This window comes from Pseudorca crassidens, chromosome 11 (assembly GCF_039906515.1).
Source record: "Pseudorca crassidens isolate mPseCra1 chromosome 11, mPseCra1.hap1, whole genome shotgun sequence".
NCBI classification, from domain to species: Eukaryota; Metazoa; Chordata; class Mammalia; order Artiodactyla; family Delphinidae; genus Pseudorca; species Pseudorca crassidens.
This window is the reverse complement of record NC_090306.1, coordinates 105849777-106079758: the sequence shown is the minus strand read 5'-3', so window position 1 is coordinate 106079758 and position 229982 is coordinate 105849777. Positions and strand designations below refer to the sequence as shown.

The window sequence follows — 229982 nt, the reverse complement described above, 5'->3', positions numbered from 1 at the left end:
TTGATATGTTGTATTCTTATTTTCATTTGTCTTCAGGTATTGTTTTATGTCTGCTTTGATTTTTTTCGTTGACCCAATGTTGTTCAGTAGCATGTTGGTCAGTCTCCACATATTTGTGATCTTCCCAGCTTTCTGCTTGTAGTTGATTTCTAGTTTCATACCGTTGGATTGGAAAATTGCTTGATATGATTCCAGTCTTCTTAAATTTATTGACACTTGTTTTGTGTCTCAACATACGGTCTATTCTTGAGAAAGTTCCATGTGCACTTGAGAAGAATGTGTTTTCTGCTGCATTTGGATGGAATGTTCTGTACAAATCTATCAAATCCATCTGGTCCCATGTTTCATTTAAGGCCACTGTGTCCTTGTTGACTTTCTGTATGGGTGAACTATCTGTTGATGTAAGTGGGTGTTAAAATCTCCTATCATCATTGTGTTGCTGTCAATTTCTCCCTTTAGGTCTGCTAATGTTTGTTTTAAATATTTTGGTGCTCCCATGTTAGGTGCATATATATTACTAATGTCATGTCTTCTTGATGAGTAGCCTTCTTCATCATCGTATACTACCCATTTTTGTGTCTTGTTACCTTTTTTGGCTTGAAGTCTATTTTGTCTGATATGAACATGGCTGCACCCCTTTCTTCTGGCTGCCATTTGTTTGGAGCATCACCTTTCATTCCTTCACTGTGAGCCTACGTGTGTCTTCAGAGCTGAGGTGAGCCTCCTGGAGGAAGCTTTAGTTGGGTCTTATTTTTTAATCCACTCTGTGTATTTTGATTGGCGACATCAACCCATTTATATTTAGGGTGATTATTGATAGCTGAGAACTTAGTATTGCCATGTTATTTCTTGTTTTCTGGTTGCTCTACAACTCCATTGTTCTTTTTTCTTGTGTTTCTGTCTGCCATTTTGGTTTGGTGGTTTTCTCTTATGTTTTTCTCAGTTTCCTCTTTTTTGTTTCATGTCTCTGCTCTAGATTTATGTTTTGTCATTATCATGAGGTTTGCATAAAATGTTTCTGAGATAAAATGGTCTTTTTTCTGCTGATAGCATCTTATCTTCATTTACCTACAAGGGTTCTGTCGTTTTTCTCTTCCCCTTTTGTGTTTTTGTTGTCTCAAATTATCTCTTTTTATGTTGTGAGTTTGTTAACAAATTGAAGTAGCCATAGTTTTTTTCTTCTTTCCCCCTTTTTAACATTTATGCTATAATAAAGTCTTTAAAAACCTATTCTGATAAAGAGTTGCAATTTTCTGATTCTGTCTATTTATCACCTTACTTGAAGTTTTGTGTACTTTAGCCTTTTTGTTTCTGGTAAAAGAGCTCCTTTCAACATTTCTTGTAAGGCAGATCTAGTGGGTTGTTTGTTTGGGTTTTTTTTAATTGAAGTATAGTCAAATACAATGTTGTGTTAATTTCTGCTGTACAGCAAAGTGACTCAGTTATACATATATATCAGTACACTCTTTTTCATATTCTTTTCCACTATGGTTTATTACAGGATATTGAATATAGTTCCCTGAGCTATACAGTGGAAACTTGCTGCTTAACCATTAGGTCTAGTATTAATGAACTTCCTCAGCTCTTGTTTGTCTCGGAAAGTCTTTATTTCCCTTCATATCTGAATGATAACTTTGCTGGATAAAGTATTCTCGGGTGACAGTTTATATCTTTCAGTACTTTGAGAATATCATTCCACTCCCTCCTGGCCTGTAGAGTTTCTTCTGAGAAATCTGCTGATAAATTAATGGGGGTTCCTATGTAGGTTAACATCCTTTTTTCCCCAGCTACCTTCAAAATTCTTTGTTATTGACTTTTGACAATTTTAATATAATGTGTCTTGGAGAAGGTCTTTTTGCATTGAGGTAATTGGGTGTTCTCTTAACTTCATGGACTTGTATATCCATAACAGGGAAGAGCCAATTTTCACTCCATGTTGGATCTGTTTCTTTGACTTTAGCCTTTGCTCTTCATTGCTTTTGTTATTATAATCATACATAATGGCCTGCCTCAGGGAACCCTACCCACCTGTGAATGGCTGCAAGAGAGAAGAAATTAACACGTCCAAGGCTGGCCATTCCAGATGTTTGCCCTTGTTACTTTACTTCCCTCTCTGATTCTATAAAAGAAACTGGTGTCCAGACCCCAATAAGATGGTTATTTTGAGACACTAGTCTGCCATCTTCTCAGTCTGCTGGCTTTCCGAATAAAGTTGTATTCCTTGCCTCAAAAAAAAAGAATTTTATCATTTTAAAAATATTTTATTTCTCTTGCCTCTTATATTTGTATCATTTCTAGATTTCTGTTTTTGCTCTTTCTCTCTTCCATATGGTCTGCTCTATTTCCAATTCTTTCTAATGCATCCTTCATCTCATCTATTGAGTTCTTCAGCTCCAGAATTTCTGTTTGGTTTCTTTTTAGAGTTTCAATCTCTTTGGTAAAGTATTCCTTCAGTTCATTAATTTTCTTCCTGAGCCCATTTAACTACCTTTACGAGTTTTCTTGCAGCTCACTGATTTTCTTCATGACAGCTATTTTGAATTCTCTATCAGTTAGATCACAATAGTCCATGATTTTAAGTTTGGTTTCTGGAGAACTGTCATTTCCTTTTTGTGGTACAGTGTTATCGTGGTTCTTCGTGGTGCTTGACAAGTTGTTCCTCTGCCAGTGCCTGTGAAGTAGCAAACAGCGTTCTGCTTGAGTCTGCGCTGCCTCTTGTTATATTTGAGAGTCAGCACTTTCCACCCTCCACTGCCTCTGCCAGGGGTGTCGCCCTGTGCCCTCATGATCACTTCTTGTACCTCTGGAGTCACTGGTATCTTGCTGCTGCCAGCGTGGCTATTACTGCTTCCTGGGGCACCAGGAGAGTGGGCTCTTCCATTTTGCCTGGGATCCCGTGGGCCGCAGGCTCTGCCACTGCCGGGGGAGGGTTTGGGTAGGGGGAGCCAATGTTGCACAGGTATCCCTGTCATGTCCACTGTAAGGTGCACAGGCTCTGTCACTGCAGGGTCGGGGGAGTCATGGGCCCCTCTGCAGCTGAAGGGATGGGATCCCAGGCCTCATGGCTGCCATGGTGGCTGGGGCGATGGAGTCACGTGCGTCACCTCCCCTGCTACTGCCAAGTTCTCTGGGGCTGCAGGCTCAACTGCTGCAGGTGGGAATCCAGGACTGCAGGCACCACCCCACTGTTCCCCCAGTTCCACCTCCTCTATGGGCTCCAGTCCACCCACCTTCAGATGTACAGAAGTGTGGAATTCTCCAGCACCCTAGTGTATGGGGCAGAGGCACCCTTTTAGCATTGTGAATGTTTTACTGGTTGTAGATTGAAGGGGAGAGACAAAGGGAAGGTCTCAATTTGCCATGTTGCAGACATCCCTCCACGAAACACTATTTTTACTTGAAAGAAAATTGACAAACTATGGTTATTCTGACTTGGGTGTTTGGCAAACACTTTCTCAAAAATGAATAAAGTGAGTGTGTCACTTCATGGAAAACAACTGATAGTATTTGTAGCCAATGATAAAATTTGTGCTTTTAAGCAAAACTTAGATTTTTGGAAAACGTGTGTCTATCATCATGAGCTTAAAGTTTCTCAATATTTAAATATTTTTCTGATGAGATTGGTGGTGACATTAACAAGTGTGATTTTTAAAATATTATATAATAAAATCTGTCAAAATTTGGAAGATCTATATAACTCAAGGAACCAGTATTTTCCAAATGACAAATGAATGCATGATGTTTTAAAATTATGCATAACTAAAAGACCCATTCTGCATGCAAGACAGAGCAATAGATTTTGATGTAGCAGAAGACGAAAAATGGGACATCCCTGGTGGTGCAGTGGTTAAGAATCCACCTGCCAATGCAGGGGACACGGGTTCGAGCCCTGGTCCAGGAAGATCCCACATGCCACGGAGCAAGTAAGCCCGTGCGCCACAACTACTGAGCCTGCGCTCTAGAGCCCATGAGCCACAACTATTGAGCCCGTGCACCACAACTACGGAAGCCTGTGTGCCTAGAGCCCGTACTCCACAAGAGAAGCCACCGCAATGAGAAGCCCGTGCACTGCAACGAAGAGTAGCACCCACTTGCTGCAACTAGAGAAAGCCCGTGTGCAGCAATGAAGACCCAATGCAGCCAAAAATAAAAAGATAAATAAATAAATTTATTAAAAATTTTTTCTAAAAAAAAAAAGACAAAAAAGTTCATTGATATGGTTTCAAATTCCAAATTGCAACTAACCTCTAAGAAACTACCTCTTGTCAACTCTTGGTGTAGTATCAACGAAGATCCACAATTATCTGAAAAAGCTATTGTTTGCTTCCAACTACAAATCTAAGTCAGGCTGGGTTTTCTTCATGTTTCAACCAAAACAACACATGGAAGAGACTGACTGCAGAAGCAGGTACAAGAACCAGCCATCTCCAGTTAAGCAGACACTGAAGAAACTTGCAAAAATGTAAAAAACAATGCCACTATTCTCATCAAAGTTTTATTTTATAAAATAGTTACTTTTGTAAGATATTATTTATGTTGACATGTTGAGGGCTTATTATCATTTTAAATGAATAAATAAATCATTCCCTCATGCACATACCATACTTCTTCAAGTGTTCAGTCAGAAAAATCAAATCCTGTCCAAGGGAGAAAAATTAGTCTGGACTCAGAAATTTTCATCTCCAATATTCAAGGTCTAGGACACAATGGAATGATGAGACAACAGCTGTGAGGGAAAGAAGTAGTGACTGTGGCGGGACAGGAAAATGATCCCCCAAGAGAGAGTCACATCCTAATGCTTGGAACCTGTAAATGTTACCTTATTTGGAAAAAGGATCTTTGCAGATTTGATTTAATTAAGGATTTTGAGATGAGATTATCCTGGATTATCCAGGTTGGCCCTGAATATGATCACAGTGTGTTTATAAGAGAGCTAGAGGGAGGGTTTCCCTGGTGGCTCGGTGGTTAAGAATCCGCCTGCCGGTGCAGGGGACACGGGTTCGATCCCTGGTCTCGGAAGATCCCACATGCCGCAGAGTAACTAAATCCGTGTGCCACAACTACTGAGCCTGCGCTCTAGAGCCCATGAGCCACAACTACTGAAGCCCGCGTGCCACAACTACTAAAGCCCACGTGCCTAGAGCCCCTGCTCCACAACAAGAGAAGCCACCGCAATGAGAAACCCTCGCACCACAACAAAGAGTAGCCCCCACTCGTCGCAACTAGAGAAAGCCCGCACGCAGCAACAAAGACCTAACGCAGCCATAAATAAATAAATTTATTTTTTTTTTAAAAAAGAGAGAGAGCTAGAGGGAGATTACACAGACAGAAGAGGTGGGAGCAGTGTTGACCACGGAGCAGAGACTGGAGTGATGCAGCCACGTGCTCAGGAATGCTTGCAGCCTCCAGAAAAGACAAGGAATGGATTCTCCCTTAGAACCTCTGAGGAAGTGCAGCCCTGGCGACACCATCATTTCAGCACAGTGACAGTGATTTCACACCCAAAGACTTGGGTATAAGTGGTTTGTTCAGGAAGTGATTCCATGAAACACAGAGATGAAGGAGGAAAAGAGTGGGACAGGAAAGGAGGAATCGAAACGTAGGCGTGTGCTCCTTAGGTTACTGCTCTGGGTAACAACGCCTTCACTTCAGCAGGACCTCCTGAGAAGTGTACAGAATACCTCTTAGGATTGTCCAACCATTCCTCCACTGACTCCTGTCTCCAGGCCCTGAGTTGCCCCCCAGAGACCTAGGCTGTGCTGGTGAGCAGGCCAGGTAGGCTCCTGTGGTATCAGAGAAGGCCTGGGGCAGGAAGTTCAAAGACACACAGCAGGTGCCAGAGATGCATCTCTGTAAGTCCACTGCAATTAAAGGTGTGCTGAGGGCATCATTCAAGACACCAGCTCTTGTATCCCACAGTCTACGCAGGCACCACGTTAAGTCCACGCTGCCGTGATTCTTTGAGGTGAAGTCTCGAAGGTCATGACCTTTACAAAAGCCTTAATATAAGAGTGTCAGTAGAACAAATACAGTCCCCACTGCCACACCTGCTCCTGAGGCTGTAGCTAATATTGGTCATGTCCCTTCTCCTCTGCCCATTCTAGGTTTCCCTCACTGTCAGCCAGCATTTCAGCCGGTCCACATGGTTCTCCTGGTCAGGTTACGAGACCTCCATCCCCGAAGGCTCTGAGCCCTTGGCAGGTTGTGGCTGCTCTTATCACTTGGCATGGAAGCAACCAGACAGAACCAGGCGAGTCCTCCACGCTAGACCAACTCCTGATTGCCCCACTAAGTATCTACCTCTAATAATCGGGACCTACTATCCCCTCCTTCTTTGCCTGCTGGTTCACCGGCACAAGGAGCTCAAAGTGACCTGGTGGAATGTGCAGATTCTGGTTCAGTGGAGGAGTCCTTCCCTGGAATCAGTGGAAGCTCCCTTGTGGAAGTGTTCCCTACCTGGGAACCAGGGGGTCTAATCCAGCAGAGCTCTAGGCTGCTCGTAGGTAATACAGGGTGTCACAGAAGCGGTACAGCCCACAGCAATCTATACATTGCTGTACCTTTTTCACTGTAAAATGAGTTTCTTGGTCCAAGGTAATGTTATACATGATCCCGTGTTGGTAAATCGAGCATTCTCTAAGCTTCTAGATAGTAATGCTACTCTAAGACCTTGTGGATAGGGAAGGCAAACTCATATCCAGAGCAGGTATCAATTCCAGTAAAGATGAATCAATCTCTCTCCTGGGTGGAAAGGATCTGCCGTAACGAACCTGTCACCAAGTCATCTAGGGATGGTACCATATCAGGAGCTCAGCACTAAGACTGCTAACAGGTCAGAAATTCATAGGCAGTAATAATTAGATAAGCCTTGATAAGAAAGAGCCTGTGTTGGTGGGCATAGCTTGCCACCATGACAACTCCATTCATGGCCTCACCTTACAAGCACAAGTGTAGCCAAGGACAGAAGCTGACTGACATCTATCCATCCAATTTGTTACCCAGTGACCCCTGTGCAGTGGGTATGAACATGAGGCACAAAGATACACACACTTGTGGCCAGTGCTACAGGTCCATCTCCTTTCCCAGACCTCCTTGTCTCCAGTATCCCCTCTCGCTCTTGCCAGGTCCCTGACCAACGAGCAAGGCATCTGTCTCAACCCAGAAGTTTATGTGCTCACCTTCCTTAGGCCACTATTCTGTCCACTCCCTTCCCTCCCTACGAAGTGAGTATCCAAGTGTACTGCTCAAAGCTTTGGTCTCTGGAAGAATTCTCTTCATTACTGTCGTTCAGAGCCACCTGAAGTGGGATGGTAGCGCAGCAGTACTTCATTTTCAGCTCATACCAACACATCGAGCTGACCCGTCTGTGAGCCAGACCTAAATTTTTCTTCCTGTCTGCTAAGAAGCACTGGTACAACAAGGTGGGAGACGTGCGGGCCACAGCCACCTCTTCCTATAAATGACCAGTACTCTCTGGACAGACTGGGGTCCAAACCTTTTTCATTGGGCAATGAATTGCTACTGAGCCTGGTGGATTTGCCAGTATCTAGTTTAGGACAGGCAGATTTGGTCACATGATCATTTGATGCCCCATAATCAGGCGCCCAGTCTCTAATTGGGCCCCATAGCGTGTCGGAAGCTGCTTTCAGTTGGTGAGTAGTTCTTCTCTGTGGCTGGCGCGGTCTTGCTTCAGAACCCTAGGGGTGGGCGCCCCAAATCTCCCGCCGGAGCCCACCGAAGGTGCTGCGCAGGGTCCCTATCTGCCACACACAAGCCATAGCCCATTGGCTCTATTGAGAGACAGGGGAACCCATCCTCCAGCGTGGGTCTTCACCAGAGCCCTCCTTTGCTCTGGGCCCCATTCAAAACCAGCAGTCTTCCAAGCCGCCCGATAAATGGGTCAGAACAGTATTCCCAAGTGTGGCACATGCTGACTCCAAAATCCAGAGGTGCATGGAGTGGTAGGCCTCATTTTTCATGTTAGGGATGCAAGATGCAGCAACTTGCCCTTATCTCAGAGGTGACAGCCTGGTTTGCCCTACAACACTGCGCCCCTGGAAACTTCACTGATGACAGGCCCCAGAACTTCTGAGGGTTTATCTCTCATCCTCTGACATGCACTGTCTTACCAGGGACAGAGCACTTGTCACTTTCTTCCTCACCGTGTCCAATTAGCATAATTTCAACAGTTTTATGGAGAATGTCCAGATGATCAAGGTCTCAACGATTACACTGTGACAGAAAGCATGACTTAAAACAGACTTGAAGTAAGACAATGTATACGTTTGGCTGTCCTTCCCATATAAAAGTGAACTGCTTTTGGAAACTTACTCTTTACTACTGGAAATGGAAAGGAATGTTCACCACATCCATTGCATTATCAGGTGCCAGAGGTGCATTAATCAGTTCCAGTACAGATACCTCACCTGACACAGCTGCTGTGATTAGGGATACTAACTGGCTGAGTTTGTGGTAGTCCACCGTCATTTACTTGAATCCATCTGGATTCTGCAGGGGCCACTCAGGTGAATTGAGGGTGATGTAGTAGGGATTTATGTCTTTGAGAGTGAGCAATCTCTGCGATCCCACATGGAATGCAGCATTGGGGAGGGTGGGGAGTTTCAGAGGCTTCCACTTCGCTCTTCCTACCATGACTCTTCTTATGCCACAGATCAGGGATCAATGTACAGGCTCTCCCCACCGCTAGGTATAATTACCCCAAGTACGTACTGGGACCAGAGAAGTGACCTCAACACTTGGGTCAGGACTCTGTTTATCATCTGACTTCCACAGCCTCCACTCAAACCAGTGACTCATGACGCTTCATATACCCTGGCACACGTGTCACCTCAGATCTTGTATCCAACAGCCCTTGAAAGGTCTGGATAGTCCCTTTTCCAAAGTAAATGTGTTACTTTGTTAAGAGGCGCTGGGTCCCTTTGGGGAAAGATTAGAGGAATATTTTTTTATGTACTTATGGTGGCACTGTAGGATCCTTTCTATAAGAGACCAAGCCTCCCTTTCAACCAGTGGACTCCAGGTCTCAGAACTGGCTCAGATTTAAATACAGAGTGAGGGATCATGATTTCCCATTGCAGTGACTGACATTTGCTTTCTGATCACCAATTCTTGATTTTTTTCTCGTTATTCAAATCAAACACCACTCAGGTCAGCTGTTCATCTACTTCACCCCAAAGAACACCATGGTCCAACAGCGCCACAGATCCCCGTGGATCAAGTCTTCCTGGTCGCCACTCCAGCATGGGGCAGAAGAAATGCAAGGAGGCATTTCAAACTGCTGCGGTGGGACAAGGAGACGTGATGCAGCCCCAGGTGCCTGCTCCAAGCTGTGAGCCTCTCCTCCTGGGCTTGATTTTAGGTCTGGAGGCAAGAGGGGTAGTGGAGCAGGACATGAAGACAGTGGTTTCAAGCAGGGTAACAATAGCCTCCTCCAGCGGCGGGCTTCAACTGACAAGGGAGTCTCAGCGGTGAGGAGGGATTTAAGGTTACGCATCAACAAATGTTTATTCGGCACCTACCAGGTGCCCCACACTCCCCACCCCCTAGATGTGAGCCACACACACACACTCTCTCCCTTTCCCCCACACTCAGGACTCGCCACACTCATTCAACGGCCCTCTTCCTTGCCCAACTGCCCCGGGGGCCAAATCTGTACAGTGAGGGGCTGCCGCCGCCGCTGCCCGCGCTGCCCTGTCCGCTCCCAGATCCTGACGAAGGCCCACCTCGCCTCACAAGCACTTTCCCGGTGACACCGCCTTTAGGCGCCGGACCGGCTTCTCAGCCCGGTACGCGCCACCCGCCCACGTGGTTCGCTCACGTGACACGCCACTGCGCCGTGGGCCCTACCGCTCAGGACGCTTCTGATTGGCCCGAACCATTTCCTGCTTCCGGGTTAAGGTCCAAACAGCACTGTCTTTTCGAGCGGCCCCGCCAAGAGAGAGAGGCCATTGGCCTTTGCTCTGAGCAGGGGCGGGGCACAGCCTTCGGAACTAGCACCCGGACGAGGGTCTCCGAGACAGCCGAGCGGCGCCGCAAAGAGCCGAATAGAGCCAAGGAGACCCGAGTACGACCCGAGCAGCGCAGGCTGGCCGGAAGCGGAGCCGAGCGCAGCCGGAAGGAGCCGAGCGCGCCCGAAGGGTCTGTGCGCGGCGGGGCGTTGGCCGAGTCAAGCCCGAGCCATGGCGGCTGAGGGGACAGATGTGGCCAGAGGCGGGGCTGTTGGAGGCCGCCTGGCCAAGGGCAGCTTGCGGCAGGCTATGTGCCCCGACGCGGCCCCGAGCCGGAGGCGCGGCTCGGCGCGGTCGCGAGACGCCGAGCGCCGAGCCTACCAGTGGTGCCGGGAGTACTTGGGCGGGGCCTGGCGCCGAGTACGGCCGGAGGAGCTGAGGGTTGACCCCGTGAGGTGGGAGGTCAGGGGTCAGCCCCTCTTGTGCGCGGGCCGGGGTCAGGCTTAGGCTCGGGCCCTCGGGACACTCAGCGTTCCTGGGCCGGGGGCGGGGCAGGGCCGGGAGCTACGGGGGGGCGCGGGGGCTGGACGCCGGGCCGGTGGAGCGGATGGCGGGCTGAGCGCGCCCTGCTGTGGGTCTGCAGCGGAGGCCTCAGTAACCTGCTCTTCCGCTGCTCGCTGCCTGACCACCTGCCCCGCGTTGGCGAGGAGCCCCGGGAGGTGCTGCTGCGGCTGTACGGGGCCATCCTGCAGGTGAGGAGGGAGTGAAGGCCGCAGTGGCCTCAGGTCCTCTCACCCAAGTGTGGCAGGTGGTATGGTCCCCACTAAGCAGGTGAGGACACTGAGCCTTAGGAGCTAAGTATTTTGTCCATTGTGATACTAACGCCTGCGCTCTGGAGCCCCCGGGCAATAGAACAGGAAGTCCAGATAGAACCAACCAAATAGAACCAGATAGAACCAGATGTGGTGGGAGGAGCAAGAAGACCCTCGGGTGGGTCTCGCCACTTTGCCTCTGGCCCCTTGTGACCGTGGTCCCTTCGCTATCTGTTTTTCTTAAGGGAGTGGACTCCTTGGTCCTTGAAAGTGTGATGTTCGCCATCCTTGCAGAGCGGTCACTGGGGCCCCAGCTCTACGGAGTCTTTCCAGAGGGCCGGCTGGAACAGTACATCCCAGTACGAGCCCGGCCCCGACCTCCCCGAAGCATCTCCTTCCCCAGCCCCTATTCCCCTTCCCAATGTCTGCTTTCACAACCCTCACCCCAGGTAGGGAATTTTCCCCAAGCCCTGACTTCCCCCACCTCCGTTGCCCCACCCTTCCCCCCTCCTGCCCCAGCCCCTTCACCACCCTGATAGGTTCCTGGGTGCAGAGCAGGCCACTGAAGACGCATGAGCTTCGAGAGCCCGTGTTGTCTGCAGCCATCGCCACGAAGATGGCCCAGTTCCATGGCATGGAAATGCCTTTCACTAAGGAGCCCCACTGGCTATTTGGGACCATGGAGCGGTGAGTCGGGGGCCTCCTCAGGGCTCCTGCACATAGGGCAAACCCTCATGTTGGCAGTTACTACGCTGGGGTGTGACTGAATGCATCTAGTGCTCTGTCTACCTCTCCAGCTGAGTGGATCAAGTGTCCCACTGTCTAGCATGGTTTCTCACACAACAGGCTTCCAAATGATTGCCAGACAAGTCATTCGGTGACCGAACGGGTAGGACAGAGGGGAGGGATAGCAGAGTGAGTATATCCTGTTCTTGGGGCTTCAGGTATTTAAAGCAGATCCAGGACCTACCCAGCACTGGCCTCCCCCAGATGAGCCTGCTGGAGATGTACAGCTTGCAGGACGAGATGGGCAGCCTCAGGTGAGGGCAGGCAGGATGGGGCAGGGGTGGGTGCGTGGGGACAGAAGAGCACAGGAGATGTGCCAGGCACCTAGTGGGGTCCTACCCAGGATTTGCTGAAGGCTGGGGTCAGGGCCTCGCCCATGCGCGTGCCTCTGACCCTCCTTTCGTCACTCCTGCTCAGGACCCATGCCCGTGTTCCCCTGCAGGAAGTTGCTAGACTCTACCCCATCACCAGTGGTCTTTTGCCACAATGACATCCAGGAAGGTAGGAGAAGGCATCTGAGTCTCCCAACCTCAGGTGAGGGGGGCCAGAGGACCCTGGAGTGACCAGAACCTCACCACATTTCTCCAGGGAACATCTTACTGCTCTCAGAGCCAGAAAACGTTGACGGCCTCATGCTGGTCGACTTCGAGTACAGCAGTTATAACTACAGGTGAGGGTAAGAGGATGGCCTCCCATGGGTCTGTTCCCACAGTGCCCTGGAAAAGCAGACCAGGCCTTCATCTCTGCATCCCAGCTGCCCAGCGTATTTGGGGACTGAGTGTCCACCTTATTCCCTCAGGGGCTTTGACATTGGGAACCATTTTTGTGAGTGGGTTTACGATTACACTCATGAGGAGTGGCCTTTCTACAAAGCGCAGCCTGCAAACTACCCCACCCGGGGACAGCAGGTATGTGGGCCAGAAGCTGGGAGCAGGACCTGGCTTAGAAGGGAGAAGGAGGTTGAAGTCTGGAAGGAATGGCGAGCAAGGGTGTTAACTGGGAAATGCTCCCCAGTCTCCCCATTTCCTGACTCTTGTCTTTTGATTTCAGCTCCATTTTATTCGCCACTACCTGGCAGAGGTAAAGAAAGGTGAGACCATCTCCCAAGAGGAGCAGAGGAAACTGGAAGCAGATTTGCTGGCAGAGGCTAATAGGTGAGGAAAGACGTGTGGGGCAGGGGTGGAGCAGGGTGCAGAGGCAAGGGGGGGAATGTGGCAGGTAGACTCACTGGGCTGCAGGTTAGGGGTCAGTGCAGAGTGGGGGCAGGAAGTGGGGGTGAGGTCTGAGGCTGATGGGGAAGAACAGTTTGAGAGTGGGAAGAGTCAGGACAGGGTAGGGGTTAAGACGATAGGGGAGAAGTTAGAGCTTTGGGGCTTGACCAGCCTGGAGGAGGGGGTTCAGGCAGTGCTAAATGTGCTCTGAACCCCCCTTTTCCTGCTCCCCCTCAGGTATGCTCTGGCATCTCATTTCTTCTGGGGTCTCTGGTCCATCCTCCAGGCATCCATGTCCACTATAGAATTTGGTTACTTGGTAAGTAACCAGGTTGGGTGAGTTAGGTGTGGGGACAGGGCGCAGCAGAGGCCTTGGACCCTCTAGGCCAGCTGTGGGCAGACTGAGGGGGGTGTGGGGTGCTAGTCCCACCCCTTTTCACCAGTGCGCGGGTTTCCTTCCTTAGGAGTACGCCCAGTCTCGGTTCCAGTTCTACTTCCAGCAGAAGGGAGAGCTGACCAGCTTCCACCCCTCATCCTGACTCTCCACATCCCAACTCCTTGGATTTCTCCTGGAGCCTCCAGGGCAGGACCTTGGAGGGAGGGACAAAGGGGAGGCCCTGGGGACTGGGCTGAGCCCGAGTGAGACTGGGGTTAAGGAGGCTGACCTTCCCCCTCACCCCCCGAGTTTGAGCAGGTCCCCACCGCAGGCAAGTGGGCAGAAGCCCTGGGATGTGTACCTTAAGACAATAAACTAGCTTCTTCCTTCACACCGTCCTAACCCTGCTTGGGTGCGGCGGCAAGTACCGACCAAGGACTGCACACAGATTGACAAAGGGGCCACTGCTAGGAGCCTCAGTTTCCTCTCCTGAAAAGCGTGGCTGTTGGGTGATCTGGGCTTGCAAGTGGTTAGGGGTCCATTCTGCTGTCCCCCACCCCGGCTCCAGCTTAGAAGTGATAAATACTCAGAGGACTTGGGTCGGGCAGTGGGGAGTTACGGGGTACAAAGAGGGCCCCGGGGTGGGGCTGCCCAACCCTGAGCACTGGAGATCAGGGAACAGGAGGCACAGCTGACACACTGGTGACCTTTTCCCTACATTCGGCTATTTTTAGCTCTAATGCCACCATCCTCACGTGAGACCCGTTGGGCGCCCCAGGCTCTCAGACCTTTGAGCCATCTTCATCTTGCAGAAACCCGGCTCCCCCCCACTCCTGATTCTCGCCTCGGAGCCGGGGAGATTCTGGTTGCCAATCCCTAACTGTTCTCTCAACCCAAATTTGGGAGTGGGTGTCAGGTTCCCGGTGAGGGCGGGACTTAGGTGGCCAGGCCTGAAGGACGTGGGGACACAGGCCACAGTGACTGTCCCCACAAGCGGACAGGAGCACACCCGAGCCGTGAGTGGAGTTGGGGGTGGCTCTGGGCTGCCGGCCTGGCCCAGGGCTCTGAGCCGGCAAGTGGGGCGGGGGAGGGGGGTTGAGGCTGGTGCCAGGGTCCCACGTGGCAGCGCTGGGGGTACGCAGACCCCGCCTCACTCCAGACCAGACCGACTCCGCTTCCGGGGCCCCTCTAGCCCCCACCCCGAGGCCGCCCTACACTGTCCTCGGGATTCCTGACGTTTTCAAGGCCCTGACCCCCTTGCGACCCCCGCACCATCGCACGAAGGTTCTGCGGCGGTTGGCGAGGCTGGGGGTCCAGGGGTGGGGCCTCGGCGCTGCGGGTGGCCGACCCAGGGCGGAAGGGGAGGGAGGCGGGCTGGGGGCGCGGCCAGTGCCCGGGGGCGGGGCCTCGACGCGGGCGGCCGTGCTGCCCGCACACCCTCCTGCCACCTCCCAGGTGCCCAGCAACTCCCAGGTGCCCAGCAACCCACAGGATGGCGGAAGCGCACCAGGCTGTGGCCTTCCAGTTCACGGTGACGCCAGAGGGGGTCGACTTCCGGCTCAGTCGGGAGGCCCTAAAACACATCTACCTGTCCGGCATAAACTCCTGGAAGAAACGCCTGATTCGCATCAAGGTGGGCGCAGGTGGTTCTGGTCTCTTCCAGCAGGTGCAGAATCGAGCCTTCCAGGGAGGCAGAGGCTAGGTGTCAGCTGCTGCCCATTGTCAAGGTCCTCCACCCCCATCTCGGCTGACAGCTCTGTGGAGTGACAGGCTCCAGCAGTGCAGAAACCAGAGGGGTGCTCAAGGCGTGGAGAGGAGATGGGTGTGCATGAAGTGTCAGTGGGACACAGTAATCAGGTGCTGCAGGTGTGGGAGTGTAGAGGGGGGTCCACCAGACGTGAAGGAGAAGTGAAAACAGGCAAAGACTTCATAGGTGCCTGCTTACCCCAGTCCTTGCTCTGTGAGCATTCCTGTTTTTGCCCACAGAATGGCATCCTCAGGGGTGTGTACCCTGGCAGCCCCACCAGCTGGCTGTTCGTCGTCATGACGACACTGGGTTCCTCCTACTGCAACGTGGACATCTCCATGGGGCTGGTCTGTTTTATCCAGAGATGGCTTCCTGAGGGGTAAGAAGTGGGGCCATGAGAAAGGGCTGGGTGGGCTCCAAGGCCAAGGTTCCTGAGCTGGGCAGTTACAGGACAACAGCCATTGGAGGTAATAGGGGCAGCCCTCCCTGGGGGCGACCACCATCTCAGTCCCTACTTCTGTGACTTCGAGTGTGACGCACTCACAGGCTCAGATGTGAGTGTGTCCAGGGAGTTTTTCCTCCCTTGGTGCCTCCCCCGAGATGGCTCACATACATCAGGACTGCAAAGTCAGAATCTCCCTGAGGTTGGTCTCAAGTGGACCCCCCTGCAGTCCTCTCCCCTTCTCTGATAGATGTGGCCCCTACCGGAGCCCACAGACACGGACACTTCTCAGCATGGCCATCTTCTCCACGGGGGTCTGGATGACGGGCATCCTCTTCTTCCGCCAAACCCTGAAACTGCTGCTTTCCTACCACGGTTGGCTGTTCGAGATGCACGGCCAGATCAGCCACTTCACCAGAGTCTGGGCTGTGAGCAGAAGCTGGTGGAGGGGTCCAGGCATCGGGTTTGAGACCCCAGGGCCTCACTTTGGGTTCTGAGCTGGAGGGGACAGCCAGGCGGGGCACTGGTGCCTGGCGGGGTTTGTCCCGGTTTTGAGGGTCTGGGGTACCCCTCCAGTGTTTGCTAGTTTCCATTCTTTCCCCCAGCTTCCCCCTCAACATTCTCCACTCTGTACCCCCAGATGTGTGTCCGCCTTCTGTCCGGCCAGCGGCCCATGCTCTACAGCTTCCAGACATCTCTGCCCAAGTTGCCCGTGCCCAGCGTGTCAGCCACGATTCATCGGGTGAGGGCCTGGGTCAGACATCCCAGTGGGCAGGGCAGGCTGGACTCAGAGAACTTATCCAAACATAAGGGACTGTCCCCTACAAAGAGTCGGCTTGAGAGGGAGCAATGGGGCTGGGCTTGGAAGAAGGTCAGGACAGAGGCAGCTCTTGCTGACTGGCCCTCACATGGGCAATAACTTGGCTGGACAGTACCTAGAATCCGTGCAACACTTATTGGATGACGAGGAATATTACCGAATGGAGACACTGGCCAAGGAATTCCAGGAGAAGACTGCCCCCAGGCTGCAGAAGTACCTGGTACTCAAGTCATGGTGGGCAGCCAATTATGTGAGTTCTACCTCCCGGGCTTACCCTCTCCCACCCTGTGTCCTGGCTGCTCACAGCCCACCCTCCTCTGCCCCAGCTCCAACCTCCCACCCACCCGCAGGTGAGCGACTGGTGGGAAGAGTATGTCTACCTTCGAGGCAGGACTCCCCTCATGGTGAACAGCAACTATTATGTCATGGTAAGGGCTAGAGCCACATTGGCTCCTGTGTGCTCAGCTCTGTCCCCAGCTCTGGTCTCAGGGCAAGGAACCTGGACGACAGTTCAGAGCCCTAGTGGTGGTTTCTGTAGGCAAGTGGGGGTTCTGAAGTGAGGCCTGAAGGAGAGGGAAGATGCGGGGGTGGGGGTGGTGGTCATATCCTGGAAGAATAGTCAGGAAGCAGCTCGCAGGCGATGGGGATACTGAGGGTCTGGAGAGCCCAGTAGACCCCACAGGCTGATACTGTCACTCCCAGAGTTCCTCAGGCTCACTGTTCTGCCCAGCTCAGGCGCTCTCACTTCCTTCCTTGTTCCCTCGCTGGCTTTCCAGCCACAACTTCCCAGCCGTCCTGACGCCATTACCAGGGAACTTCCTTAAGTGTGTCTTAAGCAGATCCAGAGCTGTTTCTTGTAGAGCTCAGGGGGTCACTGTCGGTCCCTATCCCACATGACTGACCCTTTTCCTGCTCCTAGTACAAGACTGTGCACAGCCAGCTGGGAGAGGCTGCCCAGCCACTGCCCTGCGCACCTCTTTGCTCTCCCACCTCCAAAGCACGTTTCAAGTAGCATGCTGGCATTTCCCTCCTCCACAAAGCTGTCTTTCCAGAAACCTGTATGCAGTTTGTCTAGACCAGAGGTTTTAAGCTGTTCTGTAGTGGCAGGACCCCTTCCTCAAAGAAAAATAAACAAAACAGCAACAAATACAATGGGTTTGGAAAAGCAGCTCAGGTCGAAGCCAGGGCAGGGGGTTATCTGATCAGTAGTTATGCATTTCACTTCTTGTACTTGGTTCTCAGAGGGTGTGCAGGATGGACTGGGGAAAGGGGGCAAGACACCCCAGACAGAGAGATGCCACTGTGCACACCTGTCGCAGCCTCCTTGCAGGCTCCGTTCTCTCCCTGTAGGACTTAGTGCTCGTCAAGAACACAGACGTGCAGGCAGCCCGCCTGGGAAACATTGTCCACGCCATGATCATGTATCGCCGTAAACTTGACCGTGAAGAGATCAAGCCTGTGAGTTGGGTTGGGGGTGAGGGCGTGACCGGGAGAGGAGGCCTGCGTCTGAGCTGTGCTGGGCCGTCCTCCTAGGTGATGGCGCTGGGCATCGTGCCCATGTGCTCCTACCAGATGGAGAGGATGTTCAACACCACCCGGATCCCAGGGAAGGACACAGGTACTAGGCCGCGGCCGGGCGCCCGCGCTGGGACCGCAGGATGGAGGCCGCCCCCTCCCAGCTGTGGGCCCACCACGGCCAGATGCCCTACCGCCTGCTGGTCACCAAGCGTCCTCAGTGTCTCAGGGTCATGTAGCTGCGAAAAATAGTTTGTGGCCGATACTAGACACCTGCTGTTTACAGGCACGGTGCTAGTCCTGGGACCCTGGGAGACCCAGGTCAGAGCCCCTCCCCTGCAGGGGCTCACAGTTCGGGAGTCTCCCGCGCAAAGATCAACAGGAGGCCTAGTGGAGCTCCCCGCTCAAGGAGCCTGTAGAGGAGGAGGGGTGGGCTCGCCCAGGGCCCCCAGGGCCACCAAGCAGCACCCGCATTTCTAATGCCAGGACAGTCTGTGGGATTTCCTAGAGCTTTGGTTTTCTCTTCTGTGCAATGCCTCATGGGACTGTGGTTGGCATTAAATGACAGACAGCGAAGCTCAGGGCACGGGGCCTGGCTTGGTGCCAGCAGATTCCACCAGGCGAAGGGTCCATGCGGTCACCTGGTGTGAGGCTGGGGGGCCATCCTGAGTGGCATGGGGGGAGGGAGGAGCTCCCTACCTTCCCGCCTGAGCCCACCCATGGCCTCTGCCACAGACGTGCTGCAGCACCTCACAGACAGCAGGCACGTAGCCGTCTACCACAAGGGCCGTTTCTTCAAGTTGTGGCTCTATGAGGGCTCCCGCCTGCTCAAGCCTCGGGACCTGGAGATGCAGTTCCAGAGGATCCTGGATGACCCCTCCCCACCCCAGCCTGGGGAGGAGAGACTGGCGGCCCTCACCGCAGGGGGAAGGTATTGGGGCCCAGGTTCAGGCGCCGTGAGGAGAGGAGTTGGGTCCTGTGTGCCACCCTGGAACTCGGCCAGAGCCCTCAGCAAGGGAGGAGCGTGGGCCCCAGCGTCCTCTGCGTAAACCAGGACCTGTGGTCGTAAGGGGCGCGGCAGGAGGGTAGCTGCTGTGACCTCTAACTGCTGGTGGCTAGGTGGGGGTGTGTGGAGAAGGGGGACACAGATCCTGGGAGGTGCCCTCACGCCCACAGGGGCCCCCCCCCGCTCACTCTGCCCTCCTGCCCTCAGAGTGGAGTGGGCTCAGGTACGCCAGGCCTTCTTCAGCTCCGGCAAGAACAAGGCTGCCCTGGATGCCATCGAGCGCGCTGCTTTCTTTGTGGCTCTGGATGAGGAGTCTCACTGCTATGACCCCGAAGACGAGGCCAGCCTCAGCCTCTACGGCAAGGCCTTGCTGCACGGCAGCTGCTACAACAGGTACCGCACCCCCAGCTCCACTGCAGGCCCCACCCCGCCCACCCCTGGCTCCTCCCCTGCCCCGCCCACCTGGGGGTCCTCCCCTGCCCCGCCCACCCCGGGCTCCTCCCCCTGCCCCCACACCGCCACCCCATCTCCGCCCGCTGCAGGTGGTTCGACAAGTCCTTCACTCTCATCGCTTTCAAGAACGGCCAGCTGGGCCTCAACACAGAACACGCGTGGGCAGACGCCCCTATCATAGGGCACCTCTGGGAGGTAGCAGGTCCTGGGAGAGGTCCCGCAGGGCAGGGGCGGGGCGGGGACCGGGGCAGCAGGGCAAGGACGGCCTCTCAGCCTGACCTTGCCCCTGCAGTTTGTCCTGGGCACCGACAGCTTCGACCTGGGCTACTCGGAGACTGGGCATTGTCTGGGCACACCCAACCCTGTGCTGGCCCCCCCTCAGCGGCTGCAGTGGGACATTCCTGAGCAGGTGTGCGGGCCGAGAAGGGGCAGGGGTGGGTGTGCGAGAGTGACAAGTGTCTGAGATGCCCTGTGGCCCTCCCCTCTGTCCCAGCCCCACCCTCAGGGTAAGGGTCCAGAGTGTCTCATGGTCCAGACTGGCTACAGGGAGAATAGAGACCCCAGGACTATTTCGGGGCTGGAGAAAGACATGAGGTGTGAGCTCGTGTCCAGGGAGTACCTGTCAGTGCTTCCTCCCCGACAAAGCCCAGCCAGGCATCTGTGCTGATGCCCCTGGCTTGTCCTTTGCGTCTCCTTCTCCTGAGGATGTCAAGCACACTGAGGCCTGCCCAGCCTTGCCTACATCCTCAGGCCTCCTGGACGTGACCCGGGAGTCCTCCTGGAGAGCTCTGCCCCCAGCTGACCCCTCCGTGTCTTGGCAGTGCCAGGCAGTCATCGAGAGCTCCTACCAGGTGGCCAAGGCGCTGGCTGACGACGTGGAATTGTACTGCTTCCAGTTCTTGCCCTTTGGCAAAGGCCTCATCAAGAAGTGCCGGACCAGCCCTGACGCCTTCGTGCAGATCGCCCTGCAGCTGGCATACTTCCGGGTAGGAGCCCCAGGCCACTGAGCAGGCAGGGGTGGCACCAGGGCCCACTTGCAAGATTCATCCCTCTGTGTTCCGTAGGACAGAGGCAAGTTCTGCCTGACCTATGAAGCCTCGATGACTAGGATGTTCCGGGAGGGACGGACAGAGACCGTACGTTCCTGCACCTGCGAGTCCACAGCCTTTGTTCAGGCCATGGTGCAGGGGCGCCACCTGGTGAGCCCCCCGTGGCCTCGCGCTGACGTGACCGCTCGGCCTCCTGCCTGCTGTAGGGTCAGGGCTACTCTTCACTGCTCGGTTTCTGCCCCCAGAAAGCAAACCTCCAAGATCTGTTCCGGAAAGCGGCTGAGAAGCACCAGAATGCGTGCCGCCTGGCCATGACAGGGGCTGGCATTGACAGGCACCTCTTCTGCCTTTACGTGGTTTCCAAGTTCCTGGGGGTCAGCTCCCCTTTCCTGGCTGAGGTCAGTGTTGATGGGCGTGCCCTCTGTCCTCAGGCCCTCTCCTGGTGGGTCTTGGCCTGTTTTCTGTCCGGACAGCTGGGGCCAGTGTTCCCGGCCCACACGCCACCCAGGCCTGTGGACTGGCACCAAGCGGGAGCCTCCCCCTCGTGGAGTGGCTGTTGGCGTGAGGGGGGATGGACAGACAAACATGATATGTCAGGTGGTGGCAGCGCTTGTGAGAGAAGGGCAGAGGCTCAGGGGAACCGGGGCGTCCAGGTGGAGGGAACCTCCAGTGCCCGGACATTGACACTGAGGCAGGAGTGTGGGATGTGGGAGGGACAGTGGGAGGGGTGGGGGGCGGAGCCAGGGGACGGACAGACAGGTCACCTGATGGTGGGTTTTGTGCAGAGGCTGTGATGGTGAGAACAGACTAGGGGACCACGGACAGCAATCAGGAAGGTCCTGCGTCCTGTCCCTTCTGCATCCTTAGCCAGGACGGTGCCAGGCTCACGCACCTGTCCGCAGGTGTGCGTGGCACCTGACTGCCGGCCTCCCTGTTGCAGGTGCTCTCAGAACCCTGGCGCCTCTCCACCAGCCAAACTGCTCAATTCCAGATCCGCATGTTTGACCCAAACAAGTACCCCAATCACCTGGGGGCTGGCGGTGGCTTTGGCCCTGTAAGTGCCCTTGAAGGTGGACAGGTGGGAAGGACCAGGGGCTGGGGTGTCAGCGGAGAGTGCAGGGCCTTGAGGAGGTCAGGCCAGAGGCAGGAGCACAGCCCTGGACCTGCCCTGCCTGGAAACAGGATAGGTACCTGTCGACCCCAGCAAGAAAGGTGGCTGGGACCCCACCCATGTTGACACCCACTGCTGGAGTGACCCTTCCCGGGGCTTCTGTACCCTCTGAAGTGGGCTTATGGAGACAGTCCAGATATCCCACTGAGACACTCATGTGGGCTAGTTTGTCGGGGAGCTAGAGACCCCCTGCAAACGTGAGGGGGGCCTCCTGAGGGAACCTGAGGTCCTGGAACCCCCGGTGGGGTCTTCTCTTCTGTTTTCATACTGTTTCCTGGGGATGGGCCCTTCCTGTGAATCTTGTGGGCAGAGCAAGGATAACATCAGCTTGGCTTCCAGATACTCAAGGTTCAGTTCACCTCTTCTTCTTCACCCCTTGTGCTGCCCTCAGGTAGCTAATGATGGCTACGGGGTTTCCTACATGATCGCGGGTGAGAACACCATCTTCTTCCACGTCTCCAGCAAGTTCTCAAGCTCAGAGACAGTGAGTGTCTCCTGCTCCCACTCAGCCTGAGGAGGGGTCGCCCCCCAGGGCATGTCTGGCTGGGGAAGAATCCTTCCCTGTGGGGACAGAGGGGCGGGGGCTCACCTGGAGGTTGGTCTGAGCTCTTGACTCCCGCAGAATGCCCAGCGCTTTGGGAACCACATCCGCCAAGCTCTGCTGGACATCGCTGATCTTTTCCAAGTTCCCAAGGCTGACAGCTGAGGGCTGGAGAAATGCCAGCTGCCCTTCTGTCCCCACATTGTGGAGGAAGGGGCCTGTGGTCCGCTTGCAGGCACAGCGGTGGCCGTGCACAGGTGCCCAGGCTCCAAGGACACCTCTGGAAGCAGGTGCTCCCTGGGCAGACGCTGCTCCCTGAGGGCTCAAGTGGTGGAGGTAGCGCTGGAGCAAGAAGGGAATCTTCTTTTTGTTTTTTTCTTGCTAGATGTTAATAAAAATTAAGCTGTATAATTCTATTTTAGCCCTTAAGTACCTGTGTTTTTTGGTGGGGGAACTAGGAGGCCCTTCCCCTGCTCCGGCCTGAGGCCAGGGATGTGGCAAGGGAAGGTCTAGGGCTGGAGACTATTTGTGAGAGGTTCTGACCTGCTTTGAAAGGTGGGTCTCTGCTGTCTACACCCACATACGCACTTGGAATAAATTCTTGCTTCAGAACGTCCACCTGTTCCCTGGGCCCATTTCTGTTTGTCTTCTGGAGAGTGGGGCCCTCTGTGCACGGACATGTCCTCTGCACCCCCTTGGGCTGGAGCACAGCTCTGTAGAGGCCCTCGGCATAGGGAGAAGCTACAGTCCCAGGCCTGAGGTCTGGGTGCCAAGTGGTCATGTCTGTGAGAGGGCACACAAGATAATCTGGAGCAGCAGATGCTCCTTCCCTTGGGTCGGCTTTTTTATTAAAATAATATTACGAGTAAACAAAAATTATTATGGAAAGTCTAAGCAGGTACTCAATTACTACTGCTGCATGCCTAAACGAATGGACTCTGGTAGGCGATGAGGACCGGACATGAATTAGATACACTCCCAGGCCTTCTCTTATTAACCAGTGTTTACTGAGCAACCACTGTCTACTTGGCTCTGTGCTGGGGATTCACTGGTGAACAAGGCACCCCCTGCACACGGGGAATTCACTACTCAGTGAGGCAAGCATGGAGCAGGGAATTCAGGCTCTTGAATAACCCATTTAGCAAATACTTACTAAGCGCTACAGTGTGCTAAGCTCTGGAATACAGCAGTGAACAAAACTGGCAAAAACAATCCTTCCCTGTGCAGCTTAGAGTCTAGTGAGGGAGACAGGCAATAACCAAGAAGAATGAGCAAATGACATAGTAAGTCAGAGGGCAGATAAGTACTAAGGAGAGAAGTAAGGGGAGGGAGCAATGGAGGGGTGGATGGCAATTTCAGACAGGGTGGCAGAGGCAGGCCTTCCTGAGTGGGGCCATTTGACTCAGACCAGCAGGAGATGAGGGTGCAATCCATGTATGTACCTGAGGGCAGGGTATTCCTGGCCAAGGGGGCAGCAACAGCCAATGCTTCAGGGTGGGAGGAGCCTGCTGTGGTGGAGGAACAGTACCCGAGGGCCTGTGGCTGGCGTGGAGTCGGGAGCAGCAGGAGGGGACAGGTGGAGTGGCGCAGCAAGGGCCCTGTAGGCCAGGCTCTGGGTTCTCCAAATGATGGGGGAAGCCACCGGGGTTGGAGCAGAGGGTGACATAATCTGTTGTAAACTCTTAATGGGATCACTCTGGCTAACCAGAATATTAGAACAAAGCAGGGTGTAGTAAGGTTAGAAGCAAGAAGGCCTAGCAGAGGGTACTGCTCATGGTGGTGGCAGAGCTGGGAGGAATGATGGGACTAACTAAGGGATGGAGATTCAGGATGCTAGCGAGCCATCGAAGATAATTCACGATTTCTATTTGGGTGACTGGGTGATTAAACAAGATTTTTAAACGTTGAGTTTAACATACCTGTAAGAAACATTTGTGAAAATGTCTCATAGACTCTTGAAAATATAAATTGAAAGAAAGGAGATTTAGGTTCCTGATAATAGCTTTGAAGGTTGTCTGAACACTGAGAACATGAGAAGATTCACAGGACAGAAGCTTCTAACCTCTTCTGAGTCTCTGTGAGAAGCTTATAAAAATAAATCTATGCTCACAAAATAGGACATTCCGTAACAGAGCTTTCCTGGGCTTCCAAAAGTATCTTCACAGACCTTTGCCTCTCCGGTGCCTGCGTGACCTACCCTGGGAAACTGGGATCTGGTCGGCTTCTGGGAGACATCAGCTCGCCCAGGCCTGGGAGAACAGTGAGCAGAGATTCCAACAAGCTGCCTTTTAATTAACGTTAAAATTCAGTCAAAATTCTTTTATCTGATTTGTTCTTGGTTGAAGTAAGAGAAGAAAACACAGTGCTTAACCAGGGTATAAACTTCTGGTGACCATCCACCAAATGCAAATCTGCATTAGTACCCCAGAGGTGTGCAGATGTGCATTAGTTAAGGCTAGTACCCATAACAGACAAAGCTTGAAAGCGCAACGGCTTAACCCGATAGAAGTTTAATTCTTGTTCACTTTGCTGAGAGGAAGACTCTACTCCATACCATTATTCAAATAATGGCTGTTAGAAGTCCTGCCCTCCTCCGGTAGCTCCCAATTTGCCTTGGACTCCAACATCCCGCAAGTGCACGGAGGAGAGAGAGGGCTCACTCACGGGGGGCTTCCATGGACTCAGCCTGGCAGTGATAGAGCCTTTCTACCCACATGCCACCAGCCAGGACTCACACTGCAAGGGAGGCTGGGAAATGTAGTCTAGCTGTGTGCCCAGGACATAAAGGAAACGTTTGATGAACAGTTAGCCAGTTTCGGATGCACAAGGGCATGGGCAGACCAGACACATACCTCTGGACTCCCTGAGGGCCCATCCTTCTTGGCCTGGGCTCTGCAGGGTGTTTCAGACGCCCACCTCCACCTGCTGGGACCTCACATTCCAGACCAACTGATCTTCTCTGAGTATCTTTCGCTCCTCCACAAGAACCCTGAGCTCCAGCTTCACTCTCAATTCCTAAAGGAGGCAGGCACCTCCACACCCTTGCCTTTGCCGAACCTCCTCCCTGGAATCCTGTGCCGTTGTTTCTCAGCCTGGTAAACTCCTACTCTTCCCTGAAGCTGCCTTCATTACCCCTCAGAATTATTCCTGATTCATGTTTTTCTGGGATGCTATAAGAGAAATCAGCTCTAGAAAAGTCTAAGCAAATGGTGGAATGATTGGAAGTGTGCAGGTGGCTCAGAGGTAGGAAGCAACAGCTGGAGAACCAGATTCAGAAGGGGAAGGAGCCTGGCAGCTTGGAGAGGGGACGTGGCCCAGACAGCAGACTCCTCAAGAGAGAGACGAGTCCGCACTCTATGCCCAGAACTGTCTGGCTCAGCTCCAGCTGTGTTTCCTACTCTGCCATCAGTTTGCTAAGGATCGGAATCCCTGAGGGAAAATGCAGTGGGTCCCAGGTTTGTCAGGAATCTCAAAGAGTTCAAGGTGTTCAAAACCGAAGTTAACAACCTCCCAAACTGGCTTCTCTGCCACTCTTCCCCATCTCAGCCGGTGGTGTCACCCTCCAGCGACTCAGCCATTCCTTCTTTCTCCCTCCCTTTCCACATTACGAAGCTTTGTCAAGGCGACCTTCTAAATGGCTTCTGACTCCGTGTACTTCCCTCCGCCACGACCACTGCCTCCCTGTCCCCAGCTCCACCATCATTCACCCAAAAACCAGCAACAGCCCCATTTCTACTCTCCCTCCGGCAAGAGAGACTGCTTCGCCATGCCCCTCTTCTGCTTCCCAACCTTCTAAGGCACCCATCGCCCTCCAAATAAAGACCGAGCTCCCTGGACTGACCTATAGAGGCCAGAGTGATCTCTTTAGCCTCCTCTTGACCAGAGTTTTATGTGCAGCCTCTCTAAGGGCTGAGCAGCACGCTCACGTGGCCTTGCTTGGTGATCTGTGCTTTACTGCCTGGAGGCCAGAGCGCCTGGCAGACCTCGTTTGTAACCAAGGCCCGCACCTCGCAGGTGCATGGACCTGGGCCCCTGCCTCATCTCCTTGGGCCTCAGCGTCCTCTTCTGTGAGACAGCTGCAACAATGTCGGCCACCCACGGTAGCTGCGAGACAAAATACTTGGGCCTTCAGCTGCTCACTCAACAATGGTTACTAGCACTTGCTGTCCAGTATACTGGAGACACAGTGGTCAAGCAGACGCCCCGCCGCCCCCACCCCCGCTGTGCACGGATTTACGCTCCAGGTGCAAGGGGGAGAACACTCCCATAAGGACGAGGGTGTCTCCCCTCATCTCAGCTCTACCATCCCTCGACCTCAGCCACTCTTTAATCCAGGTACTCGGCCCACCTGAGACGGAGAGCCCCAAGTGCGGGACCACGTGGGACCAGCCGGGAGCAACCCCGCCCTTTCCGCTCCAGGCGACCAGCCAATGAGACCTCAAGGCCGGGACTTGGGACCAGCGTGAGGCGGGTGTAGTCAGGTGCTCGCAGCGCCGCCCCTTCCGCTCCAGGAGACCAGCCAATGAGGGCCAGAGGCACGCTCCGGGGGCGGGTCTGGTAACGGAAAGGGGAGGGGCGTCATTCTGAGGAGCCGCCTCGAGCCTCAGGCCGCGGAGGAGGGTAGCCGAGCGGAACCCGAGCGCCGGGGAGCTGGAGGTGAGAGAGGCCAGCCCGCCTGGGGGTCCCGGACCCTCCCTTGGCGCCCCGACCCCCGAGTCACGGCGTCCCCAGGCGGTGCTCACCGCCTCACGCCAGACCGGTGGGGCGCCTACCGCTTCCTCACCCACCCGGCCCTCAGCCCGGTCTCGTCACGCCGTGCTCCTCACGCCGCACCCCCGGCCCCTCACCCACACGTCCTCCAGACCCCTCACACCGCACGTCCGGAACTGTGTACACCTGGACCTCTCAGCCTCGCGCCCTCCTGGACGCACGTCACACGCGTCGAATTCCCTCCCATCCGCACACCAGGCGTGGTCCGAGACTCAGCGCGCAACTGCAGGCGCACCACCGCAGGCATCACTCATTCTGTTCGCGTGCTGTTCACACCAGCACGCGCGCACGCCCCGCAGGCTCGCCGGCGCGGGTGCCCCTCGCATCCCCTCACGTTTCTCACCCCAGGAAGGATCCCGGCCTCCGTGACAGCTCTCCGCACTGCGCGGGCGAGACCCTCAGCCCGCAGAGAGGGCCCCAGGCCCTGGCGTGTCTCGTGCCTCTGGCGTCCTCAGCCCCAGCACCTCAGACCTTCACCCCCCAAGGTGACCCGCCCGCCCACAGCCAGCCATCGCCCTCGCTGCCTTGGCTCCGCGCTGGCCCAGGCGTCCTCGGCAGCGCCACAGGCGGGAGTGCCGTGGGCCCAGATGGCGTGGCGGGAGTGCCGTGGGCCCAGATGGCGTGGCGGGAAGGCCGTGGGCCCAGATGGCGTGGAGGGAAGGCCGTGGGCCCAGATGGCGTGGAGGGAAGGCCGTGGGCCCAGATGGCGTGGCGGGAGTGCCGTGGGCCCAGATGGCGTGGAGGGAAGGCCGTGGGCCCAGATGGCGTGGCGGGAGTGCCGTGGGCCCAGATGGCGTGGAGAGAAGGCCGTGGGCCCAGATGGCGTGGGGAGAAGGCCGTGGGCCCAGATGGCGTGGCGGGAAGGCCATGGGCCCAGATGGCGTGGAGAGAAGGCCGTGGGCCCAGATGGCGTGGAGAGAAGGCCGTGGGCCCAGATGGCGTGGCGGGAGTGCCGTGGGCCCAGATGGCGTGGAGGGAAGGCCGTGGGCCCAGATGGCGTGGCGGGAGTGCCGTGGGCCCAGATGGCGTGGAGGGAAGGCCGTGGGCCCAGATGGCGTGGCGGGAGTGCCGTGGGCCCAGATGGCGTGGAGGGAAGGCCGTGGGCCCAGATGGCGTGGGGAGAAGGCCGTGGGCCCAGATGGCGTGGCGGGAAGGCCGTGGGCCCAGATGGCGTGGCGGGAAGGCCGTGGGCCCAGATGGCGTGGCGGGAGTGCCGTGGGCCCAGATGGCGTGGCGGGAAGGCCGTGGGCCCAGATGGCGTGGCGGGAAGGCCGTGGGCCCAGATGGCGTGGCGGGAAGGCCGTGGGCCCAGATGGCGTGGCGGGAGTGCCGTGGGCCCAGATGGCGTGGCGGGAGTGCCGTGGGCCCAGATGGCGTGGAGGGAAGGCCGTGGGCCCAGATGGCGTGGCGGGAGTGCCGTGGGCCCAGATGGCGTGGCCTCCCGCCTTCACTCAGCTCACCCTTCCCTGGGTCCGCCTGCCGGGCCCGCCCCCCCCCGAGATCCCAGGGGCCCTGCCGCGGCCTGCATCCCTCCAGGTGGCTCGCGCTCTGTCCCCAGCCCACCCGCCCCGCCCTCAGCTCCCTGCCCCTCGGGGCCTCCGCTCCGTACCCACCTCTCCTCTTCCTCGCGCCTTCGTCGCGCCTCCACCGCGCGCACGCTTCAGTTCCCAGGCCGGTTACACTCCGCCCGTGGGCTCTGCGCCCCCCAGGGTCCTGAGAATACGAGCAGCCGTGCGGCCTCAGCTGTTCCTGCCACTGCTCCTCTGCTGCACCTCTGCTGACCGTCCGTTCTCAGGAAAAAACCTTTTCATTGCCGTTCGCAGGCAAGCTGGAGACCTCGAGCTTGAACAGGGACTTACCTGGCCCTTTACCCACCTGACTCCACCCGTACCTCTTTACCTTCCCTTCCCTCCGTAGGGTAAGGTGACCAGTCCCTGCGCCATCCGCAACCCTTTCTCCTGATTCTTCAGCCTTCTGTACAGCTAATCCTTTCCACACAGACCAAAGACAGGCAAGTCTCTGCCTTTGTTAATTTAAAAAACAAAAAACTTTTACTCTGTACCACCTTTTCACTATCTCCTGTTTTTTTCTACCCTCCACGTCGAAGTTTGCATGCCCTATCTGTTTTGTCTAGTGATCCATCAGTTCTTTTTTTTTAATATTTATTTTTTTTATTCATTTGGTTGTGGCAGGTCTTAGCCGTGGCAGGTGGGCTTCTTAGTTGCAGCTCGCCGGCTCCTTAGTTGCGGTATGCATGTGGGATCTAGTTCCCTGACCAGGGATGGAACCTGGGCCCCCTGTACTGGGAGTGTGGAGTCTTAACCACTTCGCCACCAGGGAAGTCCCTAAATAGGATTATCTTATTCTAAACTTTTAATCTTATTCTAGGTCTAGCATATTTTTAATAGTAACAGTGTTTTTGTTCCATTTACAAACTTAAACTTTTAATAATAAACTTAATGTATTCTACTTCTTTAAGTACCTCAGTTGTCTTAATAACAAACCATCCTACCTTCTTATATAATTCTTTTTTTTTTTAATTAAAAAAAAAGTTTTTTTGGCTGCGTTGGGTCTTCATTGCTGCTCGTGGACTTTCTCTAGTTGCGGCAAGTGGGGCCTTCTCTTGCGGAGCACGGGCTCTAGGTGCGCGGGCTTCAGTAGTTGCAGCAAGTGGGCTTCAGTAGTTGTGGCTCGCGGGCTCTAGAGCGCAGGCTCAGTAGTTGTGGCGCACGGGCTTAGTTGCTCCACGGCATGTGGGATCTTCCCGGGCCAGCGATCAAATGCATGTCCCCTGCGTTGGCAGGCAAATTCTTAACCACTGCACCACCAGGGAAGTCCCCATGTAATTCTTATAAAAATTATAAGTAAAATTTACAAATATTGTAAACCTCAAGTTCTCTTAAATGTCCTAGAACTCCTATAAACTTACTAAGACTGTGACTTAAAATTACAACCCATAATCAATTTCACATTTTAAACTCCAATGACAAAGCTGAGCTGCTACTCTGGTAGACCCGATTCTCTTAAACATTCAAATGCATATAATAACAGATAGTCAGGACTTCCCTGGTATCCCCTGCTTTGTGAAAGTTCACTTTACACCACTCCACTTTTATGAAAATGCTACATTAGTACCTGTTTCACTAACCAAAAGAAATATGAAGAGGATTTTGGCTTTTATAAAAAAAAAAAAGGTAAAAAATGAAAATAGCGTCCTGCATTTGTTTTGCAGCGAGCCGTATAGAGGCAGTGTGCACCCCAGCCCTGAGAGTAGCACCGCCAAGCGCATTCCCGGGGAACTACACTCTGCATCTCAGCATCAGGCTGCCACAGCTTTGAACTTTGTCTGTGAGCATCTGTGCTTTATCTTGGTTTATTTTGTGCGTTCATTAGCAAGATGTGTCCTAAGGTAATTGCTTCTTTGCCTTATGCCATTTTGGCTTATGAAAGGTTTTATACAAATGCTCTACTTTTGGATAGTGGGGAAACCTGTAATTCTAGTTTTTATGCTCTTAATATTTCCTATCTTTATTCCCTACCTTCCCAGAATTATAAGTTATTCACCCATATGATTTTTAGAGTTTCCTTCTCTTGTACTTTTTATTTTTACTTTATTTATTTATTTTTAAATTGAGGTATAGTTGATTTACAATGTCGTGTTAGTTTCAGGTGTACAGCACAGTGATTCAGTTTTATGTATGTATATTTACATTCTTTTTCAGATTCTTTTCCTTATCGGTTATTACAAAATATTGAGTATAGTTCCCAGTGTCTTGTGCTTTTTAGAGTTGTCTTCTCAGCTTGCTGAGATTTCATAATGATCAGAGGACATTGGCTGGGGTTCAGTGACTCTGTAACAGTCTGCACTTGACTTCCGAAACATGACCCTCCTGGTTCTCCTTCTGCCTCTCTGGCCCCTCTTCCTCAGTCTCTTTGGCTGGTTCCTTTGCATCTCCCCAGTCTTGATGTTGGGCCTCTTCTCCATCTGTGTTTTCTCCCTTGATCTCTCCCATTCTCATGTCTTTAAATATCGCCTATATGCTGATGACTCCCAAATTTCTATCTCTAGCCTACCTTCTCCCCTGAATTCATTTATTCAGCTGCCTACTCACCATTCCCACTTGGATGCCTCATAAGTATCTTAATATGTTCAAAACTGAGTTATTTCTTTCCCATGCAAACTATCTTCTTCCAGTCTTCCTCCGTCTCAGTTAATTGTACCACCATTTCTGGTTGCCCAGTCAAATACCCTAGCATTGTCCCTGACTTCACATTGACTCATCAGCAAATCTTGTCAGCCCTGCCCTCAAAATATACCCTGAACGGTCCTCCTTCACACTACTTGCATCAGTCCTGTGCTGATCTGAGCTGTTATTTCTCACCTGCATTATTCCAGTGACCTCCTCCTAACTAGTCTCCCTGCCTCCACCCATGTCCATATAGCTATTCTCAATCTAGTGATTTATTAACATGTAAATCAGATTATCACCCTCCAGGCTCCCATCTCACTCAAAGAAAAAACCAAAGTCTTTTCAGTGGTCTCTAAGGCCCACCTCAATTTCACCCACCAAGTTTTGACCTTATTTTCTACTACTCTTCACTTCATTCTCTCTACACCAACTATACCACCCTTATTGCTCTTCCTCCAGCTCATCCAGCAGGCTCCTAGCTCAGGGCCTTTGTTCTTACTATTTCCTCTGCCTGGGATGCACTTTCCCCAACATATCTGTATGGCTCACCATTCTCTCACTTCCTCCAGCTCTCTAGTCAAAATCACTTCAGCAAGGCCTTCCCTGCACACTTATCTGAAGTACAGCCACTACCCTGTACATACTCTCTCCCACCCTCCACCTCCAGTTAACTTTTTTTCTTTAGTACTTATCCCCTCCTTATATTTATTTCACTCATTAATCTTGTTCAAGGATTTTAATGTTTTGTTCACTGCTGTATCTTCAGATCTAAAATAGTACTCAATAAATAAGTGTTGAATGTATGGATAAAATAATATAAGTGGAACTTTATAACTTAATGAATTGAGCAAGCAGTCCACACGACTTAGATATGAAGTATGTAATTACCTACTTCTTTGCCTTCACGTAGATTTTTGTAACCACCCACGTGATAGAATTATTTTACTCCATTTTGTACTTCCTTAGCTCTTTTGTAAGAAAACTGTAGAGATTTTTAACTTTCCAGAGTTTTGTGTTATTTTCATGGATATCTTTTCATTACATCTCTTGTAAATAATAATCTCTATTTACAAGAGATTATTATTATATTTAATAATATCTCATTACATTTTGGATCTCTTAAGACTTTCAGCTATTTTGTCACATCTTGGAACTAGATGAGAACAGGGGCAGTCGGGAGCTAGCTTATGAAGGATCTTATATCTATAGTAAAGAGGTTGTATTTTATCCTGAAAGAAATAGGAGCTATTGAAGGATTTCAAACAGTGTGACATGGTTAGTTTTGTACGTTAGGAAAGGTCACTCTGGGAGTGAACTGGAAAATAGATTGGACAGGAGGAAGCTACAAGCAGGGAGACCAGTTAGGAGTCTATGACAATAGTCCAAGTGAAAGATGAAGAGAGCTTGTACCACTAGTTCCAAACTTTATATTTTTAGCTTCAACCTATCTCCTGAACTCCAGGCCCATGTATTCAACTGCCTATTTGTATCTCCAGTTGGAGGCCTAATAGGCATCTCATAGTAGTAACATGTTCAAAATAGAGCACCTGGGAATTCCCTCGTGGTCCAGTGGTTAAGACTCCAAGCTTCCACTGCAGGGGGCACAGGTTTGAGCCCTAGTCCGGGAACTAAGATCCCACATGCCACACGGCACAGCCTAAAAAAAAAGAAAAGCACCTGGTTTACCTTCTAATCTGCTCCTCTCCTACTCTTCCCCATTTCAGTTAATAACACCACCATCCATTAAGTTGTTCTCACCAAAATTAGAAGTCATTTTACTTTCTCTCTTCCCATCACTTGCCCCTGCAAACCTTGACACAAGTCCTGTACCCAATTCTGTTGGTTTATCTTCCAAAATATAACCAGAACACTTCACTTCTCACTATTCATATTATCACCGAAGTCCAAGCCACTGTCATCTCTAGACCACTTTAGTGCTCTCCTGTCTAATTGGTCTTCCCACTCTTTCCTCCTCTCAGCCTTCTGCAGCAGTCCATTTTCCAAACAGCAGCTGAAGTCTGCTGTTACCTTAAAACATAATCACATAATCCCCTGCTCTCTCAACCTCCAGTGGCTTTTCCGCACTCTCAAAATAAAACCAAAGTTCTTGCCTACTTAGTTGATCTCATGTCCTACCACTCTTCTCCTCAGCCCCATTCTCTATTCCTTAAAACACACCAGGGACACTCCCACTTTTTCTTGAGCCATTCCCTCTGTCTAGAACTCTTCCCCTAGATCTTCACATGACAACTCCTTTTTGTCATTCAAATGGCAGTTCAAATGTCACTTCATTAGAAAGGACTTCTTGGACTTTACAAGCCAAAGCATTTCTCCCCATGAAAAATCTTTATTACACCATCCTTTTTATTTTCTTTGTAGCAGTGACCACAAACTGAAGGTATCTTTATGAAACTGTTAACTTGGCTATTATCAGTCTCTCTTCCTGGAATGGAAGCTCCATGACAGCATCCAGTCTATTTGGATCCTCAGATATGCTGCAGTGTCCCCAGAGCCATAGTAGATGTCTGGCACATAGTAGATGCCCAGTAAATCTGTAATCAATGGTGGATAATGGAATGGACCTCAATTAAAGCAGCAACCTTGGAGAGAGGGAGGAAGGCAGTGATAGGAGAGACTTTAAAGAACTGGGCCAGGCTATGATCTCCACAAGGGCAGGATTCAGTTTACTGGTGACTCTCAAGCACTGACCCTTCCTGACCCATAGATGATTTAATGTTTATTCCATAAACAAATAAAATTGGTGAGTTTCAGTGACCCCTTAGGTCAGGAAGATAAGAGGAGTTAAAGATGACCTAAGTTTTCCGGCTTGGGCTACCCAGCTGTGAGTAGTGGAGCTAGAATTGAAACACTGGTTTGTCTCACTGCATCTTCTTTCTGTGCACTGCCTAGATGGCTGATTCTGACCCTGGTGAAAGAAACTATGAAAACATGCTGAAAATGCTGTCAGACCTGAATAAAGACTTGGAAAAGCTATTGGAAGAGATGGAAAAAATCTCAGGTAAGATGTTTTCCCAGGCAGGGTACCTTCACCCTTCTTTCCAAGAGCTCAAATCCTCCCTACACTTCTAAGCTCAAATCAAGGGCCTTCTCAACCAGGTCTTGCCTGACTACTTTTCAACTTCTGCACCATATAACTACTGTACCACAAGATTTTACACGAACCTCTGAATATTGCCTTGACTCGTTTTCTGATTATTTTATGTGCGTTTGCATCTTATTTCTGCAAATGGGCTGTTATCTTTTTGAGGGCAGAAATAGTGACTTCTTCTTTTGTAACTGGGCACACAGTACCATACCCAAGCTCAAGTACTCAGCAAATGACAAATTATGTTAATATAACACCTGTGAACAAAGTTGGAACATACTTTCTGTGAATCATTTAAATAAGAAGAGTTCAGAGAAATAGTGCTAAGACTGGCGAGGTGCTGAAATGGGAGGTACAGCCAGTGTAATGAAGCAGCAGTAGAGTTCAACAAATTTCTCCATTTTTGGAAAAAAATGTTTGTCTGTTATTTTATTCAACATGTTTCCACTAAGCGGTAACTAGCAGTGGTAGTGATACCATTATAAGTTTTTAATTTGTTCTTTACTAGTTCAGAATATGTGTAATTCTTATAATTGTGTGAGCCTAAGTTTTGCTAGAGAAAACCATAATGTAAAACAAATTTTAGAAAGCCTGCATACTTTACTCAAATGAAAACAAATTATTTTTAAGGACATTATTAGTTTATAAATAATCTCCATTTATTACAACAGTCTTCAGAAAATTTCTGCTTAGAAATATTTGCAATTTTGTGCCCATGTACTTGAAAGTCTTATATATACCTTGCTACAATGTTCTATAATTCATTTTCCACTATAAGTTATTTAATTCCTTCAATCTAATTAAATAGTCTCTTATTTAACAGCATTTACTAAGCACCTACTATGTGCTTTTCTAAGAATACAAAGTTGAATAGAGATGCTCCTTCATTAGAAGAAGTGGGCAGGGGCCAGAAACAGACATCAAGATGACTAATTATAATTTAAATATATAAATTAAAATTAAAGCACATTTTAACTTTATGTTAAAATTATAACCTGGGAAATGCTAATAATGGTGTATACCAAGTACCAGGGAGGGAGCAGAGAAGAAGGAGAGGCTGACTGCCTGGGGAAGCAAGTGAGGCTTTGAACAGAGCAGAGCACTAGGGAAGCAGCAGGGATTGGACAGATGGGGTAGGGCCCATGGGTAGGAGGAGATAGCCAAGGCTGTGTGCCCGTGTGGGAAAGACTGGCATAGTCAAGAAGTCATATTAGTGCATGAGATTCACAAGGAGGCAGGCCAAAGAAAGAAGAGGCTGAAAAGGTGAGAAGAAGGGTCTTCAGCGCCAAGCTAAAGAGGTTTACCTTTCTTGTTCAGGTGATAGGGAGCCATTTGGGATTTCAAGGAAGACACTTGCCTTTTGAAAAGATACCTCTGGTAGCAGTGTGAGAGATGGTTCGGAGAGGGAAGACTAGAGGCAGGAAGGCCAATTAGGAATGTTTTGCAGAACTAAAGGCTAAAAAGGGGCTAGCGTTACCTCAGGCTTGGCACTGAGAACAATAAGAGAATAACAGATTTCTGTGATAGCATCTCTTATTGATTTGTAAGAGCTCTTTATGTATTAAGACTTGTTCAAAATTGTAGTAAATATTTTTCCCAGTTTGTTATTTTCCTTTAATTTTGTATACGAAGCTTTGGTAAACAGAAGTCATATGTAGTAAAAATGTATCAATATTTTCTTTTCTGATTTATTCCCATTGCTGTGATGCCTAGAAAACCTTTCCCTAATCCAAGATCAGTGAAATAGTCATTTATATTTTCTTCTACTTTGTGTTTGTTTTTTCTTTTTTTTTTTAATAAATTTATTTATTTATTTTTGGCTGCATTGGGTCTTCTTTGCTGCACACAGGCTTTCTCTAGTTGTGGCGAGCGGGGGCTACTCTTTGTTGCAGTGCACAGTCTTCTCATTGCGGTGGCTTCTCTTGCTGCGGAGCACAGGCTCTAGGCACGTGGGCTTCAGTAGTTGTGGCACACAGACTCAGTAGTTATGGCTTACGGGCTCCAGAGCAGAGGCTCAGTAGTTGTGGTGCACATGCTTCATTGCTCCGCGACATGTGGGATCTTCCCGGACCAGGGCTCGAACCCGTGTCCCCTGCATTGGCAGGCGGATTCTTAACCACTGCGCCACCAGGGAAATCCTGTTTGTTTTTTTAAACATTTAATTCTAAACTATCTGGTGTGCCAAAGGAACCAGGCTGTGTACTGCATTTTTATTTAGATTCACTAGAGTCTCTCTTTTTGGCAAATAATTCCAACAGTAATTAAGGTAATAGTTAAGTAAGTTATTAAGTAATAATAAAAGTTAATATTGCTAAGATGATATTACTAAGGTAGTAGTGTTGTAAAAACAATGCTCTCTCACCTTAGAGACAAGGTTGACAGGTGTTTATATGGAAACAAGTCACATAAAAGACTTAGCTTTGACAATTTTAAAAATTTGTCTTTTAAGTTTTCTAAGTAAACCTGAAATTGTTTGATAGATTCAACTATTGTATTTAAGCATCTGCACATCCTGGAAGGCTTGTGTACTTCCTTTCTCACAGAAATAAAACAAATGTAGCCTGCATCTACTTGGCATGAATGAGGCTTCTGCTGTGCATGATTCCACATCCCCTCCCCTTGGTGCTTTTCCACGTCACATTCCTTGAGTTGATGGAAGGTCCATTATTTCCCCTTTAGCTTATTCTTTCCTTCGTTTTAGTTGCACATATTTTCCTCTTTTTATTATTCTATTTTTATATAAATGTTCTGCACAGTTGTCTAATCTGGGGGGCAATATACATCTTTCAAATTTTTTCTTTAGCAGTTTATCAGCTGGTGAAGATATGTTTTTATCAACATATAAGCAACCACAGGTTAAATAGTATTAAAATGTTTTGTAAAGTTTACCTTTTGTAATTTCTTAAGTAAACAGTACGTTCTTGGGTCCACGGACTCAAATCCAACGGTTGAGAACAATAAAATATTTTCTACCTGAAGTGTAAGCAGCAGAACTATTTTGTCATAGTGTCTCTAGGTCAAGTTAGGATAAATATTGTTGACAGAAGTAGCATGATTTGGGGCCATGATGAATCTCACACCCTTACCCTTTAGGTTAAATTTAAAGTGAAGCCCAACACGTAAGTTCTTGGCCTCTGTTGCCCCTGGGAAGGCTCTTGCCCAATTTTTCCAGTGACCACACAGGGCAAGGAAAATCACCAAACAAGCAGTCATCAACTATCAAAAGCACCAACCAGCAAATAAATGTAAGTGTGCATATTTGTATGTATTTATACAAATATATGTGCTTAAACTATTAAGTATATATGCATAACTTCAGCAATATTGAAAAGCCAAATCATCTTGACTCCAAGGCTTAAAGTTTCTCTTTCTGTTCTCTTGAGCTTAAGCCAACTCATGACCTAGGATACAGTACAGATTTAGCTGTAGAATGCCTTATGGGGGTGAGCCTTGAGAATGTAAAATTTCTCGGGCAGAAGGAGAGATTCTAACTTGGTTTCCCTCATCTCCAAATCTATCCCATCCTGTCCTGTTAGTTTAGAAGTAATTTCTTTATTACTCATGAAGTTTTTATATATAGTAGAGCAGAGATAGCTAACCTGTTATATAATATGTTAGGTTTTATGGCTTATCACACTGGTTTCATTATTATTAATCAGTGAGTTCCCCTTCATTATTCTTTTTTCTTTCCTTTTTTCTTTTTATACCTATTCTCACATGTTTATTCTCCAGATGAGTAATAGATTCATTTAATATTTTATTTGGAATTGTGTTAAACCTATACATTAATATAGAAAGAATGATATATATTTTTTTTTAAATATTTATTTATTTATTTATTTTTGGCTGTGTTGGGTCTTTGTTTCTGTGCGAGGGCTTTCTCTAATTGTGGCAAGCGGGGGCCACTCTTCATCGCGGTGTGCGGGCCTCTCACTGTCGTGGCCTCTCTTGTTGTGGAGCACAGGCTCCAGACGCGCAGGCTCAGTAGTTGTGGCTCATGGGCCTAGTTGCTCCGCGGCATGTGGGATCTTCCCAGACCAGGGCTTGAACCCGTGTCCCCTGCATTGGCAGGCAGATTCTCAACCACTGCGCCACCAGGGAAGCCCAAGAATGATATATTTTTAACATTAAGCATTCTCAGGTAGGAATGTGCTATTCCTCTCCAATTATTCCAGTGTTCTTTAACATGTCTTTAACATGTCTCAAAGGGTTTTGCAATATTTTTCTCCAGATTTTTTTTGCCTTCAATTTTATTTTATTTTTTCCAGTTTTATTGAGATATAATTGACATATAATATTGTATAAGTTTAGATTGTATAACATAATGACTTGATATATGTATATATTGCAAAATGATTACCATAATGCATGTAGTTAATATCCACCACCTCACATGGTTACAAGTTATTTTTTCCCTTACGATGAAAACTTTAAAGATACTATTCCCTTAGTAACTTTCAAATATACAATGCAGTCTGGTTAACTATAGTCATCATGCTGTTCATTACATAAAAATGTGAAATACTTCACAAATTGGCATGTCATCCTAGCACAGCGGCCATGCCAATCTTTTCCGTATCATTCCAATTTTAGTATGTATGCCGTCAAAGGGGGCACTCTCCAGAGTTTTCAGTACATTTACTTCTGTGTTTCTGTTCCTATTATAAATGGGGTGTTTTTCTATTTTATTTACTACATAATTAATACTAGTGTACAGGAAGGCTATAGATTCTTGGATATTTTGTATTATTCTAATAATAATAATAGTAGTAATTTTATTATTAATAGCTTATGTTTATTGTTTACCATGTATTGGTCTCTTTACCATATGCTTTACACACATTATCTCATTTATTCTTCCTAACAAGTTTATGGGGGAGAGACACTATTATTGTTTCCACTTTACATATGAGGAGGAAATTAGAGCTTACAGAGTTTACATAACTTTTTCAGGGAATTCCCTGGTGATCCCATGGTTAGGATTCAGCGGTTTCACTGCCAGGGCCCAGGTTCAATCCCTGGTCAAGGAACTAAGATCCCACAGGCTGTGCAACACGGCCAGAATAAATAAATAAATAAATAAATAACTTGCTCAAAGGCACTTGGTCAAACTGTAGTAATATCCAGCTCTACTCAGCCTCTAGAGTCTTCTATCTTTTTCTGTATTCTGAAATTATACGTATAGTATTTGGAAACAACTCTTCATTGAACAGTTAATGGTGAAACTGCTAGAGATAACTTCTGATAACTTTTTCAATTTCTTCTTTGGTTAATGCTTTAAGATTGTGTCAGTTTGTGTATTTCATTTATCCTCCCACTTCATCCATTTCATCAGTATTTCCTAATTTATTAGATTACTGCTATATATAGCATTATTGGCATTTTAAAATAAATAACTATTATTAGATGATTGTAATGAATAATCATGTTTATTATTTAATAACTATTATTAATAATTCATAAGTTGATAATTATTAAATAAACAATGATTTTTAAAAGAAATGTTGCATGTACATTGTTTTTAAAATCCAAAGTAAATTAAATAGAAAATTACAAGAAAAGTTTAAAATCAGCAAAATCCAGCCACTCAGAATTAACTACTGTTAACACTGGCAAACATGATTCCAAGTCTCTCTCTATGCAAAAACAGAATAATGGAACAATACGGGATGCATAGAGGAATCTTTTTTTGACAGATACACTTTAATGAAAATGGAATCATACTATACAAGCTACTTTTAAAATAAAGAGTACTACCTTTAATTTTACTTAAGAATTTAAACTGAAGAAATTCTTTACTTAAAATAAATATTTCTTCACCATAAAAACTATACTAAAATTAAGAAAGTTTGTGGGGAAACATTAAGGAAATTAGTGTTATTTCTTCAGTTGTATCTTTTTTTTATTTTTAGTTGTATATTTTATCTTTATTCAGGATCTAATAACACTAATCAGTAGTATTTATGCCTTACTTATTAATTGCTATATCCTATACTAAGCACTATATGAATTTGTTTATTTAATCCTCACAACAATTTTTGAGATATAGGGATTGTTATTATCCCTATTTACAAGTAAAGAAACTGAGACACAACTGTCCTTCGTTATACTATTACCTGTATTTGTATATTATCAAGTACAAATAATGTTTACATTAACAATAACATTTAGAACATTTACACTCTATTCTGTAATCATAATTCCTAAGGTTGTTGAGACTCACACATTCTGTATTCAAATAATTCAAAGAGTTAAACCTAGTAACTATAGCGTTGGACATTGTATTCCTTGAATTCATAAATGCTTAAGAATATATCTATGTTTATATCTGGATGGTAACTTGGTTAGGTATATAATTATTTTCTTTATAACGTAAAATATGTTTTCAGCATTTAGTGGCACTGTGAAGATGTGTGAAACACTCTGCCTCTTAAAAATGACTTTTCTGCCTGTAAGATTCTTTCTTTATTCTTGGAGTTCTATACTTCACCAGCATAAGATTGGTGTTAATACCCTCTGACATATTTCCTAGGACATGTTAGATCTCTAGAGCTGTAGATTTGAGTATTTTTTATTTATTTATTTTATTTTATTTTATTTATTTATTTATTTATTTTTGGCTGCTTTGGGTCTTCATTGCTGTGCGCGGGCTTTCTCTAGTTGCGGTGAGCGGGGGCTACTCTTTGTTGTGGTGCGCAGGTTTCTTATTGCGGTGGCTTCTCTTGTTGTGGAGCACGGGCTCTAGGCTCGCGGGCTCAGTAGTTGTCACTTGCAGGCTCTAGAGCACAGGCTCAGTAGTTGTGGCGCACAGGCTTAGTTGCTCCGCTGCATGTGGGATCTTCCCGGACCTGGGCTCGAACCAGTGTCCCCTGCATTGGCAGGTGGATTCTTAACCGCTGAGCCACCAGGGAAGCCTGATTTGAGTATTTTTTATAAGATCTTATTCAGTTATCATATCTTTGGATACTTTTAATTCTATTTATTTGGTTTATTTCTTCAGAAATTCCAGTTATCCATATTGTCTGTCTCTTTTTGTCTTATCTTCATCATCATCTCTGTAATCCATTTTATTTCTTTGTTATTTTCCATTTTACTTTGTGTCAGTGCCTCAAGACTGTCGCCCTGTTCTCTGATTATGCTGTTGTATAACAATTTTCTTGTCTCTTTATTTTCAACCTCAGATGTAGAGAATTGATTTTATCATACTTCTCAGTTTGTGATACATTATGATCATTGGTCCATGCAGGGCACTACTAGTTTAATTTTTTGATTTATCCCCTTCGGTCCCCATGCTCCATTCCCTTTCCTCTCTCCACCCGTAGGCAACAATTCTAATGTGTACTTTTTGTGTGTGTATGTTCTTGTGAAATGTATATTGCTATTTTATACATTTATTTGAAATTTCTATAAATGGTAAATTTATGTTAAATTTCTATAAATGATTATATATTTTTCATACTTTTTTTTCATTCAGAATTATGTGTGTCAGCTCTTTCCAAGATGCTATGTATACATCCAGTCTGTTACTTTTAAAGGTTACAAAGTATGCAATAATGTACATCATTCATGAGTGGCTAGGCTAGGCCACATGGGTGATAATATGGAAGTTTAAGCTCAACGCATCTGTAGGACCTGTGGATGAAGACAGAGTCTCAGAGAAGGGCATATGGGCAGGGAAAGCATCTTAATATGCATTTATTTTTCTACATTCTAAATTAATTGGATTTCTGGGCTTTCTTCATCCTGCCTTCCCTAAAATTTTATTATTGTTTTAGTAAAACTTTGAGTTAAATGCTTTATCCATTTATTTTTATTCCTTTTTAAGTTATGAAAACATTTGGAGCTGTGCATTTATCTCTAGATATGTCATTGCAACCCATAAGTACTGATAAATAGTGTTCTTGTTTTTTATTGCTTTTAAGTCACCTTTATTTAGGTATAAATAAATAATAAAATAAATATTTTAAGTGTAATGTTCACTGAGTTTTGCAAAATGTATACACCAGTATAACTAACACTATTGTCAAAGTACAAATTATTTCTATCTCTCCAAAGCGTTTCCTTTTGCCCCTCCCCAGTTAATTCCCACTCTTCCTTCCCCAGCACCAGGCAACAACTGATATACTTGCCTAGAGTTTCATATAAATGGAATCACAGTGTATACACTTGTGTCTGGCTTCCTTTGCTCACCAGGTCCAGTCAGCATAATGTCAATATAATGGAAGAGCTTGATGGCCTGTGGAAGGGAGAGGCAACTAAGGAGCTGGAGAGTCGCTATACCTGAATTAGGATAATGAAAATGTATTGTTAGCCTTGTCAGTGGAAACCAAACTGCTTTAGGTGGTGTTTACTAAGAGGTATAGAGAAAACAGCATTTTTCAGATCAATAGCTGCACACTAGGTACCAGGGGATGTGTTAATTTGTTCAAGCAACGAAACCACATCTGGAACAGCAGCTGCAATTGGAGTCACCACCTGACTGAGTTTACAATAATCCACTGTCATTCTCTCAGACTTGTCTTCTGTACAGACCAAACAGGCAAGTTGAATGGGACTGTGGTGGAGTTACCCCCTGCATCTTTCAAGTCCTTAATGGTGGTAATAATCTTGGCAATCCCTCCAGGAATACAGTGTTGCTTTTAGTTTACTGCTTTCATAGGTAGAGGCAGTTCTAGTGGTTTTCACTTGGTCTTTCCTACCAAATAGCCCTCACTCTGTGGATTAGGGAACAAATGTGGGGATTCTCCTAGTTGCTGCGTATATATATTTCGATTATGCATCCTGGAACTGAGAAAATTACCATAAAGTGGCTTCAGAAGCCCACTAAGCCCACTGTGAGACAGACCTCAGCTAGAACTCCATTGATAACCTTACCTCCATAAGCCCCTCTTCTGACTGGTAGATCACTACACTGGTAGCGATGTTTTGGGTCACCAGGAATTAATGTCAGTTCAGAGCCAGTGTCTAATAGTCCCCAAAATATCTGATAATTTCCCTTCCCGCGATGGGCAGCCCTCCAGCTGCACTGTTGTAGGGTGCCTCTTCCTGAAGCTGACGATCATGTGAAGAGGAAAAATAACTAAACAAGTAGTTACAATAGATTTCTATGAGTGTTAGGACTGAATAATCTACGTGGTGCTATGGGTAGCCAAAAGTGGAACCTAATTTGATATAAGGAGCCAAGGAAGGCCTCCTCGAGTAAATTACTTCTCAGCTAAGACTAAAATATGAACATGAGTTAGCTGAATGAAAGAGGAAAGGAGAAAAGTGAAGAGATGAGAGTTTCTGAATACAGAAAGAATAGCAGGTTTAGAAGGATGTGGGGAAGAGTGAGTTCACTTATGAATATGCTGAGTGGGAAGGGCCAGGTTTTTTTTGTTTTTTTTTTAAGAGATTGTCCAATTTTTTTTTTTTAATATTGACATATGTCTTAACTTTATTTATTTATTTATTTTTGGCTGTGTTGCGTCTTCGTTTCTGTGCGAGGGCTTTCTCTAGTTGTGGCAAGCGGGGGCCACTCTTCATCGTGGTGCACAGGCCTCTCACTATCGCAGCCTCTCTTGTTGCGGAGCACAGGCTCCAGACGCGCAGGCTCAGTAGTTGGGGCTCACGGGCCTAGTTGCTCCGCAGCATGTGGGATCTTCCCAGACCAGGGCTCGAACCCGGGTCCCCTGCATTGGCAGGCAGATTCTCAACCACTGCGCCACCAGGGAAGCCCAGGGCCAGTTTTATATATTGTCAAAAATATAATCACAGAGCCAATGCAAACGGTATAATGTACCAATATAAACTGGTGTAGCCGTTATGGAAAAGAGTATGGAGATTTCTCAAAACATTAAAAATAGAACTACCGAGGGGCTTCCCTGGTGGCGCAGTGGTTGAAAGTCCGCCTGCTGATGCAGGGGACGCGGGTTCGTGCCCCGGTCCGGGAAGATCCCACATGCCGCGAAGCGGCTGGGCCCGTGAGCCATGGCCGCTGAGCCTGCGCGTCCGGAGCCTGTGCTCTGCAACGGGAGAGGCCACAACAGTGACAGGCCCACGTACCGCAAAAAAAAAAAAAAAAAAATAGAACTACCACATGATCAGCAATTCCCCTTCTGGGTATATATCCAGGAAATTATGCAAGAAGAATGCATTCTGGAGATGTACAGCATCATGACTACAGCTAATATGATATTGTATACTTGAAATTTTCTACAAATGTAGATCTTAAGTGTTCTCTCCATACCAAAAAAAAAAAAAAAACCCACATAACTGTGAGGTGATGGAAATGTTAATTAGCTTGATGCTGATAATCACTTCACAATGCATACAATATCAAAACATCACATCGGGGCTTCCCTGGTGGCGCAGTGGTTCAGAGTCCGCCTGCTGATGCAGGGAACATGGGTTCGTGCCCCGGTCTGGGAAGATCCCACATGCTGCGCAGCGGCTGGGCCCGTGAGCCATGGCCGCTGGGCCTGCGCGTCCGGAGCCTGTGCTCCGCAACAGGAGAGGCCACAACAGTGAGAGGCCCGCGTACCGCAAAAAAAAAAAAAAAAAAAAAAAATCACATCGTACACCTTAAATATATACAATTTTTATTTGTCAATTATACTTCAGTAAAGCCGGAAAAATATAATCCCAGAGCTCAAAGACTGAGGGGTTAAAGCACTGTTCATTCATTCATTCATTTGTTCAACAAACACTATTTTTAAAAAATATTTATTAATTTATTTATTTAGGCTGCGCTGGGTCTTAGTTGCAGCATGTGGATTCTTAGTTGCGGCATGCATGTGGGATCTAGTTTCCTGACCAAGGATCAAACCTGGGTCCCCTGCACTGGGAGCATGGAGTCTTACCCACTGGGCCACCAGGGAAGTCCCAACAAACACTTTCTAAATAACCACCTATGCCAAGCCCTGAGCGCAAATTGCTTATAATCTAATGGAGAAATAAATGTACAGACACATAAATGCAATATACTGTGTTAATTGCTATAATAAAAGGATATTAAAATTTCAATGAGATTTTGGATGAGTGGCTGAAATCTGTGTAGTAAATTGTGGAATTTTTTAAGAGGAGGTATGGAGCATTTCTCTGAAGTATTGTGAGGAGTTCCCCAGATAGACAGGTGGCAGGGAAGGCTTTCAGACAAAAAGAACAGTTTGTGCCAAGGAACAAAAGAATAAGAAAGCTGGTTGGACTTAGGGTTCAATTACTGTTGAATACACTATAAGTGGAAGTGATAGAGAGTAAATCTAAATGAATCATCTGGGGTCAGATCATGAAAGATTTCGTGTGCCACACCAAGAAATCATCCTACAGGCAACGGGAATAACTGAAGAAAGTTAGGCAGTGGAATGACATGAAGAGATAAGTGTTTTAGAAAGATTCTGTAGCAGTGTAGAGGACACTGGGAGCTAGCTCAGCAATGACCTAACCAATAAATACATGAGATGATAAGCCACTGTTAGTGAAAGTCCACAGAAACAAGAGTCAACATATTTACATCTCCAAGGACCATAGATGATGTCGGATGCAGCCTCCTCAAAATCCAAAATCCTATGAACAGTGAGTTTGAGGCACTTTAAACTTTCATTAATGCTCTCCTCAAAATCTTTACAGTTTTCTAGCTTCCAACAACTGTCCCATTCCAAAGCTACTCTTACATTTTAGGTTTTTGTTACAGCAGCACCATACTCTCAGTACCAAAATCTGTATTAGTTATCTATTTGCTGCATTACAAATTAACCCAAACTTAGCAGGTTAAAACAAGAAACATTTATTATCACAATTGCTGAGGGTCAGGAATCTGAGAATGGCTTAGCTGCGTGGTTCTGGATGTGGTTTTCATGAGTTTGCAGTCAAGTTGTAGGTCATGGCTTCAATCTCTGGATACTTGACTGGATGCTGGAGAGTCTCCTTCCAAGCTCACGTAGCTGTTGGCAGGAGGCTTTCTATGCAGCCTCTCCACAGGGCTGGTCATGTAATAACTTCCCTCAGAGCAAGTGATCCAAGAAATATTTATATATATAATAGAGAGAGAACCCAAGACAGAAGATACAGTCTTTTATCATCTAATCTTGGAAGTGACATACCATCACTTCTGCCATAACCTGTTGGTCACGTGGATCAACGCTGGCACCATGTGAGAGAACTACAGAAGGGTGTGACTACCAGAAGGTAGGGACTACTGGGGCCAACGTGGAGCTAATTACCGAATTTATTATGTAGAACATAAAACACATCTTATTGGAAATAATAAAGCTTAGCAAGGTGGCTGAATATAAAATCAATGTACAGAAGTTAATTGCATTTTTCTATACCTGCAGCAAAGAATTAGAACATATTTTTTTAAGGCACCATTTATAATAGCAACAATAACAGTAACACAAACACGTACATCTATGAATTACCTTGGAAGAAGTTTAACAAGAAATATGCAAGGCCTATATGCAGAAAGTTACAAAGCTTGACTAACAGATATTAAAGACCAAAATAAATGGAGCTATAGCTACCTTCATGAGTAGAAAGAAAATATAATAAATGTGTTCATTCTCCCCAAATTCCATCCAAGGCTTCAAAGTAGTTCTAATAAAAATCCTAATAGGGTTTTTCATGGAACTTGACAGGTTGATTCTAAAACATTTATTGGAGACTTGGGCTTCCCTGGTATTGCAGTGGTTGGGAGTCCGCCTGCAGTGGTTTGAGCCCCGGTCCAGGGGGACCCCACGTGCAACGGAGCAACTAAGTCCGTGTGCCACAACTACTGAGCCTGTGCTCTGGAGCCCACATGCCACAACTGCTGAGGCCCGCGTGCCTGGAACCGGTGCTCCGCGACAAGAGAAGCCACCACAATGAGAAGCCCGCGCACCGCAACGAAGAGTAGCCCCCACTTGCGGCAGCTGGAGAGAGCCCACGCACAGCAACGAAGACACAACGCAGCCAAAAATTAAAAAATTAATTAATTAAAAAAAAATAAAACATTTATTGGAGACTTAAGAGCCAAAAGTAGCTAAGATACTTCTGAGAAAGACAAGGACAGGGGATTCACCCTACAGTTAGCAAAGTTTATTATAAAACTATATAATTGACAGTGTCATATTGGCTCAGGAATAGACAAGTTGAGCAATGGAGTACAACAGAGAGCCCAGAAACAGATACACACACACACAAAGTTTTATACGTAACACAGGTGACATGGAAGATCAGTGGAGGAAAGAAGGGACTATTTAACAAGTAAGCTGGAAAAATTGGTTATGAATAAGAATAAAAATTTAAAACGGATCCCTGCACACACACAAACACACAGTAGCTTCAGAGTGATGAGAGCTTAATTATCGAAAATAAATTTTAAAGTTTGGGAAGAAAATAGGGGAGAATATCTTTGCAACTTTGAAGGTTGGGTAGAATTTTCTAAACAAAAGGCAAAAAGTGCTAAATACAGAATAAAAGATTGAGAAATTGAACTACACTAATGTTAAGAACTTCTATTCATCAAAAGTTAATTTAGGGCTTCCCTGGTGGCGCAGTGGTTGAGAGTCCGCCTGCCGACGCAGGGGACGTGGGTTCGTGCCCCAGTCTGGGAAGATCCCACATGCCGCAGAGCGGCTGGGCCCGTGAGCCATGGCTGCTGAGCCTGCGCGTCCGGAGCCTGTGCTCCACAGTGGGAGAGGCCACAACAGTGAGAGGCCCGCGTAACGGAGAAAAAAAAAAAAAAAAAAGTTAATTTAAAGGTCACTTCCTCAGTGAAGTCTTTCCCGAGCACCCTTCTTGAAATTGCAGATCCTTTTTTCCTAGCATCCTCAACCCTCCTTCACTGCTTTATTTTTCTCCTTAGCACCTGTTAACCTTCGAACACACTGTGTAAGTTTACTATAGGCACTATGTAAGTTTCTTGTTATTTAGTAGATAATGGTCATGAGAACAAAGACTTTTTGACATTTTTTCTCACTGCTCTGTCCCCAGAACTTAAACAGGTGCTGACCCATACTAGGTGCTTGATAGATATTTTTTCAATTGAATGATGTGTCTTAACTCCCTGACTGTTTATGCATTTTGAGAAAGCTTGTGTCTTAAGCCTCCTGGCATCTCCCTTGCCTAGTTCAGTGCTAACAGTGAAATCGTATTTGGAATGTGCTTGTTTCCCTTGGTACCCACTTGCCTGGCACAGTGAAGAGAATATAGTATGTTTTCTATATTTGTGATTGACTTTGTTCTCTTCCATGCCTGTCTGCCTCAGTGTATCCCCACTTGTTATTTCCTAATGAGTCTGGTTTATTTGTTAGTTTGTTTCTCTTTATGGTTCTCTGGCAGAAAGGTTGACAACCATACTTCTCAGTTCATAGCGTGTTAGCGTCACTGGCCCATGTAACAATCCTCACTTATTTGTTTATTTATGCTCTTTTTTTCATTCCTTTTTTTGGTATATCCCTTTTTATGTGTTTCTGTAAAATTCATACTTTTTGTTTTATATCTCCAGCTTGTATCTTACTTTTTAAACTCACGACTATGTTATGAAGACCTATTTGAGTAGCCATGTGTACATGTTATCTATTACTTTTAACTGCAATATAGTATTTATTCCATGGTGAGCCACTACTTCTTGCTTCTCCATTCTTCCCGGTGATGGACACCTAGATTGCCTACAACTCTTCGTCACCAAAAACAATGCTACAATGAACATCTTCACACATCTATGCTCAAGGACCTGTGTAATCATTTTAGGGGTTACCAGATGACCTCACAGAACGGCTGAGTCAGACTCTGTTCCAACCAGCAGTGCCTGGGGTTCTTAGATCCCACGAGCTCACAGACACTTGATATTATCCAGCTTTCTAATTGTGCCAGACTAGTAGGTGTAAAGTGATATCTGATTGTTTTCATTTTTACTTGTCTAATGAATTCCAGATTCTCTTCAAATGCTTGTTAGTCTTTTGGGTTTCTTCTTAGGGAATGTCAGAAGCAGTGTACCATAAGCAGCTAAAAACATGGACACGGGTGCTTGATTACTTGGGTTAAATCCTGCCTGTGCTACTTACTAGCTGTATGACTTGGGCAAGCTGCTTAACCTCTCTGTCCGTTTCCACTTTTGAAAAATGAAGATAATTATAATATCTACATCTAATATTTAAATAAATTTTTACCAAAGTGAATTCACATAAAATTAACTATTTTAAAGTATACATTCAGTGGCATTTAATACATTCATAATTTTGTGCAGCCACCAACTCTGTCAAGTTCCACAACATTTTCATCACGCAAAAAAGACACTTCGTACCCATTAAGCAGTCACTCCCATACCTCTGTTCCCAGCCCCTGGCAACCACCAACCTGTTTCCATTCTCTATGTATTTACCTATTCTGGGTATTTCATGTAAGAGAATCATATAATATGTGACATTTTGTTTCTGGCTTCTTTCGCCTAACATAGTATTTTCAAGTTTCACCCATATTGTAGCATATTCTGAGTACTTTATTCCTTTATATAGCTAAAATATATTCCGTGTATTCATCCACTGATGGATATTTGGGTTGTGTCCCAATATTTAACTATTGTGAATAGTGCCACTATGAACATGTGTATACGAGTATTTGTTTGAGTGCCCATTCTTTATTGTTTGGGACACTATGTAGGAGTAGAATTGCTAGGTCATATGGTAATTCTATATTTAGCTTCCTGAAGAATGTCAAACTGTTTTACACAATGGTGCATCATTTTACAACCCCACCAGCAATGCACAAGCATTCCAGTTTCTCCACGTCCTCACCAACACTTGTTATTTTCCAGGGTTTTGTTGTTGTTACTGAATTTCTTTTATTGATTTGAAGTAATTTCTTTTTTTTTTTTTTTTTCTTGCGGTACGCGGGCCTCTCACTGTCGCGGCCTCTCCTGTTGCGGAGCACAGGCTCCGGACGCCCAGGCTCAGTGGCCATGGCTCACGGGCCCAGCCGCCCGGCGGCATGTGGGACCTTCCCGGACCGGGGCACGAACCCGCGTCCCCTGCATCGGCAGGCAGACTCTCAACCACTGTGCCACCAGGGAAGCCCTGAAGTAATTTCTTGTATATTCTAGATATTAACCCATTATCAGTTTTAAGATTGTAAATTTCTTCTATCATTTGTATGAAAATTTTGTCCATGTTGTCCTTAGTAGAAAAAAAGTTTTTGATAAAAAGAAATTCACCAATATTTTGCCTTATGGTTTGTGGTTTTGTTTTTGTTTTGTTTTGTTTTTTGTCACAGCTTACCCTTCCCCCTCCCCATATCCTCAAATCCATTCTCTAGTAGGTCTGTGTCTTTATTCCTGTCTTACCCCTAGGTTCTTCATGACATTTGGTTTGTGGTTTTTAAGAAGTCCCTAGATCACAGGTATTCTGCTAAATTTTGATCTATAAATGTTATTTTATCTTTCATATTTATGTCTTTAATCCATCTGGAGTATACTGTCCTTTTTTCAGGAGACGTATATTTCTGAAGGATTTTTTACTGTTACTTTCATCATATACTAAATTCCATATAAACTTAGGTCTATCTCCGAGCATACTATTTTCTTTCATTGGTCTGTTTGTCTGTACCACACTATTTTTTTAAAAAAGGGCTTTAGGGAATTCCCTGGCGGTCTAGTGGTTAGGACTCCGCACTTTCACTGCTGAGGGCACAGGTTCAATCCCTGGTCAGGGAACTAAGATCCCACAAGCCACTCAGTGTGGCTAAATAAATAAAACAGGGCTTTATAGGATGTCTTGATATCTAATAGGGTATATTCCCCCCTTTTAGCTGTTATTTTTTTAAGATTGACTTGACTATTGGACCTCTATTCTTTCATATACACTTTTATAATTTACAAATACTGTTAGTTTTATCTCTTACCTTATATCTCTTATTTCTTTTAAATGTTTAAATTCCATTTACCAACATCTTCAATACCCATTACATTATTAGAGGCATCCTTGTTTGATTCCCAAAGGAATTTATCCACAGTTTCTCCATTAAGTATAATGTTTGCTGTAAGTTTTTGGTGTATCACCTTTACTAGGTTAAAATGTCTCCTTCTATTCCTAATTTGTTAGTTTTGATTTTCTGAAATCACAAATAAGTATTAAACTTTATTAACTGCTTTTTTTGCATTAACTGAGATATTACTATGATTTCCCCTTTTATTAATGTGGTTAATTATGCTGATTGATTCTCTGATACTCAACTATCCTTGAATTTCTTTTACAAACTCTACTTGATCATAACATATTATTTTAACACATTGTTAGGTTTGGTTAGATCATATATTAGGATTTTACATCTATTTTCATGTGAGACAGACCTATAATTTTTTTATATAATATTTGTCTTGTTTTAAAATAAACCAGCTTAGGGAAAATTATGTTTTTATTTTTGCTTATCTCTATTCTCAAATTTTCTACAGTGTAAATGGAATACTTCTACCAAATGCTTTTCTTAAAAAGTTGCACCAGGGGACTTTCTTAGCAGTTCAGTGGTTAAGACTCGGAGCTTCCAGTGCAGAGGGCACGGGTTCAACCCCTGGTCAGGAAACTAGGATCCCACATGCCACGTGGTGCAGCCAAAAAATTTAAAATAATAATAATAATAATAATAATAAAATTTAAAAAAAGTTAACACTAGTCCATACAGTCAGCTTATCAGTCTTCCCTCTTTTTCTAATTTCTGGAATCACTTACGTTAGATAAGAATTAACTGTTCTTCCACAGTTCGGTGGAACTCATCTGTAAAACCATTTGGGACCTGAGATTTGAGGAGGTAGACCTTCACCATTTACATTTTAAAATGTTGATTCTTCTATTTTGCCAGTGATGTGAATTAGCCTGTGGGCTGTAAACTCCAGGCTTATCTTCATCCCTTGATCGCCTGGCTCAACTAGCCTTGTCATTCCTGTTCTCTGCTTCTGCCTCTTCTACTGTCAGAATAAATCTACTCACTGTATCCCTCGTTAGTCCTCCCTCTCCTACACAGATTTTTGGAACACTTTATCCTCATCCTTTACTGAACCCTGCATCTAGTGCACATCTTGACCAGTTTTTAAATTTCTGTGTGAGGACCTGGCCCTACCCAGCAGTTTATCAGAGTTTGTGGGGTGAGTCCTAATTAGCCTCTCAGAGTATCTGCTGTTCAGGCCCCTGGAGAGATTAGGACCTTGGCTTTGCTACTGCATAGGCCTTACCAAAAACCCTCTGAGAAGGCCTGCCCTCACTACCTGGTCTAAAATAAGACTCTTCCTATCCCATTTCTCTGTCACAATACACGTTGCTTCGCAGCTCCTTTCACAATGTGTAATTGTCTTATATGTTTATTATCTGTCTCCTCCCACTGCAACTAGTATAGAAGCTCACGAGGGCAGGGATGTGTCTGTCCTGTAGTAGACAGCTGTATCATCAGGGCTGCCTTAGCAAAACGCCGACACAGAGCAGGTGTGCAATAAACATTGAATGAATGAAAAACTCAGGCGACATATATTTCCAAAGGATTTTCAGATGATTGTGAGTCCTTCCTATTCTATATTTTCTTTTTTTTTTTTCCCTTGGATCAAATCATAAGAGGGCTATGCACTTGATATAGTGTTTTAGTGTCTCACTGAATTGCCTTTTCTGAAGTGTGCTTTGGTACTGTGCCACCAGCTTTCTTTTACCAGTGCCTACAACTGTAGACATAGAAGAATGTCTTTGTATTTAAAGTAGGGATGTTGTCAAGGACATTTTCCATTATGTTACACACCTCTCATGAAATATACCTATAAGGAAATTCTTTCTTGGGGTAAAAGTGTCTTAAACAATGGGTTTGTTTTTATTTTATGGTCACTGAATCTTATAACCGAGCATGTTTCCTTCTCTGCTTTGAGCTCAGGAAACTCAGGACTAGAATTTCAGCTGCTATGTAGGACTATATGAGATTTATTTCTGTGGGCTGTTTTGTTTTGTTTACCCACCCTAGTTCTTTGTCCTGAATACCTGAATTATTTATTTTATAGTAAGAGTTTCTCCTTTCTTGAGCATCTAATATGTTGGAGACAGGCTACATACATCATCGGTTTAATCTTCACACCAAAGCCATGAGATCCGGACGTTTTCCGTCCTTTACATAAGAGGAGATGAGGTTAGTAAGTTTAAATCACTTACTCCAGGTCACACAGCCAGTGAGTGGAGAGCTGGGAAGCAGACTCTGCCCTGGCTTCAAGTCCATGCTCCACCTGCTGCCCAGGTGGCCTCACATGGTGGTCTACAGGCTTCCTGCACCAGAATTACCCAGGATGCTTGTCAAGATGCAGCTTCCTGGGCACCATTCCCAACTTGCTACACAAGAACCTTCTTTGAGTTCTGAGAGGGGCCAGTGGTCTACATTTTAACAGGTGTCCCAAGTGACTCTCATACTTCCAGAAGATCGAGAATCCCTGTGCTAGCTATATATCATATGCCCTCTATCTGTTGAGGTGTACTGCACGTATCTCTTCTAACAATTTTTCCCTAAACAAACAGATGCCACTTTCTATAAAACTTCAAGTCTGCCACACTGCTGACCTCGGTTGTGTGTAGACATACATGTGCATTTGTTATTAATCATTCTGCCTATCTCTCTTTTTTTTTCATTCTGCTTGCGGGATCTTAGTTCCCTGACCAGGGATTGAACCCACGGCCTCAGCAGTGAAAGTGCGGAGTCCTAACCACTGGACTGCCAGGGAATTCCCTGCCTATCTCTTCTTTGGTTAATTTCCTGAAGGACATAGTTTCCCAAAGTATCCAGCATTTTTTAACCCAGACAGGAGAAGTTCTAAGGAGATGTATTTACTGCACAGAGAGACAACCCTGTTCTTCATAGTTCTAAAGGGGAGAACCACACCAGTGGGGGGCGGGTGCTGCAGAGGGAAGAGGTGGAGGTGGGGCTTCTGCACACACCACTGGATTTGTACAGGAAGCACATGTTCACCTATAGGCCCAGGGGATGCGGCCCTCAAGTTGCTCTCAAAGGGAAAGAGCAAGAAAGGTGGTCAGTGCAGTGGTGAGCACCAAAGGACACCTAACATGGAACTCGGCAAACCTTCCCAGAAGGAGGAGCCCCTGGACTGGCCTTATTGAAAGCAGAGAGGTGCCAAGGTGGAGGTGGGCAGGCATCCCAGGCCAATGAGCATGAGATAACCTGAGGCTCTAGCCTTGGGGGAGTGGGAGTGGTCAGCCCTACCTGAGTATGTGAGCTTGGGCAGGGTTATGACTTCTTGGGGGTCACCCGGCAACCACTAGCTGTGAACTGCAGATAGGTAAGGACCTGTGTTTACTCTCATTTTTCCTAACATTTCATGTCAGATTGGCCTCCAACCTTTTAGTATTGTGGGCTGGTGTATCCAGAAGTTAAGGCTTATGTGAGATTAGGGAAGGTTCATTACTGGTTTTCCTAGAGAGGAGTTTTAATAGGGTTGTCATGAGCCCTCTAACGCATGGCCAACCCGCTTTCTCTCCTTCGAGTAACTGGGTGACTCAGCACGTCCTGTCCCCAGGATGCTGGGCATGAGCGGAGGCGCCCAGCCCTCGCTGGGGGGCTCCAGCGCTGCGGCAGCCCCCTGTGGCCTGACCAGGGCCTGTCTGGTTGTTGCAGTGCAGGCCACGTGGATGGCCTACGACATGGTGGTGATGCGCACCAACCCCACACTGGCGGAGTCCATGCGGCGGCTGGAGGACGCCTTCCTCAACTGCAAGGAGGAGGTGGAGAAGAACTGGCAGGAGCTGCTCGACGAGACCAAGCGAGCGCAGGAGGCCCGCCCGCCCCACACGGCCCGAGCAGCCTTGGCAGAGTAGCAGCGGCCCCGGAGCAGGGCTGTGCGCAGAGCTTGTTACTCAGTAAACTTCTTTCCGAGCACAACCTGAGGACCCTTTCCGTCCCACCCAGCTGCACATCAAACCTTGTGGACAGCACATGAGAAGGGCGAGATGCAGAGGCTCTCGATGAAGTAGACGTACTCAGTGCCAGTGGTGCCGAACTTAGAATAAAGAAACTAAAAGGGAGCCAGACGGGGACAAACCAGGTCAGAGGGTGGGACAGGCAGCAGTATTCAGTCAGATTTATTTACCTTCCTACAGTGAGTTCCAAAGCGAATAAGGGGGAACATTAGTTATTCAGTTGTGTATTTGGGGCACCAGGCTGGGCACTCTCGAGTGTGTCCTGATGTTCTCACAGCCCCGTTTCAGACAAGAAAAGCAATGTTAGATGTCTCTTCCAATCCACACAGCTAATAAGGGGCAGAACGAGGGCGAAACCCAGGCCTCACCTAGGAAGGGGGCTGGCGGGAAGTGGCGCGGGCTTCTGGAGGGGCTGAGCCGGCAGGAGAGACCCCACCAGGCTGCAGAGGGGTATGAGCTGAGTGGTCCTGCACGGCCTGGGCTGGGGTCTGGGCAGGGGCTAGAGCCAGCAGGGCGCTTTCACAGACAAGGGTTCTAGGCCTTTGAGGTCAGTCAGACAAAAGAGGGCTTCAGAGCTGTTCCAGGGGAGAGCCAGCCAGGCTCCCAGAGGCCTCAGGACAGGTAGAAAGTCCCAGAGGCAAGGATGTTTTCCTGGGGACTTGTTTGCTCCCTGGTCCCCCTTCCCACCCCCTTGAGGGCTCCTTGCCTGGCCTGGAGCCCCAGGGACAGACCCTAGGAAGCAGAATGTGTTCCCAGCCATCTCCTTCCTCGGCTCAGGGGTTGCCAGGCTCCTCAGTGGGCCAAGTCCTGGTGCCCAGGGACACGTCAGGCTCTCGGAGCCCAGGGAGTCCCACAGGCAGGTAATTCCCAGGCAGTGGGGTGGTGCTGTGAGAGAGGATCTCTGTCTGGAGGAGGGTGGGTGAGCCAGCAGAGGCGCTGGGTAACCAGAGAGGGAATTAAGTCCTAGAGGAAGGAAGCAGCTTGGGTGTGGTGGGAGGTAGGATACCAGGCTAGGGACACCCAGCGACCAGCTCCCAGGTGCGGGGAGCCTGGGCTCTGAGGGGACAGGCTTAGGGGAGGGGAGCGGGTGGAAGGCGGAGTCAGGAGCCTTATTAGAACAGAAAAGGGAAGTTGTCCCGGGAACAAGGGGCCCCTGTGCCCCTCCTGCCCTCAGACTCCGCCCCAGGGTCTCCCCGGAGAGCAGTGCTGAAGTCCCTGGCGTTCCAGCAGCCACTCAGAGGGCAGTCTGCAGCGGGTCCACGGGGGGCAGCGTCAGGATGAATGGGCAGAGGACCCCTTTGGCCCCCGGGGGAAAAGGCTTTAGCTCCTTGGCCTGGAACTGGGCGGTTCCCTCGGAGACCTTGAAGGTGGCTGTGACCTGGTGGTTGAGGCAGTAAATGGTGTTGCCCAGCACGGCGCAGCGGAGCGGGGCGGGGTCGGGCAGGGGCAGGGAGGCGGCCCGGCTCCAGGAGCTTGTCACGGTGTTGTAGCGCATCACCGCGGCGCCCACGCCCCGCAGCAGGTCGAAGCGGTACAGGAAGCCCCCCAGAGCCACAATGTCGCTGGACCGCCGGTGGCTGGCACTGTAGGGGCACTCGTCCCACGCGTCCTTCGCGGGGCTGTACCTGAGCAGGCGGTAGAAGAGGTGGCCGCCGGTAACATAAATGTCCCCCCGGCAGGCCACAGCTTCGTGAGCCACGGGGAAGCTGCCTGCAGGGAGGGGGGCACAGGAGGTCCAGGTGTCCGTGCGCGGGTCGTAGCGCTCCATGCTGTACAGACACTCGCCCCCAATGGCGTAGAGCAGCCCGTCCAGCGCCACCAGTTTGAGCTGGGCACGCGCCTGCCGCATGGGCCGCACCTGGCTCCAGATGTCGGTCAGAGGGTTGTAGCAGAAGACCTCATTGGAGCAGACGGCCTCGGCACCGGATCCACGGATGCCCCCCGCCAGGAACAGATAGTTGTGCAGGGTGCAGAGACCGCAGCCCCGGAGCGGGGCCTCCTGGGGCACCTGGGTCAGGGGCCGCCACGCGTTCTCCCGGGGGTGGAACACGTACAGGAACGTGCGGGGAGGCGGGGGCACGGGCCGCACCGCGTGAGTTTCTTCCACCCCACGAGGGTCCCTTGTGAGCCCCGAGCGGCTCACCCGGTAGAGGCTGGGCAGCACGAGGACCCCCAGCACCGCCTGGCCCCGGCTGGTCCGAAGGCTCAGGATACGCTCCCGGTCAGCGCCACTCAGCTGCCGGTAGAGGCTCGGGTCTCCCAGCACGTGTAGCAGATTGTCACTCATCCAGGCATAGGTCTTCTGGGCCAGGCGGGGGTCCCCGTGCTGCTGGGCAAAGGCCAGTGCCTCCAGGCAGCTGCCCAGGTCCAGCCATCGCTGCAGAGCCCCTGCCGCCGAGGATCTGGGCTTCTGGGGCCCCTCCACCACCCCCCAGCCCCCCCGCCTCTGCAGAAACACCATGAGTTTTCGGGCCTCCTTCTGCTTCTCAGTGAGGACCTGCCCGCTGCCTGCAGGGCTGGGCCCCTCCCCGGGCTCCTGTCCTCGGCGCTGCCCTGGGGCTGCTGGGCTGGCCTCACGCTCAGAGCTCTGGGATATTTCGCACAAGCTGCGTTTCCGTGGCCGGGGGACAGGCTGTGAGTCCTGCCTTGTAACTGGGGAGGGTGCAGAGCCAGGCTGGGTCTGCTCCGGTGGCCGTGAGGGGGCCCTGGGTTCTGCAGCTCCAGATGGCAGCGAGTCTGGATGTTTCTCCTCAATTCTCTCCCCTCTTGGGCCTGAGGGAGGGCCTGCGGTGGGAGCCTCCTTGGTCTCGGTGCTGCTCTGCTGTGGCCGAGCTCCAGCCTCAGCCAGGCCCCCTGTGCCTGCCCCTGTGACCAGTCCAGCCGAGCCATGCCTGTCCTCATGGCTGGGGATGGCCTTTTCAGGGGAAGAGCCAGACTCTCTGTTCTCAGAGGGTGTGGAAGTGCTGGGATCTCTGGGGCTCTCCAGAGCTGCCCTTGGGACTGTCCCTTGGGGCCTCTCTGGCCTGGGGAAGGGGTGACTCCTAAGAACCATCGAAATAAGGTTTCCCCAGCTAGTTGAGAACTGCCCCTCCTGACTGCCCTTGCAGAGAACCACACTGGGCTTCTGAGGTGCAAGCCTTGACCCACTAGCAGGCCCAGGGGCTGCAGCTGTGACAGGGGATGGGCCTGGGGCAGGGGATGGGCCTGGGGCAGGGGCTGCAGCTGTGACAGGGGATGGGCCTGGGGCAGGGGATGGGCCTGGGGCAGGGGCTGCAGCTGTGACAGGGGATGGGCCTGGGGCAGGGGATGGGCCTGGGGCAGGGGCTGCAGCTGTGACAGGGGATGGGCCTGGGGCAGGGGATGGGCCTGGAGCAGGGGATGGGCCTGGGGCAGGGGCTGCAGCTGTGACAGGGGATGGGCCTGGGGCAGGGGATGGGCCTGGGGCAGGGGCTGCAGCTGTGACAGGGGATGGGCCTGGGGCAGGGGATGGGCCTGGGGCAGGGGCTGCAGCTGTGACAGGGGATGGGCCTGGGGCAGGGGATGGGCCTGGGGCAGGGGCTGCAGCTGTGACAGGGGATGGGCCTGGGGCAGGGGCTGCAGCTGTGACAGGGGATGGGCCTGGGGCAGGGGATGGGCCTGGAGCAGGGGCTGCAGCTGTGACAGGGGATGGGCCTGGGGCAGGGGATGGGCCTGCTTTGAGATTTTCATCCTCAGCAGGACCCTGGCCAACTCTGGGGGGCAAAGAGACTGACAGAGAGGAGTTCAGAGGAGTTGGGGCTACAGGTAAGAGACCTGGATGGGGATGTGCTGTGGGTGGGAGGGGTTTAGGGGTGTGTGAAGAGGACGTGAGGGAGGGGCTTGGGGAGGGCACGCAGCTGCGAACCTCTGCAGCTCGCTTCCCTCTGTCAGAGCCGCCAGCCACCTGGCCTTGCAGGGATCCTCTCCCTTCTGTAACACTGTGGCCCCCTTGCTCCTTTGTCCCTTCAGGCCCTGAACTGAAGAAAGGGTGGTCTCCAGAGCCGTTAGCCCCAGCCTCACCCGCAGTGCTGGCCTCTGTGGTCCCCTCCCCTTGGGACAAGAGTCGGTGTCCCCCCTGTGGCCCCTCTTGTGATAGGCCCCTGGAGCCTGGGGCCTCGCTGAAGCTCCCGGTGACAAGGACCTCCCTCCTCACCCGGGGCCAACCTTCCACGGAGGCTGGGGACCTCTGAGACTCCCTGGGGGCCAGGGTCCCAGCCTCCCTGCTCTCAGTAGCTTTGGCTCCTGAGTCCAGAGCTAGGACTGGGGCTTGTTGGGGGCTGCTCTTCCCAGGCCCCCTCTCTGAGACATCCATCGGGGGACTAGTCTTCAGGGTGTACGATGGGGGCAGCTCCTGGGGCAAAGGGAGCCCCTGGGAGCCCGCGGGGAGGCTGCTGGCTGCACCCACAGAATCCCACACACTCACCACAGTGCCCAGGGACAGGGGGTCCAGCCTTGGGGAGCGGCAGGTTCTCTCTCCTGAGCTGCGGTCCACCTGCCACCGGCGGCTGCCTGGGCCCCTCCCCAGTGAGCCAGGTGACGCCACACCTTGCTGCCAGGGGCTGGTGTCCCGTTCCACCATGTGGACGAGGGCCTGGTGAGCTGGTGCCTTGGCTTGGACGCCTCCTGCTTCTACCTGCACCTCCACTTCTCCGCCAGGACTCCGGGGGGTGAAGTGTATCAGGAGGGGGGCAGACGTCCCCTCTGCTTTGCTCTGACCCAGGAGGGCAGCACCTGGCCTGCGAGGCTCCCTTCCTTTTCCTCGGGGGGCTTCTGGAGTGGCATCACCACGCTGCTGTCCCAAGGCCCCTCCGCTGGCCACCTCACCAGGTGTCTTGAGTGGAGGTGTAGCTGTAGCAGCCAGACCTTCACCTCGCGGGGGCTCCTGATCCTGGGCCCCTGCTGCAGCTGGACTCCCCTGGCCACGTCCTGGAGGGTGTGGCTTCTCCTGCCCTGGGCTGTGTCCCTCGGCACCACCACTGACCTTGGATTTCGGGGGCAGGGCTGGCCCAGGTCCTCCCACCTGTGAAGGTCGAGGGGCTGTGGATGCTGGACCTGCCGCCTCCTGGTCCTGCCCGGAGCCAAACCAGTGCAAAGCTAGTGCCGTGGCGGCCACCACAGCCAGCGCCAGCAGGGTCAGCACGACGCCATCCCAGTCTTCGTCCCCATCCCCGTCCCAGCCCCAGCCGGGGCTGTCAGCCTCCAAGATGCCCTGGGTCATGGTCTGGGCGGAGACCCAGCGTGAGGAGCTGGGCAGCAGGCTGGGAGCTATGTGCTGCGCACACCAGGTCCTGCTTCAGGCCTGGGTGCCACCTGGTGTCGCGCAGATGGCATCCGTGACGTGCCCCGCCCAGAGGGCTGCCCAGTTAAGGTGGCCCTGTGCTGGGGCCAGTGCGCCGCCCAACCTGGGAGGTGTGGGTCTCTGTGTCTGCACCTGGGCTTGGGTGTTGTTAGGAGGGCCTAGCTGGAGGTATCAGGAGACAGCATAACCCACGGCAGCTCCAGGAGCTCAGGGGCCTCCCCGGGCCCCTGCCCAGCTCCTGCCCCTTCCCTTTTTCCATAGCTTCCAATGGCAAATGGCAGCGTTCCTCAGCGCTATTCTGGCATCCCAGCCGACCCACTTCTGCCTAAGAGACCCTCACACCCCCAAACTCATCCCACACCCCCGCGTCCCTCCTCTGAGCTCGGGGCCAGCCTCAGGGGGCTCTGGCGGGGAAGAGTTACCCACAGGAAGATGTTATCTGTAGCTGCAGCAACACGATGAGGCCCTGATGAAATTACCAGAAACCGGAGAAGACTATTCCACTCTTGGCCAGGGTGGGGGGGGGGGTCTCCCTGAGGAGGGGGACCATGGGGGCGGGGGTCCTGACCCTAAACACTGCCCAGCACACAGATGGGCTGCCGGGAAGGTGCACAGGTGTGAAGCAGAGGCTGGCGCTTCTCCCTCCCAGATACGCAGGTGCTTGGGGGGGGCCAAGGCCGACTCTCCCTTCCCCTCCTCCAGCAGCCTCTGGACTCTCCGTACCCTGAGTTCAGCAGAGATGGGATGGTTGTCAAAAGGAATTTTTAAGCGATCACTAATAAAAAGTGAACAAAGTAAAGAAAATCCAAAAGTTGTGTTTTCCTCTTTATTGGCCTGGTTTATCACAACCTTCTAGAGCCCTTGGGCCTCCCTCTGGGCCATCTTGACTGCCAAACGCCACTCTCACGCAGTGGAGAACCCTGAGCCCCCGCCAGCTCCATCTCCCATCACCACTCAGCCCTGGGAGACTTCACAAACCCTCCTCTGGCCCAGGGGCTCTATCAGTCTGACTTCTGGTGCCTCATCTCAGGCCTCAGCCTTCCCTCGTCCACCCCCTCCCTCCTCGCCAGGACTCAGGCCCCTCACAGGCCGGCGTGTAGGTGCCCTGCAGCACTTGGCTTCTCAGGGGACAAGCCTTGTCTCCTCCATCTTAAGCCGAGGAGTAAGTGTCAGGACAGGTGCCATGTGGGACCCAGACATGAAAAAGAGCCTGGAGCTCCTGGGACAAAGGCAGGCCCCCACGACATGTACTTGTTCCTTCTTCAGGGACAGAGGACTCTCCCTGACTCAGGCAGCGAGATGGCCAAGGCATGTCCCTGGCACCCAGCCTGGGTTCTGCTGAGCCTCAGGTATCTCACCCACCTGTCCCCTCCCAGCCTCCCCCCTCCCCGAGCGTATTAAGTGACAGTAAGAGGAAGGATGGAAGGGGGCCCTGCCTTAAGGTGGACCTCAAGCTGGTGGCAGGCTTTCTGGATGCCGCCCTTATTCTCTGTCCTGGTCCCAGGCTCTGCCTCTTGGTTAAGTTTGGGGTCCAACAACCTTGAGAGGATGGAGATGACACCATCGTCTGCACCTCTGTATCGGCCATGTGGTGTCCACCATGCATCTCCACCCAGTACCTGAAGACCCCTGTCGTCGGTCTGAGCACCAGGCTGCGGCCAGAGAACACGTGTCCACTAGGGGTACCTTAGGACACCAACTTCACAAGGTGCTGAGGACCGTGACAGGTCCTAGAGACACACAGGTGACCAAGGAAGGGTCTAGTCCCCTCCTCTGTGGAAGGGAAACACCTGACTTTGTCAAAACCCTTGACTTTGTCAAGGGCAAACCCTGCCCTTCGTGGAGCAGCTCCCTACTGGGAAGGTGACTGGAGACATGTTACCGCCCAAAATAGTGGGAGGTTTGCCCTCTTTCCATAGAGAGTAAAAATGTGGCACTGCTGAAAAGGTGACAGAACTTCAGAAGCACACAGGATCACCCACAGAAATTGTGAAACATGAGTAATGGTTCTGGTTGTGCTCTGATGGCATAAATATCACAGATTCCCATTGAGGTAAAAATAAAGATCAAAATATGGGTCCCAGGAAAGTCTGACCTGTAGCAGCCTCCTCAGAGCTCCATTTCCAGTTGCCTGCTGAGGCAGGACCCCTGTCCCAGTCCCTCCAAGGAATAGAGGGATTTGGGCCTATGGACCCAGAGATCCTGTTTCCTCAGAGACAACACAAGCAAAACAGGAATGGAGGCAGTCACCTGCTTGCCAGCAACCATGACCAATGCAGCTGGGAGCCCGGGAGGTGGGGAAATCCATCCACATGAGCTGATCCACTGCAGCACCCACAGGAAGACCCTCACTAACTGGTCACCAAGCCCCAGCTACACTAGCTCCCATGGTGCCTTTCTGAAGCATTTGGTGGAGGAAAAGCCTAGTGTGATGAAGACATGATTCCACATGGAGAGCTAAATACAAATGGACAGCTAATATAAATAAGATGGCGCAGTGGTTGGGAGTCCGCCTGCCGATGCAGGGGACGCGGGTTCGTGCCCCGGTCCTGGAGGATCCCACATGCCGCGGAGCGGCTGGGCCCGTGAGCCGTGGCCGCTGGGCCTGCACTTCTGGAGCCTGTGCTCTGCAACGGGAGAGGCCACAGCAGTGAGAGGCCCGCGTACCGCAAAAAAAAAAAAAAAAAAAAAGGTGGTAGAGAGCTGCAAACTCCACTAAATGTAGGGTTTTTCTATTATTGGAATTTTTTAAAGGCAAGAAAGATTGCATAATCAGAAATGATATAAAACAAAGAATATAATATTATATAATCATGTTTATGTTAAAAGTATATATGTACTTTTATATATGTATAAATAAATCTAGAATACTGTTTAAGCCTTAGAAAATATAAATCTCAGGTTTAATAGTTATATAGGTATACCCAACAGGGGATACCTTTTAAGGAATCCATCAGAGGTGGGGAAAGGTTTATGCAGAAAAAAGTTATTTAAAAAAGACAAACAGGGCTTCCCTGGTGGCACAGTGGTTGAGAATCCGCCTGCCAATGCAGGGGACACGGGTTCGATCCCTGGTCCGGGAAGATCCCACATGCCGCAGAGCGACTAAGCCCGTGAGCCACAACTACTGAGCCTGTGCTCTAGAGCCCGCGAGCCACAGCTACTGAGCATGCGTGCCGCAACTACTGAAGCCCATGCGCCTACAGCCTGTGCTCTGCAACAAGAGAAGCCACTGCAATGAGAAGCCCACGCACTGCAACGAAGAGTAGCCCCCGCTCACCGCAGCTAGAGAAAGCCCGGGCTTAGCAACGGAGACCCAACGCAGCCAAAAATAAATAAATAAATAATTAAAAAAAAAAAAGACAAACAATACAATGTGATTTAAAGTGGAAAAAATTAAAACACATAAGCATTCAACAATATGGGAATGATGAAGAGAACATGTGTTTCCACACAAATTTAAAATTTTTTTGTTCTAGTTCTGAAAAAAAAAAAATTCCATTGGTAATTTGATAGGGATTGCATTGAATCTGTAGACTGCTTTGGGTAGTGTAGTCATTTTCACAATATTGATTCTTCCAATCCAAGAACACAGTATATCTTTCTGTCTGTTTCTGTCAACTTCAGTTTCTTTCATCAGTGTCTTATAGTTTTCAGAGTACAGTCTTTTGCCTCCTTAGGGAGGTTTATTCCTAGGTATTTTATTCTCTTTGATGCAATGGTAAATGGGACTGTTTCCTTAATTTCTCTTTCTGATAGTTCATTGTTAGTGTAGAGAAGTGCAACAGACATTGGTCAGGATGGCCATCATCAAAAAGTCTACAAGTAATAAAAGCTGGAGAGGGTGTGGAGAAAAGGGAACCCTCTTGCACTGTTGGTGGGAATGTAAATTGGTGCAGCCACTGTGGAAAACAGTACGGAAGTTCCTTAAAAAACTAAAAATAGAACTACCATATGATCCTGCAATCCCACTACTGGGCATATATCTGGAGAAAACTCTATTTCAAAAAGACACATGCACCCTAGTGTTCATAGCAGCAGTATTTACAATAGCCAAGACATGGAAGCTACCTAAATGTCCATCGACAGAGGAATGGGTAAAGAAGATGTCGTATATTTATACAATGGAATATTACCCAGCCATAAAAATGAATGAAATAACGCCACTTGAAGCAACATGGATGGACCTAGGGAATACCCTGGTGGTCCAGTGGTTAAGAATCTGCCTTACAATGCATCGGGGAACTAAGATCCCACATGCCACAAGGCAACTAAGCCTGAGTGCCACAACTAGAGAGAAGCCCACGACAACAACGAAGAGCCCATGCACCGCAACAAAAGATCCTGCGCGCCGCAACTAATACCTGACGCAGCCAATAAATAACTATTTTTTAAATAAAAAAATAAAAATTAAAAAAGAAAAGAAAAATGAAAAAATGTGCAAAAGTACTGCATAAATATTTTCCCCCGAAAAAGTCATACGATGGCCAACAGGCACCTGAAAAGACACTCAACATGATTAATCATCAGGGAAATGCAAATCAAAACCACACTATCACCTCACACCTATCAGAATGACTGTATCAAAAAGACAACAGTTATACAGCAGAAACTAGCACACCACTGTAAAGCAATTAGACTCCAATGAAGATGTTTTTAAAAAAGACAAGAAATAACGAGTGTTGGTGAGGATGTGGAGAAAATGGAACCCTCATGCACTATTGGTGGGAATGTAAACTGGCACAGCCAGTATGGAAAACAGTATGGAGGTTCCTCGAGAAATTAAAAGTAGAACATATGATGCAGGAGTTACACTTGGGGGTATCTTTCAGAGGGAAACAAAAGAATTTTATTTATTTAAAAAAATTAAATTGAAGTATAGTTGTATACTTTAGCATGTCTGTGTGCAGGCTGCACTTGTGTCTTCTCATCATTTTTAACTTGGGACTTTAGCTGTTTTCCTCATGAGCAGTCCCATTTCATTAGCCTCAAGAAACTGGCCTTCCTCAGCTTCTCAAGAATATTAAACAGAGACCCAACAGCTTCCTGAAATGCGCTCTCAGCCTTCACAGTGCCCCTACCCTTTGTTTTCCTTCTACCTCAGTGGTTGCTGGTTTTAAAAGAGAATTTGTTAGTTTCTAAGTATTTAACCCTTTTAAAAAAACATTTTAGAGATAGCCTCATCCACCAGAGGGCAGACAGCAGAAGCAAGAAGAACTACAATCCTGCAGCCTGTGGAAGGAAAACCACATTCACAGAAAGACAGACAAGATGAAAAGGCAGAGGGCTATGTACCAGATGAAGGAACAAGATAAAACCCCAGAAAAACAACTAAATGAAGTGGAGATAGGCAACCTGCCAGAAAAAGAATTCAGAATAATGATAGTGAAGATGATCCAGGACCTCGGAAAAAGAATGGAGGCAAAGATCGAGAAGATGCAAGAAATGTTTAACAAAGACCCAGAAGAACTAAAGAACAAACAAAGAGAGATGAACAATACAATAACTGAAATGAAAACTACACTAGAAACAATCAATAGCAGAATAACTGAGGCAGAAGAATGGATAAGTGACCGGGAAGACAGACCAGTGAATTCACTGCTGCGGAACAGAATAAAGAAAAAAGAAAGAAAAGAAATGAAGACAGCCTAAGAGACCTCTGGGACAACATTAAACGCAACAACATTCGCATTATAGGGTCCCAGAAAGAGAAGAGAGAGAGAAAGGACCCGAGAAAATATTTGAAGAGATTTTAGTTGAAAAATTCCCTAACATGGGAAAGGAAATAGCCACCCAAGTCCAGGAAGCACAGAGAGTCCCATACAGGATAAACCCAAGGAGAAACACGCCGAGACACATAGTGATCAAATTGGCAAAAATCATGGCAAAAATTAAAGACAAAGAAAAATTATTGAAAGCAGCAAGGGAAATACGACAAATAACATACAAGGGAACTCCCATAAGGTTAACAGCTGATTTCTCAGCAGAAACTCTACAAGCCAGAAGGGGGTGGCATGATATACTTAAAGTGATGAAAGGGAAGAACCTACAACCAAGATCTCTCCACCCGGCAAGGATCTCATTCAGATTCGATGGAGAAATCAAAAGCTTTACAGACAAGCAAAAACTAAGAGAATTCAGCACCACCAAACCAGCTCTACAACAAATGCTAAAGGAACTTCTCTAAGTGGGAAACACTAGAGAACAAAAGGACCTACAAAAACAAACACAAAACAACTAAGAAAATGGTAATAGGAACATACATATCGATAATTACCTTAAAGGTGAATGGATTAAATGCTCCAACCAAAAGACACAGGCTCACTGAATGGATACAAAAACAAGACCCATATATATGCTGTCTTGAGACCCACTTCAGACCTAGGGACACATACAGACTGAAAGTGAGGGGACAGAAAAAGTTATTCCATGCAAATGGAAATCAAAAGAAAGCGGGAGTAGCAATACTCATATCAGATAAAATAGACTTTAAAATAAAAAATGTTACAAGAGACAAGGAAGGGCACTACATAATGATCAAGGGATCAAACCAAGAAGATATAACAATTATAAATATATATGCACCCAACATAGGAGCACCTCAATACATAAGGCAACTGCTAACAGCTATAAAAGAGGAAATCGACAGTAACACAATAATAGTGGGGGACTTTAACACCTCACTTACACCAATGGACAGATCATCCAAACAGAAAATCAATAAGGAAACACAAGCTTTAAATGACACAATAGACCAGATAGATTTCATTGATATTTATAGGACATTCCATCCAAAAACAGCAGATTACACTTTCTTCTCAAGTGCACACGGAACATTCTCCAGGACAGATCACATCTTGGGTCACAAATCAAGCCTCGGTAAATTTAAGAAAACTGAAATCATATCAAGCATCTTTTCTGACCACAACGCTATGAGATTAGAAATGAATTACAGGGAAAAAAACGTAAAAAACATAAACACATTGAGGCTAAACAACACGTTACTAAATAACCAAGAGATCACTGAAGAAACCAAACAGGAAATAAAAAAATACCTGGAGACAAATGACAATGAAAACACGACGATCCAAAACCTATGGGATGCTGCAAAAGCAGTTCTAAGAGGGAAGTTTATAGCTATACAAGCCTACCTCAAGAAACAAGAAACATCTCAAATAAACAATCTAACCTCACACCTAAAGCAACTAGAGAAAGAAGAACAAACAAAACCCAAAGTTAGCAGAAGGAAAGAAATCATAAAGATCAGAGCAGAAATAAATGAAATAGAAACAAAGAAAACAATAGCAAAGATCAATAAAACTAAAAGCTGGTTTTGTGAGAAGATAAACAAAACTGATAAACCATTAGTCAGACTCATCAAGAAAAAGAGGGAGAGGACTCCAATCAATAAAATTAGAAATGAAAACGGAGAAGTTACAACAGACACTGCAGAAATACAAAGAACCCTAAGAGACTGCTACAAGCAAATCTATGCCAACAAAATGGACAACCTGGAAGAAATGGACAAATTCTTAGAAAGGTACAACCTCCCAAGACTGAACCAGGAAGAAATAGAAAATATGAACAGACCAATCACAAGTAATGAAATTGAAACTGTGATTAAAAATCTTCCAACAGGGGGCTTCCCTGGTGGCACAGTGGCTGAGAGTCGCCTGCCGATGCAGGGGACACGGGTTCGTGCCCCGGTCCGGGAGGATCCCACGTGCTGCGGAGCGGCTGGGCCCATGAGCCTCCGCATCCGGAGCCTGTGCTCCGCAACGGGAGAGGCCACAACAGTGAGAGGGCCGCGTACTGCAAAAAAAAAAAAAAAAAAAAAAAAATCTTCCAACAAACAAAAGTCCAGCACCAGATGGCTTCACAGGTGAATTCTATCAAACATTTAGAGAAGAGCTAACACCCATCCTTCTCAAACTCTTCCAAAAATTTTCAGAGGAAGGAACACTCCAAAACTCATTCTATGAGGCCAACATCACCCTGACACCAAAACCAGACAAAGACACTACAAAAAAAGAAAATTACAGACCAATTTCACTGATGAATATAGATGCAAAACTCCTCAACAAAATACTAGCAAACAGAATCCAACAGCACATTAAGAGGATCATACACCATGATCAAGTGGGGTTTATCCCAGGGATGCAAGGATTCTTCGATATATGCACTCAATCAACGTGATACACCATATTAACAAATTGAAGAATAAAAACCATATGATCATCTCAATAGATGCAGAAAAAGCTTTTGACAAAATTCAACACCGATTTATGATAAAAACTCTCCAGAAAGTAGGCATAGAGGGAACCTACCTCAACATAATAAAGGCCATATACAACAAACCCACAGCAAACATCATTCTCAATGGTGAAAAACTGAAAGCATTTCCTCTAAGATCAGGAACAAGACAAGGATGTCCATTCTCACCACTATTATTCAACATAGTCTTAGAAGTCCTAGCCACGGCAGTCAGAGAAGAAAAGGAAATAAAAGGAATACAAATTGGAAAAAAAAAAAAAACCTGTCAGTTTGCAGATGACATGATACTATACATAGAGAATCCTAAAGATGCCACCAGAAAACTACTAGAGCTAATCAATGAATTTGGTAAAGTTGCAGGATACAAAATTAATGCACAGAAATCTCTTGCATTCCTATATACTAATGACGAAAAATCTGAAAGAGAAATTAAGGAAACACTCCCATTTACCACTGCAACAAAAAGAATAAAATACCTAGGAATAAACCTACCTAGGGAGACAAAAGACCTGTATGCAGAAAACTATAAGACACTGATGAAAGAAATCAAAGATGATACCAACAGATGGAGAGATATATCATGTTCTTGGATTGGAAGAATCAATATTGTGAAAATGACTATACTACACAAAGCAATCTACAGATTCAATGCAATCCCTATTAAATTACCAATGGTATTTTTTACAGAACTAGAACCAAAAATCTTAAAATTTGTATGGAGACACAAAAGACCCCAAACAGCCAAAGCAGTCTTGAGGGAAAAAAGCGGAGCTGGAAGAATGAGATTCCCTGACTTCAGACAATACTACAAAGCTACAGTAATCAAAACAGTATGGCACTGGCACAAAAACAGAAATATAGATCAATGAAACAAGATAGAAAGCCCAGCGATAAACCCACGCACTTATGGTCACCTAATCTATGACAAAGGAGGCAAAGATGTACAATGGAGAAAAGACAGTCTCTTCAATAAGTGGTGCTGGGAAAACTGGAAAGCTATATGTAAAAGAATGAAATTGGAACACTCCCTAACACCATACACAAAATAAATTCAAAATGGATTAGAGACCTAAATGTAAGACTGGACACTATAAAAATCTAAGAGGAAAATATAGGAAGAGCACCCTTTGAAATAAATCACAGCAAGATCTTTTTTGATACACCTCCTAGAGTAATGGAAATAAAAACAAAAATAAACAAATCGTACCTAATGAAACTTAAAAGCGTTTGCACAGCAAAGGCAACCATAAACAAGACGAAAAGACAGCCCTCAGAATGGGAGAAAATATTTGCAAACGAATCAACGGACAAAGGATTAATCTCCAAAATATATGAACAGCTTGTGCAGCTCAATATTAAAAAAACAAACAACCCAATCCAAAAATGGGCAGAAGACCTAAATAGACATTTCTCCAAAGAAGACATACAGATGGCCAAGAAGCACATGAAAAGCTGCTCAACATCACTAATTATTAGAGAAATGCAAATCAAAACTACAATGAGGTATCAACTCACATCAGTTAGAACGGGCATCATCAGAAAATCTACAAACTACAAATGCTGGAGAGGGTGTGGAGAAAAGGGAGCCCTCTTGCACTGTTGGTGGGAATGTAAATTGATACAGCCACTATGGAGAACAGTATGGAGGTTCCTTAAAAAACTAAAAATAGAATTACCATATGATCCAGCAATCCCACTACTGGGCATATACCCTGAGAAAACCATAATTCAAAAAGACACATGCACCCCAATATTCATTGCAGCACTATTTACAACAGCCAGGTCATGGAAGCAACCTAAATGCTCATCGACAGACGAATGGATAAAGATGTGGTACATATTTACAATGGAATATTACTCAGCCATAAAAAGGAACGAAATTGGGTCATTTGTAGAGACGTGGATGAATCTAGAGACTGTCATACAGAGTGAAGTAAATCAGAAAGAGAAAATCAAATATCGTATATTAACGCATATATGTGGAACCTAGAAAAATGGTACAGATGAACCGGTTTGCAGGGCAGAAATAGAGACACGGATGTAGAGAACAAACGTATGGACACCAAGGGGGGAAAGCAGCGGTGGGGTGGGGTGGCGGTGGGATGAATCGGGAGATTGGGATTAACATGTATACACTGATGTGTATAAAATGGATGACTAATAAGAACCTGCTGCATTAAAAAAATAAATAAAATTCAAAAAAACCCACATTTTACTGTTTGCTAAGAATTATTTTGAATTGTGATCAATCATGTGTCCTATTATATCTCTTTATTCAACTCGTATGGGCGTCTTTCTAAAGTTGAAGTAGAGTTGAGTTGCAATGTTGTGTCAGTCTCTGCTGTGCAGCAGTGACTCAGTTATACACACACACACACTTTTTTTTCATATTCTTTTCCATTATGGTTTATCACAGGATATTGAATGTAGTTCCCTGTGCTATACGGTAGAACCTTGTTGTTTATCCATCCTATATATAATAGTTTACATCTGCTAATTGTATGGACGTTCTTGTGGCCCAGTACATGATTATTTTCTGCAAATATTCCATGGGTTTAAATAGATGCAAAGTTCTCTCCCCTACACATAACAATTAAATTAAGCTTGATTTCTTTATTCTCGCACTTGTTTTTTGTCTGCATATCTGTCCATTTCTGGAATGGGTGTACTGAAGCCTGGGGAAGGGTGAGGACAGAGTTCTGGTCTGTGGCACAGCCTGCAGGACGCCTGCCATTGCCATGGACTCCAAGGAGGAGAGGCAGGGAGAGGGGAGGGGCGGAGCCAGGTGGGACGGTCAGTCTGGTTGCCTGGAGGCGCGACCTAGACACAATGGGGTCTGGGAGCTGGGCCGGGCAGGGGCAGAAATCCAGACACCCAACCCTACCTTCCCAGCCAGGAGACACAGGAGCAGGTCAGTGCATCAACTTCGGGGGCCCCCCTCCGGCACCAGGTCCCCCACGCCGCTCCCTCGCCCCGGTATCCTCCCCCAAATATCCCTAAAATATCCCAGTTCTCCAGAACCCCGGGGAATTCCTCTCCCGCAGTGTTGAGTCCAAACTTGGAGCGCGCACACACACCTCCACTGAACTCATTTTGGGGGTGGGGGACAAGAGACGGCCTCGAAGCTCTGTCCCTGACCCGCGCCTCTCTGGAGCTGGGAAAGCTACCGTTTGTTTCCCTGGTACGTGGGATAGGCGCGGGCCCCGCCCTGGAGTCCGGCCTGTCTGGAGGGGATAGGGAGTGCGGCCTCGCGAGTCAGGGTGGGGGGGGCCGGGGCCGCCACCTGGTGTCCGCAGGTGTTGCCGGCAGCAAGCGCTCCCACCGTACCATGGGCTCGGAAGTCTGGGTCGGCCCGTGGCGGCCGCACCGGCCCCGCGGCCCCATCGCAGCGCTCTACAGCGGCCCGGGGCCCAAGTACAAGCTGCCAGCCAGCACTGGTACCAGCGGTGGGCCGGGGGAGGGGGGCACACAGGGGCTAACCCTAACCCTGGTGATGCTGGGGCGCCCCGCAGGTTACATCCTGCACGACCCGTCGCGGCCCCGCGCCCCCGCCTTCACCTTCGGCGCACGCCTCCCCACGCAGCAGACTTCGTGCGGCCCAGGGCCAGGTCACCTGGTGCCCGCTCGCATGACAGTGCGCGGCCGCGACGGCGCTCCCGCCTACTCCATCTTCGGCCGCCCGCGCCACGCAGCGCCCTTCCTCACTCCCGGACCGGGTCAGGACCCTGGGACCCCGGCCTCCCCAACGCCGAGCCGCCTCCAGGGACGCCCACTCGGGAACACCCCCACTGAGCCCGAGTCCCCCTCGGGCACCCTAACACTCCAAATTCGGTCCCCCCATCTCCGGATCTCAAAAGAGCTCCAAGCCTCACCAGGCTTTGACAAATCGTGGTTCGAATTCCCCCTAATCCCTGGACTCCAGCCCGGGCACCCACCAGGCCCCCAGTGCAGTTCCGGCCCACACCCCGGTCCGCCCCGCAGGCAGGTACTTCCCGGAGCGAGCGGAGAAGGCGGCGTACCCCAGCGCGCCTCGGCACACCATCGCTCCCCGAAACTGGGGCCTCCGCGCAGAGTCGCAGACCCCAGGTGAGCCCAGGAAGGCCCACCCTGCACTGGCTGCGGCGGGCAGACCGGCCGGTCCTCAAAGACCCACCCTCGCTGGCTCCCCCAGGCCCCGGGACCTACACTGTGCCCTCGCTCCTGGGCCCGCGCGTCGTCGGTAAAGTCTCGGCGCCGATTTACTCCATCTACGGCCGCAGCGCGGAGGGCAGCGTCTGCGAGGACCTCAGTAAGGTGGGGAAGGGGCTGCCCGCACCGCGCGGCGAGGGGTCAGCGGTCGACGGTCCTGGAAGCCGGACACAGCGCCCCTCCCGCCCTCCCGCAGACCCCCGGGCCCTGCGCCTACCATGTGGTGAGCCCTGGGATCTACAAGCCCCGGGCCCCCCAGTTCTCGATGCTGGCGCGGACTTCGCTCCCCCAAGGCAACAGCCTGAATCCCGGGCCTGCAGCCTACAACGTGGACCAGGTGCTCTGCAGTTCAGAGTCAAGGGTCAGAGGCGGGGTAAAGGGGTCCGGGTCTGGATCGAGGGTCTGAGGTGCGAGGTTGGGACCCGGGAGCCCTGGGCCGGCTGGCAGCGCCAGGCCAGCGACGTCTCCTGGGTCCGCAGCACCGGAAGCCTCGCGGCTGGAGCTTCGGGATCCGGCACTCGGACTACCTGGCCCCGATGGTGATCGACGTGGATGACTGACCAGCCGGCCGGGCGCGGCCCCACGAATGTTTCTTAAAATCTCTGGATCCAGCAGCCTGTCGGCCTCTCTGTGCTTGCGGCGAGGCAGGCGGGCAAAACGGACAGGTGGGCGGGCCCGCGAAGTCCCGGACTTCTCAAGCTCCCGCAGGCCCTCGTGATTGGCCAGGACAGAAGTGAGCCGGGTCGTCCTGCCCCTCCGAGGCGGCGATTGGCCTAAAACCCTGCCTGTCGGGAGGCCCCGCCCCTCCGCGGCTCCGGCCAGGCGCGCAGTCCCACTGTTCCCACCCTGTGGCCTCCCGCAAGACGGAACGGAAACCGGCTGGGATCCGAAGAGGACCGGCGAGCGCCGCTGTGCAGGGCAGGTACGGCCCCGGATCAAGTTGTGAGACCGAGACGTGAGAGCCAGACACGGAGACATGCACACGGGCGACACAGACACGGGACTGAGGGGCGGACACGGGAGAGAAACGAGAATGGGGTCGGGACAAGGGCACTTCGCCTCAGTGACACGGACACAGGACGGCGACAGGTTCCAGATGTGTGTCGCAGCCCGGAGTGGTGGCGGCCCCACCTACCCCTGTCGCACCTGCTGATCTCTCCCGGGGCGGGAACCAGAGCCCAAGCAGCTGCCGGGGCTGATCAGCCTGAAGCAAGGGTACCTCAGAGGCTTCGTGCGCGCTGTGCTGGACCGGACGCGCAGGGCGCACACATCCGTGCGTGGGGACGGCTGGCTGCCCCTGACCCCGACCCAGAGGTCAGGCCCAGAGACCGCCTGCCCCCAGGGACGCCACAGCGCCCCACCACTGTCACTGACACTGAGGATAACCCATTGCTGTGGGAACGCCCCCGTTGTGCTGTCTACACCACCTTACCCATGCCGAGGGGCCATGCTCTTGGCCATCTGGCGAAGCATGAATCTGGAGGAGACCGCGGCCCTGGCCAAGTCTGGGCAGCAGCTGGAGTGGCCGGAAGCCTGGTGCCAATACCTTGCCAAAACATGCCCTGAGGCAGAGTCGTGGCACCTGCCCTGGCTGCCTGTGGCTGCAAGGTTAGAAGACACCTCCTCTCCAGACCAGAACCTCTGACCTCAAAAAGGCCAGCAGCCACAGGCAGCTCCTAACCTCACGCCTGACCCAGACAGAGCCCCCAAAGGCCCAGGCTTCTCAGCCCCAGGACAGAACTTGGATCTCCCTTCCCATCAGCCCCCAATAACAGGACCAAATCATCCAGCTGCCCCTTCCCCTTCGGTTCCCAAGGGAAGAGCTGCTCTCCCTCCATCCCCCAGACTTGTACCCCCAGCAATAGGTACCAGCCTCATCCCCCCACTGACACCCCCCATCCCAAACGAGGACAATTTATTTTCCATTCCCTCTCCAGCTGGACACCCACTACACTGCTCAGTAAATACTTAACTCCAGATGAGTCCTAACCAAAGAGGGTGAGGAAAAATGTGCGGGTGGGGAGGTGACTGTGCAGGTGAACAGCATCCTTGCCTAGCATGTACCAATAGTCAGAAGACGTGGTCTGGGGCACGTGGGAGGGCACTTGGGGTAAACTGGAGTCTATTCATGGATTCACTGTCACCCAGAGCCCAGAGCATGTATAGGTGGGCCACTGATTGGTCACTGATCTGGGTTTGGTAGAAACATTGGCCAGAATCTCTGAAGGGTCACTAGGGAGGATACTGATCAGTTATTCATGGGTCATTGGACTTTGGTCAAGATCATCAACGGAAATTTGATTGGAGTCATTAATAGGGACTTGGTCAAAATAACTGATGGGCCTCTGATCAATCATTAATGGGCCATAGGACATTGATCCATATCTTTGATGGGTCATTAGTGAGGACTTAGCAGAATTGTTCACGTCACTGGTCATTATTTTGGACATTTGTCAAGGTTGCTGATGAGTCCTTGGTCAGGGTCAGTGATGCGATCACTGATCAGAGGCCACTGAGGGTCACTGGGAGTCCTGATGCAGGGGAGGTTGGCCAGATGCAAGGGCTGCCAGGGCAAGTGGGCCACTGTATTGTGGGTCAGAGCAGGAAGCTTGTTCTTGCAGACGGAATCCTGCATGAAGCAAGAGATGTGACAGCCACTGTCGACAGCCTGCCACTCATCACGTGTGACCTGACCCCAGACTCTGGGGTCCACCTCCTGCATGTGAAAGACCCCTGACCTATGAACACACACAACCACAGGTGATCTGACCCAAACCCAGGGTCAGTGTCCCACATCACAGGATGCCTGACCACCCACTCAAGAAGGTGACCTGACTGATGCACCTGTCATCCCATCACATAGAGAACTTGACCTTCCATGCTCAGGGTCCCTGACCTCTCATGACTGACCCGAGAGTCAGCATCCCCCGCATCTCACAGGAAGCTGCAGGATCTCCATCACCTTAGCCTCCCCCACACAGCCTTCATCCTCAGTAAGAAGGCAGAGGACAGCCTGTCTGCTCTGATCGTAGGCAGGAGGTTGAGAGAGGCCGCAGTCCTCCCCAGCCAGGGCAGGCCCCGGAGCGCCTGGAGCCTGTGTGGCCTCTCCATAGGGGTCCCCATGTGGCTGTGGCATGTCTGTTGGCGTGGATCTCCTTATGTGGCCCCAACCTCCCGTTCATAACTCCCGCAGCCTTGGTCCTCAAGTACCTCAGCAGCCCTGTCTCACCCTGCCTCTGCTGGGACCGGCCTCACCGCTGGCAGTCCCCGCCCCACTTCTTCAACTCCCACCCAGTGACCTTATCCAAGCAAGGCTGACCTGGCCTCGGGTCTGGGGAAACCCTCACGGCCCTCCCGCCCAGGCCGAATACAAGGACTTCCTGACCTCCACCGCTGAAGTCAGGCACACTGCCGCTTCACGTCTCCCCCGTCCCCTCACTCCAGGGGAATTGGCAACCAAGGGTGCATCAGGGGCTGGAGTTTGACTGCACGCGAGACGCGGGGTGGGTCCACGCTGAACCGTGTCTCCGCAGTTTGGCATGGGGCAGCCGCTCTGACCGCCAGGAACAACCCCGCCGTAGGCCACGCTTTGGAGTGGAGGAAGCGCTGCTGTGCTTGGACGGCCTGGGGCCACCGGGCCGGCGGACCCGGTCACCCATCACCAGGCTCGGTGAGGGGACAGGAAAAGGGGCACCCGCTCTGGCTCAGCCCTACGCCCAGAGACGCCCTCCCCTCCTGAGCCCGGCTCCTCACTCCCCGCCCCACCGCGCGGGCAGGCCGACACGCAGCAACGAAGCCCGAGAGGCGCGCAGCCGTGCAGATACCTGGTGCGCCGGGGCCGTAAGCGAGAGGGCGGGGTAGAGCCAGCGACTAGCTACAGCGCCGAACAAGGAGCCGCCGCCGCGGGGGGCGGGGCGCAGGGAAGCCCCGCCTCTGACACGTGACCTCTGGCTGACCCGCCACCTTCGGCGCACGCGCACGGCCCAGCGCCGGCCAGCTCCATGTCAGTGTGCGCGAGCGGGGCGCCGTTGACGCATGCGCGCTGGCGGGGTGCGAAGCGGATGGTCTCCGCAGCTTGCCAGGTCGCGTCCCCGGGCTCCTGGCACCGACCCCGGCGCGCCGGGGTCTTGGAAAACTGGCCCGCGAGGCGCGTTCCGAGAGGGCGCCCTGAACGGGGCTCCTGGAGGAAAAGGGCCTCCCGGAGAGGGGCCCTGGAAACGTTCGCAGGCTGCCTCCGTTTGCAGGTCCATCTTGTGCACCGCTTAGAACACATTTTGTAAAGGAGGAAGCTGATGTCAGCAGGCTGAGGGGCGTATCCAAGGTCTTTCAGCCCAGGAATCGTCGGACGGGGCGGAGGCCGGACGTTTAGGAGTCTTCTAGAGGGTCCTCCCAGCAGCAGCTGAACAGGTGAGGCGTGGGGGGGGGGCGGGGTCCTAAGACCTCCGCCTAGCAAACCTCCATAGGGCCCTGAGAAAGGCGCAGAGGTCACCGAAGCAACAGCAGGGCGTGGGCCACGAGCTCAGAGCTGCTGTCGGGTACCCGGCTGTGAAGAGAGTGGGCTCGAGGCAAGTGGAAACCTTGTTTCTCTTACAGGGTGACTGCCGGCCGGAAGGTTCTACGTGCGAGGGGCTCGTGGGGAGGGGGGCGGGAAGGCGCTGCAGGATGCGGTGCGGGTGGCACAGGATTTCCGCGGGGCTGGAGGCCAAAGCACCACGATTGAAGCGGCCTCAGAGGGGAGAGGCTGCAAAAGGGCCGGAGGAGTCAGTCTTGGGGGGCGGGGGTTGAAGCCAGAGACTCACCTACCTCCTTTCAAGAAATGGGAGTTTATTGCAAACAGATAAATATGCTCAGGAATCCGGGCGAGGCACGCGCTTGGAATTCTCTTGGTCAGCTCAGACGCTCAGGTGCAGGCGAGGGCTGGGCTGGTGAGAGCTGCAGGCACACGACGGGGGGCAGGGTCCGGGTGGGATGCGATAGACTGAGGCTCTCAGGCTAAAGGACAGGACGGACAGGGGTGGACGCTTGATGACACCTAAGCTGGAGTTTGAGGTTTCAGAGGTGAAGCAGTTCTGACGCCAGGTGAGCAGCTGCTGCTAGCAGAGCCTGTGTAGGGCTGGTCCCTCAGATGGCAGCATCTCCAGGATGGGGTATGACCCGGGAGGCCGAGGCACCTTCTGGCTCCTGACACCCTTGCTCTTTTCCAGGAGCGTTAGGCCATGCTGTTGCTGGCTCAGGCACCCAAGGCTTGGCACAGGCTCTTTCAGCTCAAGCCTCCAGCTCTCCCTAGGACCCCAGGAGGAGAGGCCCAGCATGTGAGGTACCGGCTCCTATCAAGGCGGGGCCCTGCAGAGACGGGAAGGCAGGACCAGCCCCAGGGCCCTGGGCTACGAACTAGGTTGCTGATCACAGCCTTGACTGGGGCTGGGCTGGGTGGGGTCTGGCTGGCCATGAGAGCCGAGAAGGAGCGGTGGCAGCAGCAACGACGGACAGAGGCCCTGCGCCAAGCTGCCGTGGGCCAGGGTGACTTCAGCCTGCTGGATCACCGGGGCCAGGCTCGCTGCAAAGCTGACTTCCGGGGCCAGTGGGTGCTGATGTACTTCGGCTTCACTCACTGCCCTGACATCTGCCCCGAGGAACTGGAGAAGCTGGTGCAGGTGGTGCGGCAGCTGGAGGCGGAGCCTGGCCTGCCCCCCGTGCAGCCCATCTTCATTACGGTGGACCCCGAGCGGGATGACGTGGCGGCCATGGCCCACTACGTGCAGGACTTCCACCCCAGGCTGCTGGGCCTGACCGGCTCTGCTGAGCAGGTTGCCCAGGTGAGCCGCAGCTACCGCGTGTACTACAGCGCTGGCCCCAAGGACGAGGACCAGGATTACATCGTGGACCATTCCATCGCCATCTACCTGCTCAGCCCTGACGGCCTCTTCACAGACTACTACGGCAGGGCCAGGTCGGCCGAGCAGGTCGCAGACAGTGTGCGGCGCCACATGGCTGCCTTCCGCAGCGTCCTGCACTGAGCTGGGTCATTAAAAGGATGTGGTGGAGCTGTGTGTGCCTGAGATCTATACCAGCAGCCCCTGGAGGCCACGGCAGGAAAGGGGCTGGAGACGTGGTAGCTTCCTGGGGTGCAGAGGATGGACAGCCCTTTCCTCCACACGGAACAGTTTTGTAAAGGTTTTTTAAAGGGATTGGCGGGGTGGCAACACTTTATTGGGCTGGGCGAGCCAGGAAGCAAAGTGGAGTGAGCAGATGCATGCCCAGCACCTGCTGGGGACAGGGCTCTAGGGCCCAACCCCAGTCTCAGTGCTCCCCACTCAGGGCTGGACCATGGAGGGGGCAGCGTAGGTCTGGAAGCGCTTGTGGGCCCGCTGGTACGTGAGCAGTCTCAGGGACATGGTATCCACCGCCGCCTCCAGCCCCGGCTGCTGGGTGATCTCCACTGTGTAGTCATTAGCCTGTAGAGACAGATCGTCAGCAGAGACCAGAGACCGCTTCCCTCCCAGGCTCCCAGGCCACTCACCAGCTGCAGGGAGGCCAGCATGGAACGACACACCTCAAAGGCAGGCTGGCCAGCCACCAACTCCGCAAAGGGACACCACTGGTTGAGCTGGCTGAACCTTGAGACTACCTGATCCCCGTAAGTGTGGATGTCAAAGGGCACATGCTGCTCCTGCAAAGGGGAGGGGCAGGTCCTGGGGCTGGCCCAAGGCAGGCAGCGGGACGCTCCAGCTCTCCACCAGAGGCCCTGGCCCAGCCCACCTCACCTGCTCCTGGAGCAGGGGCTGGATGACGTCCTCCCAGTCCCTGATGCGCTGGCTCAGCTCTGTCTCCTGGACGAACTTCTGCGAGGTGGCGATGAAGAGCTCCTGGGGGAGGAGCAGGGGCTATCACCTCTGTGCAGGGCCCACCGCCCGGCTCCCCCACCCACTCTGACCTGGGCCTACCACGTTCCTTCGGACCAGCTCCTCGTAGCTTAGGGAGGCCGGCACGGCTTCCGCTTCTGGAAAAGGGCAGCCATGAGGTGCTGCGGCCGTGAGCCTCACCTTCTCTTTCCTCCCCTCAGGGTCCCCTGGCCAGCAGCCCACTCCCAGACCTACCCAGGTCTGCGTCTTCCCCAGGCTCGGCCCCCTCAGGCTCTGCGTACTCCTCGGGCTCTAGAAAGTCACCTGCTGGGAGGGGAGGACCCGAGCAGAAGGCAGGTTAGCCCACAGCCGGCGCTGAGCCCCGACCCAGCCTGGCCCCCGTAGGCACCCACCTGCCGCTCCCAGGTCCTCCAGGGAGTCCTCCAGCCGGTCCTCCTCCGCGGGCCACGGTTCCTCCTGAGCCCTCGGCAGCCACCGCTCAGCCGCCTGCGCAAAGAGAGCATCTGAGGGCCACTGCCGTCTCCCACCAAGGGCCAAGCGGGGTCCAGGCGGTGGCCGGTACTTGCCTCCCTCCTCTGCAGCTTCCGGAGGGTCTCCAGCTGCTCCTTCACGTGTCTCCAGTACAGGACCTCCATGTCTGCACACGAAAGCCTTGTGAGAAGGGCTCCCTCATCCTGCCCAGGCCCACCCGAATCCACCCCGGGCCCTAGGTGTCCCCAGGCTGAGGGGAGGTGGCAGAGCGTGCTGCCATCAACCCTCAGAAGAGCCCACCAGGCCCCGGCCGCACCTGCAAAGGAAGGGCCCTTTCGCCGGGGCCTCCTGCTGTCAGCGTGGTCAGCATCTGCAAGAGGACTGGGTCAGCAGGCGCCAAGCCCAGTCCCGCAGCCACACCCGGGCCCTCTGGCCCTGGCCCACCCCCCGGCCCACGCACAGGCAGCCAGGTACCACTGGTGGAAGTCCTGCAGCTTGACGGTACCCTTCCTCTTACGCTTCTGTCCTGGAGCCTCCTCCACACTGGGGGGCACAGAGTAGGGCCTACCTGGGGGCAAACAGACGATCTCGGAGCACAACCGTGGCCCAGGGCAGATCACCGTGCCCATGGGCCCTGGAGCCCCAGCCTCCACTCAAGCCAGGTGAGCCCAGCCCCGGATGCCCAGGGGCAGTGCCCCTCCCCCAGTTACCTTTCCTGAAGGGCTTAGCGTCCAGGGAGTCGAAGGGGTCCAGGCCCTGCCAGGGGTCTGGGGTCTCCTGAGCACAGAGCACAAGCAGACACAGGAGAGTGGAGGACGTGCACCCTCCCCCCAGTTGAGAGACATAGGGAGGGAGGTGCCCTGGGGCTGCAGGAGAGAGGTCCAATTCTGGGGAAGAAGATTGCTCGAAAGACAGCCACTGCAGAGGGGCCTCAAGCATACCCTCCCTGCCGGGGGTCCAGGCCCCACCAGCCCTCACCTTCAGCCGGGACGCAGGCTCCAGGGCCTCCCTTCGCTCCCGTAGTGCACACCTCCTGGGCTGGGCCGCACTCTGCAAAAAAACGTTGAGGGTTCCCCTCTCCTCCTCCACCCAAGGCTCCAGGCACCCCAGCAGCCCTGCTCCGGGGCTAGACACCAAGAACCCTGCAGGGACCTTCTCTGGGGGCAGGAAGTTCAAATAGTTTAATGACTAAAAAGTAAAACAGAAGTTCTAGGAAAAACTTTAGGAGAACATACAAATCAGTCAACTAGTGGTCACGGGGCACTGTTTCTTCTTTAGAAAACAGAAAAAAGAATAGAACGACACGATATCCAAGTATCTACCAGCCAAAATTGACAAATGTTAATGTTTTTTCCTATATGTCAGGATTTTTTCTTACAAAAAAAGATTTCTTAGCTCTAGGCTGGAGCACAGAGCTGACCCTCGGGGGTGAGGGAGGCCGGCCTGTCCACTCCTGCCAGCCTGGCCTTGGGAGAGTCAGCTCTGGAGACCAGCTGCCATTCTGGGTAGTAACCCTGAGCACCGTGGGCCTTGGACTCTTGGACACCAGCCGCCCCGCCCTGAGAGCAGCAGCTGCTCTGCTCGGAGAGGGGAGAGACGTGAAAGCTGCTGCCCAAACGGGCAGGGTGCAGGGCCAGGTCTAGGGCTGGCTGGGGGACGCACCCACTGCCCTGGTGTGCAAGGACCAGAGAGGGAGCAAGACCAGGGGACTGCCTTCCCTGTGTAAGCGAGACTGTCCCCGCCAGGGCTGAGGGCTAGAGCTTTGCAGGCCGGACTGTGGGTCCCACCTGCTCTGGGCTCCTGGGCTCCTGCGGCTCCATCGGGACCTCAGGGGCCGAGGCCTCGGGGGGCTCTGCTGCCCACTCTGTATCCTCTTCTTCACCCCCACCTCCGGGCACTGGGCCTTCTGGAATGGTGCCTGGGCAGGGAAGGAAGAAACCAGCCAGCCCCAAGGAGCCTGAAGACCAGTCAGCAGAAGGGGGGCTGCCCCTCGGGGATAAGGGCCGACCCCAAGGAGAGCCTGAGAGGCCACTCCTCTCTCAGCTTGTTAGAACCAGAGGATGCAGCAGGGCGTTTTACACGCTCATCGTACTGCTGCTTTGGTTGGTTCATTTTATTTCTTAGTAATTTTTCTCTTTAAATGCTGCCACCTCTGTCTGCCCAGAGAGGAGGGGGTGGGCCCAAACCTCAGAGCCCCAGAATGGTCAGGGGGTGGTCACTGGACCAAGACAGCACGGCTGGCCAAGGTGGGCCCTGAGCACAGAGGCCTGCTCCCCATGCCTCACCCCCCCACAGGCTGCACAGCGGCAGAGGAGTGCAGGGCCCCGTCCCCCCACCCCACCCTGCAGCTCCACGCGGCAGCTCTCTCCTCACCTGGCTCCTGGGAGGCGCTGAGCAGCGGGACTGGACTCCTGCGCACAGAGACTTCCACTGGCTGCTCCTCAGCCCTCCCAGAGGCCTCTGGGAGAGACGGGGGATTGAACGGGGTCAGCCCCGCTTCCCCCGCAAAAGGCCCCTTCCTTCCCACCAGCATCCGAGCCCTCACCCTCACCCTTCTGGTTCCTCGGCAGCAGTGCCCCCGTGGGGGACATGCCCACCGGCTCCAACATGAAGGCTCCTCTGGGGTGGGGGGTGCACGTATTCATCCTAAAATCCTTCCGGCTGGCCAGGACCTCCCCCCGACAGCTGTGCTGGCACAAACACAGGTGCTACAGTGACCCTTCCCCAGCACACCCCACCCTCCACCCACCAGGCTAAGGCCCGCACCTGTACAGGGGGTTATTATACTTCTCCATCTCATCAGGGGCTACCAGGGCCATGGGCAGGAGGGGGACGATGAGGGTCTCCTGAACAGAGGCCAAGAGTGGGTGAACCGTGAGAACCCACATGGCATGACACCGCCTTCCAACACCCCCATCAGCTAAACGCAGGAGAGGGGCACTCACACTAGAGGCCTGGTCACTCCTCAGATCCACGTTAGCACGGGAATCAGAGAGGTCATCCAACGACAGGAACTGCGGGGGAATGGAGAGCTCAGGAGGGTGCCTGGTGAGCACAGGGGGCAATGCCAGGCACCCAGGAAACCTCACCTCATACTCCACTTCCTGGGGGGCCCTGGAGCCGGCATCCCCAATGGGCCCGTCTTCCCGCTCACAGGAGAGCTGCTTGGCCCGCCTGAGACAGAATCAGTGCAAGGGCGTCACGGGAGGCCACGGGGCCTCCGGAGCCGCATGCAGGCCCCACCTCCAGTACTCACTTCTTGCCAGAGATGAAATCAAGAGCCTGGTAGACCAGCGAGTAGAGATATTCCACCTGGCAATCAGAAGCGGGCAGTGAGGATGCAGAAGGGAGGGGCCCTCCCCAGAGCCTTTCCAGCTAGTCGTCCAAGTACACAGAGAAGCCCAGATGTCCTGTCCAGAACCCCCAGCACAATTCCTGCCAACGTGGCTGCCAGAAATACTTGTCCAATCAAACTAGTATGTTTCCCCAGAATTACCTAACAGCCGCAGCTCCCACCCCGCTCTGCGTCCTCACACCACACCGCGGCAGGTGTGGCCACCTCCGCACTGTGGCACCCCAGCCTGTGCCCCATGCAGCCCTGTCTGCCTTCACTGCTGGCACACCAACCAGCCTGCCTGCAGCCCACGTCCCTGCTGCTCCAATTAGTGCCCAACCTGCAGGAGCACCTGGGGGTCTCTGCCGGCCCGTCACAGCTCCAGCCACAACCCGTGGGGCCCCACTGTTAGGGTGAGGGTTGGGATCTTCCAGATACCACAAAGCACCCACCAGGAGGGTACATACACGCGCTGCCCCTGGGCCATTTCCTCTGGGGTGACAGCACCCGATAGAAGGCAGTGGTGAGCAAAACAGGTGGTGGCCCCGATCGCATGGATCCCACTCACCGGGAATAATAAACATTAACTTTCTTAAGTGTTTGTCACACACACAGGACTGTGCTTCATGCTTCATCTCATCTACTCTGTCGGAATTAGGTACCATCACTATTCTCACTGTATACGAGATAAACTGAGACTCAGAGAATCAAAGTAACCTCAGTCAGTGGCGGGTCCAGGACTTGCGCCAGGGATATAGAAATCCAGTGCTGCGCCGTCTAACACGGCAGCCATGAGCCACAGCTGGCGCGATCAATTTAAATGTAAGTAAAAGTTAATACAACGCAAGATGCCTCAGTCACGCCTGCCACATTTCAAGGGCTCAGGAGCCGCACGTCTCGGACAGCACAGATCATAGAACGTTCCCGTCACCTCGGAAGGTCCGGCTGGACAGCGCTGACTACAGCCAATGCTCCCCTCACACCTTCCAGACTTCGTGCTAACACTCTGCTACACCTGCTTTATCACGCATCTACCCGTCCACGTATTTGTGTATCGGTTCACCTTAGGTTTTGTGCTTTCAAAGTCAGTTGCAGATATTCCTTCTTAGGACAAATGCAGAACAAAAGAATCCAATTTAATTGGATCATCTAGGACAAAAACCAATGAAATCTCAGACCATCTTAATAACTTACAGTGCCCAGAGGTAGGTCCACTGTACCCTGCGCCCGTTAACCTGCATGTAGGTTACTCCCCCTCCTCTGTCTGGTTGGGACCCCATTACTGAGCTCCTCAACACACTTCTTCTGAATTCTTACCTCCTGTGCACTTTTTATTTTCCCCCCTCCCGCTAAACCACCAATTTGGGATCAGTGCTGTGGTCCACTTTTCCACGCTCCTCCACTAGGGGACAACTATTACTGCTGGAGAAGAATTTCCAGCATTTAATCTTCATTAGACTACCAATGCTTTCAATTAATCTTTTATTTTGCATTCCCCTCAGCAAATATTTTGAACTTTCGCCAAACCTCACTCTCCAAATTTCCAATCCAGTAGCTGATTCTCAGTAGCTGACTTACATGCTCCATTGTGAAAACTGGGGCCTTAGGTGCGAACTCTGCAAACCGTTGGGCCCACCTTCTCTGCATCAGCATTTCTCCCTGCAGTCTCCTGAGATGAGCTGTCTTTTCTTTTTTTCAAGGCAAGCCCGTCAGCCCATGTTTCTGACCCATTCCTTACCTATTTCTTCTGGTTCTCTGTTTCATCCATTTTCCTCCCCCAGCTCCCCTTTCCCCTCCCCCCACCCCGGCTGGCCACCCCAGCTCCGTGGTTTTCAATTCTGGTTGTCAGAGGGTAGTTCAGAAAATCCTGTGACCTGCCTGCCCCTCCACCCCACCACCTGGGGATCCTGATTTAATCAGTCTGGGTTAGGCCGAGGCACTGGTGATTAACTGGAGTGTAGCCTGGGTTGAGAGCCACCGATTTAGTATTTGACCAATCTCTTTCCTTCTCTTTACAATAAAACGTTTTTCTTTCTTTTTCTTCTTCTTCTTCTTTTTTTTTGGCCACATTGCACAGCATGTGGGATCTTAGTTCCCCAACCAGGAATCAAACCCATGCCCCCTGGAAGCGTGGAGTCCTAACCGCAGGACGGCCAGGGAAGTCCCAACCCTGCAATTATTAAATCCAAGTTTGTTCTTTGGTGTTAAAAGGTGGCGAGGAATTGGCGGAGGAGGTGGGAGGCGCTGGTGAGCCTGCCACCTGCCCCGGCAGGACAGCAGACCTCGGTCTCACGAGACACTACAACTCCAAGACCAGTAGTCAGGAGGGGCCCACCTTCTTACTGTAGACACAAGCGGAGCCCTGGATCAGCAGTGCTGCCTCAATGAAGTTCATTGTGGTTTTGCCTTCGTCAAAAGAAATGCAGATCTGGTCCAGCTGCAAGACACAACGCAGGGCAGTGGGAAGTCTATGCACCCTTCTCGCCGGCAGCCCACCCGCCACCCCACCTTTTCCCGGTGCCACTGGCCCAAAGCACCCATCACCACAAGCAGCCCCTCAGAATGACAGCTCTGACTCTGCTTAGGGCTCACCGGTTGTGCATTTTTTCAGAGGCAAAAGACAGGTCTTTGTGATTTTCCCTACTTCCTGTAACCTCTGAGACCTAGTGTTTTGGAAGAGGGAGGCCCCTAGAGTGTATCATCCACGAACGGCCAGAACTACACACCACCTCCTCTCCGCAGGTGCTCACACCTCACCCATCCTAGTCGGGGCCAACTCAGCCAGACTCCAGCAGGAAGACGCCCACCCCGAGAGAAGGACTGAGGACCCTCAGGGGTGGGGGAGACAAAGACAAAATGCTGGGGTCTCAATCCTTTGAGCAGGAAAGTCAGGAAACACTTCCAAGTACATCCTCCTCCTTCCTCTGCAACCACCAACCCCACAGCCCCTCATGAGCCCCAATTCCTACCACCCCTTAAATCTGTGTCCACCAACCATATGCCAACAGTCCCCAAACCCATCTAGACCAGCTCTCTCTCCTAAGCTGCAGAACTGTGTTTATAGCTGCCCACTAGGTATGTCCACCAAGACATCCAAAGTCCCCAAACTCTATCTCCATACTTAACTCAGGATCTTCCCCACAGCCCGGCGCCTCCCCTGCTCCTCTCAGGGAACAGTACTCTGAAGCCTCCACATGGTTTTCAAGCTCCTTGCCTTCGCTTTCCATCTGCCTGGAACGTCCAGCCCCAACGCGCTCAGACTGGCCTCTGCAGCAGTCTCCCTAGGACGTGCCTTGGGCCTCACCACCGCTAGGGTGGTCTTGTCACACCGAGGCTCTCCTCCCCCAGTAGACTGTGATCAACGTTAGGGTGATTCCAGCCGTCAGCTCAGTGCCCGACACCGGTGCTCAGCAAATGCATGATGAGCAAGCTGGTGACAACGGAGCTACGCCTGAAGACAGATCGATGCTCCCAGACAGATGAAGGGAACGGCATTTTAGGAAAGCACAGGCACCCACACAGAGGCAGCTAGCAGACACAGGTTCCAACGACTCAGGGAGATGAGCACTGTGCAAACATGTCCAAAGCAGAGGGTGTGCTGGGGAATAAGGCGAGACATTAGGTACTATGGTGGCACAACAAAGGGGGAGAGTCTGAGAGGAGCCACCATGCCACCACTTCTGCTAACTCCTGAAAAGACAGAGGAAGTTTGTGAAGAGGACAGCAACATAAAACGTGTTTAAAAGAAAGAATGTTCTGGTAGCTATGTGGAAATGAAAGGAGAAAGACAAAAGTAGAGGCAGAGAAATCAGAACCTCAGGGGGCAGAGAAGGTCTGGAAAAGCAGACACATGGAGCAGGAGGGGAGCTGGCCGAGCAAGCAGGTCCCCAGGCATCCACAAGCACCCTGCTCAGTGTGGAAGCCTGAGTCCACAGCAGCCCCACCTAGCACAGCTCTCTGCATGTTCTCAGGAGACTCCACGCCCAAGCAGAGGCCAATTGTCAGATCAAGCGTCCATTTCACAAACAGTTACTCTGCGCCTACTGCGCGCCAGGCATTGCATTAAGCAAAGGGGAGAGAGCAGGAACATAGTCCCTGCCCTCACAGAACTTACATTCTAGGGTGCCAACAGACCATAAACAAGTCAGAGAGCAGCTTACGATGAGCGTTCTAAAATACAGAAGGTACTGCGACAGAGACCTGTTTTAGACCTGGTGGTCAGCTGATATTTCAACTGAGAGATACAGAATGAGAAAGAATTAGTCATGAAAAGAACTAGGCAAAGAATTTTTGCCACTGAGTGCAGAAAACATAAACTCTCAGTGAAGAATGAACTTGGGTGTTGTCGACAGACAGGTTCAAAAGAACAGGTGGACCCAAAAGAAAAAAAAGAAGAACAGGTGGAGAGCCTGCCACAAGGCTAAGACAGTGGGCAGGACCCGGTTCAGAGAAGGAAATGTGGATTTTCTTCTGGGAGCAATGGAAAGCCACTGAGGGGTTTCAGGCAGGGCAGTGCTGCAGCCTGATTTTAATCTTTAAGCATCACACTTGCTGCTGGGTGGAGCATGAATTGGATGGGGCCAAAAACAACAGTAGGGAGGCCAGGAAGGAAGGTTTTAGCGTGAATGGGAGCCAGATTGTGGCCCGGATCAGAGAAAATGGAAAATAGATGAATTGAAATGCAATTCTGGTGGCATGATAGAATCCACGGGTGAACTGGTGTGCAGTGTGGGGTTTCACTAGCTCTTAGCTTTCACCTTGGTTGAACAGTAGTGCCATATGCCAAGATCAGGAAGGCCGGGATTCGAGCAGGAAAACAAGGAGCTCCCCTTTATAATACAGTAACCTGAGCTGCTTGTGTGAAATCTAAGCGGGATGTCAAGATGAGCAGCTGGACACACAAAACTGATTGAGAAAAAAGACCTGGAGCGGAAATATAAATCGAGGGAGGGGGGAATAAATAAATAAACCTAGGGGTTGTCCTCATACAAGTGATACTTAAAATCAGGGAAATAAATGAAATGGTTAGGGGAAATGTGTAAGAAGATGGCTCAGGCCACACCCTGAGGAGCTCAACACTGAGCCTGGACAGGAGAGAAAAAGTAGGTAACGAAATTGGAAGAAAATCAGAACACCAAAACCTGTTTCAAAAAAGAGGATGTGCTCAACCCACCAAATGCTGCTGAGTTGAATAAGATGACACTTCTGGGGACCCTTGGATTTGCTAAGAGGGATATCATTATTGATCAAGACAAGAGCAGTCCAAGCGGGCTGAGGAGTGAAAGTGAAGTGCAGAAATGGAGCGGACAGCTCCTTAAAGACGTCTAGACACAGCTGTCAAACACTGAAAAAAGGTTAAATGCTGACGAGATGGAACATGGCAGTCACTTGAAACTGGTTTGAAAATCTAACATAAGAGATCCCTCTTACGTCGTGATCCAGACCTCTCACACACCCACACATGCACACAAATCGTATTCTACTCTATCAGAGGAAAATGCTGGTCGCCACTCACTAAGTCGATTTCAAGGCTCGCTAACGGGTAGTTTACAGGAGCTGTAAGGACAGCTCCAGGCTAATCTAATAAAGGAGGATTTCGAGGGGCAGAGACGGGGCTGGGAAAAAAGAAACGAGCCTGAGGATGAGTGCGATCAGAGCGCCAGATGGATACACACCGGGAGGCGGCGGGGCCCCCGGCAGCCCCCGCCCCGCGCCACTCCCCGGGGGCCGCCCTCACCTCCTCAAGATATTCGCCCAGCTGGGCCGCCACATCCACCTCCCAGTTCTTGGTGAGGTCGCGGATGGGCTGCAGGAGGTGAGCGAAGCGCGCCTCCACGTCCTCCATGTCCGGGAGGGGCCGGGTCGGCCCGGGGACCGCAGGGCCAGCTTCGAATGACCCAGTGTGCTCAGCCCGCCACTAGTTCTGGCGCCATTTTACTGTCCCCGCCCAGGAAAATACGTAGCGCGCAGCGACGCGCGCACATCTCTGACGTGAGGCTGCCGAATCGCGCCGGAAGGGTCTCAGGACGCCCCGGAGGCGGGGCATGCGTGGGGACGGGGCCTGCGTCTGCGTGGGGCGGGGTGGGGCTTGCAGCTGCCGCCGGCTGGGCGGGGCGGGGCGGGGCGGGGCGGGGCGGACTGGACCGGACCCTGGGATCCAGTCCATCCCGCAGCAACGTAGCGGATATGGCTGGCTCCCGGCTCCCGCGGCAGCTCTTTCTCCAGGGCGTGGCCGCCGTCTTCATGTTCGCCTTCGCTTCTCTCTACATGCAGATCCCGGGTGAGGGCGCCGAAGGCGGACCCCCCCACCAACCCGCGCCCTGTGACCCCTCATCTCCCCACCCGACACTCCAATGCCTGGGGGCGGGAGTGAGGTCCAGGCCTTGATGCACGGGGTAGGGGGCTGCGGTTTGTGTCCTGCGGGCCGCGGGGGTGTGGGCAGTGGGAAGGCGTGCAAGGGTCCATTTTCAGTAGGGTTCTGGGTTCTGACCTGGGTCGGGGGGGCAGAGCCCTGAGGGGGGTGGGCCCAGACCTGGTGGGCAGGTAAGAGAACAGGCTCTGGCGTGGAGGAAGGGGGAACAGGGCCCTGCCGGGTGGAAGATCCTGACCTGGGGGAGTCGGGTAGGCCTGGGGCCTGACCTGGGTGGGGGGGTCTGGAGGGTCAGCAGGCCTTGACCTGTGAGTGGGTAGAGTCAGCAGGTCCTGACCTAGATTTGGGGGGCGGGGGTCTGCAGGGCTTGACCTGGGGAGGCGGGCCTGAAGGCCCTGACTGGTGGGAGGAGTCAAGCCTTGGAGGGCAGTGTCCAGTGCCTGGCCCTGACGTGCCCTCTCACAGGCCTGTACGGCCCTGATGGCATCCTGCCTGCACGGAGGACACTGCGGCCGCAGGGAAAGGGACGCTGGCCGCAGCTGTGGGAGAGCCCAACGCTGCTGTGGGAGACTCCGCTACTGGGGCTGGACACAGCACAGGGCCTGGAGCTGCTGAGCCTGCTGGGCACCCTGCTGGCCCTGGGAGCCCTGCTGCTGCACCAGCTGCGCCACCTCCTTGTCTACCTGCTGCTCTGGGCTGCCTACCTGTCTGCCTACCAGGCAAGTGAGGGCTGCCTGCTGCCCCTGCACCACTGGGACCCTTATCTCCAGCTCGCTCCAGGCCCGTGCGCTCTCCACCCCACCCGTGCCTCTGCCTTGCCTGCCTTTGCAGACACACCCCCTGTTCCCTGACAGCCCTTCTCCCTGCAGGTGGGCCAGGTGTTTCTTTATTTCCAGTGGTGAGTGACTATTGGGTGTGGGGCTGCAGGAGGCTGGGTGGGTGGGATGGGGTGGGGTGTGTTTGTCTCTCCTGGGAGGACCCCCTTAGGGGGGCAGCCTTGATGGGGAGGAGGTCCTTTGTGCTATTTTTTCTCCCCACAGGGATTCCCTTCTGCTGGAGACTGGCTTCCTGGCCTTGCTGGTGGCGGCTCTGAGGCTGCCCCCGCGCCACAAGCAGGCCCAGGGCAGGCTGGCAGGGGTCCCGCCCCACGAGGACCTCCCCTTCTGGCTCGTGCGCTGGCTGCTCTTTCGCCTCATGTTTGCCTCGGGTGTGGTCAAGCTGACCAGCCGTTGCCCCGCGTGGTGGGGGCTCACCGGTGAGGTCCCTGTCTGGACGTGGGGCAGTCTTGGGGGCTCTGCCCAGCCCTGACCACCCGCCTGTCACCTGCAGCCCTCACCTACCACTTCGAGACTCAGTGCTTGCCCACGCCCGCCTCCTGGTTTGCCCACCATCTGCCCGTCTGGCTGCACAAGCTCGGCGTGGTGGCCACTTTCCTCATCGAGATTGCAGTGCCCCCTCTGTTCTTCGCTCCAGTTCGCCGCCTGCGCTTGGCTGCCTTCTACTCCCAGGTGAGTGGGGTCCTTAGCCGTCAGGAAGCCAGGCAGGACGTGGCCTTCCTCTGCACTGCCCAGAGGGTCCCACTGGGGATGGGGTGTCTGCTGCCAGCAGTCAGAAAGGCCTCATGGGCAGAGGAGCGAGTCAGCCTGAGGTTGAGGGTATGCCTGTGGGGCGGGGCTGCAGCCTCGCTGGAGGATGTCCATCTTGGGTCAGCAGGGGAAGGTGGGGAAGGGCCACCGCACGAGGCGTGCCGAGCTCGGGTTTTCTCCAGGTGGTGGTGGGGAGCCGTGGAAGTTGTGAGCCCAGGGGGAGGACAGGCGGAGTGGGAAAACAGAGGTCTGCGTGCGGTGACGAGGAGGGCACAGGGGCCTGCAGGAGAGATCTAGGTGGGGCGGGGCGGGGGGGATGGTGCAGAGGGGCCTGGAAGTAGGCTCTGAAGGGCCCGGGAAGGGGGCGGCGCCTGCAAGCTCTGAGTCCAGCCCCTCCCCAGGTCTTGCTGCAAGTCTTGATTATCGTCACTGGCAATTACAACTTCTTCAACTTGCTCACGCTGGTGCTCACCACTGCCCTCCTGGATGATGCACACCTGGCCGCCGCGTCTGGCAACAGCCGCCGCAAGAAGACGCCCACCTGTGAGTGTCAGCTTGTCCCAGACAGACAGCCATCCTCACCCCTGCTGCCTGCCAGCCCCCCGCAAGTGACCCTGCTCTAGCTCCGCCCCAGCCCCCTGGCCGTAGACCCTCCAGCCCTGTTCCCGACCGACCCATGACCTCCTTGCCCTGCAGCCTGGCCCAAGGCCCTGCTGGCCCTGCTGCTGGAGCTGGCCGTCTATGGGCTGCTGGCCTGCGGCGTGGTGCACTGCTTTGGCCTGGAGGTGGACTGGAAGCAGCGCACTGTTCACTCCAAGACCAGTGAGTGCCAGCTAGGGGCTCAGAGGGCAGAGGCTGGGCCATCCCTCCTCATGCCCCCTTCCTTCCTTCCACAGCCTTCGCCTTCCACCAGTTCTCCCATCCCTCCTCACGCCCCCTTCCTTCCACAGCCTTCACCTTCCACCAGTTCTCCCAGTGGCTGAAGATGGTGACCCTACCCACCATGTGGCTGGGTGCAGCTTCCCTTGCCTGGGAACTGCTGACCGCCCTCTGGAGGTACATGGTCTAAGGGGGTGGGGTAGGGCTGTGCAGAGCAGGCCTGACTGCGCTTCTGTCCCCTGCCCCCCAGGTGGACCCAAGTGCGAGGGTGGCTGCAGAAATTCTGTGCTGCAGTCCAGCTGTCCATCTTCGGCACTGCCACGGTGGCCCTGTTCACGATCAGCCTGGTGAGTAGTCCCTTGCGGCCGGGGTAGGGGGTCGGGAGAGGGCTGGAAGGTCATTGCTGAGCCTCTGCCTACCTGTGTCTAGGTGCCGTACTCCTACATGGAGCCCTCGACCCATGGGCGCCTCTGGACTGGGGCCCACCGCCTGTTTGGCACCGTGGAGCACCTGCAGCTGGCCCACTCCTATGGCCTCTTCCGCCGGATGACTGGTCTGGGTGGACGGCCCGAGGTGGTGCTCGAGGGCAGCTATGACGGGCACCACTGGACGGTGAGAGCTCCCTGCGGCCCCTGTCTGGGGCACCTGGCGGGCTCCACAGGGCTGGGTAGCCCACTGGCGTGGCGTTGGGGGGAAGAGCCGGGAACCAGGTCCTGCTGACAATGCTAAACCTCACTCTGCCCAGCAGGAAATCGAGTTCATGTACAAGCCGGGTAACGTGAGCCGGGCGCCCCCCATTGTGGTGCCCCACCAGCCGCGCCTCGATTGGCAGATGTGGTTCGCGGCCCTGGGCCCGCACACGCACAGTCCCTGGTTCACAAGCCTGGTCCTCCGCCTGCTGCAGGGCAAAGAGCCAGGTGAGGCTGGGCCGTGGGGCGGAACCTATAGGGAGGTCTGGGGGGACCTGCGGGGGCAGGGCTGCTGGAGGTGTCGCCGGGAGGGGCGGGGCCTGGTGGGGGCTGGGGGGGCGGGGCCGCGGGGAGGGCCCGGGCTGAGCGAGCTCCCCGCCCCTCGCAGTGATCCGCCTCATCCAGAACCACGCGCCCAGGTACCCCTTCCACAAGCAGCCGCCCACTTACGTGCGAGCCCAGCGCTACAAGTACTGGTTCTCGAAGCCCGGGGAGCAGGGGTAAGGCCGGGCGCCAGGCGGGGGTGCGGGGCCTGCGCGCTGCCGCCGCCTGAGTGCCCCGTGCTGTTGCAGCCGGTGGTGGCGACGCCAGTGGGTGGAGGAATTTTTCCCGTCCGTGTCCCTGGGGGACCCGACGCTGGACACCCTGCTCCGCCAGTTTGGCCTTCAGGTGGGAAGGCGTCACCCAGTCTGGGGTGGGCGGCAGGGATGGGCCCAGGCCTTACTCCACCCCCCCCGCCCCCCAGGACAAGAGCCCGCCCCGGGCCCGCAGCTCCAGCAGCACCCTGGCTCAGGCGCTGCGCTGGATGCGGAAACAGCTGTCTGCCCTGGAGGCCCCTGCCCTGCTCTGGGGGCTCCTCGGAACCGTGGGGGCCATTAGGGTCATGCAGGCCCTACTGGGCCCCCAGTCCTCCCCTCGGGCCAAGGAGGAGAAGCACAGGCCAGCCCCCCCAGAGGACTCGGTGGCCGCCAGCAAACAAGCTTCCCCAGCCCCCGACGTAAGCAGCGGTTCCCAGACCCCTCGGCGGAAAAAGTAGGCCCATTCTGTCAGCCACACGTCCGGAGAGGGTCAGGGTCCCGGCTCGTCTCTGGCCTTCTGCATCAGGGTGTGGCCCAGCCACCGTGCCTTAGCCAGCTGCCACGCAGACGCAGGTTGGGGTGCTGCCCTGTGGGGCAGGCGCTGGCTGCCCTTTTGCTTCGAGGGCCCATTCGTCCACCCACGCTAACCACGTCCCATCCCAGGGCATTCTCTGGCCTGATGGATGGCCCAGGAGGCCCGTGTGTGACTTGACCCAGGGTCCTTCCCAGGACATTGTAATCAGGGCTGTGGGAGGTCCTTCCCTTTTGCTCCCACCGTAGGGGTCCGAGCCTGATGCCGCTGACGCGAGCTCCTGCATAGGAAGGGATGAGGCTGCCCTGCTGTGGGAGAGGAGGAAAGACGACCCTGAGGTCACCTCCACAGCAGCCTGTCCTGTCATTTGGATCCGTGAATGAATAAAGGCAGTTCGTGTTTGATCCTGCGCCTGCCATTTCCTTCCCACTGGGGAGCCTGAGGGCAGTGGGCCGTCCCTGCCCTTGACAGTGGACACGGGCCAGATACTGTCTGGCTGATCGCTGACCAGTCTTCCTGGGTGCCTTTGCTGTGCAGTCCTCAACATTCTCGTTTATAAAATGGACGCAAGTGTGTGAGCTGGTGCTGCCTGAGGCCCTGAGCCTCAGTGCCGCACAGCCTGGCCGGCCTGTCAGCTCTACATGTCAAGGCCGCGAGGTTGGTGCTGGAATGTGGGGGCCTGAAACCATCTTGAGGACTGGAGAATTCACCAGAACGCAGCCCCTTCCCACTCTCCTGCTCCTGCTTCCTCATCTCAGGGCAGAACTGAAGGGTCAGCACACTGGCCCTTGCCTAGGCAGGGGTGGAGGAGACATGAGGGAGGGAACTCGTCAGGCCCGTGACAGCGGAATGGGGCGTGGGTTGGGAGAGCAAGGAGGAACAGGCCCTGGACCGGGGGCGGAAGAGGGAGGATGCGTATGACCACCTGTGTTCTGACCACTTCCTGGGAGCAGCAGATGAAGGCACTGTCCAGGTTTTGGTTTGGAGATCGGTTGTCAATCAGGAAGTCACTGCCTCCCCTGTGTCTGGCTCTGCCCTCAGCCCCTACCCCTCATGCTCTCACCTCACAGACCCCTGGAGAGCCCCCCAGTGTGCCCAACCCCTCCCCCCAAGTCACTGAGCCCCCCCGACTGACCCAGGTAGACAGTGCTCCACGCTCAGCCCGTGCCCACTGTCACACATGGCTCAAGGGGACCTGTGACCTGAGCCTTCGGATGCTCCTAGACACAATTAAATGACCTGTAAGTTGACCTTTGGCTTAAGACGGTACATAACAGCCCACGGACTTCCCTGGTGGTCAGATAGTTGAGAATCCGCCTTCCAACGCAGGGGGTTCGGGTTCAACCCCTGGTCCGGACACTAAGATCCCACATGCCACAGGGCAACTAAGCCCGCACACTGCAACTAGAGAGCCTGCACGCCACGGCAAAAGATCCCGCATGCCGCAACTAAGACCCGACAGAGCCATAAATATTTTTTAAAACAAGCAAAAATCAACGGAATAGAAAGCAATAAAGAAAACAAAACAAAACAAAGACAGTACAGTTGGCCCTCTGTATCCTCAACTTCCGCATCCACGGACTCAACCACCCTCGGGTTGAAAATAATCGAAAAAAATTCCGGAAAGTTCTAGAACACAAAACTTGAATTGGCTGCACAATCAACAACTATTTACATAGCATTTCCCTTGTATTAGGTATTATAAGTAATCTAGAGACTATTTAGAGTGTATGGAGGATGTGTGTAAGTTTACGCAAACACTACACCATTTTATGTAAGGGAATTGAGCATCCGTGGATTTTGGTATCTGGGGGGATTCCTGGAACCAATCCCCCTTGGATACGGAGGGACAGCTGTAATATAACAGTTTCAACTATATATATATTTAAACTGTAATATATTTAAAATTTAAAAATCTGTTCTTTAGGCTTTTAAGCTCAGTGTATGAATGTCTGTTGGAGTGGGGTGGGGGAGGTGTTTTGTTTTCCATAACAGCTTTGAGATGTAATTCACGTGCCATACAACTCACCCACTTCAAGGACACAGTTCAGTGGCTTTCAGTAGATTCCGACTTGTGCATCAATCACCACAGTCAATTTTAAAACCTTTTAATCATCTCAAGAAGGAACCCTGTTCTGCCTAGCTGGCGTCTTCCAACCCCTCCTTCCCATGACCTCAGCAACCACTGATCTACTTTTTGTCTTCGTGGAGTTAGCTATTCTGGACACCATGTAAATAGAGTCATACAATTTGTGCCCTTATATGTCTGGCTTCTTTCACGTAGCATAATATTTTCAAGGTATATCTGTGCAGTAGCCTGTGTCAGAACTTCATTCCTTTTTATGGCTGAATAATATTCCATTGTATGTTTATGCCACATTTTGTCCATTGATCCATCACTAGACATTTGGGTTATTCTCACATTTCGGCTGTTGTGAATAATGTTGCTGTGAACGTGGGTGCACAAGTATCTGTTTGAGTCCCTGCTTTCAGCTGTTTTGGGTGTATACCTAGAAGTAGAATTGCAGGATCACGTGGCAGTTTTATGGTTAACTTTTTGGGGAGCCACCAGCCTTCATCACAGCGGCTGCATCTTTTAAATTTTACGTTCCCTCTGGCAGTGTACCAAGGTTCCCGTTTCTCCACATCCTCACTAACACTTGTTATTTTCCCGTTTTTGATAAAAGCCGTCCTCATGGGTAAGAAATAGTATCTCAAAGTGATTTGTTTTTGTTTTGTTTTGTCTTCTTTATTTTTGGCTGCGTTGGGTCTTCGTTGCTGCGTGCGGGCTTTCTCTAGTTGCGGCGAGCGGGGGCTACTCTTCGTTGTGGTGCACGGGCTTCTCGTTGCGGTGGCCTCTCTTGTTGCCGAGTGCGGGCTGTAGGCGCGTGGGCTTCAGTAGCTGTGGCACATGGGCTCAGTAGTTGTGGCTCACGGGCTGTATAACGCAGGCTCAGTAGTTGTGGTGCACGGGCTTAGTTGCTCCACGGCACGTGGGATCTTCCTGGACCAGGGCTCGAACCCGTGTCTCCTGCATTGGCAGGTGGATTCTTAACCACTGCACCACCAGGGAAGCCCTCAAAGTGGTTTTGATTTGCATTTGCCCAATGGCTAATGACGTTGAGCATATTTTCATGTGCTTATTGGCCATTTGTATATCTCCTCTGGAGAACTGTCTATCCAAGTCCTTTGGCCCCCACCCCTTTTCTTTTTTGGCCTCGCCATGTGGTGTGCTGGATCATTATTCCCAGATCAGGGATCAAAGCCACTCCCCCTGCCGTGGAATTGTGGAGTTTTAACCACTGGACTGCCAGGGGAGTCCCTCACACTGTTTTGATTACTGTAGGTTTATAGTGAGTTTTGAAATTGGGAAGTGTGAGTCCTTCAGCTTTATTGTTTTTCAAGATTTTTTTGCTATTTGGGATCCCTTGAAATTTTAGAATGGATGTTTTTATTCTGCAAAAAAAAAAAGTGCCATTGGAATTTTGATAGCGATTGCACGGAATCTGTAGATCACTTTGATAGTAGTTTGACTCTTAAACAGCGCTGAGGTTAGGAACACCAACACTAACCAATTGAAAATCCGAGGATAACCTCACAGTTTGCCGTCCATATCCGAGGTTCCAAATCCACAGGTTCAACCTACCGAGGGTCATGTGGTGCTGTAATATGTATTTAGTGAAAAAAAATCCACATACCAGTGGACCGTGCAGCTCAAGCCGGAGTTGTTCGAGGGTTAACTGTATTGTCTTCTTAACAGTAGTGAGTCTCCCAATCCATGTACTTTCATTTTCTCTCTTCTATCTAACTCTAGCAGGTTTTAGCAACAACTCTGAAGGGTTCCATTTATAAATTTTAAATGCCTAAAATATTCTAAGTGCTTTATAAATTTAATTTATTTTCTAACTGTTCAGTCATCTGACGCAACACAATCTTCCCAAGCTTCAAGAAAACCCCATAAATGAATAAACATACAAATGCAATGAGCCAGTAATTCACGTGAACTTCCCTTTACCAAGAGTAAACTTACTGAGATTGACCAGAGGCAAAACCTTACCATAGCCTGGCCTGGTGAGGACACACAGTGCCGGGTCCCAGGGCTGACTCCGGAGTCCAGTGGGGCTGGGATGTGGGCCCCATGGCTCCTGGGCGAGCACCAAGTTTCTCCCCTTCTTGGCTTCCAAAAGGAAAGGTGGGAGAGGAAGTGCAGCCCAGCCTCCCACCCAGACTCGTGGAAAGGCAGAGCCTCTGTCCACAGGAAGAGTTCCGACACCCACCCGCTTGGGTACCCAGGCCCCTGATGAGTCCATCTTTCTGATTCACACTCCCTCCCCACACCCACACAACGTTCCACTAACGCAAGGCAGCCACTCTACATCTCACTCGAAACCCCTCGCTCATGCCAGGTGGGGAGGCACCCACATCACTTCCAGGCTCCAGTTGGACACCCACCCATGAGCTCAGTACAGTCGCATCTCGAAATTCTACATCTCACATCTCATTGAACGGTGAAGGTAGCCTCCAGAAGATGTTTGAAGGACAGCAAGGAAAAAATACGGCTTGTGCTTGGTCCTGCAACAATCACGAGGCAGGGCTGGTCGGGCCTCCACGCCCACCGTCTTGAGGCAGCTGAGCCCTCGGGCCCGTCTGCAGAGGGCGCTGCCGTCTTCCACTAAGCTGGCTGCTGGACTCAGCACTGCACCTCTATGGGTCTCCAGGAGCTTGTTCCCAGTCCTCCTGGCCTCTCAGCCCTGCACCAGCAGCCCTTTCCCAGTGGAGGTCAGCCCTGGTCACGCCCCTCAGCCTTCTGCTCATTCTGCTGCCGAGGTGCTCAGAAGGGCCACGTGGCTGGCCTTGCCCAGCTCAGAGGGCTGTCTGTGGGAGGAAGCACTGCTTCCTTGAGAAGTGCATTCCACATGCAGCATCACCCGGTCACTGGGGCAGGCATCAGCGCTTCTCCAGGTGCCGCGGGTGCAGGAGTGAGAGCCACGTGCACCAGATGGCTCCCAGACACAGGGCATTTTCCACAGCCCGACTCCCAGCGGCGCCGTCTCCAAGCTGGCACCACGGCTAGAGCTTCGACTGGGGGCTCACCATTCCATCAGACCGCTGATTTGGGGTCGTGGGGTGCGAGTGGTAGTTTCTTGGGGGTTATTGCAATTTGGAATCTGAAACCTTACCAGTGAGCTTTCTGTCCTCTCCCACGTGAAAATCCATGTGTGCCTCTTGCACTCTGAATGGATATTTTTACTCAGGTGTGATTTTGGTGGGTCACATATTGGTCATTTGGAAAATCTTGGCTCAGTGAGTTATGCAAATCTTCCAGATGTTGACACATTCCATCGTACAGTCTAAAAAAATCACACTCATTAATTTCACCATCCACCTTATCAGACAAATCTTTAAGTATGAGGAAGCTGTCAAGTTCACGGTGGTGGACACAAGTTTTTCCAAATCCCAATTGTTTCTTGAAAGCTAAATGTTATCATTGGCAATAAATGCTGTCATCGTTTTCCTTTGTCCATTTTTTTAAACAATAAATTTATTTACTTATTTATTTTTGGCTGTGTTGGGTCTTCATTGTTGCGCGGGGGCTTTCTCTAGTTGCAGCAAGCGGGGGCTACTCTTCAGTGCGGCACGCGGGCTTCAGTAGTTGTGGCTCACGGGCTTAGTTGCTCCACAGCATGTGGGATCTTCCCGGACCAGGGCTCGAACCCATGTCCCCCGCGTTGGCAGGTGGATTCTTAACCACTGCGCCACCAGGGAAGCCCTCAGTTTGTCCATTTTTGAGGAAATGATCACCAAATCCCCAAGGCTGAGTGACTCGGGTGTGTTTGTCAGTTGTTCTCCCGAGTAAGACTGACCCGCTGAGCTGGCAGCTGGGGCCACACCCGCTCTCCCTAGGCAGCCGTCCTGCTGTTGCCCGCACAGAACTTCCTGTCCCCCCCCCAGCTTAAAAAAGAGCTGCACTCAAGGGGGAGACTTAACAGTATCAATAGCTTTTACTACTTCATCAAAGACATTCTTGGGAATTCCCTGGCCGTCCAGTGGTTAGGACTCAGCACTTTCACTGCCGAGGGCCTGGGTTCAATCCCTGCTTGGGGAACTAAGATCCCGCAAGCCACACGGCGCCGCCCAAAAGATAAAAAAAGATATTCTTAAGTAAAACTTACCTTTTTTTAAACTGCAAGAGTGAGGACTAGACGGACAGGGCCACGACCGTTGCCCCCATTGTGACATTCTGTCACCATGGGAATGTGGGCTCAGTGAAAAGGCAATGACGTCTCTGGGTGAAAATAGCAGTGACCTCACAGGCCCCTGACAGCCTAGAGTTTCGGGGGCCGCCAGGCAGCTGCCTGCCAAGCCCTAAGGGCTGCGGTCTGGGTATAGCCACAGACTGTTTCTCTTTCAGTCCAGGCTTGAGCCTGAAATGTAGGGGTTTGAACTTACTGTTGTATTTCCTTAGGCCATCAGTGCCCTTGGAAGCAGCCACCTTCCTCTATGGTCACAGTCCCCTCGGCCTGGCCAGAGTAACAAGGCCATAATCAACCGCTACGTGGCTAGTTAGAAGGGTGATGGAAGGCCTGACCCAGGCCGTGGGAGTCGGCGGGCTGCAGGAGGGGCGGGTGCAGTGAGGCAGCGGTCCGGTGACAGAAAGCAGAGTAGGCTGGAGGGAAGGCCAAGCCCCTCCTCCTCTCTGCGGGCTCCTCAGCTGCCCCAGTGCCCTGAGGCTCCCAGTGGGGCCCTGGTAGACAGAAATACGGGAGCCCTGGCCCCCGCTGCCCTTCCCCCACGCTGGGGCCTTTTTGGAGATGGCCAGGTTAGGGTCTGCAGGGCCACAGAGAGGCCTGGGGACCCAGGAGCAGGGGCAAAGGTGGCCACTCCTGCTCTGCACTGAGGAGGCTCCCCCGGGGGGTTTCAGGTCCCAGAGGGGCATCTGTCCAACATCCCCCTGCCCAGCTCTGGGGCTCATGCTTCTCTTCCCCACCCCAGCCTCTTCCCTGCTCCCAGGAAGGCTGAGAGGCCCCGTTGCCCACACCCAGTCTAGGCTCAGAGCCCCCTGCACCCCACAAGCAACTCTAGGGAGGGACCCCCTTGGCACCCTGCACCTGCCCTGCCTGAGCTCAAAGGCTGAGAGGGGGCCGCGGCTGGGAAGGCTGCCCAGGGACGGTGCGAGGGAGCCCAGGGCAGGCAGGAATTCTCCAGAAGGAAGCACAGCGAGTGGAGGAGAGCTTGGGCAAAGCCTCTTGACGCACTCGAGCCCGTCCTCTCCTGACACCAGCGCACAGAGGGGCTGGGGTACACAGGGAGGGCCTGCGTGGGGTTTGAGCGAAACGGGAGGGTCTGACCGTGCAGCAGCCTGGACAAGGCAGGGGGGGCAGCGGGCAGTGCCACCTTTCGTGGCTACAACCAGTGGACATTCAAGAAGTGACTGGGTCTTCAGCCCCAGCACGTGGATTTGTAATACCACCTCCCACTCAGCAAAATCAAGGCTCCTTGGAGAAAGGGCCAATTCTACGTCTAGGGCAGCCTCTGTGGTAAACTGGAAAATGGCCCCCAAAGATGTCCACATCCGATCCCTGGAACTTGTGAGTGTAACCTTACTTGGAAAAAGCATCTTGCAGATATAATTATGGACGTTGAGATGAGGAGGTCATCCTGGATAGTCTGGGTGGGCACTAAATACCATCACAGGTGTCTTTATAAGAGGGGCAGAGGGAGACAGACACACGGAAACGGAGCTGCGTGAAGACAGAGAAGAGACAGCCATCCACCAGCCAGGGTGCGCTGGTGTCACCTGAGGCTGGATCTTCCCGGAGCCTCCGGCGGGGGCACTGCTGACACATTGATCTCAGGCTTCTGGCTTCCTTCCAGCACTTGAGAGAATAAACTTCTGTTGTTTTAAGTCACCAAGCTTGTGATAATTTGTTACAGCAGACACAGGAAACAGTCGGGCGTCTTGTTACACCAGACGCGGCAAGACATCCCAGAGACCCTTGCAATGGTCAGAAGCAGCCAGGGGCCCACAGGAAAGACCCTCCCCAACCCTGTCTGAGCACCAGTAAGAATAACTCACTGAGGCGCAAATATGCTGAAATCTACGCGTTCTTGATTCAAAAACAGACAACTTGATCATGTTTGAAGGATGCTAGGGAACCAGCTCTTGCAGAACGGTAAATTAAGAGAGAGACAGGAGCATTTACTTCCCTTTCCTCCATAAACAGGAACCAGACAGCACCAGGGGAGCTGCTCTTCACTGGGGGCTCTACCAGGTGAGTGAGGATGGAACTGGAGCCTTGCTGTTCTCACTCTATCCGGTGGAGGGTGTTCTTAGACCTGAACTGCCGCACAGCAGCTTCTGACAACACGGGAAACAGCGGGGCTTCCTGATAAAGCACAGCCCCCGCCTCTAGGGCACCCCTGCCCTCAACAAGTCAAACCTGAATCTGACTAAGCCTCTAAATTTATTTACCAGTTAGCAAGAAAGACCGAGGAAAGTATACTGATAGATACCATGGGGACGCAACCAGCAAATCCCAACAGGAAGTCCCTAGACACATGAGCCACTTTCTTCAAAGGAATAAACCGCTAGTAGAGGGAAGGCTGACGCTGAACTGCAGCATGAGGGGTGCACACTTGGGGGACGAAACCACAAGGAAAAGAAGGTGATTGTCGGCCAAGGTGAGGGCTGCACCCTGGGGCCCACGGAGGGTTTCTTGGCGTGTTTTCGTGGGTCGTGCTCATGGCAGTTAACCTGAGCATTTATCACGATGCTTCCTGCAGTGCGTTCTTCTAGAGGGCTGCACCCTGGGGCCCACGGAGGGTCTCTTGGCGTGTTTTCGTGGGTCGTGCTCATGGCAGTTAACCTGAGCATTTATCACGATGTTTCCTGCAGTGCGTTCTTCTAGAGGGCTGCACCTTGGGGCCCACGGAGGGTCTCTTGGCGTGTTTTCGTGGGTCGTGCTCATGGCAGTTAACCTGAGCATTTATCACGATGCTTCCTGCAGTGCGTTCTTCTAGAGGGCTGCACCCTGGGGCCCACGGAGGGTCTCTTGGCGTGTTTTCGTGGGTCGTGCTCATGGCAGTTAACCTGAGCATTTATCACGATGCTTCCTGCAGTGCGTTCTTCTAGAGGGCTGCACCCTGGGGCCCACGGAGGGTCTCTTGGCGTGTTTTCGTGGGTCGTGCTCATGGCAGTTAACCTGAGCATTTATCACGATGCTTCCTGCAGTGCGTTCTTCTAGCTCTCAGGGATTTTGTATTGTCATCTTTAAGGGGACTGAGCCAGAGGACTCAGTGGCTGTTTTCAGAATGTGGAGGTGGGCAGGGTGACCCCAGGTTCTGACGCCAGAGCTGGAGGACGAGCAAGATGCTTATGGCGGCAGAAATGGCCGGGCACGCGTGTCCACGAGATCGCGGATTGCCTGTCCCGCCCCCGCCCCCCCAAGTGACTGCCCTGCCACGACACGCCTCGGTCTCAGTGAGGGTTTGAGGGTCAGACTCACGAGCTGCTTCAAAGTCTTTATTGCAACCGGGGAGAGGGGCCAACGGGGCAGGGAATGCAGGTGGGTATGTGGGGTCCCCTAGAAAGGCCAGGGTGGGTCGTCACTGTGCCTGACAGTGGCTGTCACCCCAGGGCACCCAGCTGGGTGTGGGCAGGGTGGGCAGGCCGGTCACCAGTGGAGGACACCGGGGCAGTACTTGTCAATGAGCCCCTGGTAGTAGGGCCGCAGCTTGTCCACATCTGGCAGGTCAGAGCTCTTGGTGTAGAGATCGAACTTGCTGCAGCGCAGAGGGACAGAGCCTCATGAAGCCCCGGGTCCCCTCCCCCGCCTCCCCCCCACGGGCGCGAGCATACTTGAACTCCTGCACCCAGGGCAGCATGGCCAAGTCCTGCTCGTCGCACAGCTGCTGGTAGTCGCCGCCCGTATGCCACGGGTAGAAGGAGTGGAACCGGACGATGTAGAAGGCCTGGGGCGGGAGGAGCCGCACCCCACGCTCCAGGCGGGGCCGGGCTGGGCTGCGCTGGGGTGACCTGGACTAGGCGGGGCCGGGCTGGGCTGGGCTGGGCTAGGCTGGGCGGGGCCGGGCTGGGCTGGGCGGGGCCGGGCTGGGCTGGGCTGGGCTGGGCTGGGCGGGGCCGGGCTGCGCTGCGCTGGGGTGACCTGGACTAGGCGGGGCCGGGCGGGGCTGGGCTGGGCTAGGCTGGGCGGGGCCGGGCTGGGCTGGGCTGGGCTGGGCTGGGCGGGGCCGGGCTGGGCTGGGCGGGGCCGGGCTGGGCTGGGCTGGGCTGGGCTGGGCGGGGCCGGGCTGGGCTGGGCTGGGCTGGGCGGGGCCGGGCTGGGCTGGGCGGGGCCGGGCTGGGCTGGGCTGGGCTGGGCTGGGCGGGGCCGGGCTGGGCTGCGCTGGGGTGACCTGGACTAGGCGGGGCCGGGCGGGGCTGGGCTGGGCTAGGCTGGGCGGGGCCGGGCTGGGCTGGGCTGGGCTGGGCTGGGCGGGGTTCTTGGTTTGGCTCCTCCCCCACACCTACCTCCAGTGGGAGGGAGAATTTGTTGAACTTCATCATCTGGTACATGTACTCTGGGGGAGAGAGGGTGTCACCACCAGGCACCCAGAGGCGTGGCCCCCACCGCAGTCCCCACTGTTGCTGTCTCTAACTGGCCTCACCGTCATGGCCCCAGGACATGAGGACGTTCTCGAGCCCACAGTGGGGCTGGTACATGCCAAGCTCTGTGCTGCAGGGAGAGACAGAGGGTGAGGGGGGCTCAGAAACACCCTGCAGAGGGGAGGGCCAATGGCGAGGGAAGCATACCTGTACAGAGGGTCCTGGAGGTCAGGGTTGTCCTGGAAGGTAGAGTCCCAGAAAAGCACAGAGCTTTGAGGACGGCAGCCAACTGGGAAGGTGTCTCCAACGACTGCCCACTGGGGAGGGACAGGCAACGGTGGGTGGGCCTGACTGGCCTGCCCACCAAGTAGGTGTCCAGAGCAGAGCCCAGAGCCGAGGCTGCCCTGGGCCCCGCCCTGCCCACCCCCTCCACCCCTCTCCTCACCTGGGGCTCCCCTGCCAGAGCCAGGACCTTCCCCAGGTCATGCAGGAGCCCGGCGAGGTGGAACCAGTCTGGGGGAGAGAGAGGGGCAGGGCAGGCTAGAGGGGGTGCAGGGGCCAGGGCAGAGGGACAGCCTTGGGGCTGGGGTGGGGGGCAGGGCCTGCTGGGAGAGGGCCGGACCTCCACCCTCCCCCACCACCAGCCGGGGCGGGTGGGGAGCACACCCTTGTCGGGATGGGCCTTCCGGATGCCCTCGGCCGTCTGGAAGGCGTGGAAGGAGTTGGGGAAGTCCACGTCGGGGTCCGACTCGTCCACCAGCGCATCCAGCATGTCCACAGCCTCCATGACAGTCATTCTCTTATAGGAGAAGCTCCCAAACTGGGCATGCTGGGCCAGTAAGGGAGAGGTCAGCGTAGCCCCAGCGTCGGCCCTCGGGGGGTTCGGGTTGGGAGTCTTCCAGCTACCTTCCTCCTGACGAAGTCCACGGTCTGCCACGTGTGCATAAGCTTGTAGGTGGTGAAGACACGGTCCAGGAGAGGGCCGGACTGCAAGGCAGAAGGTCAGCCAGGCGGCTCGCCAACCCCTGCCCGTCACACCCAGGGGGCCACTGCCTCCCAATCCCAGGCCTGGCCCCGCGAGACGTGAACGGGGTATCCCCAGGGTGGCCCCTGGAGCTGTGCAAGGGGACAGGTGCTGCCCTTCCCAGGGGCGCAGTTAGGGGCGGCCGCAGGTGCTCACCATGTAGTTTCGGAAGCTGCCCCTGTCTTTGGCCGCCTCTGGCCCCATATCAGGCCGGTAGACCAGGGAAGGGTCTGGGTCCTGGTTGGGTGGGGGAGTGAACCCATTTCACCACAATGCCAGCCCCGTGAGGGAGGGAGGACATCCCCAAGGGGGTACGAGGCTGTCAGACGCAGTGGGCGCCCCAGGGCACAGCCCCTCCCAGCACAGGCGCGTGGGTGCTCCAGGCTCCTGGTGTCCTTATCTGCAGGGTGGATGCCGAGGATGCCTGCTTCCCCAGTGATGCACGGCTCTGGCAGCACCCCTACCCGGCATCTCCTTCTCAAGACCTGGGTCCGCAGGGAGCCCAGGGGTTGGGCCGACGACCCTTGCCCCAGCTAGACCACGACAGGAAGGAGGGAGACCTTTGACCCAGATGAGCGAGCGGCAGAAACCCGCTGGGAGAGGGCATGGTGCTGCTGCCTCTTCCCCGGGGGAGCAGCCCGTGCGGGGTCCGGGGTACTCACCACAGCCACCTTCATCCTGAGAGGGGGCAGAGCTCCACAGGCCCGGGTGCCCGTATATATGCCCACAGGTTACATAAGTGACCGGACACCACCCAGCCCCTTGGCCTTGGCCCTCGGTAATGAGTGACCATCCACCCTCCTCCTGGCCTCTGAGAGTTAATGTGTCAGCACAGAAGCAGCCCCAGCGGCCCGGTCCCCCCCACCCCCCCCCCCCACCGCCAGCCAACCTCAGCGTCCCTGGAGCAACTGACCTGCCTGGGGGGTCGAGGCTGCTCTGTAGCCAGACTCCCACTCCTGCTTCCCAAGCTTTAAACACCTCCATGCCCCAGGCGGTAGGCCCCTCCCAACACCCTATCATCCCCAGGCACCTGGGATTTGGGGCGGGGCGGGGCGGGGCTTATTTCAGAAAGTCATTTTGACACTTGTTAAAATGGGATAGAAGACTTTATTCACGTTTTCCTAGAAGGGAGAGGTCGGGCTCCACTCTGAACACAGAGTAAATCCCCAGCACAGTCAGCTGGGGATTTACAGCCACCAGGCAGGGAGGGGGCCTGGGGTGGGCTGGGTGGGCAGGGGTCAGGAGGGAAGATAGCCAGAGGAGAGACATCAAGGGTGGGGGCGCTCTTGCTAAACCCCAGGATTCTGTCAAGGGTGTGATTCTTGCTAATACTGGGCGAGGCTGGAGCCTTGGGCTCACGTTTGGTCCAGGGGGTCTTTGTCAGGCTCTTGGGGCGAGGGGCTCCATCTCGAGTCAGGGCAGAGATGAATTCACAGCGCTGGTCATGTGCGGGCTGAGTTAGGCAGTGAGGACAGAGCAGGGACCGCACCACCTGGAGCTGACGGTCCCGTCACTGGAAAGAGGCCGGCGCTCTGGCGAAGGACGGGCACCGAGCGCCGTCAGGGTGAGTGGGACGGGAGAGGGCAGTGGGCGAGGTGCTGGGCACTCCGCGAGGCGCCTCCTGCCCACGCTGAGAATCAACCAGGCCCCACTTAAAACGGCAAAGTGATTTCGGCCCGTGTGAGCCCATAGCGCCTCCAGCTTCCCAGGTGCACGTGCATCCCTCAAGCACTTTTGAGGTTGGTTTCCTCTGCCTCCTCCCGCTGGAATCTCGGTCCCTGGGGGCGGGGGACAGGGTTTATTCGCTGTTTCCACAAGTGCTCAGAAAATACTGGCTGCAAGGATGGAGAGGGGCCTGGGGAGGTGGGATGCGGGCTGGAACCATGACCCCAAAGCAGGTGGTGGCTTGCAAGGATGGAGAGGGGCCTGGGGAGGTGGGGTGGGGGCTGGAACCATGACCCCAAAGCAGGTGGTGGCTTGGACCAAGAGAAGGGACAAAGGGCCGGCCGGTGGATCCAGATGAGGCAGGAGAGGGAGGGGCAGCGGGTGGGGGAGCTGATGGGCTGCCACCAGGCCTCCAAGTGGGGTGTCAGATAGGCAGCCAGGACACGGTCTGGAGCTCAGGGGCCATGTGGACCACAGTGCGATGCTGTGACCATGGCGGGCGACCCTAAGGAAAAACAGCCCAAGGCTCAGGCAGCACCTGGGCAAGGGCACCAGGTGGTGCAATCCTGGGGGCCTCCTGGCAGTCTGCGTTGCCACAAGGAGGGTGCAGTGTGGGGTGGTGTTCTGGCAGGGGGAGCATCCCGCGTGGAGAACCAGACCGCAAGGGACTTTACCCCAGGGCCGAGGCCAGGGAGGATCTGGGCCGAGCTGAGCTCCTGACTCTCCCTGACTCGGCCCTCCCGGAGCCCTCCTCTTCCTTACCCCCCAGTCCCCCTGGCCCTGTGCCATAGCCCACCCTCCCTGCCTGCTCTACACCCCTCGGTGGCCACAGGCTCCCAGCTCTGAGGCCCAGCCTGCCGCCCATCCAGCCCCCACGCACACACCTGTTCCAGCCTCCCCCCAACATCCACGCCTCCCCTGGGCTCAGGGCCTGGGCGCCCTCGGCTCCTCCCCCGGGGCCCCTGCTGTCCTCAGTTCATCTCCCCAGCCTGAACTATTCCCACGGGGCCTGGTGGAAGGAAGGGGAGCCCTGAGCTGGAAGAGCAAGCGCAAGGGTGGGAGGCCAGATGGCGCGCCCAGGAGCCTCCCGCCCTTAGGGGGCCCCCGGGGGTCTGAGGGGCAGGCCTGCCAGCGACCCAGGGTATGGGCTCTGTGGGTGGGCACTGCAGGGACCGCAGGCGCCTCCCTGATCTCTGGCTGCAGAGCTGGGATAAAGGCATGCTCTCTTCACAGGGTGGCTGAGAGGGTGACATGGCAAACATCGACAAATTAAGTGCTGTATGAACATTTGTTAAATAACGGAAACCACATTTCTGAACCCGTGAGGCATTGGGCGCCAGTACTACAGGACTAGCAAAAGGCTCTGGTGTCACAGCACTTAAAGCCCCTCCCCCTCCCCCGTGGCGGGTGGGGGGTGGGGGCAGACACACACCAAGAACTCCGCCCCCTGGCTGTGGACTTGTTCTTCAGATAATTTGAGGCCAGTCCCCTCCCCCAGGCTCCTGGCAAGCCTGCTCCAGCCTCCTGTTGTCCCCACGCCGGGCAGGATGGGGCTCAGGGAGCCCCTGTGGCCCGCGGGGCCCCAACCCCTGTTCGGCCATCCCTACCCACCTTGAGGTGGTGGTGCTTCCACCTTAACTGAGAGATTTGGGCTGGGAGATTTGCCCCGCCCCACTCCCACCCTGCCCTAGGGAGTGGGAAGGGTGTTCTGCCCTGCTCTGCCCCAGAACCCCTGCACCCTTTCCCCAGCTACCCTCAGGGCACCCAGGCAGGGAGTCTGCATCGTGACCTTGGGTCCAGCTGGAACAGGGCAGTCCAGCCTTAACCCTACCATGTCAGGACCAGCAGGGAAGAGGCCATGCTGGGCCACCTCTGGGCCCCTCCTCTCTCCTGCTTGCCCAGAGGTGGCCCAGGGTGTTCAGGTCCCTGGCATCTGCCCTACGTCCTTGGGCAGACCCTGTCCTCTAATGCTGCCAACCGCCTCCAAGTGTTACACTCCCCAGGGGCAGAGCCCCTGGGTGTTCAGGATCTGCTGGGTCCACACACGTGCACTGGCTTCTGTGTCCACAGTCATTCGAGGTTGGCTGCTGCAGAACCTGGTGGGGGGAGGGTGGGGCGGGGGTGTCCTCAGGGGCCTGCACCGCTGTTCCAGTGACTGCTCTTTGCAGGAGCTTCGGGGCTAGTTCTGGGCTGGGGGCTCAGCTGCAGCTCTGGGATTAGGGCGCGGCATCCCAGCTGGGACAGGCAGGGGTATGGCCTGCCGCGCCTCAGCCGTAGCTGTGCGGGCTGCTGGGGTCCACAGGGGCCGAGTCGTGTGGGCCGGCTGAGCCGATAAGCTGCCACAGGCGGTGGCTGAGGTTCTGCACCTGGCAGGTGCCCAGCACACAGCCCACACGCAGGAGCTGGGCTCGGGGCCTGCGGGGACCCAAGTGTCGGCGGGGGCCATTCCGGAGAGGCTGACCCATAGCAGGGGCCAGGCTGGCACTCCTCTGGGGCTGGAGGGCCTGGTGCAGCTTCCAGACCACAGGCCGGGCTGCAGGGTGCCGGGACTGCAAGCCACTGTAAGGAGTCCGGGCTGGGGGCTCCCTGCAGAGGGAGATGGAGGAAGTAAGCCCGGCGGGCCAGCCTTTCAGGGACCCATAAACCCACCCACTTTCCCTTCCACACAGGCCTGGGGTCACGGGCAGGGGAAGCCCACTGAGCTCAGGGCTCAGGGCCTGGCCCTCAGCCACTCAGTAGCCCATTTACCTGCTCCTCCCTGGGCAAGGGGCAGCCCTGGCCTCTGTGGGCCACTAAGCTCAGGACTCAGGTGACTCCCTCTCAGCCCTTCCCTTGGGGTGGGGGGAGGTGGGCGGGCCTGAGGCCCCTCCAGCCTCCCCTCCCACAGCTGACCTTTCCTTTTGAGGGGTCTGCTCTGCCAGTGTCGAGGAGTGGGCATGCCTTCGGAGGACACGCAGAGAAAGAGGAACCTCTTGCCCTGCTGGTGGGTTGCTTAGGGCCTGGGGCTGGCCCTTGATCTAGGGGGTGGGCCCCAGCAGCACGTGGGGGGTTTCCCCAACCAGGGGCTAGAGGAACTGGGGAGAGGTCGGGGTCGGAGGGAGGCCTCCCCCGAGCACCCTGGTTTCCTGCCCCGGCAGCCAGGGTGGTCTGAGACCTGCTCACCTGGGTCGCGCGGGCGGCCGGCTCCGGGCCAGGCCGAGGGACAGCGCGCCTGGGAGCTGCAGGTAGAGGAAGCTGATGCAACCGAGGGTGACCGTCAAGAGCCGGACCATGAGGGCGGGGCCGGAGGGGGCAGTGAGCCGGGCAGGTGTTGCGGGCGGCCCTCGGCTGAGCCACCGCTTCCGCCCGCACCTCGGGGCGCGCGGGCTGGCGCCGGTAGGTCGGCGAGGGTCTCCAACACAAAGCGACACGAAGTGGTGCGCGAACCTCCTCGGTCAGCTGGCGGTCGGGGCCCTGCTGGGGCCTGAGCCTCAGCGCCTCGGGGCTAAATAGTCTTCCAGAGGGGCGGAGCTGGACGCGCCGGCGGGGCGGGGCGGGTGCTCCCGAGAGAGGGCGGCGGCCGTAGGGAGCGCGGGCGGCTGGCCAGAGACCCCGGCAGGCCAGCCTCACCTCCGCCACCTTCTGGTGGGGGACACTGTCCCTGAGGCTGGAGGGGTAAAGAACTGGGTGCTGCGGCGTGCAATCGGCGGGGCTGTGTCCCGCCCACCACCTCTAGGTCCCTGGGCCTCGCCTCCTAAATGTCCGCGCCAATGAGTGGCAGGGGCCTGGACAGAGGCGATTTTGAGACCCCTCCTTAAGAGGTCCTAGCAGCTCTATTCCTAAAAACTCTACCCTCCCCCCACCCCGCACCATTACTGAAGTATTAACTGGTTTTTGTAAGAAATGTAAATAAGTAGGAAGTGAGAACCTCTCACCGCCATCCAGTGGGTTCCTCTCCCAGGTCCGGATGGGCGCCCCGTTCTTGACTTTCTCTTGTGTGCGTTTTGTTGAGGGGGGGTTGCATCCTGTGTGTGTGCACTATATACAGACACCTATGCATACATAGGTAAAAATATATGTAAATATAGAGACTGCCATTCTTTCTTATGGTTGATCTTACACCAAAATGTAGGTGTTCTGTGACTTAATTGATCCTTTATTGGGAAGCAGTTAGGTGATTTCCAAGCTTTCCAAGAGCAGGAACCCTTCTTCATGAGCCCATGGATGTGTCTCCATAGGATCCTTCTGCAGACACGGGAATTCTGGCTGAAGGTGAGCCCGTGTTTGTGTTGACAGATGGAGCCAAACTGCTCTCCACAAAGCTGATGCCCTGTCCACCGATAACGGACTTGGTGCCGGGGTTCTTCATCCCTGTGTCCCTCTGGGAGGGGACAATTACCCCATCGCACGCTCACACATTCTGGTCATCTGAGCATCTCTGCATCCACTTGTGTTTCCTCTTCTGTCTTCCCTGCTCCGGTCCTGCCCCCTCTTAGCGGGTCATCATGAGTGACCTGGTCACTCTCCGTCCCTCCTTCTGCACACACCGTGGGAGCTCAGCAAACATTAGCTGGATGAATAAATCAACAAGTGGTGAGCACCTGCCATGTGAAAGAGCGGAAGGGAAGCATCAGCAGGTATTCCCGTTTCTATTTATTTATTTTTGCTGGAAGGAGGGTGGGTGATGCGATCACATTTATACTAGAAAAGTGGAATTCAGCAGGGAGGTGGGTGCTGAAGGGCTGGCAGGAAGGGTGCAGTGGGGACAGAGAGAATGGGTCAGAGAAACAGAGCAGAGCAGGGGGGCAGATGAGGAGGGTCAGCCCACCCATCTGTTTGCTGATGCAGGGAGAGTGGGGGGAGGGGTTAGCTACCTGGGGGACATCCCGGTAGGGATGTCTTGCTGGCCTCCAGCGTCCTGGGCCTGGGGCTGAAGAGAAGGCAGCCCTGGAACACAGTCTGGGTAGTTTTGGAGCTGGCAAGGCTCTGAGAGGTGAGGAGTGTGGTGACCATCACCCACAGAGAGTGAAGAGAGAGGACAGAACCCGGCGTGGGAAGAGGGGCAGGCAAGGGACCCCAAGGCAAGGGACCAAGGGGCAGGCAAGTGGACCCGGTTCTGCAGCTGTTGCTTCTCCCACCAGCACCCCCGTCCTCCCTCAATCTGCCTTCCACAGTGCTGCCAGTACCGTCTTTCCAAAACACATGTGACCGTATCACTCACCCCACCAATAAAGAAGAAATAGATAAAAATTCACAGTCTCTTAGGCCCTCGGCCACTGCACTCTTTCTCTCAGAACACTGGCTGCCACCACAGGCCTAGGGGCTCATTCCCCCGACAGCCCACGGGCAGGGTGTCCTCTGGCCTCAGGCTTCAGCCTGGGAGCTTATTTCACCCCTATCCCTCTTGACTGAATCAGAGACCCCCTGTGATCCCACAGCCCCTGCACAGCGGCTCGTGGCACTTGTGTTCTGTAACTGTCCACGTGCCCCCCAAGGGGAAATCCGTGGGCTTCCCCCACTGATCCTCAGTGGAGGAGCCGCTTCTGCGGAGCCACTCAGAGCACCGCTCACCCATGGAAACACACAAGAAGCAGACCAGAGGTTCCCCTGGAGGAATGCTTTAGAGAGAAACCATCGTGGAGCAGGAAAAGCGAGGGTGGCAATTGGCTGGGCAGACAGCATCTAGGGAGGTTTTGCTTGAGTGTTTTAAGGTGGGAGAGACCGAGTTTAATCCCGATGGCGAGAATCCACAGAGAGGGAAAGATTGAGGATGCGGGTACCTAGCAAACAGCCAGAGGCGGGGAGGGGGCAGGAGGGGCAGAGCCTCTGTGGTCGCTGTGGAGGGGGAGGCGGGGGTGAGGGGGGCAGACTTGGGGTGATGCAAGTCTGTTTTCTCTGTGAAGGAGGGCAGTGGGGTCATTTCTGAGACACGGGAAGGGGGTCAGAGGAGACTGCAGAGAGAACAGAGCTGACCAGATGTCAGCAGGCTGGGCAGTGGCGAGAGTGCATCCACAGCTGGGGCCGCGGTGTCACTGTGGCCACTCTGCACCAGCTGGCGCTGCAGGCCTCGAGGAGACGGATGGGCAGGACTGTGCGTGGCTGGGGTTTGCCCGGTGAGGACAGTGAAAACTGTCCGGGGGGGGGGCAACGATGTTGGCAGGATGACAGGTGACTGGAGCCACACTGAGAGGAAGCGGGCAGCAGCGAGTGCCTCTGAGGGTAACATGGACAGTGTGGTAGCAAGGAACTTGAGTGGGGCTATCATGGTCTAGAAGTGACCCCAAACCTACCCTTGACCCTAAGGTGCTCAAGGAATGGGCTCCTTGCAAGGAGGGCATGAGAGTGGAAGAAAATGGAGTGCAGGGTCCCCACCATCTCTGTGGAAGAGCCAGTCCTGGGCTCATGTGCTAGGCCAGAGGGCTTCCCTGGGACACTGCCTGCCCGTGCACAAGCTCAGTGGTGTGGTAATGTGGTGGTGAGGACCTTTTTGGGTGTAAGTGACAAAAGCTAACTCAAGACAGCTGGGGCAAAAAGGAGGGGTTCTCAGCCTATCTACCCAGTACCGTCCAGAAGCAGAGGAGGCTGTGGCTGGGCATGTGCCCAGAGGCAGGGAGGGGAGCCTGGTGGTCTTCCCCCTCAGCGCTTGTCTCTGGGTTGTGTTCCACTCATTCTCCAGACGGGCCCCTGCGAGGGGATGGAGGAGGAACGCCAGCAGTTTGTTCCTTCGTAGGTTCTTGAAGCAGCCAAAGTCACCCCAAAACAAGTTCAACCCTGCCTTCCCCTCCCAGCCTGTCAGCGAGCAGCCCTGAGGCTGCCCCGCCCCCCACCCCATCTCCTCTCCTAGCGTGTTCTGCTCTAGACTCTGTGTCCCCCTTGCCCATCCCTGTGTCACTGCGGGGGAGGCCCTGGCCGGCCCCCGCGCTGAGGGTGGTGGGCACTGTCAGGGACCCTGAGTGGTGCAGCCTTCTCCCGAGCAGCGCACCCGGGCCCCGGCGCCTCACGGCCTAGTACGCAGCTCTTTACAGCAGGACGTGCAGCGCGCCTTTTAAAAAGTACATGTGTTAAAAATAAATAAATGAATGAATGAATGAACGAATAAATAAATAGAAATTAAAAAAATAAAAGTACATGTGTTAAGCGTTTCACCTCACTTAGACTGGGCTTCCAAGTGGGGCCAGAGCCCTCTTCAGGCTGGGAACCCCAAGGGTAGGGCCTGGGTGGGTACTCCCCCCTATCACCAGGCTGGCAGCCCCAGGGGATGGCTTAGGGCCCCAGTTTGGGAGACCTGTGGGTAGGGCCGGGCCTTCCAGCCTTCCTGCAGACTGACAGCGCCGGGGTAGAGAGCCCCGGGAGCCGCGCGGACCCCAGACAGAGCTCCCAGAGGCGGGGCCCGACCCCTCTCCGCCCTGCGTGGGAGCCGCAACGGCGAGGCACGCTCTGACCCGGCCCGCGCCTGCCGCTGACCCGCCCGAGCCGCCGTCGCTGTCACCGCTTGAGGGTGGTGAGCGGCTGAATCCCGCCCCCGGGAACCGAGCCCGCGCCGGTGGTCCAATGAGGGAGCTTCGCTCCGGACCCCGCCCGCGGGGGGGGCGGAGCGAGGCCGCGCAGGCGCACGGCGCGGCCGGGCGGGCCGGCTGGCTGGGAAGATGGCGGCTGGAGCCCTGGGCGCCGCCGTGGAGCGGGCCCGAGGCGTCCGGGGTGCGCGGGCCAGGGCCGGGGCCGGGCCATGAGAGCGCCGTCCTCGCGTCCCCGAGCCGCGGAGCCCGCCCGCGCCCCTCGCCATGGCGCGGCTCGCGGACTACTTCGTGCTGGTGGCGTTCGGGCCGCACCCGCGCGGTGAGTGCCGGCGCGCGGCCGAGGGCTGAGGGCCGGGGACCGGGAGCCGGGGAGGGTCAGCCGGGGCGGCGGGGCAGCCCCAGGGTCAGCCGGCCACCTGCCGCCCTGGTTTGGGGTCCGGGGTCGGGGGTCACGGAGGGCCGACCTCCCCGAGGTGGGCAGCGCGGCGAGACGGGGCGGGCCGAGATTGCCCACCCCAGTCAGGGCAGAACCGGGCCGACAGCGTCTCGGCGTCGCCCCGGAGGTGGGAGGGCCCTGGGGCGGCTCGGCCTCCCGACTCCCAGTTGGGTGGGATGGGCTCTCTCTGCTTTGGCGGACTGCCGGGCGGCTCTGCTTCCAGGGGCACGGAACGTTCACTTGCAAGCCCCTCCTCTGACCCCCAGTGCCTCTGTGCCGTGTCTCAGGTGCAGGAGGCTGGGGAGCATGCAGAAAAGGGGTGGGGTTCAGGGACTACTGCTTGAGGAGGTGGTGTTTGAGTTGGAACTCGGAGGACTTCAGACGGAACTGTGGAGAGGAGAGAGAAGAGTGTTCCTGGCAGAGGGCCTGCCGACTTCATGCCTGCAGCCAAGCCCTGGGTGGGAGAGTGGTGTGGTGACTGGTGCCGATGGCCAGGAGGTCCGTGTCTAGGGTCAGCGCCCGTGTCCGAGAGCCCTTCAGCCCAGGGGGTAGGAGAAAACAGCCTGACAGTGACATCAGCAACAGCCGTGGAGACAACGGCGTTGGGGTGTGCACTCAGCGTGCCAGGCCCTGCACAGCCCTTTGTGTGTGTGATCTCTTCTTCCTCCCAGCAGCCCACCGAGGTTTCCCTGTCGTTGCCCCCATGTGTAGAGTGCAGTCAGGGCAGAGAGGTTGAGTGCCTGGTCTGAGCCCCCAGAGGGGCTGGGACTCGCACCCAGCCTACCCCAGAGCTAAGCTGGGGTCTCAGATCCCAAACTGCAGGAGGGCACGCGTGTCACTGGGGGGTGGGGTGGCTGTGTGGTCAGGCTGGGGCTGAACCTTGAGCCTGAGAGTGGGGTCGAGACCCCCAGTCTACCCTGCTTCTTGTCACCCCAGCTGCCTCTGTCACCATCCAGGACCCGGACTTGCACTCCTCTTTGCTTTTCTTCTGGCTGAGCCTATACCTTCTGGACTCCACACTCTCCAGACTCTCCTCGCGCCCTTTCGCTCAACACTCGCTCCTCCTCTCCACTCCTCCTGTCGTATCCATCCCGACACCCTCAGTCATGAGCATGTCTCTCCCTTCAGGGAGGGCGTTCTTGTAGGCAAGGACCAGTTGTCCTCGTCCTGCAGTCTGCACGTGGCAGGCTCACTGTCAGTGTTGAACAGGCCCAGAGGGAGAGCTGTCTGCTCCAAGGCATGTGGGGAGGGGGCAGTGAGGAGGACATGCCAGCTGCAGCAGCGGGGTGCACTGGATCCAGGGAGACAAGGCTGGCCGAGGTGCTGCCCCAGCGTGAGGGCCCCCAGGCTGCGTGCCAGGGCAGGGGCTGCCTGCAGAGTGAGCTTGGAGGCTGAGGACGCCGAGGGCAGTGTGGGAGGCATGCTGATGGTGGTGGCAGCTGGAGCGAATGTGAGGAAGGTGAGAGGAGGCATGGGTAGGCTCCGTGACAGGCGGGCTGGAGCCACACGGGCGGCGGGCACCCCAGGTGTGTGCGGCCTCTGAGCAGAGCAGGGGAGAAGGCTGACGCCCACCAGTGAGGAGTGCCTGCTCACCCCAAGTGACCGGAAGGAGTGATTCTCAAGATGTCCCTTCAGTAGGGCTGGGGGGCCACGGAGCCCCCTAACCACTGTCTTCCGGGGTTGGAGCTGGTCAGCAGCTGGCTGGCTACCCAGCCTCAGGGCCTCCCTTGGCATGACTGGTCCATCCCTGTGAGGAACAAGCCCACGAGCTGGAGTCCCGGCTGTGGGACTGAGGGCAGAGCGAGGTGGTGGGGGAGTCTGAAGCAGAGGAGCACCGCATGAGGCTCAGTGGTCCCTGCTTTGCCACTTGATACCTCTGTGACCTTGGACCAGTCTTTCGGCCCTCCGCACCTCACCTTCCTCATCTGGGGGTCGGGTGAGTGACACAGACCTCCCAGGCTGCTCTGAGCACAAGGTGGACATACACACATGGAGCTGTTCACACAGAAGGCTCCAGGAAGTGATGGGTGTCTTGTTAATGCTGAGCAGCCAGTGTGTGGACAGCACTTGGCACAGACAGTGGGCACCTCTGCGGGAGGTGGCACGCAGGCACCCGTGCGTGCTGGCAGGCCTAGGACGCTAGGGCAAGACATAGTCTTTTGGGTTGAGTGGAGAGTGCCGAGTGGTGGAAGGCTTGTCCGTGGCCTAGATCTGCACACCCTGTGCGGACCTTCTGGGCGCTGAGTCCCGGAGTCCTACCTGAGGAAGCACCCTGCTTTCATGGTTACTACCTGGCAGACCGCTCCAGGCAGGAGGGCAGGGAGGGGACTGGGTGGTTCCCTGCCATTCATCTCAGAAGGTGTAGCCTCCTCCCTTGGTGAGTTGGGGGAGCTCCTTCACTAAGGACATGGGTTTAGCCTGTATTGCACCCTGGCCCAGCCCTGGGGACTTCGTGGGGGCCAGTTCCTGGCCAGGGAGTGCCCTGATGGTGGTCAGCTGACTTTACACAGTGTGACCAGTGCCGGGGTGTGACTTTGATCTGACCAGATGGCCGAGTGCATATCTGCCAGGGAGGAGGGGCTGGACCCCTCCTGCTGCTGGGGGTTCCACCCCCAAACATCTGAGAAGAAGACTTTCCACCCCTGGCCTGGCCTCTTTTGGTCCTGACCACGTTGAGCTGGCCACATTCCTCGGCCCCATCTACTCTCCCCACCCATGTTCCTGCCCTCTCTCTGGAGCAGGTTGGGGCTGTTTGGGATGGCCTTGGCTGGCTCCCAGCCCCACCCTGGGAGCCCGAGGGTCCAAGTCCTTGGGTCAGAGCCAGTCGGGTCTGACCGGGGAGGTTGGAGAGGTTGCAGCCCCTCTGCACTTGTCCTGTGCTGTGGCCAGCTGGGAGCGGCCTGTGTGTGGAGGTTTGTGTTGAGGTGGGAGGTTGGGTTTGCAGCAGGACGCTGCCGTCCTTCGTACGGCCCGGCTAGTCTCAGGGTGTGTGTGCTGGGTGTGGGGAGGGGCAGGCAGAGGAGGGTGCCATCCTCCCTCGCCTCTGCCCACAGCACATGCTGGCCTGGGCCGGCCCAGGCATCGGAGCCTGGCACTGGTGATGGCGTTGCCAGCAGATGACGGACGTGAGCTCTGTGTTCCCTGCCCCGGGGCTGGCTGTGGGGACACAGCTTTTGTCCCCATCTGTGTCTCAGGGGATCTCTGTGGCCTTCCTCCTAGGGCCCCCCCAAGTCCCGCCCTGTGACGCACAGCTGTGCTGGTTGGATTAGTCCTGTCACCATGGGGTGGAGGTGTCCTCTCTCTTGTCTACCCCAAGGTGGGGCAGGGGACTCAGCTGCTGTAGGTCCCCTTCACGGCCTCAAGAGCTCGACTGGGTGGGGGACACTGGGAGATGTGGCAGAGCCCTACCCCCACCCCCAGGATTCAGGCCAGCAGCCAGATTGCAGCCCGGCCCCTGTTGGCACAGAGCTGAGGCATGGGCTGGGGTCTCAGGGAAGGGTGAGGGAGTCAGGACACATCCACGGTGCGCCCTTCCAGGGAGGGCCGGCGAGCGCTGGTGTGCCTTGGGGCTCCGGAAGCTGCCCTGGACTTCCTACTGAGGAACCTGTTTGCCTGTGGTGTGTGAGCGGGGCTGATCGTGGCGGGAGGGTGGTGCAGCGGCTGTCTGTGATCAGCAAGCCCTAATTAGGCCGAGGGCTGTGCAGCGCTGGACGCGGAGATGTAGCTTCTTGCTCGTGGAGCTCCTGTCTGGCTCAGCTGGCCAACAGGTGCACCAGGAATCCCAGAAGGCTGTGTTAGAGGGTGGGAGGTTCTTGGGGTCCCACTGCAGGCCCCAGACTCGGGCAGGGTGCAGAGAGCTGGCTAGAGGAGGTGACGCTCTTTGGGCTGAGACCTGAGGGCCAAGTTTGGGACCATCATGGCCCAGAGGAGGAGCTGGCGGGGGAATGCTCACCTGCCCAGCCTAGTGCCATCCTCCCCGCCCCCCCTCCACCCTCTGTAGGCGGCCTGGACACCTCCAGGAAAGCCTGCGCTCAGTTCTTTGGAGGGTGGAGCCCTGCACGTGGGAGTAGACGTTCCCCACGATGAATGGGGTAGGGAGGGTGGGCAGTGGCCGGTGGCCAGCCACTCTGCCCACTTCCCTGGGGGAGAGGCTGTGGAAAGCAGCCCCCTGAAGGCCACCTGCCCACTGGCTTCGGGAGGGAGATGGGGCAGAGGCTACTGTCCCCGTCCGCACACACCTCCCTTCCTTCCTCCTCCTGCTGCCTCGTGGCAAGAACTGGGTGAGCCCTGGGTGCCAGCCAGGGCTGAGCTGAGATGGTGGTTTGGGGCTGCGCACACGTTGGCCCTGGGGGAGGAGCCACAGTTTAGGGTGAGCCAGCCTGGGCCTGTTGAGGGTGGCCCTTGGGAGTGGGCCTGGATGGACCCTGGGGGCTTCGGGGTGTGTGTGTGTGCGTGTGTGTGTGTGTGCGCGCGCGTAGGTAGGTGAGGCGCCAGCAGACACCTGTCCTCCCCCACCCTGTCTTGTCTGCCACCTCCTCTCAGTGTCAGTGGTGGGAGGGGGAGGGGAGCAGGAAGCTGAGGTTTGGTGAGTCAGAGTCACAGCCCCTCACTACCCCTGCTCCCCCAGCCAGCAGCGACCTGCCTGCTGCTGACCTTTTTGGTATTGCCTCCGTGATCCTGGAGAGTGGCGGGTTCCTAAGATTGCAGCCCAGCTCCTCTGCCTCTGGGGGCCTGGGCAGTGTGTGCTCTGGGGCTGCTGGGGTCCGTTTGCCAGTGCCCTTGGGTCCAGGCCTGTGCCCAGGCCCCCAGCTCGGTCTGAGGCTCCTGTGCCCACTCAGGTCACAGGTGGACCAGGCAGGCTGGACGTGGGACTGCATCTCACAGGTCCTCAGAGGCTGCACACGGGGGCTTTCTGGGCCTTCCCTATCCGCCCCTGCTCTTCTGCTGGTGTGGGCAGTAGTGTTGAGGCTGGTCTGAGCGGAGGGCTGGACCTGCTTGTCGAGTGTGGGAGGTGAAGGTGGAGAGCTTTTGTCTTGCCTGCTTCAAGCTGCTGCCATGCTGGGTGGGAGCTGGGGGCAGAACAGGGACCCCCGTCCTTCCTCCACGACGCCCGGGTGAGTGCTTCCCCGACTTGACTCTCATCATGCCTCCAGGTTTGTTTCCACAAAGGGTGGGCAAGAGGCAGGGGCCTCCAGCTGGCCCTGCCAGTGTGGACTGGACCTGGCAGCACTGCCCTGGGCATGGAGTGGGGGAAGCAGACCGGAGGGGGTGCTTTGGGAGTGGAGGGGGTTCTCTGGGGAACACATGGGGAGCTAGCAGGCTGGGGGTGCAGGGCCATGCCCTTCTCCCTGGTCTGGAGGACCCTCAGGGCTGCACAGGGCAACCTGGTCTGTGGCTGTGTGCAAGGCGGCCTTTGCAGGCAGGGAGCAGGCCTGTGTGCCACCACCTTCAGGGCTCCGGAGAGCGCTCCTGTCCTTCCTGCCAGCCCCACCCCTCCTTGGCTGTCTTCTGGGACCTTTGCTTGTCGCGTCTGCCTCTTGAGGTAGCAGGGACAAGCCGCAGTTTGGGGCTGTAGGCACGGGTGGTCCTTCCGCTGGCACAGGTGGCAGGTGTGAGACCCTTGCACCTCTCAAGTGGGCCCAGGGCTGGCAGGTGAGGCGGAGGCAGGGAGCAGGGCTGTGGGCCGAGTGCCTAAGCTGGGCACTGGCTGTGGAACAGTGGGGAACAGCGCTCCCCTTGCTGGAGGGGCAGGTGCTGTGCAGTTGGGCGGCACGCTGGCCTGTGGCAGGCTGGGTGTGGGTTCTGGCTGGGGGTGTTGACACAGTGGGCGGGACCCAGGAGGGGGGTAGTGGGGGTGGGAGTAGGGAGTATCTCCCCCTACTCCCCTGGGCTGGGGCTCCTGGGCCCTTTTTTTTTTTTGAGGCTCTCACAGTTTATTTTATTTTACTTTATTTTTTTAAATTTCCAGGTCATTTAAAAAAATTTTTCTTATTAGAGTAGAGTTGATTTACAATGTTGTGTTAGTTTCTGCCGTACAGCAAAGTAAACCAGTTATACATACACGTATACCCACTCTTTTTTAGATTCTTTTCCCGTTAAGTTCATTGTAGAGTACTGATTGGAGGTCCCTGTGTTATACGGTAGGTCTTTGTTAGTTACCTGTTTTATATACAGTGGTGTGTATATGTCAGTCCCAATCTCCCAATTTATCCCCCCCGCCCCCCGCCGTAACCATAAGTTTGTTTTCTGCATCTGTGACGGGCCTCCTGTGCTCTTGGTGCCTGGCCCAGCCAGAGGCTTGCAGGGACCCCGACCCCACAGCAGGGGCTTCTCTCCATGCCCTCTGGTGGTCCTGGGGTCTGTGGCTGCCTAGGGGCCCCTCCTCACAGGACTGTCTTTAGGGAAACCATAGGTTTGGGAGCTGGGGCTGGTCTGGTGCCACCTGAGGGCCAGGATGGGTGAGATGTTTCCACTCGGACCCTCGAGGCTCCTGACCGGGTGCAGGTGTGGGAGGTGGGAGGTGCTCTGACCCCTGGCTCCTGTCCTCAGGGAGTGCGGAAGGCCAGGGCCAGATCCTGCAGCGCTTCCCAGAGAAGGACTGGGAGGACAACCCGTTCCCCCAGGGCATCGAGCTGGTGAGTGTGGGCGCTCCCCCAGGGCCTGGAGCCGAGGGCTGGGGCGCTGAGACGGTGGGGGGCAGGCACCGTGAGGACCCCGCTGGGTACAAGGAGACATCAGCTGCATTGGAGAACGTAGGGCGGGGGTGCAGGCTTGGCTGGTCGGACGCTTGGTGCCCACATCACGTCTTGTTGTCCCTCCCTCTTAATGGTGGGGACCATGCCCTGCATCACAGGGTTCTCGCCCCGCACAGTGAGGCCGGAGGCTCTTACTCCCTTTTGTGTGGGAGAAGGCCGAGGTCCAGGAGGCAAGGCATGTGGGTCGCAGAGCAGGGTGCTGCTGGCTGCACTGGAACCCGGCCTCCAGGCCCTGGCTGTGCAGTCCCTCGCAGGCAGGGGACTAGAGGGAACTGACTGCTGACCCCCGTCCCCTTCCTCCCGATAGTTTTGCCAGCCCAGTGGGTGGCAGCTGTGTCCCGAGAGGAACCCACCGACCTTCTTTGTTGCTGTCCTCACCGATATCAATTCCGAGCGGCACTACTGCGCATGCTTGACTTTCTGGGAGCCCGTGGAGCCCACACAGGTAACCCTGCGTGGGCCGAGCCTCTGACTGTGGCCGACTCCCTCTGTCCTGTGTGTGTCTGGTCCTGGTGACCCAACCCCACAAAGGCTCAAGTTTCCAGAGGGCCAGTCCTGTCTGAGTCACCTGTGTCCCGTGTCCCCCCCACCCCCCCCAGGCCTCAGGAGACCTGCCTGAGAGCCTGGCATATGGGGCTTCTGTCCACAGGAAGGGCTGTGCACCGAGGACACTGCCGAGAGGGAAGAGGAGGCAGGTGAGGGAGGCCCAGTGGGACTGTCAACCGCAGCTCCTGGCCCGCCCGGCCAGCTGTTTGCTCCAAAGACGCTGGTACTGGTGTCTCGATTGGACCATGCGGAGGTGTTCAGGGTGAGGCGGGCAGCCGGGCACAGGGCAGGATGCGGGGTGCTCCCGCTGGCTGGGTCGTCATTCCCCGATCTGTGGTCCCTGCAGAACAGCCTGGGTCTCATCTACACCATCCATGTGGAGGGCCTGAACGTGGGCCTGGAGAACGTGGTTGGGAACCTGCTGACGTGCATCATCCCTCTGGCCGGGGGCTCACAGGTGGGTCAGGAGGCAGCTGCTGTCCACCTGCAGCCACAGGACCCGCTGGTGCCTGAGGCCACGGGGTGGGGCCTGGTAGGCGTTCGGAGTCCAGCCTGGGCGGAGTGCGGCCCTAGCCTCGGACACTGTCCTGCGTCTTGGTGCCGCCGCCTGTCCTCTTTTCTTGGCCCTGCCTGTCTCGTGTCCCATGTCGCATCTGGCTCTCCACCTGGCACCCTTTGGTTCCTCTGTCCTCTCCCTCCTTGGGTGTGCCTGTCTCTGGGTGTCAGTGTTGGCTTATCTGTCCAGCCCCCCGGTCTGTGTCCCCGCGTGTGGGTGTGTCTAACTGTGTCTCTCTGCCTGTCTGTCCCGTGCAGCTGGACTCTGTTGAGGACGGAGTGGTACGGATTCTTTGTTTCTTCTGCCCACTCAGGCCCCGTCCCCACCCCAGGTCAGAGGCCCAGAGTTTTCTCTGCAGCACTGCTTGGGCCGACAGAGGCCAGACGTGGCCTTTCCCTTGTGCCGTGCTGCCCGTTCTGGCCAGTCCCACCTCGGGGTCTGTCATTCCCCCAGGCCCGCCTGAGGCTGTGAAGCTGGGGGTGACCCAGGTCTGGGTGGAGCAGCTGAGCACTGGTCCCTCTCTCTCCACAGAGAACCATCTCTTTGGGGGCTGGGGACCGGCAGGTCATCCAGACCCCACTCACCGACTCGCTGCCCATCAGCCGCTGCAGCGTGGCCCTGCTTTTCCGCCAGCTGGGTGAGCCTGGTGCCCGCAGCCCCACAGCCCCCACACAGTCCTTCGTCTCCCCTCCCGGGGCTGGCGGACAGACATCGAGGTTTCACCGCAGGGCGGGCGCCTGCGCCCTCTAAGCCTGTCCTCCTCCTCAGGCATCACCAACGTGCTGTCTCTGTTCTGTGCGGCGCTCACGGAGCACAAGGTGCTCTTCCTGTCCCGGAGCTACCAGCGCCTCTCGGATGCCTGCCGGGGACTCCTGGCGCTGCTCTTCCCTCTCAGATACAGGTGCTGACCTTACCGTTGCCCACTGCCCTGCAGTCCCTCCGCCCCACCCCGGCCCTCGGGCTGTCGCGCTGAGCCTTGGCCCATTGCAGTTTCACGTACGTGCCCATCCTGCCGGCGCAGCTCCTGGAGGTGCTCAGCACGCCCACACCCTTCATCATCGGAGTCAACGCTGCCTTCCAGGCAGAGGCCCAGGAGCTGGTGAGGGCCCTGCTCAGCGTCTGCCTCGCTGCTCCAGGCTGGGCTGACCCCAGGCCCTGCTGACCGGCCCGTGGCTCTCTGACCTCTCGCTCCCTTTGGTCCACAGCTGGATGTGATTGTAGCTGATCTTGATGGAGGGACGGTGACTGTGCCCGAGTGTGTGCACATTCCACCCCTGCCAGAGCCACTGCAGAGCCAGACGCACAGTATTCTGAGCATGGTGAGGCAGGACCAGGGGCCTCGGGGAGGCTGGTGCCTCGGGCAGGCTGGGGTGGGGTCACTTGGTGGCCAGAGGAAGCCAGAGCGTGGGGCTGGTGTGCAGCTGACCCTGCTCCCCGCTGCTTCCACAGGTCCTGGATCCAGAGCTGGAGCTGGCAGATCTCGCCTTCCCTCCACCTACGACGTCCACTTCCTCCCTGAAGATGCAGGTGGGGGTCGCTGCCCCTCTGGGGGCCCAGGCCCACCCGGTGCTGAGCGCTCCTCCAGGGGGTCGCCAGGGCCGCGTGGGGTGGGTGTGAGCCTCGGAGGGTCCTGCACAGGAGTGGCCGTCGGCACCGAGTCTTAGAGGAGGCACTGTGGCTTGTGTGGAGGAAGCTTGGAGGGTCAGGAGGGTGAGGTGCCTGGAAGGCTCAGGGCCTGGCACTCACCTGCCCTCACGTATGCCCCAGGATAAGGAGCTGCGCGCCGTCTTCCTGCGGCTCTTTGCTCAGCTCCTGCAAGGCTACCGCTGGTGTCTGCACATGGTCCGCATCCACCCGGAGCCTGTCATCCGCTTCCATAAGGTGGGCGCCAGGCGGGGGCGGGGCTGGGCAGAAGGTGAGTGCCCGAGGGGCTGACCTCTTTGTGCACCGCAGGCAGCCTTCCTGGGCCAGCGTGGGCTGGTGGAGGATGACTTCCTGATGAAGGTGTTGGAGGGCATGGCCTTTGCAGGCTTTGTGTCGGAGCGCGGGGTCCCCTACCGTCCTACGGACCTATTTGATGAGGTGCACCCCGACCCCACCTGGGAGGAGCCGCCATCACCCCCCTCCCTGCCCCAGCCAGCCCGCCTGACCCTGCTTCCTCCCCCAGCTGGTGGCCCACGAGGTGGCACGGATGCGGGCGGATGACAGCCACCCCCAGCGTGTCCTGCGTCATGTCAAGGAACTGGCAGAGCAGCTCTACAAGAACGTAAGGCAGGTGGCACGAGGGGGCGGGTCACTGTGCTGCCCTGGCCCGGGCTGCTCGCCCATCCTGCCTGTGTCCCCCCCAGGAGAACCCGTACCCTGCTGTGGCTATGCACAAGGTGCAGAGGCCAGGGGAGGCCAGCCACCTGCGGCGGGCGCCCCGGCCCTTCCCCCGGCTAGACGAGGGCATGGTGCAGTGGATCGTGGATCAGGCCACAGCCAAGATGCAGGGCGCACCCCCGGCCGTGAAGGCCGAGAAGAAGACCACCGTGCCCTCAGGGCCCCCCATGAGTGCGTAACCGGGAGGGGGAGCCTGAGTGTGGCCGAGGGTGGACGTGAGGTCAGAGGTGAGCACGTTCTCTGCTCCCCAGCCGCCATACTGGAGCGGAGCAGTGGGCTCCACGGCAACAGTGCGCGCCGGCTGGAGGTGGTCCGGAACTGCATCTCCTACGTGTTCGAGGGGAAGATGCTTGAGGCCAAGAAGGTGAGGGTAACCCGGGCACAGGGAGCGCTGGGGGCTCTGGGTGGGGGCGGCCTGGGCCAGGGCAGCGGCTCTCAGAGGAGCCCTGGCCCTCGTTCTCCTGCAGGCGGCTGGAGGGGGCTGGGCTGGCAAGAAGGGCAGGTGGACACCGGGTCCACCTCAGAACAGCTGGGTGCAGCCTGCTGGGGAGGCTCCACGGGAGGAATTTCCTTCAACTTCTAGTCGTCAGAATGCTCTAAAAGTCCCTACTGTTAAGTGTCTTCTTTATCGCTCACGGAAACTAGTGTCGACTCACACGTGTCTTTTTTTTCTTACTTGCAGAAAGTGGAGTTCATTTAGCGTTCTGCCCTCTGTGATGTCCATTGACACTTTGGGTCTCTCAGGACAGCCAGTTTGAGTCTGTCTTGTGTTTCACAGCTGCGTGGTTCTTTGTGAAGCACCTAGTTCTTAAACCAGCCCTTTATCGGGTTCCTGGTTGTTTCACAGTGTGCGGGAGTATCAACAGGACAAGTGCAGCCCTTTCTGTGGCCCGCCCAGTGCTGAGCCGGCTGCTGGCTCTGCGTTAGGCTTGTGCGTTCTAGGCGCTGGGGCCCTGGCCGGCCGTGGGGTCTCGCTCAGAGCACTGGCAGTGTTGTGAGGTTCGTGTGCGGGGGGCTGGCTCCACTAGCGCGTTGGTCTCTCTTGGGCAGTGAAGCCCCAATCTGGGCACACCTGACCGGATGGCTTCCGGTCTCCTCTGTGCTGAGAGCCTGGGCTCTGGCCCCCAAGTCTGGGCCAGGCCTTCCCTGTGCCTCAGGGCACGGTTGGGTCCACATAGGCGCGTGCCCTCATCCCCTTGTTTCCCCGTCCGCAGCTGCTTCCAGCTGTGCTGAGGGCCCTAAAGGGGCGTGCGGCCCGCCGCTGCCTTGCCCAGGAGCTGCACCTGCACGTGCAACAGAACCGGGCGGTCCTTGACCACCAGCAGTTCGACTTCGTGGTCCGCATGATGAACTGCTGTCTGCAGGTGAGGCCGGGCCTCACACCCTGCTGGCGCTGTGGCCACGGGGTGGGGCCGGGCAGGGCTTCCCCGGCCTACCCATAAGGGTGCATCTTCTGGCGGTGCCGACAACTGGGGAGACCCCGGTCTGCCGGTGAGGGTGGCGTGGGGAGAATCCTTGTGGGAGGCTGGTGCAGGGGCCTCCTGCCCTCAACCTCCGAGCAGCCCTGGGGAGCTGGTGCAGACGGTTCAGGGACTGACGGGAGGTGCTGCTCTGTCGGTGGTGCTGGTGGGGGTGTGAATGGCACGGGGCCGGGATCCGACGCCCCCGGCCCTACTGCAGGACTGCACCTCCCTGGATGAGCACGGCATCGCAGCTGCTCTGCTGCCCCTGGTCACTGCCTTCTGCCGGGTGAGTGCTGGGGCGGACAGAGTCTCCCCAACCTCCTGCCAGCTGCACCCGCTGACACCCTCTTGGCTTCTGCAGAAGCTGAGCCCAGGGGTGACGCAGTTTGCGTACAGCTGCGTGCAGGAGCACGTAGTGTGGAGCACGCCGCAGTTCTGGGAGGCCATGTTCTATGGGGATGTGCAGACCCACATCCGGGCCCTCTACCTGGAGCCTGCCGAGGACCGAGACCCCTCCCAGGTGTGTGGGGACTCCCTGGGCCCGCGGGATGGGGCTGGCCTGGCTCTGGCTCACGTGCGGCCCCTGGGGCAGGTTGGGGAGGCACTCACACAGGAGGACGAGCGCTCTGCCCTGGACGTGGCATCTGAGCAGAGGCGCCTGTGGCCCACCCTGAGCCGCGAGAAGCAGCAGGAGCTGGTGCAGAAGGAGGAGAGCACGGTGTTCAGCCAGGCCATCCACTACGCCAGTCGCATGAGCTACCTGCTCCTGCCCCTGGACAGCAGCAAGAGCCGGCTGCTCCGGGAGCGCGCAGGGCTGGGCGACCTGGAGAGCGCCAGCAACAGCCTGGTCACCAACAGGTGGGGTGTGGCCTGGGGGCAGGACCTGAGCAGTACAGGCCTTGGGTTGTGTGGCCTGTGCCCACTGTGCCCCTCCCCGGCCCAGCATGGCAGGCAGCGTGGCGGAGAGCTATGACACAGAGAGCGGCTTCGAGGATGCAGAGACCTGTGACGTGCCCGGGGCCGTGGTCCGCTTCATCAACCGCTTCGTGGACAAGGTCTGCACAGAGAGTGGGGTCACCAGCGACCACCTCAAGGGGCTGCATGTCATGGTGCCAGGTATGGGGTCTGGGCTTGGAAACACTCCCCTTGGATGGGTGGGCGCAGGCCAGAGCATGAGAACTGCTCTCCCCCAGACATCGTCCAGATGCACATCGAGACCCTGGAGGCCGTGCAGAGAGAGAGCAAGAGGCTGCCCCCCATCCAGAAGGTGAGTAGGGGCCGGGGAGTGGCGGGCACCAGGACTGGGCTATGTTCTGAGGCACTGCTCCTGTCCCCAAACAGCCCAAACTGCTTCGGCCACGCCTGCTGCCCGGTGAGGAGTGTGTGCTGGACGGCCTGCGTGTCTACCTGCTGCCGGATGGGCGTGAGGAGGGTGCCGGGGGCAGCAGGGGTGGCCCCGCACTGCTCCCGGCTGAGGGCGCTGTCTTCCTTACCACGTACCGGGTCATCTTCACGGGGATGCCCACCGACCCCCTGGGTGAGCCTTTGGACCCCTCTGCCCCCGCTCCCCTTGCCCCTCCCCCTGCCCCCCCGCCAAGGTCTTTGGGCTAGTGGGACTTCTTCTGCCTCTCCCTCTCCCCTTCTCAGGGGTTTAGGGTCTCTGTGGGAGATAGGCTGTTGTCTTTCCTCCCCACCCTCCCGGTCTACCCCATAGCTCTGGGACCCTGAGACTCTGTGACCCTCGACCCCTCCCGTCCCCCTGACTCTGCACCCGGCTTGTTATAAGTGGGGGAACAGGTGGTGGTCCGCTCCTTCCCGGTGGCTGCGCTGACCAAGGAGGAGCGCATTAATATCCAGACCCCCAGTGACCAGTACCTGCCGGACGGGCTGCAGCTGCGCTCCTGCACCTTCCAGGTCGGCTGGGGTGTGGGCTGTGTTGGGTGGGGTCTGTGGGCCCCTGAGTCGCGGCCCTCTCCAGGATGCAGCGTCTGAGCCCTAGTCTTGTTCTCATGAGCGGCTGTTGAGCCAGCATTGAGCCCTTTGTGATTCCTGAGTTGACGGGGAAGTCGCTGTTTCTTAGCTTGGTGTCCTCTGCCTGCGCCATGTGCCAGTTTTGGGGGCTCTCCCGTTTACCTTGCAAGGCCCAAACCCTAGAGGCCGTGTCTGCAGCGTGCTGCGTGAGCCCGGCCTAGCTGAAACCTACACAGATTAGATGAAACACAAAGACTGGGTTCCTGAGTCTCCGCCTACATGCAGTCTGGGGAGCAGGCCCTCCGCTCACCCTCTGTCCTTGGGGCGCTCCTTCAGGACGTGTCCGTCACCGGATGGAGAGGCGAGACTGGCCCTTCACAGTCCCACGGTAGACCTAGCCGCCTTTCTCAGGGCCGTCTGGTCACAGGGCCCTCACCCGTCCATCCTGTTAGAAACACCCGAGTTCCAGTGATGCAGCACGGGGCGTCCCGTAGGCCTGTCCGCCTTCGTGGCCAGGGCTCAGGCCCACGGGCCTCCCAGCCTCTGAGGGCCTCATGTCTGACACAGCTGCTGAAGATGGTCTTTGACGAGGAGGTGGGGTCTGACAGCGCTGAGCTCTTCCGCAAGCAGCTGCACAAGCTGCGGTATCCACCAGATATCAGGGGCACCTTCGCGCTCACCCTGGGTTCTGCCCACACACCCGGCCGGCCGCCCCGTGCCACCAAGGACAAGGGTCCTTCCTTCAGGTAGGGAGCTGGGCCCCGAGGCCAGAACACCTTCCCTTCGCAGAACCACTGTGTGTGTCCCCTTGTCCATCTCCTCACCTTTGCTGACCCTGCAACTGTACTCCTCGGGCCCCCCCAGGACCTTGTCCCGGAACTTGATGAAGAACGCTAAGAGGACCATCGGGCGGCAGTATGTCACCCGGAAGAAGTACAGCCCCCCAAGCTGGGAGCACCGGGGCCAGCCACCCCCTGGGGACCAGGAGGACGAGATCTCAGGTCGGGGTGTGGGGAGCCGTGGGCGGTCTGGGTGAAGACCCTCACGTGGAGGGGTAAGGGACCCGGGCAGCCCCTGGGTAATGACCCCCGTGTGCCTGGCCTGCCCCAGTGTCAGAGGAGCTGGAGCCCAGCACGCTGACCCCTTCCTTGGCCCTGAAGCCCTCGGACCGCATGACCATGAGTAGCCTGGTGGAGCGGGCGTGCTGCCGGGACTACCAGCGCCTGGGGCTGGGCACGCTGAGCAGCAGCCTGAGCCGCGCGAAATCCGAGCCCTTCCGGATCTCCCCGGTCAACCGCATGTACGCCATCTGCCGCAGGTGAGCAGTGAGCGCGGCAGGTTTGGTGGCCTCCAGGAGGCCGAAGGCCCAGGGGCGCCTGGCTGTGGGTCCAGAGTGCCTTTGGCCTCACGTCCGCCTCCTCGCAGCTATCCGGGGCTGCTAATCGTCCCCCAGAGCGTCCAGGACAACGCCCTGCAGCGCGTCTCCCGCTGCTACCGCCAGAACCGCTTCCCGGTGGTCTGTTGGCGCAGCGGACGCTCCAAGGCCGTGCTGCTGCGCTCAGGGGGCCTGCACGGCAAGGGGGTCGTCGGCCTCTTCAAGGCCCAGAACGCGCCTTCTCCGGGTAGGCTCCCTGTTCACGCTGAAGCCCGCCCCGACCCCGGCGCCCCGCCCCCCGCCCCCGGCGCCCCGCCCCCGGCGCCCCGCCCCCAGCTCCACTTCCTCCCGCAGGCCAGTCCCAGGCCGACTCCAGCAGCCTGGAGCAGGAGAAGTACCTGCAGGCCGTGGTCAGCTCCATGCCGCGCTATGCTGATGCGTCCGGTCGCAACACCCTCAGCGGCTTCTCCTCGGCCCACATGGGCAGTCACGGTGAGGGTGCTCGGGGCCGGAGGACCTGGGGGGTAGTGATGGCATTTATGGAGAGCAGACCAACAAGGGGGCAGAGTGTTTGGGGTGTGGGAGCAGGTGAGTGTCCTGAGGCCCAGCTCTGACCACTCCTCTGGGGGTTTACAGAGGAGGCAGCAGGCCCAGGAATTTGGGGCATGCGCCCAGGGGCCATCCTGGGCCCTGCCCCTTGCCGTCGGGGTGCTGGTTCAGGGCGACCCTTAGAAGAGCATGCTGTCCACAAGCGGTGGTCTGGTCTCCTGGGGTGACAGGCGGGGACCCTGTTGTGGCAGGGTGAGCCATGTGGATGCCTGGCGCTGGGAGAGGGTTTTAGACAGGAGACACCCAGGAGGGCCCCAGGGCGTGCAGGCGGGGGCGGGGGGGCGGGTTTGTGTCAGGATGGGCAGCCTCACCCCAGGGCCTTGCTCCAAGGCAATGGCTTCTGCACCCCGCTTACCCTCCAGCTGCCCCCATCCTGCCCCCGCATCTCCCTCATCTCCCCCCGTGACAGCCTCTCCCCTACCTGCGCGTCTCCCTCCATCTCCCCTCCTGGACCCTCCCTCACTGATCTCTGGTCCCTTCCGGTTCATCCTCTTGGCCCTCCTGAAAGCTGCTGGGCCTCGTCGGAGCTGCCACCTAGCCCATGTTGGTCCTCACGTTGGTGATCAGCGAGCTGCCTCTCAGTCCGTGCTTGGAGGTCTCGTCACCCCGCTGGAGGCACGAGGGCTGGGAGGCTGCCCGCACTGGGCCTGACCATTGCCCAGATGCTGGCCTGAGCCAACCCCTGCCTGTACCTCAGCAGGTGTGGTGACAGCGTCTACCAGGGATCTGTACACACCTGGAGCCGTCCTGGCGGTTGTGTGTGCAGAGTTGGCCGATGTCACAAGAGGGTCACTTCTCTCTGTGAGACCCTTCCCCCACCCTGGCTTGTGCAGACATCACACCAGGGGTCACTTGTCGCTCAGGCCTTCCTGATTCCCTCCCTCCCCTCACACTTGTCTGCGTTTTTCTCTGCTGCTGCTCTAGGTTCCAGATGCACTGGCTCCCAGATGCATTGCTCTAGCTCTCAGGTGGGCTTGGGGGCTGGCAGGCCACCTGTGGGGCTGAGCCTTCCAGAAGCCCGGGCATCGTCCTTGATTCTTCCCTCTCTGCCCACCCTGAGTCTGAGTTCACCACCCGAGCCTGCAGCCATCCCCATGGCCGACTGCCCCCACGCTGGCCCAGGCTGCTCCTGCCCGTGGCACAGGGCCTCCTGGTGCAGCTGCCACTCGTTCCCGTAGGGGAGGGCCTTCACCCCTCCCGAGTGAGGCCTAAGGAGCACCCCAACTGCAGGCACCTCCTCTGCTGCTGGCGCACACCAGCCCCCCAGTCCCCGTGCAGCCTGTAGTCCAGTGCTCCGTCTGTAGCTGTTGTTACCACTTGCTGGGCACTGGGGCCAGGGGGGCTGGGAACAGGGTGGCCAGGCTGTCCTCACGGTGGTTAATGGGGATGCTGCCCTAGGAAGCGCTGGGCTCGGTGCCACCTTCTGAAGCGGCACAGGCCTTACTCCTCTGGGTCCTCTACTGGGAATACCGCTCTCTAGTTTGAGTGGCTTTTAGTTTTCCAAACATCAGAGACCATCATTAAGTGTGTTTCATGGTTGCGCTGTCTTCCTGCCTTCCGCCCGCTCCAGTGGTTCTGAGTGGCCCCTGCAGGCAGCACCCTCCCCGCAGGATCTTTGGTCTCCTAGTGCCTGTGTCTTCCCTAGTGTTGCTTGGGCATCTCTGAATGTCCCCACAGCCCACTGGTGCTGCTTCTGGGTGTCCCCCGAGTTCTGGGCACGGGCCTTCCCCCTCGTTGCCTGGGGGCATACAAGGTCTCGGCTCTCCTCAGCTGTACACCGGTTCCGGTCCAGACTGTGTCACGAGGACACGCTGTCCTCACTGTGGATGACCATGCTTCTGCCTGCAGCGTAGTGGGCTGGCGCCGTGCTGGCCTCTGGTGCCCTGCGCCCTCTCTGTAGAGGCGAGTGAGCCTGGGTCATAGCCAGGTGCAGGCTTTGGAATCCAGAGGCCTCCTCCTGTGGGCTCCCTGTGCCTCCAGGCTGGGCGGTCCCAGCCCGTAAGCCTCGTGCCTGGTCCTCACAGGTGGCTCTGTGCTGGGGCTTGGGCCTGCCTGTGTCCTGGACTGAACCACCCTCTGAGGTTCCAGGCTGGGAGCTCCCACGCTGGGCCTCCTCTTCTCTGGGCTGCGCCTCATGGGCACCTCCTGCTGCTGCTGTGTGCTGGGCAGGGGCCGCTTGGTGGCTGCGTGTCATGAGCAGCTTAGGCAGGGTCCACGGGGCTGAGGGTGCAGAGGAGGCGGCCCAGGGTCCTGCCTGTCCCCTGACCCTTCCTACCCACCACCGGGTCCTCTGCTCCCTCGTTTGCCCTGGGGGCCCAGAGGACCTTGACAGATCCTCACTGTCTCTGGGACCCCCGGGGGGTTCGGTGGTGACCCAGCCTTGGACCCAGTTCCTTTGGGCCACAGCTCCGCCCTTGCTGGGCGCACCCCCGGGCCTGGGGCCAGGCCTGAGCCTTCTCTCTGCTGTGCCCCCAGTGCCCAGCCCCAGAGCCAGGGTCACCACGCTGTCCAACCCCATGGCGGCCTTGGCCTCCAGACGGACTGCGCCCCGAGGTACCGTACTGACCGCGCAGGCTGGCTCCCCACTCCTGGCACTGATGGCCCCATGTGACTGCTCAGGGCACTAACGTCCCCCACACTGGCACTAACGGCCCCGTGTGACAGACCAGCGTAACCCAGCCCTCGCCACAGCCCCGGCCACTAACAGCCTGACGCCCCGAGTCCCACCCTTGCCCTCCCTGGGAGCTCTGCCCCAGGTAAGTGGTGCCCTGGCCCTGCTCCGGTGCTCACCTGGTTTCTCTGTGCAGGTAAATGGGGCAGTGTCCGGGCCGGTGGGCGCAGCGGTGGGCTCAGCACTGATGTAGGCACCCGGCTAGCAGGCATGGGTCCCCCCCAGGCCAATGGGGCCCCCCCCGACCCAGGCTTTCTCCGGCCCCAGCGTGCAGCCCTCTACATCATTGGAGACAAAGCCCAGCTCAAGGTGACTGGGACAGAGTCCTGGGGCCAGGTGGGGGCACGGGGCCTGGGCGCGTCTCACCACGGCCGGCTTCCTCCAGGGTGTACGGCCAGATCCCCTGCAGCAGTGGGAGCTGGTGCCCATCGAGGTATTTGAGACACGGCAGGTGAAAGGCAGCTTCAAGAAGCTGCTGAAGGCATGTGTCCCCGGCTATCCTGCCACCGAGCCCGGTTCAGCCTCCTTCCTGTGCTCGCTGGAAGACTCAGAGTGGCTGATCCAGGTCTCTCCACTGCCCCTGCCCCACCGTGGTGGAGGGCTACCCGGGGGGAGGAGATGCGATGGGCAGGGGCCATCCGGTGCCCACCTGGGTGCCGGGCCCTGCCACTTACCTAGAGCCGTGGGTGGGCGGGGTCTGGGCTTGCTCTTTTGATAGTATTGGGCTTCGGGAGGGGATGATGGCCACTTCCCAGTGGTGGTGCATGGACAGGGGAGGGAGGCCAGGGTCCAGCTGTGTCGGAGCCCTCTGCTCTCTGTCAGGGTGGGGCTGGGCACGACAAGGAGAGGGGATGCCTCTTCAGGCCCAGAAGATGCTGATAGGCGGGTGGGTGGGCGGCCGGGTGGGAGGAAGCACGCCACAGCATTTCGGGTCCATCCAGGCTGTGCTGCCTCGCGGGGTGTCCCCTGGCGTGGGCCTGCGCAGCCACCGCTCCTGTGGATGTGTGGGTCCTGGGGGCCCGGCTGGGTGCTGGAGTCTTAGGCCACGGGCTCTGGGAGGTGCTGAGAGGCTGCGGGTCCCTGCAGATCCACAAGCTGCTGCAGGTGTCGGTGCTGGTGGTGGAGCTCCTGGACTCGGGCTCCTCTGTCCTGGTGAGCCTGGAGGACGGCTGGGACATCACCACTCAGGTGCGCGGTGGCCGGGGGTGGGGGTGGGGGCGGGTGTTGGGCCCAGTCCCCACGCCCTGCTGACTCACGGCGCTGCTGGCAGGTGGTGTCCCTGGTGCAGCTGCTCTCAGACCCCTTCTACCGCACCCTGGAGGGCTTCCGTCTGCTGGTGGAGAAGGAGTGGCTGTCCTTTGGCCATCGCTTCAGCCACCGCGGGGCCCACACCCTGGCCGGGCAAAGCAGCGGCTTCACGCCAGTCTTTTTGCAGTTCTTGGACTGCGTGCACCAGGTGAGCGGGCGGCCGTGGTGGGGGCTGTGCGTGCTGACCGCTGGCCGCTGACTCCTGATGCCCCACAGGTCCACCTGCAGTTCCCCATGGAGTTCGAGTTCAGCCCATTCTACCTCAAGTTCCTCGGCTACCACCACGCGTCCCATCGCTTCCGGACCTTCCTGCTGGACTCGGACTACGAACGCATCGAGCTGGGTACGGTGGGGGCGGGGGCGGTGAAGGTGGGCACAGGGGCGGGGTCAGCAGCCGGGGTGGGGCCGGGCTCAGCGCTGCCCCCTGCAGGGCTGCTGTATGAGGAGAAGGGGGAGCGCCGGGGCCAGGCGGCCTGCCGCTCGGTGTGGGAGTACGTGGAGCGGCTGAGCAAGAGGACGCCGGTGTTCTACAACTACCTGTACGCGCCCGAGGACGCGGAGGTGAGCAGAGCCTGGCCGGGGCGGGCAGGCCCCTCCGCGCCCCGGTGCTCACGCCAGGCCCGCCCCCAGGTCCTCCGGCCGTACAGCAACGTGTCCAACCTGAAGGTGTGGGACTTCTACACCGAGGAGACGCTGGCCGAGGGCCCCCCCTATGACTGGGAGCTGGCGCAGGGGCCCCCCGAGCCCCCGGAGGAGGAGCGGCCCGATGGGGGTGCCCCCCAGAGCAGGCGCCGGGTGGTGTGGCCCTGCTACGACAACTGCCCCCGAGCCCAGCCCGACGCCATCTCCCAGCTGCTGGAGGTGCGTGTGGCCCCTGGGAAGGGGAGAGGGGGTCCTAGCGCACGTCAGTCCGGTGGCCCTGCCCCGGCCCCCCGCCCCCCGATGTGGACGGTGATCTGCTGGCTTCCATCCTGCCTGGTGGTGCCCCCTTCAGAGAGAGATGGGCCTGGAAGCTTGGGGCTGACGTTCAGGCTTCTCTCACTCCCTCTGCCAGACTTAGTGGGCGTGTCTGCTTAGCCTCAGCAATCAGGGTTCAATAGGACACGGGAGCCCGGAAGAGAGAAGAGAGCCCCTTGGGCTTGGGGTTTGGGGGGAGGCTGGGATGGCATAGAGGGTGGCTGTCCAGTGGCCGGAGTTCTCCCCCGGGGCCTCAGGTCCGGACCACAGCAAGGTTTGCATTGCCCCCCCCCCCCCCCCCGCTGGGTGTCTTTGGAGGGATATCTAAGCATCCTGAGCTTCTGCTTCCTTGTGGGGAAAGTGGGGAGGCTGATTCCTGCCTCTCAGGGAGGTGGTGAGGTGTAAACAAGCAGGTGAAAAGGTTTTGACAGCCCAGCAGTGGCCCAGGCTGAAGGCACTGGCCACGCAGGGTTTGGGGGAGCCTGGGTCATGGTTTTGTGGGTGAAGGGGATCCACAAGCACAGAGGGCAGAGGACCGTCCTCTCCTCTCTGGTACTGCTCGTGGTCTTGGAGCTGGTGTCCCTAGGCCAGCGTCTGTGTGGCGTGATGTTGTCTGTGGTGCTTTCACTTCTGACTGGTCTGTGTCTTTAGTTAACGGTGAGTTTCTGCTTGGTGCTCAGCGTGTGGTTAGCGCGTCTTCTCACCCATTTCTGTCTTTCACGGGACTTTTCTTTTTGCTGCTTTCTTCCGTTCGTTATTTTCCTGACAGTTGAGTATGACTTTTCCATGTTATCTACTTTGTGTGGCTTTTGAGCTGTATGTTTGTGTTATTTGTAGTGGTTGTCAGTGACTGCAGTCGCAGCGCATCTGGGGTTGAATTGCACACCCCCCACGGGAACTGCCCGCTCCTGTCCTTCTGCCTTTGTCATCAGCCCTTTTACTATTACCTGTGACGTCAGCACAGAGCATGGGTTATGGTTGTTTTAAATGGTCCACTTTGTTTTAAAAAAATTAGGAAACAAGGAAAACGTCTTCTATATGCTGTGCCCAGTATTTTTCATTCTCAGTGTAGATCTGGTATTGTATCACTTCCCTGTAGCCTGAAGAACTTTTAATGTTTCTTGTAATCCAAATCTGCTAGTGACAAATTCCCTCAGCTTGTTTTTTTTTTTACCTGAAAATGTCTTCATTTTTTTTTATTTTCCCCATTTCTGTTCTTATTGTATAGTTTACAGTGTTGTGTTAGTTGCAGGTGTACAGCAAAGTGACTCAGATATATATATATATATACATCTCCTTTTATAGTCTTTTCCATTATAGATTATTACAAGATGTAACTATGGTACCCTGTGCTATTCAGTAGATCCTTGCTGATTATCTGTTTTATATATAGTAGTGTGTATATGTTAATCCCAAACTCCTAATTTATCCCTCCCGCCATCCCCTTTGGTAACCATAAGTTTTTATTTATTATTTATTTGCTGCATCGGGTCTTAGTTGTGGCCCGTCGGCTTCTCTCTAGTTGTGGTGCGCGGGCTCCAGAGCACATGGGATCCAGAGCATGTGGGCTCTTTAGTTGTGGCCCATGGGCTTAGTTGCCTGACCAGGGATCGAACCTGCGCTCCCTGCATTGGAAGACGGATTCTTAACCACTGGACCACCAGGGAAGCCCCCATAAGTTTGTTTTCTATGTCTGTGAGTTTATTTCCATTTTGTAAATAAGTTCATTTATATCATATTTTTAGATTCCACATACGTGATATCATATATTTGTCTTTTTCTGTCTTAGTATGATAATCTCTAGGTCCATCCATGTTGCTGCACATGGCATTATTTCACTCTTTTTATGGCTGAGTAGTATTCCATTGTATAAATACGCCACATCTTCTTTATCCATTCATCTCTTGCTTCTGTGTCTTGGCTTTTGTGACTATTGCTGCTGTGAACATTGTAGGGGGGTGCATGTATCTTTTTGAATTAGAGATTTTGTTTTTTCTGGATATATGCCCAGGAGTGGAATTGCTGGGTCATATGGTAGTTCTATTTTTAGTTTTCTGAGGAACCTCCATACTGTTTTCCATAGTGGCTGCACCAATTCACCTTCCCACCAGCAGTGTAGGAGGGTTCCCTTTTCTCCACTCCCTCTCAGCATTTGTTATTTGTAGACATTTTTTTTATATACGTTTATTTATTTATTATTTTTGTCAGCATTGGGTCTTTGTTGCTGTGCACGGGCTTTCTCTAGTGGTGAGCGGGGGCTGCTCTCTGTTAGTGTGTGCGGGCTTCTCATTTGCGGTGGCTTCTCTTGTTGCGGAGCACGGGCTCTACGCGCATGGGCTTCAGTAGTTGTGGCTCGCGGGCTCTAGAGCTCAGGCTCAGTAGTTGTGGTGCACGGGCTTAGTTGCTCCGTGGCACGTGGGATCTTCCCGGGCCAGGGATCGAACCCTTGTCCTCTGTTTTGGCAGGTGGATTCTTAACCACTGCCACCAGGGAAGTCCCTCCCCTGTAGACTTTTTAATGATGGACTTTCTCACTGGTGTGAGGTATATTGAGCATCTTTTCATGTGCCTGTTGGACATCTGTATGTCTTCTTTGGAGAAATGTTTATTTAGGTCTTCTCATTTTTTGATTGGGTTGTTTGTTTCTTTGATATTAAGCTGTGTGAGCTGTTTGTATATTTTGGAAGTTAATCTCTTGTCCATAGCATTGTTTGCAAATATTTTCTCCCAGTCCATAGGCTGTCTTTTCATTTTGTTTATGGTTTCCTCTGCTGTGCAAAAGCTTTTAAGTTTAATTAGGTCCCATTTGTTTATTTTTGTTATTTTTTCTGTTACTCTAGGAGATGGATCCAAAAAAATATTGCTGTGCTTTATGTCAAAGAGTGTTCTGCCTATGTTTCCCTCTGGGAGTTTTATAGTATCTGGTCTTACGTTTAGATCTTTAATCCTTTTGGGTTTTTTTGGTGGTGCCATGCAGCTTGTGGGATCTTAGTTCCCTGACCAGGGATCAGACCTATGCCCCCTGCAGTGGAAGTGCGGAGTCCTAAGCACTGAACTGCCAGGGGATTCCCTTTAATCCATTTTGAGTTTATTTTTGTATATGGTGTTAGAGAATGTTCTGATTTCATTCTTTAGCACGCAGCACCACTTATTGAAGAAGCTGTTTTTTCTCCATTGTATATTCTTGCCTCCTTTGTTGTAGTTTAATTGACCATAGGCTCATGGGTTTATTTCTGGGCTCTCTATCCTGTTCTATTGATCTGTGTCTGTTTTTGTGCCAGTACCACACTGTTTTGATTACTGTAGCTTTGTAGTATATTCTGAAATCAGGGCACATGGTTCCTCCAGCTCTGTTCTTTCTCAAGATTGTTTTGGCTATTCAGGGTCTTTTGTGTTTCCATACAAATTTAAAATTTTTTGTTTTAGTTCTGTGAAAAAGGCCATTTGTAATTTAATAGGAATTGCATTGAATCTGTTGATTGTCTTGGGTAGTGTGGTCATTTAAACAGTATTGATTCTTCCAATCCAAGAACACAGTATATCTTTCCATCTGTTTGTGTCATCTTCAGTTTTGTTCATCAGCATCTTATAGTTTTTGGAGTACAGGTCTTTTGCCGCCTTAGGTTTATTCCTAGGCATTTTGTTCTTTCTGATGCAATGGTAAATGGGATTGTTTCTTTAATTTCTCTTTCTATGCCTTTATTTATTTTTTAAAGGAATATTTATTTATTTATTGCCACGTTGGGTCTTCATTGCTGCGCTCGGGCTTTCTTTAGTTGCGGCGAGCGGGGGCTACTCTTTGATGCCGTGCACGGGCTTCTCATTGCGGTGGCTTCTCTTGCTGTGGAGCACGGGCTCTAGGTGCACGGGTTTCAGTAGTTGTGTCTCGCGGGCTCTAGGAGCACAGGCTCAGTAGTTGTGGCACACAAGCTTAGTTGCTCCGCATCTATGCCTTTATTTTTTAAAGGGTGTTTTCTCTGGATTTAGAATGCTAGGTTGACAGCTTTTTATACTTGGCAGTTTAAAGATGTCGTTCCAGTGTTTTCTGCTTGTTGCATTGTTTCTGACTGAGTGTTGGTGCTCGTTCTTACCCTTGTAAACCGTGTGTAACAGCACCCTTTTTTTCCCTGCCTTTAAGGTTTTGTCTTCATCTTTAGTGTCGGCAGTTTGGCCATCACATGGTGTTTTTTGTGTGTGTTTGTTCTGCTTGGAGTTCTTTAAGCTTCTTAGATGTATGGCATGAGAGTTTTAATCAAACTTAGTACATTTTAGGCCATTCTTTTTTTTTGTCTGTGCCCCGCAGCATGCGGGATCGTAGTTCCCCGACCAGGGATCGAACCCACGCCCCCTGTGTTGAAGCGCAGAGTCCCAACCACTGGACCACCAAGGAAGTCCCTAGGCCGTTATGTCTTTAAAAAGTTTTTCTGCATAATCTTGTCCCTCATTTCCTCTGGGACTTCTTTGCCCGATAGGTCACTGAGGCTGTATTTGGTTTTTTCCTCCAATCTTTCCTCTCTGCAGTTCATTTTTATGATTCCTGTTACATTGTTTTCAACTCTACTGCTCTTCTTTCTAACGTTTAATGTGCTCTTAAGCCTATTTAATGAATTTTCCACTTCAGATATTGTATTTTTCAGCTCTAGCGTTTCCATTTTTCTTTATAGTTTTTCTTTCCTGTAGAGATTCCCCATCTGCTCAACCATTATGTCTGTCTTTAAATCTTAAATGTATTTATAACAACTGTTTTGAACTTCTTGTATGCTAATTGAGTGTCTAGTTCATTTCTGGGTCTTTTAACTTTTCCCCTGAGGATGCTTCTTATTTTCCTGCCATTCTGCTTGCCTAATAATTTTTTTTAATTAAATTTATTTATTTTTGGCTGCGTTGGGTCTTTGTTGCTGCGCACGGGCTTTCCCTGGTTGCGGTGAGCGGGGGCTACTCTTCGTCGCAGTGCGCGGGCTTCTCATTGCGGTGGCTTCTCTTGTTGCGGAGCACGGGCTCTAGGCTTGCAGGCTCTGGAGCGCAGGCTCAGTAGTTGCGGCGCACGGGCTTAGTTGCTCCGCAGCATGTGGGATCTTCCTGGACCAGGGCTCGAACCCGTGTCCCCTGCACTGGCAGGTGGGTTCTTAACCACTGTGACAGCAGGGAAGTCCCTTGAGTATATTTTTGATGGCTCTTCAACTGTTGTCTCCAAATACTGATTCTGCCCAATCCCTCCCCCTTGCCTCCTCCTCTGGACGACAGTTACACGGTCATTAGATCTTTTCCCTGTCTCCTGTCCTACGTCTTCCATCCTTTTGTCCTTTCGTGTTCTAGTCTGGGTACTTTTTTCTGCGTAATCTCTCACTGATTCTCCTCCAGGAGCTGCAGCGGCTGGAGACAGAGCTGGGCCGACCCCCTGAGCGTTGGAAGGATGCCTGGGATCGGGTGAAAGCTGCCCAGCGCCTTGAAGGCCGGCAAGACGAACGTGTGAGCGGGGGTGGGTGTGGGGGGCTGGGGTGGCCTTGCTGCCAGGAGGAGGTGGAGGCCACCCCCCTGACACGGGCCCACCCTCCTGCCCCCAGGGCACCCCCAGCTCCCTGTTGGTGTCCAGTGTGCCCCACCACCGCCGCTCGCTGGGTGTGTACCTGCAGGAGGGACCCGTGGGCTCCACCCTGAGCCTCAGCCTGGACAGCGACCAGAGCAGCGGCTCAAGTGCGTCCGGTTCCCGCCAGGCAGCCCGCCGCAGCACCAGCACCCTGTACAGCCAGTTCCAGACAGCTGAGAGCGAGAACAGGTGTGAGAAGCAGCTCTCTCTGCACCACGGACACCTCTGAGCTAGGGGGATTCGACTGGGGTCCCAGGCAATTCTCAGATGGGTGGGGGCAGGTGCCTTTGGGGAGCGTCTAGTTATTTCTTAGGTGGACTGATTTGCCGGGGAGGCCGTGATGGTGGCCTAAGCTGTGACGGTTGCTGGGGAGAAGCAGGTGGGCTTGGAAGGGGTTTGGGATATAGAACTGGCGACCACAGCCAGGCCATGGTGGCTGCGGAGGAGGAGAGGGACAGGGACCATGGGACACCTGTGAGGGTGGGCCAAGTGCCCTGTGAGGTTGGGGCAGCTTCCAGTAGAGGCTGGGGCCCGGCAGGCTGCATCCCACCCTCTGGGCCTGGAGGGGTCACGTTGCCGCAGTCGCCTCCCCAGACCTGCCTGCTCCGTGTCAGGGGCCCCTGCTCTGCATGTAGGGCTGTTTCCCTGAGACCCTGAGGCTCTGGTGTGGGACCCTCCCAAGTGTCTGTGCTCTGACGGGCGTGAGGGGGTCCTTTCTGGGGACAACCCCAGGCTTCTTCGTGTTCCCTTGCCCTGTGCTCCGGACTTGGGTCAGTTTGGGGACAGGGGCCTCGGTCTTGCTGCTGGGGCTGGCGGGGCCGGGGAGGCGGGGCCGTTGCCGGGCCCTGATGGCTGTTCTGGCCGGTTCTTCTGCAAACGCAGGTCCTATGAGGGCACCCTGTACAAGAAGGGGGCCTTCATGAAGCCCTGGAAGGCCCGCTGGTTTGTGCTGGACAAGACTAAGCACCAGGTGAGTGGTCAGCGGGCTGGCTGGGGTGGGGAGTCGAGGGAGCCCTGCCCTGCCCTGACCTCCTGCCCCTGCTCAGCTGCGCTACTACGACCACCGAGTGGACACGGAGTGCAAGGGCTTCATCGACCTGGCGGAGGTGGAGGCTGTGGCGCCTGGCACTCCCACTCTGGGTGCCCCCAAGACCGTGGACGAGAAGGCCTTCTTCGACGTGAGCTGTGGCTGGGGTGCCGGGGGATGGGGGGGCGCGGCGCGGGGGGTGGCGGCCCGCGTGGGGCCGTGGAGTCAGTGTCCCGCGTCCCCAGGTGAAGACGACGCGTCGTGTTTACAACTTCTGTGCCCAGGACGTGCCGTCAGCCCAGCAGTGGGTGGACCAGATCCAGAGCTGCCTGTCGGACGCCTGAGCCCGGCCCTGCTCGGCGGCTCTGTGTCCAGTCGTTACAGACCACTAGGGGTGGGCAGGGCCCCCCGGCCATGTTTACAGCCCCCGCCCTTGACAGTATTGAGGCCCCGCCCCCAAATGTGTGTACAGCACCCCCCCCCCCCCCGCCCCCGCCCCCGCTCCACCCGGCCAGCTCTAACTCATTTTGGAGCCCTGGCTGAGCACCCGCCGGGAGCAGCCACGGTACAGCCCTCGCGGTGGGCCTGTAAATATCCCCCCTCCCGCCCTGTCAGCATGCTGGCCCCGGCCGGCCAGCCGCAGACAGCCTGTTCCTAGAACCAGAGTCTATAAAGAGCGCTAATGACACGCCGCACGCCTGCGTCTCCTCCGTGTCCTGGGGCCGGGGTGGGCGGCGGGGGCCAGCATCACCAGGCTTTTGCTTGGTGCCCGGCCACCCATCCCTCCAGGCCTCAGAGGCGATCCTGGGGCTGGTGTGGAAGACGCCACCTAGAGGTGTGTGTGTTGTGAAGAAGGGGGTACAGGGGAGCTGTCCGGAGTCCAGACTTGCTGGCCCCTCCCTGGTCAGATGAGAGTCAGTCAATGGGATGGGATGGGATGGACGGAGGAGTGGGACGGGGCCTGAGGAGGGGGAGACACCAAAGAGGGTGGGCTCTCTGAAGAGCAAGGGTGCTTCAGGACTTGACTTGGGGGGCTTATGTATGAGGAGGTGGGGCACAGGGACCCAACGGCCTCCATTATGGGCACTTGGCTCCAAACACCTGTCTCTGTCTCTCCCCTGGGGTCCTGACCGTCCTCACCGCCGCCCCCTCCCCCCCCCCCAGTCTTGGCTGTAACGCACTCTCCCATTCAGACGTGAGTCCCACCCAGGTTAGGGCCTTCTTAATAGCAACGGGTGCCAACCAGGGGCAGGGCAGGGCCGGGTGGGCAGCAGGTGGGGTGTGTGGGGCGGAATGTGGCACCGCGGAGGCTGGGAGAACATCCCAGAGTGGTCAGGGTGGCGGCCACAGCTCCTGGTCGGGGGTGCTGGTGGTGCGGGGGGCCCGGCCGGAAACGGCACCCATCAGTGGGAGCTAAGGCGGGGCTCACCCAGGTCCTCCCTGGGTCCACGGACAGCCGTCAGGCTGACATTCCTGTTGCCCAGGAACCTGTGGGTCTGGGGTCCCTGCCCGAGACGCAACCTCCAGGCAGAGCTTGTTTCACAAAGAAAAAAGAAAGAGCTCAGTCTTTACTCAGGAGTTGACTCAAAGACGGGCCCGGGAGCAGCAGACGACCCCCGCTGCCAGCCAGGTTGGGGCTCCAGGGCCCGCAGCGTAACAATACGCGGGTCTGTCGGTGAGAATAACAACTTTTATTGGGAGTCGTGGGGTCTGGGTGCCCTGTCAGATCATCAGAACAGTAACATGAGATACCCCGCCCTCCCCGGCAGGCGCAGGGTAGCCCCCCATGCCCAGGCACTGCTGGGCCCTCTGCACCCCGTCCTGCACGCCCGTGGCCAGCTCCTGCCAGGCACCCCCCCCCCCCCCCCCCACTGCCCACTGCGGACAGCCTGCCAGGCCGCGGGGGGCTTGTTTTTTTTAAGGCAGTCACGTTTGCAGGCTGGCTCAAGGCCAGCTCCCAGGGCCACCGGGCAGCTAAAACCCCGTCTGGCCAGTCCAGTTCCAGACCCACATTTGTCCCCAGAGCCTCGGAGACCCTCTCCTGCGCTAGATTAAAAAGTGCAAACACGTGGCTCTCTCCGCGTTTGTTAAAAAACGTATAAAAACAGGCTCAGAGCCTGTGGCGCAGGCAGAGCCCCCGTCTGAGGCCTTATTGCTGTGTGTGGGGCTGGACCCTCAAGGCCCACCCAGAGTCAGGCAGGAGAAATGCAGGCTGGGCCGTCTGACTGGTTCCAACTGCCAGCTTTACCAATGCAGCATTTATTTTAAAATTAAATTAAGTTAAATTAAAAAAGACAAACTGCGTCACCAGGTAGTTTTCTTGGTTGGGGCGCCAAGGCTGGGCGGGCGGCAGCATCACACGAGGCCATTTAAGGCAGCTCCCGCGGGCGGAGGCCCGTCAGTCTGCCTGCAGGGGTGGGTAGGAGTCGCTCAGGGCAAGGGTCCCCACCCAGCCCCTCCCCTGGTCCGACCTGCTCACCTGTCCTTTGTCACCGTCCCCAGGGTGGCCGCGGTGGAGACAGCTGGGGCTGCAGGGGTGACGGCCACGGCCAGCACAGGAGAGACTGCCGGGGTGGCCGAGGCGGGGCCGGTGTTGCCCGGTACTGTGGTGGCCGCCACGGCAGCCTCGGGGAGGACGGCCCCGACTGGGGCAGAGGTCACTTCCACAGGCGCAAGGGAGGCCAGGTCTGGAGGCGTGCTGGTGGCGCACTCAGACCTGCGTGGCAGACAGGCTCCAGTTACTGGACCACCCCCGCTGGGGCTCCACCCTGCAAGATGGCCCAGGCCCCTCTGCCACCCCAAGTTCCAAACACGCCAGAGACCGCCTGTCAGTCCACCAGAGCGTTGAGCCTCCTTCCCAGCAGCACTCATCCCGGGCATCCCGTCCCCCTCGGCCCCCTCCAGACGGCCCTCGCCACATCCCCACCCCAGTCTGGAACATGCCCCTTAGATGCTCCCAGCAACCCTCACCGCTCTGTGGACCACACAGGCCCAAGGCCCTTCCCTGGAACACCTCTCAGGCCACGTCTGTCCACAACACTCCCGCCGCCCACACCTAGAAAGGCTGAGTGCGGGAGGCAGGCGGCCTCGGGACACCCAGCCCTGGCACTCAGCTCTGGTCTGGGGGCCCAGAGAGCAAGCCCACGGTGCCCCCACCAGCCCACACCTGCCCAGCGCCTGCTTCTGCTGTGTGACGTCTCCTCCAGCCCGGCACTGACCCTCGCGAGCCAGTGAGGGCAGAGCCTGGAGACAAGCCCCGCGTGTCCCCCCACAATGGCCAAGGCTCGCGAAGACCGCCCTGAGGACCAAAAGGCTTTGCTTTCGGAACAACAACTGCTTCTCGGAGCCGGGTGGGTTTTGGGGGAACGGGGAGTTAGGAAGAGGAAAAGGTTTTAAAAATTTCGATGACCCTAAGCTTCAAGAAGGAATCAAACCGTTTGGGAGCCGCGTGTACACCTTTACCCCAGCGCTGAGGTTCTCCCCGGGCCCAGGCGTCAAGCTCGCCCCACCCTGCAGCGGCGGCGTGAACCGCCCCTCCCCCGACACGCACTGTGCAGCTTGACCCTGCTCCCTCCAGGCTGTGCCCACTGCCCCGAGCCCCAGTGCAGGGCGCCAGCGGGGACGGGCGCACCCTGGGGTCCTGGGAGCTAGACTGGACCCCCAGCGTCAGCAGGGACGCTCCAGGGTCAACTGGGTGGGGACCTCACGGGAGCAGCACGGTCAGTCTCTGTTCCTCGTCCCCTCGTGGGGGTCTGGGCTGGCCCCCCGGCCCCCCCCCAGCCCCTTCAGGCCTTGACCCCAGCACCACCTTCTCCCTCACGTCCCACCAGCCCTCCTGCCCCGTTCCGTCTTCACCGCACGCGGTTCCTCACGCTGCCCACCCGCCCAACCAGGAGGCATGTGTCCACCAGCCGACCCCAGAGGCCCGGACCTGCCCCCTGGGCACAGGGGTGGGGTGCACGGGCCAAGCCTGCAGGGAGGACGACCCAGGTCAGGGCCCCAAGCAAAGTCCCAAAACACCCCCGTCCTCCCGGTCCAGCGTGATGGACACGTGTGTCCGAGGCGCCCGACTGAGGTGGGCGCAAGTCTGGGACTAGGCACCCGCCCCAGGAGAGCGGCAGCTCCAGAGCCCACCCGGAACCCCAAAAGCCTGGCCATTCTCTCCGACGCGGCCTGAGGTGGGCTGGCCCCGTGCTGTCTCAACGGTCACCCCAGCTTCCACCTGGACAAAGCAGTGTCCCTCCTGTCCAAAGCTGACCTCCAAGGAGTCACGGGGCCATCAGGACAGGAGGGTCGGCCTGCCCCTGGGCCAGCGGAGTGCTGCGGACAGCCAGACCTCCGTGTGCACCCGGGGGCCCGCCACCCAGCCTGTCCTGCTCACCTGGGGACTAACACTGGCGGCGGGGGAGCCTCCCGACCGGGACCCATCCTCACAGCCTCCGAGGCCAAAGCCACCTTCTGCTTGTCCTCTCGGCTGCTGGAGGCCACCAGGGGCGCCTTCCTGGCAACACATGCGTTCCAGGCACCCAGAGTGGCCGGGCCAGCTGCAACACAGGGAGCCGGTGACACCAGGTGAGGACAGAGCGACCAGTATGGCGCACGCGGGAACTTCAGCCTGCAACTGGTGACAGACCTGTCCCCCACACCCACTGCCGCGTGCGTGTGACGTGCACACGTGCGTCTGTGAATTCACAGGAACTTCAGGAAGAACGGTCCTCCCTGCAGGGAGGGCCACCACTCAGCCTTGTGGCTGGCTTCCAAGTCCCTCCCCGTGTGGCCCTGATATCCTGGGGGGCTTCCAAGCCCATCTGACAGGGAGCTCAGGGCCAGGGCCCTGAACAGCTCCCAGGACAAGCACTGGGGTGGCGCGGCGCACACGTGTGATCCACACCTAGCAGGCGGCCAGGCCTGGGGAGACAGGCTCTGGCTGGGGTCCTGGCGACACAGACGGGTGTGGGCTGGTCGGACCTGTGCGTTGAGGCCAGCCCGAGGGCCTCGCTGGCCGTCCTGTGCCTGGAGCCGGGGTCCTGACCCCTCCACACACCCACTCCACTCCCCGCACGTGGCGCAAACTCCAACATCACCAGGGCAATACAGCGGCCCCGAGGTCTTGGCCTCCCCCTCCCACACCCCTGCCCCTGGGGCCGCCCCTACTCACGGGTTCTCTCTGGGCCCCGGTTCAGGCCACCCTGGGCATCGCCGTGACCTCTGTCCACAGGGGAGCTGCACCTGGGCCCCGACTCAGAGCTGCAGACGAGGCCAACTCTGAGCCCACGCCCAGGAGACCCGGCCCCCAGGCAGCCGGGGCCGCCCCCCGCCCCGGCCCCGCCTCACCAGCAGAAAGGCTGGAAGTCGGCAAACTTGGCCCAGCCTCTCTCCTCCGCAGCCGAGGCGCTGGGCGCGCTGGCCGCCCACACACTGGAACCCACGTCCATCGCCACTGCCGGGGCCAGGCCTGAGGCCGTGGAATTCACTGGCTCATCAGACACCGTCCAGGGGGCGCCTGCTGGGGGAGACGCGGTGTCCAGGCCCCTTGACCAGCACGTGACCGGTGGTGGAGGCCCCACAGCAATGGTGTGGGTGTGCCTTCCCCCACGGTACTGGGGGACACCCGCCTCTAGCTGTGACGGCGTGCCCAAGAGTGACCGTGACGGAGCGGGAGACCAAGGGCATATGAGCGTGTTTGAAAGTGTGTGCCGGGGGGTCAGTGGGCATCAGGCCCACAGCAGCCCAGCCACACACACACACAGGCCCACAGGCCAGGGCACCAAATCCTGTCCCCCACGTTCCCGCCCAAGCCCTTTGCCCGGCCCGCACCCTGTGGCCCCATCATCTACCTTCTGAGCCACCCTCAACACGAGGACCTTCCTCCTGGACGGCAGCCCGAGGGGCGCCCGCCCGAGCCCCGTCTGCTTCCGAGCTCTCCTCCCCACCTTGGCCTCGGTGCTCCAGGCCGTCCTTCCGGCAGCTCTCTGAAGCGTGAGGGCCCCCGAACCTGGGGGGAGACCCACGGTCAGAGCAGCCCTTCCCACCTGCCCAGGGTGCCACGGCACGGCTGAGACAGGGCTGGTGCCCGTGTGGCGCCCAGGCCCACCTGGCTCTGGTCACTCGGGCCACACAGTGTGTCTCCTCGTCCTCCCAGAGGTCGTCGTCCTCGTCAAAAGGCTGGATGTGGTCACTGCAGCAGGCCTCAAACAGAGCGGCACCGGGCTGCAGGAGAGCACACGTGGGCCACATGGCCCCCACACGCCCGGCCACCCCCAAGGGGCATCCACGGGACTCACGCTGTCCTCGTCAGCGTCGACGCTGAAGTTGATCTCCGCTATCCTGTCAAATGGGGCGCTGCGAGGACAACAGGGACGCCGTCAAGTCCCCCCAAGAGGGAGAGAAGGGGGAAGCAGCCCACCGAGGGAGGCAAAGGCAGGGGCGGGGGGCCAGGGCTGCAGGCCGAGCCCGGGTGGGTGCACGGGCTCCCCTCCCACCTCTGGATGGGCGGCGAGGGGTGACTCCCACCCGGCTGCTCTGCCGCCCCAGAGGGCGTCTCCAGGCCGTTGGGTCACATGTGGCTTCCAGCTGAGCAAGTGGTGTGATGGCCCTGAAGGCCAGGCAGGGCTGAGCCACAGGTCAGGGACCTGGTCACACTGAGCAGAGCCCGGCTCCCTCCCAAAGGCACGAGGGTGGGGCAGGTGGGCACGTCCCACTGGGCTCACTTGACGCTGTCGTCCTGCTCAGCAAACTCCTCGTCGCTGAAGCCGAACTGGTCCACGAAGGTGGCCGTCATCTGCTGGACCTGGTACTCGGAGAAAGCCTGGGCAACAGGACCGCGGCCGCTCTCAGGAACCCCCCTGGTGCTTCAGTGGCTTCTCCCAGGTCCTGCCCTCTCGGCTGGGCACCCACAGGCAGCCATGTCCAAAGAGCCTGTGACTCTGACTTTCCATTCGCCCACCACGTCCCCAAGGGTCTCATCAGTGTCAAGTGGCCCTGCGGGCGCCCCCTAAGTAGAGGAGGGTGGGGCTGCACCCCCTGCAGAAGCGGGGGGATGAGCACCTCCCCGGCCCCGCCCGAGGCTCTGGTGACGCGTGCAGGACACTCGCGAGGCCTAAGCGCTGCCGAGAGCAGCTCAGGACGAGGGGCCTGGCCTCACGCACCTGCTGAAGGGACAGCTCGTTAGGGAAAACGCCCTCCATGTCCTCGTCCTCACTCGAGGGGTGAAGATGGTGCGTGCTAACCTGCAACGGCCAGGGTGGGTGGGCATGAGACAGCGTCTGGGGCCGTGCCGACCCACCCTCCCTTGCAGGGCGCGCCGGGCCTCGGGCACCAGGAGTCCCGCAAGCCCAGGTCGGGCAGGGACCAGGGTGGGGACAGCGCTCTGCCCAGAGGGCCCCCCACTCTCGGCCGGCCTGGGGCCTGCTCACCAGGTCCACCGCGTTCCTGCGGTTGGCCTCCGTCAGCGTCTCCTCCACAAAGCTCTCCCAGCGCCCGCGGCAATCCGAGGGGAGCCCTGCGGGGAAGGCTGCCCGGTGAGCCTTTGGGATGGAGCCAGCAGCTGCATCCTGGTCCCGCGAGGGCTCTCAGGCCGACCGAGGAGCCCCGGGGACACAGGAACCACGGGGCACGGGCACGTCCCTCTTGGCCTTACAGGCCCAACCCAGCAGGCCTGGGTGTGTCTGTTTTTCTGGGGAGGTCGGAGCCCAGAGACGTTCACAGTCCAGAAAGAGAGAGCTTCATGCTCGCCCCCAACCCCACACCGGGCCGTCCTGGGTGCACACGCTCGTCACAGGTGCTGACGGGCTGGGGGCCGGACTGAGAGCAGCCCGCTCGTGTCAGAGGGCCCTGCCCCCCCCCCCCCCCCCAGCCTCCTGGCTCACAGCTGCCCTGGGACCACAGGGGGCCATGGCCAAGGTCACCATGGGGGCAACTAGGCGAGGGCACGGGGGCGGGGGGCCATGGAGGCCACGCCCACTGCACGACCAACTGGACGTCTGCGGGGCAGCTTCCCCAGCCCAGGACAGGGACAAACCCAGCACCTCCCCTGCCTGCCCCGGACTCAGGGCACCATGGCCCCCAGAAGGGATGGGGATCACCCCGCCCCGACAGCACACATGGCGCTCCAGGGGCCCCCCAGACGGTGCTCACTCCCGCTCGCTGTTCACTGAGCACACGCGTCCCCCTGCCCCCTGGCCAGCCCTGTCCTCAGGCCCCCACACAGCACGGGGGACAAACTGTCTTGGCTGTGAAACCAGCACGAGCCCCCAAGTGCCCTCAGGGTCCCAGCCCCTGTGGCCGTCACTGTCCATCACCCTCAGGCCGCCCCGAGCGCACGCCCCTGCGTCACCCTGTCAGCCCTGTCACCATGTGCTGCTCAGGCTGGCCCGGCGTCCTCCTCCCCAAGAGGCCACACAGGCCCTTCTAAGCTGCCCGCCTTCTCCCATCTGAACCAAGATCCCTCGGGCTCTCCCCAGCTCAGGCCAGAAAGCCCAGTGCCTGGGAGCTACAGACTGGGCGCCCAGAACGTGCGAGGGCTGGCAAGGGGCATGGGCGGCGGCCCCCCGCTCGGGGCCCCGGATCGCGACGAGGAGGCCCGTGGGGTATGAGGGAGAGCAAGCCTGGCCAGGATGGCCTCTGCTCAGGCCCTGCGGCCGCTCCCCAGATGAGCCACGAGCTCAGAGAAGAGCCGGACGGCGGAGCAGGAGAGCAGGCGTTTGGGCCGGCGCGGGCGGCCCAGGGCACAGAGGAGGCTGCCGCCCAGGCTCAGGCGCAGCTGACAGGACAGCCCCCGTGGCAAAGGGGGGGCCAAGTGTGTGGCACCAGTGCTGGTCCGGTCCGCCGATGGGCCAAGGGCAGGGGCGGGGCACCTCGGGCAGCGACACCTGGGCCTGGAGGCGCTCACCTCGGAGGACCTCGCTGACCTGGGTCTGCACGGGGCCCCCCTCCAGGCTCTGCACCACTGCGTTGGCGATCCGGGTGAGATGGCCCATGTTCCCGCGCCTCATGCCACCCGCTGCCCTGAAAGAGAGGGTGGCGTCAGGCCTGCCGCCGGCCCTCCTCCACGGTGCCTCCAGCCGGCCCGGCCTCGGCTCTGCGGCCTCCTCCCCGCGGGCCCACTGCCCTGCGAAGCCGTCTCGTGGCCTCGCCTGCAGGCTGCTTACTTTTGGAGCACCTGCTCCGCACCCGCGTCGCTCCACTCCCTGCCTACAAGTGAGGTGGGCATTTGCCGCTCCCACTCTGCGCAGACCACCAGACCCGCGCCCGGCTGGGGCTGCGAGTGTTGACCAAGCGCGTCCCGAGCCCCCAGAGAAGACCGAGGGTGGACCCAGGACCCGGGAGTAGGCAGAGCAGCAGGGGCAGCGGGCTGGCTCCCGTCCACCTGCGCGTCCCGCACGGCCGCAAACACGTGGCTCTCCCCCCACTTCTCATCTCTCCCACACAGGACCCAACAGAGCAGCAAGTCTTCAGATCCCTGATGCAGCAGGAAGGGTGTCAGTTGTGAGACTCTGGTGTGTCCGTTACAGAAACACAGCCCTTGGGTCCCAGAGTGGACAGCGCTTGCTTTCAACAGTATTCTCTCTCTTCAGAGCCTGACGACAACCAGAGAGGAAGCGAAGGTGGTCCCCAATCGGTGGGCCCACCCGGCAGAGGAAGGGGGTCAGGAGAGACTGGGCAGGCAGAACTGGCCCAGACGCGAAGCCGGGCTGAGGGTGGAGGCCTGTGAGCGGCTGTCCAGGTCGCGGGAGAACCGCGCTGAGGCCGCGGCCTGCAGGCATCCAGGCTCACACGCCCGTCCACGGCTTACTATGGCCCAAGGACCCCTCGGTGACAGCAGTGAGCCCTCCCCTCACACAGGCACACACCTGTGCACCAACACACAAAACACATACAGGAGCAGACTCAGCACAGGCCTCCCTGGGCACTACGCACGCCGGGCCCAGCGGAAGGCGGGGCGGCCCCACCTCGCTTCTTGCTACTTGGGAGCGGACGCAGATTTGTGGGCTCAGTAACAGCAGGACAGAAGGGATGAACTAGGTGCGGTCGCAGAGCTCTCCCCACCTGCCCAGAGCAGCCCCTGGCGGGGCAGAGTAGGAGCACAGGGGGCACAGGGCTGCCCACTGGACCCGACCCTGCAGTCACACCAGGGACCTGGGCAGTCAAGACTTTCAAGCAGGAAGTGACACCACCTGCTGGTTTCAGCAAGATCCCAGCTTATCAGCAACGAGAGAGCAGATGGGGCAAGAGGGAAGCAGAAAGGGGCCCGGATGCTCTTTCAAGGGTCTGAGGCTTCAGTAAGAGAAGTGGCTGGAGGCTGGGATGGGGACGTGGGAGGATTCAGGACACAGTGCAGGCACAGGACTGGGGTCTCTGCTGATGGACGGGCAAGGGAGGAAGAGGGTGAGGGGCCCATGGAGCCAGGGGCCGGGCTGTGCAGGCCGCGTTACCCTGCCCCGCGCCCTGGCCCCACCAGCAGCACTGCAGCTGCTCCCACAGCGGTGGGACCCTTCCTTGAAAACAAACCCTCCATGGCAGCCCTGGAGCCCCACGCAGAGCCCTAGTGGTCCTTACTGTGTGTGGTCATTGGCTTCCCAGGCCTCCAGGATCCTCTGGACCAGGCAACACTTCTGGAACAGCTGGCAGACAGGTGGCACGGGTCAGGGCCAGCAGGGCTGCACGCTCCCCTCCACCCAGCCCTGGACTGAGTGGGCTTAGCAGGCAGCAGGCGCACACGTCAGCCCCAAGTTCACTGTGGGCGGCGAAAGCGTCACAGCCCAGCCCTGCAGTCCCCGTCCGACGCCCAGGTAGGCTCTGCTCAGGCTCGTCCACGTGGCGACGGGGTTCGAATCAGGACACTCTCGTCCCCTCAGCCTCCCGGCGGTCGTGTCCTCCCCCTCGGGCCACTCTCCTGCCTTCTCCATCCAGGAGGAAGAGGCCGGTGGCCCCAGGGCTCACTTGCTTCCAGGCCCTCACACAGGCAGCTTCCCGTATCTGGAATGTTTGCTCCGGGCCCCAAATTGCACGCCCACCCCGCGTGTGGCCTCACTATCTGGGTGAGGTCCCTTGCTGGCCTGCATGGCCGCTGCACACACCCACCCCCTGTGGCTCTCATCACTGAAAGCGCCCACTCCTGGCTATTCACCCCCTTGGCTGTGTTCCGGCTCAGGCCTGCAGGTGCAGCCCTTCTCGACCCTCTCCCAGGTCTCTGGTCAGGGGCCCCGCTGCCAAGCCCCTCCTGTCTGAGCCTTGCAGCCACCCGGGGGTGGGGGGCAGAGCCGACCCCCAGGGCCCCGCACGCAGAGGTGGGCTCCTTGGCTTGGGGATCGCCTGTGCCACATGCTCCACCCACGTGCTGCTTCCTCCTTCCTTCCTTAGCCAACACCCACTAAGGCCGACTCCCTGCAGCCCCGCGCGCGGCCGCTCAGGATGCTCTTGCTTGCGGCCCCGGGAAGGGCGGCCCCAGCGGGTCTCCACACAGTGTGCTCGGGTGAGCGGGAAAGCGTCAGGGAAGAGGCGGGCCGTGCAGAGCAGCCACGCTTTCCAGAGGCTCCAAATCCCAGAAAGTCCTCTTGTGAGAACTGGATGTGCTCCCCCTCCCCGGCGCCTCCCCGGCACGGCACTCACACCATGACGGGGCTGCTTGCCCTCAGGGCCTGGGGAGCCGACCCGGGGGCGGCGACGGGGCTCCTCCTACACCCCTCCGGGGCCCTCCACTCCACCGGCTCTGGGGCCCTGGCAAACATGGACACCTTCTTCGGGATTTCCCGTCCCACGGGTGAAAGGAGAGCAGCTCACCCCGTGTCACGGGAGGATTGGAGGAGAAAGCACACGAGGGCCCAAAGCAACGTTAATGTCCACATGGTCTGGGTGGGGTTCAGCACACGCAGCAATACACAGGATGCACAGGACACGCAGTGACACACAGGACATGCAGGACACAGCTACACGCGTGACGCTGCCTGGACCTACGTGGGTCACCATTGTGCTCTCAGGGCGGCTGGCGGCAGGCTGGGGGGTCTCTGGGTCCCCGCTGGAAGGCAGAGGCTCCACCGCGCCCTCAGGTCCGCTGGCCACGGCCCTGTCCTCCCGGGCAGAGTGGGACAGGATGGCGGCTATGCACAGCTCCACTTGGAAGTGCAGGAAGTTATTCCAGGCGTACTTAACAAACAGGTCCTGGGGAGACAGAGGGTGAGGGAAGCCCCGTGTCCTGCAGGCTGAACGTGAGGGGCCCTGCTGCCCTGCCCACCTCCCCGTGCTGTGTCCTGACGTCCGGGCGGCCACGGGCCTTCCATCTCCATCCAGCTCCGTAACCTCTGCTCGTGTGACCGCTTCCTGTGGTTTCCTCATCCTCTGTGCTAGGTTAGAAGCTGCACCCGCAGACCCTCAACCTCCCTCCTCCTCCAGTGCATCCTGACAAGGCTGTAGGCCTCCCTGCAAAACCCGCCGCAGCTACACTCTACACATTCTGCTATGCAGTATTTTTATCGTCTTTCCTTTATGATTTTATCTTTGACCCACAAGTTACTGGGAGTGTGTTCAATTCTCCAACCCCTGGGGATCCTATCCAGGAGGGCCATGAAATCAGGAGGTGCACACATGGACACTCCCCAAGGGAGCCCCAAGGGGCCCAAACAGAAGCTCCCAGGCAGACGCCCCCGAGGAGGCTGAATGGGCAGCTGCAGCCCCTCTGCCATGGCCTTTTCCAGACCTGCCCCTGAGGCAAGCAGAGCGGCACCAGCAGGGAGGCGGGACAGGCACACCTGCCACGTCCACATGGCCACCTCACACCCAGCAGGGTCCACAGCTGCCTGCATCCCACACCCTCTGCTGCCTACACGGAAGGAAGCGGGCTGCGCAGGATGGGGAGATGGGGCTGGGGAAAGGGGTGTAGGCTCCAGCCCAGGACATAAGTCTGGACCCTTCTTTCCCACCAGGGAGTGGGGAGCTGGATAAGGAAGGAGGCCCGTCTGCCTGACACAGCTCTCCTCCCCCACAGAAACACAGTCTCCAGTCTCGGCTTCACCTTCCCTGCCTGTGTGACTTTGGGTGACACTGGAGGTGGCTTCATCCATGCCGCCTCGTCTTCAACAGTCAGACCCACCTCCCAATAAAGAAAAGCCCATACCAGATGGCTTCACTGGAATTCTACCAAACATTTAAAGAAGAATTAACAACACCAATCCTTCTCAAAGTCTCCCCAAAAAAACTAAAGGGAGCACTTTCTACCAAATTCAGTCTGTGAGGCCAGCACTGCCCTGACACCAAAGACATCACAAGAAAAGAAAATTACAGACCAACATCCCTTAAGAACACTGATGCAAAAATTCTCCACAAAATACTAACAAACTGAATTCAGCAGCAGATTAGAAGAAAATTATACACTATGACCAAGTGGGATTTATTCCCAGAATGCAAGAATGGTTCAACATATGAAAATCCTTCAGTGTAATATACACCACATTAAAAGAATGAAGGACAAAAACCAGTCATCTCAACTGACACTGAAAAATCATTTGACAAAATTCAACACATTTTCTTGATAAAAACACTTAATAAACTAGGAATAAAGGAAACTTCCTCAACATAGTGAAGGGCATCTATGACAAGAGCACAGAAAACATATTCAGTGGTGAGAGACTGAACGCTTTCCTTCTAAGACCCAAAACAAAGAAAGGATGCCCCTTTCGCCACCTGTATTCAGCACTGCACTCGAAGTTCTAGCCAGGGCAATAAGGCAATAAAAAGGAATAAAAAGCATCAAAACAACAGGAGAAGCCACCGCAGAGACTGGTTCAAGATGGCGGAGTAGAAGGACGTGCGCTCACTCCCTCTTGCGAGAGCACCGGCATCACAACTGCTGAACAATCCTCGACAGGAAGACATTGGAACTCACCAAAAAAGATACCCTACATCCAAAGACGAAGGAGAAGCCACAACGAGACGGTAGCAGGGGCGCAATCACAATAAAATCAAATCCCATAACTGCTGGTGGGTGACTCACAAACTGGAGAACATTTATACCACAGAAGTCCACCCACTGGAGTGAAGGTTCTGAGCCCCACGTCAGGCTTCCCAACCTGGCGGTCCGGCAACGGGAGGAGGAATTCTTAGAGAATCAGACTTTGAAGCCTAGCGGGATTTGACTGCAGGACTTTGACAGGACTGGGGGAAACAGAGACTCCACTAGTGGAGGGCACACACAAACTAGTGTGCACCTCGGGACCCAGGGGAAGGAGCAGTGACCCCATAGGAGACTGAACCAGACCTACCTGCTAGTGTTAGAGGTTCTCCTGCAGAGGCAGGGGGTGGCTGTGTGTCACCGTGAGGACAAGGACACTGGCAGCAGAAGTTCTGGGAAGTACTCCTTGGCGTGAGACCTCCCAGGGTCTGCCATTAGCCCCACAAAAGAGCCCAGGTAGGCTCCAGTGCTGGGTCGCCTCAGGCCAAACAACCAACAGGGAGGGAACCCAGCCCCACCCATCAGCAGACAAGTGGATTAAACTTTTACTGAGCTCTGCCCACCAGAGCAACAGTCAGCTCTAACCACCACCAGTCCCTCCCATCAGGAAGCTTGCACAAGCCTCTTAGATAGCCTCATCTAAGAGGGCAGACAGCAGAAGCAAGAAGAACTACAATCCTGCAGCCTGTGGAAGGAAAACCACATTCACAGAAAGAAAGACAAGATGAAAGGCAGAGGGCTAGGTACCAGATGAAGGAACAAGATAAAACCCCAGAAAAACAACTAAATGAAGTGGAGATAGGCAACCTTCCAGAAAAAGAATTCAGAATAATGACAGTGAAGATGATCCAAGACCTCAGAAAAGAATGGAGGCAAAGATCGAGAAGATGCAAGAAATGTTTAACAAAGACCCAGAAGAATTAAAGAACAAACGAACAGATGAACAACACAATAACTGAAATGAAAAATACACTAGACGGAATCAATAGCAGAATAACTGAGGCAGAAAAACGGATAAGTGAGCTGGAAGACAGAATGGTGGAATTCACTGCCATAGAACAGAATGAAGAAAAACGAATGAAAAGAGACGAAGACAGCCTAGGAGACCTCTGGGACAACGTTAAACGCAACAACATTCACATTATAGGGTCCCAGAAGGAGAAGAGAGAGAGAAAGGACCCGAGAAAATATTTGAAGAGATTTTAGTCGAAAACTTCCCTAACATGGGAAAGGAAATAGCCACCCAGGTCCAGGAAGCACAGAGAGTCCCATACAGGATAAACCCAAGGAGAAACACGCCGAGACACATAGTAATCAAACTGGCAAAAATTAAAGACAAAGAAAAATTATTGAAAGCAACAAAGGAAAAACAACAAATAACATACAAGGGAACTCCTATAAGGTTAACAGCTGATTTCTCAGCTGTTAACAGCTGATTTTTTTTTAGAAACTCTAAAAGCCAGAAGGGAGTGGCACGATATATTTAAAGTGATGAAAGGGAATAACCTACAACCAAGATTACCCTACCCGGCAAGGATTTCATTCAGGTTCAAGGGAGAAATCAAAAGCTTTACAGACAAGGAAAAGCTAAGAGAATTCAGCACCACCAAACCAGCTCTACAACAAATGCTAAAGGAACTTCTCTAAGTGGGAGACACAAGACAAGAAAAGAACCTACAAAAACAAACCCAAAACAATTAAGAAAATGGTAACAGGTACATATCGATAAGTACCTTAAACGTGAATGGATTAAATGCTCCAACCAAAAGACACAGGCTCGCTGAATGGATACAAAAACAAGACCCATATATATGCTGTCTACAAGAGACCCACTTCAGACCTAGAGACACATACAGACTGAAAGTGAGGGGATGGAAAAAGATATTCCATGCAAATGGAAATCAAAAGAAAGCTGGAGTAGTAATACTCATATCAGATAAAACAGACTTTAAAATAAAGACTGTTACAAGAGACAAGGAAGGACACCACATAATGATCAAGGGATCAAGAAGACATAAGAGTTATAAATATATATGCACCCAACATAGGAGCACCTCAATACGTAAGGCAACTGCTAACAGCTATAAAAGAGGAAATCGACAGTACACAATCATAGTGGGGGACTTTAACACCTCACTTACACCAATGGACAGATCATCCAGACAGAAAATTATCAGGGAAACACAAGCTTTAAATGACACAATAGATCAGACAGATTTAATTGATATTTATAGGACATTCTACCCCAAAACAGCAGATCACACTTTCTTCTCAAGTGCACACGGAACATTCTCCAGGATAGATCACATCTTGGGTCACAAATCAAGCCTCGGTAAATTTAAGAAAACTGAAATCATATCAAGCATCTTTTCCGACCACAACACTGAAGATCAGAAATGAATTACAGGGAAAAAAACGTAAAAAACACAAACACATTGAGGCTAAACAACACGTTACTAAATAACCAAGAGATCACTGAAGAAATCAAAAAGGAAATAAAAAAATACCTGGAGACAAATGACAATGAAAACACAACGATCCAAAACCTATGGGATGCTGCAAAAGCAGTTCTAAGAGGGAAGTTTATAGCTATACAAGCCTACCTCAAGAAACAAGAAACATCTCAAATAAACAATCTAACCTTACACCTAAAGCAACTAGAGAAAGAAGAACAAACAAAACCCAAAGTTAGTAGAAGGAAAGAAATCGTAAAGATCAGAGCAGAAATAAATGAAATAGAAACAAAGAAAACAACAGCAAAGATCAATAAAACTAAAAGCTGGTTCTTTGAGAAGATAAATAAAATTGATAAACCATTAGCCAGACTCATCAAGAAAAAGAGATAGAGGACTCAAATCAATAAAATTAGAAATGAAAAACGAGAAGTTACAACGGACACTGCAGAAATACAAAGCATCCTCAGAGACTACTACAAGCAACTCTATGCCAATAAAATGGACAACCTGGAAGAAACTGACAAATTCTTAGGAAGGTATAACCTTCCAAGACTAAACCAGGAAGAAACAGAAAATATGAACAGAATTACTTTCCATTTCAAGTAGTGAAATTGAAACTGTGATTTAAAATCTTCCAGCGAACAAAAGTCCAGGACCAGATGGCTTCACAGGTAATTTCTATCAAACATTTAGAGAAGAGCTAACACCTATCCATCTCAAACTCTTCCAAAAAACTGCAAAGGAAGGAACACTCCCAAACTCATTCTATGAGGCCACCATCACCCTGATACCAAAACCAAACAAAGACACTACAAAAAAAGAAAATTACAGACCAACATTACTGATGAATATAGATGCAAAACTCCTCAACAAAATACTAGCAAACAGAATCCAACAGCACATTAAGAGGATCATACACCATGATCAAGTGGGGTTTATCCCAGGGATGCAAGGATTCTTCGATATATGCACTCAATCAACGTGATACACCATATTAACAACCTGAAGAATAAAAACCGTATGATCGTCTCAACAGATGCAGAAAAAGCTTTGACAAAATTCAGCACCCATTTATGATAAAAACTCCCCAGAAAGTAGGCAGAGAGGGAACCTACCTCAACATAATAAAGGCCACATACGACAAACCCACAGCAAACATCATTCTCAATGGTGAAAAACTGAAAGCATTTCCTCTAAGATCAGGAACAAGACACAGATGTCCACTCTCACCACTATTACTCAACATGGTTTTGGAAGTCCTAGCCATGGCAATCAGAGAAGAAAAAGAAATAAAAGGAATACAAATTTGAAAAGAAGAAGTAAAACTGTCACTGTTTGCAGATGACATGATACTATACATACAGAATCCTAAAGATGCCACCAGAAAACTACTAGAGCTAATCAATGAATTGGGTAAAGTTGCAAGATACAAAATTAATGCACAGAAATCTCTTGCATCCCTATACACTAACAACAAAAGATCAGAAAGAGAAATTAAGGGTAAATCCCATTCACCACTGCAACAAAAAGAATAAAATACCTAGGAATAAACCTACGTGAGAAGGTAAAAGACCTGTACTCAGAAAACTATAAGACACTGGTGAAAGAAATCAAAGATGACACAAACTGATGGAGAGATATACCATATTCTTGGGTTGGAAGAATCAGTACTGTGAAAATGACCATAAGCAATCTACAGATTCAATGCAATCCCTATCAAATTACCAATGGCATTTTTTACAGAACTAGAACAAAAAATCTTAAAATTTGTATGGAGACACAAAAGACCCCAAACAGCCAAGGGAGTCTTGAGGGAAAAAAAAAGGAGCGGAGGAATCAGACTCCCTGATTTCAGACTATACTACAAAGCTACAGTAATCAAGTCAGTATGATACTGGCACAAAAACAGAAATATAGATCAATGGAACAGGATAGAAAGCCCAAAGATAAACCCACACACCTATGGTCAACTAATCTATGACAAAGGAGGCAAGGATATACAATGGAGAAAAGACAGTCTCTTCAATAAGTGGTGCTGGCAAAACTGGAAACTACATGTCAAAGACTGAAATTAGTACACTCCTTAACACCATACACAAAAATAAACTCAAAATGGATTAGAGACCTAAATATAAGACTGGACACAAAGAACACTTTGACATGAATCACAGCAAGATCTTTTTTGATCCACATCCCAGAGTAATGGAAATAAAAACAAAAATAAACAAATAGGACCTAACGAAACTTAAAAGCTTTCGCAAAGCAAAGGAAACTACAAACAAGACAAAAAAACAACCCTCAGAATGGGGGAAAATATTTGCAAATGAATCAACGGACAAAGGACTAATCTCCAAAATATATAAACAGCTCATGCAACTCAATATTAAAATAACAAAGAACCCAATCCAAAAATGGGCAGAAGACCTAAATAGACATTTCTCCAAAGAGGACATACAGATGGCCAAGAAGCACATGAAAAGCTGCTCAACATCACTAATCATTAGAGAAATGCAAATCAAATCTACAATGAGGTATCACCTCACATCAGTTAGAACGGGCATCATCAGAAAATCTACAAACAACCAATGCTGGAGAGGGTGTGGAGAAAAGGGAACCCTCTTGCACTGTTGGTGGGAATATAAATTGATACAGCCGCTATGGAGAACAGTATGGAGGTTCCTTAAAAAACTAAAAGTAGAATTACCATATGACCCAGCAATCCCACTATTGGGCATATACCCTGAGAAAACCATAATTCAAAAAGACACATGCACCCCAATGTTCACTGCAGCACTATTTACAATTGCCAGGTCACGGAAGCAACCTAAATGCCCATCGACAGACGAATGGATATAGAAGATGTGGTACATATATTCAATGGAATATTACTCAGCCATAAAAAGGAACGAAGCTGGGTCCTTTGTAGAGACGTGGATGAATCTAGAGACTGTCATACAGAGTAAAGTAAGTCAGAAAGAGAAAAACAAATATTGTATATTAATGCATATAAGTGGAACCTAGAAAAATGGTACAGAGGAACCAGTTTGCAGGGCAGAAATAGAGACACAGATGTAGAGAACAAGCATATGGACACCAAGGGGGGAAAGCGGCAGGGGGTGGGGTGGGGGATGAATTGGGAGATTGGGATTGACATGTACACTGATGTGTATAAAATGGATGACTAATAAGAACCTGCTTATAAAAAATAAAATTTAAAAATTTAAAAAAATAAAAATAAAGGGCATCTAAATTGGAAAGAAATAAAATTATCTCTGTTCACAGATGATACAATCTTATATGCAGAAAATTGTACAAATTCCACATAAACTGTTAGAGCAAATAAACAAATTCAGCCAAGTTCCAGGATAAAAGATCAACACACAAAACTCTGTTGCATTTTTTCCCACTAACAATAATCCAAAGAACTGAATCTTCACACATACGGTCAATTTATTTTCAACAAGGGCGCCAAGATCACCCAGTGGGAAAAGGACAGTGTCTTCAACAAAAGGTGCTGAAAGAGATAACAAGTGTTGGCGAGGATGGAGAGAAGAGAGGACCTTGTGCACTGGTGGTGGGAATGTAAACTGGTGCAACCACTGTGGAACACAGTGTGGACGCTCCTCAAAAAATTAAAAATAGAACAATCATATGATCCAACAATTCCATTCCTATTTACCCAAAGAATACAAAAACACTAATTTTAAAAGATATATGCCCCTCCATGTTCACTGCAGAATTATTTGCAATAACCAAGATATGGAAATGACCTAAATGCCCATAAACAGATGAATGGATAAAGAAGATGTGGTACATATATACAATGGAGTATCACTCAGCCATAAAAAAGAATGATATAATGCCATTTGCAGCAACATGGATGGACCTAGAGGGTAGTATGCTAAATGAAGTAGGTCAGATGGAGAAAGACAAATACCGTATAATTTCATCAATGAAAAACAAACAAAATAAACAAACCAAACAAAAACAAACATGTAGATACAGAGTAGTGGTTACCAGTGGTAAGGGGTGGGGTAGGGAGGAGGACGAAATGGGTAAAGGGGATCAGCTGTATGGTGACAGATGGAAACTAAATCTTTGGTGGTGAGCATGCAATAGGGTATGAAGAAGTAGAAATATAACCTACACATGAAACTTACATTCAAAAAACAAAACAAAACAAATGGTGCTGTGATATCCACATGCAAAAGAATGAAGCTGGACCCTTACCTTACACTGCATAGATATACAAACTCAGAACGGACCAAAGACCCGAAAGAGCTAAAACTATAAAGTACTTAGAAGAAAACACAGGGGGAAAGTTGCATGACAGTGGATTTGGCAATGATTTCTTAGGTACAGGTATGACACCAAATGCACAAGAAACAAAAGAAAAAACCAGATAAACTTGCGACTTCCCTGGTGGCGCAGTGGTTAAGAATCCGCCTGCCAATGCAGGGGACAAGGGTTCGAGCCCTGGTCCGGAAGATCCCACATGCCGCAGAGCAACTAAGCCCGTGTGCCACAACTACTGAACCTGCACTCTAGAGCCCACGAGCCACAACTACTGAAGCCTGCACGCCTAGAGCCCGTGCTCCACAACAAGAGAAGCCACCGCAATGAGAAGCTCACGTACCACAACTAAGAGCAGCCCCCCACTCACTGCTACTAGAGAAAGCCCACGCACAGCAACAAAGACCCAACGCAGCCAAAAATAAATAAAATAATTAATTAAAAAAAAGAAAAAAAACAGATAAACTGGACTTCATCAAAATGAAAACCTTTGTGCGTCAGAGGACACCATCAAGAGGGCAAAAAGACAACTCACAGAATGGGAGAAAATATTTGCAAATCATGTATCTAAGCGCTTAATATCCAGAATATATAAAGAACTCCTTCAATTCAACAACAACAACAAAACGAACAACCCAATTCAAAAATGGGCAGAGGACTTGAACAGACAGTTCTCCAAAGATACACAAATGGCCAGCAAAAGCACATGAAAAAATGCTCAGCATCACTAATCACTAAGGAAACGCAAATCAAAACACAGTGAGGTACCACCTCAAACCCATCTGGATGGCTATTATCAAAAACATGGAAAACACGTGTTAGTGACGAAATTGGAACCCTCATACATTGCTGGTGTGAATGTAAAACAGTGTACCCACTGGGGAAAACAGTGTGTGGGTGCCTCAAAAAGCTGAACATAGAATTACTGTATGACCCATCAATTCCACTTCTAGGTATGTAGTCAGAAGTGAAAGCAGGGGCTGAAACAGATATTTGTACATCCATGTTTATAGCAGCATTATTAAAAATAGCCAAAATGTGGAAGCAACCCAATTGTCCACCAACATATGAACGGATAAGCAAAACGCAGTACACCCACACAATGAAATATCATTCAGCCTTAAAAAGGATATGAACGGATAAGCAAAACGCAGTACATCCATACAATGAAATATCATTCAGCCTTAAAAAGGAAAGAAATTGTGACACATGCTACCACATGGATGAACATTATACTAAGTGAAATAAGCCAGACAGAAAAGGCGATATACTGTTTGATTCCACTTACATAGGAATCCCTGGAATAGTCGGATCCATAGAGACAGAAAGTAGAAGGGTGGGTGCCAGGGCTGGGGACTGGCGGGGGGATGAGGACCGAGTGTTTAATGCTCAGAGCTGGAGAAGATGAGAAAATCCTGGAGATCGTGGTAATGGTTATACAACAACGTGAACGTTGAACCATATGCTTGCAAGTTATTAAAATGGTGTATTTCATGTTACATATATTTTGCCACAATAAATGAAAAGTAGAAAGGGGGAGTGGGAGAGAGAGAACTTTCTCGGAGGAGAGGAAAAGAAATGACTGAGGTCTTTCCTAGTCGCCCTCTGACCCACATCCAGGCTCTACAGTCACAGCAGAGCCCAGTGACTTCCAAACGCTGGAAGGACTCCTGAGGCAGGCAGTCCTTCAGGCCCAGGTCCAAGGCAGCTCCTTCTGGGATTGAGATTTAAATGTAAGGATATTTCAGCTTCCTGGGAGCAGAGGCCCAGGGGCAAGGCTGAGGAGAAGGCTGGGTATGCATGAGCTCCGTGTACAGCTTGAGCGAGGTCCCCTCCCCGTCAGCAGCGCCCTGTGGTCACTGCCTGCAGACCCTCCCTCAGACCCCCACGGCGTGCCCACCAGAGGAGCTCCCCACAGGCTCTGCCTTTACTGTGGGGACGAGGAGCAGCTCTTTAGGGCGTTTTAGGCTGAAGAGCTTCAAAGTTCTCTATTAAGGCAGAAATCAGAAAGGGGAGGGACCATATTACCGGCTCCCTCTGCTTCCAGGGCAGCCCTGCATGAGCCTACACGGAGGCGGGTCCCAGCGTCACTCGGTGCGCCTCACCAGTGACCTGGCCTCAAGCCTGGGGGGCAGGACGCGGTCTCTGCACAGACTGTGCCTGCCCCAGAACCGAACCAGAGCCTCCCTTCGGGCAGGCCTTCACCTGGGCGCTGAGGTCCCAGGCGGGGCAGGTGTCCGCTCACCAGCAGCAAGCCCATGGTGTTGAGCCGGCAGAGCTCCTGGTTGATGCTGGGCGTGTTCGTGTGCAGCAGGGCGGCCACGAGGCGAGCTCCGTGCAGGCGGGCGTTACCCAGGGGCTCCTCCAGCACGCCAATGGTGGTCAGGATCGCTGCTTTCTGCAAACACAAAAGGACGGCCCAGTTAGAGCCTTGTGACCGGTGTGATCACCACCCATGTGTGGGCTTCTCTTTGACCTGACCCTGGTCGAAGGGCCAGGGCCGCTGCTGCATGACGTGGCCCAGCCGGGGAGGGGTCCTCAAGGCAATGTGGTCTGCAGGAGGAGCCAAGGGGTCAGTCGGGTTAAGAGCCCCACCGCTCCCCTCAGGGCTCACAAGACTGAGTGAGGGTGGGCCGCTGCTCCTGGGTGCCTAGGGCACTCTGGTCTCAGCCTGCCAGCCGAAGGGATGTGACCTCAGCGTATAAGACGGAGGAGACTGACGACAAGGGTGGCCTCGTGAGATGGGGTGATCCCACACACGGAGCACAGTGCATCTACCTTTTCATTAGCAGAATGTTCCAGAATCCCTGACTTCATGAGTCCTCCTTTCTAGTGGGGAAGGCAGACCACAAGCTGATATATGTAAGAAACAGTATGGTAGACCACGGCGGGTGCCCAAGAGAGGCACCAGGAGAGGCGAAGGGGCTGTGCCCGGGGCACTGAGGTGCAGAGGGACTGGGTCTTCCTCACCATGACCACCGCTGCTCAGCTGAGCAAAGGGTCTCCTCTGGGACCCCCACACTCCTTGGCTGGGTGCCCCCAACTCAAGAGGCCGGGTCTCCAGTGCACTCGGGCTCTCAGACACCCCCGTCAGAAGGCAGGAGTTGCCTGGGGGGGGGGTGGCGAACTGTCCAACTCTTCAAAGAGAAGATGGACACTCGGCAGATGGGGTCTGAGTGCGCTTGTCATCCTGGGTGGCGAGTGGGGTCTTTGCCTTGCAAGCGACCCAGCCCACGAGGTCTCCAGAGCCCCCGACCTTTGCTCGGGGCACCTACCTTTGGCGGGCTGAGCAGAAGCTGGTGGAAGTCCTTCAGCCGTGGCTCGATGCCGCGCAGGACGCCGGAGCTGACGGCACACAGCCTGTCCAGTCCCTGAGAGCAGGAGTCCAGCAAGCCCTCCATCCTGTGGACCAGAGGCAGCTGGACACGGGGACACTAGTCCCATTACACCATACCCCCTCCCGAAGTGCCCACTTGTCGTCTCCAGGGAGGCTGCTGACCGTATGGGGGTGGGAGCCGTGCCCAGGTGATGGCCCTGACGGGCTGTGGGCGTCACACCCTCGAAGCAGCTCTGCTCCCTCCTCCCACCTTGAAAACCTTCACTGTCGACCCCACTCCTCGGCTGAGAGACAGGACTGGCCATAAAAGGATAAAAGAGGCCACATAAAAGGATAAAAAAGCAGAGAGAATGAACCGGCTCATCTGTTTTCTGCATTGTCACACTGTCCCTGCATCGCAGGCGAGGCACTCACCAGAGTCCCCACTTCCTGCGGGAAGGGCCCAGCCTTCCTGGGCTCATAAAGATGAATAAGCAATATTCTGGTTTCTAACTAAACGATGATAACATCATAATTCTCTTTTTAGGTAATAAACTAATAAATATGTATTGGGTACCAGAGGGAAAGAAAGAAACTGCTAATAATCTCACCATTGAGATTAAGTCAATTTCTTGTTATTTTCTGATTGTCCTTTTCTTTAAAAAAACAGCACAGGCTATCAGTGCTGGGGGCTACAGTGAAGCTCCTTCCAGAGCAAGGACATGAGGGAACTGCAGTCTCCTTGGGAATCAGACCACCAGCACGGCACGTGACAGGACAGAGCAGACAGAAGTGCACACGCAAACACACATACACACGTGCGTTCGCGCGCACACGCGCGTACATATATACACATATGCACACATATACACACAGAGACACACACACACACACACACACGTGCTGGGGGTACTCATCGGGACACTCCTTGGGGAAGCCCACTGGCCGTGCCTGTTCTGCACACACGTCTATAAACACTTTGCAAACTGGCGACAGGGGGTGTCTTTGGGCTGAGGTGGGGATGTGATTGATGGCGAAGGTCAAAGGGGACTTTACAGCCGTCAAGTTTATCTTTTCAACAAGGACAGTCTGTCCCCATGATCACCTGCATCATTAGAAACATTAAAAGCACAAACAGCACACCCGGCCACTCCCCTGGGCCTCCGTCACTGAAGTGGCAGCACTCTCCTTCTCCGGAGACACTCACCCCGCCCGCCGGGGCTCAAGCAAGGTCAGTAGCACCTGGGTCCCGCTGACGAGGCAGAGCTCGGTCTGGGCTCCATCAAACATGTTCCTCAGCAGCCGTTCCACGCAGTCCTGCCTGTCGGACACGCGCAAGGTCACTGCCTGGCGGGGGGATGCACAGACCCCACCCCCACCCGCACCGAAGGAGCAGCACCCTGAATCCCAGAGAGGCCCCGCTCGGGGCTCAGGCCACACACCCAGGGTTTTTAGGACACGGCTGCCCCGGGGGCCCGCATTCTCTGAACCTGCCAGGAGACACCTCCCGTGAGAAAGAGGCCCATCAAGTTAACTGTGGATCGGGGCGAGTTCCTCAGAAACGATCAGAGGAGGTGGCGGTGTCCCTGGCCCTCAGCCCAGGCCCCCCAGCGCTGCAGCCCACACTCACGACTCCAGCGCCATGAGGAGGGGGTCTGGCTCTGGAGCTTCCTGCAGCGGGCTGCCCTGCTCCCTGCCCAGCCTGACGATGTCGCAGAGCGTCTGCGAAGCGTTGGACTGCCTCTGAAAGGACAGGGATGAAGAGCCGCCTTCAGGGCCGGCCTGCCGCACGGTCAGAGCGGCTGCTGCGGCAGGTCTGCTGAGGCGCTGGACTCGAAGGCGGCTCGTCTCAGCCTGGCCTGCCTCTCACCGTGGGGCGCAGATCTGGCCGCCCCCCAAGAGCTCCCATGGGGCCTCGACGGTCGAGCACGCCACGCAGACATCGTTCTATACCCTCAGACAGACACCGCGAGTGTGCCTGTGGTACTAACACAACAAGTGGCTATTAACACACAGGGTGGGTCCTGTGAGCTCAAGAAAACAGGACAGTTGCTACAGAGAAAATAAAGGACTCAACTTTTCTAGAGAAACATTAAGCCCATAAAAATTCAGAACCTCTGATTTGGTGCCTTTGCCAGCCACGTGGGCTGAGTCTGTGGAGCAGATGAACAGGGTCAGAGAGAAACTCAGCCACCGGCTCGGCGCAGGGAGCACCTAACAAGCAGCCTTCACGTGCGCGCCACGGGAAACCAAGCTGAAGGAAGTGCTTCGTGACTGTTTTAGGCAAGACTGAAAGCAGCCAGGTTGCCTCCGCGGCCTCCCAGCTGCCTCGGGGACTGGGAAAGGGCCAGTCAGCTCACAGCGTTCACACTGGTGGAGGGGCATCTCCCTTCCCAGATCTGGAGCACAGACACCCTTGCCCGGCTGCCTGGCCAGGCCCGTGGGCCAAAAGAGCCCCAAACAGCACAGCCAGGCAGCAGCAAAGGCTCAGACATGAGTCAGGACCACCGCTCTCCAAAGTGCTAAGGAGACCGTGCGTGTGCAGCCGTGTGCAGTTGTCACGTGTAGGAAAAGGCCTATCGGGATATTCCCCACACTCTCAACTGTGATACCGCAAGGAGCGGGCAGGGGCTGAGAGGAGCCCCACTGCCACCCCACACGCTCCCTCCGGAGCTCACGCCCCTGTAGACCCCATCTCCTCGAGCGCAGGCTAGAACCAGCACTCACAGCGGCGGCACGCCGGCGAGGACTGTCACCTGTAGGTCAGGTGCCTGCCCCAGAGGACGCAGCAGCAGGCTGCGAGCTGCCCTGCGGAGAGGCCCGGGGGGCATGGGGCCAAGGGTAGCCTCAGCCAGCAGCCCTCAGGAAGCTGAGTCCTGGCACTTCCCTGGTGGTCCAGTGGTTAAGACTCTGTGTTTCCAACGCAAGGGGTATGGGTAGGGGGCGTGGGTTCGATCCCTGGTCAAGGAACTAAAATCCCACATGCCACACAGCCAAGAAATAAAAATAAACAAACAAATAAATAAATAAATAAAATAAGGAACTGAGTCCTGCAGAGCCACCAGTGACCCTGGGGGCAGACCCTCCCCTCGTTGAGCCCTGAGGTGACCACAGTCTTGTGAGAGACCCTGGGCAGAGGACCTGTGACCCCTGGCCCATAAAAACTGAGATAAAAAATACTTACTGTTATAAGCAACTAAGTTTTGGGGTCATCTGTTACTCAGCCATAGATAACATACAATTCTATTCAGACTGTTTTTTTATAATATGTATGTATTATATTTTAGAAAAAAAAAGTCTGCAAGTCAGTGCTTGATTAATGGAAGAGCATCTGAGGAAAGGAGTGACTTGCCCCCTCAGACAGCAGTGGAGAGTGCTCTCCGCCAGCCCTGAGCGAGGGGCGCCTGCTCAAAGGTGGGGTCCACGAGCCCATACTCACATCTTCATCCTGACTCGGATGGATCAATTCCACGAGCCTCTGGATGAGCTTCTCTTCATTAAGCCACTGAAAGGGAAAAGGAGGCCTGTAAGTGACTCCGCTCACATCTGACGAAATGGAAGGAAAGTCCTTCAGTGCAACAGAAATCCACGCGCCAGGTTCTGGCACAGAGATACTTCACCCAACACGTGCGTCCACCCAGACCCTGAAAGCACAAGCAGTGGCCGAATTCTGGAGTGACCCAAAGACTGTAAAGGAGGGGATCCCCTTCCACATGCCCTAATGGTCCAGACTCTTAAACACACGTGAGCTCTGTTTTTAGGACGTCTCCGAAGCGGAGCCTGGAGCCACCCGCGCCGATGGGGCTCTCCCAGCACACAGCCCAGCTGCTCCCTGCAGCGCCCGGGCTCCAGGTCAGTCCGGCTCCTCTACGCACTTCCTTACCCCAAAATGGGCTCAGTGTAGTCAGGGCAGGCGTCCCACTAACGTTCAGCAACGGCTGACGTTCCCGCGGCTCTCACTGTGCCACATCAGCTACTATGATTAACTCTCAGTGGGAGGCCGCTCCATAACGAAGCGGGTTATGAATCTGAGAGCGACAACTGTCACCTAATTCCAGGAGCTGGAAAACCGTCAAGAAGGACCAATGGTTTACTTATTCTATCTTAAGCTGCATTACAAACAACACCTGCCCAACAGCAGCAGATTCTTTGTCCGGCACTGGTTTCCTGGGCTTCTTGGGGTTGAGCACCCTCCCCTCTTCTGGGAAAGCCCTCAGGGAGCTATGGGTAGCCCCTCTCGCTGTGAATACTGTCAGGACAGACACAGGCCAACTCTGGTCTTCGAAACGTCTCTGCATGGAATCCTCTTCGGCACGTACTCGGGCACAGGACCAGCACCCAATGGAGACCTAGCAGCCCTAGGGGTGGGGCACAAGTGAGGAAACCCACTTCTGCTCTCTGCTGATGAATGGACTGAGGCAGGACAAGAGAAAAGGGGCAGATGCCAGACCCAGCCTCAAATACAAGCCTTGACGAGAACCCCTGAGTGGTTCTCATCAGGAGGGGAAGGTCCTGCTGGGTGGAAAGCTGGGGTGCTGGGCACCCCGGTGCTGCTTCACCAGCTCCAGCCTCCTTATACCAGGAGGCACTTACTCCACACTCGGAGAATGTGCAGAGCCCACGCAGACGGGGAGGGGCTCCAGGGAGGAGGGGGCCCACACACTCACATGCAGGACCTCCTGCCGGAGCCCGGCGGGCTCTACGCAGCTGACCAGGCGCAGCAGCAGGTCCATGAGGGCCGAGGTGCCGATGTGCTTCAACAGCAGGCTGATGAACTTGTCCTTCTTCCTCAAGAACACAATCACCTGCAACCAGACAGCCCCTGAGAGGTGAGCAGGGCAGACCCTGACCACCAGGAGATGCTGCCCCCAAGAACTGCCATGGGAAAGATTCATTTTCAACAACAGTGAGCAGAAATAATGGAAAGACGTGGAAAGAGCTGTAAGAAAGCCCCCTCCGCCGCCCCCCCAGCAATGACAGGCAGAGCCCTGAACACAGGCGAGTCCACGAGGCGGTGGGGGCCTGAGAGGACCCTGGGCTGGCAGAGTTTGCCACACACCGAGACTGGGCACAAGTGCAGCCCCAGCACCCGAGTGGACAGCTCCCGGACAGGGGACACAAACCCGGAAAGCTGACAGGCCCCACAGGTGGCTGAAGGGAAAGGACTGAGGTTTCAGAAAAGCAGAGGCGGAGGGGTGCAGCTGGCTGGTGACCAGAGCCGACAAGACACGACACAGCTGGCTGGCTGAGTGTGCAGTCACAGGGTGTGGTGCCTGAGTGCAGAGGGACGGGAGAAGCCCAGGCAGAGGCCTTCTTGGACACGTGTTGGCAAGCTCGGCTCAGTTGGCCACAGAGACGAGGTGCCTGCAAGTCCAGGCCACTGCACAGACCCAGGACTCTACTGGGGGCAATGGGGACACGGAACAGGCAAGGGATCCCAACCACCCTCATGCCAGAACCCTCATGCCAGAAGTGAAGGGAAGGAGGGGAAGGAGGAGGAAGAGAGAGAAGAGAGGCAACAGGGGCGGGGGGGTTGGGGAGTGGGGGGCAGGGGCGGGGGTTCTTTGAAAAGCGTGATTAGAGAGAAAGACTGAAAACAGCAGAGAAGGCTCCAGGGAACATCCCTACACACCCTACAGATATAAACACCATTACAAGGGGTTATCCGGAACAAGTTTAGGCCAATTTCTGTAAATTTGGAAAAATGAAAAATTCCTTTGAAAAACTCACTTACGTAAACTGACAAGAAGAAAGAGAAAATCTGGAGTTCTAGAGTGTCAAAAGAAACAAAATCTCTAATTAAAAGCCTCCCCATACAGAAGACTCCAGGCTCTAAAGGCTTTACTAGTGAATTCTCTCCAAAATTTAAAGAAAAATAACCCCAATCTTATGCAGGACTCCTCCAGGGTCCTTCTCTCATAAAATGAGAGAAGATGCCCCATATCATTGTATGAGGACATAAAAACTCGATTCCAAAACCTTGATATGCGCACTTTAAGAAAAGGAAATTATATAAAGACCTACTGTAGAGCACAGGGAACTCTACTCAATACTCTGTAATGGCCTATAAGGGAAAAGAAGCTAAAAAAGAGTGGATATGTGTGTATGTATAATAGATTCACTTTGCTGTACACCTGAAACTAACACAACATTGTAAATCAATTATACCCCATTAAAAATTAAAAAACAAAAAAGAAAAGGGAAGGAAATTATAAGCCAATCTCACTGATGGCCACAGATACAAAAATTCTTAAAAAGAAAGCAATATGGGGCTTCCCTGGTGGAGCAGTGGTTGAGAGTCCGCCTGCCGATGCAGGGGACACGGGTTCGTGCCCTGGTCCAGGAAATTCCCACACGCCGCGGAGCGGCTGGGCCTGTGAGCCATGGCTGCTGAGCCTGCGCGTCCGGAGCCTGTGCTCCACAACGGGAGAGGCCACAACAGTGAGAGGCCCGCGTACCGCAAAAAAAAAACCCAAAAAACAAAACAAACAAACAAAATAAACTCCACAACAAACAACATACTTAATTGTAAAACAGTGAAAGCTTTTCCTCAGAGGCAATAAATAAAACAGAGGCCCACTATCACCACTTCAATTCAACAATGTATTAAAGGTTCCAGACAATGCAACAAGGCAAGAAAAAGAGACAAAAAGTGTAACATTTATAAAGGACAAAATAAAACTGTCATTAGTCACAGATGGTATGATCTTATACATAGATTTAAAAGAAGAATATAAGGAATTCGCTGGCAGTCCAGTGGTTATGACTCCATGCTTCCACTGCAGGGGGCATGGGTTTGATCCCTGGTGGGGAACTAGGATCCCACATGCCGTGTGGCGTGGTTAAAAATAAAAATTAAAAAAAAAAAAGTAAAAAGAATATAAATTATTAGAACAGTAGCTTTATTGATATTTCCAAAAACTGGAATCAGCCCAGATGTCCTTCAACATGTGAATGGTTTAACAAACTGTGTTCCATCCACACCATGGAACACTACTCACACTGCAATAAAAGCGAATGTCCTACTGATACATACAACAACTTGGATGACTCTTCAGGGATGTATGCTGGAAAAAGAAGCCATAAGGCCTATATGTTATATGATTTAATTTAAATAACAGTTTGAGAAAACAAAATTTCTGAAATGAAGCAGACTAGTGGGTGCCAGAGGTTAGGGATGGGTGAAGGGACAGAGGCCAGAGGAAGGTGGGAGTAGTTATAAAAGGGCAACACAAAGGATCCTTATGGTTTAAGAACCGTTCGGTATGCTGACTGGCGATGGAGACACGAGCCTACACAAGTGAGAAATCGTACTGAACTTAACACGCGCACACACGCGCCTGCAAGTGAAATGTCAGCGTCCTGGTTGCGACCCTCTGCCAGCATTTTACAACATGGCGCCACTGAGGGAAACCAGGCAAAGTGTACAAAAGGTAGCTTTACGTTCTTCCATAAAACCGCACGCGAGTCTACAATTATCTCAATAAAATCTTTCAATAAAAAGACACTGTTTAGAATAACATGAAAATATCAAGTACCTAAGGATAAACATAACGAGAACTATGTAAGACCTCTACCCAAAGAACTCGGTTACTGAGAGAAATTAAAGAAGCCCTAACTACTCAGCTTTCTGCTATAGCACAAAAGCAGCCATAGATAATATGTAAACAGGAGCAGCTGCGTTTCAGTAAAGTTTCTTGTACAAAATAGGGGCGGGCTGGCTTTGGCCTGTGGGCCATAATTAGCCAACCCCAATCTATAGGAAATGCAAGCCTAATCAAAACTTCAGCAGGTTTTTCTGGGGAACAGGGGAGAATGTGGAAACTGACAAACTCACTCTAAAATTTGCTCATCCTAAAATAATGCAAAAGGCAAAGAATAGTAAAAACAACCTTGAAGAAAAACAAAGTGAGAGGACTAATTCTATCGAACATCAAAACTTACAAAGCTACAGTAATTAAATCGTGCTGTGTTCATAATTACAAACAGGACAGTAGAAAAGAAATGCATGCACACGTGATTGCTTGATTTATGACAAGAGGGACACTGTGAAGCAACTGAGAAAGCACGGCCTTATCAATACAGTGCTGGGTCAACTGGACAATAACCATATGAAAAAACACTTCAGTCTGACACCATTTACAAGAGTCAATTCCAGGTGGACTGTAGGTAGGAATATGAAGGTAAAACAATAAAGCTTCTAAAAGATAACACAGAAGAGTAGTAAGAGAATTATCTTTATGATTTCGAAGTCAGCAGAAGTTTCTTAACAAAACAACAACAACAAAAAAAAACAAAAGAAAGAGTTATGACTTGGACTATATGAAAATCAGGCTCTCTGCTCATTAAAATATACCATTAAGAGAGTAAAAAACAAAACCAAACCCAGCAAGCAGAGTGGGAAAAGATGTTTGCAACGCAAAATCAACAAAGGGGGAATTCCCTGGCAGTCCAGTGGGTGGGACTCTTGGCTTTCACTACCGAGGGCGTGGGTTCAATACCGGGTCAGGGAACTAAGATCCAGCAAGCTACGTGGCACACCGCCCCCCACCCCCCAAAAAAAATCAACAAAGGACTTGTATCCACGAAATAGAATTCCTACAAATGAAAAAAGAAGAGACAGCCCGATAGAAAATGGGCAAGAGACTTCACACAAAAAGTACCTAAATGGCCAATTAATACGTGAAAAGGTTCTCATCCTCACTAGTCACCAGGGAGATGCAAACTAAAAGCACAGTGCTGTTATATACACCATCAGAAGAGATACGATAAACCGACTGATAATATTAGTCAGGGCTGCAGAGGAAGTGGAAGAGCAGGAACTGTCATGCTCTGCTGCCGGGACTGCAAACTGGCTCAACCACTCTCACTCCAGCCATTCAAGCTGAGCACGCGCACGTCCTAGTTGCGACCACGTGGCGCAATGCCCGGAGGAAAGGAGTCCTTATGGTTTAGAGACACACACCGAAATACTGACAGAAGAAACGACAAGCGCCTGGGGGTGGCGAGCAGGGATAAAGGTGAAAGACTGACAAGGCCGCCTCCTGAAGCGCGTAACAGGCACAGGCGCCAGCAAGCCTCACGGCCCTCCCGTGCCATCTACGGTGTGCAGTGCTGAAGCACACCAGGGCAGATGCAAGGCCGGAACAACCGTGGAGCAAATGTGGCCTCCAGGAGGCCCACGCTCCAGCTGAATGAAACGAGTTCACTCCCTGCTTTACAGAAAAATATTACTAGGCAATTCCTTTTTTCTTTTTTCTTTTTTTGGCTGCACCACGCGGCTTGTGGGATCTTAGTTCCCCGACCAGGGATCGAACCCCTACCTCCTGCAGTGGAAGCACGAAATACTAACCGCTGGATGGCCAGGGAAGTCCTAGGCATTTCCTTTAATTTGCTTTGAAACAATAAGTGCCCTAGACATACAGGCACCTGCCACCCACACAGATGCAGCAGCAGACACCCTAATGTCCTGCCATGATGCAGGTATGTCCTGGATCTCTCACCCATGACTGGTCAGTGACAGGACGAGCTGGCCTAGTTTGGGGCCCTGTGCAGCTCCCAGGGGTGGCAGAGGTGCTGCTTATTTCAGAGCCGGCCAGAGGAAGTCTCTCTTGGGAAGCCACTTTCTTAATCAAATCCCAGCTCCCACAGCAGCAGCCCACACAGCTCCACGTGTGTCCCACAGGACAGTCAGAAGCCTGCCCCCCACAGCCTGATGCACAGGTCACACAGCAGTGGCTGAGGGCAAGATGCGACGGCGTCAGCCACGCCTCCCTCCCACGTCTCGCGGGCTTGGCAGAGGAGTACCTGTGCAGTTCTTCTTGCGATGAGACTGCCAATGGTCTTGCTGAAAAAACTGGCGAGGAGAGGATTGAGAGGCGGCTCACGGTTCAAGAAGTCGTAAAGAAGGTTGAGCAAAGTCTCGTCCCCTCCCAGCCTGTCACTGATCTGCGGCACGTCACACGTCAGCAGCTCACAGGCTGTGTTTGGGTACCTGAAGGGGCACAGTGCAAGCAACTGGAGGTGAATGAGACTTCCCCACTACTCAGGAAGCTACCTGAATGATCTGCCTCTTAGGAAGCAGATCCACAGGCAGAAACCAAACATGGCTAGACCTTGGAACAGAATAAAAATGTGATTATTCTGTGACCAACCGGCATTTTTGACTACTAGAACCTCAATGTTTTTATCATACCTTTTTCTGGCTCCTCATACCCTAAACTCTGACATCCCACATTTTCTGACTCTATTTCCATTCTCTACGGAACCTTTCCTAATCTTTTGGCTTCTCCTCTGCCCTCCTACTCACCTGCCATGTCTCTCACCTCCATCAGGTTCGTCCTCCCCTCTCCAAGCCTTTCCTGACCCCACATGTCAACAAGCACAGATCTAGCTTGTTCCCACACTGAAGAGATGCTTCATCAGCAGTTTACAATGCAGTACCAGTTCTGAAGTGTTATGCAGGCAAATTATTATTAAGATATACCAATATATGTAAACGATGTACTATTCATTTGATAAAAATGATCAGACAGGGGCTTCCCTGGTGGCGCAGTGATTAAGAATCCACCTGCCAATGCAGGGGACACTGGTTCGAGCCCTGGTCTGGGAAGATCCCACATGCCGCAGAGCAACTAAGCCCATGCGCCACAACTACTGGGCCTGCGCTCTAGAGCCCACGTGCCACAACTACTGAAGCCTACGCACCTAGAGCCCGTGCTCGGCAACGAGAGAAGCCACCGCAATGAGAAGCCCACGCACCGCAACGAAGAGTAGTCCCCGCTCGCCGCAACTAAAGAAAGCCCACGCGCAGCAACTAAGACCCAATGCAGCCAAAAATAATAAATAAATAAATGAATACATTTATTTACTTTAAAAAAAAAAAGATCAGACACAAAATAATCCTGATCCCATTACGTGTAATCCCATACCACTATGCTCCCTGCCTGACCCTCTGACAGACATGGGGTCACTGCTGTGGTCCTGGGACAGGCCTACCCAATGTCCTGCTGCATCCAGGACAGAGCCCACCATAGCAGTGCAGTGACAATGCCTGGTGCCACACTCAGCACATCTGGGAACACAGGTGAGGGTGCCCAGGGCCAGAGCAGGCAGGAACCTGGCGGGAGCATCCTGTGGGCCTGACTGCCCTGGAGCACACCTGGCACCAAGCTACACGGGACATGCTGTGCAGCCTCAGGCACCTTACCTAATGTTTCTGTGTCTAGGCTGCTTTCTCTGAACATGTAGGTCTGAGTGTCCGCCTTCCCCACGAGGCTGCGTATAAAGCAGAGTAGCAGCGTCTGGCGCACAGTAAGCCCGGGGTCAAGGTCAGCCACTGTGACCCTACGGCTCCTGGTAGCCACCCACACGGCCCCAGCAAGGGCCTAACCCCAGGTGGTCACTGCGGTCAGCTAGGGCCTGGCGGCCGGCCCAGCATGGAGGGCAGGGGACAGGAGCTCAGCCTGGCTGTGGGGTGGGTGCTCCCCGTCACCCAGAGAAGAGGGCCTTCTGAAGCCAAGCGGGCAGCCGGGTATGAGCGAACGCCCGATCCACACAGAGGGGCCCAGACGAGGTGTGGCCAGCGCCCAGCTCACGGGGTCGAGGCGAGGATGAGATGGGGCAGCTCCGTACCGTGGACGTGGCCCACAGCGACCAGCACAGCAGACAGTGCAGGGCCGCAAGGGGCAGAGGCCAGAGAGCCTGCTCGGAGTGCAGCACCCAAGGCCGGCACGAGGCCCCACAGGACACGGGCGGAGAGGTACCCACCAGACTCCAAACAACAAGACAAGACTCACCAAGCAACAAGGGAGAAGCATGCCCCAGAGAAAGGCACAGAGGCTTTTCCAGAGCACACGGAAAGGCTCCCATCCCGTCTCTGCGTGCGCGCACGCGCACACACACGAATTGTGCACGTGTACGGCAAGCTGAGCCACAAGGCGCTGTTGTGCTTAGACAAGGTTGCATCTAGGTGGAGGGACTGAGATCTCTACTAGTGTTTTATAATTACTCTTCAGAAAAGCAGGCACTGCTCTAATAATTTATATAATTTATGCAGGAAATAGCCATCCCAGTTAAACACGGCAGACGGAACATAGAGGTTTGTGGCCATAATGCAAGGAAGAAAAGACAAGAGAGGTAGAAACTCCGCGGAATGAACCTAGAGGGTGGCGGCCAGGGAAGCAGGCCAGGCGCATGAGGCAGGTCTGTGTCTCAGGGTCCTGGGGGAGGAGGGTGGGCAACCAGACACACAGCTCAAGAAACCCAGAAGGACCCTGTGGAGCCCTCCAGGGCATGAAAGCCTTTCTGTGTCCACTATTTCTTGTTGGTAGGAAATAGGCTTCATTCAGCCTCCCTGACATTCCGCACGTTCCAAAGGGCAGGTTCAAACAGTTACTAATCAGGGAAGGGAGGGCTGAAGAAACAAGGGAGGGGCAGCCAAGAACCAATGGTGCAGGTCCTGGTTCCTCCTCGAGGGATACACATAACAGTATCTGTGAGCCCTTCAGCAGAACCAAGGCCTCCATCCAGGAGGACAGTAACTTCAGGCTGAACCCAAGATCCCTGGAGCATCTGCTCTGTTACCTGACTGCCAGCCAACGAGAAGACAGCCACATACTCCGCAGCCCTCACCCCAAATTTTCCCTATAAAACTTCTCCCCTGAAATTGGGGAGTTTGGGGTGTTTTTTGTTTGTTTGTTTGCGGTACGCGGGCCTCTCACTGTTGTGGCCTCTCCCATTGTGGCGCACAGGCTCCGGACGCGCAGGCTCAGCGGCCATGGCTCACGGGCCCAGCCGCTCCGCGGCATGTGGGATCTTCCCGGACCGGGGCACGAACCCGTGTCCCCTGCATCGGCAGGCGGACTCTCAACCACTGCGCCCCCAGGGAAGCCCAAGTTTGGGGGTTTTGAGCATGAATCACCCATTCTCCCTGCAGGTGCCTGCAATAAAAAACCTTCCTGTGCTCCAAACTCTGGCGTTTCGGTTTGTCTGGCCTCACTGTGCTTTGGGCACACACACTTGCGCTCTGTAGCACTCAGGGAGGCCTGGATGGAGACAGCGCCCACCAGGCAGGTGGAGGGTCAGTGCAGTGAGACTCCCAGCCCCTCCTCCTTGTTTTGTTTGCTTAGTTTTATACTTATTTACTACGAATTTCTCCCAAACTCTTTGACTATAAAACTCTCCTGGATGATTGGTCCTGCTTCTGAGATTCCCCTACCTTAACCCAAGGGATAAAGTTACATTACTGGGAAATTCCAGAGCAACAGGATTAGAAAAGGCCCTAAAATGCCCCTAAGGAAAGCTGCACACCTGTGGCATCAGACGCGTCAGCAGCAGGGCTGGAACTAGGAACTGGAAGATGTGAACGAAAAATGCTGCTGCCCTGTCAGTAAACAAAGGGTGCTGCAGCCATCAAGCCACTAGAGCCTCCCCGGCCGCCCTGCCCCGTGAGCCCTGAGAGAACCCGGGAGAGAGAAAAGCAGCTCAGCCACAGCAGCCACCCTCAAGGATGGGAAAAGCACAGGATCCTGGCCCTAGACAGCTGAGGTGCAGACCAAAGGAATGATTTCAGTGAGCCCAGACTCCTTTTTTTTTTTTGGCTACGTTGGGTCTTCGTTGCTGCGCACAGGCTTTCTCTAGTTGCAGCGAGCGGGGGCTACTCTTCGTTGCGGTGCGCGGGCTTCTCATTGTGGTGGCTTCTCTTGTTGCGGAGCATGGGCTCTAGGCATGCAGGCTCAGTAGTTGTGGCTTGCGGGCTCTAGAGTGCAGGCTCAGTAGTTGTGGCGCACGGGCTTAGTTGCTTCGCGGCATGTGGGATCTTCCCGGACCAGGGCTCAAACCAGTGTCCCCTGCATTGGCAGGCAGATTCCAAACCACTGCACCACCAACCAGGGAAGTCCCGAGCCCAGACCCTTGCATCTTTCCATACACAGAAAAGTGCTAAATTAACTTAAGATGTCTGGTTTTCTTTAATGAACAGTAAACTTTTGAAGTCCCGACTACCTGGTCTTTGTTGCAAAAACTCCTATATATCCTGGCCCCTCCCTCACTCTTTAGAGCTGTCCCTCAGAGCGAGCTGAGAGTCCTGTCTCCAGGGCTTGAAGCCTTAGAAATTCCGCCAAATAAAACATTGTTCTCAGCTTTTAGGCTGTGCGTTTTTTTTTCTTTCAGTTGACGAAGACACCTATGGAGTCTTCAAAATTTCAGGAGACGCATGTCCAGTCTGACTGGAAACCAGAGGGAGCTTACAGCCAGCAGGAAAGAGAACGATGCACTCAGGCTGCACCCCAACCTTGCCCCCCATGCAGACCTCCTCAGGAAGCTGCCAGAGAATAGGATTTGCCAGGGGAAGGAGACAAAAAAGAGGAAGACAAAATCCTGGAGCACGGAAGGTGGACTCAGGAATTATCAGAGCGAGGATGGGAGAGTCCAGGAACCGTAACGGCAGGGATTCATTCCCTCTCCCCCGCTTCATGCCTCCCTCTGGGCCCTGCCCTGCTGCTCCCCAGGGGCTCAGCTGGGCAACTGGGCTCAGCCGTCCTCTCTGCTCTGCCCCTTAGTGTGGCAGGCAGGGTTATTTGGTGGGGGTGGGGGTGGGGTCCTTCCTGGGGTCCTGCCCTGACCTAGCCCTGCTTCCCGCTGGGTGAGCAGTTCTAACTCTGATTTGGAAAGAGGAAGCCCTCCACTCAGAGCTAAAACATCCCCCCACACCACCAGCATGAGGAACAGAAGTGGTAACTTGGAGTCCATCTGCTGGCTTTTCTTATTTCTCAAATGGTCCAGAACTCTACAAAGTGCACAGGAATCTCAAGAAAGAGGCCAGAAGCATCCTCAGGGTTCTCAGGCTGGACCAGGTGGCCAGCTCCCGGCCCAGGGCTGCTCCACAGAGGTCTCACCTGCATGGAGCAGCTTCTGGCTTTAGCAGAACAGCTAACCACTCAGGGCAGCTCCTCTGGACCCGTGTGGCTCGGGCACACTCCCTGCTCTCGGGAAGGGTCTCTCCGTAACCAGCCTGCAGCCACGAGGGTGAAGCCACAGCAGCTGGGCTGCAGAGGCACAAAGGCGGCTGGAGGAGGTGCTGTCGCCCTGCCCAGGTGGCCTGGGGCGGCCATCCAGAGGCAGAGCAGCGCAGGCACTGGCTCCGCACTCTCCACTGTGTCACCTGCTGCTGCCACACGCTCCGAGGGCTGAGCTGAGCAGCTCGACGGAGACCTACGGCTCAAAGCCTGAAACAGGGCCTATCTGTATCTTTCGCATCTTTAAAAAAATGATCTTGACTCCACTTCTTCCTTCAGCTACTACCTCATCCATCTACCCAGCCTATTCCTCTTCTCAAAAAGGACGTTTTGATTTAATTTTAATTAAAAGCAAATAAATTTTTAATAAAAGCAAGTTAATTTTAAAATTACCTTTTATTTAATTTATTTATTTATTTATTTATTTGCGGTACGCGGGCCTCTCACTGCTGTGGCCCCTCCCGTTGCGGAGCACAGGCTCCAGACGTGCAGGCTCAGCGGCCACGGCTCACGGGCCCAGCCGCTCCGCGGCATGTGGGATCCTCCCGGACTGGGGCACGAACCCGTGTCCCCTGCATCGGCAGGCGGACTCTCAACCACTGCGCCACCAGGGAAGCCCTAAAATTACTTTTTAAATTAAAGGCTTTTTACTTTTTTTAACAGGTGATATGGGGACTTCCCTGGTGGCCCAGTGGTTAAGACTCCACGCTCCCAATGCAGGGGGCCTGGGTTCAATCCCTGGTCAGGGAACTAGATCCTGTGTGCCACAACTAAGACTCAGAGCAGCCACGTAAATAAATAAACATTAAAAAAAACAAAACAAAAACCAAAAACAGGTGATACACACAAATGCTTTTAAGACTCTGTATGACAGGGCTCGTGAGGAAGGGCAGCCCCCCTCCTTTCCCACTCCCACATCCCACTCCTGAGACAGTCACCACAGTCTCCTGGCATTTTCTGTATTACTGACGTCCATGTTTCCAAATAAAATACAAGTACACTTCTTCATCTAGCAATTTTAGGTATTACAAATTGACCTCCTATGGTGGAAGGTGAAGATGTAGCTCGCACACCTCACGCCACCCTGCCCTGCCGCCCCACTGCCCTTTCCCCCTCTCTCTATAAAATTATACCACAATTAGTTAAATCCATGTCCAGTGTGGCCCTCTGTATGAACATGCAAACACTGTTCTATTTGCTTACTTACATGCACCCTTCCCTCAGAGTTAAAGGTATTCTCACTGCCTTGTTTGCTTTGTTTGTACTCACCCACTGCTAACCTCTCCCAAACTCTGACTATAAAGCTCTCCTGGCTCACTGATGCCACGCTGGGACCCCTCTACCCAGAACCACAACATGCTGCCCCAGCCCTTCTCCCTGTCACACTGTCGCCAACACCCTCCAGACAGGGAGACCCTCGACGGGTCAGCAACAGGACACATTTGGGAGTGACAGAGTGAAAGGAATGGGGCCCACTAATGGCGATGCTGAGATAAGAGGCGCTGACCAGGCACATCTCAGGGACGATGGCCTCTGATCTATCACAGGTGATCACCATGGCCCCAATCCCCTGGCTCCCCAACAAGCAAGCCCCCGCCTCTTTGCAGAGCTCTCCTCTTCCAGCGCCGGCTGCCTCCCTGTCAGAGGGGCGCGGTGGACCACCACGACTGCAGCACTACTCCCCATCACCCCGTCCTTCTTTACTTGCCTCCTAAGTCATCAAAGACTTTCTGTAAAAAGTAAAGGGCCAGAGAGTCAATATTTTAGAACGCCTATGTTGTCACGGCCAACGGGTCATGGATGTGTCCAACAAGACTTTCCAGTGAAAATGACGGACAAGGAAATGTGAATTTTGTCATTTTCATGTGATATTATTATTTTTCTATTTTTTCCATTTAAAAATGTAAAGCCATTCTCAGCTTGCAGGCCTCACAAAAACAGAATCTGACCTCAGGCCGTAGTTTCCCAACTAAGACTTTACCACCACACGCCGACTCCCTGTGGGACACGTGCGCAGCTGAGGGCACCCTGTCTGCCCTGAATCCCTCTGCATCACTAGCCCCAGCTCCCCCGCTTCCCAGAGCCTGCTCGGGCCCAAAGAGGCACCCTCAGAGCCAGAGGCCAGCTCTGCTGTCCTTCCTGTCACCTGAGGCCCCACCCATTCACACTCTGTCCTCACTCCAACCCTTGTCCTAAGTCCTTGCCCTGTCCCTTTTGTTGTCCCCTAACATCCCAGCCGACTGTTGAATGGAACATTTTAGGAAAAACTCTGAGAACGGTCAGGATCACTAATGACACAAAATATGTCCTCCAGGCCCAAGACCCCACGGTCAAGCAGTCAGATGCCGCCTGTCTCTGGGGACTGGCTGTTTCACCAGTCAGGCCAAGGCTGCACCCATCGGTCTGTCAGAGCTCAGCCTTTCTTCAGCACATATTCACCCAGAACACTCCAACACGGTGCAGCTCGCTATAATCCAGAGTGAGGAATCACACACAGGAGATCCCCAAATCTTCAACATCACAGAAGCCAAGCCCACCGGAGGGGCCTTCTCGCATGTCAGGCGGGGCAAACGTTTACGGTCAGCCACCCTGTCAGAAAGCCCGGCTCTGACCGTCCTCAAGCCCTGCCCGCTGCCACCCTGCACGCTGCCCAGCGCCAGGCCACCCAGCGCCGCGGTACGTACTTGAAGCGGACCTTCTCTTCCACGCCCAGGGCCGGGTCCTGTGTGACGAGGCTCACCAGCTCCTCCATGCTCTGCTGCCTGCACAGGAAGTCCAGCAGCTTCCGGTTCTGGGCCTTGCACTCCTGCAAGATGTCATCTTCATCCATTAACTCTCGCAGCGTCACGTCCTCCTTATCCAGCAGCTTGTCGACGTGGGACGTGGTGCTCAAGTCAAACTTCCAGAACATGGTGACGGCCACAGAGCTGCGAGCAGACAAGAGGGTCACTGCCACCAGGTGCGAACCCGCCTCAGCAACCCCCGCACCCAGGTCCCAAAGTCCACCCATAACGGGGCCCGGGCTGCAGGGGGCACTCCCCCATGTACGGCAGGACAGCTCAGCTTCCTGTCCTCCCGTGGGGGCCCCCGGGGCTCCCGCCACTAGCCCCTGGGCTCTGAGGCCAACACATGCCGGTCGCCCACATGTCCGACGGGGGATGCCCCTCCACCCAAACAGCGAGGCTCACAACCCTCCTCCCCAGCGTCCAGCCCCTCCTCAGTGAACACTGGGCATCTCTCCCCAGACGTCTCCGTACCATATATATTTTTAATTTTCTGTATATTATGTTTTGACATCTTTAAAAAACTTTCTGATTGAGGAGACACTGCCCCTCCTGGGCGGCCAACTCCTAGAGATGGCAAAGGGCTCTCAGGAGCACTCCTGTGACCTGCAGGCTGACCCGCTGGAGCCCTCCTCCTCTGTGGGCCCACACACACCCAGGGGACTACGTTCCACTGCCTTCATTATCCCAGGGCCAGGGGCCAGGCAACCAGGAGCCACCCATGTGGCTTAGAGCCCGCCGAGATCATCCAAGCAAGCTGACCCGAGGCTGTTCACCCTGTCCAGTCTTGCCTTCGGAGCGGAAAGCCCAATAAAAGCTGCAGCCTCGGCTCTGCCCTGGCTCCTCCCCCTTCTGCCTCTGGCCCCCCTCGGGCTTCCTGCACGTGGCCCTCGTGCGGTCGGTGCCTCCGGCCTCCAGGACCCGGGAGTGTAACGAGCTCTGCCTCCCTGTCCCTCCTGCACCTCCTCTCGTGGCCGCACCCGCCTGGCCATCCCTTACAGGACACAGAGCAGCTCCCAGCACAAACCTCAACAAGCCACGCTCAGGACAGCTCCCTCTGCTCGCCCCTCCGCCCCTCTGCCATCCCCACCTACTCGGCCCCTCGTCTCCTTGCATCACCTTGCTGAGTAAGCCAGGGCTGTCCCTGAGGCCCCCACCTCCCTCACATGCACACACTGAGTCCTAGGTCCTGTCACGCCACTTAAGGACTCTCGATCCACCCACCCCTTCCCCTGTACCCCACATCACCCTCTGCGGGCTCCTGCTGCCTTTGCCTGGACTCTACAAGGCCTGAAGCACTCAGTGAGTCTCATATGTCAGTCTGTGGGCCTAGGTTGGTTTGCAACAAAGTTTTCGCTGTTGGATACAAAATGAAAAACATAAAGCCTGCATCTTCAACAAAGTTACACCTGTATCTTGAGATTACCTTTCCAATGTTACACAGATCACTACGTGCAAAATCATGGTGATAGCAGATGGGACTTACCTAATAGTTTTATTTAGAAGAGAAAAGGACTTTTCACGTGACGTGAGCCCCAGTGTGTCTGTGCATGAAGCCCAGCTGCCCAGGAGTCCCGGACACAGGCCCCTCAGCTGTCCAGCCACAGCCTCCACAGCCTCTTGTCTTTGCCGCGTCCAACTCACTTTCCCAAAACACGAACACACGTCTTCACGTCCCTCTCACGGTGGTTTAAAGCCTGTGCTAGCCCCAAATGCCCACTGCTCACCAGGCCGCCTCTCCCAACGTGCCTCCAGGTCCTCTGGGCACTTCCCGCTGCCTCCCCGACCCCAGGGATGCCGTGTCTCTCTTCTCACACACACCGCACTCTCTGCCTTTGCCCTTCTGCACACACTCCTGTGCTCAGTCCCTTCACTGACAAAATCCCACCTGCTCCACCAGACTCAGAGGTGGGGCCGCTTGGACTTGCAGCGCAAGGGACTCCACAAGCTGACCTGCACTCAGTTTCCATCTAGGTCCTAATATCTTCCTTATTTCTCTCTTGAGGAGTGCATATGGGTATTTGCCAGTGTTAGTTACAGACTCTGGGGGACCAGAAATAATGATTACTAGGTGTACCTTCAGGAAAAGATGGATGTCCCCACACACACATCAGGTGCCCTCTCTCCTAAGGCCCTACAGAATGACTCATGTGCTTGGATAACATACAATCCAGGGAAAGAGGGGAACCAGAGGGAGGACCCCCACCTAGCCAAGGCTTTGTTTCCAAACAAGAACTTGCCAGACATGGCAGCTAGAGGTGGCTCCTATGCGCCCTGTTTTCAGTGAGAGTGGGTGAGTGTCTTGAAGTGAATATAGGGTATCTTGAAGTCTGCCTTGTCTGACACTATTACAGCATACCATTCTTGTGGTTTATATTTGCTATATCCTTTAACATCCTTTTACTGTCAAACTATTTGTATTTATATATACATATATATATATATATTTACATTTATATATATTTTTTTTTTACGGTACACGGGCCTCCCACTGTTGTGGCCTCTCCTGTTGTGGAGCGCAGGCTCTGGACGCTCAGGCTCAGCGGCCATGGCTCACGGGCCCAGCCGCTCCGCGGCATGTGGGATCTTCCTGGACTGGGGCATGAACCCGCGTCCCCTGCATCAGCAGGCAGACTCTTAACCACTGCGCCACCTGGGAAGCCCCCTGTATTTTTATATTTAAAGTGGTGTGATGAATTGGGAGATTCGGATTGACATGTATACACTGATGCGTATAATGTGGATGACTAATAAGAACCTGCTGCATAAAAAAATAAATAAAATTCCATTTAAAAAAAAGTATGATCCTCAAAAGAGTCACATAATTCTAAAAAAGACTTGAGACAATATTTTATAAAATATTTAATTTTACTCATATGCTTTGTTACTTCATTGAAAAGCACGTATTTAGCACCTATTATAAGCCAGAACTGCATTATATACAGGGGTTATAACAGTGAGCAAAACAAATACAGTCTATGACTTCATGGAAAATTCAGCCTACTACGGCAGTTTCATAATGATTATATAATCACGCAAATATATAATCAGTTATAGAGTATTTAAAATTTTAGGTACAACAGGTATAGAGAGCTATGTAAATATATGATACAGGGGCAGAACTCAATGACTAACTGGATGTGGGAGAAAAAAGGTCAAGGATTAATTTTGGTTCTTGACTGCATACATAGCTGGAGACGTTCACAGATATAGGAATCTTAAAAGATCATTGCATTGCACAATTTCACAAGGCATCATTCACATGTTTGCAGTGAAAATCATTAACTTCTTTGACTTTGTACACAAGCTTGATATTAATTTGAAAGATCTAAGAAAATATGGCATGTAGGCAATTGGATGTATGCATGGTAAACTCAGGGAAACAGTTTGAGGTGGAGAAATAAATGAAGCCACAGAGAATAAATGAAGCCATGAGATTGTAGAGAAAAGATATAGGATGAGAAGAAAATAGTATCTGTGAAGCTAAAATATTTTAAGGCCTAATAGTGGTCCTGAGCAAAGAATACAGACTAAGAATAGCCAGACAAATAGAATGAAAATCAAGACAGTATGCTAAGTAGCTTAATGGTGGTAATTATTTCATGATGTATATATATATCAAAGCATCATGTTGTACACCTTAAATATGTACAATTTTTATTTGTCAATGATACTTCAATAAAGTTCTTAATTAAAAAAAATAAAAAAATAAAGTGTTTCTTTTTAAACAGCAAAGACTGATTGATAAGATCTTGCTTTGTTATTCTGTCTGTTATTCTCTGCCTTTTAATTAAAATATTTAGATCATTTACATGTAATATGGTTGGGTTTGAGTAATTTGAAAAAAATACAACATGACACTCTCAATAAATGAGGACACTCATGACACTCTCAATAAATGAGGAATAGAAGGGAACTTCCTGAACCTGATGAAGGGTATCTACTAAAAAACCTACAGCTATCAGCACACTTAATGCTGAAAAGACTGAATGCTTTCCTCCTAAGATTGGAACAACAAACTCTAAGCACTTGTATTCAAGATTGTAGCGAAGGTCCCAGGTAGTACTATAAGACAAGAAAAAGAAATAAAACACATACAGATTGAAAAAGAATAAGTAAAATTTTCTTTACTAACAAATAATATGATTGTGTAAGCAGAAATGCCTAAGAAATCTATACGGAAAAGAGCTACAAGAATTAATGACAGTGAACAGCTAGCTTACCAGTTACAAGGTCAATATCCAAAAAGTAATTGTATCTCCATATACCAGCAATAAAAATTGGTAAATAAAAAATATTTAACTTCTGCTAACAACATTCAAAAACATGAAATACTTCAGGATAATTTAATAAAATATGCGCAAGATCTGCACACTGAGGGACTTCCCTGGTGGCGCACTGGTTAAGAATCTGCCTGCCAATGCAGGGGACGTGAGTTCAATACCTGGTCTGGGAAGATCCCACATGCCACGGAGCAACTAAGCCCGTGTGCCACAACTACTGAGCCTGTGCTCTAGAGCCCGCAAGCCACAACTACTTAGCCTGCATGCCACAACTACTAAAGCCCACACACCTCTAGAGCCCATGCTCCGCAACAAGAGAAGCCACCACAGTGAGAAGCCCCCATGCAACAACAAAGAGTGGCCCTCACTCACCACAACTAGAGAAATCCCAAGCACAGAAACAAAGACCCAACACAGCCAAAAATAAATAAATAAATTTATTTTTTAATTTTTTTTTTTTGCGTTATGTGGGCCTCTCACTGTCGTGGCCTCTCTCGTTGCGGAGCACAGGCTCCGGACGTGCTGGCTCAGCGGCCATGGCTTATGGGCCTAGCCGCTCCGTGGCATGTGGGATCTTCCCGGACCGGGGCACGAACCCGTGTCCCCTGCATCGGCAGGTGGATTCTCAACCACTGCGCCACCAGGGAAGCCCCAATAAATTTATTTTTAAAAAAAGATCTGCACATTGAAAACTATGAAACGCTGCTGAGAGAAATTAAAGAAGACTTAAATAAATGGAGAGATATACTATGTTCATGGATGAGAAAATGTAATATTGTTAAGATGTCAGTTTTCATTAAACTGGTCTACTGATTCAATGCAACCCCAAATAAATCCTAGCAGATTTTTAAAAACAGAAATTGACAACTTGATACTAAAATATATATGGAAAAAGACCTAGAATAGCCAAAGCAATTTTGAAAAGGAAGAACAAACTTGGAGTGCTAACACCACCTATTTCAAGACTTACTGTAAGGTGAGATTAATCAAGACAGTGTGGTTCTAGTGGTTCAACAGAACAAAGTAGATAAGTCCAGAAACAGATGAATACATATATGGTCAACTGACTTTCAATAAATGTACTAAAGCAGTTTGATGGGGAAAGTATAATCCTTTTCAACAAATGATTCTGAAAAACTGAATATCTATATGTAAAACGACCTCAACCCTTACCTCACATCACACACGGATCACAGGCTTAACCATAAAAGCTGACACTAAAATTTTTAGAAGAAAACTTAAGAAAAAAATATGTGGGGGGACTTCCCTGGCAGTCCAGGGGTAAAGAACCCACCTTCCAATGCAGGGGACACAGGGTCGATCCCTGGTCAGGGAACTAAGATCCCACATGCCACGGGGCAACTACGCCCACGCGTCATAACTATTGGGTTCGCGCACCTCAATGAAAGATCCCGGGCTTCTCTGGCGGCACAGTGGTTGAGAATCTGCCTGCCAATGCAGGGGACATGAGTTCGAGCCCTGGTCTGGGAAGATCCCACTTGCCGCAGAGCAGCTAGGCCCGTGAGCCACAATTACTGAGCCTGCGCGTCTGCAGCCTGTGCTCCACAACAAGAGAGGCGGTGATAGTGAGAGGCCGCGCACCGCGATGAAGAGTGGCCCCCGCTTGCCACAACCAGAGAAAGCCCTAGCACAGAAACGAAGACCCAACACAGCCATAAATAAATAAATAAAAATTGAAAGATCCCGCATGCCTCAACGAAGATCCCACGTGCCACAACTAAGACCCGACGTAGCCACAAAAAAAAAGATAAATTAATTAATTTAATTAAAAATAAGATTTGTGAATTTGCGGTACATAAGATACAAGAAAAGACAAACTAAAAAAAAAATCTTATAAACAGCCAGTCCTGGTGTCTGAGGGATTCTCTGGGCCCAGCAAAGGGATCAAGTTTCCAGAGCCCTGAAGACAAGGGGTAACACCCCAAAATATGGACTCATTTTCCACTCTATCTTCATTGGCCACATCTCCTAATACCTGGCAAGCAAATGCAGTATTGCCTCACAATCTGATTGCTTCTCTGAGGTACCCACCAGTGTATTTGGGGAGAAGCTTCGAGAACAAGTTGAGGAGTGGCTGTCCTTCTGTGAGACTAGAGAGATTCCACGAAACAATCTGCATATCATGAAGGAGGAGTTCAGGCAGAGGAAGCAGCTGCCGGATTACTAGGAAGCTGGAGAAACAGGAGAAGAAATGCTTGAAGAAGGAAAACAAACGGCTGGCTGCGATTGCCCTGGCATCTCCAGAGAACAGCAGTAAGACCCCAGAGGAATGTGAGGAGACAAGTGAAAGACCCAAAAGGAGGCAAAAGCAAAAGCCCCAGGAGGCTCCTCAGGAGAATGGAATGGAAGACCCATCTGTCTCCTTCTCCAAACCCAAGAAAAAGAAATCTTCCACAGAGGAGCTGGGTAGTAGTGATCCTGAAGAGACAGCTGGCAGTGGAAGTCCTCCCAAAAGGAAGAAATCTTTCCCCAAAGAGGCACCAGTAAGTGACCCTGAAGAGCCAGTAAACAAGAGTGTCCCCAAGAAAAAGAAGACCTGAAGAGGCTGCTGCCAGCAAGAGCAGCAGCTCCAAGAAAATGAAAAAGCTCCGAAAGCTCCTCCCAGGAAAATCAGAAGGGACATTTCTCTAGCGGGGCACAACTTGCAGAGGTATTTCCCAATCCATCCCCTATAGCCCAATAAAAATTAAAAACAAACAAACAAACTGATAAACAGGATTTCATCAAAACTGAAAACTTCAATTTTGAATGATACCATTAAGAAAATAAACAGATAAGTCACAGACCAGGAAAAAAGTATTTGCTGTCTATATCTGACAAAGCATTCTTACCAAGAACGTGTAATGAGCTTTTAAAAAGCAATAATTAAAAAAAATACTTAACTAAACAAAATGGACAAAAAATTTGGACAGACACTTCGTAAAAGAAGATATACAAATAGCCAATAAGCACATGAAAAGATGATCAACACTGTTATCGAGGAAATGCAAATCAGAACCACAATAAGGTACCACTAGAAGGGCTAAAATTAAAAAGCTATCAATACCATGTGCTGATGAGGATGCTGAACTGAAACTCCCATACACTGTGAGTAGCACCATAAAATGGCACGACCACGATGGAAAACACTTCGCCAGCTTGTTATAAAGTTAAGCATACTTACCGTGTGACCCAGTAATTCCAGTCCGAGGTATTACCCTAGAGTAATGAAATCATAAATCTAAACAAAGACTCCTTGTAATTGAATGTTCACAGCTGCCTTATTCATAATAGTCAAACACTGGAAACAGCTCAAATATCCATCAACAGGTGAAAGGATAAACAAAGGATGGTGTACCTACAATGGAATACACTCAGCAAAAAGGAACAAGCACATCTGTAAACACAGATGAATCTAATAAACGTGGTAAGTAAAAGAAGCTGGACACAAAAAAGTAAAACTATAAGATTCCATTTATATGCAATTTTAAACAAAGCAAAATGAACCCATGGTGACAAAGAGACTAGTGGTTGCTTAGGATCAAGGGCTGCAGCACGAGGGAGTGACAGGATGGAGTTTTGGGGGTGATGCAAATGATCTAAACCTTGATTGTGGTGGTATATTTGTCAAAATACACAGAACCACAAATATAAAATGGGTCCATTTATTGTATATAAATTACACCTCAATATTATCATTATTATTAATTTTTTTTTCTGGCCGCACAGCATGTGGGATCTTAGTACCCCCACCAGGGACTGAACCCGTGCCTTCTGCAACGGAAGCGCAGAGTCTTATTAACCACTGGACTGCCAGGGAAGTCCCTCAATGTTACTTTTTTAAAAACATACTGTAGGGGGCTTCCCTGGTGGTGCAGTGGTTGAGAGTCCGCCTGCTGATGCAAGGGACATGGGTTCGTTCCCCGGTCCAGGATGATCCCACAGGCCACGGAGCGGCTGGGCCCGTGAGCCATGGCCGCAGAGCCTGCGCGTCCGGAGCCTGTGCTCCGCAACGGGAGAGGCCACAGCAGTGAGAGGCCCGCGTACCGCAAAAAAACAAAACAAAACAAAAAAAACATACTGTAGGGCTTCCCTGGTGGTGCAGTGGTTAAGAGTCCGCCTGCCGGAGACTGGTTCAAGATGGCAGAGTAGAAGGACGTGCTCTCACACCCTCTTACAAGAACACCAGAATCACAACTAACTGCTGAACAATCATCAACAGGAAGACACTGGAACTCACCAAAAAAGATACCCTACATCCAAAGACAAAGAAGAAGCCACAATGAGACGGTAGGAGGGGCGCAATCACAATAAAATCAAATCCCATAACTGCTGGTGGGTGACTCACAAACTGGAGAACATTTATACCACAGAAGTCCACCCACTGGAGTGAAGGTTCTGAGCCCCACGTCAGGCTTCCCAACCTGGGGGTCCGGCAACAGGAGGAGGAATTCCTAGAGAATCAGACTTTGAAGCCTAGCGGGATTTGACTGCAGGACTTTGACAGGACTGGGGGAAACAGAGACTCCACTAGTGGAGGGCACACACAAACTAGTGTGCACCTCGGGACCCAGGGGAAGGAGCAGTGACCCCATAGGAGACTGAACCAGACCTACCTGCTAGTGTTAGAGGTTCTCCTGCAGAGGCAGGGGGTGGCTGTGTGTCACTGTGAGGACAAGGACACTGGCAGCAGAAGTTCTGGGAAGTACTCCTTGGCGTGAGACCTCCCAGGGTCTGCCATTAGCCCCACAAAAGAGCCCAGGTAGGCTCCAGTGCTGGGTCGCCTCAGGCCAAACAACCAACAGGGAGGGAACCCAGCCCCACCCATCAGCAGACAAGTGGATTAAAGTTTTAATGAGTTCTGCCGACCAAAGCAACAGCCAGCTCTACCCACCACCAGTCCCTCCCATCAGGAAACTTGCATAAGCCTCTCAGATAGCTTCATCCACCAGAGGGCAGACAGCAGAAGCAAGAAGAACTACAATCCTGCAGACTGTGAACAAAAACCACATTCACAGAAAGACAGACAAGATGAAAAGGCAGAGGGCTATGTACCAGATGAAGGAACAAGATAAAACCCCAGAAAAACAACTAAATGAAGTGGAGATAGGCAACCTGCCAGAAAAAGAATTCAGAATAACGATAGTGAAGATGATCCAGGACCTCGGAAAAAGAATGGAGGCAAAGATCGAGAAGATGCAAGAAATGTTTAACAAAGATGTAGAAGAATTAAAGAACAAACAAACAGATGAACAACACAATAACTAAAATGAAAAATACACTAGAAGGACTCGATAGCAGAATAACTGAGGCAGAAAAATGGATAAGTGAGCTGGAAGACAGAATGGTGGAAGTCACTGCCATAGAACAGAATGAAGAAAAACGAATGAAAAGAGATGAAGACAGCCTAGGAGACCTCTGGGACAACGTTAAACGCAACAACATTCACATTATAGGGTCCCAGAAGGAGAAGAGAGAGAGAAAGGACCCGAGAAAATATTTGAAGAGATTTTAGTCGAAAACTTCCCTAACATGGGAAAGGAAATAGCCACCCAGGTCCAGGAAGCACAGAGAGTCCCATACAGGATAAACCCAAGGAGAAACACGCCGAGACACATAGTAATCAAACTGGCAAAAATTAAAGACAAAGAAAAATTATTGAAAGCAGCAAGGGAAAAATGACAAATCACATACAAGGGAACTCCCATAAGGTTAACAGCAGATTTCTCAGCAGAAACTCTACAAGCCAGAAGGAAGTGGCATGATATACTTAAAGTGATGAAAGGAAGGAACCTACAACCAAGATCACTCTACCCGGCAAGGATCTCATTCAGATTCCATGGAGAAATCAAAAGCTTTACAGACAAGCAAGAATTAAGAGAATTCAGCACCACCAAACCAGCTCTACAACAAATGCTAAAGGAACTTCTCTAAGTGAGAAACACAAGAGAAGAAAAGGACTTACAAAAACAAACCCAAAACCATTAAGAAAATGGTAAAAGGAACATACATATCGATAAGTACCTTAAACGTGAATGGATTAAATGCTCCAACCAAAAGACACAGGCTCGCTGAATGGATACAAAAACAAGACCCATATATATGCTGTCTACAAGAGACTCACTTCAGACCCAGGGACACATTCAGACTGAAAGTGAGGGGACAGAAAAAGACATTCCATGCAAATGGAAATCAAAAGAAAGCGGGAGTAGCAATACTCATATCAGATAAAATAGACTTTAAAATAAAAAATGTTACAAGGAAGGACACTACATAATGATCAAGGAATCAATCCAAGAAGAAGATATAACAATTATAAATATATGTGCACCCAACATAGGAGCACCTCAATACATAAGGCAATTGCTAACAGCTCTAAAAGAGGAAATCGACAGTAACAAAATAATAGTGGGGGACTTTTTAACACCTCACTTACACCAATGGACAGATCATCCAAACAGAAAATCAATAAGGAAACACCAGCTTTAAATGACACAACAGACTAGATAGATTTAATTGATATTTATAGGACATCCCATCCAAAAACCGCAGATTATACTTTCTTCTCAAGTGTGCATGGAACATTCTCAATAGATCACATCTTGGGTCACAAATCAAGCCTCAGTAAATTTAAGAAAATTGAAATCATATCAAGCATCTTTTCTGACCACAACATTATAGATTAGAAATCAATTACAGGGAAAAAAATGTAAAAAACACAAACACGTGCAGGCTAAACAATACGTTACTAAATAACCAAGAAATCACTGAAAAAATCAAAAAGGAAATCACAAAATACCTAGATAAAAATTACAATGAAAACACAACGACCCAAAACCTACAGGATGAAGCAAAAGCAGTTCTAAGAGGGAAGTTTATAGCTATACAAGCCTACCTCAAAAAACAAGAAAAATCTCAAACAATCTAACATTACACCTAAAGGAACTAGAGAAAGAAGAACAAACAAAACCCAAAGTTAGCAGAAGGATAGAAATCATAAAGATCAGAGCAGAAATAAATGAAATAAAAACAAGAAAACAACAGCAAAGATCAATAAAACTAAAAGCTGGTTCTTTGAGAAGATAAACAAAATTGATAAACCATTAGCCAGACTCATCAAGAAAAAGAGGGAGAGGACTCAAATCAATAAAATTAGAAATGAAAAAGGAGAAATCACAACTGACACTGCAGAAATACAAAGGATTATAAGAGATTACTACAAACAACTGTACGCCAATAAAATGGACAACCTGGAAGAAACGAACAAATTCTTAGAAAGGTATAACCTTCCAAGACTGAACCAGGAAGAAACAGAAAATAGGAACCGACCAATCACAAGTAATGAAATTGAAACTGTGATTAAAAATCTTCCAACAGGGACTTCGCTGGTGGTGCAGTGGTTATGTATCTGCCTGCCAATGCAGAGGACGCAGGTTCAGTCCCTGGTCCGGGAAGATCCCACGTGCCGCAGAGCAACTAAGACCATGCGCCACAACTACTGAGCCTGCGCTCTAGAGCCTGTGAGCCACAACTACTGAAGTCCGTGTGCCACAACTACTGAAGCCTGCGCGCCTAGAGCCTGTGCTCTGCAACAAGAGAAGCCACCATAATGAGAAGCCTGTGCACCACAACAAAGAGTAGCCCCCGCTCACTGCAACTAGAGAAAGCCCGCATGCAGCAGCGAAGACCCAATGCAGCCAAAAATTAAATAAATGAAAAAATAAATTTATATTAAAAAATATATATTATATATAATATATATTATAATATATATAATATATAATATATATAATATATAATATATATTATAATATATATAATATATATAATATATAATATATAATATAATATATATAATATATATAACATATATAATATATATATAACGCAAATCAATCAACGTGATACACCATAATAACAAATTGAAGAATAAAAACCATATGATCATCTCAATAGATGCAGAAAAAGCTTTTGACAAAATTTAACGCCCATTTATGAAAAAAAACTCTCCAGAAAGTGGGCAAAGAGGGAACCTACCTCAACATCATAAAGGCCATATACGACAAACCCACAGCAAACATCATTCTCAATGGTGAAAAACTGAAAGCATTTCCTCTAAGATCAGAAACCAGAGAAGCATGCCCAGTCTCACCACTATTATTCAACATACTTTTGCAAGTCCTAGCCACGGCAATCAGAGAAGAAAAAGAAATAAAAGGAATACAAATTGGAAAAGAAGTAAAACTGCCACTGTTTTCAGATGACATGATACTCTACATAGAGAATCCTACAGATGCCACCAGAAAACTACTAGAGCTAATCAATGAATTTGGTAAAGTTGCAGGATACAAAATTAATGCACAGAAATCTCTTGCATTCCTATACACTAATGATGAAAAATCTGAAAGAGAAATTAAGGAAACACTCCCATTTACCATTGCAACAAAAAGAATAAAATACCTAGGAATAAACCTACCTAGGGAGACAAAAGACCTGTATGCAGAAAACTATACGACACTGATGAAAGAAAATAAAGATGATACCAACAGATGGAGAGATATATCATGTTCTTGGATTGGAAGAATCAATATTGTGAAAATGACTACACTACCCAAAGCAATCTACAGATTCAATGCAATCCCTATCACATTACCAATGGCATTTTTTACATAACTAGAACAAAAATTCTTAAAATTCGTATGAAGACACAAAAGACCCTGAATAGCCAAAGCAGTCTTGAGGGAAAAAAACGGAGCTGGAGGAATCAGACTCCCTTACTTCAGACTATACTACAAAGCTACAGTAATCAAGACAATATGGTACTGGCACAAAAACAGAAATATAGATCAATGGAACAGAGATAAACCCATGCACCTATGGTCAACTAACCTACGACAAAGGAGGAAAGGATATACAATGGAGAAAAGACAGTCTCTTCAATAAGTAGTGCTGGGGGCTTCCCTGGCAGCTCAGTGGTTGAGAGTCTGCCTGCCGATGCAGGGGACACGGGTTCGTGCCCTGGTCTGGGAAGATCCCACATGCCGCGGAGCGGCTGGGCCCGTGAGCCATGGCCGCTGAGCCTGCATGTCCGGAGCCTGTGCTCCGCAATGGGAGAGGCCACAACAGTGAGAGGCCTACGCACCACAAAAAATAAAAAAAAAATAAGTAGTGCTGGGAAAACTGGACAGCTACATGTAAAAGAATGAAATTAGAACACTCCCTAACACCATACACAAAAATAAACTCAAAACGGATTAGAGACCTAACTGTAAGACTGGACAGTATAAAACTCTTAAAGGAAAACACAGGAAGAACACTCTTTGACATAAATCACAGCAAGATCTTTTTTGATCCACCTCCTAGAGTAATGGAAATGAAAACAAAAATAAACAAATGGGACCTAATGAAACTTAAAAGCTTTTGCAAAGCAAAGGAAACTACAAACAGGATGAAAAAACAACCCTCAGAATGGGAAAAAATATTTGCAAATGAATCAACAGACAAAGGATTAATCTCCAAAATATATAAATAGCTCATGCAGCTCAATATTAAAAAAACGAACAACCCAATCCAAAAATGGGCAGAAGGGACTTCCCTGGTGGCACAGTAGTTAAGAATCCACCTTCCAATGCAGGGGACACAGGTTCAAGTCCTGGTCCGGGAAGATCCCACATGCTGCAGAACAACTAAGCCAGTGTACCACAACTACTGGGCCTGCGCTCTAGAGCCCATGCTCTGCAACAAGAGAAGCCACCACAGTGAGAAGGCTGCACACTGCATCGTTGCCCCGCTCGCCGCAACTAGAGAAAGCCCGCGCGCAGCAACCAATACCCAACTCAGTCAAAAATAAATAAATTTAAAAAAAAACAACAAAAAAAAACCCAAAAACAAAAATGGGCAGAAGACCTAAATAGACATTCCTCCAAAGAAGACATACAGATGGCTAAGAAGCACATGAAAAGCTGCTCAACATCACTATTAGAGAAATGCAAATCGAAACTACAATAAGGTATCACCTCACACCAGTTAGAACGGGCATCACCAGAAAATCTACAAACAACCAATGCTGGAGAGGGTGTGGAGAAAAGGGAACCCTCTTGTGCTATTGGTGGGAATGTAAACTGATACAGCTGCTATGGAGAACAGTATGGAGGTTCCTTAAAAAACTAAAAGTAGAATTACCATATGACCCAGCAATCCCACTACTGGGCATATACCCTGAGAAAATCATAATTCAAAAAGACACATGCACCCCAATGTTCACTGCAGCACTATTTACAATTGCCAGGTCACGGAAGCAACCTAAATGCCCGTTGACAGACGAATGGATAAAGAAGATGTGGTACATATATTCAATGGAATATTACTCAGCCATAAAAAGGAACGAAGCTGGGTCCTTTGTAGAGACGTGGATGAATCTAGAGACTATCATACAGAGTGAAGTAAGTCAGAAAGAGAAAAACAAATATTGTATATTAACGCATATATGTGGAACCTAGAAAAATGGTACAGATGAACCAGTCTGCAGGGCAGAAACAGAGACACAGATGTAGAGAACAAACGTATGGACACCAAGGGGGGAAAGCGGCAGGGTGGTCGTGGTGGTGGTGTGATGAATTGGGAAATTGGGATTGACATGTATACACTGATGTGTATAAAATGGATGACTAATAAGAACCTATTGTATAAAAAAATAAATAAAATTAAATTCCAAAAAAATTTGCTTTGAGGATATATATAGTACATACATTCGGGGCTGATTCTCCTTTTAAAGAGATATTTAATACAGTCTTTAGATGTACTAATGTATTTCACGCTATGGGGTTCTGTCTGTTTAGCATTTGCCCATTTTTTAAAATAAAAACATTTTGCATTATTCAAACCAGAAAATAAACAATAGTTCAAAAACAAACAAACAAAAAAAGAATCCGCCTGCCAATGCAGGGGACACGGGTTCGAGCCCTGGTCCGGGAAGATCCCACATGCCATGGAGCAACTAAGCCCGTGTGCCACAACCACTGAGCCTGTGCTCTACAGCCTGTAAGCCACAACTACCGAGCCCGCGTCCTGCAACTACTGAAGCCCGCGCACCCAGAGCCCGTGTTCCATGACAAGAGAAGCCACTGCAATGAGAAGCACGCGCACTGCAAGGAAAAGTGGCCCCCGCTCACTGCAACTAGAGAAAGCCTGTGTGCAGGAACGAAAACCTAACGCAGCCAAAAATAAAATAAATAAATATTTTTTTTTAAAAGTAAAGCTTTATTAAAAAAAACAAAAAAAACAACATACTGTATACAACAACAGACAGAGAGAAAGAAATCAGTAAAACAAATAATTAAGGCTAAATAATTACTGATGAAAAGCTATGAAGCTAAGTGCAAGATTCAGAAAGAATCCATAAATTGGAGAGGCTTATTATAAAATAATCTGTAATTTAAAATCTAAAGGATTTCAGTAACATCAACAAAAAACAGCCTGGCCCAGTGCCCCCCTTCTGCCTCTCCATCAGGAGCCTGACCTCAGTCTTCACACATATCCCACCAGCTTTCCTCACAGTGGCAGCAAACCTCCACCTTACCACTCCCATCCAGAATTCCTGTTCTACTGCTATTAACAAGCTTTGTGTTATCTAGTAATGTGATGAGGAATCCTAATATATCCTTAAATCACTAATCAAATTTTTAAATAAAATAGAATGGAGGTCAGAATTCTGTGGCATGTCAATCAGGAGAGGAGCATGCTAATGTAGCTGTCTTATTGAAGGAAAGCGGAGATACTGTTAAGCTTGAAAAGTCAGAGAAGAAATACCTGGGACTTTCCTGGTGGTCCAGTAGGTAAGACTCCGCGCTCCCAATGTAGGGAGCCTGGGTTCGATCCCTGATTGGGGAACTAGATCCCACATGCATGATGCAACTAAGAGTTTGCATGTGGAACTGCCCTGGTGGCACAGTGATTAAGAATCTGCCTGCCAATGCAGGGGACATGGGTTTGAGCCCTGGTCCGGGAAGATCCCGCATGCTGCGGAGCAACTAAGCCCATGCACCCACAACCACTGAAGTCTGCGTGCCTAGAGCCCATGCTCCGCAACAAGAGAAGTCACCGCAATGAGAAGCCCACGCACCACAACGAAGAGTAGCCCCTGCTCGCTGCAACTAGAGAAAGCCCATGCACAGCAACAAAAGACCCAACGCAGACAAAAATAAATAAATAAATAACCATTATTAAAATTAAAAAAAAGAGTTCGCATGCCACAACTAAGAAGTCAGCATGCCACAATTAAAGATCCCGCATGCCGCCATGAAGCGCCTGTGTGCCACAACTAAGACACAACGCAGCCAAAATAAATAAATAAATACATATTTAAAAAAAAAAAAAGAGAAGAAAAAATACCCATGACAAAAGATCTTAAGTTCAGGGAGGTCACACACACACAAAAAAATTAGAATGTGTAATTTTAATCTGCCGTAAAACAAAAACAAAACAATCTATCCAACGGAAAACAGGAAAGGAGAAATAAAAGCAAAAGTATTAGTAAATGAAAATGTGAAATAAAATGGAGAAATTAGTACTAATACACAACACTGTAAATCAACTATACTTCAATAAAAATAAATTTTAAAAAATAAATTAGTACTAATATAATAATTTCAACAACTGAATATGGGATAAACTAATCAATGCAAAAGAGTTTTCTCAGATTTAATTTTTAAAAAACAATATCCAACAAAAGACACACTTTAAAAAAACTGAAAAAGGTAGAAATGAAAAGACTGAAAAACATCCACAAGGCAAATGTGAACCAAAATAAATTTGAGCCACAATCTTTACGTCTGACAAACTAAAAGTTAAGATAAAGTGAGATGCAAAGAATGTTATAAACAAGTAAAAGGGACAATAGGACAAGAATATATAACCATCACAAAGACAGAGGCATTTTATAGTATTGTTCAACTTCTATAAACTTTATTGCAACAACTGAGAGAAATCCATATATGAAAAATGCCTTGGCCCTGGGCATTTATTCTAGAGAAATAAAAAGTCAAAAACTGGAATTGGTCCAGATGGTCCTTGACACATGAACGCTAAAGTGTGGTCCATCCATACCATGGAATATGACTCAGCAACCAAAAGGAACAAACTACTGATACGTGCAACAACTTGGATGAGTCTCTACGGCAGCAGTCCCCAACCTTTTTGGCACCAGGAACCAGTTTCGTGGAAGACAATTTTTCCACGGATTGTGGGGGGGTTGGTTCAGGCAGTAATGCGAGCAATGGGGAGCGGCGGGAAGCAGCAGATGAAGCTTCGTTCACTCGCCCGCTGCCACTCACCTCCTGCTGTGTGGCCCGGTTCCTAACATGCCATGGACCAGTACCTGTCCACAGCCTGGGGTTTGGAGACCCCTGCTCTAGAGAATTATTGCTGAGCAAAAAAAGCCAATCCTGGGGACTTCCGTCGTGGTCCAGTGGGTAAGACTCCTCACTCCCAATGCAGGGGGCATGGGCTTGATCCCTGGTCAGGGAACCAGATCCTGCATGCACGCCGGAACTGAGAAGTCCACATGCTGCAACTAAGAAGTCTGCATGCCGCAACTAAGAAGCCCACTTGCCTCAACTAAACATGCCGCAACAAAGATCCCTTGTGTCACAACTAAGACCCGGCACAGCCAAAATAGATAAATAAACTTTTTGTTTTTTAAAAAAAGCCAATCCCCAAAGATTACATACTGTATGATTTCATTTATATATAACATTTTTGAAATGAAAAATTTTAGAAATGGAGGACAAATTAGTGGCATGAGAAGCAGGTAGGTGGAGAGAGGGAAATTAGTGTGGTCGTAAAAGTACAACAATAGAATCCTCGTGGCTTTGGAACTGTTCAGCATTTTGTCTTTGATGGTGGATACACAGCCACACAGATGACAAACTATAGAACTAAACACCTGCACAGACAATACAAATACAACTCAGGAAGTATGAGTAAGATCAGCGGACTGTATCAATGTCAATTCCTGGTTGTGATTTTTCTACTATAACTCTGCCAAATATTACCACTGAGGGAAACTGGACAAAGGGTACAAGGGATATCTCTGTATTATTTCTTACAGCTGCAATGTTAAAAAGGTGAATAATATTAATAACCTCAAGCTATAAAAGAGACACAAAATTCTACACCCGAAGGACAGAGAATACAAATTCTTTTTGAAAACACCATGTAACATTTAAAAATATAAACCACATATTAAACCAATAAAGGAAGCCTCAACAGACTCCAAAAGACCACTATCTTGCAGACTGTGTTCCCCAAACAATAAAGCATAGTAATTAATATATCAAGGATAGTTTTTAAAAATCAGTGACAAGCTGATCCTAAAATCCATATGGAAATGCAAGTGGTCCAGAACACACAAAACAATCTTGAAAAGGAACAATGCTGGAGGACTCATTCTTCCTGATTTCAAAATTTACTACGAAGTTCCAGTAAACAATACAATGTGGTACAGGCCTAAGGAACAACATGTAGATTGATGGAATAGAATTGAGACAAGAAGTAAACACTCATGGGCTTCCCTGGTGGCGCAGTAGTTAAGAATCCGCCTGCCAGTGCAGGAGACATGGGTTCGAGCCCTGGTCCGGGAAGATCCCACATGCCGCGGAGCCACTAAGCCCGTGTGTCACAAATACTGAACCTGCGCTCTAGAGCCCCCGAGCCACAACTACTGAGCTCATGTGCCACAACTACTGAAACCCGCGCACCCTAGAGCCCGTGCTCTGCAACAAGAGAAGCCACCACAATGAGAAGCCTGCGCACCGCAACGAAGAGTAACCCCCGCTCACCACAACTAGAGAAAGCCCGTGCGCAGCAACGAAGACCCAATGCAACCAAAAATAAGTTAATTGAAAAATAAATAAACAAACACTCAGATTTACAGTCAACTGATTTTTGACAAGGGTGAAAAAATAATTCAATGGGGGTTAGAACAGTGTTTTCAATATATGATGCTGGAACAACTAGATATCTGCATGCGAAAGAATAAATGCAGACCCTTACTTATACACTGTATACAAAGATTTACCAACATTGATCAAAGACCTAAATTTAAGTGCTAAAACTATAAAACTCTTAGAAGAAAAAATCATGTATTTGCCGATGGTTTCTTAGATATGACACCAAAAGCAACAATAGAAAATATAACTTGGACTTCCTCAAAAATAGTTTTGTACTTCAAATGACACCTTTAAGAAAGTGTAAAGACAACCCACACCATGGGAGAACGTTTTCACAAAAGAAAATTTTTGCAAATCATATATCTAAAAAAGGACTTGTACCTAGAATATATAAAAAACTCTTACAACTCAATAATAAAAAGACAAATTTTAGAACAAGTAAAGGATCTGGGCTTCCCTGGGGGCACAGTGGCTAAGAATCTGCCTGCTAATGCAGGGAACACGGGTTTGAGCCCTGGTCTGGGAAGATCCCACATGCCACAGAGCAACTAAGCCCGTGCGCCACAACTACTGAGCCTGAGCTCTAGAGCCTGTAAGCCACAACTACTGAGTCCACGTGCCACAACTACGGAAGCCTGCGTGCCTAGAGCCCGTGCTCTGCAACAAGAGAAGCCATGACAATGCGAAGCCCGCGCACTGCAACAAAAAGTAGCCCCCGCTCACCGCAACTAGAAAAAGCCCGCACACAGCAACGAAGACCCAACACAGCCAAAAATTAATTAATTAAGGAAAAAATGAGTCAAGGATCTGAATAGACATTTCTCCAAAGAAAATATCCAAATGGACAAAAAGCACACAAAAAAATGCTCGGTACCATTAGCCATCTGGGAAATGCAAGTCAAAACCACAATGGAGGGACTTCCCTGGTGGTGCAGTGGTTAAGAATCCACCTGCCAATGCAGGGGACAGAGGTTCAATCCCTGGTCCAGGAAAATCCCATATGCCACGGAGCAACTAAGCCCATGTGCCACAACTACTGAGCCTGTGCTCTAGAGCCCGCAAGCCACAACTACTGAGCCCGTGAGCCACAACTACTGAAGCCTGCATGTCTAGAGCCTGTGCTCCACAAGAGAAGCCACCGCAATGAGAAGCACGCGCACTGCAACGAAAGAGTGGCCCCCGCTCACCGCAACTAGAGAAAGCCCACACACAGCAACGAAGGTCCAACGTAGACAAAAATAATAAAATAAATTAAATTTTTAAAAAATGTGGTCTATCCATACAATGGAATGTTATTCAGTAATAAGAAAGAATGAAGTACTGATAGGCCCCCATGTAGCCTGGTTGGTTTCACCGCAGCAGCACCGAGGCGGCCTCCATGCGCCGAGCGCCCACACTATGCTGCTCTGCGTGATGCCAGCACTGCACACCAGGCCTGGGTCTGCACACATCAGCCCACAGGCCGCAGGTTCCTTCATGGTGGGGATGGTCATACATCTTATGTGTTCCACAAGACAGCACCGGAGCACACACAGAACAAATCTTGACCAACAAATAAAACCAAAATTTCACCCAAATAATCATCATCATGCTACTCACTTATTCATACCTTTTATAGTCTGAAAGAATAAACTAAGTTAACATCTACTTATTTACCCCTAAATCATAAAAGAGAAAGTCTAGGCGGGATTTCCACCCTGTAAAAAAGAGTAAGACACTCAAGGGCCTCTGAGAACCCATCCCATCTGCAGAATCTGGTGCCCCAACTTATCTACCCCAGGGCCTGTGTGCTAAAGTCAGCCCAGCTCAACGTTCCAAGACACGGGGATTTCACAGGCTGGTTAAGTTCTTTTCTTTTTTTCTTCCCCCAATAAATTTATTTATTTATTTATTTTATCTTTGGCTGCATTGGGTCTTTGTTGCTGCACGCAGGCTTTCTCTTGTTGTGGTGAGCGGGGGCTACTCTTCGTTGCAGTGCACAGGCTTCTCATTGCGGTGGCTTTTCTTGTTGCGGAGCACGGGCTCTAGGTGCGCGGGCTTCAATAGTTGTGGCACACGGGCTTAATTGCTCCATGGCATGTGGGATCTTCCCGGACCAGGGACTGAACCCATGTCGCTTGCACTGGCAGGCAGATTCTTAACCACTGCGCCACCAGGGAAGTCCCAAGTTCTTTTCTTTTAATTTAGAAAACTAACAGGGTTGCCAACTTTTTCACTCTCCCAAGCCAGGAGGAGGGAGGGAGGGAAAGAGAGAGAAAGAAAAGCAGACACAAAGGGGCTTCCCAAAAATAAATAAATTAATTAAATTAAATTTTAAAAAAAGGAGGAAAGAATAAACTGTCATCTACAGTCACCTTCAATTCAGACAACAATGGCTTTTCCAATATCAAAAGAAGAAACCCATAATATCAGGATTGAGGATTATGTCTTACTTTAAAAAAATACAGTTTTAAGAAAAGCTCACCTTTGCTCATCTCACCAATATTACATACAGACCAGCATCTGAGAACCTCTATTTACATTACCATTGACACCTGAAATAAAAATAGGTTACTCTCAAAGTCATTCACTTAGATTGACTGTGTGCCTCACTAGCTCACACCTAGGCCATTAAACCAAAAATCTCTTGTGTAGCAACATTTCTGTGCTTCCGTGCATTTTAAGAAATACGTAATCTCATCAGTGGCATCCCTTAAAGAGTTCATAGCAATGGTATTGGTTTAGGCGCAGCTAATTTCACTGCCTAAGGAACTGGTTTAAACTGGTTCTAGAACTGTTACTCAGGTAATACTGCATAGTTCTTTTCCAAACGTTTCAAGATGACTTTACTTTCTTTTTTAATATTTACTTATTTATTCATTCATTCATTCATTTTTGGCTGCGTTGGATCTTAGTTCCGGCACTCAGGACTTTTCGTTGCGGCGAGCAGGCTACACTCTGGTTGTGGCGTGTGGGCTTAGTTGCCCCGCAGCATGTGGAATCTTAGTTCCCCAACCAGGGATCGAACCCGTGTTCCCTGCATTGGAAGGCGGATTCTTAACCACTGGACCACCAGGGAAGTCCCTTCCAAACGTTTCTTGTATCCCAACAACTATGCACTACTCTCCAAAAAGATGCTAGCATCCTCTTAATTGGCCCTCACCTACAGGAAGGCTAATTTTCCTTCCCTAGATGACCCAGAGGCCCGCCACTGACAGCGCATCTTTAGAACAAGCTACTGGCTCACAGAACTGGCGTGTTGACTTGAGACGTCTCTGGTTATATGTGAGATGCAACACAGCACAAGGATTCCCATCACATCCTGACAACAGCCTCCACAGTCTGTCTGGAATGCCAAGCAAAGTATTACCAGCATCTTCTAGACTCTTATCCAACAGCCAAATGAGAGGAACTTCAAGTTCCTCTTGAACTACCTCTTCATTTACTTCTTCTGGTTAGTATAACCATCGGACACAAGGCAGCTTCCAGAGAAATGCTGTCCATACGATCATGCAGGTCCTTGGACAGAGCCCTTCAGAAAAGAACATTCTGCAGTAGAGACTGTTGCTAAGAGAAAATGAGAATCTGAAATGCAGCCTATACCTGTCTGACCAATTGCTTTTTAAAAGTTTCACAACCGAGGTCCTGGCTCTGCTGTGTGACGTGACCTCTTGTGCCCTGGCGTCCTCACCTGTAAACGGGGGACCAGGAGCGCCGTCCACGTAGAGCTGCTGTGAGGCTGAACTGAGCTACCCCATGAGGAGCCCAGAACAGGGGCTGGCACACTTTCTCCTCAGTCTCCTGACTGCAAAGGAGAGAAGGAAACAGAGACAAGGTCACCTTGCCACAGAGCACGGGCTCACTTGCTCATGGGAGCTGACCGTGAGCCTCTCCCAGTGCCACCTTCAAGTGGCATCACACTGGTAGCTCACGTTGGACATGACAGAAGCATTAGCACTGTAGAAATCGACAAATGCTACAAGCCAGGAGGTTTTTGTGCTTTTGTTTGGTTTTTGGTTTTGACTTTAAAAAATTTTTTTTATTATTATTTTTATTTTTGGCTGCATTGGATCTTCCTTTCTGCGCACAGGCTTTCTCCAGTTGCAGCGAGCGGGGGCTACTCTTCATTGCGGTGCGCAGGCTTCTCAACCTGGTAGTTTCTCTTGTTGTGCAGCACGGGCTCTAGGCACGTGGGCTTCAGTGGTTGCAGCACGTGAGCTCAGTAGTTGCAGCACTCGAGCACTAGAGCATGTGGGCTTCAGTAATTGCGGCACGCGGGCTCTAGAGCGCAGGCTCAGTGGTTGTGGCTCACAGGCTTAGTTGCTCTGGGGCATGTGGGATCTTCCTGGACCAGGGATAAAACCCGTGTCCCCCACACTGGCAGGCGGACTCTTAACCACTGTACCACCATGGAAGCCCCGTGGCCAGGAGGTTTTTGACTCTCCCAGAGAGCCAGATATTAAACATTTACCAACACACCACTGGAATTCTATTGGTCTGGAAAAAAGCGACAATGTGAATCCATGGAGAGCAGCGGATACTTGCACAATCAGTCAAACAACAAACAAGACCATGTCTATACTGGGCACAGTCCACTGGGGGTGGCGGCGGGGGTGGGGACCAAAAAGAAGGGGGTGGGGTGGGAGGAACAGGTGAATAAAAATCTAAAATCAGAAGTGAAAAGAATAGCCACAGGACGCCCCTGGTGGCGCAGTGGTTAAGAATCCACCTGCTAATGCAGGGGACATGGCAGAGCAACTAAGTCCGTGTGCCACAACTACTGAGCCCACGTGCCGCAACTACTGAAGCCTGTGCACCTAGAGCCCGTGCTCCACAACAAGAGAAGCCACTGCAATGAGAAGCCCACACACCACAACGAAGAGTAGCGTCCGCTCTCCGCAACTAGAGAAAACCCGTGCGCAGCAATGAAGACCTGTGCAGCCAAAAATAAATAAATAAATATATTTAAAATAAGTAAATAAAAATAAAGAGTATGCTTATTTAATAGTCTGTTTCTTTTTTTAAAATACTTATTTATTTACTATTTATTTTTGGCTGCACCGGGTCTTAGTTGCTGCGCGAGAGATATTTAGTTGCAGCATGCGGACTTCTTAGTTGTGGCATGCAGACTTCTTAGTTGCGGCATGCAAACTCTTAGTTGCAGCATGCATGTGGGACCTAGTTCCCCGACGAGGGATCAGAACCTGGGCCCCCCTGCACTGGGAGCGTGGAGTCCTACCACTGGACCACCGGGGAAGTCCCAATAGTCTGTTTCTGATAATCCCCAAATCTAAAATCTTGGGAGGGTTGTTTCTACTGGTTTTCGTGCATGGTGCCTTATTCCCTTGTGTGCTTGTCCAGTTTTGTCTGTGTGCTAATCAACATCCTTAAAAAATAGTCATAGGTGTTTTCTGCGTTTTAGGATGATGGTAACTTCCTCCAGAGAGGTTTTATGTTTGGTCCCATTGCTGCCTGAAGGCATTACCAAACCAGAAAACCTTAAATTCATGCTTCATTTCCCTGAGCTACGAAGTAATATGAACCTGGGCTACAAATCCTCCCAAAGGCCGATCCATAGCCATAACTCTCCCCCTTTTCTCCTGCTACATTTAGTAAAAAGCTGGGGGCAAAGATGGAGTTAGGCAGGTACGCTTCTAGCTCACCCTGCCTCTGAGGGTACAGACTTTCAGAGCCCATTTAATATGAGGAGGGCCCCCTTTAGGTTCTCTACCTTGAGAGGACTTCACTTCAGAGGCCGGCAAGGACTCAGAAATCAAAGCCCCACTTTGTCCAAATCAGCAAATGTCCTTAAGGCAAAGGCAGATTCCATCCTATGGTGTTTAAATTACCTTTCTGGGTTCTTCCTTTGTTATATTTTGGTTTAAAACTTCCTTGCAATATTGTCAGTCTTTCTGATTTTTTTCTTTTCTTTTTTTTTTTCTCTTTGGCTGCACTGGGTCTTCATTACTGCGTGCAGGCTTTTCTCTAATTGCGGAGAGCGGGGGCTACTCTTCGTTGCAGTGCACGGGCTTTTTATTGCAGCGGCTTCTCCTCTTGTGGAGCACGGGCTCTAGGCGCTCGAGCTTCAATACTTGTAGCTCACGGGCTCTAGAGCACAGGCTCAGTAGTTGCGGCACCCAGGCTCAGCTGCTCCATGGCATGTGGAATCTTCCAAAACCAGGGCTCAAACCCGTGTCCCCTGCATCGGTAGGCGGATTCCCAACCACTGCGCCACCAGGGAAGCCCTTGATTTTTTTCTTTAATCCAACAATTTTAATTGTTTTCCACAGGGTGGGGGATGGGAGGATAGCAGGTAGTCCAAATAATCTAGCCTAACAATTACCAAATACATAAAAACACTGATGTTTTTCTGTAAAATATACCTGATACACAATTCTGTACTGAAGTTTATATTCTCTCATCACTTTGAGGACTTACTCCACTCTCTAGTGGCCTCTATTCATGCTAATGAGACATCCGTCGCCAACCTAACAGACACTCCTTTGTAGGTAATCTCTCTTTTGCCTCTGGCTTAAGGTCTTTTTGTCTTTTTCAGTGTATGGGTGTGGGTTTCCTTTTCCTTATACTGTTTAGGACATAGTGTGCTTCCTAAAGCTACAGATTTCTCTCTTAGTTTCTGAAAAGCCAACACTATTAACACTTTGAATAGCGCCTCTCCTCCTTCTCCCCACCTTTCCATCCTGGGATTCCAACTACACAGTCACAGCACACTTTTATCCTACCCTCCACTTCTCTAGTCTCACTTTCCATCTCCCATCTCTCAATGCTGCACACTGGATAAGTTCTTCAGGTATATATTCCAGTTCACTAATTCTGCCTTCAGCCATGTTTAATTTATTTAATTCACATATATTGTTTTTAATTTCAACTTATTTTTCATTTCTGAAAGTTCTACTTGGAATCATTTTGATACCTTGGTTTTCGTTACTAATTTTTATTCTATTTTGTATTTCTTCAAAAATTTCATACATTATTATATATACTGCATCTGATTATCCAATACCTGCAGACCTTGGGGTATCTAACCTGCCAACTCCTCACAATGGTGTGTGTCCTGAATATAGAATGAAGCTTGCTTAAACATAATCTACAGAAATCCCGAGGGCCTACACTGAGTATGCTTTGCTCTGAAAAGGATTTATCTTCTCTTCAGCAAGGGGCAAAAGAGTGCTATCATAATACTCACTGTTTCTTTTCTTTTCTTTTTCTCTTTTGGCTTTTGAAGAGTTAGCTTAATTTTTAAGCACCGAAGTGCTCCCAGGAAGTTGCACCTACTGTAATTTATCCAGCATCTAATCAGATTGCAATGGGCAAACCTTTTAGGGGCAGCTACTACAGCTGGAGGCACAAGCCCCTCCCCCCCTTTTCAGCTTCTACTTGGAATGTGTTCTGATGGCGGCCATGACACATATAAGCCTATCTCACCTATTCCCCACGGGTGAGACACAGCATGTTCCTCACTACATATGCATGACTGTCCCTGTTTTATTTGGATTACCCTTTGGCTTGGAGAGACCAAGTAACTTTTCCACAACACAGCATCTCAAAACCAGACACAGGAGGGTCAAGAATCCCTAAAAGTCAGGACACTATATGCACATCTTCAAAACTAAAATTCGTGCTGTCATCCATCTTCGAATGTCCCCTTATACAGTATATTTGCATAAATTACACAATAAAACAGAATCAAAAACAATTATCTTACCTTCTGGGGAAACTCCTTGTTTAAATTTTGTATTTAGGCAAAATATAAAAACATTTGGGATTTTCTCTTGGAGTATATGCAACTTTAAGAAAAATTTTTTCATTCAGTAGACTTATAATCTCCTCACCTGAAAAATAAGAGGAAAAAAACTTATTTTAAGTTCTACTTCTGTAAAGTTAACTCACCAAAGTGATAGGGAAAAGGAAAACAAAATCATTAGCTTTACTCAGTATTTAAATTATCAGAACATTTCATGATTAAGGATCTAAAAACTCCCTTGTCCATGCCTGTTCTACAGACATTGGTACCAATGATACACACCCACTTTAAATCTGGTTAACTAACTCAATGGTTGGAATTTAAGGACATGAGAAGGACCTCTGTGAAGTTGTCTAGTTTCATGCCTACACACTATAACTATCAAGAGACACATATCCCGGTCACAAGATGACTGGACGGCTCACTGATGATCCATCACAACTTCTAGAAGAAAAGTGCTCCAAAGTGCTCCAGGTGTGATCCCTAACACCATTTCCAAATAACGTGACTAGCACTCCTTGGCGAAAGGACTGACTTCAAGGCATGCAACAAAAACACAGACCAGGGGGCTTCCCTGATGGCGCAGTGGTTAAGAATCTGCCTGCCAATGCAGGGGACACGGGTTCGAGCCCTGGCCCGGGAAGATCCCACATGCCGCAGAGCAACTAAGCCCATGTGCCACAACTACTGAAGCCCACGCGCCTAGAGCCCGTGCTCTGCAACAAGAGAAGCCACCGCAATGAGAAGCCTACGCGCCAAAACGAAGAGCAGCCCCAGCTCACCACAACTAGAGAAAACCTGCGTGCAGCAACGAAGAACCAACGCAGACAAAAAAATTAAAAAATTAAATAAATAAATTTATTTTAAAAAAAACAACACAGACCAGCAGAGCACAGGACTGTTCGTTCTGTATTTGCATGGAAGTCATGATTTTACCTTTTTCTAAAAAAATTAATTTTTTTTTAATTTATTTTTTTGGCTGCATTGGGTCTTCGTTGCTGTGCGCGGGCTTTCTCTAGTTGCGGCGAGTGGGGGCTACTCTTCGCTGCGGTGCGCGGGCTTCTCATTGCAGTTGGCTTCTCGTTGCGGAGCACGGGCTCTAGGCGTGCAGGCTTCAGCAGTTGTGGTTTGCAGGCTCTAGAGCGCAGGCTCAGCAGTTGTGGCGCACGGGCTAAGCTGCTCCGTGGCATGTGGGATCTTCCCGGACCAGGGCTCGAACCCGTGTCCCCTGCACTGGCAGGTGGATTCTTAACCACTGTGCCACCAGGGAAGCCCAATGATTTTACCTTTTGAAAATTATACTTTAGCAATAGGAGGGGTGACTGTTCTAGAATATAAGAGCCCTAAGAGACCTAATCATCAAATATAATATTTAGATCTTGTTTGGGTCCAATTAAAATGAATCAACTCGAAGAGTATATTTTTGAAGCTATTGGGGAAATCTGAATATGGACTGGTATAAGATGGTATTAAGGCATTACTGTAAATCTCTTAGTTGTAAAAGTGACATGACCACTATGTTTTTAAAAATAAAAACTTCGCTTATCTGTTAGAGAGAAAAAGTGAAGTATTCATGGATGAAATGACATTATTTCTTGGATTTACTTTTAAAACACTCCACCGAAACACAAGAACCAAACAAATTTTAAAAGTGTGAGAGAGATATTACTCAGCCATAAAAAGAAACGAAATTGAGTTATCTGTAGTGAGGTGGATGGACCTAGAGTCTGTCATACAGAGTGAAGTTAAGTCAGAAAGAGAAAAACAAATACCACATACTAACACATATATATGGAATCTAAAAAGAAAAATGGTTCTGAAGAACCTAGGGGCAGGGCAGGAATAAAGACACAGACATAGAGAATGGACTTAAGGATATGGGGAGGGGGAAGGGTAAGCTGGGACGAAGTTAGAGAATGGCACTGACATATATACACTACCAAACGTAAAATAGATAGCTACTGGGAAGCAGCTGCATGGCACGGGGAGATAATAAGCTCAGTGCTTTGTAACCACCTAGAGGGGTGGGATAAGGAGGGTGAGAGGGAGATGCAAGAGGGAGGGGATGTGGGGATATGACGCAAGAGGGAGGGGATGTGGGGATATACGTATGTATATAGCTGATTCACTTTATTATACAGCAGAAACTAACACAACACTGTAAAGCAATTATACTCCAATAATGATGTTTTTTAAAAAAATAGACAGTTCACAACATTAAAAAAAAAAGTGTGAGAGAAAAAGGGACAGATTAAAAAATAATAATAATAACTGGCAAAGTACCAATCACTGATAAAGCTGGGAGATGAGTACGTGGGTGTTCATTATGTTTTCTGTACATTTGTGTATTTTAAAATTTCATATAAAAGTCAAGCAAAAAAAAAGGCACTCGAAGTTGTGCTACTAAGCCAGGAATAAGTCAGTGTTATCTCCTAAAATAGGAAAATCTTTTTACATCTGTGAAACGGAACAAAGGAAACTTCCTTTACAATAGAGTCAGGAGGCCAGAAGGGGAGCCCTCACCCACTGCTACTCAGCCTCAACCACAGACCCCCATGGAGGAAGGTTTCCCATTTGCCCAGCAACTCAGCCAGTGAGAAACCATCACCACCCTGAACTCTCACTTTCCTCCAATGGACTTTTGTTCAAAATAGCCCCTCCCAACTTCCTCCTTTTTCTCTACAAAGTAACCTTCCTCTGCTTTGTTCGTGAGACCTGCCTATGGCTTTTGCTATTGCTTGCTTGTGCTGAATTGCAACTCTCTGCTATTCCCAAAGAAACCCATTTTGCTGGTAAAATAACTGGCTGTTTTACTTTTAAAGTTGGCACATCTAACATTTCAAAATTATTAAGCTAAATAATTCAAAATTGGCTTTTCAGCACTTTATACACAGTTTCAAAATAAGGAAGTATCTCTGTAAGGGCCCTAAGACCTCTACATTCTGACTTTGAACCAGTGCTTCTATAACATACATGTTCTTAACCAATTCTACTTAGTCTGAGCTGGAGGAAACCCGAAGCAGCCGGGACATCACAGCGGACACGCAGCCAGGGAATGAGTGACACCTTCTCCTCAGCGGGCACAAATTCTGAGCATCCTCCCCGTGCTTGCACTCCCTGGCAGCGTCACCCTCTCCCACGTCCTCCCACTGCAGGTACGAGCGTTCTGTCACCAGTGTCCTCCAGCCCAGACCCCGTGGGTTCTTCTTCTCAGCAGGCCCTCAGGATCTCATTCTGTAGCCTGGTTCTCCTGTGACACCTTTCTCCCAAGCCCTATCCCCACCTCCTTCCCTAAATACATGAATTCCCTTCATGTCCACCCAGGTAAGGCCACCTCTGCTCTCCCACCCAGGCATCCCGAACTAGAAAGGGGTCAGCATTCTCATAGGTCCCATCACTATCTTCTATGCTTCCTAATACCTTCATTCAAATACCTGTTTTTGATACTTTTGCTTCTGGCCAAGACGAAATAACAGGGACGAGATTTACAAATGAAATGGTTTTCAAGACACTGGCTATCCTGCAGTGACGAACAGTGATCCCTGACAGGAGGGAAACAAGAGGAGCCCTTTAACTGCCCAGCCTCCTGCCTGACAAGTAGTTCTGGGTAACAGCAGAGACACCAGGTGGGGTCCAGCAGTCCCCCGAGGCGAAGAAACAGCACTGGGAGTCCAGGAAGGCCAAGGCGCTAGAGTCCACAGGCAGAGCACTGGAAGGGACAGAGTCGTAGACAGCGCTGAGGATCTGTGGGCTCCAGCCAGGTACTGATCAACGGAAGTGTGTAAGAAAGGCATCCAAGCCAGGGATTAGTGGGAACCACCCTCCAATTTCACACGGGGCCAAGGAGAGTTACTCTTCCTCCCAGTCACAGTGGAAAATTTCCTAATTTCGGGGCATTGGACAAAGTACTCAGTAGACTTTTGCCTCAGTGGTGGGGCAAAGTGACTCAACACTGGACTCAACATTACTCTGGTCCCACCTAACAAAGCCTAAAAGCCAGACCCACAGAATCAAACTGTTTCTGAGTAATTTAACAACATTCCAGAACAAAGGTCAAGAATATTTATAGAAATACAAAAATACCCAGCATCCAACAAGATAAAAGTCACAGTGTCTTGGCATCCAATCAAAAATGACCAGACATGCAAGGAAGCAGGAAAACACAAACCATAATCAACCTAGAAAAGACACAGATGATAAAATTAATAGACAAGGACAGTTAAGCAGCTGTTGTAACCGTACTCCGTATGTTCAAAAACCTAGAGGAAATATTAGACGTGTTAGAGACATGAGAGATATACGAAGACCCAAACAGAATCATAAATATACTCTTAATCCAAAAAAAGGCAGAAAAAGAGGAAAAGGGAACAGAGGGCACACTGGAAGCCTCGACCAGGCCACGCTAAGTGGGGCCACCACTCAACACAGTCTCAGTTCTCTTTCCTCATCCCCACCCACCTCCCCAACCACACCAGCACCCACTGCTTCTTAAATATGCTGCTTCTTAAATACAGCTGACGCCTTGGCACCTGGGTCCCCTCTGCCTGGAAAACCCTTCGTCACATCTTCCTACCTGGCAAATTCCTGTCTGCTCCTCAAGTCCGAAATTCACCAAAAACCACTTCTGTCAGGTCACTGAGTCCTTCCTCAGTGCTCTCACAAGAGCACTTCCAGAGAATCAACACACTATAATTATCTAGTTTTACATATTTTTATTTATTCTGAATTATGAAAAAATTTAAAATATAAAAAAGTCCAGAGAAGAATATAACAAATATCCATGTATTGGGATTTAATAAATGTTACCATTTGCTCACATATGCCGCCTACTTTAAAAAAAAATAAATTGTTTCTAATACACTGAAGAATTGACAACCTATTCAACTCCCTTTATCCACAGAGATAATCATTAATTCGCAGTATCCATAACTTCATTCTTTTACTACTTACATAACTATAAGTAATGCATTATTTTAAGAGTATATTTAGGACCTCCCTGGTGGCACAGTAGTTAAGAATCCACCTGCCAACGCAGGGGACACAGGTTCGAGCCCTGGTCCGGGAAGATCCCACACACCACGGAGCAACTAAGCCTGTGCGCCACAACTACTGAGCCTGCGCTCCAGAGCCCACATGCCACAACTACTGAAGCCCACATGCCTAGAGCCCGTGCTCCACAACAAGAGAAGCCACCACAATGAAAAGCCCGTGCACCACAACAAAGAGTAGCCCCAGCTCGACACAACTAGAGAAAGCCCGCGTGTGGCAACGAAGACCCGATGCAGCCAAAATAAATTAATTAATTTTAAAAAATAAAAAATAAAAACAAGTATTTGGAGGTACCGGAGACCAATCAAGAACATGCAGAAACTGGAGGGAACACGATCTCTGTCAGAAGGAGAGCAAGGAGGAAAGAGGCCAGAGTTCAGGGCTACCAGCATGGCTGAAAATCAAACAGGAAAATCAGAAAAGGGAGCCCCCCCAAACCTACATTAAATTCCTCCCAAATCCTTGGCTGACTCCTAAACAGCATGTGGTGGGATGAGACACCAAGAAACCAAGCAGAAAAATAGGTCAAACTCAAAGAAATAGAGAGTAGAAAAGAGGCCAGGGGGCAGGAGGGTGCAGGGAGAGGTTGGTAAAAGGGAGCAAACATTCAGCTATAAGATGAAGAAGGTCTGAGGATCGGATATAAGAATATGGTGATTGGGCTTCCCTGGTGGCGCAGTGGTTGAGAGTCCACCTGCCGATGCAGGGGACACGGGTTCGTGCCCCGGTCCGGGAGGATCCCACATGCCGCGGAGCGGCTGGGCCCGTGAGCCATGGCCGCTGAGCCTGTGCTCCGCAACGGGAGAGGCCACAACAGTGAGAGGCCCACGTACCGCAAAAAAAAAAAAAAAAAAAGAATATGGTGACTACAGCTAACAACAATGCATTGAAATTTGCTATGACGAAGCTTAACTGTTCTCACCAAATGTATATGTGTATGTTTATATATGTAGCTCTAGCTGTGACAATTAACTAGTTAATTGTATACTTGCAACAAGTCAACACGATATACTTTAAATATCTGAAAACAGCTATGTGAGGTGAAAGACCTGAGCCAAGGTTCAGCAACCGTCCAGTACAGTGGAGACAGACCCTGGAGTTTAAGTTCTGCCAAACTAGAAAGGTTGTCTATTAAAACCCCAGAAAGGCCATGCCTTAGGAGTAAAAACGATGTTCCAGAATTAAAAGCTATGCCCTAAAACTTAGTAAAAAGCCAAAACAGATCTACCCTAGAAAAGCTCCTACAGGATAGAGATCACCTTCCAGTCATTTAACAGCCTGCCCTAACAAAACTCAACACTCTTTAAGGAAAGACAGCCTAAAACAGAGTTTCTAGAGTATACTATCTACAATGTCCATTTTGCGATAAAAAATTATTACACGTTCAAAGAAGAAAAATATTACCCATGATCAAGAGAAAAAACAATCTACAGGAACCAAAAATGACCATACATTGGAACTGGCAGATGAAAATGTCAAAACAGCAATTATAAATATTTTTTAAAATTTTAGGAAAAGGGAACAGAAGAAATGAACAGGTGGAGAATATTAGCAGGGAAATGCAAACTTGAAAGAAGAACCAAAAGGAAATTCTGGAACTGAAAAATACAGTATCTGAGGGCTTCCCTGGTGGCACAGTGGTTGAGAGTCCGCCTGCCAATGCAGGGGACACGGGTTCGTGTCCCGGTCCAGGAAGATCCCACATGCCGCGGAGCGGCTGGGCCCGTGAGCCATGGCCGCTGAGCCTGCGCGTCTGGAGCCTGTGCTCCGCGACGGGAGAGGCCACAACAGTGAGGGGCCCGTGTACCTCAAAAGTAAATAAATAAATAAATACGGTATCTGAAATTAAAATGTCACTGGATGGAATAAATAACCGAATGAGCACAAAGAAAAGCAGGGGATTTGAAAACAGATGAAAAGAAAATATACAAATGTAAACAAAGAGAGAAAGAAGAATTTTGAAAATACCAACACATTCGAAACCTGTGGGACATCATCAAACAATCTAAAATAGATATCACTGGAGGGACTTCCCTGGTGGTCCAGTGGGTAAGACTCCACATGCCTAATGCAAGGGGCCCGGGTTCAATCCCTGGTTGGGGAACTAGATCCTACATGCACGCCACAACTAAGAGTTTGAATGCTGCAACTAAGAGTCCACAGGCTGCAACTAAAAAAAAAAAAAAAATCCTGTGTGCTGCAACTAAGACCCAGAGCAGCCTAAATAAATAAATATTAAAATAAAATATATTTTATTTTATTGGAGTCCCGAGAGAAGACAGATGATGAGGCAAAAGAATTATTTAAGAGGCAATGGCCAAAAAGTTTCCAAAGTTGATTAAATACATCAACCCACAGACCCAAGAAAGATAAACACAAAAACAGCACACCTAGAAGATTATAGCCAAATTGAAAAGTTTTTAATAAAGAATTTATTTAATAAAAATAAATATACAGGGGGCTTCCCTGGTGGCGCAGTGGTTGAGAGTCCGCCTGCCGATGCAGGGGACATGGGTTCGTGCCCCAGTCCGGGAAGATCCCACATACCGCGGACCGGCTGGGCCCGTGAGCCATGGCCGCTGAGCATGCACGTCCGGAGCCTGTGCTCCGCAGCGGGAGAGGCCACAACAGTGAGAGGCCCGCGTACCGCAAAAAATAAATAAATAAATAAATATACATCTTAAACACAGCAGGAAAAAGTGTATCAGGTAAACAAAAGTAAGAATGATAGCTGATTCCCCATCAGAAACAACAGAAACTAAAAGACAACAGAATAACTTTTTCGAAGTGCTGGGAAAAAAAGCTGTCAACCTAGAATTATCCAGCAAAAATATCCTTCAAAACTGAAGGGCAAATGAAGACTTTTTCAGACAAACAAAAGTTGAGTGATTCTGTCCCCAGTATACCCACAACATGCAAAATACTGAAGGAAGTGCTTCAAGCCAAAGGAATATGATCCCATACAGAAATCCAATCTACGAAAAGAAATGAAGACCTTCCCAACTCACTCTCTGGGGCCGGTAATACCCTGATACCAAAACAAAAGATATCATACGGGAGGGACTTCCCTGGTGGCGTAGTGGTTAAGAATCCACCTGCCAACACAGGTTCAAGCCCTAGTCTGGGAAGATCCCACATGCCCCGGAGCAGCTAAGCCCATGCGCCACAACTACTGAGCCTGTGCTCTAGAGCCCGCAAGCCACAACTACTGAGCTCGTGTGCCACAACTACTGAAGCCCACATGCCTAGAGCCTGTGCTCCACAACAAGAGAAGCCACCGACCGCAATGAGAAGCCCATGCACTGCAACGAGGAGTAGCCCCCACTCGCCGCAACTAGAGAAAGCCCGCGCACAGCAACAAAGACCCAACACAGCCAAAAATAAATTTAAAAAAATTTTTTTAAAAAGATATCATACGGGGAAAAAAGGTCATACACAAATATCACATGAATATATATAATATATGCAAAAATCCTTAACAAAACACTAGTAAACCAAATCTAGCCACTTTTTTTTTTTTTTTTTTTTTGCGGTATGCGGGTCTCTCACTGTTGTGGCCTCTCCCATTGCGGAGCACAGGCTCCAGACACCCAGGCTCAGCGGCCATGACTCACGGGCCCAGCCGCTCCGCGGCATGTGGGATCTTCCCGGACCGGGGCACGAACCCGTGTCCCCTGCATCGGCAGGTGGACTCTCAACCACTGCGCCACCAGGGAAGCCCTAGCCACTTTTTTTTGTTTTGTTTTTTGGCTGTGCCACACGGCATGTGGGACCTTAGTTCCCTGACCAGGGATTGAACCTGTGCCCCCTGCAAAGGAAGCGCGGAGCCCTAACCACTGGACTGCCAGGGAATTCCCCCTCAGCCACATTTAAAAAGGATTATACACCCCACACTAAGGGGATTTATCCTAAGAATGCAAAGGTGCTTTAACATCTGAAAATTAATTAATACAACACATCATATTGATAGGATAAAGGACAGAAACCAAATAATCATCCCAACAAATGTAGAAAAGGCATTTGACAAACTCCAACACCCCTTCATGGTAAAAACTTTCCATAAAATAGAACCAGAAAGCAACCTCCTCAACCAATGAAGACCCACTATCACCACTTCCATTCAACATTGTATTAGAGGTTCTAGCTGGTACTACAAAGAAAAACAAATAAAAGGCATAATAATTGGAAAGAAAAACTGTCTTTATTCACAGATGATATGATTATATAGACAGAAAACACAAAGGAATATAAAAACCTACCATGAGAACTGATAAGTGAATTGAGCAAAGTTGTAAGATACATGATAAGTATACATAAACCAACTGTTTTTGTACATTAAGTAGTTGAGGGACTTCCCTGGTGGTCCAGTGGACAAGACTCCGAGCTCCCAATGCAGGGGGCCTGGGTTTGATCCCTGGTCGGGGAACTAGATCCCTCATGCATGCCACAACTAAGAATCCACATGCCGCAACTAAGAAGCCCGCATGCTGCAACTAAAAGATCCCGCATGTCGCAACTAAGATGCCACGTGCCACAATTAAGACCCGGTGCAGCCAAAATAAAATAAATAAATAAGTATTTTTAAAAATACTTATTAAAAAAACAAGTAGTTGAAAAACAATATAAAAGTATTTTAAACATCAAAAATATCAAGTACCTACAAACATACTTAATGAAAAAAGTGTACTTTTCACACTGAAAATTACAAAACGTTGCTGAGAAAAATTAAGGAAAATTTAAATGAATGGAGAGAGATACCATTTGCACAGAAGACTCAAAGTTAATAACTCAATTCTAAAAGTGATCTATAGATTCAATGTAATCCCAACCGCAGTCGGCACGGCGGGCTTTCCATCATGGAACCATGGCCCAGTTTGTCCGTAACCTCGCGGAGAAAGCCGTGGCGCTGGTCAGCACTGCTGTGACTTACTCGAAGCCTCTGAAGCCTTGACTGGCCACATTCTGGCACTATGCCAAGGTTGAGCTGGTTCCTCCAACCCCTGCTGAGATCCCTACAGCTATTCAAAGCTTGAAAAAAATTATCAATAGTGCTCAAACTGGTAGCTTCAAACAGCTAACAGTTAAGGAAGCTCTACTGAATGGTTTGGTGGCCACTGAGATGTGGATGTGGTTTTATGTTGGCGAGATCATAGGCAAGCGTGGCATCATTGGCTATGTTTGAAGACCAATCTTTGCTTTGTTATTTGGGTGTTCTTGGACCATGTGTAAGCAGACTTCTACTTGAATAAAATACGATAATGTGCCAAAATCAGTGTTTTCTCTGTCAAGCACTACATGGAAGGTCACAATTTCTCTTGATATTAAGTTGGGCTGTCTTTTGCTTTAATACATTAATGCAGCTCTAAACGCATGTCTTTGCTTAGCCTGCTACTGGAAAGGATAGATATGAATATACCAACCTGGTACATGTATACATGAGGATACCATTTTACTTTGAAGGCTTGAAATGAACATTTAAGCTTAATTTTAGAGAAGCTGGGGAAAGGCTTTGAGAAAACAAGAACTTGTTCCAGTAGGAGAAAAATAATGCCATGTGCCAAACATGGTATATACTAGTTAAATCACCTAGTATAAAGAATACAATTTGGACTCTTTTTTTGGTTTTTTTTAAATTTTATTTATTTATTTATGGCTGTGTTGGGTCTTCGTTTCTGTGCGAGGGCTTTCTCTAGTTGTGGCAAACGGGGGCCACTCTTCATCGTGATGCGCAGGCCTCTCACTATCGCGGCCTCTCTTGTTGCAGAGCACAGGCTCCAGATGCGCAGGCTCAGTAATTGTGACTCACGGGCCCAGTCGCTCCGCAGCATGTGGGATCTTCCCAGACCAGGGCTCGAACCCATGTCCCCTGCATCGGCAGACAGATTCTCAACCACTGCACCACCAGGGAAGCCCCTGGACTGTTTTTCTTTGCTAAAATCAGAGAAAGACCCCTTGGACAACAGCTGTGTCTGTAAATGTAGGGGTACTTTTTGTCAATTTGAATATAGCTTCCCCAAAAGAGACCAGCCAGGTGATATTCTGTGTGTCTTTGTAACATCTTTAACACTAGGACAAAGAATGAAAGCAATGACCTATGTTTTCAATCTAATTTTGATATGTTATTAATCTCTTTTTTTTTAAAGACCTATCTTTACAAAAATAAAATATCCTATAGATATTTAACAGGATTATAGTTTAGTAGCGTCCATGGGTCAAAATAGTATATTATGTCCTGAAATAAATACAAGTGATTGGTTAAAAAAAAAAAAAAAGTAATCCCAACCAACCTCCAGCAAAAATTCCTATCCAAATTGAAGAGCTTATTCTAAAACTGGCAAGATAATTTTGCACAGGAATAAAGGTGGAGGTCTCACACTACCTGATTTCCAGACTGACCATAAAATTACAGACATTAAGACAGCATGGTGTTGGCACAGGATAGAAATATAGACCAATGGAACATAACAAAAAGCCCAGAAATAAGCCTGCATACACATGTTCAATTAATTTATAACGAAGGCTCCCATGCAATTTAAAGGAGGAAAAAGAGTTCTCAACAAACGATGCTAGAATGATTGTGTAACTCATACGGGGAAAAAAATGTACACTTTTTCCACCTCACACAAAAAATCATGCAAGATAGATCATTCATAAAGGAGATCAGTATTTGCTTGGACGTGGAGGGGCAAAAAAGAGTGGGAAGGAGGGATCCAAAGGGGCATTAAGAAATTTGAGAAACGATGGATACATTCCCTATCTTGACTGTGGTGATGATTTCACAGGTGTACACATATGTCAAAACTTATAAAATTTTACACTTTAAACGTGTAGTTTATTATACGTCATTTGTATCTCAATAAAGCTGTTTAAAAGAAAAAGAGCGGGACTTCCCTGGTGGTCCAGTGGTTAAGACCCCATGCTCCCAATGCAGGGGGCCTGGGTTTGATTCCTGGTCGGGGAACTAGATCCTGCATGCCGCAACTAAGAGCCCACATGCCGCAGCCAAATAAATAAATAAATACAAGACCCGGCGCAGCCAAATAAATAAATACAAAAATAAATAAGTAAATATTGTTTAAAAAAAAAATAAAAAGAGGAATCATAAACCTGAATACAAAAGCTACCACTATAAAGCTTCTACAAAGACAAAACATTGGACAGTATCTTCACAATTCTGGTACAGGCACAATTGTCTTACAACACATAAAAAACGTAAAAATAAAATATTGACCAATTTTGACTTCATCCAAATTAAAATTTTCTGCTCGTAAAAAAATACCATTGGGGGGACTTCCCTGTTGGTGCAGTGCTTAAGAATCCGCCTGCCGGGCTTCCCTGGTGGCGCAGTGGTTGTGAGTCCGCCTGCCAATGCAGGGGACATGGGTTCGTGCCCCGGTCCGGGAAGATCCCACATGCCGCGGAGCGGCTGGGCCCGTGAGCCACGGCCACTGAGCCTGCGTGTCCGGAGCCTGTGCTCCGCAACGGGAGAGGCCACAACAGTGAGAGGCCCGCGTACCGCAAAAAAAAAAAAAAAAGAATCCGCTTGCCAATGCTGGGGACACAGGTTCGATCCCTGGTCCAGGAAGATCCCACATACTGCGGAGCAACTAAGCCTGTGTGCCACAACTACTGAGCCTGCACTCTATAGCCCGTCACAACTACTGAGCCAACGTGCCACAACTACTGAAGCTCATGCACTCTGGGGCCCATGTGCCGCAACTACTGAGCCCGCATGCTGCAACTACTGAAGCCCGCACACCTAGGCCCTGTGCTCCGCAACAAAAGAAGCCATGGCAATGAGGCAATGAGAAGCCCATGCACTGCAACAAAAAGTAGCACCCACTCGCCACAACTAGAGAAAACCCGTGCACGGCAACAAAGACCCAATACAGCCAAAAATAAATAAAATTTAAAAAAAAAAAGGATACCATTAAGAAACAAATAGGCAAACCACAAAATAGGAAACAACATTCACCCCTCACTTCCTCTCCTCCTCCCACTCCCTCATTGTATATGTATGTATGTACATACACACAAATATCATAAAGGACTTACAACCAGAATATTTTTTTGAATTTCTAAAACTGAATAATAAAGACAATCCAACAAAAAGTGGACAAAAGACCTGACGCTTCGCAAGAGATACACAAATGGTCAAAAAGCGTATGAAAAGTTGCTCACCACTGTTATTAAAACCATAATGAAATACCACTACGACCTGAATTAAAATTAGAAAGACTGACAATATCAAGAGTTGGTATGCATGTGGAGAAACTAGAACTCTCATACATTACTGATGGGAGTATGAAACGGTACGAGTTTGGAAAACTGTTTAGCATTTTTTGTTTTGTTTTGTTTTTTAAATTTATTTGGTTGCACTGGGTCTCTGTTGCTGTGCATGGGCTTTCTCTAGTTGCAGTGAGTGGGGGCTACTCTTCATTGCAGTGTGCAGGCTTCTCATTGTGGTGGCTTCTCTTGTTGCGGAGCATGGGCTCTAAGTGTGCAGGCTTCAGCAGTTGTGGCACGCAGGCTCAGCAGTTGTGGCTCTTGGGCTCTAGAGTGCAGGCTTAGTAGTGGCACATGGGCTTAGTTGCTCCATGGCATGTGGGAATCTTCCGAGACCAGGGCTCGAACCCACGTCCCCTGCATTGGCAGGCAGATTCTTAACCACTGTACCACCAGGGAAGTCCCTGTTTGGCATTTTCTAAAAACAAATTAAACATATATCTAAACTATGACCCAGCAATTCCACTCCTAGATATTTACTCAAAAGATATAACATATGTCCACAAAAGAACGTACAATAAACTCAGTGACTTTATTCACAACAGCTAAAAAGTGAAAGCAACCCAAATGTCTATCAATAAGAAAAATATTTTCACACAAAGGAATACTACTCAAACTATAAAACTATAGACACAGGCATCAAAATCAATAAATTTCAAAAACATTATCTGAGTAAAAGAAGACAGACACAAAAGAGCATATACTTTATGACTCCATTTACATGACGTTCAAGGATGTGCAAAATTAATCTGTAAAAATAGAAATCAGAACAATTGTTGCCTTGCAATTTTGAAGGATGGCTTTAATACCTGAAAAGGGACACAAAGAAAAACTTTTAGGGGTGACAGAAATGTTCTATATCTTGACATGAGTGATGGACACACGGGTGTATACGTTTGTTAAAATTCATCAAATTTATATACTTAGGATCTGTACCTTGCATTGGGTGTAAAATACTCTTCAATAATTTTTAAAGGGTGGAATATTTTTAAAGAAATAAAAGATTGCACATTCTGTGTTAAAAAGAGAGCTGCTTGCTGTATGTGGACATGACATGATTTCCAAGAGGAAGAGGACAGCTGATGGACAGGGTGAGAATGATACACATTTTGGTGTCCTTTGAATTTTATGCTGAGTTCAGATTACCATGTGCATAACCACCCATTGGAGTCTGACCACATGAGTTGAGTCCTGGCTCTCCCATTTATTTACCGCTACCCTTGGGTACATTACTTGTTTGCGCCTCAGTGTTCTCACATGAATATTAACAGGAATATTAAGAGTAATGACCTCATTAACTTGTTTTTAAGAATTAAATGGACTTCTCTGGCGGTCCAGTGGTTAAGGCTCCGGGCTTCCAATGCAGCAGGCGCAGGTTCGATCCCTGGTAGGGGAACTAAGAGCCCACATGCCGCATGGCATGGCCAAAAAAAAAAAAAAAATTAAATGATTACTGGGTTAGATGTCAAAATATAGAATTCAGCACTGGTTTTCACTCTCTGGTCTATAGTAAATTCTGCACAAGTCACGTACTCACTTTATGTCAAAATGTTATGTCTCATGAAAATACAAAGCTAACAAAAGGTAAAGCACTTTGTTCTTAAAAAAAAAATCAGGAATTCCCTGGCTGTCCGGTGGTTAAGACTTGGACTTTCACTGCCCTGGACCCAGGTTCAATCCCTGGTCAGGGAACTAAGATATCACAAGGCGCGGTGCGGCCAAAAAAAAAAAAAAAGTAATAAAGATTAAATGAGGCACTTTATTTTTTTTAATGAGCTACTTTAAAAAGTGGCTGGGCTTGTTTTTCTAAATGAAGTTTTATTGGAACACATACGTGCACGAACACCAAAGTGCCTAAAACATAATCGATTACTGTTATTATTCAAAAATGTAAAAACAGTACTTTAAAAGTTAGCCTTTTCCTTAACCAAAAGAAAAAGGGGAGGAGAGGCTTGAATCAGCCAGCCTGGGATGCAAATTCTGGCTCTATCACTTGTTTGTTGTATATCTTAGTTTCTTCATCTATAAAACAGTAAAATAATAGTTCCTATACCCTAGGGTTCCTGTGAGGATTAAATAATTCATATTAAGCATTTAAGACAGCAGCGCACAATAAATGATCAAAGTGTTCTGCTGCGTGTGTGTGCAAACAGCCATCTCCTAGGGTTCAAACATTATCCTGTGCTGAGGTCGTATACCTGCAGCCTGACCTCTCCTCTGGGCTCCAGATTCTTCCGCGAGATTCCTTCTCCCTAACTGCCCTTTAACTTGTCAGACTTCTCCCACTACTTTCAGCCACGAGAAAGCCTTACTTTCCGCCTCCAACCTAAAACAACTCCCCTGCAACTGCCACCACCACCCCCAGCTTCCCCATCCACGCATCCGAAGTGCCCCAGTCCACCCATGTACACCATCAATGAGCCCAGAAATCATCCCGAGTCCTCTCTTCCCCTCACACCCCTCTCCTAATCCATCAGCACGTCCCAATAGCTCTACCTCCAAAATCACTCCCTCAGTCGTCACCAAGGTCTAAACCACAAACACACTCACTCCCAATGCCTCGTCTCTCCCCCTCCTATTCAGGTGTTGATGGCCCTCCCCAACTCAATCTCCACCCTGGGTCCCTCAAACTCAGACTCAACAGCCTGCAAGGAACAGCATGATTGGAAGGCCAATGCCCCAACCAAGGCTCTTGTGTGTCTCCTCCTTACTCTGGCCACGTATCAGTCTTATCTAGGTTCCTGGAGGTCCACCTCAGGGCCTTTGCATGTGCTGCCCCCTGGGTCTAGAAGTCCCTGTCCCCGACTCTTCTCATAGCCAGCTGCTTCTTGCCTTCCAGAGCTTAGCTGACGTGACAGTTTGAGATGCCAAAAGGGAAGAGAAGCCAGAAAGGAAGGGACATGAAGAAGAGGTGAACAGCTGAGAGTGCCAGTGAGGGCCTGGGCACTGAGAGGCCAAGGGCATGGCAGGAAGAGGCCATGGGGGGAGGTGACAGGTGGTGAAAGAGTAACACGCTGGAAAAGGCCCTAAGGACAAGACAGGTGGGTACAGGGACAAAATGGGGGAGTGGGTACCGTGAAATGCAGGAACTAAGCGGAAGTGACAGGCTGAACGAGCTGGTGGTGACAGGGCAGGGGGCCAGTACCAAAGTGGGAGCGGTCAGTAACAAGTGGGTGGACGATGCAGGTAGTTAGGCTGTAAGGACACAAAGCAGAAGTGGGGGTGTGTGGAAGACGTCACGGTGACGGTGGGAGGACATTCAATGGGCCCGTAAAGTACATGAGGGAAGGTGACAGGTGTGAAGGGAAGGGGTGATGAGATGAGGGAAGAAATGGGGCTGTGAGGGGTACGGGGGTGACAGAATGGGGGTAGGTGACTGGAGACACATGAGCTCACATGGTAATGGAAAGGGGACAGTAGCAGGGAGAGGAGCCAGTGAGTGGCTAAGGGGACTGATGACAGCGGGCAGCGGAGAGTCCCACATGACAGGCAGGAGACCGGCCCTGGAGGGCACTGCGAGGCGTAGCACTGGCAGGTGGGTCAGGGCACTGCCGGGGAGGGTGCCTAACAGAGAGGCGTCAGGGAGGAAGGAGTGAGGAGGGGAGTGGGCACACCGACAATCTTGGGAGGACTGATGGGGGATCTCGCCTGGGGGGGCACTGATGTTGGGGGCATTGGCAGCACAGGGGGAGGAAGGACATTAGGGGGAGGTTACTGACAGGGAGGAGGGCACTTGGGGGGGTCACTGATGTGGGAGACACTGACTGGAAGGGCACCACAGGTGGGGGTGAACACCGCTTTGGGGGACTCTGAGGGGGTAAAGGAGGCGGGAGGGCACTGACATGCGGCACTAACGAGTGGAGGTCACTGGTGCGGGTGGACCGTCATGGGAGACACTGGTGGTGGACACGGACACGACGTCACTGTCAGGGGTGGACGCCGTTGTAGAGGACACTGACGGGGCGGGCACTGACCTGGGGGACGCTGACAAGGGTGGGCGCCGACAAGGCGAGCATCACGGCGGCAGCGACGGGCGGGGCGTGGACGCTGACAAAGGGGTGGACACTGAGGGGGCAGCGACAGGCAGAGGGTGGACGCCGACATGAGGACACTGACGGGGTGGCCCCTCCGGGCCCGGCCAGCTAGTACCGCCGGCTCTGAGGGGCGGCCGCACTCACCTGCCCCGCGGGCCGGGCGTCGCGGCGGCTCCTCGGAGGCCCGGGTGGAGGCCAGGGCGCGGGCGGAGGCGAAGCCCGGGCGGCCTGGGGCGGGCCGCGCGCACATGGGCCCGGCCGGGCGAGGCGCCCACGGATACGGCGCCTACAGACTCAGCCCGGCGGACCGGCGGCTCGGGACCGGCTCGGGCCGCGGGCGGCGCTCCGGTCACTCCAAAATGGCGGTGGCGGCGGCCGGGCGCGCGCACGCCGGGGGCGGGGCCTCGTGCGGGGGCTCGCGCTCGCAGCGGGGCGGGGCCTATAGGTGGGCGGGGCCCATGGTGGGCGGGGCCGCGCGGGTTGAAGCGGGCGCGGCTTCGTCCTCCGCTGGTCCTTCTGAGGTATCGCAAAATTTCTGCACGAGCGTAAGTAAGTATTGATGGGCTAATGCGTTTGCGGTGATACATTTTCTAACACAACATCATCAACAGAACAACCCCTCCGGAGGCCTGAAACGATTTGAGGGTCACACATCTGGGGCAGGGGTATCTCTGCTCCCTGGGAGCCTTCCTCTAAGGCTGAAGGCCTCTGCGACTGGGGCAGCTGGGTGTCTCCTGAGCACCTTGGGCACGTGGCGTGGACACGGCCAGAGCAACCGTGAGCAGTGGTCAGCTCTCCGTCCTCTCTACTACCCGGACTGGGAGCGTCGGAGCAGCAGCCACCAGACCCATGGTTTTTCCAGGTGCCCCCCAGGTTCTCGTAGTATTTTGCACATTAAAATATGTACCCATTTGGCATTTGTCGGAGTTGTTTGACTCAATCAAACTGATCTCTAAAATGAGAATTGTTATTTCAGGTGGCAGCGTGAACCATGGGAGACGTTGGAAAAAGAAATGGAACACGTAAGGAACATCTAACGTTCTTGCCAGTCATCCCCTTACTGCCTCTCGGCTTCCAATGCACGTGGTCCGTGGCGGAGACGGATCTGACCCCTGGCCATGCTGAGCCTTGGCGGCAGAGGGAGCGGGAGAGGTTGCGGGAGAAGGTTTGCTCCGGGGCTGCTCGGCGGGCGGGAGGCGCCTGCTTCCCCACGTCCGGCTCCTGCGGAGACAGCTTCCCCTGGACGTCTTCCCCAGGCAATCGGCAGGGCAGATTTCTGGCAAGTTCTGTAGGATGAACTTTCAGGAAGTGGGGATAAAAAAAGCGTCAAGGGCTTCCCTGGTGGCGCAGTGGTTGAGAGTCCGCCTGCCGATGCAGGGGACACGGGTTCGTGCCCTGGTCCGGGAAGATCCCACATGCCGCAGAGCGGCTGGGCCCGTGAGCCATGGCCG

General features: G+C 52.4%; 14 protein-coding genes, 1 non-coding gene and 1 pseudogene across 45 annotated transcripts; 9 read left to right on the top strand and 7 right to left on the bottom strand.

Annotated features, from left to right (window-relative positions):
- The first annotated feature begins 9906 nt into the window (after window positions 1-9906).
- CHKB (choline kinase beta) lies at window positions 9907-13544 on the top strand. 4 transcript variants are annotated; one of them, XM_067698541.1, is made up of 11 exons: window positions 9911-10423; window positions 10612-10720; window positions 11026-11229; window positions 11334-11467; window positions 11725-11820; window positions 12009-12067; window positions 12155-12236; window positions 12366-12474; window positions 12617-12720; window positions 13015-13096; window positions 13242-13544. In XM_067698541.1, exons 1-11 carry the CDS (start codon window positions 10200-10202, stop codon window positions 13314-13316), a joined length of 1278 nt encoding a protein of 425 aa, XP_067554642.1. In that variant the 5' UTR covers window positions 9911-10199; the 3' UTR covers window positions 13317-13544. The 4 variants fall into 4 exon arrangements, with proteins under 4 accessions (XP_067554644.1, XP_067554642.1, XP_067554643.1 ...); XM_067698542.1 differs by having other exon boundaries at window positions 9913-10423; window positions 11026-11139; XM_067698543.1 differs by lacking the exon at window positions 13015-13096 and having other exon boundaries at window positions 9907-10423.
- Window positions 13545-13693: 149 nt separating this feature from the next.
- On the top strand, window positions 13694-22318 carry CPT1B (carnitine palmitoyltransferase 1B). 2 transcript variants are annotated; one of them, XM_067698539.1, is made up of 19 exons: window positions 13694-14169; window positions 14609-14786; window positions 15140-15279; window positions 15593-15770; window positions 15983-16084; window positions 16275-16412; window positions 16513-16590; window positions 17513-17620; window positions 17696-17780; window positions 18413-18608; window positions 18891-19076; window positions 19226-19331; window positions 19429-19545; window positions 19958-20122; window positions 20201-20335; window positions 20431-20583; window positions 21126-21239; window positions 21748-21840; window positions 21979-22318. In XM_067698539.1, exons 2-19 carry the CDS (start codon window positions 14646-14648, stop codon window positions 22060-22062), a joined length of 2319 nt encoding a protein of 772 aa, XP_067554640.1. In that variant the 5' UTR covers window positions 13694-14169; window positions 14609-14645; the 3' UTR covers window positions 22063-22318. The 2 variants fall into 2 exon arrangements, with proteins under 2 accessions (XP_067554640.1, XP_067554639.1); XM_067698538.1 differs by having other exon boundaries at window positions 16489-16590.
- A 4118-nt stretch (window positions 22319-26436) lies between these two features.
- SYCE3 (synaptonemal complex central element protein 3) lies at window positions 26437-54825 on the top strand. 3 transcript variants are annotated; one of them, XM_067698534.1, is made up of 4 exons: window positions 26490-26553; window positions 29900-30015; window positions 33768-33876; window positions 54562-54825. In XM_067698534.1, the coding sequence occupies exons 3-4, from the start codon at window positions 33768-33770 to the stop codon at window positions 54759-54761; spliced, it is 309 nt and encodes a 102-aa protein (XP_067554635.1). In that variant the 5' UTR covers window positions 26490-26553; window positions 29900-30015; the 3' UTR covers window positions 54762-54825. The 3 variants fall into 3 exon arrangements, with proteins under 3 accessions (XP_067554634.1, XP_067554635.1, XP_067554636.1); XM_067698533.1 differs by lacking the exon at window positions 29900-30015 and having other exon boundaries at window positions 26437-26553; XM_067698535.1 differs by lacking the exons at window positions 26490-26553; window positions 29900-30015 and adding an exon at window positions 28554-28678.
- LOC137203124 (U6 spliceosomal RNA) lies at window positions 38474-38580 on the bottom strand. The gene has a single exon (XR_010932952.1). It is a non-coding gene; the product is annotated as a U6 spliceosomal RNA (small nuclear RNA).
- A 97-nt stretch (window positions 54826-54922) lies between the features above and the next one.
- Window positions 54923-58057, bottom strand: LOC137202649 (kelch domain-containing protein 7B-like). Its single transcript, XM_067698530.1, has one exon. It carries the CDS (start codon window positions 57913-57915, stop codon window positions 56098-56100), a length of 1818 nt encoding a protein of 605 aa, XP_067554631.1. The 5' UTR covers window positions 57916-58057; the 3' UTR covers window positions 54923-56097.
- LOC137202961 (collagen alpha-1(I) chain-like) lies at window positions 57935-71723 on the bottom strand. Its single transcript, XM_067698731.1, has 2 exons — window positions 58273-71723; window positions 57935-58009 (listed from the first exon to the last, which is right to left on the bottom strand). Exons 1-2 carry the CDS (start codon window positions 60097-60099, stop codon window positions 57935-57937), a joined length of 1902 nt encoding a protein of 633 aa, XP_067554832.1. The 5' UTR covers window positions 60100-71723.
- A 59-nt stretch (window positions 71724-71782) lies between these two features.
- On the top strand, window positions 71783-73202 carry CIMAP1B (ciliary microtubule associated protein 1B). Its single transcript, XM_067698536.1, has 6 exons — window positions 71783-71891; window positions 71967-72170; window positions 72436-72540; window positions 72626-72747; window positions 72839-73003; window positions 73122-73202. The coding sequence occupies exons 1-6, from the start codon at window positions 71783-71785 to the stop codon at window positions 73200-73202; spliced, it is 786 nt and encodes a 261-aa protein (XP_067554637.1).
- An 887-nt stretch (window positions 73203-74089) lies between these two features.
- TYMP (thymidine phosphorylase) lies at window positions 74090-76500 on the top strand. Its single transcript, XM_067698537.1, is given in 5 exon segments — window positions 74090-74210; window positions 74213-74250; window positions 74700-74741; window positions 74743-74802; window positions 75197-76500. Coding segments are annotated over 5 exon segments (444 nt in total). The 3' UTR covers window positions 75380-76500.
- Window positions 76501-76690: 190 nt separating this feature from the next.
- SCO2 (synthesis of cytochrome C oxidase 2) lies at window positions 76691-78686 on the top strand. Its single transcript, XM_067698532.1, has 2 exons — window positions 76691-77049; window positions 77847-78686. Exon 2 carries the CDS (start codon window positions 77859-77861, stop codon window positions 78657-78659), a length of 801 nt encoding a protein of 266 aa, XP_067554633.1. The 5' UTR covers window positions 76691-77049; window positions 77847-77858; the 3' UTR covers window positions 78660-78686.
- Window positions 78687-78830: 144 nt separating this feature from the next.
- On the bottom strand, window positions 78831-89277 carry NCAPH2 (non-SMC condensin II complex subunit H2). 10 transcript variants are annotated; one of them, XM_067698521.1, is made up of 20 exons: window positions 89048-89276; window positions 85646-85747; window positions 83233-83288; window positions 83066-83150; window positions 82922-82990; window positions 82743-82822; window positions 82522-82661; window positions 82350-82436; window positions 81764-81894; window positions 80955-81026; window positions 80687-80753; window positions 80437-80544; window positions 80293-80346; window positions 80072-80142; window positions 79898-79991; window positions 79740-79811; window positions 79587-79642; window positions 79407-79508; window positions 79163-79312; window positions 78831-79097 (listed from the first exon to the last, which is right to left on the bottom strand). In XM_067698521.1, the coding sequence occupies exons 1-20, from the start codon at window positions 89153-89155 to the stop codon at window positions 78957-78959; spliced, it is 1845 nt and encodes a 614-aa protein (XP_067554622.1). In that variant the 5' UTR covers window positions 89156-89276; the 3' UTR covers window positions 78831-78956. The 10 variants fall into 10 exon arrangements, 9 of the variants coding, with proteins under 9 accessions (XP_067554622.1, XP_067554623.1, XP_067554626.1 ...); XM_067698522.1 differs by having other exon boundaries at window positions 79740-79808; XM_067698525.1 differs by having other exon boundaries at window positions 81764-81882.
- Window positions 89278-89429: 152 nt separating this feature from the next.
- LMF2 (lipase maturation factor 2) lies at window positions 89430-94348 on the top strand. Of its 3 annotated transcripts, none has more exons than XM_067698520.1 (14): window positions 89430-89590; window positions 90146-90399; window positions 90550-90578; window positions 90721-90935; window positions 91010-91188; window positions 91668-91809; window positions 91963-92088; window positions 92217-92322; window positions 92396-92492; window positions 92575-92757; window positions 92891-93062; window positions 93223-93334; window positions 93407-93503; window positions 94193-94348. In XM_067698520.1, the coding sequence occupies exons 1-14, from the start codon at window positions 89497-89499 to the stop codon at window positions 94325-94327; spliced, it is 1941 nt and encodes a 646-aa protein (XP_067554621.1). In that variant the 5' UTR covers window positions 89430-89496; the 3' UTR covers window positions 94328-94348. The 3 variants fall into 3 exon arrangements, with proteins under 3 accessions (XP_067554621.1, XP_067554620.1, XP_067554619.1); XM_067698519.1 differs by lacking the exon at window positions 94193-94348 and adding an exon at window positions 93580-94167 and having other exon boundaries at window positions 92894-93062; XM_067698518.1 differs by lacking the exon at window positions 94193-94348 and adding an exon at window positions 93580-94167.
- A 9134-nt stretch (window positions 94349-103482) lies between these two features.
- MIOX (myo-inositol oxygenase) lies at window positions 103483-106251 on the bottom strand. Its single transcript, XM_067698730.1, has 10 exons — window positions 106237-106251; window positions 105731-105811; window positions 105457-105537; window positions 105217-105379; window positions 104996-105063; window positions 104758-104867; window positions 104613-104680; window positions 104476-104525; window positions 103804-103916; window positions 103483-103727 (listed from the first exon to the last, which is right to left on the bottom strand). Exons 1-10 carry the CDS (start codon window positions 106249-106251, stop codon window positions 103619-103621), a joined length of 858 nt encoding a protein of 285 aa, XP_067554831.1. The 3' UTR covers window positions 103483-103618.
- Window positions 106252-107211: 960 nt separating this feature from the next.
- On the bottom strand, window positions 107212-110723 carry ADM2 (adrenomedullin 2). Its single transcript, XM_067698517.1, has 2 exons — window positions 110402-110723; window positions 107212-109825 (listed from the first exon to the last, which is right to left on the bottom strand). The coding sequence occupies exons 1-2, from the start codon at window positions 110509-110511 to the stop codon at window positions 109507-109509; spliced, it is 429 nt and encodes a 142-aa protein (XP_067554618.1). The 5' UTR covers window positions 110512-110723; the 3' UTR covers window positions 107212-109506.
- A 4117-nt stretch (window positions 110724-114840) lies between these two features.
- Window positions 114841-143068, top strand: SBF1 (SET binding factor 1). 6 transcript variants are annotated; one of them, XM_067698504.1, is made up of 41 exons: window positions 114842-115054; window positions 121721-121806; window positions 122234-122371; window positions 122576-122734; window positions 122819-122929; window positions 123560-123665; window positions 123797-123929; window positions 124019-124127; window positions 124234-124347; window positions 124478-124555; window positions 124796-124909; window positions 124982-125110; window positions 125196-125294; window positions 125377-125581; window positions 125662-125774; window positions 126625-126774; window positions 127091-127159; window positions 127235-127393; window positions 127466-127731; window positions 127817-127989; window positions 128067-128140; window positions 128215-128410; window positions 128660-128787; window positions 129412-129590; window positions 129709-129845; window positions 129955-130162; window positions 130270-130466; window positions 130574-130711; window positions 133304-133381; window positions 133636-133808; window positions 133885-134064; window positions 134586-134687; window positions 134770-134955; window positions 135024-135150; window positions 135238-135368; window positions 135438-135668; window positions 141125-141232; window positions 141328-141539; window positions 142233-142320; window positions 142397-142528; window positions 142623-143068. In XM_067698504.1, the coding sequence occupies exons 1-41, from the start codon at window positions 115000-115002 to the stop codon at window positions 142719-142721; spliced, it is 5670 nt and encodes a 1889-aa protein (XP_067554605.1). In that variant the 5' UTR covers window positions 114842-114999; the 3' UTR covers window positions 142722-143068. The 6 variants fall into 6 exon arrangements, 5 of the variants coding, with proteins under 5 accessions (XP_067554604.1, XP_067554605.1, XP_067554607.1 ...); XM_067698503.1 differs by having other exon boundaries at window positions 114841-115054; window positions 127235-127731; window positions 142662-143068; XM_067698506.1 differs by lacking the exon at window positions 133304-133381.
- Window positions 143069-143927: 859 nt separating this feature from the next.
- PPP6R2 (protein phosphatase 6 regulatory subunit 2) lies at window positions 143928-228894 on the bottom strand. 9 transcript variants are annotated; one of them, XM_067698513.1, is made up of 26 exons: window positions 228676-228894; window positions 211124-211250; window positions 207089-207202; window positions 184089-184331; window positions 176195-176381; window positions 171055-171192; window positions 169827-169892; window positions 168018-168130; window positions 167595-167708; window positions 166571-166705; window positions 166347-166473; window positions 165317-165469; window positions 154333-154536; window positions 152935-152999; window positions 151268-151383; window positions 149793-149878; window positions 149526-149606; window positions 149088-149185; window positions 148662-148719; window positions 148472-148587; window positions 148215-148372; window positions 147712-147883; window positions 147536-147624; window positions 146759-146921; window positions 144857-145093; window positions 144600-144784 (listed from the first exon to the last, which is right to left on the bottom strand). In XM_067698513.1, the coding sequence occupies exons 4-26, from the start codon at window positions 184313-184315 to the stop codon at window positions 144733-144735; spliced, it is 2955 nt and encodes a 984-aa protein (XP_067554614.1). In that variant the 5' UTR covers window positions 184316-184331; window positions 207089-207202; window positions 211124-211250; window positions 228676-228894; the 3' UTR covers window positions 144600-144732. The 9 variants fall into 9 exon arrangements, with proteins under 9 accessions (XP_067554608.1, XP_067554614.1, XP_067554616.1 ...); XM_067698515.1 differs by lacking the exon at window positions 207089-207202; XM_067698507.1 differs by lacking the exons at window positions 207089-207202; window positions 211124-211250; window positions 228676-228894 and adding an exon at window positions 143928-144046 and having other exon boundaries at window positions 144686-144784.
- LOC137202643 (ATP synthase subunit g, mitochondrial pseudogene) lies at window positions 221072-221823 on the top strand (annotated as a pseudogene).
- Window positions 228895-229982: the final 1088 nt, after the last annotated feature.

Coding starts and splice junctions, on each gene's coding strand:
- SBF1 (XM_067698502.1), top strand. CDS start 115,000: ATGGCGCGGCTCGCGGACTACTTCGTGCTGGTGGCGTTCGGGCCGCAC. Junction 135,369..135,437: donor ACGCGCCCGAGGACGCGGAG/GTGAGCAGAGCC, acceptor GCCCGCCCCCAG/GTCCTCCGGCCGTACAGCAA. Junction 141,540..142,232: donor ACAGCTGAGAGCGAGAACAG/GTGTGAGAAGCA, acceptor CTGCAAACGCAG/GTCCTATGAGGGCACCCTGT.
- CIMAP1B (XM_067698536.1), top strand. CDS start 71,783: ATGGGCTCGGAAGTCTGGGTCGGCCCGTGGCGGCCGCACCGGCCCCGC. Junction 72,171..72,435: donor CTTCCTCACTCCCGGACCGG/GTCAGGACCCTG, acceptor TCCGCCCCGCAG/GCAGGTACTTCCCGGAGCGA. Junction 73,004..73,121: donor TCTGCAGTTCAGAGTCAAGG/GTCAGAGGCGGG, acceptor CTGGGTCCGCAG/CACCGGAAGCCTCGCGGCTG.
- CHKB (XM_067698541.1), top strand. CDS start 10,200: ATGGCGGCTGAGGGGACAGATGTGGCCAGAGGCGGGGCTGTTGGAGGC. Junction 10,721..11,025: donor TGTACGGGGCCATCCTGCAG/GTGAGGAGGGAG, acceptor GTTTTTCTTAAG/GGAGTGGACTCCTTGGTCCT. Junction 11,821..12,008: donor GACGAGATGGGCAGCCTCAG/GTGAGGGCAGGC, acceptor GTTCCCCTGCAG/GAAGTTGCTAGACTCTACCC.
- NCAPH2 (XM_067698521.1), bottom strand. CDS start 89,155: ATGGAGGACGTGGAGGCGCGCTTCGCTCACCTCCTGCAGCCCATCCGC. Junction 82,437..82,521: donor GAGGAACCAGAAGGGTGAGG/GTGAGGGCTCGG, acceptor CGTCTCTCCCAG/AGGCCTCTGGGAGGGCTGAG. Junction 80,143..80,292: donor AAAGGGCCCTTCCTTTGCAG/GTGCGGCCGGGG, acceptor TTTCGTGTGCAG/ACATGGAGGTCCTGTACTGG.
- LOC137202649 (XM_067698530.1), bottom strand. CDS start 57,915: ATGGTTCTTAGGAGTCACCCCTTCCCCAGGCCAGAGAGGCCCCAAGGG.
- LOC137202961 (XM_067698731.1), bottom strand. CDS start 60,099: ATGACCCAGGGCATCTTGGAGGCTGACAGCCCCGGCTGGGGCTGGGAC. Junction 58,010..58,272: donor CTGCCCCAGGCCCATCCCCT/GTCACAGCTGCA, acceptor TGGGCCTGCTAG/TGGGTCAAGGCTTGCACCTC.
- LMF2 (XM_067698518.1), top strand. CDS start 89,497: ATGGCTGGCTCCCGGCTCCCGCGGCAGCTCTTTCTCCAGGGCGTGGCC. Junction 90,579..90,720: donor GTGTTTCTTTATTTCCAGTG/GTGAGTGACTAT, acceptor TTCTCCCCACAG/GGATTCCCTTCTGCTGGAGA. Junction 91,189..91,667: donor TGGCTGCCTTCTACTCCCAG/GTGAGTGGGGTC, acceptor GCCCCTCCCCAG/GTCTTGCTGCAAGTCTTGAT.
- ADM2 (XM_067698517.1), bottom strand. CDS start 110,511: ATGGTCCGGCTCTTGACGGTCACCCTCGGTTGCATCAGCTTCCTCTAC. Junction 109,826..110,401: donor CGGCCGCCCGCGCGACCCAG/GTGAGCAGGTCT, acceptor CTCCCTCTGCAG/GGAGCCCCCAGCCCGGACTC.
- PPP6R2 (XM_067698513.1), bottom strand. CDS start 184,315: ATGTTCTGGAAGTTTGACTTGAGCACCACGTCCCACGTCGACAAGCTG. Junction 169,893..171,054: donor TCCGGCAGGAGGTCCTGCAT/GTGAGTGTGTGG, acceptor TTTCCCTTTCAG/TGGCTTAATGAAGAGAAGCT. Junction 148,373..148,471: donor GCCCGAGTGACCAGAGCCAG/GTGGGCCTGGGC, acceptor GTCTCCCCCCAG/GTTCGGGGGCCCTCACGCTT.
- CPT1B (XM_067698538.1), top strand. CDS start 14,646: ATGGCGGAAGCGCACCAGGCTGTGGCCTTCCAGTTCACGGTGACGCCA. Junction 16,413..16,488: donor CATGGTGGGCAGCCAATTAT/GTGAGTTCTACC, acceptor CCTCTGCCCCAG/CTCCAACCTCCCACCCACCC. Junction 17,781..18,412: donor GATCCCAGGGAAGGACACAG/GTACTAGGCCGC, acceptor CCTCTGCCACAG/ACGTGCTGCAGCACCTCACA.
- MIOX (XM_067698730.1), bottom strand. Junction 105,538..105,730: donor GCAGCTTCCGAAACTACATG/GTGAGCACCTGC, acceptor TCTGCCTTGCAG/TCCGGCCCTCTCCTGGACCG. Junction 103,728..103,803: donor CCCTGGGTGCAGGAGTTCAA/GTATGCTCGCGC, acceptor TCTGCGCTGCAG/CAAGTTCGATCTCTACACCA.
- SYCE3 (XM_067698533.1), top strand. CDS start 33,768: ATGGCTGATTCTGACCCTGGTGAAAGAAACTATGAAAACATGCTGAAA. Junction 33,877..54,561: donor AGAGATGGAAAAAATCTCAG/GTAAGATGTTTT, acceptor TGGTTGTTGCAG/TGCAGGCCACGTGGATGGCC.
- SCO2 (XM_067698532.1), top strand. CDS start 77,859: ATGCTGTTGCTGGCTCAGGCACCCAAGGCTTGGCACAGGCTCTTTCAG.